The following is a 288,358-nucleotide window of genomic DNA, read 5'->3' as shown; positions in this document are numbered from 1 at the left end:
TTTATCATGTCGGTCGCTATACAATATCGCACGTCCACCCCTTCACCTAGCGAGGGGGCGCAGTGGTTAGCGCACTGGACTCGCATTCGGGAGGACAACGGTTCAATCCCGCGTCCGGCCATCCTGATTTAAGTTTTTCGTGATTTCCCTTAATCGCTCCTGTCAAATGCCGGGATGGTTCCTTTGAAAGGATACGGCCGCCTTCCTTTCCCGTCCTTCCCTAATCCGATGAGATCGATGACTTCGCAGTTTGGTCACTTCCCCCAAACAACCCAACCCCTCCACACCTTCAGAAACAGTTTATAACAGTAGACAGTGTCTCATAATTATGACTTGATTTATTTTCACAGTATTAACATTATTTTCTAAATATAGAAGTAGTTATCCCAACATTTTTATTTAGTAATTATCATCAAATAAAGAATTACGGAGATGTGCTGAAAAGTAGTGCCTCCGATTTTTTTACTCTGTTCTTTATATCGGTTCATATGCTATGCATATCGCTTAGTGGACTTCGTCACTTTTCTGAGGAAAGTTGCAACACTCTTCCGCTAGAGGGCTCCGAACTTTAGTGCGTAACATGGCGGTCTCTAACGTAACTACTTTGCTGCGTGAGAAACAACGTGCTGTAATCTATTTTCTCACCGCAGAAGAATTCGTCCACACGTGGAGCATCCTCTCATACTGCATGACAGCATCACACCACACATGAGCGCCGCGTCATCTGCAACAATCCTATACCTTGGGTCTGTCGATCATCCTCCATACAGCCCTGACGACCCCAACCGATTTTCATCCGTTTCCGAAATTTAAAGAACGCCTTCGAGGACTTCCCTTTGATAGCGATGAAGTGGTTTACTCACGGATGTGCTGGTGGCTCCCTGAACAAAGTCAAACATTCCATAATTACGCTATCTAGAAATTGGTCTCTCGTTTGGAGAATTGTGTTTGTCACGAGGAACTCTATACTGAGAAATACGAGGTTGTGACCAAAACACACGGTGAATAATTTTATTAGATACGATGTAATAAGTTGACATTGAAGTGATTTCATCTCCTTCGAAGTGCTGTCCTCGGCTAGCAATGCACTTACCCCAACGTTAAATCCATCTCTGGAAGCATGGTGTTAAACCTGGTCAATAACGCAGATGTGAACAGACAGGAACACTTTTTTCGGCCTAAAACCCTTACGAATCAAAAGCGAGGTGTGAAACGACGCGTTGTCGTGATGAAGAAAGAAACCACTGGCCCATTTTTCTCATCTATTTCTTTATAATCATTTCCCAGACGTTGCAAAACGCCGTTGTAGAGTGCGGTGGTTACAGTTGTTCTCCTTGGAGCGAACTCTCATCGCACTATGTCCTCAATATCGAAAAAACACTGAGCATGACTCTGATATTCGATTCTCCCTGAAATGCGTCTTTTGGGTGAGGAATGGATTGGATTGGATTGGATTGTTTGGGGGAAGAGACCAAACAGCGAGGTCATCGGTCTCATCAGGTTAGGGAAGGACAGGGAAGGAAGTCGGCCGTGCCCATTCAAAGGAACCATCCTGGCATTTGCCTGGAGCGATTTAGGGAAATCACGGAAAACCTAAATCAGGATGACCGGACGCGGGATGGGTGAAGAGACTCACTGGTTTTCCTTAGGGAATTCTGACATTTCGTCAGAGTCATTAATCTCCAGTTACAGTTTCGGGCATGAAGTCCGGATCTGAATGAACACGATCCTTCACCCATGTGTAAACTGGAACACGGTTTTCGTTCTATAGGTCACTCAAAAGTCTGGGAACATATTTTGCACTGGTTCGTCTCATTTGCAAATTATCGATTAAAATGTTTCGCACGGACCCGCAGGAGATTCTAAGTTCTTCGGTAAGATCTATTCGCCTGTTTCGACGAACAATTTTTGCCGCTTGTTGCACTTTACCTTCTGTTTTTTTTTTCCTTTTAGGTTAGACCGTTGCCCGTCTTCTACCGACTCTTTTCTGCTTTTAAATCGCTCATATCACTTTTAAACAGTCTCCAGAGCTACAGCATTATCACCATATACCAATATCAACATTTCGTCTGATCTTTCCCACTTTTTGCAACTTAAAACTGAACTTAACGTTCAAGTCTTCTTCGAAATCTATGATGCGAGAGAGACACAATAAAGACAACTTCAGTCCAGAGTCTCTACTGTCAGAGCGTGTTCCAGTTTGACGCTCCCTGTCTTTACGGATCACGTTATCGAAAAAAACAAACATCAAGTGATTGTAGCGTCAGCAGTTGTTACTTTAAGAAAATCTCATCTCGCAAACACATATATTCATGAAGAGTAAAGAACTTTTATGTAAACGGCTTTCAGTGTTTTCACATTAAAAATTCAGAGCCATTACTTATAAGCACGTCCTCGGAACGGACAGCGTCTTGAAAGGTGGATGGAAGATGAATATCAACAAAACAAAACAAAACAAAGATAATGGAATGTAGTCGAATTCAATCAAGTGACACTGAGAGAATTACATTAAGCAACGAGACATTTAAAGCAGTAACGAGTTTTGTTATGTGGGCAGCAGAATAACTGATGATGGCAGAAGTAGAGAGAATATAAAACATAGATTTCCAATGCCAAGAAACGCGTTTCTGAAGAAGAGAAATTTCTTAGCATCGAATACAGAATTAAGTTTAGTAAGTCTGTCTGAAAGTATTTGTATGGAGTGTGGCCATTTATGGAAGGGAAACATGGACGATAAACAGTTTAGACAAGAAGAGAATGGAAGCTTTTGAAATGTCGTGCTACAGAAGAATGCTCAAGGTTAGATAGGTAGGGCACGTAACTAATGAGGTGCTGAACAGGACTGAGGAGAAAAGAATTTTGTGGCACATCTTGACTAGAAGAAGGGATCGGTTGATAGGACACATTCTGAGACATGAAGGGATCGTCAAAAGGGGTCTGTTGATACGTCACTTTCTGACACTTCAAGGGATCATCAATTTAGTGGCACGTAAAAGTGATAGAGGGAAACCAAGAAATGAATATAGTAAGCAGGTTCAGAAGAATATACGTTGCAGTAATTATACAGAGATGAAGAGGCTTGCACAGCATATAGTAACATGAGAAGCTAGTCTCAGGACTGAAGGACCACCACCACCACCACAACAACAACAGGATATGATTTGAAAGAACAATGCACTTGCAATTTAAAGTTTAAAGTTACTTGTTGTTGTTGTCTTCAGTACAGAGACTGATTTGATGCAGCTCTCCATGCTACTCTATCCTGTGAAAGCTTCTTCATCTCCGAATAACTACTGCAATCCACATCCTTCCGAATCTGGTAAGTGTATTCGTCTCTAGGTCTCCCCCTACCATTTTTACCCTCCAAGCCTCCCTCCAGTACGAAATTGGTGATCTCTTGAAGCCTCAGAACGTATCCCGCCAACCGATCTCTTCTTCTAGTCAAGTTATGCCACAAATTCCTCATCTCCCCAGTTCTATTCAGTATCTCCTCATTAGTTACGCGATCTACCCATCTAATCTTCAGCATCCTTCTGTAGCACCACATTTCGAAAGCTTCTATTCTCTTCTTGTCTAAACTAGTTATCGTCCATGTTTCACTTTCATGCATGACTACACACTATACGAATACTTTCAGAAAAGATTTCCTGACACTTAAATCTATACTCGATGTTAACAAATTTCTCTTCTTCGGAAACGCCTTTCTTGCCATTGCCAGACTACATTTTGTCTACTTTGACCATCATCAGTTATTTTGCTCCCCAAATAGCAAAACTCATTTACTACTTTAAGTGCCTCATTTCCTAACTTAATTCCCTCAGCATCACCTGATTTCCATTGTCCTCCTTTCCGTATTTTGGTTACATGGCTTGGTTGTTGTTGTTCTTTCTTTCCGTGTATTGCGTCTTCTGATACGATACCTGTAGACCTGTTTTCGCAAAGATTTCATGTAAGTATTCCAGTGCTTTTTGTACTCCTTGTCTATTGTTGCTGACTATTGCCAAGTCGTCTGCAAACGCTAGGTATTTTATGATCGTCTTGATTGCACAGGTTCTTCCTAACTGAGTTCCTTTTACTTTTACTTCCCATTGGTTGATAATTTTGTCCAAGACCCCTGTATGTATTCGGATGGTTCTGAGATTTCTCACATAAATTTTATTTTGGATGTGGCGTCTGTAAGTGTATGTCGTATGAGTGGCCTAGTTTTTCTGTTATTCCATGTTCTTCTAATCTATCAACGAGGATTTGCCTGTCTGTGGAGTCGTACGCCCTCTTAAAGTCCAAGAATGCGACTATAGTGTTGTCCGTCTGTCTGACATTCAGGAACGTTAGCAGGTTACAAATTTGTTCAAAACAAGACCTTTCTATTCTGAAGCCTGTTTGGTAGTCACCTATCATTGCATCAGCTACTAGTTCTAGTCCATTAAGTAATACCTTGGAGAGAATTTTGTAGGTGACCGGTAATAATGAGATACCTCTGTAGTTATTAGGGTCTGTCTTGCCATTTTTGTGGAGTGGGTGAATCAACGCACATTTCCATTTCTGTGGAATTTTTCTTTATTCCATACTTCTGTAAGAGTTTCATGGATTCTCTCTGTGATGGTTTGATCTTTGAGTTTCCAGATCTAGGAGATCATGTCATCTTCTCTTGCGGCTCTATTGTGTTTTAGTTGTTTTAAATGTCTTCTACCTCAATTATTGAAGGAGACTTTGAACCTGGGTTTGGTACTGTTTTCGTGAAGAGTAATTTTTCTGTAAGCTTCTCGCTATTGAGAAGTCCATCAAAATAATTTTTAAGCATTTTGCAGTTTCCTTTAGTATTTGTTTCCAGAGCTCCGTCTGCTCTTTTGAAGTAAATATTGGGAGGCTGATAACCGTTTCTACTTTCCCTGAAAATTCCGCAGATATTTCCCGTGTTATTTCTCTTGAAGTCTTCCTCGATTTCATTCAGCCTATTTTTGTCGCATGTCCTTTTCACTATTCTAATAGCTTTCGAGGACTGTTTGTAGGTTTTGTAGAAATTTTTCCATGTCTCTTTTGTTCTGTTGCTGCTAAGCTTCTTCAAGGCCTGGATTCTAAATTCGATAACCTGTTCATAGGTTGCCTTCCACGATCTATGTTTTCGTTTCACCCCAACGCAGTGCATTCTGAATTGTCTTCGCGAGTCAGTCCAACTTTCCGCTGTACGTTGATTAATTTGTTCAGTAATTTTGTCTTCGTTTATCTACAAGTCTTGTAAGTCTGGTCATATGATTTTTTTCTGTGTTGTCTTCCTCTTTGTTTGGATTTTCCTAATTTTTACTTGTAGCGAGTGAATGTCTGACTTGAAGAATCCTTTGCATCTTCTCACATTCGGAATTTCGTTCTTATTTCCCATTTATATGTAGTATATTTACTTATACAGGGTGGTCCATTGATCGTGACCGGGCCAAATATGTCACGAAATAAGCGTCAAACGAAAAAACTTCAAAGAACGAAACTTGTCTAGCTTGAAGGGGGAAACCAGATGGCGCTATGGTTGGCCCGCTAAATGGCGCTGCCGGTCAAACGAATATCAACTGCGTTTTTTTAAATAGGAACCCCCATTTTTTATTACATATTCGTGTAGTACGTAGAGAAATATGAATATTTTAGTCGGACCACATTTTTTGCTTTGTGGTAGATGGCGCTGTAATAGTCACAAATACATGGCTCAAAATTTTAGACGAACAGTTGGTAACAGGTAGGTTTTTTAAATTAAAATACAGAACGTAGGTATGTTTGAACATTTTGTTTCGATTGTTCCAATGTGATACATGTACCTTTGTGAACTTATCATTTCTGAGAATGCATACTGTTACAGCGTGATTGCCTGTAAATACCACGTTAATGAAATAAATGCTCAAGATGATGTTCGTCAACCTCAATGCATTTAGCAATATGTGTAACGACATTCCTCTCAACAGCGAGTAGTTCGCCTTCCGTAATGTTCGTACATGCATTGACAATGCGCAGACGCGTGTTGTCAGGCGTTGTCGGTGGATCACGAGAGCAAATATCCTTCGACTTTCCCCACAGAAAGTAATCCGGGGACGTCAGATCCAGTGAACGTGCGTGGTATGGTATGGTGCTTCGACGACCAATCCACCTCTTATGAAATATGCTTTTCAATACCGCTTCAACCCCACGCGAGCTATGTGCCGGACATCCATCATGTTGGAAGTACATGCCACTCTGTCATGCAGTGAAACACCCTGTAGTAACATCGGTAGAACATTACGTAGGAAATCAGCATACATTGCACCATTTAGACTGCCATTGATACAATGGGGGTCAATTATCCTTCCTCCCATAATGCCGCACCATACATTAACGCGCCAAGGTCGCTGATGTTCCACTGAAACCTTCCCGTCTCCTCTATATCTCTTTTGTTACGCAACCTTCCCTTTTACAATAAACTATGAAAGCTTTCCTTAGGATTTCTATCTCTTGCTTAATAATAAAAAATGAAACCTTCCCTTTGAAATTTATTCTCTTTCTCAATCTTCGCATACAAATTTAATTGCTGCTTATTAAAAGTGATTTTCTGATTATTTCGACGAAACATAGAATGTGTCGTCGTCGTGGCCCTCAGTCGTTACCTGCGATAAGCCAAAACTGTTCCTTACCTTTTTTACTGTTACTGGATCGCCATCTGACTGCTACATCGAACTGCGACATGAATATACTTACTCTGGTTTACCATACGCTATAAACTGCTGGTGGGCTGTCATAATAAGTGGCTGTATTTATTACCAAAGCTGACGTTATTCTTTAATGCACAGCTGACGTTATTCTTTAATTAATTTGACTGAAGTTACGTAATTCATAGTTACACTTTTTCTTGACAACAATAAAATTTTTGTAAAGTTTTATGTTGATGGTTTTTGGGATGGATTATAATCAGTAATGCAACATTTCTGGCAAAAATTAATTATTTTCCGAAAACGCTTCAAATATTTACTGTTGGTAAAGAAATGATTTTACAAACGTTCAAATGGGACTTACTTTTTACAATAATCTTACAACTAGCATTGCGCAAACATACTTTCAGTAGTCTTGAGTTTCTCAAAAAATTAATTCAATAATATTAGTTCATCTTATTATAATAGTTAGCTGATGTCTCCGTACATGCGTTTATAATCTCTTGTAAATCATAGCTAGTGGCTGGCAGGCACACCGCTCCTCTCAACCTCTCGCTTCAGACCTGCTACCGACTCGCTTCACTTCTCGCTTACTACTGACTTCCTACGAACGCTAAAGTGAGGTCTCTCCTGCCAACAATGCTTTCTGGTGCAGACAATCCCTGCTACCATTACAAAGTGTATCAATGCGCGGTCTTTCCCGCTCTTTTCTTAAAATGTATCCGTACCCGGTTTCTCCCGCCCTTTTTAAAATTATATCAACAATACTTTGGTGCAGATATTCCCTGCTACAACAATTATTTCCAACATGACAAATATTAATTATTCCTACTTAATCCTATTAATAAAATATAAGCATCTTTCATAAATTGTGGTTTGACAATAGACAATAGAAATATACACGTCTTACACCACTTGTCACAGCCATCGTGGATTTTCCGCTGCCCAATAGTGCATATTATGCCGGTTTACGTTACCGCTGTTGGTGAATGACACTTAGTCGCTAAACAGAACGCGTGCAAAAAATCTGTCATCGTCCCGTAATTTCTCTTGTGCCCAGTGGTAGAATTGTACACGACATTCAAAGTTGTCGTCATGCGATTCCTGGTGCATAGAAATATGGTACGGGCGCAATCGATGTTCATGACGTAACACCGACGTTTTTGAGATTCCCGATTCTCGCGCAATTTGTCTGCTACTGATGTGCGGATTAGCCGCGACAGCAGCTAAAACACCTACTTGGGCATCATCATTTATTGCAGGTCGTGGTTGACGTTTCACATGTGGCTGAACACTTCCCGTTTCCTTGAATAACGTAACTATCCGGCGACCGGTCCGGACACCTGGATGACGTCGTCCAGGATACCGAGCAGCATACATAGCACACGCCCGTTGGTCATTTTGATCACAATGGCCGTACATCAACACGAATCGACCTTTTCCGCAATTGGTAAACGGTCCATTTTAACACGGGTAATGTATCATGAAGCAAATACCGTTCGCACTGGCAGAATGTTACGTGACACCACGTACTTATACGTTTGTGACTGTTACAGCGCCATCTATCACAAAGCGAAAAAAGTGGTCCTCTTCACTCCCCTGAGAACGACCGCAGCAAGTCGGTTGAAAAGCCAGCAATTTAGTTTGTTTAGTAGTTACAATGACGTGGGCCAGTACACAAAATTATTTTATCTCAAATGACCCCGGCCTTGGAAACCTACGATCTTACGTTGCAGGGCCAAAGAAACTGGTCCACCAGCCTGATATCGTGTAGGACCCTCGCGAGCACGCAGAAGTGCCGTAACACGGCAAGAACTAGACTAATTCCAGTAGTGCTGCAGGGAACTGAAACATTAATCCTGCAGGGCTGTCCATAAATCAGTAAGAGTACGAAGGGTGGAGAACTCTTCTGAACAGCACGTTGCAAAGCATCCCAGATATGCTCAGTGATGTTAATATCTGGTATTCTGGTGGCCAGATGAAGTGTTTAAGCTCAGAAGAGTGTTTCTGGAGCCACTCTTTATCAATTCTGGCAGTGTGGGGTGTCGCATAGTCTTGCTGGAATTGACCAGGTCCGTCGGAAAGCACAATGGGCATGAATGGATGCAGGTGATCAGACAAGATGCTTACGTACGTCTTATCTGTTAGTCGTAACCAGACTTATCAGGGGTGCCATATCACTCCAATTACACACGCCCCACATCATTACAGCTAGAATAGTCCCCTGCTAACACGCAGGACCCATGGATTTATGAGGTTGGGTCCATACGCATACATGTCGATCGTCTAGGATACAATTTGAATCGAGACTCGTCCGACCAGACAACATGTTTCCAGTCATCAACAGTCCGATGTTGGCGTTGACGAGCCCAGGGGAGGCCTTAAACTTTGGGTCGTGCAGTCATCAAGGGTACACGAGTGGACTTTCCTCTCCAAAAGTCCATATCGATGATGCGTCGTTGAATTTTCCGTACGCTGACACTTGTTGGCGGCCCTGCATTGAAATCCGCAGCAATATGTGGAAGGGTTGCAATTCTGTCACGTTGAACGATTCTGTTCAGTCGTCGTTGGTCCCATTCTTGCAGGATCTTTTTCCGCCCGCAGCGATGTCGGAGATTTAATGGTTTTGCTGGATTCCTGATATTCGCGGAACACCCGTGGCCGGCCGGGGTGGGCGAGCGGTTCTAGGCGCTACAGCCTGGAACCGCGCAACCGCTACGGTCGCAGGTTCGAATCCTGCCTCGGGCATGGATGTGTTTGATGTCCTTAGGTTAGTTAGGTTTAAGTAGTTGTTCTAGGGGACTGGTGACCTCAGAAGTCACACAGTGCTCAGAGCCATTTGAACCATTTTGAACGGTACATCCGTGAAATGGTCGTCGGGGAAAATCCCCACTTTATCGCTGCATCGGAGATGTCGTGAAATTGTCGTAGAGGGCCCAACTAGATCGCTACCTCGGAGATGATGTGTCCCATCACTCGTGCGGCGATTATAACACCACGTTCAAATTCACTTGAATCTTGATAACCTGCCATTTTAGCAGCAGTAATCGATCTAACAACTGCGCCAGACACTTGTCTTATATAGGCGTCGCCGACCGCAGCGCCGTATTCAGCCTGTTTACATGTCTCTGTAGTTGAATACGCATGTCTATACCAGTTTCTTTGACGCTTCAGTTTTTATCAGCAAACGTATTTTTTCACAACCCTTAGCTACATTCAGTCCGGCCAGTTTCACCTTAAGCTTCTCTGGCTGACCAGCGCTGATCGTTTCTTCCGGGTAAGGCGTGTGCTGTGTGAGAAGATCGCCGGTAGGTGAGAAACACCCCGTGTAAAATACACTACTAGCCATTAAAATTGCTACACCACGAAGATGACGTGCTACAGACGCGAAATTTAACCGCCAGGAAGAAGATGCTGTGATATGCCAATGATTAGCTTTTCAGAGCATTCACACAAGGTTGGCGCCGGTGGCGACACCTACAACGTGCTGACATGAGGAAAGTTTCCAACCGATTTCTCATACACAAACAGCAGTTGACCGGCGTTGCCTGGTGAAACGTTGTTGTGATGCCTCGTGTAAGGAGGAGAAATGCGTACCATCACGTTTCCGGCTTTGATAAAGGACGGATTGTAGCGTATCGCGATTGCGGTTTATCGTATCGCGACATTGCTGCTCGCGTTGGTCGAGATCCAATGACTGTTAGAAGAATATGGAATCGGTGGGTTCAGGAGGCTAATACGGAACGCCGTGCTAGATCCCAACGGCCTCATATCACTAGCTGTCGAGATGACAGGCATCTTACTGCAAGGCTGTAACGGATCGTGCAGCCACGTCTCGATCCCTGAGTCAACAGATGGGGACTTTTGCAAGACAACAACCATGTGCACGAACAGTTCGACGACGTTTGCAGCAGCATGGACTATCAGCTCGGAGACCATGGCTGCGGTTAACCTTGATGCTGCATCCCTGCGATGGTGTGCTCAACGACGAACCTGGGTGCACGAATGGCAAAACGTCATTTTTTCGGATAAATCCAGTTTCTGTTTACAGCATCATGTTGGTCGCATCTGTGTTTGGTGACATCGCGGTGAACGCACATTGGAAGCGTGTATTCGTCATCGCCATACTGGCGTATCACCCAGCGTGATCGTATGGGGTGCCACCAGTTACACATCTCGATCACCTCTTGTTCGGCACTTTGAACAGTGGACGTTACATTTCAGATGTGTTACGACCCGTGGCTCTACCCTTCATTCGATCCCTGCGAAACCCTACATTTCAGCAGGATAATGCACGACCGCATGTTGCAGGTCCTGTACGGGCCTTTCTGGATGCAGAAAATGTTCGACTGCTGCCCTGGCCAGCACATTCTCCAGATCTCTCACCAATTGATAACGTCTGGTCAGTGGTGGCCGAGCAACTGGCTCGTCACAATACGCCAGTCACTATTCTTGATGAACTGTGGAATCGTGTTGAAGCTGCATGGGCAGCTGTATCCGAGCACGCCATCCAAGCTCTGTTTGACTCAATGCCCATGCGTATCAAGGCCGTTAATAACGGCCAGAGGTGGTTGTTCTGGGTACCGATTTCTCACTATCTATGCACCCAAATTGCATGAAAATGTAATCAATCACATGTCAATTCTAGTGTAATATATTTGCCAAATCAATACTCGTTTAGGATCTGCATTTCTTCTTGGTGTAGCAATTTTAATGGGCAGTAGTGTAACTGACCGCGCCGCCGCCGGCAGAAGGGGCGCGATGCCGGCCCGCATAGCACCGCAACACGCGACCCCAGCGGTGCGTGACGTCACGCGCTACTCGCTGTTGCTGCGGCGCCCGGGGCAGGTGTGCAGTGTGCAGCGGTTGCGCAACGCGGCCAGCGGCGCCGCCCGCTCCTCGGGGGAAATAGCGGTGATGGTGGGCGCCGGGCGGCGGGCGCCTTACGTAAGGCGCTTCTCCTTTAATTGGCCGGCAATAGCTCCCCGGAGCGGCCGCAAGACGCTGCGGAGGCGCCCCGCTGTCTGCGCGACCCGCAGGCGCTGCCGCTGGCGATAAGGAGCGGCCGGAATTAACGCCCCTCCGACACGGAGGCCGCCGCTGGCCGGTCGCCGCCGCTTGCCGTTTAGGGTGTGTTCTGGCACGGTCGGCGGAAGACCGCGGCCAGTTCAGGGCTGGCTCCGGGTCGGCGACTTTTGCAGTAGAGTGGCCCTTCTAGCCGGCAGCGGGTCAAACGCCAGCCGACACGCTAGCTGAGCATCAGCTGGAAGGGTCGATCGCTCTGACCCACATCTCTGCTTCCGCCTGCATACTTTGCGTTGCTCTTACGGTCTGTATTGAAAAAAAATGTGTTTTCCAATACTGCTTACGAGTAGAACACGGCAAGTGCCATAAACCGATTTCCCAGAAACTTCGCACAGTGGAAGAGGGCTCAAAATGTCGGCTTATCCGCAGATACACGACCGTTTCTGAAAACAAAACGGCAGGCAAAGTTCCCTTTGTATTTTCGAGGTACGGCTGACTGGTTAGCATCGCAATTTCTTAATTTTGCGACCCATGTTCGAAACACAGTTACTGTTTTTATTCATTTTATTTTGTTTTTATTATTTTCATTCATCTATCCAAGTTCATACAAGATACCTACACGACTATTTCTTTTCCAATTAGGGGATACAAGGCCTTTATGTAAATTGTGAAATTAAAACTGAATTTCACAGTAAGTGTCGAACATTTATTACAGAATGTGTGTTGTTACGCCAAAGACTGAGACGGCGTGGAGTTTTACAATTATTTATTAAACTTTATTTACAATTTATCCCCCGTCGTCGCTGCCCAGCCCTGCGAATCCCTCTGCCTGGCTGCTCCTGTGTAGATTCTCCGACAACGCGCGCAAAGCGCGCCGCTGATCGCACTCGGAGCCTCAGGCCACCAGTGCTCCACTGAAGCCAGGATGCCGTGAGGCCAGCTGCCGACGCCTGCTGCACCGGCGGCTGGGAAGCTGTCAGTCGCGATGTCCGCGAGGTCCCGACATGGACGGACCACACGCCATGGGACCACGTTGCTGTGAAGTCCGGGCGTCAGTCCCCGGCGGCGCCTGTGACCAAGTCGGCGTTGCGGCCGGTCCTGCTGAATGTTCTCGCTGCAGTTAGTCAGCCATGGTGCCGACCGAACTCGGGTCGACCCCCAGAGCTGAAGTTGACATCTGGCGGCGAACGGATGATTCCTGTGAGCTGGAACAGACTTCAGGAACCGTCACCTACGAAGATTGAACATTCGGACACGGACCACGCCCGTCCTCAGGTCCGAATTGCTTCCTAATGGCTTCTGTCTGTTGCTACCTGCGCTCCACTATTTATATCCGGCAGGAGGACGTTTTTTACCCTCGGTGGTAGCCTTTTGTTATTATTCCCGCAGTACATTGCAGCGTAACTTAGCGTGCTGGCCTCACTTCACCTAATTCAGCACTCTCCAGGCTACGCTCGGCGCTCAGTCTGTGTGCGTCCTTGCGTCACTCTGTTGGTAGACTGCTGCTGTCAGCGAAGCTATCTGTGCCTGCTTACTTCGCAACGCCTCGATCGCCGGCATACCACTGTTTTAACATTCTCCATTGCGTGAAGCAACCTTACTACATGTGGCCGCAACAGTGTGTATGATATGTTGGGGGGCTACAATCTTTTCAAGCTGGTTTACCAATAACAAATTTTTTAAATATATTAAATCACCATCTAGAAATGTAACAAAACACTTTGGATCGTCCCATAGAGCATTACAACAAACACCTTTCACTTGGGCCGGCCGGTGTGGCCGTGCGGTTCTAGGCGCTTCAGTCTGGAACCGCGTCACTGCTACGGTCGCAGGTTCGAATCCTGCCTCGGGCATGGATGTGTGTGATGTCCTTAGGTTAGTTAGGTTTAATTAGTTCTCAGTTCTAGGCGACTGATGACCTCAGAAGTTAAGTCGCATAGTGCTCAGAGCCATTTTGAACCTTTCACTTGAACTCAAGTAATCGGAGACAAGATTAATAGAATGAACAACTGTACAGAAACAGAGATGACAAGCAAAATGACGCCACCGCTTAATCCTAGATTACTCAACCCTCGTACGATTTAGGATTGCAGTAGGGAATCAAACAGGATATTTTCTACTTAGTTTGGTATGTAACATATATTTGGAAATCCAATAATTGTAGTTAACTAATGCATAACCTATAAATTAAGGCTTCCTTTGAATGAATTTGGAGTAGCATAACTTACGATTGTTTAGTAAGAATGTAACATTTTCGCCCCTTTAGTGTTCTACGGCTAAGAATCTAAAACCATTAACAAACGAATAAATCCTAGGCCTAATATCGAATGCATCTGAAGTTCTAATAAACGTAATTCCCAGCAGAACTGAAGAGAACTTGGAGGGTAAACTAAGGGAAGATGATTGTGGCTTCGAGAGAGGATTAAGCACAAGAAAAGCGATTCTGGTGACTAGGCTTGTTATCGAAAAGCAAATATAGAAAAATAAATCAACTTATATTACCTTCGTGGATCTGTAAAAGATATTTTATAGCGTTACCCGGCAAGAGATGTTCAGAGTATTGAAGAAAGCATGTCAAAAATACAAAGACATGCGTCTGATACACAGCTTATATAAGAGCGAAGTGGCTGTGATTAGGGTTTTCTTTCAGGAACAAGAAACACAAATCAGAAAAGGCTTGACACAAGGAAGTGCTCTTTCTGCTATTATATTCATTCACTGCTTACAGCCAGGAAGCCACAGACCACGTTCGTGAAACTGCTGAGGTTTAGTTGAAAAATAATGGACAGAAGGAGGACACGCTACGTTATGCAGATCATTTTACTGTGATCACGGAGTCGAAAGACGATCTAGAGAAGGTCTTCAGCACAATGAAAAGGAGTTTCTCCAGCCAGTATGACACGAGAATAAGAAAGCGAAAACTAAAGTAATGGCATGGGATTATCAACCTTTAAAATTAAGAACTGGAAGAAAGGCGCTAGAAATGATAGAGGAGTTGACCGTATTTGGGAAGCAGGATCCCAGGGGAGAGCAGAAGCCAGAAAGAAATTGTAGGCAGAGTACAGCAGGCTAAAACTGTATTTTGTTCGAGGAAGAATTTACTCACCAGCAAGAACATCTGTCTGGAAATAAGAAAATGGGTTATTAAAGCATTTTTTGCAGTGTGGCCCTACGCAGGTATCAAACTTGGCCAGGAGGAAAAGAGAGAAGATAGCCGTCTGGAGATTTGGTGCTACAGAAGGATGTAGATCGTCTGGAAAAAGAGTTACCAATGAAGAGGTACTGAGAACGGTACAGGAAACCAGATCTCTACGGAGACACATCCAAATAAGAGAAGAAAAACTCGCAGGACAGATTCTAAGACACAATAACATCATTGAAACTATAGCAGAACGAGCTATTCAGGGGCAGAAATGCTGGAGAGGACTAAGTGTGTCATACTTGCTGCAGATTATGTAAGATGTAGGATGCACTACATTCGCGGGAATGCAGAGGAAGGCGGACAGAAGAGGGGAATGGTGTACTGCTGCAGGCCAACCTCAGGGTTGAACACCAAATAGAGAGAGAAACCCCGTGCTTAACATATCATTTAAAAAAGCATACAGCTTAATGACAGTAACTCAAACTTTGTAGAAATTCCCAGTTTTAAGAATAACTTAAAAAATTTCCCTTTTTAATGAAATTGTTTGGTTCTGCGTTTGGATCGTGAGCAACAGTGCTCAAAACCATGTGGACTGGCAAACATCAGCATGTACAGTTTAGACCATCATTAACCACTAAAATGTTCGCCTGGAACAATTGAGCGTTAGTCAGAAGACACAGCAGCATGTTACAACATCAGTCCAAATAGATTTAAACAATAATTGATCAAACATACAAGGCGATCTGCGTCATGTAACCTGGAGAGTTCATCACTGCACCTATGTGAGGGTAGACTTATCAAAATACCAGCTCATAGTACCTGATAGAAGCACTACCTCTGTAGCCACGTGGTAAACACATTTACGAGGGGCGTTCAGAAAGTAATGCAACACTTTTCGTTCTTAAAGCAGACCGGTTTTATTCACGATTCCAGTACACCATATTATTTCCCAGTCGTTTGGCTAAAAACCATAACTTTCAACATAATCTCCGTTCAGTGCGATGGGTTTACGCCACCTTACTGGGAAAGCCATTATGCCCCCATGGTACCATTCTAGTGGTCAAATACGGAGCCATTGTCTTACTGCATCAATAACCTCCCCATCATCCACACACTGACTCCCCCGGAGTGCATCCTTCATTGGGCCAAACAGATGGAAGCCAAAAGATGCGAGATCCGGGCTGTAGAGTGGGTGAGGAAAAACAGTCCAATCAAGCCTTGTGAGGTCCTCTCGGATGCGCATATTTCTGTGAGGCCTTGCGTTGTCATGGATAAGAAATAGTTGGTTTGTATTTTTGTGGCGACCAACACGTTGTGGTCATTTCTTCAGTTTCATGAGGGTAGCACAGTACACTTCCGAGTTGATCGTTGCACCATGGGGGAGGACATCAAATAGAGTCCCAGAAAACCGCCGCCATGACTTTGCGGGCTGAGGGTGCGACTTTCAACATTTCCTTCGAAAGAGAGGTAGTGTGGCGCCGCTACACGGATTGCCGTTTTGTTTCCAGTTCGAAGTGATCGCCTGTGATGATATTCGGCAAAAGTTGTCACGATTATCTTCATAACGCGCAACAAATTCTGCATAGATGGTCCTTCGTTGGTCTATATGCTCTTCTGCTTGGCGGTGTGGAACCCTGCAGGCACACACCTTTGAGTGCTCCAATTGGTTGACGAGTGTGTCAGCACTACCAACAGAGACGTCCAGTTAAGCAGCGATGCATTTAATTGTGACCCGTCGATCACCTCAAATGAGACTGCCCGTCCCAACAATACAAGAGTCCCAACTGCGTGAAGCCTGCCAGTGTACGGGAGTTGGGACAGGTCTGTGCGACCTTGTTGCGATGATGACAGACGCCTCGCCCAACGACTCACCTTGCTTTTGTTCACTGCCAGGTCTCCGTAGACATTCTGCAAGGGCTTATGAATATCTGCGACACTCTGCTTTTCCGACAGAAGAAACTTAGTGACCAGTTCTCTACTCCGTTACAGACACCAGTTTGATTGATATGTATAGTGTCGCCACCTATCGGAGCTCCATAAAACTAACGGGGCTGAAGCGGAAGTATTCCACGATGTCCCACAACAAATTCCACGTTTTTTTAATCAAAACTGGCTGAGAAAAAAATGTGTTCCATTATTTATTGAGTACTCTTCATACTTGCCAGTAATCACAGTCTACACAACATAAATGAGCCACACATTCCAAACACCAAGCCTGCAACTTGACCAGTAGAACACAGGGTTGCCTCCACTGCGGACGTACGTTGGCGCCAGCGCGCCGCAGTCAGAAACAGCAAACTCAACTCACAGCGAAGTCCACCTGTCCACTGCCTGGATATCACCTTTTCCACCAGAAGGAGCAAACACCATCTCTGTCCAGCGATCCAATGCATCAGAGTGGTGCCAACTTTATTACCAAGGACAGAATGTGACATCCTTGGTACAACATGATGTCCTAAGCACCTGGTCGCCCCTTCCACATCTATACTCTGCCAAACATCTTAATATGGGTGACTGTATAAATGCCGGACCCGGCGGTCGAGCGGTTCTAGGTGCTTCAGTCTGGAACCGCGCGACTGCTACGGTCGCAGGTTCGAATCCTGCCTCGGGCATGGATGTGTGTGATGTCCTTAGGTTACTTAGGTTTAAGCAGTTCTAAGTTCTAGGGGACTGATGACCTCAGATGTTAAGTCCCATAGTGCTCAGAGCCATTGGAACCATTTGAACTGTACAAATACAGGTGCCCGCCCTTTGGGATCCCTTCCGCTCCTGCAACTTCCAGAGACACCCTGAACCATGCCCATCCCCGCTTCCACTGTCCGGATGGCTTAACTATCACAGAAGCTATGCTTCAGGAACGCCTGTTCAACCTTTGCACTCTACAAAACTCATGCGGAACTGAAGTGCTGCTTAGACAAATGCCATTTTTTCCAGGATCATATGGAGTACCTCAGGCACTTACTAAACGAAGAACGGATAAAGCCCTGGGATAGCAATGTAGTAGCTATTGACTCCCTTCCCTGCCATCGAACTTACCAAAGCTGCAAACCTCCTTCACAAGAGGCACATACCATGCAACCACCAAACCAGTTCCAGATGGAAGATGTTCAGTACAGGTGGACAGCAGCCTGTGAGCGTGCCTTCACGTATTTAAAAAGTGCTCGGCCCACAGTCATACACTGTTTTCACCATTACATCCACTACTTCTGGCTACAGATGCCTCTCAATATGGTGTTGGTGCATTGCTGACACATAGGAATGATGGCGGCATTGAACGCACTCGATCGTATGTATCTAAGACGCTGACACTCGTGCAAAGACTATATGCAGCAGCCTCAGCTGAAACTGGAGTCGTTAGCAGTATCAACAGCTGTCGGGACGATCTTGGCACACCATGGGTGAATGCAGCAAGCGGATTCATTGACAGCTGCAGATGTGCACATGTGTTCATAGCGCTGTATTGTTTTTGCCTAGCGCTAAGGTGACAACACAGAGGCAGCGAGATATTTCAGTGTGTTGTAATCATGTTACTGTGTTTGTACCGAACAAAAATAAACATACGATGCTCAAAGGTTCTCTTTCTTATTTGAAAAGTTAAGATCATGTCAAGTCCATAATGGAACCAAGGACCTGCAACCCTTGCACAACTAGCGCCCACAAGATAAGTACTGACCAAGCGGTTCTTCGCTATGAGCCCGAAAGCACTGCATATTTTCTTAGCCTTTATAGCTAAACTTCCTTCATGTCCCACCAGCGGGTACATCTGCTCTCCACCACGCCAATTTAAGTGGCGTTGCCCAGGAACTCACTCTCAGTTAACTGCAGGATGGCCATCCAGGGAGAGGTGCTGTCACTCGTATGACACACGAATGCTATGAGAATTTGCCGAAATGGTATATGACTTTGAGCAGGTGTGTGATTCTCTATTCTACCCACCTCCACTGAATAGCCAAATAAACTGGTACACCTGCCTAATATCGTATAGGGCCCCAGTGAGCACACAGAAGTGCCGCAATACGACGTGCCATGGACTCGACTAATGTCTGAAGTAGTGCTGGAGGGAACTGACACCATGAATTTTGCAGGGCTGTCCATAAATCTGCAAGAGTACGATGGGTTGGAGATCACCTCTGAACAGCACGTTTCCAGGCATCTCAGATATGCCCAATAATGTTCATGTCTGGAGAGTTTGGTGGCCAGCGGAAAACTCAGAGGAGTGTCCCTGAAGCCACTCTGTATCAATTATGGACGTGTGGGGTGTCGCATTGTCCTGTTTGAATTGCCCAAGTCCGTCGGAATGCACAATGGACACGAATGGATGCAGGTGATCAGACAGGATGCTTACGTACTTGTCACCTGTCAGTCGTATCTAGACGTATACGTGTCACCTGTCAGTCGTATCTAGACGTATCATAGGTCCCATATCATTCCAACTGCACACGCTCCACACCATTTACAGAGCTTCCACCAGCTTGAACAGTGCCCTGCTGACATGCAGGTCCATGGATACATGAGGTTGTCTCCATACCCGTCCACGTCCATCCGCTCGACAGAATTAGAAACGAGACTCGTCCGACCAGGCAACATGTTTCCCGTCATGAACAGTCCAATGTCGGTGTTGACGGGCCCAGACGAGGCATAAAGCTTTGCGTCGTGCAGTCATCAAGGGTACACGAGCGGGCCCTCGACTCCGAAAATCCATATCGATGATGTTTCGTTGAATGGTTCGCACGCTGACACTTGTTGATGGCCCAGCATTGAAATCTGCAGAAATTCGCGGAAGGGTTCCACTTTTGTCACGCTGAACGATTCTCTTCAGTCGTCGTTGGTACCATTCTTGCAGGATCTTTATCCGGCCGCAGCGATGTCGGACATTTGATGTTTTACCGAATTCCTGATCTTCACGGTACACTCGTGAAATTGTCGTACGGGAAAATCGCGACTTCATACCTACCTCGGAGATGCTGTGTCGCATCGCTCGTACTTAGACTATCAGATTATAACATCACGTTCGGGCTCACTCACATCTTGATAACCTACCACTGTAGCAGCAGTGACCAATGTAACAGCTGCGCCAGACACTTGTTGTCTTATATTGGTGTTACAGACCTCAGCGCCGTGTTCTGCCTGTTTACATATCTCTGTATCTGAATACACAAGGCTGTACCAGTTTCTTTGGTACTTCAGTGTATATGAGCAAGAAGCACATCGCTTGGATTTAGTTGAAAGCAGCACTTGTTCTCTGCTGTTTGCTACTGCTAAATTCGTGGGCAAAATGGAATCAGTGAGTCGTTGACGTCAGCACTTGTTGGACTAATAAGTCCAACATTACTGTGTACAATGCATCAACAGTTATTTGCAGCTATCTTCTGTGCTGTAGCGATCTTTAAACTAAGTATGTCATATTGCTTTAGATACCTATTTTATTTAAAGAATTTATTGATACCAACTTGACTAACTTATGTTGCTGCAATTGTTTATGTTGTATTTATTCTGGGTGGGTTGTTAAATTTGACTAAGTGTCGTTTTATTTTAAGCTCTGTGGACGTTGCTGTTTAAATTTTCTTTCTACTTTCTTTCATAGATTCAGGCTACGTTATCGCAACTTAAAGCCAAACTATGTACGTCACTGTATTCTTTCTCGGCTGACATTTGCATTCTACCTAATTCCATATTTGATTCCAGTCAGAGGTGCCAGTGATAGAGTTCTTGTGTGCTTGAGATGGGCTTGCTTGATTGGATGTATGTATGTGTGTGAGTGCGCGCGCGCGTGTGTGTGTGTGTGTGTGTGTGTGTGTGTGTGTGTGTGTTTTCTTTGCTGAAGAAGGATCGGGCTTGACCTTCCAAACTGGCATATGAAATAGAATGGCAGCAGATGGTTGTTTGTTTGTTACTAGCAATAACGTCTCTGCGTGACAGGGTGCAGAAGAGGTCCGTGGTTGAAAGTGTTCATCGGTGTGTTAGACGCACACGTTGCTGGCTATTTTAATCCAACATTGCCTGAAATGGTGACATTTGTCAGAAACGTCAGACTAATAATTGTGCTCTGAATGTTTGATCGCATGACCTTTTCACTGCGCTGTGCTTGCTGACAGCTGTCACTGCCTGGAGAAAAAAGTTTGCTACAAAAATATTTCGTAACACTATTGTTTACTCTTCGTTCACTGTAATATCTAGTTGGGTGCGTAGTTTAACGTGGAATTTTATCACTGAAGACTGCTTGATAAGTGTTGCTATTTGTGAAATTTGCTAACAGCGTTGGGGCAGAGTAGAAGTTTGAACGTGAAATTTAATAAACTGAGAATGCCAAACCTTTACAGTGACACAGCTACTAGCTGTACAGAAGTGACCGTTTACTGTTTCGAGTTCGAAAATAGAGAGACACTCGCCTAGGAAGGTGCTTGCTTGTCACTTCCCTGAAGTGTTCACTAGTTGTGCCTATAATGAGACAGTTGTTAATGCTCGTCCCTGGTAAATGTACGGAGCGTCGTTGCCTATTGAAACAGCTAGTGTTTCCAGGAGAAGGGAAGGATGAGAACATTGTGTCAAGGTGTGCAAAAGAAAAAAAAGTTGGGCGGTAAGAGTTATGTACTGTTATTAGCAGATGCTGCCCCAGGACTCTGACCGAGCGATGTGGCTAAGGCAGTAACTAGCACACTGGACCCAGAGTAGGAGGATCATGGTTCAAATCCGCCTCTGGCCGTCCTGATTTAGATTTCCCGTGACTTCTCAACAGCGCTGCAGGCAAATACTGGGATCGTTCCTTTGAGAGGCTAATACCGATTTTCTTCCCTATCCTTGAAACGATTTATAGTGACGTCATCGCCGACTGGATGTCGAACACCTATCATTCTTCCTTCCTTTAGGCTTGCAAACAGCGTTATACCATGTAGGGCACGGATTTACGCGACGTATTTGTGGAACACTTTAACTAATACTGAAATAATGTAATGTAAATTATTATCCTGATATTGTTAAAACATTACTCATCAGCGCGCACTCCACTGAAGAGTGAAAATATCATTCTGGATTACTGATACATTCTGCAGTTAGCCCTGCTTTCAAGCAGAGGCTGGTGACTTAAAAAATATCAAGCAATCACATCGGCACAGTTACAGATTTCAGAAAGTGCCATATAGGTAAAGGCGACCACTCACTTATAGCGGATCGATGCGTGGAGCACATGACAGAAAACAGTATTCACACTATACTCCGTTTATCATAAGAATAAACCTCATGTAAGCATTACACTACATATTCTTTCGCGTTTGCTGGAACCTCATTCTATTTCGTTTCAATTGAAGCGGAAGCCAAGCTGTCTCGAGTACAGTAAAGTACGATAATGAGGACAAGTCTTATGCTGTGCGCTACGCGTACATCGACTAAGGGATAATACAAGGCAACAGCTGTACCGGCGCATTTAACTTGGACAGCACTGGCCAGGCGAGAGATACAACTAACCTGCACTGAAGTGAACAGTTGCAATAAATACTTAAAAACAGACGAGCAGAGAACAGTATACGTTTGAATGTCGTTTAATTTTTAAACAGAAGGAAACAATATATGGTAAAACTCAGGTGATACGCTTCTTAAGTGATCCGATGGAGAACATAACATGATCTCGATCTTAGCTAACATAGTGTTGTAATTAAAAAACAAGAGTGATGAAAATTCCTGACTTTAACAAGGGTAATTTTTCTGCATGAGCTATGTGCGGCGTAAAAGCGCACTGCTGGGATTTCACCGTGTACTTAAATATTGAAACCACTGAAGGTATTTCACTCATCGCCTGGTAACCTCTTATTCCATATCGGACTCCGAGGAACATAATTCAGTACTGCTACTTTGATAACGAGGCGATCAGCAGCAGAATCCCAAGCCACCAAAAAATCCACAATTCCACCGCCTCTTTTATGATGTGCTGTTCTGCATTTTGCCATCGTTCGGCAGTGGCGTGCCACAAAGCTTTGTTACATAAGTTCCAGTACGTTTAGCAGCTTGAATGTCTTATTTCTCGCGACAAATTCCTTAACATGGCTCCAGATCAACTCCATTGTGTTCAGATTGCAGTGTTAAGGTGACAACTGTAAAAATGCAGCATTTGTACAGTGTGCTCGACACTGTGAAAATTATTGTTTTTCACCTTTCTACGACGCTTATGACTCTGGCTCGTGTGAGATCACATCGGTCCTTCAAAACAATGGTCGTATTCAGACAACAAGTATTTTACTTTTTCAGTTTTCTCCTGAAAATTAGGTTGTTTAATGTTTTCTTAACTTCAACAATCTTTTATAAAATATCGATAAATAAGAATGTGTATTTGCAATGAAAACCAAAATTTTGCGTGCGATATGTAATTGGAAACTAGAAGACGTGCATTTTTCTTGAAAAAATGATGGTTAAGTATGAGTTAATTACCATATATTTGATGAATTTCATATTTAAATGACTTAGGTATTCAAACCGAACAAAAAGTTGTAGACCGCAACGTATTTGGAAACACCGCCCGCTAGTATTCGATTATCAATCAGTTAAAGTAACCGTTTGCGCTACGCATATAACTAAAACACTATACATACTTATTACACACGGTATTCTCGGAAAACGTCAAAGCTGATTTTTTTCTGCAGCCTCATGAAAAACTTGTTTCTCGCCATTAACGGTGTTCGGAACTCGTGTTCCACTACGAAACAGGAGGCAGTGTCATCCAGTTTCACGGTACGTATGAACAGTGATACAATGAGCACAAGACTTACATAGACTGTGACTGCACACGATTTTTGAAATAAAAATTGCGTAGCTAAAGTATGATTAAGGAAAACGTTGATGGCTCTTAATTAATACATCAGGATGTCTTGAAGTTTCATTTACAGTGACATAGTAATAAATATCTAACACATAAAAGGTAGGAGACGAGGTACTGGCAGAAGTAAAGCTGTGAGGACGGGGCGTGAGTCGTGCTTGGGTAGCTCAGTTGGTAGAGCACTTTCCCACGAAAGGCAAAGGTCCCGAGTTCGAGTCTCGGTCCGGCACACAGTTTTAATCTTCCAGGAAGTTTCATATCAGCGCACACTCCGCTGCAGAGTGAAAATCTCATTCTGGAATATCTAACAGATAAGTTGGACCTACTGGCAAGAGCGGAACAACACCAGTGCACCAGGGCTACGGCTGCTGACCAGTCATCGCGTTTGTGTTCGATTACCTCAGGTATATTCTTTTAATGAACGAAGTACACCTTTCGAGCACTAGCTCTAATTTCCAGCATTAGTACACATATTCACACGCACAATCACACAGACTACCTAATGCGCACTCCTGTGGCCACCCCACCTGCACTGAAGAGCCAAAGAAACTGGTACACCTGCCTTACATCGTGTAGGACCACCGCGAGCCCGCAGAAGTGCCGCAACACGACGTGCCATGGTCTCGACTAATGTCTGAAGTAGTGCTGGAGGGAACTGACACCATGAATTCTGCACGGCTGTCCATAAATCTGTAAGAGTTCGATGGGTTGGAGATCACCTCTGAACAGCACGTTTCCAGGCATCTCAGATATGCCCAATAATGTTCATGTCTGGAGAGTTTGGTGTCCAGCGGAAGCGTTTAAACTCAGACGAGTGTCCCTGTAGCCACTGTGTATCAATTCTGGACGTGTGGGGTGTCGCATTGTCCTGTTGGAATTATCCAAGTCAGTCGGAATGCACAATGGACACAAAGGGATGTAGGTGGTCAGACAGGATGCTCATGTACGTGTCACCTGTCAGTAATACCTAGACGTATCATAGGTCCCACATCATTCCAACTGCACACGCCCCAAACCACTACAGAGCCTCCACCAGCTTGAACAATCCCCTGCTGACATGCAGGGTCCATGGGTTCATGAGGTTATCTCCATCCCCGTACAAGTCCATCCGCTCGATACAATTTGAAACGAGACTCGTCCGACCAGGCAACATGTTTCCAGTCATCAAAAGTCCAGTGTCGGTGTTGACGGGCCCAGGCGAGGCGTAAAGCTTTGTGTCGTGCAGTCATAAAGGGTACACGAGTGAGGGACAACCATATCGCCATACGGAAATAACGACAATGACAATGACAATTTTTGCCAGACCGACCCAAATCCGGATTTCCCGTTTCACACGATCGCTCGCCTTAACCACTCTGGCTATCCGTGCACGACTCACAGCGAGGCCAGAAATTCCATACGTCGTAGTTTCTGCGTCACAACCTGTATCGTACACACGTCCTGTAATTCCCATGCAAATGAGAACATTTTAATTGAAAGTCGTTGCCCAGTATCGCGAAGTAAATAAAACAGTAACAACAGCTAAGCAAAGGAGTTTTGAATTGACGTTCTAGTAATACAAAAGTAAACTTTAATTACATATATATGCGGTCGCCAGCCTAGTTAGGCAATGTGGTATCAAGTTTTATGGCAAACTTGAAATAAACTTCACCTAAGCAAACTAACCTTACTTGATTCCCTAACTAATCTCTTCTACAATAGTTACTCTCAGTAACTTATCCTAGCAAAAAACACAACAGCTAACCCTTATGCAGAACCTGGAATGTCTGAAAAATGTAGCAGTACACACTGTCTCACAATAACACTTACTAATGGCAAAAACGCACTATAACGAAAAAAATCACAAGGGCGTATGAAACTACCAACAATCTCTTTTATTATTTTTTGTGGGATCTGAAATTTAAAAACCTCTCTCACACCGGCCTGATTTAGCTTCACTCATCAGGATAGTAAAAAACATGCGTATATTAAGGGAATTTTCATTCACAAAGCAGGCTTATCACATTCACACAGTTCAGTACTGTTTTATCCTGATTAAATTGAGCTTAACTTAAATTTCATAAGGCAGTGAAGCAATTTCGAAGTCTCGGTGCGACGAAAATTGTCAGTCGATCTCCTGAAAACATTTGTAATAATTATTAACTTTCGGTGATTACATGGGGAATACCGGAGATCTGCTGGTAAGACCGTTTTAACCCATTTATTGAAAGTAATAAACTGGATATCTTGAGCGTACAAAACGGCAGGTTCGTCCAGAGTAAATCAGACGTTCCCCACTGATCCCGTGCAACACAGCGTAGTAAGCAGAGACTCTCAATAATAATCAGTTAAATAATACGCGAACACACTTACTTTAGTTTAGTTCATGTATTAAATTCCTTCTCATACAGAATCTCATCAAGATGGTGACTAGCTCAACAATACATACATATACATCTTCGTTCTTTCACAGCTAATCGGCAAGATCTCAATCATTCTTTTCATAAGAGAAAACATAGATAGCAGAGAAGCTATTCCATGGAGTAAATGCACGCTCCAAGGAATAATAGGGCTTGAAACTATTTTGCATTGATAATCATTGTATATGAAAGTTTAGGAATCGGTAAGATAAGAAGAGATATTTCGAGATATGTACTGAGTTATATAATTTATAAAATTTCTGAAAATATCGCGGAGAGACCGCTGCAAGAGACATTACACTCTGACTGGCAATAGCATGAACTACTATTATTTTAATTAACTATCACATAAAAGATAATGATCTGAAACAGTAGTAACTACTATTGACTTCAAAAATTTGCACATTAAGTTTCTCTATCCAAATGGGCAGTACAGTTATTATTTATCAGAAAAGTTTTGGTTCAAAATGGTTCAAATGGCTCTGAGCACTATGGGACTTAACATCTGAGGTCATCAGTCCCCTAGAACTTAGAACTACTTAAACCTATCTAACCTAAGGACATCACACACATCCATGCTCGAGGCAGGATTCGAGCCTGCGACCGTAGCAATAGCGCAGTTCCGGACTGAAGCTCCTAGAACCGCTCGGCCACAACAGCCGGCATTTTGTCAAAACTTTAAGTATAATGAATAACGCGAAATTAGTTCAACAGTTAACAACAGGGCTTTCCAACTAGTCTCTCAATGTATTCAAACTGGCTTTGTAAATGACTAAACAATCTGAAAAACTACATTAAAATAACATACACAAAAAATAAACAATTACAAGTTTACTAACCAGTTAAAAGTGAAATAACACTGCTTCCTTTTCATAAATTTTACTTAAAGACAGCTCTCGCACTCTATATTTTTGTCGTTGATTATTTTAATGACAGCCTCTTATTTAATGAAAAGCTTTCCTTATGAACACACTATAGGAAACTTTTGAGATGTAAAATTATGTGGAGTAAATCATTTACTGCTGTACAGAAAATTAACTAAATTTCATACTCCACAAGTTAATAAAAACTGCAAAACGTTTTACTCCCAAATTTTTCGGTTTAATAAAAACAGGATACTTGGAATTAATTCATTTGGAAATGGCCCTGTCTAGGAATGTGACGGGATAATCACGGGTGTGCCCAGGTTAGTTAGAAGTTCCACAAATAATTATTGTTCAATACGTAATACCTGATGCAATGGATGTACGTATTTAGATAACAGTTCTACCGAAGGTGGTGGCGCTTGTGGCGAATTACAGTGGCTATAAAACTGGCGGTAAAGCAACCATGGTTCTTGATGTTAGCCGCCCACTATTATAACTCTTCATGAAGTCGTAAATTTAGTTAAACAGGGCCAGTAATGATACCATGGTAGGTAGGCGACTTTACATTCCATCCGCGGCTAATTTACATGCTCGCAAGCTCTTCTCGTCTCAATTTATACATCCAAATTAAACACTGTAGCTGAACAAGGCTGCCGTGACCACTCAGTATCACAGTCAGAAGTCGAATGGCTACTCACCACAAAGGAATCAAGCGCCTTCCTCGTCAAGTCCACTTTTTCCAGTCCCGCTAAATTACTTCCGTAGTGGCGGGGCTTTACCGCACGTTTTACTTTTAGTTACCCTACTTACAGATCAGTAAAATATACAGATTTTTAACAAATTATTAAATTCACAGGGTATTACATATAAAACCAAAGGTACAGTTACAAAATAATTTCTTAAAACACCGAAGTAATTAACGTAATTATTACATGCTTACATAACCAAAGATGCTGACCATACAAATACACTAGTGCACAATGTCAGTAGGGAAGTTATACGGAATAAACATAAATCTATCGATTATTGGTGTTATAAATGCCCCATGGTTCATTGATGTTGAGTACACGTCAATGAAACATCTATGACACCTAAACTGTGTTGGGCATACAGCAAAATATCAAAATGGAACTAGATGTAGGCACAAAAAATTCATTACAAACACATTAACTCAACATTCACGTTACATAAATATCAATAGATAACAAGGAATAATTTGGCATACCTTCCACATAAGCATCATACTATTTACACTTATCAAAATAATTATCATTTATAGAAACACACCTGTATTACAAAGGAAACTGGGTAACACTGGATACGAAGATTAAAGACACATACAAACGCATCATACCATACTAAAAGAGAAACTTACATTGAATATCTCTACGTACGTATAGCATATACTGTTTTAGACAGTCACAACTGTTGAAAGGACGCCTTACAGAGATGTATTACTTTGTTTAAACACCTTTAAATCTTTATAGATACCAAGTAATTGCGGTTTGTTAATAAAGATGTTTGTGGCTGCATTGACTACAGAGCAGTCCATTAATCATGACATGATGGCACACAAAGAATTTAGAATAAACATAGACGCTTTTCAAGGCCTCTGTTTTAAACTTGGCGGTCCATTTGTCAAGGAAAAAGAAACAACACACACAAAATTATTTATAGTAAACATAGAACTTTTCGCTGCCGGAATTTTAAATTTAGCAATCCATTTTTAACGACAAAAACAGAGATCTGGTAGAAAGTGTCGGATATTCTTTACGGCTATTCACAGATGATGAGGTTGTCTATAACGAAGTAGCGACACCACAAGGTGGTAACGGTACTCACAATGACCTCCAGAGAATTGATGAATGATGCAGGCTCTGGCAGTTGAACATCAACATATAGAAATGTAATATATTGCTTTTGCTTGTAATATATTTCTCGTGGGAAGGCTCGGTTACAGGACCGCAGTCTTTAGGAAAGAAGTCCAAGTGGGACTCTGGGAGATGTAACGTGAAGCACATGTTGAATCCCAGTCGAATGTAGTACTGCAGAAGATTTGCCACAAGACCCTTATAATTTTGTGCCCTCTTATTTCCCAGAAAGATTGTTGGGACTTGAACAAAGACATCCCAAGCTAACTTTTCATCATCTGCCAGAATATTGTTGAAATGCTCATCTTTGTGCAGTTTGTGCATCTGGGGACCCACGAAAATCCCCTCTTTCATTTTCGATTCAGTAAGAGGTGGAAATATCTCGCGCAAATAGACAAATGTTTCCCCAGTTTTGTCCACGGCCTTAACGAAGTTTTTCATTGGGCTCAGTATGATATGAAGGAGAGGGAGAATTATGTTCTTGGACTCGACAAGTGCTTCGTGCACAACATTGTGAGATCTTAGCTGATGTGACTGACACTTTGGCCAATCTTACTTTTTATAATGAAGTGCTTTGGCTCAGCTATCCCGGAGACACAGGAAGCAACAGAATTTGTGGTAGCCATGTTGTAGCCCAAGTAATATGCCTATGAGACTTTCAGATCCCCGGAAATCTGCCATTTAAACTTGTCATAGATCAATCGCAATAACAATTGTTTCATGTTATCATACGTTTATTTCATGAAAGGTGCAACCCAGTCGGAATCAATGGTAACACGTTGCCATTAAACAATAGCAAACACTTGAGATTTATTTTGGAGAAGTCGATGAACAACCTCCACTGATCACTTTTGTAGTCAGTCCCCATAGGTGCCATTAGTCGCTGCACATCACTACAAAATACCAAGTTCTTTTCACTTTCGAAAAAGGGAATGGATGGCATATGGCGGTTACGAAACGCAGTCATATTTACCGTGTTATCAATACAATTACACTGCTCTAGTCTTGACGCCAACAGTTCAGCTTTACTCTTCGGCAATCCTAAGTATCTCACTAGATCCTTAAGTTTGCACTGCGTTATTTTGTGAATCTCTGTGCATTCATCGTTACACAAAAAATCGGGATGTTTCGAAGAACTGGGTTTCAATGCTGGTGGTACAGCACTAGTTTCATTACCGCCCTCGTTACTATGGTAATCAGGTGGGACAAAAGCAGGCAGTGTGTCTCCGTGAGGTACTGGTGGCGTGGCCGAGGTATGTTAGGTTATGTCAAGGCACACCTTTTCTTCTTGGAAATATTGCGTGTTAGTGGAGTTGTCATACAAAATTAACTGTCATTCTCATTACTTTACGGTTCTTGCCAGATCATTGGTATAGCAAAGCCCATGTAAGATTTTTCACAATTGAACCGCGAATGAAGACTCGTGATACAAATGTGCAACACACATTAGAAGCCGAGGGCTATTCTTGATCAGCGATTTCACACCCAAATTACAGTCTGTACGCATTCCTACTGTGCGGCGTTAGTGCCCTGCCATGCGATTTCAACGTAGCCTGTCCGCAAATGTTTGCAAAACTTGTCAGTACTGTTTACACATTTGCGAAGCGTATTGAATAACAGGTTTTACAAAGATCACACGGGCTAACTACACTTCAGTAACACGTTCTTCCAGCACACGGACAGAACTCGACTTCTAACAGACTGGAACTACGCTTAAATGAAACATGCTCCATCCCTCCCTTGCTCTTCACCTCCTCCTTCCCCTTCTTGCTACGAGCCAGCGCTACAAATAGCAACAAAATATACACTCTGTCTACCATCAACAGTATTTCGAAGCATATATGATAAGGGCCTGACAATGAATGCTAATAAAATACACTACTGGCCATTAAAATTGCTACACCAAGAAGAAAAGCAGATGATAAACAGGTATTCATTGGGTTTCATGCCATTTGGGTGCATAGATCCTGAGAAATTAGTACCCAGAACAACCACCTCTGGCCGTAATAACGGCCTTGATACACCAGGGCATCAAGTCAAACAGTGCTTGGATGGCGTGTACAGGTAGAGCTGCCCATGCAGCTTCAACACGATACCACAGTTCATCAAGAGTAGTGACTGGTGTATTGTGACGAGCCAGTTGCTCGGCCACCATTGACCAGACGTTTTCAGTTGGTGAGAGATCTGGAGCAAGTGCTGGCCAGGACAGCAGTAGAACATTTTCTGTATCCAGAAAGGACCGTACAGGACCAGCAACATGCGGTCGTGCGTTACCCTGCTGAAATGTAGGGTTTCGCAGTAATCGAATGAAGGGTAGAGTCACGGGTCGTAACACATCTGAAATGTAACGTCCACTGTTCAAAGTGCTGTCAATGCGAACAAGAGGTGACCGAGACGTGTAACCAATGGCACCCCATACCATCACACCGCGTGATACGCCGGTATTGCGATGACGAATACACGCTGCCAATGTTCGTTCACCGCGATGTCGCCAAACACGGATGCGACCATCATGATGCTGTAAACAGAACCTACATTCATCCGAAAAAATGACGTTTTGCCATTCGCGCACCCAGGTTCGTCGTTGAGTACTCCATCGCCGGCGCTCCTGTCTGTGATGCAGCGTCAGGGGCACCCGCAGCCATGGTCTCCAGGCTGATAGTCCATGCTGCTGCAAACGTCGTCGAAGTGTTCGTGCAAATGGTTGTTGTCTTGCAAACGTCCCCATCTGTTAATTCAGGGATCGAGACGTGGCTGCACGATCCGTTACAGCCATGCGGATAAGATGCCTGTCATCTCGACTGCTAGTGATACGAGGCCGTTGGAATCCAGCACGGCATTCCGTATTACCGTCCTGAACCCATCGATTCCATATTCTGCTAACAGTCATTGAATCTCGACCAACGCGAGCAGCAATGTCGCGATACGATAAACGGCAATCGCAATAGGCTACAATCCGACATTTATCAAAGTTGGAAACGTGATGGTACGGATTTCTCCCCCTTACACGACGCATCACAGTAACGTTTCACCAGGCAACGCTGGTCAACTGCTGTTTGTGTATGAGACGTCGGTTGGAAACGTTCCTCATGTCAGCACCTTGTAGGTGTCGCCACCGGCGCCAACCTTGTGTGAATGCTCTGAAAAGCTAATCATCTGCATATCACAACATCTTCTTCCTGTCGGTGAAATTTGGCGTCTGTAGCAAGTCATCTTCGTAGTGTAGCAATTTTAATAGCCAGTAGTGTATGATTATAAATAAATGCACCTACCGTTTGCTTGAAAACGAGAGCTAATTTGAATTTTTCATTGTCATTTTTGTTATCAGGGTGGTTGATATGGTTAACAACCATTCATCTCATCCGATTTACATTTACACCTTTGGTCAGTATAATTTATTGCCGAAACACCATTTGTTAACTATTTCCATATTTGATTAACGTTTCTTGATTGATTGAACAAATCAGTTCTGTCTGTTGTCTACATAAGTTACTCATCAGAATCAAATCATTTTTATCGATTAGTATAATTATTCAATTTTATTACGCCTTGGTTTACTCAGAAATTCGCATTACGTATCAATGATCAGATAATTAGACTGCACGATCACAGGTTTAACTATTTTTGCAGCGGGTGCAGCTGCTTTGCATGAAATCAGGCGAGAGCGGTTAGAACCTATGACTATATCGAGCCACAATTCGAAATACAGCTATGCACTGCCCAAGTGCAGCACATTAAGGGGCTCTGAAACGTCCTATACTTGCAATGTTAAAATAACGCTTATAAATTACATCTTTCCTCACAAAGTATTTGAGGTAGGAAGTTGAGCTTTTTACAGATTATTTATTGGAATATGGGCTACAACTTAACACAGGGATTTTACAAAATTTTGGTTCAGTTATTAAAGATGATTTTTTTTTCAATTGTAATGAAAATTCACAACATTTTTTTGCAATTTTTTATTTATATATTCAAAAATATACAGTTTTTTGGAAAAAGGCTGTGTTAAATTATGCAGAAGGTACCGTGTAACATTTACTGAAAGTTTGAAACAAATATGTTTGGAAGATCCTTAGAAAACATGTAATTAGTATGAGAAAATAAAAGTTTTGGGAATCGAGCGACAAAGATTGGATTAACTTTTTAGTGCATTCCAGGTCCATAGGATGGATTATCTTCATCCTCTGCAAACTCCTCCTCCAGCTTCCTCTTGTTCCTCCTCCTGTTTACTCTTGCTTGTATTTCTAGACTCTTTACAGCCCTGTCTGCAGCCCGAAGGCGTTCCTTGTCTAAAGCAAGCATCGCTCGTTGTTGTGTTCGTAAATTTTGCTACCATTTTCTTCAGTTGCAGTTACTGCACCACTGTTCCAAAAGGTGGTCATGTATGAACACTTATCACATTTCTGTTGTATTTCACTAGCAAGTCGTACGTGCTTTATTATGGAGAGTTCCAGACCAACTTCACTACAATGAATACATCTTACACAGTTTGAAAAAATTCCTTTGAGAACCGACATATCAAATATTTCATTCACATCCGATTCGCCCATAAAACATTCATAGTTTTCACTCATTGAACCAAGCTTCTTCTGTGAAGTATTTTCTTTCCCACTTTGACTGCTATGGGCAGGTGTACTTGAGAGGTTAGATTCACTCACTTGGTTATCGTCTTTATTGTTTACAGTAATAACACATACCTTTGGCTTTCCAACATTTCTCCTTTTCTTAAAAGCCTTCAGAGGATTTCTAATAACTTTACTTTTACTCATTATTATACTTCAACAAAACAGAGACTCAAGAAACAGAATTAATTACGAATATTTTCGAGATAACGACAGAGTAAATAAACATGAAACAATCGACAATCACACCAGCGATATATATTGAACCATCACAGGTTAGCCACAACACATACTTTATCTCACATCACTAAAATGCACCTGATGAACACGGACGTTAATAATAACACCATTTGACAGCAGTTTAACAGCGCCACAGTGGGTCACGCCCATGTAGAACACATTTCAAAAAAGATTTAAAAGTAGTTGTAGTCTTCGGAATTGAATAAATTATATATCTATTAAAAGGTAATAGTCTGCAGATTCAGAAAACGCAAAAAAGTAAAAATTGAACTTTTCATGATTTTGAGCCTTTCCGGAGCCCCTTAAGAGACGTAAAAAGTTTTCTCGTCCAGGATGTGGGTTAGAATGGAATCCATCGACACGGACAAAATTAGCAATAAACTTAACATCGGAATTGGGAACCACACAGTAGGTGAAGAGAAGGAGTTCTGATATCTTGGAAGCAAAATAACACGTGATGTACGAATGGAGGACGACATAAAACGCAGGCTAACACAGACAAAGAGATCATTACTTGTCAAAAAAAAGTTAACAAGAACGAAACACTGGCCTTAATTTTAAGTATAAATTTCTAAGAACGAATGTTTTTAGCATGATGTTGTGATGAAGCTAATCAAAGACTTTGCGGAAATCAGAAATGAAGAGTATCGAAGCGCTTGAAATTTGGTGCTATACATGAATTTTGATAATTAGGTGGACTGATAAGATAAGACAGTGTGTAGGTTTTTCACAAAATTGGAGAAGAAAGAAATATATGGAAAATACTGACAAGAAGAAGGTACAGCGTTATAGAACATATGGAAAATACATCAGGGAACACCTTCCAGGGTACCAGAAGGAGCTGTAGAGAGTAAAAAGTGTAGGGGAAGACAGAGATTGGAACATATCCAGCAAATAGTTGAGGATAGAAAGTGTAAATGCAACTCTGAAATTAAGAGGTTGGTACAAGATAGGAATTTGTGACGTCCGAATCAAACCAGACTGATGGGTGATGGAAGGTTAATGGTACAAAAAGCCCTTTTCCTTTTTTACGACTCCATTCTGTAGTTCAAGATTCCAATAGCCCTTTTTTTCTAAGTTGAAATACGCACACGAAGAGGATCAACGTTTTTTTTTCTTTTTTGCAATTGTGTGAAAGACATGGTTGGAGACCGTGACTGTATAAATTGTTGATGGTTTACAGCAACCATCCGGAAATTGGCTTTAGTTTACTTCAGTGAAAAAGCACCGTTACCGGTTTCAAATTCTTCACAATACATCTTCAGACGGTTTTTTTTCCTTGCTTTCATAAAAAGCAATAATACGTTGGTTTCATGTGAGTTGCGCTAAGGTAAACAATAATTCACAATTACAAACGTGTAACCGAAATGACTGCGCCACATATTTGTGTCGGAATGCATTTTACGTGACATGTTCCTCTGGCGCATTTGTTTTTGTAGTTTTCTTGCAACGAAATACATTCTCAAGGATGTTTGTACACTCCTGGAAATTGAAATAAGAACACCGTGAATTCATTGTCCCAGGAAGGGGAAACTTTATTGACACATTCCTGGGGTCAGATACATCACATGATCACACTGACAGAACCACAGGCACATAGACACAGGCAACAGAGCATGCACAATGTCGGCACTAGTACAGTGTATATCCACCTTTCGCAGCAATGCAGGCTGCTATTCTCCCATGGAGACGATCGTAGAGATGCTGGATGTAGTCCTGTGGAACGGCTTGCCATGCCATTTCCACCTGGCGTCTCAGTTGGACCAGCGTTCGTGCTGGACGTGCAGACCGCGTGAGACGACGCTTCATCCAGTCCCAAACATGCTCAATGGGGGACAGATCCGGAGATCTTGCTGGCCAGGGTAGTTGACTTACACCTTCTAGAGCACGTTGGGTGGCACGGGATACATGCGGACGTGCATTGTCCTGTTGGAACAGCAAGTTCCCTTGCCGGTCTAGGAATGGTAGAACGATGGGTTAGATGACGGTTTGGATGTACCGTGCACTATTCAGTGTCCCCTCGACGATCACCAGTGGTGTACGGCCAGTGTAGGAGATCGCTCCCCACACCATGATGCCGGGTGTTGGCCCTGTGTGCCTCGGTCGTATGCAGTCCTGATTGTGGCGCTCACCTGCACGGCGCCAAACACGCATACGACCATCATTGGCACCAAGGCAGAAGCGACTCTCATCGCTGAAGACGACACGTCTCCATTCGTCCCTCCATTCACGCCTGTCGCGACACCACTGGAGGCGGGCTGCACGATGTTGGGGCGTGAGCGGAAGACGGCCTAACGGTGTGCGGGACCGTAGCCCAGCTTCATGGAGACGGTTGCGAATGGTCCTCGCCGATACCCCAGGAGCAACAGTGTCCCTAATTTGCTGGGAAGTGGCGGTGCGGTCCCCTACGGCACTGCGTAGGATCCTACGGTCTTGGTGTGCATCCGTGCGTCGCTGCGGTCCGGTCCCAGGTCGACGGGCACGTGCACCTTCCGCCGACCACTGGCGACAACATCGATGTACTGTGGAGACCTCACGCCCCACGTGTTGAGCAATTCGGCGGTACGTCCACCCGGCCTCCCGCATGCCCACTATACGCCCTCGCTCAAAGTCCGTCAACTGCACATACGGTTCACGTCCACGCTGTCGCGGCATGCTACCAGTGTTAAAGACTGCGATGGAGCTCCGTATGCCACGGCAAACTGGCTGACACTGACGGCGGCGGTGCACAAATGCTGCGCAGCTAGCGCCATTCGACGGCCAACACCGCGGTTCCTGGTGTGTCCGCTGTGCCGTGCGTGTGATCATTGCTTGTACAGCCCTCTCGCAGTATACGGAGCAAGTATGGTGGGTCTGACACACCGGTGTCAATGTGTTCTTTTTTCCATTTCCAGGAGTGTATTTTCAAAGTCACAAACGTTGCACTGCATTGTAAACCACTTTCGACAGATCACAAAGGAATTTTCAATGTCTGCATTTACTTGATTTAATGTGAAACACTTTTTCAATACAATATAATAATAATTTACTCTTTTTCTCCAAAAAATGGCATATCACTGTATATTGACACTCATGTACTTTGTAAGCTGCATTTGTCTTCGTATGATGCAAATGAAAATGTGTGGCGCACATAGAAAATTTGTCTGTGACACAACTAAAGTGGTTTTCAACGCAGTGCATCATTTGTAATAGTGAAAATACAAACATCGTTGAGAATGTTTTTCATTGCAAGAAAACTCCGAAAACAAATGCGCCAGATGGACATTTCACGTAAGTTGCATTCCAACACAGATATGTAGCGCAACCATTTTCGTTACACGTTTTTAGCTGTGAAATATCGTTTATCCTAGGGCAACTCACAAGAACCAATGCATAATTTGTTTTGACGAAAGCGTGAAACAAACCGTCTCATGATGAACTGTGAAAAATTCGTAACAGTTACGGTATTTTTTGAATAATGTTACCTAAAATCAATTTTTTGCTGGCTGCTGTATACCGTCAATAATTTATAATGAGTTTTTTTTAAATAATTTTCTTAGAAGGACCATGTTAGACAGTCTTACAATTGTACAAGTTACCTGCTAGTTATGTACACGTTGCGTAGCTCATTTGACCAATTTTTATCGAAATGGTGTAGAGCTAGTTAGCCCGTGTGTACATGATTATTTTGTGCGTATTGTTGCATGTCGGCCATTTTGAGAATACCAAGAAGCGCAATGACTAAGATCAAAAAACCTGAACGTTGCCTTATTCATTACTCATCTTACAAGTAAAACACAGACTAAACAACAAAAAATATGTATTTTTATCATAGTACACGTACCAGTGTCTAAGCATTCGGCTGCGGGATAGGAGTTTTCCACAAGACTAATTTAACATATGGTTTGGTGCCTGACAGACATTTTTTTATTGTTAGCGGCCAAATGATGAAAGGCTTTTGTGGTTGAATATTGAGCTCATTTCTGAATCTTTGACAATTTTAATGTAATACACGACACGTTACCATACTTGAAAATAATTACTTGTTTCTCAAGTGATGTTGGTACACATTTTGTTGAAACTGAGTCAAAAGCTCTCTCAAAACTATGAATCTCAAACATAGTGTTATTTTATATTTATTACTCTAAGCTACAACATTCTACACGAGTCACTAATGATCCATTGTAATGTATCCAAGCGGAGAAAGAACTTGTTTCTTTGCCTGAAAAAACACATCCTTTTATCTACGTATCTGATAATTTCATTCATACACAAACCTTTACCCATCCCAAACGAAGCTCGAAACGACAATCGCAATATCGGAGAAAAATTCAATAGAATTCTGCACTGTTCTATGAAACTTCCTTTTCGCGTTAAAAGCTCCCCCCTCATTCCTTCTTCCGTCTATTGTCCACATTAAACAATGCCCAGTCCAAGAAATTAATAAGTAAAGTCTTTTATGAAGATTTGAGAGGAGCGAAGATTACAATAAACTTTCAGGTTTACTTAGTTTGTCATGTTGAGATGGCTCCAGTTCTTCTTGTCTAGGGATCTGATTCTTGAAGATAAAAGTCTAATATCAGGTACTCACTGTTTGCTTGACCTAAGTAAATTGGAATATTGTTGTTGCGGAATTTTTCACGTAAAAATCATTTCCACTGATTTTCTCACAGTTTAATATGTCATACAGTAGTCTGATTTTTCACATTAACAAAGCCGATATTACATTGTTCGCACATATTATACAAGAATACGTCCGATCACATCAGAGGCAAGCTGACAACTCTCCCACTCTACGGAAATAATATTCCAAAGGGTTTACAATTTTTCTTAACAAATGAATTCCTACTAGTTTTCGTTACATTATTAATTTCTATTATTATTTCGTAAATGAATCCAGAAATGAACTTTGTAAACAGTACAGGATTGCGTAATTAATAATGGAAATTTTAAGCGTTCAAATAATTCGTAATTTCAAATGTTTCTAAAAAATAATTTTAACTATACATTCAGAACTAGTACTTACCGGTTATAACATCGAAACTATAATATTTTATACAGTAATTCCTCTTCATAAATTTTAGTTTGAAATATAACATACTGTGTATAAAAATATATGGAAGTTTACAGTAAAGCAACTGAGATTATACTGACCTTTCCAAAATTCGAAAAGTAATGCTGGTATCGAAAACTACTGTTGAGGAAAAGTAATGCTAGAGGAGGATGTCCCGTTGCAAGGTACAACTTTCTTCTAAGGCATTACGCGCATGGCGAATGAAATCGTAGTGATAGGAATTTAAATTTGCAAAATGTTTTTTGCGTTAAATAACGTAGAAATATAAGTTGTAAGCAAAAGAAAAATGAGTATGAATTTCTGTAGAATGTCAGCACACACGCTGTATAACATTAGGGTGAATCCTTAATTCCATTTTAAATCAAATAAAATGCGCAGCTACTGAATGTCGACGTATATCCACAGCACGCGTCCGTGAAATTGGTCAATTAAAGTGTAAAATATCGGAACCGATCACAGATCTCTTCAATACAGAGGATTACGTAACTAGCTGAATGAAACAGATACCGTTATTTGGACAGCGCTACACAAATTATATTGAGAAGAATAGCGAAGCTATTCAAAGCGTAAACGCTCGTGTGGATTTCATAGAACCCGGGGGAATGAACGCTAGGCAAAAAATTTAATTGGTTATCCAGCGAGAATTAAGAATTAATTCGAAACTATGTCACCAATCACAAAATGCAGTGAAACGGCATGCGCTTTGAGAATGGCAGTACCACACAAATCTTTCCCTTACTGTACATTCACAATAGGAATGTGTTAAGCACACGTGAATTAATACGCTCTCATATCCAAATGACGAGAAATTGAGTTGTATAATAAGCAATTACGTGAAACTACGTCTCTTCTAGTACACTGCTCTGCAAACCTTCAGGACGATATAGATAAAGTAACATAACGTACTAACAAATCCATGGAAATGAATGAAAGTGCTGGAGTATATTGCCAGACCTCTCCCAGTTGTACACGGAAAACTGTACGTCACGTGACGTGAGGTCAGGGTGACTATAGCGCCAAAAGGGGCTAGCCCCGAAATAACACGAGAGGGTTGCCGGTAAGTGAAACCACAGTGCGAGTAAATAAGGGAGCAGTTACGGTATACTGTGGTTGTGTTCTTCACTATATCATTGCCCGAAGACATATGGATGGCTTCACATGGGGAAGAATCATCGGGAAACTGTAAGAAGGACGATGTGTTATGAGTGTGGTCCAGGTGTTTGGTACTGTGATGTATCGAGATACCAAACTAGAAGAGTTTGCGACAGTTGGCACCAGACGTACAGCGGACGACGCCTGCCCGCAGCAGGAATATCACTGCTCGCAAACCAATCACGTTGGCCGCGAGGATCAACCCTCCCCCTTCCCCCCCACCCCCCACCGCCACCCCCACGCGCCTGGAGCGGCAGCGCCACCAAAAGGAGAGAAGCGCGCTTAAGTAACCGTGCTGCAAGTCAGCTGCAAATTGTAAGTCAGTCCGAGTCCTGCTAGTGAGTTCCTGGAGAACGTTCTCCGTGTCTTCAAGTCTTGAAGTCGTCGAGTAAGACAGAAACAGTGGCCGACAAATAGACAGTGGTTTGTCTTCAGGAGAAATAGAATAGCGGATAGGATTATCGTGTATGGACAGAGACTGCTTGCCTAGAAATTTAACTGACAAGAGGGACGCCACGACGTTGCGATCACAGATTTACTTCAAGTTTTATACACCTTTAGTCGGTCATTAAAAATACATAATGTGTAAGTAAACTACTGGCCATAAAAATTGCTACACCAAGAAGAAATGCAGATGATAAACGGGTACTGGACATGAAAGTTGAGTCCTCAATTAACCTACTATGGAGCCTCAACTTTTTACATTTCTTCGCTTGAGCCTGATTGTCGCTTTTGGGAAATTCCCGCGAGCAACAACGTGTGCGTATTGCAGCCATCTTCCTGTGGAGTTTAACTTAATTTATTCCCTGTTATTGAAGTTGACCAGCGGTATCTTCTGCCTTGTGGCTGTTGACGTTCCGGTTACCTGCCGTGGTCGTTGACGTAATTGTCGACAGTGTATTTTCCTAGTCGTGTTGTTGCTGTCCAGCGCGGCGTGTAGTTCGACAGATGAGGTGTTGTTGGTCGTTGTGGGCGCCAATATCCTGTGTATCGTTGTATTGAAATCTTGTGGTCGTTTCGTTGGTTGCGTGGAGCGGAACTGATTTTGTTGATTGGTCGGTCGGCTGTCTGTCGGTTGGGTTGCCTTCAGATTAAGAAGTCGTTGGACAGGCTGCCTGTCTCACCTAAACGGGCGTTAGAGTTACAACCCCAGGCCGACCCTAGGAAACTTCTGAGCGCCGTTCCTTGTGTGTCACATAGTAATTTCCCTGTTTGGGTTTTACTTATTCGGTTGATGTGTGTCTTTGAGCCTAGTATCAGAATCTCTTAAATTAATGTTCTTGTCTTGCCCTTAGGGCAAAGATTGTTATACTTTTGTATGGGGCCTTCAGCCGAATTTTGCATGAAATGTTTTAAGATAAGGCCTTCTGCCTTTTGATTGAAACTTTTCTTATTGCTTAATATGCGGTCCCCAACCAAAATTAAATTACTAAGGCCTTCAGCCTGTTTAGATTGAAGATTTAGAAAATATTCTTGGGTGAAACCTCCAGAAGAACCTTGTATCTCAATTTCTTGCTTATACCTTGTGTCTTGGATTTTGAGTGTGGCCTTCAGTCGATCTAAAGTTAATCAAAGGAGATCGATTTAAGTTTTGAGTGGTTTTCATCCTTGTTGTAATATTGTGTGTTGATAAATAAAGTTTGCATGTTGAGTGCAACCGACAGCAACTTATTTTGGCCCCTTTCCACAATCTAATCCGCTCTGTCCTGCTAGTTCAGGCATTTCAGATACTTTTACTATTCAATATTCTGTGTTATTTTTCAGTGTGTGTGTGCTGACCTGGAGCCCACGCATCCGTCCTACCACGACACCTACATTAAATTTTTTCAGCGGCTGCGAGATTTTCTCCAAAGTGGACGCTCCCAGTCCACAACAGGTATTACTCACAGCACTTTTTCACGGTGCATGGGCAGCGTTCGGCATCACAGGCTCTGCTGCCCGAAGTAGAGGAGGTGGTCAACTACAGCAGCAGCAGGTGACCGCAGCACTGCGCAACGGGCAAGAAGGGGCTCATGTCAAACAGCGGGTGCGATTGTAACCACATTTAACAGGGTCGCAAGGAGACGACACGAGAAACTTTAAAAACAGACACGGCCGTGAGCACGCATACTGTTGTAACGCTAGCAGCCGAATCGGTGAGTGTGCTGTGACAGACAAGAGCGCGTGTTTTGGCAGCTGTCGAGACGGAGCTGCGCCGCGCTAGCCTTCAGTGCATGGTGGCGCCCTTTGAGCTGCAGTATTTAAAAGGGCTCTGAGTACGAGAAATCTAGGGCGCAGGTCAGCTAGCTAGAGGCTCAGGCCGCGTAGCGGGAAAAATTCGGCTGTTAACGAGGACTTGAAAGAGTATCCGCCATGGCTGACTTGACTGAATAGCGAAACTATCAAATGAGGGTAAATCTAATAACAAGCTCAACCCAACCAGTGACAGAAGCCAATATAATGGCTACAAAGACGAATTTTAGACAAGAGCGTGGGTGAAGATGTGCCTTCGCTACGAAGTATAGTTCTTAAGCTCCTTAATGTTCAATATTTTAAGTAAAAAAACTGCCTTTAAAAGTTAATATCCCACTAACGCCTCAAGTGATTCTTAAAACATAGTGTCTATGAATAGGTGTCAGTGTGCGATATCTAACTGTGGTCTTTCTTTGTGAGCATTACATATTTTAAATTACAGGCTGGAATTACAAATGGTTCAAATGGCTCTGAGCACTATGTGACTTAACTTTTGAGGTCATCAGTCCAGTAGAACTTAGAACTGCTTAAACCTAACCAAAGGACATCACACACATCCATGCCCGAGGCAGGATTCGAACCTGCGACCATATCGGTCGCGCGGTTCCAGACTGTAGCGCCTAGAACCGCTCGGCCACTCCGGCCGGCGCTTGGAATTACATTCCTTAGATAAAAACTTTAATTATCTCGTACATAAGATAGGAGATATTGAAAGCAGAGGTAACATTAATAAATACGTATTACTGTGCAGTATGAGGGTAATTCTTTTAAACTGCATATCTTACTAATAGCATACTGACGCAAAGTAGCATCTATATGGACAAAAATATTATTTGTAATTCTGACATACAGTCACACAGGAAGAATGCGACCACACTGTAGATTAATATTGCTGCAAAATAGCTGGTCACGAAATGAAATGCCACTAGTTAAGAAAACAAAGATTTTATTTCACGCGTTCCGGGAAATACCCATCATCAGATAGTCTCGAAACCAAAATATAAATGACATAAAATAGCCGGCCGCGGTGACCGAGTGGTTCTAGGAGCTTCAGTCCGGAACCGCGCGACTGCTACGGTCGCAGGTTCGAATCCTGCCTCGGGCATGGATATGTGTGATGTCCTTAGGTTAGTTAGGTTTAATTAGCTCTAAGTTCTAGGGGACTGATGACCACAGATGTTAAGTCCCATAGTGCTCAGAGCCATTTGAACCATTTTTTTAATAACTTTAACGTTAAGTTATTTTATGATGGACTACTTTTCCTTTCTTTTCTACACTGCCTTCGACCTTTCCACCAAGTCATAGCTGACGAGCTTCCATCCCGGAAAACTATATCCTATTTATAGTTTCGACCACTGTTAGTTTTCTTACACCAGCCTTTCAGAGTTCCGGAAGCAACAATCTGCACTTCCACCACACTGACTTGCGTTTTCTGTAGGCACCTATGCCGCCTCCGAGATAAGGCTTATCGCGTCTGTGGCAGACGTAAATACAGATTATTATCAGAATTCAAGTATTTCCCGATCCCAAGCACAATTTTTAAAAAAATCCACCCTCATCTATACAGTTTTCCGACTGCTTCCCGTTCTTAATCGTTATTTTAATCCCCCAACTTACTGTGTCTGACATGAGTGTGTGCCGTTTGATGACTGCCACCACCATATCTCATGTGCTCGATGACACCTGTTAGTCCAGCCTATATCAGTTTCATGTAGCTGAGTAATTTGCAGCACACGTCAGCCAAGTCTTTCGCAATCACTTTCCTTTTGTAGAGAAACGACAGTTTCCCCGGATACTAGCAATGAATCAAAGTTCATCACCCACTGTTCCTACAACAGAGCCTATGTCGTTATCTGTTTAGTGTATCTACTGTATTCCCAGGTACTTGTATGACAGTATGTATTCCATTAGTGGCTCTTTAATCATTCAGCTTCTTGAACTGCAGAACTTTTCTTGTTTAAGAGATAATCCTTATACGTGGCTGATATTTTGACAGGATTTCACAGAATATTTCTACAGTTCTACAGTACATTCATACTCTACAAACCACTATGAAATTCATGACAGAGGGTGCTTCTCATTTTCCAACTATTAGGACTTTTCCTGTTCCATTCATATGTGGAGGATGGGAAGAATGAATGCTTAAACGCCTTTCGTGCGCTGCAGTTAACCTAATATTGTTCTCACAATCGCCACGGAAGTAGTATGTAAGTGGCTATAGTGTATTCCTAGAGTCATAGTTTAAAGCCAGTTCTTCGAACTTTGTAAGTAGGCTCTCTCATGCTAGAAACGATTGCCATTTCAGTTTTTCCAGCATCTCTTCCAAGGGGTCAAAAAACCTGTGACCATTCACGCTGCTCTTCTCTGTATACCTTCAGTATCCCCTGTTAGTCCAGTATGGTACGGATCGTACACACTTGAGGAGTATTCCAGAATGGGTCGCACAAGTGCTTTGTGAGCAATCTCCCTTGTATAGACTGTTTACATTACCCAGTTTTCTGCCTACGAATCAAAGGCTGCCACCTGTTTTACATACGAGAGGGTCTATGTGATCGTTCCATGGGACACGACTGTACTTCAGCATCTGTCGACAACTCTCCATCCAAAATAACATATTACATCCTATCTCCCAACAAATTCTTAATCCAGTCAAAAATCTCGCTTGGTACCCCACGCGATCGAGGTTTGAATATTTATCCTAGGTGTGGTACGGAGTAAAATGCTCTCCGAAAATCAAGAAATACTGCGTCTAAGTGACTGCCTTGATCCATGGCTACCAGGGTGTAGTGTATGGTTTATTGAGATACCACACAACAAGAATTTGTAGCAGAACTACAGACAGAGACAGGAAGAGTCGCCAATAGGTAGACAGCGGTTAGTCTTCTGTAGGAACTGAACTGTGAATAGAATTATCGTGTATGGACAGAATTATCGTGTATGGATCGAGACCGCCTGCCTAGAGATTTAACCGAATACTGTTAGTTTCGAACCGTTCTTCGTATAATTCAGCAAGACAGAAGATTAGTTTTCTTCTGAATTTAGTTTAGAGAACATGTATTGTATTGTATTGTATGGAACAGTGGACCTAGAAACGACCGAGAGGTTTCGTCCCCCCCCCCCCCCACCTCCCCCGTAGCCCTCAGTGGTTCACTACCCCACAACAGGTTACGGCAGTCCATCCACCCCACCGCCGCCCCACACCGAACCCAGGGTTATTGTGCGGTTCGGCCCCCAGTGGACCTCCCTGGGAACGTCTCACACCAGACGGGTATAACCCTAATGTTTGCGTGGTAGAGTAATTATGGTGTACGCGTACGCGGAGACAGTGTTTGCGCAGCAATTGCAGGCCAAGCGTAACTGAGGCAGAAAAAGGATAACCGGACCGCATTCGCTGAGGCAGATGGAAAACCGCCTTAAAAACTATCCACAGACTGGCCGGCACACCGGACCTTGCCACTAATCCGCCGGGCGGATTTCCCGCCCGGAAAGCAGCGCGGTTTTTTTTTTTTTTCAGGACCTTTGCCTTTCGCGGGCAAGTGCTCTACCATCTTTTTTATCTACAATGTCCAAATTTCGACAAATAGTGGCTAATTAGAAATTAATTAAGTAAGGAAATTAATAAAACGGAAAATGTCGAAATGAAAATGACAAGACGACATCGCTGATAGTACAAATACAAACGAAACATGTTCCTCTAGCAGTGAAATGAAATTCAAGTCGGGGGCGATATTGATCACCACCCGACACTCGATAGAGCAATAGAGCCATCTATCGACCCGTTCCTCAGACGTTGGAGTAAGACTGGGTCGTCTTCCCTTTCGTTAAGTGTGACCGATGTCTGTCTCGGCTTACTTCGTCTATCTCATCTCTCACCCGTCACACCCCATCTGGCCAGCGGGTCGGTAAATGTCCACCGCAAATAATTAGCTAAGTCTTGCCTATATTTCTTACACTGTTGCAGCTTCGTGTGTTCATCTAGGAGAAAATGCCAGAAATCCATTTTGTCCTTTTCCGATTCGTTGTAGACGTATCCCACAACCATTCCCCGTACCCATGTCACAGCATTTGTTTTATGGACCGGAAAATAAATTCTTGGCGGAAAAGGAGTGTGTCCGATGAAATTATGTGAGGGACGGAACTTAACAGGAACGCCAATATCTGTCGTGCCAAGTGCCACACCGGAGCCGCCCCGCTAAATGCTAAACGATGTTCCTCAGTGTCCACTGTTGGGCAGCCTAAACATAGTGGAGTGTCTGCCAAATGAATCGCATGCCGCCTTTGGTTCGTTGCAAACTTCCTATTTACCACCACATACCATGTTGAGCGTACCGACGTTGGAAGGTAAATGTTCCCTATAATGCGTCATATCTGTCGCCAGCTCCTATCTGGACACTTCTTTTCCAGGGTATTCCTGGGGCACCGGCGCAGTAATATTTGGTACACATTTCGCGCAGTCGGTAGTCGTGTTGTTGGGAAGGCTTCTCTAACATAGCTAAGCTCCAAAAAGAAAGACTTGAAATGTGACATCTTCGGTGAAACATGGCCCACATGGACTGGGGGCACTGCGAAATTGACCGCGCCATTGTCGAGAAACCGTACTGACGAATAACGCCCGTGCCTTTTCATATACGTGCCCCAGACCAAGTCCACCCTCTCCAGGTGGTAGCGTAAGCGTTGTGTATTGGTTCTTAAACAGGAGTCCCACACTCACGTAAGTTCCGAAAGTTGCTTGTATCCGCGCTGCCATTGTGCGCGTTAAAGGCAGGACATGAGGACATGCGCTACGTGAGTGAGTCTCGGTGCTAGGTACTCGTTAACATAGGCCACCCACTGAATCATATCCAACGTTCTTAATTTCTGCAACAGTACCATTGTCCGAGTCAGCTTCAGTATGCATCGGTAGTTATCCGCTGCAGTCCGCTGCACATCTGAGTGGAACGCGACACCTAAGCATTCTATGGTGTTAACTAACATGAGCGGGCCTTCCTCCCTCGGTCGTAATCCTCGACCGACATTCATGCAGCGTGACTTCTGTAGATTAAGCACGCTCCCCGCCGCCACCCCGTATCGCTGTATCTATGCCAACGCCGTACGTACTTCGTCGCCTGTCCGTGCCAGCAGCATCACATCGTCAGCACAAGCGCGGCTGTGAAAGGTCAGCTGTGGCAACGGCACTCCCTCCAGCCGTCTTCGGAGACCATTATGACAGGGTTCCAACGCCATCGCATACAAAAAATATCGAAAGGGGGCAACCTTGACGAACTGACGGTGAAATGACAAGGTAGTGCCCCGCCCATTCACTAAGACCATGGATCTCACGCCGTGTAACAGTCACATGATCACTAGAATGAAGGCCTGTAGGATTCCCACACTGCCCACCACGGCGTGCAAAAAGATATGATCCACCCTGTCGAATTCGTGATCGAAGTCAATAGAAACTAGTACCCCGCGCAGTCGGCACGCCGCTGCTAGTGCGACGATATCTCGATAGTCACCAAGCGCCGTGTGGACATTACTCTTACCGCCGAGGCATGTTCGATCTGTGAGGAGTCTATCAGGAATTGAAGACTTCAGGCGAGCCCCAAGGATGCGCGCGAAAGTCTTGTAGTAGCAGTTCCGGAGAGTTAGTGGTCTATAATCTCCTTGCCTTCTGCCACCGCGTGGTTTGGGTATATGGATGGTGATACCCTCCGTAAATTCTACAGGTATATCAGACTGCGGTAACCGGAGTTTTGTTATACATCTGAATCCATGTCTGTCCCACGAAGTATGCAAAGGCGCGGTAAAATTCAATTGGGAAGCCGTCCTGTCCAGGGGACTTGTTCGGAGCTCCCCTGGCAATTGCGTCTGTGAGCTCGTCCTCCGTTATCGCTCTGATGAAAGTCTCTGCATCCAGTGCTGGTCCTCTATCTGCCATTTCGGAGATGACATCACTTAGTGTCTCGTGGTTCACTTGTACAGGTCCATATAACTGGCGGAAGTAGTCGGTAAATACATGCGCAATGTCACGTTGGCTCACAACTTGCTGGCCAGTTTCAGAGATTATTTCCCTGATCAATGTCCTTCGTCGTCGTTGGCGTTCACGTACTACCTGATGCATTGAGGGGCTTCGGCAGTAACTGTCTCCGACAATCTCGCCCGGACATGTTGCCGAGCACATGTGGGACATCTTCGGACGACAATTCCAGCGTCGCCCACAACCATCATTAACTGTCCCTGTACTGACCAACCAAGTGAACAAACACAGAACTCCATCCCACAAACTGATATCTGGCACCTGTGCGACACACTGCAAACACGTCTGCATGATTATATTCAACAATATGGCACTTACACGGATTATTAGTGTATCACCATTTCACATTTTTATCGCGCTTGCATTAACCAGTGATCTTGCAACTGTAGTCACGTAAATATGTTACCTAGTCCAATGTATTCCCTAAATTTCATTACTCTGCATTAATTATTTCTTCGTGTTGGAACTTTTTCCCGTCAGTGTGATACACAAACGACTCTGTAGTCGGGGCATCCGCATTATATACACTACTGGCCATTAAAATTGCTACACCACGAAGATGACGTGCTACAGACGCGACATTTAACCGACAGGAACAAAATGCTGTGATATACAAATGATTAGCTTTTCAGAGCATTCACACAAGATTGGCACCGGTGGCGACACCTACAACGTGCTGACATGAGGAAAGTTTCCAAAACGTTGTTGTGATGCCTCTTGTAAGGAGGAGAAATACGTACCATCACGTTTCCGACTTTGATAAAGGTCTGATTGTATCCTATCGCAATTGCGGTTTATCGTATCGCGACATTACTGCTCACGTTGGTCGAGATCCAATGACTGTTAGCAGAAAATGGAATCGGTGGGTTCAGGAGGGTAATACGGAACGCCGTGCTGGATCCCAACGGCCTCGTATCACTAGCAGTCGAGATTACAGGCATCTTACCCGCATGGCTGTAATGGATCGTGCAGCCACGTCTCGATCCTTGAGTCAACAGATGGGGACGTTTGCAAGACAACATCCATCTGCACGAACAGTTCGACGACGTTTGTAACAAACGGACTATCAGCTCGTAGACCATGGCAGCGGTTACCCTTGACGCTGCATCACAGACAGGAGCGCCTGCGATGGCGAACTCAACGACGAACCTGGGTGCACGAATGGCAGAACCTCATTTTTTCGGATGAATCCAGGTTCTGTTTACAGCATCATGATGGTCGCATCCGTGTTTGGCGACATCGCGGTGAACGCGCATTGGAAGCGTGTATTCGTTATCGCCATACTGGCGTATCACCCGGCGTGATGGTATGGGATGCCATTGGTTACACATCTCGGTCACCTCTTGTTCGCATTGACGACACTTTGAACAGTGGACGTTACATTTCAGATGTGTTATGACCCGTGGCTCTACCCTTCATTCGATCCCTGCGAAACCCTACATTTCAGCAGGATAGTGCACGACCGCATGTTGCAGGTCCTGTACGGGCCTTTATGGATACAGAAAATGTTCGACTGCTGCCCTGGCCAGCACATTCTCCAGATCTCTTGCGATTTGAAAACGTCTGGTCAATGGTGGCCGAGCAACTGGCTCGTCACAATACGCCAGTCACTACTCTTGCTGAACTGTGGTATCGTGTTGAAGCTGCATGGGCAACTCTGTACCTGTACACGCCATCCAATTTCTGTTTGACTCAATGCCCAGGCGTATCGAGGCCGTTATTACGGCCAGAGGTGGTTGTTCTGGGTACTGATTCCTCAGGATCTATGCACCCAAATTGCGTGAAAATGTAATCACATGTCAGTTCTAGTATAATATATTTGTCCAATGAGTCCCCGTTATCATCTGCATTTCTGATTGGTGTAGCAATTTTAATGGCAAGTAGTGTAGAAAGAACTCTGCAAACAGCTATATCTTGACCCAATTTTTATTAGGGTACTACCAATTTCGTGTCTTATATCTAAATCATCAAATGCACATAAAATTGCCCGCATCTCGTGGTCGTGCGGTAGCGTTCTCGCTTCCCACGCCCGGGTTCCGGGTTCGATTCCCGGCGGGGTCAGGGATTTTCTCTGCCTCGTGATGGCTGGGTGTTGTGTGCTGTCCTTAGGTTAGTTAGGTTTAAGTAGTTCTAAGTTCTAGGGGACTGATGACCATAGCTGTTAAGTCCCATAGTGCTCAGAGCCACATAAAATTAAAACCTAATGTACAACATTGCGAAGAATGTAGAAAGCACAACCTTCATAGTTAAAACCAGAAAGTGCGTAGCACGGACAGTTAGTTAGTAGAAAGTTGGACAACGGAAAGTATCCTTGATGCACCAGCAGGTCAGGTCAACACAAAGTCATCCATATGAGCCTCAGCAACCACCGGTTGCACTGCGCAGTTAGTTTGCATCCATGAACTGACAACATATGGGTATTTTCATACAACGATTTACTTTCAAACAGTGACTAGTAAAACCCGGAACCGTTAGATAAGTTTAGTGCGGCTAGTTTCCGCTACAGATTCTCTAGCCGAGGAATTCTGTTCTTTTTTTAACAGGAAAGTCATGGGCTGCAAAAGATCATCGAAAGGTGAGTAGACGTTTTATTCTGTAGACGAAAGTAAACACAGCGCGTCGCTGCTTGACGTCGTCGAAATTGGTTACAATCACGTCAGTCATCAAATAACTGTACGTTACTTTATAAATAGACGAAAATGCAGAAAGCATCTAAAAGTGTAAAAAAGGGTTGTTTCCCATCATTAGTTTACTGCATGTAGCGTATTCCAGAGCATATTAATTGTCGCTTGGTTCTGCATAATGAGAGGAGAACTGTTGTGACGGAATTATGTTTCTGATTAATATCATATCTGGACGCTCTTTTTATCGCTCCAACACAGCACAAATTGATGGCGTTAATTAATTGCTGTTCATTAACAGCAATATGCTGCACTGCTTGCTATAGTCTGAACTCCACACTTACTCTATGAAAACTAGCTTTGATGAAACCAGCAGCCGAGGACAAATGAGACAAGAAAATAAACGAAAAATGTAGGATATTTAAAGCCTGAAACCTGATAACATCAAGTTGTGCTACAAAAGCGCAGACACGAGTACAGACGTTACACTTATGTAATTCTGAGTGCAGCATCAGTTGTGCAAGAGTTTATCCTACAGAATGTTTTAGATCCAGGATACACAGAATTTTGTCTTCAGTGGTTCTTCAATAATCATTCATTCAATTATATTTTAGTAGCCTAGGTTATATTCTGACTTCTGGGCCTGCAATAAAAGTATGATTTGGAGCACGTGCGTTTCGCTTTATTTTAAAGCTACTTCAGTAGTCATTGTAACAATTTGGTTTTTCTTACAAATCATTCTGTTAAGATCGTAAGCAATTCTCGTGTTTTACATTACAATTAGTAAATAGTTTTAAATTACAGTCATTACTCACCATTTTTGCTTTCTACCTCATTGCTAATGCTCTTTCGGACATAGGTCCTCGACTTTCAGGACATTGCACTTCACAGACACTAGATGTACACTGGTGTCCAAAATCAAAGAAATAAACGGAAATTTTGCAAGGTTGTGTTTATTTTGCCACAAAACAGTATAAACAGTTGATAGTAAAGTAGAAACAATGTAAAGAATGCAGAACGTAAATAACTGCAACATGCATACCGGTAGACAAAAATGTTCTTCATTTTATCCATCTTAAAGGATTTGCACATACATTCTGACAACTGGTTAATGTGCTCAATATGGGGTGTGACTACCTCTGGCACTAATATAGGCCTGACAACGACGGGGCGTACTGTGAATGTCTCATGTTGAGGCAATAACGCCCATTCCTCATGCAGAGCTGCTCGCAAGTCTTGCACAGTGGTTGGTGGATGCTGACTTGATGCAAGCCGTCTCCTTAGTGCATCCCAGACATGCTCTGTGAGACTGAAATAAGATGAGTGAACAGACGACGCCACGCGTGCAATATCTTCCGTTTCCAAGAAAACATCAGCCACCCATGCTCTATGAGGTCGAGCATTATCGTCCATCAACAAAAAGTATGGGCCCACAGCACCTCGCAACAACTGCACATGAGGTCCCAAGGTCTCGTCACGAAGCCTGACAACAGTTAAACCTCGCCGATTCAACCGTACAATTTCATGAAGAGGTGTTCGAGTGGTCAACATAATCCCCTCCCACACCATTAGGGATACTCCTCGATATCGGTCTCTTCCCACAATCGCCGGCCGGAGTGGCCGTGCGGTTCTGGGCGCTACAGTTTGGAACCGAGCGACCGCTACGGTCGCAGGTTCGAATCCTGCCTCGGGCATGGATGTGTGTGATGTCCTTAGGTTAGTTAGGTTTAATTAGTTCTAAGTTCTAGGCGACTGATGACCTCATGAGTTGCATAGTGCTCAGAGCCATTTGAACCATCTTCCCACAATCAATGGGTTCCGGAATTGTGTTCCATGTTCCCTCCAGAAGCGAAGCCGTCGGGAATCACCCTCTAGACTAAATTGGGAGTCATCTGTGAGAACAACATTGGCCCACTGTTCGACCGTCTAGGCTCACTCCACTCTAGACATTCCCTTGTGTGAAGATACGCCAGAGGTAAGCAGACAGGAGGTATCCAACAATAAAGGCCACTCTGTTAAAGCTTTCTGTACACCGTTTGCCTCGATAGAATAAGTCCAGTGGTTGCTGCTGGCTCAGACGCCAGTTGCCGTGCAGTACTAAGGCGGTATTGTCGCTCCTTAGAACCAAATAACAGTACTCTCCTCTGAAGTCATACGTGGTCGGCCCTGTCTGGTCTTCGGGATACAGCTCCGGTCTCTATAAACTGTCGCCACATCCGAGAAACAGCAGAACAATTCACATTAAGCCATCGGACCACATCAGTTTGCGACTGTCCTGCTTCCTTTCTATCTATGGCCCTCAAAAATGGTTCAAATGGCTCTGAGCACTTTGGACTTAACATCTGAGGTCATCAGTCCCCTAGAACTTAGAACTACTTAAACCTAACTAACCTAAGCACATCACACACATCCATGTCCGAGGCAGGATTCGAACCTGCGACCATAGCAGTCGCGCGGTTCCGGACCGAAGCGCCTAGAACCGCTCGGCCGCCGCGGCCGGCTCTCTGGCCCTCCAATGCAAAGAGTCTGGTAGACATTTTCTCTGTGCCATACTGCACCGTCTAAATAATGTGTTTAAATTCCTAATTACTGGTTAAATCGCAGTGTAATACCGATCTTTACGGCAGACTGAAATGCGTCAACACTACTTCCCATCTCCTTAAGCCCGTTCCGTCATTCACGACTTGAAATAGGACGCTAGTAGACAGACGTTCATTGCAGGTTCAGAACCAGTGACTTCTTTCGTCATCTGGCAGTTTCGCACGCTTTTTCATTTATTTTGCAATGATTCTCGCATAATCTTCATTGTTTGAATACTCATTTTGCGACTTACCGGTACTTATCGCTTTCTAATAAGTATTCTCTGGGACGAGGTTCAGCATAGATACAGTTAGGCGATTTATGGCTTTATCTGAAGGGCTTATTTCAATAGTGGTAGAAGCCCATTTTTGTTCATTGTGAGATACAGAGTCCTAAAGTTAAAAGAGCGCTGAAAAAACTGCAGTTGAGATACCAGAAATATTCAAGCATATGGCTTCTTGCTAGAGGTGAACCTTTCTTTCTGTTTGTTTGGATCATTAATTTCAGAAGCATTATAGGCAGAAAATTGGACGTAATGGACTTGTACCACTATTGAAATAAGCCCTTCATTTGATATTGTAACTCAATATAGTCGTAGGGTCTGCATTGCGCCCGTTCGCTAAGGCAGCTGAAAAAATATGGTCAAGGAGTATAGGCACTGGTAACACGCGAATTTTTAATAATAATAACAAGTTGCAATGTCATGAAATAATAATAATAAAATAACAAGAAGATTTTAATATGCCGATAAACTGATGTAAACAACACCATCAAATTTAAGCTGAACAAGCCGATAATTTATTCAGGTAATCGTTTCAATGAAACTGTAGAAATGGTGGTCCTGCAATAATTTAATTTTAATAAGAAATAAATTAACAAGATATTCAATTTCAGTCACGATTGCGTGAACAAATATTTAGAATAGTAGTGGATTACCCAGTTTCCATTCAGTCATCGTTCCATGCTTTGAACTAGGCACAAATAGTCCCAGAACGCCAAGTAAATAACGTTAAAGTTCTACAGTGCACATTCTGTCATGATGCCGAACTGCTGAAGTATCTCTAACTCACTGAGTCACAGTTCGCTTAGCGCAGAATTTAAGTAACAGCGAATTTTAGGATATTCGTGTGGGCGCTTACCACCCCCCCAAAAAAAAAGGTTCAAATGGCTCTGAGCACCACGGGGGCCTTAATATCTAAGTTCATTAGTCCCCTAGAACTTAGAACTACTTAAACCGAACTAACCTAAGGGCATCACACACATCCATGCCCAAGGCAGGATTCGAACCTGCGACCGTAGCAGTTGCGCAGTTCCGGACTGAAGCGCCTAGAACCACTCGGCCACCGCAGCCGTCGCTTGCAGCCCAAATGCCAACATTTTGCCGCACTATAACAAACAATACTCGTTAAAACCTGTGAAATAATAGACTTGCCCTGCTCAGTTGATGCGTCTTTTTATGCTCAGTCTAGTGATGGTTTCAAATCTTCTGATCAGTTTATCATTTCTATGCTACTAGCGTTTTTAATACTGGCCAAATTAATAATCTAGACATATGTAATGTGGTTACATACCGAAATGTATGAGAAATGCCAGACTGCATTCGTTTGTCGTGTAACTGTGCAAAATATTAGAAAGGGGCTGAATGGCGATACTTCTGCATGAAGTCAGGGTAGCTGTTGGGAACTTGTGAAGTGTTTTTGATACTAGTAAAACATGAGTAGAGTTTAATCATTTATTCTCAATGTTTTTCCTCTGCACCAGCCCCAGTTGTTGCTTCATTCAGCTGCTTATAGGATCCTAGTTAACATCTGTCCAGTCAGCTCAGCATCTGCATGGCAGGGCAAGGTGTTGGTTAATCTGGCAGCGCAGCGGGTTGCCGGCTAGCAGGCGCGGCCGTTGCCCAGCAGGAAGTGGTCTCTTGCTGGCTGCTGGAGCGCACTCGGTCCCATTCTGAATTCTACGATTACCCTTGACGACCCATCCAGGATGCAGCTGTGTCTGCAGTAGTCGTGTGGCCTGTTGATCTCCTGCCTACTGACTGGTAACGTCCAGCACCCGGAAGTGCCTCAGCGTTGAACAGGAACATGGAGCCCAAGGGACCTTGTTGCTGCCTTCTGCACTGAAGTTCAGAGCTGGAGGAAACATGGAACTTGGTCTTGTTGAAAGGCAGTCAGTTGCCCCGTCAGCAAACGATAGCAGCGAGCAGCATGAGGTTCATGAAGTGAAGAATATCAAGTACATTGTTGGTTGGTTCATATACTGTGCTGGAGCTGAGCCGAACGTGGCTCCTGTTCCCGCCATTATGTATTTTTGAAACGTCCCCCTAGAAAAATTAATGAATGACTGTGCTGATAAACCTCTTACGTTATTTGCTTTTCAAACAGCTGAGCAAAACTGAACATACTCAGACATTACTCTCTTTACTTATTCTGATCAACACTAAACTGACGCACAATATTTTTAGCGCAATGCAATCTGACTTTTAATAATCCCTACAAAAGAATGGCCCTAACTAACATTAACCTATACCTTTCATGAATCACTTGCCTCACAAAAATCTTCGTTACTCAAACTACTGCAATACAGCGAGCGCCACTACTGCCAGCTAAATAAAAGATTCTAACTACTGAAGGCACTATCTACTGATAGGCATAGTTAGCAAATGAAAGATGTTGATAAAGAACAAACAATTTATTTACCTTAATAGTGTTCAAAAGTCATATATACACTCCTGGAAATGGAAAAAAGAACACATTGACACCGGTGTGTCAGACCCACCATACTTGCTCCGGACACTGCGAGAGGGCTGTACAAGCAATTATCACACGCACGGCACAGCGGACACACCAGGAACCGCGGTGTTGGCCGTCGAATGGCGCTAGCTGCGCAGCATTTGTGCACCGCCGCCGTCAGTGTCAGCCAGTTTGCCGTGGCATACGGAGCTCCATCGCAGTCTTTAACACTGGTAGCATGCCGCGACAGCGTGGACGTGAACCGTATGTGCAGTTGACGGACTTTGAGCGAGGGCGTATAGTGGGCATGCGGGAGGCCGGGTGGACGTACCGCCGAATTGCTCAACACGTGGGGCGTGAGGTCTCCACAGTACATCGATGTTGTCGCCAGTGGTCGGCGGAAGGTGCACGTGCCCGTCGACCTGGGACCGGACCGCAGCGACGCACGGATGCACGCCAAGACCGAAGGATCCTACGCAGTGCCGTAGGGGACCGCACCGCCACTTCCCAGCAAATTAGGGACACTGTTGCTCCTGGGGTATCGGCGAGGACCATTCGCAACCGTCTCCATGAAGCTGGGCTACGGTCCCGCACACCGTTAGGCCGTCTTCCGCTCACGCCCCAACATCGTGCAGCCCGCCTCCAGTGGTGTCGCGACAGGCGTGAATGGAGGGACGAATGGAGACGTGTCGTCTTCAGCGATGAGAGTCGCTTCTGCCTTGGTGCCAATGATGGTCGTATGCGTGTTTGGCGCCGTGCAGGTGAGCGCCACAATCAGGACTGCATACGACCGAGGCACACAGGGCTAACACCCGGCATCATGGTGTGGGGAGCGATCTCCTACACTGGCCGTACACAACTGGTGATCGTCGAGGGGACACTGAATAGTGCACGGTACATCCAAACCGTCATCGAACCAATCGTTCTACCATTCCTAGACCGGCAAGGGAACTTGCTGTTCCAACAGGACAATGCACGTCCACATGTATCCCGTGCCACCCAACGTGCTCTAGAAGGTGTAAGTCAACTAACCTGGCCAGCAAGATCTCCGGATCTGTCCCCCATTGAGCATGTTTGGGACTGGATGAAGCGTCGTCTCACGCGGTCTGCACGTCCAGCACGAACGCTGGTCCAACTGAGGCGCCAGGTGGAAATGGCATGGCAAGCCGTTCCACAGGACTACATCCAGCATCTCTACGGTCGTCTCCATGGGAGAATAGCAGCCTGCATTGCTGCGAAAGGTGGATATATACTGTACTAGTGCCGACATTGTGCGTGCTCTGTTGCCTGTGTCTATGTGCCTGTGGTTCTGTCAGTGTGATCATGTGATGTATCTGACCCCAGGAATGTGTCAATAAAGTTTCCCCTTCCTGGGACAATGAATTCACGGTGTTCTTATTTCAATTTCCAGGAGTGTATATATATATATATATATATATATATATATATATATATATATCAGTTCATGACATCCAGTCTTACAAATTTACTGTCTCTGATGGACACACGTCCAGATCATCCGCTCTCAAAACTCCACAATCTCTCTCCCCACATCCACCACTGCTGGCGGCTCACCTCCAACTGCGCAACGCTACGCGCTGTTCACATCCAGCTGCCCAACACTACAATAGCAAACAACAATGCAAACCAGCCACAGACTGCACAAAGCACAGCCAGTGATTTTCATACCGAGCGCTACGTGGCGTTACCAATATACGTAAAAACCTAAACAGCCTACTTACAACTTTACACCCTCTTTTTTAACGTACTTCCATCTCACTACGTTAATTTAAATTGCTACTGTCACTGAGTTGCTGCTTTGCGTGACCGTGAGCGGCGTACCAGCGCGTATCGATGTATCCCCTCTCGTAGTATCTTTGCTTGACTGCTATTACTTCCCACTCGTTGTCTGTTGGAAGTTAGTTGGTACCAGTTCGGATTGCGAGTTCGGGTCTGCCAGTTGGTTGGAACACGTCTGGAGCTCTGCCAGTCGGGGAGTGGCAATGTGGCACTATGGTTTCAAAATGGTTCCAATGGCTCTGAGCACTATGGGACTTAACTTCTGAGGTCATCAGTCCCCTAGAACTTAGAACTACTTAAACCTAACTAACCTAAGGACATCACACACATCCAAGCCCGAGGCAGGATTCGAACCTGCGACCGTAGCGGTCGCGTGGTTCCAGACTGTAGCGCCTAGAACCGCTCGGCCACACCGTCCGGCTGGCACTAGGGCAGTCGGGTTGGAGCAGCAGTGCCCGCGAAAGGCAAAGGTCCCGAGTTCGAGTCTCGGTTGGGCACACAGTTTTAATCTGCCAGGAAGTTTCATGTCAGCGCACACTCCGCTGCAGAGTGAAAATCTCATTCTGGAAACATCCCCCAGGCTGTGGCTAAGCCATGTCTCCACAATATTCTTTCTTTCAGGAGTGCTAGTTCTGCAAGGTTCGCAGGAGAGCTTCTGTAAAGTTTGGAAGGTAGGAGACGAGGTACTGGCAGAAGTAAAGCTGTGAGTACCGGGCGTGAGTCGTGCTTCGGTAGCTCAGTTGGTAGAGCACTTGCCCGCGAAAGGCAAAGGTCCCGAGTTCGAGTCTCGGTCGGGCACACAGTTTTAATCTGCCAGGAAGTTTCACATCAGCGCACACTCCGCTGCAGAGTGAAAATCTCATTCTGGAAACATCCCCCAGGCTGTGGCTAAGCCATGTCTCCACAATATCCTTTCTTTCAGGAGTGCTTGTTCTGCAAGGTTCGCAGGAGAGCTTCTGTAAAGTTTGGAAGGTAGGAGACGAGGTACTGGCAGAAGTAAAGCTGTGAGTACCGGGCGTGAGTCGTGCTTCGGTAGCTCAGTTGGTAGAGCACTTGCCCGCGAAAGGCAAAGGTCCCGAGTTCGAGTCGCGGTCGGGCACACAGTTTTAATCTGCCAGGAAGTTTCATATTTAAATGTTGTCGGCTACCGGCTCTGAGAGGTCGGCCGTCTGATCGAGCGTCGTGTAATTGGTTCTCTGAGCGCTTCTGGCCCCCTTCAGTTACCATCTTGTGGAACTTGGGTCGGTCCTTTCCTGGTGCAGGGATGTCGTTTAGCCAGTGGGCGTGTTTCCTCTGCATGGTTGGGTCCGAGCCAGTATTTACGCCGTCGTGTGTGTCTGCAAGTGAGTCGGAGGCGCACCAGCATTGCAGTCGCGACGGAACAGCAGTCGCGGACGGACCAGCAGGCAGTCGGTCGGTTGGTACGGACCAGGGAAGACATCTCCGTGCGGTGCAGTCGCCTAGGTCCGCTGCCGGGTCCTGCGCAGTGTCGCAGCGTGTGTGGAGTTGTCCGATCGCTATGAGCTTCGTGGTTCACCGACCCAGGACGTCAAGATTGAGTAGTAGTTTCAGCTACCCAAGCCTCGCCCATTCATGTTGTGGTGGTTCGTTTCGGTGGTTCGCTGTTGGGGAGATTTGGTGTTCGAATTCTCATGTACCGATTGGTGGCAAGCAAGTCGTTGTGTCGGTCGGTCCATGGCTGTCCCCTGGTTGGGTTCCGACGGATCAAGTATAGTTGGGCTCACCACCTGTCTCACCTAAGTGAACGAGTGTAGACTGGTCTCCCAGGAGGCTTCTGAGTGCCCCCAGTGTTTAATTATCTGTTGTCAGCTATTTTAAATTTTAGGCTTGTGGTTATTTGTTTTGTTTTCTTAAAATTTTGCAAAATTAATTTTTAAATTTATCCTTCAAGCTTAAACACTGCGGCCTTCTGCCTTTAAAGATTATGGTATAAATTTTGAAATTTTGAAGTTTGATTGTGGCGTATGTTGTTTCTTTAAATTATTTTATTGCTATCTTAACTGGATTTTTATCTTGTTAAGATTTCTTGTTGGAGACCTTCAGCCGTGAAAGAGTTTCTAAATTACAATATATGACAATTTGAAGCAGAAACTGACTTCAACCCTTGGCCCTTTCCACAATTCTATTACTTGTTCTGTCCAGCGGGTTTAGCGGGCGTTTCAGGAGCTTCTAGGACATAGTACTACTACAGTATCCTGGTATCCAGTGCTATTACTGTGAATGTCATTGATCCCAATGATCAAATCGTGATGAGAGCTGAGGCATTTAAAGGCAGCTAACACGAGGCTAACATGAAAGACTCACTTTGTAATGACTGCCTGTGTCTTCCTCATTCACTAGTGTGTCAGGTCCTTGCTCTGTACTCTTGTGAAAGAGATAGTTTCTAGCTAAATGAGCCAACGAATATGCTTCTCTCACTTCCTTTGATTTTCTGATGCGGTCTCCTTTCTGCTGAATGTGTATCCTCACTCGGCATATGGTGTGATAATGTGTCGCCGATTTGAACCGCTTATGACATACTGGCTGGCTTCCTGCTTCCACTTCTGTCTCTGGCATGACTTGATTTTGTCCATGGCAGTGTTAATGAGTTACAGTAACAATTTCTAATTTCCTACCCATTACTAATCAGTGCCATAACAATATCATGATCTGGCACATTTTAATAGAGAAAAATATGTAAACTACATAATAATGCAACAAATAAAATCAGTACAACTGTCTGGCTCTCTATCATGAGAGCTGTAATGCTAGGCTACTATCTAACACCTTATGGTTACGATCGTATGAACTGTCCAATAGTTAATAATTTTCAGTGATTAATGTGGGGGCATTCATTTACTGTGATCACATAACTTCTATAGTTTCTAAGACAATTTTAATATTGAAGTCTTAATTAATGCACCTCAGTGCCATGGGTACGTTTCTATGTTTGCATCAGCCCTACAATTATGAAGCATTTGAAGGCAGCCATCTTCCATCATGTTGCAAATGTCGCCACTGTACATTTCAGTAATTGTTGGTGCGCGTGTGGCCAGCCGTGAAAGCCCTGGTCACTTCTCTCACCTCCACCACCACAGCAGAACCAACACTTAAATTCTACATCTCAGAACTTCCATCTCCCTAATATCTCGGCAGCATATGAGCTTCATTACAATTTAACTGTTTCATGTTGTGTCTTCACTGGATTACGGTATCATTTCTAAGCCTGACACTATCAACAGTTTCTGAAGCACTTTCCACTTAAGCACATAGCTCAGTTCATTACCTAAAATGTCCCACTGCGAGCTTTTGTTCTTGCATTACTTCACATGAAGTAGTCCATGGTTCCTTCCAATAGACGAAATTTTAACACTGCTATATATAAAATTTGCTATGTGCTGCAATAGCGATCCATACCTGATGATAAACACTAAATTCTTCACAAAAAATTCCACAATAATATTTCCTTTAACTAGTTATGCAGGACATATTCTAGATTCAAAGGGACATGATATAAAATGATGCGATTCAAGGGGACGCAATTTAAAGAGGTGTGATTTAAAGGGACAGATAACATGATTTACGATGGTGGTTATGCACAGTGGGTATGTGTCCAGTTTCAAGGTCACTGATGATGTCACTTCTAGTGGGTTATGCAGCTTGGCATACGAGCCCGGTTTGAAGGTCACTAGTGACATCACTTTCAGTGTCAGGTTACACTTGACCTCAGGGGGTGATCAGGTTACACATGAGGTAATTGGGCAATGGCACCTCTTTTCCTCTTCTCACCCCAGCCCTGCCCATGCATCTGATAAGGGCATATGTGTCAGGTTACACAGTTGTATGACTTATATTCAAGGTTAAAACCCTCCCTGTGACTGAAATAGTGCGTTCGCTGCCACAACCATTCCTATGTGACAAGGCCGACGCCTCTGTCCTGCCACATATATACATTAACCGTCTATTTGGCGTAAGTACTAACACAACTAGCGATATTATATATATATATATATATATATATATAGTAACTGTTCTCTAAAGAACAGATAACATTGATGACCGTGCAGCGTCTCTAGAATAAATGATAATTGAAACCCTCAGATACCTACAGGTGTTGTTGATATACCTCGATGGGGACAGCTGAAAATGTGTGCCCCGACCGGGACTCGAACCCGAGATCTCCTGCTTGCATGGCAGACGCTCTATTCATCTGAGCCACCGAGGACACAGATGGGTACATTACGTATGTAGATTGTGGACAGTTGGGAATGTGGGTCTCACGGGAAGCGTGCAACGGATAACTCCCTGCAGTCGCGCTATTCATCTGTGTCCTCGGTGGCACAGATGGATAGATCATCTGCCATGTAAGCCGGAGTTCCCGGGTTCGAATCCCAGTCGGGGCACACATTTTCAGCTGTCCCCATCGAGGTATATCAACAACACCTGTCGGCAGCTGAGGGTTTCAATTAAATATCAGATATTAAAATTGCTGATACCACACATTCATATATGTAACAAACTGGGATTGCATTACTTTCAAATGCCTTCTTTCGACTATTTTTTAAAGACGACCAACTATTCATTGACACTGTAAAGCATCTGAAACTAGGTAGTTGAAAGTGAGGCAACCCCCATTTCTTATCTACGAGAAGTTAATTCTGTCGTTGCCTCACCATACGTACCTACTATGGACACCTTACCGCCAAACATGCAATTGTCAATCTCTCTATCAGATGGTTCACACTCGTCTGTCATCTTTCTCTCTATATATTCCATCACGCTACAAAGATAATTGCACTCATACCAAGAGCTATAGCACCAACTTGGTGTGCCTTTTTCGACTTCTATTACCAATGCAAAGTCAAAGTCCAGTGATAGACCCACATTTCCACATTTGGATCCACTCGCTGTCATGTTATAAGTGTTGGCAAACAGCTGTACTCTTGAGGGGGGTGCCTGTGGCTTGGTGGGCTGTCGTAATTCCAACAACGGCGGCTGCTGCTGCGGAGGTACAGAATAGTCGAATGCCATCAGGTCCCATAAACTGGGAATACCACCAATGACCTGCCATTTCTGCAGTTGCTGCAGCAGTGCAGATAATAGTGTATGTTTGTCCTCTTCCTCGATGCCCTGTTACATTTTTCCACGCTCTTACGGAAACACCGTGTATACTGACCAGGGGGACTGTAGGTCATTTCAGTTGTGCTACAAGATGAGTAAGCGTTTTCATAGTGATCATTTCACCCTTTAAAATATCGCCGAAGTGTTTGTTTATCGTTTCCTTATACACTACAGGCCATTAAAATTGCTACACCACGAAGATGACGTGCTACAGACGCGACATTTAACCGACAAGAAGAAGATGCTGTCATATGCAAATGATTAGCTTTACAGAGCATTCACACAAGGTTGGCGCCGGTGGCGACTTCTACGACGTGCTGACATGAGGAAAGTTTCCAACCGATTTCTCATACACAAACAACAGTTGACCGGCGTTGCCTGGTGAAACGTTGTTGTGATGCCTCGTGTAAGGAGGAGAAATGCGTACCATCACGTTTCCGACTTTGATAAAGGTCGGATTGTAGCCTATCGCGATTGCGGTTTATCGTATCGTGACATTGCTGCTTGCGTTGGTCGAGATCCAATGACTGTCATTTTTCGGATGAATCCAGGTTGTGTTTACAGCATCATGACGGTCGCATCCATGTTTGGCGACATCGCGGTGAACGCACATTGGAAGCGTGTATTCGTCATCGCCATACTGGCGTATCACCCTGCGTGATGGTATGGGGTGCCATTGGTTACAAGTCTCGGTCACCTTTTGTTCGCATTGACGCCACTTTGAACAGTGGACGTTACATTCCGGATGTGTTACGACCCGTGGCTCAACCATTCATTCGATCCCTGCGAAACCCTTCATTTCAGCAGGATAATGCACAACCGCATTTGCATGCCTTGTACGGGCCTTTCTGGATACGGAAAGTGTTCGACTGCTGCCCTGGCCAGCACATTCTCCAGATCTCTCACCAATTGAAAACGTCTGGTCAATGGTGGCCGAGCAACTGGCTCGTCACAATACGCCAGTCATTACTCTTGATGAACTGTGGTATCGTGTTGAAGCTGCATGAGCAGCTGTACCTGTACACGCCATCCAAGCTCTGTTTGACAGAATGCCCAGGCGTATCAAGGCCGTTATTACGGCGAGAGGTGGTTGTTCTGGGTACTGATTTCTGAGGATCTATGCACCCAAATTGCGTGAAAATTAATCACATGTCATTTCTGATATAATATATCTATCCAATGAATACCCGTTTATCATTCGCATTTCTTCTTGGCGTAGCAATTTCAATGGCCAGTAGTGTAAATTGACAATTTAATCTCATTTTGTTCCACCTTATTTTTGCACTGACGCACATGGCCCTAAGTCATTTTGGCTGCGCTATGAGGCAATTAAATGTTTACGTTCCTCTTGTATGTGTGCAGTACTTTTGTTTCGTGTGCTTCACTGCCCAAGTACACCGCTAGTAGTCATTTCTCCAAACTATATCACGTAGTTAATAAATGCAACCGACTACCGTATCTCAATCTTCCTTTTCATACTTGAACTGCATTTGTGCTCTTGCTGGTAGTACAACGTGTTCTCAACCGCCAATTTAGTGTTGATGGTGTGATCAGTTTATTTTTTTACGCATATCGTGTTATTGAGTTCGTGTTCCTTGTTAAGTGTACCATAAGATCTACATCTACATCCATACTCCGCAAGCCACCTGACGGTGTGTGGCGGAGGGTACCCTGAGTACCTCTGATCAAAGATCAAAGTATGGTATGTGAGATATCCACATAATTTATGTTATTGCAGTCGTCAGTGATTTACGCGGCAATCTTACCCTACTGCATTCTTCTGTTAACATTAAAGGCCTGTTTTCAAAACGGTTTACAGAAGATCACATTGTAGATCCTCCTTTAAATCTCCGCACGAATGACAAAATGACAGATGTGGAAATAAGTGACACGGGAAAGGCTACTGGACGTGACGGGATACCAACCCGATACTACTCAGAGTTCGCAAAAGAACTTCTTCTAGCAGCAGCGCGCCGTTCGTAGTCTATCTATCTACATCGGGATCCCGGTCCAGCTACTGCCGGGTCTGGGTGCTGTCGAGTCCTCCCCATTTGGCTCGGTCCTCCCACCACTTTTCTTCCTCCACTTGCTACCAGGTCACACCTCTCCTTTCCATAGATATTCTCACTCCCATTTTCAAACGTGTTCTTCGGCGCCCTCTAGGTCTTTTCCCATCCATCTTTAGTTCTTCCATAATTTTGGGGAGTATCTTCCCATGCATCCTCTTAACATGCCCATGCCATCTTAATCTCATTTTTTCGATTTCTTTTCTCATACTTTCTTGTGTAAGCTCCTTTCTAATTTCTACATTCCTCACTCTGTCCATTCTTGTTTTTCCCTTATCTGCTCTGAGAAATTTCATTTCCCCTGCTTGCAGTCTGCTCCAGTCCCTTTCTGTCATTGTCCACGTTTCTCCACCAAAGGTGACAATAGGGAAGTAATAATTTTTATACATAAGGAGTTTTGCTTTTTCTGAAACTTCCTTATTCCAAATCACGTGTTTTATTGTATAGTAGAAATAGCCTCCCTTCTGTAACCTCTTATTAATTTCTTTTGTTATTTTTCCATCCCTAGATATTTCACTCCCTAAATAAGTGAAACTTTCTACCATTTTGAGGGGTTCTCCATTCAAGGTAATATTTCCGTTGATCCCTTTCTCTGGTCCAAATACTATTACTTCACTCTTATCTTTATTTATTTTTAATCCATACCTTTTCATTATTTCCTTCCAAGCATCAAGTTGTAACTGTACATTTACCTGTTTATCACACCATATTAACATATCATCTGCAAAAATCATCTTTTTGTCTTTTTCTTTTACTATATCTTTAAGTGCCCTATTCATTCCCTCCATCACAACATTAAAAAGTGCAGGAGATTGAATACTTCGAAATAAGACAAGGACGTATTCTAAGTTCCCAATGGTGTTCTAATTCTACAATTGTGTCCTCTGTACATTGTCTTTATTACATTAATGTATCCATCTTCTATATCTGTCTTCTTCGTTTCTTCCCAGAGTCTTTCCCTGTTAACCGAGTCATATGCCTTTTCTATGTCTATAAAAACCATTATCACCCTTTTGTTACACTACCAACATTTTTCCATCAGTTGACGGATAGAAAATATCAGGTCGATCATGCTTCCTTTCCTAAACCCATGCTGTTCTTCACTCAGCTCCTTTTCTATCTTTTCACTTATTCGATTTAGTAAAATTCTTTCAAAAATCTTGGCTGTATGACTCATAAGGGTTACTCCTCTGTAGTTTTTACAAAGTCTTTTATTGCCTTTTTTGAAGATGGGAACAATGTCTCCTCTTCTCCAATCGTCAGGTATTGTACTAATTCTCCACACGCTTGATAGTACTCTATACAGCCACTCCATTCCCACTGGACCTGCTGCTTTTATCATGTCCACTGATACTTCATCAGGTCCTGGGGCTTTCCCCCAATCATCTTCTTCACAGCTATTTCCATTTCTTCCAGTGTAGTTTGTGCTAATTCTGCTTCCCAACTTCTCTCAGTTCTTCCATTATGTGTTGTTTCCTCGTGTACCTGCTCCTCAGCGTTTAACAGTTTCTTAAAATGTTCTTTCCAGAGATCTTTTACATTCCCTGGATCTTCAATCACGGTGCCGTCCTCTGTTTCCATCTTTACTGGTATTTCAGAAGCCATCCTTTTATTTTTCATCATTTTATAGAAAATTTTCCTATTGCTCTTCACATCTTCAAGTTCTTTTACAAACTCTTCCCACGCATTTTTCTTTGCTGCTTCCACTATTTCTTTGCACTTATTCTTTTCCTCTATATATCTTTTACGGTCTTCGTCATTTTTAGTTTTCCACCACTTTCTCCATGCTCCATTTTTTTCTTCTAACTGCTTGGATTGTGGTATCATCGACCAAGTGAATGAAAAAAAGTCTAGGTCGTTCCCACAAGTATCAATGCCGGGTCCATTACGTTTCTTATTACACTGAGCGGATAAAAATCATGGGATATCTCCTAATATCACGTCGGACCTCTTTTGCCCGGCGTAGTGCAGCAGCTCGAAGAGGCACGGACTCAACAAGTCTGTAGAAGTCCACTGCAGAAATATTAAGCCATGCTGCCTCTATAGCTATGCATAATAGCGAAAACGTTGCCAGTGCAGCATTTTGTGCACGAACTGAGCTCTCGAAATGGGCCGTGAATGTTCAATGGGATTCAGATCGGGCGATCTGGGTGGCCAGATCATTCGCTCGAAATGTCCAGAATGTTCTTCGAGCCAGTCGCCAAAAATTGTGGCCTGGTGACATGGTGCATTGCCATGCATTAAAATTCCATCGCTATTTGGGGAAATGGTCGACGAGTCACTGCAAATGATCTCCAGGTACCCGAACACAACCATTTCCAGCCAATGATCGGTTCAGTTGCGCTAGAGGACCCAGACCATACCACACGAAGACAGCCCACAACATTATGGAGTCACCATCAGCTTGCATAGTGCTTTCTTGACAACTTGGATCCATGGTTTCGCGAGGCCTGCGCCACACTCGTACCCTACCATCTGCTCTTACCAACCCGAAATCGGGACTCATCTGATCAGGTCACGTTTTCCAGTCGTGTAGGGCCCAACCGATATAGTCACGAGCCCAGGAGAGGCGCTGCAGGCGATGTCGTGGTGTTAGCAAAGGCACCCGCTTCGGTCTTCTGCTCCAATAGCCACTTAACGGCAAATTTTGCCGCACTGTCCTTACGGACACGTCAATAATGCGTTCCACATTGCTTTCTGCGGTTATTTCACGTGTTGTTGCTTGTCTGTTAGTACTGACAACTCTACGCAAACGCTGCAGCTGTCGGTCTTTAAGTGAAGGCCGTCGCCTTCTGCATTGTCCGTGGTGAGAGGTAATGCCTGAAATTTGGTGTTCTAGCCACACACTTGATACTGTGGCTCTCGTACTATTGAACTTCCTAACGATTTCCGAAATGGAATGTGCCATGCGCCTAGAGCCAGCTACCATTCCGCGTTCAAAGTCCGTTAAGCCCCGTGGGCGGCCATAATGACATCCGAAACCTTTTCACGTGAATCACTTGAGTACAAACGTCAGCTCCACCAATGGACTGACCTTTTGTACCTTGTCTACATGGTACTAACGCCATCTGTATGTGTACATATAACTATCCCACGACTTCCGTCACCTCAATGTGTTTGTAAATGACGTGTCCCTTTTCTCATTATGGTGCTCGTATTCCTCAAGGACTTTTCTAACAGGGCTCACGCCAGCTGTAACTAGGGACGAAATCTTGTTTGTGATAACTTTGTGACGTTCGCTGCTTCATCTATATCGCTCCTGATTACGAACAATTATCTTGGCTAAGTGCTGATAAGCGAAGAGGCTATCGTACTCTGTGTTTGCTCCATCGTCTCCTCAATCACTGCAAGCCCTGTTACTTATCTTCAATTATTACACTGCTGTGTGGACAGCACAGTAGAAATACTCATTCTCAACAAATTACAATCTTCTCTATGCCACTACATAAAACGGCCATTTACTAAAATACGTTTTCTGTCACAGGAACTCGATTTAGAACTATCTCTCTCAAAACATCAAATTACATTTTTTTCGAACATTACAAGGAGCTAATTGTCCACTTTCATCACAATATCTATCTTTTCCGTATAGCTATCTGCAGCTCCCCTACTCAGCTCTCTGCCAGACAACTTTTCGCTCCCTCTCATCTATAGCATCCTCTATTGAAACTTTGTTCTTTCTTAACAGATACTGTCATTGTCACTTGAGTCTTCTCCTCTTTCATTTTCTCCTTCTGATCTCATGAATTATGGCTTAAAATGAGCTAAAGTAATCAATACTTTTTATTGTTAAAGTCGTCTGCTATCATTTTTATTAATGCCAGTTAGTATTATCACATTATTTTTATTCACAGTTATTTATGTTGGTAATTGTAACTGTTCTCAAAATAATTATTCATATGGACATAGCTGAACCAGAAGTACGAAGAGAATTCGATAATCTTTTGATGTATATGTTGCTCCTGGTCCGATGTAAGAGAGGACTTTAAGCGCTTAATCTGGTTGGTCTAAAGAGGCAATAAATGAGTAAATAAAAACGGTATAAAACTTTACTAAATTTTTGAAAATAGTTGTACTGATCCATTACTTTCAGATGTCGACAGCTACCTGTATTACAAGGAAAACTGGTTGTGTTTTGACAACAGAAAGATCTCTAGAGAATTATAAACTTTACGTATTAGCAATAATTGATATGGGATAAGTGTTGCATCCCCATGGTAAACTGCTGAAGGATTGCAATAGAGAGTAATCACTGTATAAGCAACATATAGCAACTATTCTATTGCTTTAACACATCTACAACCGTGAAATTCAGAGAATTTTGAACCGTGCTTTTAATATTTTGTCTCAACTTATTGTGTTTTTGGTTAGAACTTCACGATCGTACGGGAGCTCTTGAACGTAGTTTTCCGAAATTCCTTCACCAGGGAAGACGAATGGAATATTCCAGAATTTGAAACACGATCAGCTGCTAGCATGAGTTTCTTAGAAGTAGATACCTTATGCGTTGCGAAGCAACTCAAATCGCTTGATAAGGGCAAGTCTTCACGTCCAGATTGTATACCGATTAGGTTCCTTTCAGATTACGCTGATACAATAGCTCCCTACTTAGCAATCATATACAACTTCTCGCTCACCGATAGATCTGTACCTACAGATTGGAAAATTGCGCAGGTCGCACCGGTGTTTAAGAAGGGTAGTAGGAGTAATCCATCGAACTACAGACCTATATCATTGACGTCGGTTTCCAGAAGGGTTTTGGAGCATATACTGTATTCAAACATTATGAATCACCTCGAAGGGAACGATCTATTGATACGTAATCAGCATGGTTTCAGAAAACATCGTTCTTGTGCAACACAGCTAGCTCTTCATTCGCACGAAGTAATGCCCGCTATCGACAGGGGATCTCAAGTTGATTCTGTATTTCTAGATTTCCGGAAATCTTTTGACGCCGTTCCTCACAAGCGACTTCTAATCAAACTGCGGGCCTATGGGGTATCGTCTCAGTTGTGCTACTGGATTCGTGATTTCCTGTCAGAAAGGTCGCAGTTCGTAGTAACAGACGGCAAATCATCGAGTAAAACTGAAGTGATATCAGGTGTTCCCCAGGGAAGCGTCCTGGGACCTCTGCTGTTCCTGATCTATATAAATGACCTGGGTGACAATCTGAGCAGTTCTCTTAGGTTGTTCGCAGATGATGCTGTAATTTACCGTCTAGTAAGGTCATCCGAAGACCAGTACCAGTTGCAAAGCGATTTAGAAAAGATAGCTGTATGGTGTGGCAGGTGTCAGTTGACGCTAAATAACGAAAAGTGTGAGGTGATCCACATGAGTTCCAAAAGAAATCCGTTGGAATTCGATTACTCGATAAATAGTACAATTCTCAAGGCTGTCAATTCAACTAACTACCTGGGTGTTAAAATTACGAACAGTTTCAGTTGGAAAGACCACATAGATAATATTGTGGGGAAGGCGAGCCAAAGGTTGCGTTTCATTGGCAGGACACTTAGAAGATGCAATAAGTCCACTAAAGGGACAGCTTACATTACACTCGTTCGTCCTCTGTTAGAATATTGCTGCGCGATGTGGGATCCTTACCAGATGGGATTGACGGAGGACATCGAAAGGGTGCAAAACAGGGCAGCTCCTTTTGTAATATCACGTAATAGGGGAGAGAGTGTGGCAGATATGATACGCGAGTTGGGATGGAAGTCATTAAAGCAAAGACGTTTTTCGTCGCGGCGGGATCTATTTACGAAACTTCAGTCATCAACTTTCTCTTCTGAATGCGAAAATATTTTGTTGAGCCCAACCTACATAAGTAGGAATGATCATCAAAATAAAATAAGAGAAATCAGAGCTCTAACAGAAAGGTTTAGGTGTTCGTTTTCCCCGCGCGCTGTTCGGGAGTGGAATGGTAGGGAGATAGTATGATTGTGGTTCTATGAACCCTCTGCCAAGCACCTAAATGTGAATTACAGAGTAATCATGTAGATGTAGATGTAGACCTACACTGCCTGAAAAAAAGTAAAGCAGCCAGAAGGGGAGGAAGAAACGAAATAAAGCTTCACAGATTGAGATGGGACGAGACGTTAGATCAGTGATTACAGAATCGAGTCAAATTTACAGAATACTTGTGTAAGGGATCCGTGATGCCACGAACATAGATATTAGTATCCGACACCCAGGTCGACTGCAGACAGGAGTCGATTGTCTAGCGCTGCAGGAGGCAGTGAGACTAGTCTCGAATGAGCTGTAGTACTGGAGAGACGGGCAAGAATGGTGGTCGAGTGAGTAGTAGACGGCGGTAAATTCACCGTAGTATGACAAATGAGCGCGTCCCCCTGATCGTCGTGGGGTGGACCCTCATCGATACCGATTCGCGAGTGATATGAAACCAAAAGTGACAAGTGCCGAATTACGTGTTTCACGTCAACCACGTCGGCCAGCAACAACCATGGATTGTAGTGAGGATTGTTGTGTATGTTAACTATCATCATTGCGTGTGACGAAGTACTTAAAATCAGCAACCAATAAAAAGATATAACCGTAATTACACGTGTAAGGCGAAGGTAGCAACTGCCTCAGGATTTGTGTGTTAGTAGAAAATACATATCGGTTTGTATATCGCAACTTTTATGGTCTTTCATAACAAACAAACTCTCAATCAATAACTATTCCGTCTCAGAACAGCCGCACTCGGTTGAAATACCCCCGAAACAACAGCAGAAAAACCGGTAGCCTTTTATCCATTAAGCACACGGTCATATAATCATAATAATTAACTGTTTGGTGGCTTCGGTAAATCACACAAAACCCAATGTAGGACAAAACGGGGGTGTTTCACTTGGAAGTATGACCCGCAAAATCGGCATGACGTCGCACCGTCTCTGGCCTTGACGCATGCATTGTTTCGCTCGGGAAGGGTGTCATAAAGACGTTGTACGTTCTCCTGACGGAAGCTGGCCACAGTTGTTGAAATGGGTCCTTGATATCCTGGATACTGGAGCTTGGACGCAGTTGAGTCCGTGCTGGTGCCACACACGTTCTGTCGATGACGGATGTGGTGATCTTGCTGTTCACGGACATACCTCAACACCGCGCTGACAGTTCTAATGGACACTGTAATAAATGAATGAGAATTGTCCTGTTGAAAAATAGAATCATGATACCGTCGTATGACAGGTAACGCATGACAATTCAGGTTTCCGAGACGTAAATCGTGCCGTCAAAGCTCCCTCAGTCGGCTGCGACCTGAAGTCCCAAAACAATGCAAAAATGAGAACTCTCTGAGTTCGCCACCATACATGAGAACTCTCATCATCTGGATGTTGTTGTGGTCTTCAGCCCAGAGACTGGTTTGATGGAGCTCTCCATGCTACTCTATCCTGTGCAACCTTCTCCGTCTCCCAGTACCTACTGCAACCTACATCCTTCTGAATCTGTTTAGTGTATTCATCTCTTGGTCTCCCTCTACGATTTTTACCCTCCACGCTGCCCTCCAATGCTAAATTGGTGATCCCGTGATGCCTCAAAATATGCCCTACCAACCGATCCCTTCTTCTAGTCAAGTTGTGCCACAAATTTCTCCTCTCTCCAATTCTGTTCAATACCTCCTCATTAGTTATGTGAACTACCCATCTAATCTTCAGCATTCTTCTGTACCACCACATTTCAAAAGCTTCTATTCTCTTCTGGTCTAAACTATTTACCGTCCACGTTCCACTTCCATACATGGCTACACTCCATACAAATACTTTCAGAAACGACTTCCTGATACTTAAATGGATACTCGATGTTAATAAATTTCTCTTCTTCAGAAACGGTTTCCTTGCCATTGCCAGTCTACATCTTATATCCTCTCTACGTCGACCATCATCAGTTATTTTGCTCCCCAAATAGCAAAACTCATTTACTAGTTTACGTGTCTCATTTCCTAATCTAATTCCCTCATCATCACCCGATTTAATTCGACTACATTCCATTATCCTCGTTGTGCTTTTGTTAATGTTCATCTAATATCCTCCTTTCCAGACACTGCCCATTCCGTTCAGCTTCTCTTCCAGGTCCTTTGCTGTCTCTGACAGAATTACAATGTCATCGGCGAACCTCAAAGCTTTTATTTCTTCTCCATGGATTTTCATTCCTACTCCGAATTTTTCTTTTGTTTCGTTTACTGCTTGCTCAGTATACAGATTGAATAACATCTGGGAGAGGCTACAACCCTGTCTCGCTGCCTTCGCAACCACTGCTTCCTTTTCACGCCCCTCGCCTCTAACTGCCATCTGGTTTCTGTACAAATTGTAAATAGCCTGTATTTTACCCCTGACACCTTCATAATTTGAAAGAGAGTATTCCAGTCAACATTGTCAAAAGCTTTCTCTAAGTCTACAAATGCTAGAAACGTAGGTTTGCCTTTCCTTAATCTATTTTCTAAGATACGTCGTAGGGTCAGTATTGTCTCACGTGTTCCAACATTTCTACGGAATCCAAACTGATCTTCCCCGAAGTCGGCTTCTACTAGTTTTTCCATTCGTCTGTAAATAATTCGTGTTAGTATTTTGCAGCCGTGGCTTATTAAACTGATAGTTCGGTAATTTTCACATCTGTCAACACCTGCTTTCTTTGGGACTGGAATTATTATATTCTTCTTGATGTCTGAGGGTATTTCGCCTGTCTCATACATCTTGCTCTGGATACATACATACATACATCTGGATAGTGGAACACAATGAGACGGCATTCTTCAGCAGTCCGTGGTTCCCGGTAACGTAACCACTCCAGAAGCAGGCGTTTGTGTTTTGGTGTTAAGCAGCCTACGCATGGATTGTCTAGTTCGGCCGTATGGCGGGCGACAGTCAAGTTGGTATCCCACCACAGTTCGGGGTGTTTCCAGACACGTCTTCGGCCTGGAAAGTCACTGACGTCTCTTCATTGATGAGTTCCGCTTCAATAAGAGCCCCAATGACCAACGAAGGCTTGTCTGGAGACGCACTGGACAGCGGTGGGGTGCCGACGTAGCCGTGGCCCACGACACGGCCTGACAATCAGGATTGATGGTCAGGAGTGAAATTTCTTTTCCTGGCAGGATCCCTTTGGTCGTCATCCGCAGCACCTTTGCAACGCAATGGTACGTGGACAATATTCTAGGCCCGGTTTTGTTGCTCTTTATGGCAATCCGTCATCGGCTTACATTTCAGCAAGATAATGGAAGCCCGCAGACGTCCAGGGTTTCTACTGCTTATTTTCGTGCTTGCCAAACGCAGGAAGGTCGCCGGCTCTCTTCCCTGTTGAGAACGTTTGAAACACTATTGCCATTTCCCCGAGCCAGCTCTAGATTTTTTTGACGGTGTAACGCGCCAGTCGGACAGAATTTGGCGCGATGTTCCTTAGGAGGACATCCAACAACTCTATCAATCGATGCAAAGTCGAACAACCGGTTCGTTAAGTTCCAGCGTTGGACCAACACGTTATTCTTTTCCCAAAGCTGTTTCACAGAGGAAGACTGCACTGTAGTTCGTCTCTAGATTGTCACACAGATGACCAAATGGTAGATATCGAAATAGATGTCAGAGGGATAGAAAAACAATTAAAATTGCTCAGAAGAGGAAAGACCGCTGGACCTGATGGGATACCAGTTCGATTTTACACACACTACGCCAAGGAACGTGCCCCCCTTCTAGCAGCGGTGTACCGTAGGTCTCTAGAAGAGCGTAACGTTCCAAAAGACTGGAAAAGGGCTCAGGTCATCCCCGTTTTCAAGAAGGGACGTCGAACAGATGTGCAGAACTATAGACCCATATCTCTAACGTCGATCAGTTGTAGAATTTTGGAACACGTATTATTTTCGAGTATAATGACTTTTCTGAAGACTAGAAATCTATTCTGTTGGAATCAGAATAGGTTTCGAAAAAGACGATCGTGTGAAACCCAGCTCGCGCTATTCGCCCAAGAGGCTCAGAGGCCCATAGACACGGGTTCCCAGGTAGATGCCGTGTTTCTTGACTTCCGCAAGGCGTTTGATACAGTTCCCCACAGCAGTTTAATTAACAAAGTAAGAGCATATGGACTATCAGACCAATTGTGTCGTTAGATTGAAGCGTTCCTAGATAACAGAACTCATCATGCCATTCTCAATGGTTCAATGGGCTCTGAGCACTGCTGTGGTCATAAGTCCCCTAGAACTTAGAGCTACTTAAACCTAACTAACCTAAGGACATCACTCACATCCATGCCCGAGGCAGGATTCGAACCTGCAACCGTAGCGGTCGTGCGGTTCCAGACTGTAGCGCCTTTAACCGCTCGGCCACTTCGGCCGGCCATTCTCAATGGAGAGCAGACTTCCAAAGTAAGAGTGATTTCAGGTGTGCCGCAGGGGAGTGTCGTAGGACCGTTGCTATTCACAATATACAGGGTGTTACAAAAAGGTACGGCCAAACTTTCAGGAAACATTCCTCACACACAAATAAAGAAAAGATGTTATGTGGACATGTGTCCGGAAACGCTTAATTTCCATGTTAGAGCTCATTTTAGTTTCGTTCTTCCACCTACGCTCAATGGAGCAAGTTATCATGATTTCATACGGGATACTCTACTTGTGATGCTAGAACGTGCGTTTACAAGTACGACACAACATGTGGTTCATGCACGATGGAGCTCCTGCACATTTCAGTCGAAGTGTTCGTACGCTTCTCAACAACAGATTCGGTGACCGATGAATTGCTAGAGGCGGACCAATTCCATGGCCTCCACACTCTCCTGACCTCAACCCTCTTGACTTTCATTTATGGGGGCATTTGAAAGCTCTTGTCTACGCAACCCCGGTACCAAATGTAGAGACTCTTCGTGCTCGTATTGTGGACGGCTGTGATACAATACTCCATTCTCCTGGGCTGCATCAGCGCATCAGGGATTCCATGCGACGGAGGGTGGATGCATGTATCCTCGCTGACGGAGGACATTTTGAACATTTTCTGTAACAAAGTGTTTGAAGTCACGCTGGTACGTTCTGTTGCTGTGTTTTCCATTCCATGATTAATGTGATTTGAAGAGAAGTAATAAAATGAGCTCTAACATGGAAAGTGAGCGCTTCCGGACACATGTTCACATAACATATTTTCTTTATTTGTGTGTGAGGAATGTTTCCTGTAAGTTTGGCCGTACCTTTTTGTAACACCCTGTATATAAACGACCTTGTGGATAACATCGGAAGTTCACTGAGGCTTTTTGCGGATGATGCTGTGGTATATCTAGAGGTTGTAACAATGGAAAATTGTACTGAAATGCAGGAGGATCTGCAACGAATTGACGCATGCTGCAGGGAATGGCAACTGAATCTCAACGTAGTCAAGTGTAATGTGCTGCGAATACATAGAAAGAAAGATCCTTTATCATTGAGCTACAATATAGCAGGTCAGCAACTGGAAGCAGTTAATTCCATAAATTATCTGGGAGTACGCATTTCAAATGGAATGACCATATAAAATTAATCGTCGGTAAAGCAGATGCCAGAGTGAGATTCATTGGAAGAATCCCAAGGAAATCCAGTCCGAAAACAATGTAAGTAGGTTACAGTACACTTGTTCGCCCACTGCTTGAATACTACTCACCAGTGTGGGATCCGTACCAGATAAGGTTGATAGAAGAGATAGAGAAGATCCAACGGCGAGCAGCGCGCTTTGTTACAGGATCATTCAGTAATCGCGAAAGCTTTACGGAGATGATAGATAAACTCCAGTGGAAGACTCTGCAACAGAGACGCTCAGTAGCTCGGTACGGGCTTTTGTTGAAGTTTCGAGAAAATAACCTTCACCGAGGAGTCAAGCAGTATATTGGTCCCTCCTACGTACATCTCGCGAAGAGACCATGAGCATAAAATCAGAGGCATACCGACAATCTTTCTTTCCACGAACAATGCGAGACTAGAAAAGAAGGGAGAACCGATAGAGGTACTCAAAGTACTCTCCGCCACACACCGTCAGGTGGCTTGCGGAGTATGGATGTAGATGTAGATTCACTTGATCAATTTGTGAAGCTCTTTCTCTTGGATAATGATGATGAGTCCCAAACTTCTTTACAGAGCGTAGGGGAGCGACGCGGGAGACCAGCGCCGCCTTACTAGGCAAGGTCCTAGTGGAGGTGGTTTGCCATTGTTTTCCTCCGACCGTAATGGGGATGAATGATGATGATGATGACGACACAACAACACCCAGTCATCTCGAGGCAGGAAAAATCCCTGACACCGCCGGGAATCGAACCCGGGACCCCGTGCTCGGGAAGCGAGAACACTACCGCGAGACCACGAGCCGCGGACTTCTCTTGGATAAACCAACCAGTTTTTTTCGAAATTGTACTTATTTGTTTGACTGTACATGCACATCACATATACCGATTTCTGTAATTTCTGTCCCATTCGGAAAATTTCTTTGTAATGCGTCTTTTTTGTTTCCTCTCCGTAGAATGTATTTCAGCCCTCTCATTATCTCGTCCTGAATCAGAGCCGATCAGCTGTCTGCATCTACATCTATAATCGGCAAGCCACCTCACGGTGTTTGGCGGAGGGTACTTTCTGTACCAGTGTCAGCTCCCTTCCTTCCTTTTACTGTCGCGAAGGTTTTGCGGGAGAACCGATAGCTCGTAAGCCTACGCGTGAGCTCGAACCTCCATGATTTTATCTTCATGGTCTTTCCGCGAGGCATACGTAGGTGCAAGCGACATATTCCGTGTCTCTTCCAGGAACATCACCGAGTTCCAGCGACTGCCACTGGATGTGGCTGAGGATCTCCGCGGCGCTTTCGCTTTTACTAAATGAACAGAGCGAGTTAGGTTTCACAACATAGTTATTCCCGGAACCTATGTTGGTTCCTGAAGAGGAGATTTCCGCCTTCAGAATTCTACAGCGGACCGACGTCAGATGTTTAGGGCTCTACTTCTGAGCTCTCAGTATCTACCGATAACCCATTCGCCAGAGAAACTGCCTCACACTCAAGGTATGTCACGTCTAACCAGCGTTGGGTAACTGTCGCGGAGGAGATTTCAGTGTAAAGGACTCAGCACGCTATTTGTGACGCTAGGTCGGCTCTAGCCGTCAACGTTGCCTAAACCAATTATCTCTCTCTCTGCGTCTTATACAAGTGCTAAGTTTGCTACGAACCGTGTTCCCCGTGAAGTAGTGCTCCCACGGCATTCGCTTGCTGATTTATTGTGTAACATAAATAATTTAAATGCTATGTATTGATCAAGCCGCTGGAAGTGCTTGCAAGGTCACAAAAAAAATTGCTGTTTGTAGCAGTAGCCAAACATGGACGAAAGGCAGTTCACACGGAAAAAGACTAGAAGGTTTTAGAGTGTGGTGATTCACAAGAATGCTGAAGATTAGGTGGCTAGATCGAATAAGTAATGCGGGAGTACTGAACAAAATTAAGCAACAAAGAAATTTATGGCGCAATTTGACCTAAGACAAGGTTCTGCTGATAGTACATAGCCACATAACAGACTGTTAATGATGTTTTCAACGTATTATTAAGTGGTTCTCTGAAAATGGGCTGTCCCATAATTTTGAGAAAACACAGTATATTCAGTTCTGTACAACAAATAGAGTAATTTCAAAAACTGATGTAGCACAGCAAATAGTAAACTCCAATTTCTTTGTGTATATTTTGATGACAACTTTAACTGAATGAAGCATGTTATTTAGCTTCTCAAGCAGTTGCGTTCACCTAGTTTTGCTGTTCGCATAATTGCTATTCTTGGAACCAAATCAATTAACCTACTAATATATTTTGCATATTTCCACTCAATAATGTCTTATGGAGTAATTTTCTGGGGTAACTCAGTTTTTTTTCATCAGCTCTGTGGTGACGTGTGGGTGCTAATCTGTCATTCTGAGCAACGGATTGATCTGAGATGTACCCTTTACCCTGTGGCTCCTGCAAGTTGCAGTTTCCACCCCCACACTACTACAGAAGTCAGACAGCCGCTCCTAATGTTCCAAAGAGAAATGCCTGAAAAACTTTCAGCAATAAACATCTTTTGGAGTCGTCCGCTGTAAGGAAATGACACAAAAATTCACAAAATTTCTTACGTAACTAGTGGGATACTTGGGTACTGGAGCAGTCCTAGCTAGTGTAAGAAAACCATGAAACTAACGAAAATTATTATTTATTTTGCAAAAATTCTGAGAAATCACAATGGCACTTTTAGTTATGAACTGAACTAGTTAATTCCAGGTTCTTTTCGGGATGTGAAGTTACCTCTAAAGGATAGGATTCGCTAATGAAATTTCTATACAAAGTTTAAGATTGTTATTGACTTGGCAGAATGGCTGAAAGCTGCGCCTACTCAATTTGAATAATTATTCGTTAGAATGTTGTTGGGTATGGTCATGGCTGTCGCGTGTGAAATGCAGTGAAGTGTACTGTTGTGGAGGAAATATGGGGCTCACAAGAGCTGCAGCACACAATACCATAAGCTGCGATGACTGCTGTCTGCACCACTCCCTGTTGACAAATAAGATAACTCTCCTTCTATCTGGATTGACCTTCGACAATCAAACTCTCCCTACGCCATGATGAAGTCAAGGACTCCTATTCGCCCCCTGTCTAACTATTGGCGTGGTACACTGGTCAGATAACCAGTCCACCGCGATGCCACTCAAAAATTCGCTCGCAGGCGTGTAACTATAACTCTGTCCGTTCACACCGCACAGTAAGTGTGGCTGCCAACACAGTGAACAACGCTTAATCGCAAGGACTCAGTATAGAGTCACACTCCTATTCGCTCTCGACAGAGGTGCTCTCCCAGTGAAGTACTGAGGAGAGACTTGTTCCTCACTCTTTGAGTACACATACGAGCGCACACGCTCTCGTTATGTGTTCTCGCTCCAAGAGCGACAACGGAACCGCCCCTCTCCATGCCAGACGTGAAGGGGTATATCTCTCGGTCTCTTCCATTACTCCTTCAGCTCAAGACGTCAGGAATATCATCTGAAATCAGCATTGCTCTTCTAAAACGGGAGAATGACGTTTCGTTTAAGGCGACCAATCCCAAAATCTGTAGCATCGGCGTTTGACGTTTGCTGTCTCCCTGTGAAAATCTCTGAAACTGCGAGCTATGTTTGTAAAGAATGCATAGGCTGGGCGCTCCCAAAAAATGTAGCGGAGTTTGCTTTTAAGCCGAACATGGAGTCGTTCTACTTTTCACTTGGGCAAACGCTGTCTGCTCTACGGGCGGTCACCGGCCGACGTAGATAGGTTGACTCGTCCTCTGAAGGGACCGGTCTCCTGGCGTGCAGTTTGCTTCTCCCAAACTAAAAGCTTTTTTGACCATCGTGTCTTTAATGTGTGTGTGTGTACGCCAGCCTCGAGTATTTCAATCTCGGTGCGCATTTGCGATTTACTTGTTATTTGCATATTCTTTACATTAATTCATACAACACTGACTTTATCTTATCGAGTTTGGGTTCGAATGAAACATCTTGATGTGCGGAATGTGGTGTCACCGCCAGACACCACACTTGCTAGGTGGTAGCCTTTAAATCGGCCACGGTCCGGTAGTATATGTCGGACCCGCGTGTCGCCACTATCAGTGATTGCAGACCGAGCGCCGCCACACGGCAGGTCTAGAGAGACGTCCTAGCACTCGCCTCAGTTGTACAGCCAACTTTGCTAGCGATGGTTCACTGACAAATTAAGCTCTCAATTGCCAAGACGATAGTTAGCATAGCCTTCAGCTACGTCATTTGCTACGACCTAGCAAGGCGCCATTATCATTTGCTATTTATCTTGTGATGCATGTACCGTCAGACCGATGTTCACCAATTATGGATTAAAGTTAAGTATTCCAGCAGCTACGTACTTTATTTGCTAGTCTCAATTACTTTACCTGTTCCAGACCTCACGCCAGCCTGCGTGAGCTTAAACGCGTGCCTTTCGGCATCCTCATAGTGGCTTGGTTGTCTTGCTAAGCCACAACACGGAATATGATTGCGAGGGCGGAATATGTAAGCAATGAAGGCCAGGAGACCACGACATCTTACACAGTCTTCTGACTGCTGATTAGTTTGATGTGGCCCATCACGAAATCTCTCCTGTGCTAACCTTCTCGCCTCAAAGTAGCACTTGCAACCTACGTCCTCAATTATTTGCTGGATGTATTCCAATCTCTGTCATCCTTTACAGTTTTTGCCCTCTACATCTCGCTCCACTATCATGGAAGTCGTTCCCTCATGTTTTAACAGATCTCCTATCATCCTGTCCCTTCTCCTTGTCAGTGTTTTCCACATATTCCCTTCCCCTCCGATTCTGCGCAGAATCCCCTCATTCCTTACCTTATCAGTCCACCTAATTTTCAACATCTGTCTGTAGCACCACATCTCAAATGCTTCGATTCTCTTCTTTTCCGGTTTTCCCACAGCCCATGTTTCACTACCATACAATGCTGTACTCCAGACATACATTCTCAGAAATTTCTTCTCCAAATTAAGGCCTATGTTTGATACTAGCAGACATCTCTTGGCCGAGAATGTCCTTTTTGCCAGTGCTAGTCTGCTTTTGATGTCTTCCTCGCTCTGTCCGTCATTGTTTATTTTGCTGCTTAGGTTGCAGAATCACTTCATCTACTTCGTGACCATCAATCCTGATGTTAAGTTTCTCGCTGTTCACATTCCTGCTACTTCTCATTGCTTTCGTCTTTCTTCGATTTACTCTCAGTTCATATTCTGTACTCATTAGACTGTTCATTTCGTTCAGTAGATCATGTAACTCTTCTTCACTTTCAAGCAGGATAGCAATGTCATCACCGAATCGTATTGTTGACATCCTTTCACCTTGAATTTTAATTCCACTCTTGAATCTTTCTTTAATTTCCATCATTGCTTCTTCGATGTACAGAGTGAACAGTAGTGCAAAAGGCTGCATCCCTGTCTTACGCCCTTTTTAATCCGAGAATTTCGTTCTTGGTCTTCCACTCGTATTGTTTCCTCTTGGTTGATGTAAATATTTTATGTTACCCGTCTTTCCGTACTTTTCTTAGGATTTCTAATATATTGCATCATTTTACTTTGCCGAACACTTTCTCCTGGGCGACAAATCCTATGAACGTGTCTCGATTTTTCTTCAGTCTTGCTTCCATTATCAACCGCATCGTTAGGAACCGCCTGTCTGGTGCCTTTACCTTCCCTAAAACCAAACTGATCCTCATCTAACAGACCCTCAACTTTCTTTTCCATTCTTCTATATATTATTAGTCTCAGCAACTTGGATGAATGTTCTTTTCAGCCAATTCTATGATAATTGATCCACACGGTTCTTGTTATCTTGGGGACTGTGTGGATTATGTTTTCCAGAATGTCTGAGTTATATCGCTAGTCTCATACGTTCTATGCCCCAACATTAATAGTTGTTTTGGTGAGACTTCCACCAATGATCTTAGAAATTCCGATGGAATTTTGTCTGTACCTTCTGCCCTATTTGATTTGAAGTCTTCCAAAGCTCTTTTACAGTCTGATTCCAATACTGGATACCCTATCCCTTCCCTGCCGAATCCTGTTTCTTTTTCTATCACATCACCAGAATCGTCCTTCCCTCTCACTGAGGCCCCTAATGTACTCTTCCCGCCTATCCGCTCTCTCCTCTAAAATTCACAGCAGAACTCCCATTGGACTCTTAACGTTACCGCTGTTGCTTTTATTTTCACCGAAGGTAGTTTTAACGTTTCTATATGCTGAGTCCATCCTTCTGACTATCATTTCTTTTTCGATTTTTTCACATTTTTCATGCAGCCATTTGGCCTGCGCTTCCTGTTTATTTCATTCCCGAATTTCCCTGAACATTTTTTTACTTCCTTCTTTCGTCGATCAACTGAGGTTTTCTTTCTGTTACCAACGGTTTCTTCTGTGACTGCTCTTTTAAGAGATCTCGATTCCTCCTCAACTGAACTGCCTACTGAGCTGTTCATTATCGCAATATCTATAGCCCCAGAGAACTTTGGGCATATCTCTTCATGCCTCAGTACTTCCGGACCCTACTTTTTTGCGCATTGATTCTTCCTGAATAGTCTGTTAAAGTTCAGGCTACTCTTCATCTCTACTGCTTTGTGATCTGAGTCTGTATCTGCTCCTGGGTGCGCCTTACAATCCAGTATCTGATTTCGAAGCCTCTGTCTGCCCATGATGTAATCGTACTGAAATCTTCCCGTATCTCCCAGACTTTTCCACATATATCTCCTCCTCTTGTGATTCTTCAACAGAATATTCGCTATTACCGTCTGAAATTTACTGCAGAACTCAGTTAGTCTCTCTCCTCTCTCACCCCTGCTAGTAAGCTCATGTTCTGCCGTAACCCTCTCTTCTACTCCTCCTCCTACAACCGCATTCCAATCCCCCATGACTATTAGATTTTCATCGCTCTTTATGTACTGATTACCGGTTCAGTGACCTCGTCCACTTTCCCTATCTCGTCATGATCTGCTTGCGATGTCGGCGTGTATACCTGAAATATCATTGTCGGTGATGGTTTGCTGTCGATTCTGATGAGAACAACCCTGTCACTGAACCGTTCACAGTAACTCGCTCACCATCCTACCTTCTTATTCACAACGAATCCTAGTCGCGTTATACCATTTTCCGCTACTGCTGATATTACCTTATACTCATCTGACCAGAAATGCTTTCCTCTTCCCATTGCACATCGCTGACGCCCACTATACAGGACGAAGAAAAATTCACGCACTCGGACTTCGCAGCGCGATTCCTCACATATTAGCAATATAAAAATGCTTCTCAGAAAATTTCGTTCTGCGCATATTTAGGGCAGTAAATGGACGTTAAAGACTGGCAATCTGGCGACACTGTAATCACATGCACGGTAACTACATATTTTAAATTGTTCAAATGGCTCTGATCACTGTGACTTAACTTCTGAGGTCATCAGTCCCTTAGAACTTAGGACTATTTAAACCTAACTAACCTAAAGACATCCACACATCCATGCCTGAGGCAGAATTCGAACCTGCGACCTTAGCAGTCGCGCAGTTCCGGACTGATGCGCCTAGAACTGCTCGGTCACCGCGACCGGCACCTCTGTTAAAAGACAGAGTAGTGTTGTGCAGATGGCGTAGTAGCTAGCGTTTTGGGTTAGCATGCAGGAGGTCGAGTGTTCGATTCTTGGTTGTAGGACATTTGTTTTTATTTACTAAATGTAGTCCAAGTGGTACGGTACCTGGAGTCTTAATCGCCATACAGCGATTACAGTGGGTCTTCTGCAAAACATTTGCAGTTACGTGCTACAAACAGAGAAATGGAAGTACAATCATTTTCATTGGTCGGGTTTTAAAGAAGCCTTTCGTATTTCGTGGACACGAAATGTTTCGCGCCACAGCACCTGCTAGATTCCAAACCTGTTTTCTGTGTACCCTTCCCCAATGGTCCCATCTGAATTGTTTGCAAAGCACGTTGCTAGCCCTGCGTAAGGCCCTAACGAAATGTAATGGACCAGCACGTGACAAGAAAAATAATTTGTATTAACCGATGGGACCACTAGGGGAGGGTACACACAAAATGTTGTGGTTGGCAGGAGAGCCAACACCGTGATTGTTAGAGGAAGCCGAAAGGCACGCGTTTTAGCTCATGCAGGCTGGCGTGAGGTCTGGAACAGGTCAAGGAAATTAGAATTTAGAAAAACGGACGTAGCCGGTGGAATACTTAACTTTAATCCATTAATGATGAGCGTCGCTCTTGACTTTCCATTATTCACAATATCAATAGTAACTGAACATGGCGCCTTGCTAGGTCGTAGCAAATGACGTAGCTGAAGGCTATGCTGACTATCGTCTCGGCAAATGAGAGCGTATTTTGTCAGTGAACCATCGCTAGCAGAGTCGGTTGTACCACTGGGGCGAGTGCTAGGAAGTCTCTCTAGACCTGCCGTGTGGCGGCGCTCGGTCTGCAATCACTGATAGTGGCGACACGCGGGTCTGACGTATACTAACGGACCGCGGCCAATTTAAAGGCTACCACCTAGCAAGTGTGGTGTCTGGCGGTGACACCACACAAAACAAGTTTGTAATCTAGAAGAGGCAGTGCTGCGAAACAGTTCGCGTTGACGAGGAACAAAAGGTTTCTTTAAAAGCTGACCAATGAAAACGATTGTACTTTTATTTCTGTGTTCGCAGTATGTAAGTGCAAATGTTTTGTAGAAGGCTCACAGTAATCGCTATATGACGGTTAAGACGCCAGATGCCTTCCCACGTGGACTATATTTGGCAAATAAAGATTCATAAGACTCCACCCAGAATCGAACTCTTGTACTATTGTACACTAACCCACAACGCTATCCACTGTACCAACTACACAATGGTACTACATACTCCAGACAAAGTTACTTACCGTACATGTGTTTACAGTGTTGCCAGATTACCAGTCTTAAACGTCCATTTACTGCCCGAAATATACGCAGGACGAAATTTTGTGAGAGACATTTTTGTATTGCTGGTATGTGAGGTAGCGTAGTCCATGTGCGAGAATTTTTCTTCACCGTGTAAATCTAGTTTGAACCTTTGCATTTCCCTTTTCAGATTTTCTAGCTTCTCTACCACGTTCAAGGTTCTGATATTCCACGCTCCGATTGGCAGAACGTTGTCCTTCCGTTGGTTATTCAGTCTTTTTCTTGTTGTCATCTCCGCCTTGGCAGTCTCCTCCCGGAGAGCCGAATGGTGGACTATTCCGGAATCTTTTGCCAATGGAGAGATTCAAAAATGGTTCAGATGGCTCTAAGCACTATGGGACGTAACATCTGTGATCATCAGTTGCCTAGACCTAACTAACCTAAGGACATCACACACATCCATGCCCGAGGCAGGATTCGAACCTGCAACCGTAGCAGCAGCGCGCTTCCGGACTGAAGCGCTTAGAACCGCACGGTCACAGTGGCCGGCCAATGGAGAGATCATTATGACACTTTTTCTTATTATAGTCCACACGTCCTGCGGACACACGTTATATGTCTTCAGAGCAGTGGTTTCCACTGCATTCTGCATCCTCATGTCGTTGATCATTGCTGATTCTTCCGTCTTTTAGGGGCAGTTTCCCAAGGACAAGATAGTGCCCTAAACCTCTGTCTGCTGCTCCGTTCACTTTGACAAGGCCGGTGTCTGAAGGAAGGCGACTTCTTATGCCGGAGTCTTTGACAACCATTACTGATGAATTTTGTTCAAAATTTAAGCAATGGCGGGATTCGAACCCGGGGCTGAGGATGAATTAATTGCACAAGAGCGAACTGTAAGAATAACATGCGGTGTTCACCCGCGGTCGTCATGTAGGTCATTCAAGAAGTTGGGCATTTTATCTGTATCGTCAGAATAGATTTATTCGTTAATGGAATTCGTCATATATAACATATCAAAATTTGAGAACAATAGTGATGTCCATATCTAAAACTCTAGAGGGATAAATGATCTTTATTGCCCATTATTAACGATGTCGGTGGCTCAGAAAGGAATACAATATACAGCAAGAAAACTCTTTAATCGTTTGTCCAATAACATAAAACGTCTGTTATCAAAATAAGTTTTAAATGTAACCTAATATAATTTCTCCTGAACAAATCCTTCCATTGCATGTACGAATTCCTACTTAAAAAGTGGTAGCCTGAAAGAAAATTGGCCAGAGCCGAGTAGGACTCACGGACTGAGAGTTCGGTACAAAATTAATTGTGTATATAGATATTTCGTCCACTGCAGAAATCGAGAATTTCAGCAATTTTTGCCTGTAATCGACACTGATAGAGGCATCGGGCCTGAGGATTCCAAGACTTCCCAGAATATTTTAATTGCAGGATTTATTTCAGATGATAAATACCAAAAAATTATTATTTTCGTGTGTCATAATTACTGATTAACAATTTTCTGTTTTTTTTTTCTTTACGTGTCCTGTGAAACCTTGATTCTTGCCAAGTTTGATGATTCAAAGTCAACGGCTAGTACCCTGTAGATTTTGATGAGTAGGTTTGCGAGTATCGAAACATTTGAAATATATGACCGTATCTTTTGATTGCACTGCTTTAGAAACTAACGCTTAACGTCTATTATACCGAAATCGATGGCTTGGAGCGCTGGAGAAGGTGATTGATGACTGAAATAACTGGAAACGACTGATTATGAGTGATGAATCACGCTGTGCCCTGTCTAAGTCTGGTGGAAGGGTTTGGATTTGGCGAATGCTTGGAGAAACGAATGCTTGTGTAGTGTCAACAGTGAAGTGCAGAGGAAGTTGTTGTACAGTATGTGGGTGTTTCTCGTGGTTGGGATGTAGTGATCTTATTGTCCTTAAGAAAACGCTGTATGCGGAACGATATGTACCCAATTAACAGCACCGCGAACGACGATCATTGGACCAACATGACAATCTTCCCTGCCATGAAACGACATCTGTGACGCAATGGTTTGTGGACAATAACTCATTCCTGAAATTGACTGCCCTCCCCAGGATCCCACCATGAACTCAACATAAGACCTTTGGGAGGATTTAGAACGTTGACTTCACTGCAGTCGCCAGCGTCCGACATCACTGTCTTCTCCGGTTTCGTCTCTCAAGGAAAAACGGCCTGGCATTCCTCCACAGACACTCAGACACTTCACTGAAAGTATTCCCAAAAGTTCATGGGGTCATAAAGACGAAGGTTGTACACAGCATATATTAATGTCCACTAAAAGGTGTCCGGATACTGTCAATCACATCTCGAACAGAGCGGTAATTAAGTCTTAATCTGTTTCAGAAAATTCGTGTGAAACGTTGTTGACATACAGCATAGACTAAAAGGGAATCGCAGAGAGGTAGCTGTAGTTTCAACTCTCACAATTCGTTAATTATGTAATTGTGACCATAACGAAAATAAAGTGGGGGTTGGATGAAGGTAGTGGGCCAAGGAAAATCTTGCATGCATTTCAGAGGAAGACAATGGAACATCTTTGGTGCATCACTAATGAAAAGACCAAGACGACCAGTTAATGACAGGCAAATGGGTGTCAGAAATGTGAACAGCGAGAAACTTAACACCAGGATTGATGGTCACGAAGTAGATGACGTTAACGAATTCTGATACCTAGGCAGTAAAATAGCCAATGACGGACAGAGTAAGGAGGACGTCAAAAGCAGACTAGCTATGGCAAAAAGGGCATTCCTGGCCAAGAGAAGTCCGCTAGTATCAAAAATTTGAGGAAGAAATTGCTGAGAGTATACGTCTGGAGTACATTGTGTGGTATTGAAACATGGACTGTGGGAAAACCGGAACAGAAGATTATCGAAGCATTTGAGATGTGGTGCTACAGACGAATGTTGAAAATTGAGTGGACTGACAGAGTAGGGAATGATGAGGTTCTGCGCAGAATCGGCGAGGAAAGGAATGTGTGGAAAACACTGATAAGGAGAAGGGATAGGATGATAGGACATCTGTTAAGACATCACGGTATTAGAGGGAATTGTATAGGTCAAAAACTGTAGAGGAAGACAGAGATTGGAATACATCCTGCAAATAATTGAGGACGTAGGTTATAAGTGCTACTATGAGATGAATAAATCATTAATTTAGGTGCTCGCCATATACACTGTCTTCTCGATGGATATATGGAAACCAGCTTAAGCCGCTTATTTCTGGAGCTGGGTGGTTTGATTAGTCGTCTCTTCCAATGATGCCGACAAAATCACAATATCGTCTGCCAATGCCGCACTGTCTACCTGCACTACTTTTTTCTTGCATCCGACTTCCCCCCCCCCCCCCCCCCCCCAATCATCCACTTCTTTCGTCCCTCGTCGCCTATCCTGATCACGTTATTAAGGAACACAGTTCAAGGGTATTGCAGGGTATTGCAGTACTAACAATGAGCATAAAATTCTTACAGCAAGAAACGACAACGTAATGTATTTATACAATAGCTGCTAGAGATGATTCAAACATCGTTCTAATTCTCTGACCTTCTCTTGTTAATGTCATGTATGTCGGAATGCCTCTCACAACAATGCTATAGTTGCAAAAAAGCATGGTTTGTACTGTGCGTATGGCGATGAACTGAATAGCATCAGCTCTAAATCGGAACATCCAAGCAAAGCAAATGGGTTGGTGGTTGATTTCCTTCGCTGTTTTAAATGTATCTTTGCAATGGCCGTGGAAATGCTTTATATCTGCAATATTTATCAAGCTTCGAATTTATACCTATATTTCCAGCTTAAAATTTATAACTTAATTTCATCCATCTTACATGATATTTTATAGATAGCTTACAAGTAAGTCAATAACGTTGTAAATTATAAAATTAAGAAATGAAAATATAACTTGTGCATTACGTCATTATTTTAATCATCAAACTTAGTAGAAGGCGGTCTTAGAATGCAGCGCTTTAGACTGATGTTGAAATCCAGACATCTATGCCTACATATCCACCTGTACTCCAAAAAGTGCTTCATGATGTGTAGCAAAGGGCACCTTATACACCACTGTCGTTTCGCCTTTCACCTGTTCCATTTGCGAATTGGGTGCGCTGGAAAAACGACTGCACGTGTGCTTCCGTGTGAGCTCGATTGTGTCTGCTTTTACCGTCAACGTAATTTCGCAAGGTTTATGTAGGAGGAAGTAATACGTTGCTTTATTGTTCCTGGAAAGCATGCTCCCACAATTTCCACAGTAAAGTTGATGTACAGCACCTAAGTTTTATTTGCTAAGCTTTTGTTACTAGGAAACGCACTGCAGAAGAAATAAAACTGTTGAAAGAAAAAAGTACTCCGGAGAACAAATTTCCGTCTCCGTTCTATGAACAGTTGAACGCCACGCCGTTAGACTCAGGGAAATAACTCTGCAACTATTTCGGCGGTGGCATAAAAAATTCGTTGCTTATTCCAGTCTCTCAGTAGATAACATTGTTACTGTAGATTCCTACTTTTCATCTTCAGGCGAAGATGACAAGCAGGAAACTTGTTGAAACGTTGCCGCAGAACGACGCCTTGACTCGGCTGATAACCTGAGAAGACTTCATCATTGCTGAATTTACTCCATCCGTAGCTAATAAAGATTTCACAAAAAATAAATCAACATTCATTGAAATAACATATCGCTGTCTGTAGACTGATGATGTCAAGTGACTACAAAATTATACTGTATTTCTGGAAAAAGAAATGAACAGCAGCGCGGATTACAGAAATAAGAAAAGAACTAAAGCGAGAACATCAACGAATCTGAAATAACAAAGAAACCTTTTTAAGAATAAAGAATAAAATACTAAATTTACAACGATTTCAAGGCAGGAGAAATAAGAAATTCAAATGGTTCAAATGGGTCTAAGCACTATGGGACTTAACATCTGAGGTCATCAGTCCCCTAGACTTAGAACTACTTAAACCTAACTAACATAAGGACATCACCCACATCCATGCCCGAGGCAGGATTCGAACCTGCGACCGTAGCAGCAGCGCGGTTCCGGACTGAAGCGTCTAGAACGGCTCTGCCACAGCGGCCGGCAAATAAGAAATCTGTAACCTAACGGACAGAAGAAAGCAAAAGACAACATGAGGAGAAGATGGCGAAGTACTGATAAAATAGGAAACCACAAACAAAGGAATTAAATTTGTTACGTTATCCCAGTTGGTAAGTACGAGAATAAGAAGAAAACTGCTAGGAATGTTAACGGGTGAATTATAGCTGCACACAAAACCGTGAGACCACAGCGCATCTCGTCACTGGAATAACGTTCGCAGGGCAATATATCGGATGAGTTGACAACAACTGCCAGCCACGTATCTTTCCGCCGGCTCAAATATTTGCAGACGCGGGGACCCGCAGCGAAGGAAATTGTCGGGCGCGGGGATTTTGAGGCCACCAATCGAGTTCCCGTAACCGCAAAGTTGCCTAATGAGTTTGCGGCCATTAAACCTGCTCCGCGCGCAGCCGGCGAAGACGTAATCCGAGGCGACGCGGCCGGCCGTCCGGCGTCGCAATGCGGCAATTAGTCCGGCTTACGGCGAAGCCCGGTAGGCCAGCACGCATCTGACGATGTCCGGCAGTGAGCCGAAGCGTCCCAGTAAGCGCGCCACTGCGTAGGAGGACGCGGCGTTCGGCGGTCGCCCGCCCATGGAGGAGGTACAACAAAGGAGAGTCGGCGTGACGTCACAGACCTGAAGCCGGGAGACGTTAGGCTCGCTGCGGTGATAGTCTCTGTGACGTCACTCGGAAGCGTCCATGCCCAGTTTCGACCTTTGGTGGATACCTATCGACTTTTGTGAGGTCGTGTCGAGTTCGATTAGGTCGTTGTTACTCACGCTCGTATTTGATGTTTTTATAGCTTATACTCCATAAATATATACTGTTTCAACTGAACAGTTGACAAATGATGAATCGCGTTATAACTGACCGTGATCGCACATGTCTAACCAAATTTTACAGTGAGTAAGGCTATCGTTACCAAAGGATGAAGGAAAAATCTGTTCTAAACCTAATCTAAATACTGATGATAATTTTGAAATCTTTGGAATATACTGCAACCGTTCAGGAACCACACAGGGGGTGGGGGGGGGGGGGGGTGGAAGCGTACCACGTTATATTTACTACAAAAATTACTGATAATACAATGAAAACACTGATTAGCTAAAAACGACATGATTAAACGGTCGGCAGCCTGCTACGGCAATGAATCTACATAATCTTAAGAAAGGCAATAGATAAGAAATTTAAGCATAGCAACAGAATATTGTCACGGTTTTCCACAGCACAACAGTTCACGAGAAAATAAATGAATCAGATAGGACTGTGTTTGCAGTTGCTTATTCTGAAATTCTATATTTTGATACTAAAGTTAAGTGGAACTACTGGTTACATAAATGTAACTAAAACTTTGTCATGTAAAAAAAAATTAATTTCAGTGACATCAGTGTAATGTAATGCAAAATTTAGAAAAAGGCAAGCAATTTCATTTTCATTATTGAAAGAGTGAATTGGATTTACTTTAACCAAATGAGCAGCTGATTTTACATTTAAAATAACAACAATAAAAAACATACCAAGCCAGCAGAAGGCACTTGCTAAGCTAAAGACAGGGTAATTGAAATTGCGCATTCTTAATTTGTGGGCGGCCGATGTGGCCGAGCGGTTCTCGGCGCTTCAGTCTGAACTTCGCGACCGCTACGGTCGCAGGTTCGAATCCTGCCTCGGGCATGGATGTGTGTGATGACCTCAGATGTTAAGTCCCATAGTGCTCAGAGCCATTTGATTTTTTTAGTTATTAGTTTTTCCAGTGAAATTTTACGTTAATTTACGTGAATGAAGTTAATATCCAAAAATGAAAATTAGTTAAGCCTCTCTTTTGAAATGCAAGAATGAACAGTTACTGAGGCAGAAAGTTTAGACTGAAACTGGCCATTAGCAAACACGCAAAACTGGCAGTAAAAAGTTAATCAATTATCATACTCTTACTACATTGGGTGATTGCATCGAAAGGAGACGGACGTTGCCTGGTAATAATGTCTGAGGACAATGACAACACAAGTGCCCTAAAAGTTTTAACTATTGCATGTTACTATTCAAGTTAGTCATACTTTGTGAAAGAAAGGGAACTGGGTAAATACTCTACAGTACTATATCTGTCAGCTAACAGTCTGACGATGTTGTAGCTGTGCGGACGACGGAGAATGTAGCCGGCGACAATGCTGAGCTGCCGTTGTTGCTGCTGCAGCTGTTTCAGAATCCCGGGCCGTCTCCAGAGCCACAGGTAATTACGGGACAAGCCATAGTTAGATTTGCAGCTTCCTCCGCCTGTCCACTCCTGCCGTGCTCTCAATACTCGCGGGTTAACGAAATAGGTGCGCCTACACTGGTGCGAGCATAGCTGCACACCGCGCCGGCGGGAGCGCCCAACAAACACTTCCCGCACTCTTTCATGACTCAAGCTGCTCTGCCTCCTCTCTGCTCGCAGCGCGACATTGTGTCTCCATACGGAAAGATAAACAACGGCACAGATACTGAAATTCAGTCGTTGCTATCGATAGATTTAAATAAAGTTCCCTGCGCTATTACCCAGCAATTTACAAGATTTCTATTATAATTACAATCAATCATATATTATCCGTGGCTCTGGAGACGACTCAGGGTTCTCAAACAGCAGCAGCAGCAGCAACTGCGGCAGCTCAGCATTGTCGTCGGCTACATTGTCCGTCGTCATAGAAATAAATACACAATTACATCGATTACGAATTAAATATAGATTCTGTAATAAAGCATATAGATTCAGAATGAATGAAACCTGGCAGTCAAGGAAGGCAAGATTCGGTTACGATTGTGGACAGGGCCGTAATCAGTTACTATTGGTTCCCTTTTGCAATTACACATATTTATTTTTTAAACGGTAATTCCAGACTCAGCAATAAATAAAGCTATCATACTTTATTAGTGAAGGACTAAACAACTGTGTAATTATTAGTGCTTTTAGTGCGTTACAATATACCAAATGAGCATAAAATACAGACACAGCAAATAATGTTCTAAAAACAAGCCATTGTGATCCCAATTAGGATTTTAAGGCAAATAACCACAGTCATGGCTGAAGGCCTTTAACGCCAAGAATGGCAATTATAAAAAAATTTAACAAACATACTGTAAAACAGCAAAGCAATAGCAAAGGTTAATTTAAAAAGACAGGCAACTGATCAACAAACAGGTGAGACAAAATGATGGTAAACTTGTTAGCATAACCATTTAAACCTGCTGTAACGCCAAGAATGGCAATTATATAAAAAAATTTAAAAACGTACAATAAAACAGCAAATACAACAATAAAACACAAGGGCTAGTCACAGACGGTGCACCAGGAATCGACCTCTGAGTAGGTCCGGCAAAAAACACTTTCGTGAGCGATGAGATAGGCAGCCAAGAGTTGCATTCACTTCACAAGATGGTACCTCAGACTGGTGGCAGTCTTACGAATGACTAATGACAATCTTCCTGAGGCTACCTGGGGTCCAATAAAACAAATGCAAAGATGTAAAAAATACACCAAAGCCGGAACCGGCGGTCTGGATCCCGCCCGCAGAATATTGTGCTTAGAGCGCCCGAAACGAGAAGGGAATCACTACCACCAGAGTAGAAGAGTCGCCAACCAACCCAGAATCAAGAAAGCTGTCAAAACTACACGCCTTACCGGACAGCAGCGGAAAGGTGAGGAAACGTACACTGCCGTTACATACACTAAACCCCAGAGCAGGTAACTGGGGCGTTAGCACCTACGAGGCGGGAAAAATACCGCTGGTTGAACTTAACAAGCAGTGACAAACTGAACGCAATAAACAGTAATTAGAAGTCCAGGAAACCTAATCAGACCCGCCTTCCCCAAGCACTCCACTCGCTGCTCTTCACCTCGGCAACACTACGAGCAGCAACACGAACCCAAGTCACCGGAGAATCGGAAGATCTCAGAATCGTGGAGGTTTCTCTACTTGCATCCAAATGCACTCAACTTAAAGCTTGCAGGATCCAGTTTACGACGAGGTCATGCACCCTCGTGACCACAGGCCTTCGATCCAGAAGTCCATGCGCGCCGCCAGCGGTCCCGGCGTGTTACCGCACTGCGTGGACCTGGCTCACTCTGAGTTCCGAACTGCACGGCTCACAATTGGAATTAATCGACAAATGATGTATCAAATTATTCAGGAGGAATCAAATATTATTAAGAGATAATAATCGGAAAATGTCACTTTTTGACCAATTTCACCATACGTACTCCCCTTAAACAGGAGCACATTCGTCTTTTTTGTGCTCCGATAGGAGCATTTTTCCGCCAGCTACGTTGTAAGTGGATTTCAGAGTGATGTTTAAATGAGTAGAGAACCATTACAAGTCATAACTGCTATAGAGCTGCTGTACAAGGCTGCCTGTAGCGGCCGTTATTACGCAGGGCGGCTGGCTGCCCTACCTATCCTTGTAGGGCCTCAGGGGACTATTTGGAGCCGGCGCTGTTAAGGTCGTACCGCAGGGAGGCCGCTATTTGCTGGCTGGCCGCTTGTATAAGCAATAAACTACCACCCGCAGCACTGGCCGCCGTCAAGGGCGGCGAGCGTCGGAGGACGTCGTGATCACCTCGCCAAAATCAAGTGCGACGTCGTTATGGCGTGTACCAAGGACGACGGGATCCGTGTACCGACTTTCGTGGTCATCCGAGACGGTAGACTGTGTGACGGTACGTCACATAAATATTGACATTTTTATCGGTTGTAAACCGCAGTTAAAGTATTTTATGAATGTAATTAGAGTAAAAGATATAGTTAATGTTCTTGAAACAACTGATATGCAGCGATAATTTAAGAGTAGCATCTTTATTTAATGTCTATGAAAATTAAATGGCGAAAATTCTGGATGGTGCAGAAGGTATTTTATCTGCATTTTCGGTGTTACAAGGGATCGTTGTGTCAAGTGGAAATCTAAGTGACTGGTGTCACTGAATGCTGACCCCTATTTTCACTGGACCAGAGGTGAAACTCTTTCTACATGTCGATTAGGGGACTTGAAGATTGCATAATGTAGCGCTGAAACTTGCAGATCATATAACAACTGGAAATTTCGGCAGCTGGAGGTGTTTTGATTCGATATTTTATACTGAACAATCGAGGTCCTACAACGTCTGTATAAAGATGGATTTACAGAAAATTCTGCTCCCGTTCCGCCGTGGTTGAAGTATCCGTGCAGGGCGAAGATGGCGTTATAACTGGGTGCCGACGCATCTACGGTGCACAGCAGGCCACGGATGTCAGGAGACAACGACGGCTGCGGAGATGTGTACCGGTGAACGGACATGCAGTTGTTGAGCAGCTGATCACCCAGATGAACCAAAGGGCTACCAGCAATGTCTCCTCAATGGCCGTTCAGTATACGTTGCTGCGTATGGGCCTCTGCATGTAACACTACCGGCCGTTACCAACTTGACAGTCGCCAATAATGTTAACCTTTCTGTGAAGGCTTTAGCCTGACCTTGGCTGTACCTAAATACAATCGGACTATAATTTCGCAATCGTGAAGTAAGTGAAACAGTAACGACAGCAGAGCAAATGGGTTTTGACCTGACACTCTACTAATGCGAAAGTAAACTGTAATTATATACGCTCATACTCATAAATTAAGGATAATGCTGATACGTGGTGAAACAGCGCTCTGGTGGGTGGTTTTGCGGGTTTAAATCACCTCGTGGTATGACCATGCGGTGCATTTGACCTGCGGTCGTCGCACGGTGGCGCTGGCAGCAGTCCACATACGCAGAGGTGTGTTGGTGTATGTCAGGGTACGGCGCAGCGAGTAAGTGTGCTAATGGTGACTGCGTGTTGAAAATGGCTCAAAGAACACATATTGATGACGTTATGAGGGGTAGAATATTAGGGCGACTTGAGGCTGGTCAAACACTGCAGGTCGTAGCACGGGCCCTCTGTGTGCCACAAAGTGTGATCTCACGATTACGCGACGAATTCCAACAGACAGGAAACTTGTCCAGGCGCTACAGTAAGGGACTTCCACATTGTTCAACACCACAAGAAGACAGATGTCTCAACATCAGTGCCCGCAGACGGCCACGGAGTACTGCAATTAGCCTTGCTCGGAACCTTACCGCAGCCACTGGGACAGTTGTCTCCAGACACACAGTCTACAGACGACTGAACAGACATGGTTTATTCGCCCAGAGACCTGCAAGGTGCATTCGACTGACTCCTGGTCAGAGGAGAGCCCGTAAAGTCTGGTGTCAAGAACACACTACAGGGTTATTGCAACAGTGGTCCAAGGTTATGTTCACGGACGAGTCCAGGTATAGTCTGACCAGTGATTCTAGCCGGGTTTTCATCTGGCGTGAACCAGGAACCAGATACCAACCCCTTAATGTACTTGAAAGGGACCTGTATGGAGGTCCTGGTTTGATGGTGTGGGGTGGGATTATGATTGGTGCACGTACACCCCTGCATGTCTTTGACAGAGGAACTGTAACAGGTCAGGTGTATTGGGAGTCATTTTGTACCAGTATCTCCGCCTTTTCAGGGATGCAGTGGGTTCCACCTCCCTCCCCCTTTTTTTTTAAATTTACTATGCGACTTAACTTCTGAGGTCATCAGTCGCCTAGAACTTAGAACTAATTAAACCTAAATAACCTGAGGACATCACACACATCCATGCCCGAGGCAAGTTTCGAACCTACGACCGTAGCGGTCGCTCGGCTCCAGACTGTAGCGCCTAGAACCGCACGGCCACTTCGGCCGACACCTTCCTCCTGATGGATGATAACGCACGGTCCCACCGAGCTGCCATCGTGGGGACCTTGAAACACAAGATATCAGGCGAATGGAGTGGCCTTCCTGTTCTCCAGACCTAAACTCCATCGAGCACGTCTGGGTTGCTCTCGGTCGACGTATCGCTGCACGTCTTCAAACCCCTACGACACTTCAGGAGCTCCGACAAGCACTGGTGCAAGAATGGGAGGCTATACCCCAGCAGCTGCTCGACCACCTGATCCAGAGTATGCCAACCCGTTGTGCGGCCTGTGTACGTGTGCATGGTGATCATATCCCATATTGATGGCGGGGTACATGCGCAGGAAACATTGGCGTTTTGTAGCACATGTGCTTCGGAACGGTATTCTCAGCTTATCACCAATACCGTAGACATACAGATCTGTGTCGTGTGTGTTCCCTAGGTGGCTATACTATTGGCGCCAGTTTTGTGTAGTGCCACATTGTGTGACACCACATTCTGCAATTATCCTTAATTTATGAGCATGAGTGTATACATGCGGTCGCCAGCCTAATTAGGCAATGTGATATCAAGTTTTAGGGCAAAGTGGAAATAAACTTCACCTAAGACGACTAACCTCACTTGATCCCCCAATTAATCTCTTCCGACACAGTTATTCTCAGTATTATACAATTACTTGCCCCAGCAAACAATGCAACAGCTAATCCTTATGCAGAGCATAGCATGGCCAATAAGTGCTGCAGTACTCACTATCTCACAATAACACAATTCGCAAAAACTACTACGCAGTATAACGAACGAACGTACACTGAAGCGCCAAAGAAAATGGTATAGGCATGTCTATTCAACTACAGAGATATGTAAAGAGGCAGAATATGACGCTACGGACGGCAACGCTTGTTATAAGACAACAAGTGTCTGACGCAGTTGTTAGATGGATTACTGCTGCTACAACGGCAGGTTATCAAGATTTAAGTGAATTTGAACGTGGTGTTACAGTCGACGCACGAGCGATGGGACACAGGATTTCCGGGGTAGCGATAAAGTGGGGACTATCTCGTCCGACCATTTCACGAGTGTACCGTGAATATCAGGAATCCGCTAAAATATCAAATCACCGACATCGCTGCGGCCGGAAAAAGATCCAGCAAGACCGGGACCAACGACGCCTGAAGGGAATCGTTCAACGCGACGGAAGTGCAACCTTTCCGCAAATTGCTGCAGGTTTCAATGCTGGGCCATCATCAAATGTCAGTGTGCAAACCATTCCACGAAACATCATCGATATAGGCTTTCGGAGCCGAAGGCCCACTCGTGCACCCTTGATCACTGCACGACAAAAAACGTTTACGCCTCGCCTGGGCCCGTCAACACCGTCATTGCCCTATTGATGACTGGAAACATGTTGCCTTGTCGGACGAGTCTCGTTTCAAATTGTATCGACCGGACAGACGTGTACGGATATGCAGACAACCTCACCGAATCCATTGATCCTCCATGTCATCAGGGGACTGTTTAATCTGGTGGAGGCTCTGTAATGGTGTGGGGCGTGTGCAATTGGAGTGATATGGGACCCCTGATCAGTCTTGATACGACTCTGACAGGTGACACGTACGTCAGCATCCTGTCTGATCGCCTGCATCCATTCATGTTCATTGTGCATTCCGACGCACTTGGGCAATTCCAGCTGGACAATGCGACACTCCACACGTCCATAATTGCTACAGAGTGGTTCCAGGAACACTCTTCTGAGTTTAAACACTTCCGCTGGCACCAAACTCCCCAGACATGAACATTATTGAGCACATCTGGGATGCCTTGCAACGTGCTGTGGAGAAGAGATCTCCACTGCCTCGTACTCTTATGGATTTATGGACAGCCCTGCAGGATTCATGGTGTGAATTTCCTCGGGACGACAGCATCTACCGGCAGGACTATGCAACGTTTCGCACAGCTCTCAGTATGCGTGCTTGCTTCGAAGAGCACCGTGACGAGTTTAACATACCAACCTGGCTCCAAACTCTCCGGATTTAAACCCAATGGAGAACCAGTGGGGCCACCTTGATCAAGATGCTCGCGCCTAGGAACCTCAACTGAGAAACGTGGCACAGCTGGCCGCCGCATTGGAGTCGACCTGGGTCCACATCCCTGTCGCATCTTCCAGAACCTCACTGGCTCGCACTGCAAAAGGTGCTTATTCAGGCTTTTGACAGGTGGTTACATTACTGTGACTGGGCGTGTACAAGAACAACGATGGAAAAATAGAGAATGAATGACTAAGAACGAGGGGCCCGGATTTAAAGTGACGCAGGACAAGGATGCAGTCTTTCGCTTCTACTGTTCAATCAGCTCATGAGAGAACCAATGGTGGAAGTAAAACAAAGAAAAAAAAGATTCAGGAATGAGATTAAAATTCAGGCTCAAAGAGTATCAGTGGTAAGATTCACTGATGAATTGCTATCCTAAGTGAACGTGAGGAAGGATTATAGGACCTGTAGAATGCAATGAACGGCCTAATGGGTAGAGAATACAGAGTTATAGTCAACCGAACAAAGGCAGTAGTGATGAGTAGCAGAGACGTGATTAGCGATATACTTAACATGAGAACTGGTGACAAATTAGACGAAGTGAAGGAATTCTGCTACCTCGGAAGCAAAATAACGATGACAAAGAAACTAGGACGTAAAAGGCAGACTAGCATAGATAAAGGTAGTATTCTTGAAAAAAACTAGACTATTAGCATCAAGCATTGACCTTAATTTAAGTAAGAACTTTCTGGGAATTTGTACCTGGAACACAGCATTTTTTGGAAATGAATCTTGAACTGAAAAAAAAAGATTCAGAAGCGAGATTAAAATTCAGAGTGAAAGAGTATCTGTGATAAGATTCGCTGATGACATTGCTATCTTCAGTGAAATTGAGGAAGAATTGTAAGACTTGTGAAGTGCAATGAACGGTCTAATAAGTACAGAAAACAGAGTTATAGTAAACCGAACAAAGACAGTAATGGAAATGAGCGTTTTGCGTCATTGGCCGGGAGGACCCTTGCGGTGCAGGTCCGGCCGCTTTGGTGCAGGTCATGTCACATTCGACGCCACATTGGGCGACCTGCGCGCCGGATGGGGATGAAATGATGATGAAGACAACATCCATTTACCGAGTAAAGAAAATCCCCGACCCAGCCAGGGATCGAACGCGGGCCAGTAAGACGGCAATCCGTCACGCTGACCGCTCAGCTCACGGGGCGGACTATACAGTAAAGATGAGTAGCAGAGACAAGATTAGCGATATACTCAACATTAGGACTGGTGACAATTAGATGAAATGAAGGACTTCTGCTACCGCGGAAGCAAAATAACGATGACAAATAAACTAGGACGCAAAAGGCAGACTATCACAGATAAAGGTAGTATTCTTGAACAAAACAAGACTATTAGTATCAAGCATTGGCCTTAATTTAAGTACGAACTTTCCGAGAATTTGTACCTGGAGAATTTTACGCAAATAGATCTTGAACTGTGGGAAACTTGGAAAAGTAGAGAATCTAAGCATTTTAGATGTGTTGCTATAGAAGATTGTTAAATATTAGGTGGACTGGTAAGGTCGGAAATGAGAACATTCTCCGCAGAATAGGCGAGGAGAGGAACATGTTGAAGTCTCATCATCGCTGTATTAAATGGCAATGCTGCTCAACAGAACGAAGATCCATCACAGCTGAAACCCAAAGAAGCCTAGAAGAAGGAGAACTGACCAAAGGAGAATTAATAAACGTCTGGTTTGTATAAGAAAAACTATGATCCAGTGGAACGGGAATGGTTCCTCGACATCCCAGCTCATATACAGTCATCTGACATAAAGTATTTCCACGATTCTCCAACATCTGGTCACCTGGGACTCATGAAGCTTCTTGACAGGATCAGACGCAGGTATTACTCGCCAAGTCTCCATCCATCCATCCATCCATCCATCCATCCATTCATCCATCCATTAGACACTAGATGAGCCACTGTGAGGAATGCCAATGACGGAAACACGTGCCACAATTACCTCCTGGACATCTGTACCAAGCCCCATCTAAAGGAGCGCCATTCGATCAAACTGGAGTCGACCTCTTCGGTAGGTTCCCAAGCAGACAAATGGTAACTGATGGCTAATACCCTGACTAACTGGCCCGTAAATTGCAAGTTCACTGTAGGAGCCGTAGTTCTGGAGCACACCCCAGAACCCCATGGGATGGTCTCTGTTCGTGGAAAAGTTTTTCACTCGAGATTAGTGTGAGAGGTATGAGAGATACATGGGTGTACAAAAATATGGAAAGACCAAAACCACAACACATCGCCGCACCTAATACGATGTAGGAAAACCGTTGGTATTCAAAGCAGTTTCGAATCGTCTCGGAAAGGATAAAGAAAGGTCGTGCATGGTTTTCAAGGGGACCACAAAGGCTGAATAAGATTGAGATCTGGAGACTGTGGTGGCCAGGCTGCCCTTGCGACAGTTCATACTCGTGGTCACAACACCAGCCCTGGAGCTTGAACAGTGGCCCTGCCGTCTTGGAACGCAGCATCACCATAGGGGGAGAATCATTGTGCCGTGAGATGGACTTGATCAGCCAAACTGATCACTTAATCCTCGACAGTAATGCGATCCTGAAGATTACCCATGGCGCCCGTGGAATATTCGCAATATGGTTGCCCAAATCATGAGCGAACCCTTGCCATGTTCCACTCTTGGGACTGAAACTCGCTCATAAACACTGTGCGACCAGACTCATCCGACCAAATTACTTTCTTTCACTGCTCCGTACTCTACGTTTCGTGTCTTTGGCGCCACATTTTCCTGTTACGGTCATTTGCATCACTGTTGAGTTGTTTTGAACGTCCAGCTCGCCCTGCAATTCCTTACGGAGCTCCCTTAGTGTTGTTTTGGCGCAGACAGGGTTCGCGAATACAACATTCAGTTCTGCAGTGACTTTTTCAGCTGTCGTCCTCTTAGGGACGTTGGATTGTATAATGGAAAAGGTGTAGGGAACCCCCTTCGCTGCGGAAGGAGCTTGGCGCGCGGGAAAAGGTGGATTTGGCGGTCAATCTGGGCGGCAAGAGAGAGAGCACATTACGCAGTCAGTGGCCAGCAGTTACACATTCAACACCGTAGGTGCAAAGTCAGGCATTCGGAAGCCGATTTATGGTGAAATTGCCTCGAATGTGGTTTCGGCTGTAATATGGTGCTCTTGTTTTATGGAATGGCTCTGAATTGATTAATACGTCGCCAAGAAGAAATTTGAAAAGAGCCTTAAACTGCAAGAGGTGAGATCAGATAGCCGCCACGTGCTTGCCACCACTATTGCGCCACTGTTCCACCAACTTCAGGAAATCAGACATGTATCTTAGTATGGACCAATATGTTTGTGTGTGTGCTTTTTCAATAATAATTCAAGTGATAAAAACATGTGTGTGAACCTTGAAATAAAACCGTTTTAGGGTCCTATCCTAAACGTGCAAAATATCGAGTATCCTGTTCCTGAATAACCATTGAATTGTTTCTAATTTGAATGTGCCGAAGTTTCAGTGTTAAAGTGTATAAATGTGGCTAGTTAAACCACCTGCTTCACAGGTAATGAAAAAGGCACATAATTTGACTTACAGGAAACTTGATTTTGTCTTCACTATTACCATAAACTAATTTCTGAAGTTTTATTTGAGAATAACGTTTGAGTAAATTGCTATATAATACTGAAATATAAACAAATTCAAATGGAGTTACAAATTCACATTAGTGTAATTCAATTTGTGTCTGAAACAGTTACAGAATTTGCCTGTACAGTAAATGATAGTTTATGGGCCCCACTGTATTCTTCTCTATAATGAGAAAGTTAAACTAAACATTGCATTTGCTAAAGGACTCTGAAGTATTTCCATAAAAGAGAGAGTATAGAAAACTGTTTGTACAGCGTTATTTTATTGTATTTGTGACGTTTATGGATTAGTTAAACCAGCACTCTTGTCATGCTTCACTCGAAATGTCTTTGATAACATTTTGGTGCTGAATTAATTAACGATTGAGATGGTAATTATTATCAATAGAAGTAAAATGTCATTTATCTTCCTGTGAGTGCCAATTTATGCAAATGATAACTACTGCTGTACACTGTTCAGTTCGTCTAGTAGTCGTGCGTGTTTATTGCACTTTACAAAGAGAAAAAGAATGAAAATCCCTGTTGCAAAATTATATTTAAATTCTTTGGCTTAATGTTTCAAAATTATTATGCCTAATTAGGCTGGTGGCCGTTTATTATTTCATTCACGAAAACTTTCACTACTTTCATTATTTCGAAAACTAAAGTCTTTCTACTACTTGCCATTTATACGAAATTCATGTGCGATACCCTCTGTCCATTAGGTAAACACCCGGTCAAACATTTCAAAATTCCTCCCAGAGGGTAACACATATTGTATGTTAAGGTCAAATGGTTCAAATGGCTCTAAGGACCATGGGACTTAACATCTGAGATCATCATTCCCCTAGAACTTAGAACTACTTAAACCTAACTAACCTAAGGACATCACACACATCCATGCCCGAGGCAGGATTCGAACCTGCGACCGTAGCGGTGGCGCGGTTCCAGAGTGAAGCGCCTAGAACCGTCCGGCCACGCCGACCGGCTTGTTAAGGTCACATTTGGCACAACGTACGTACAGGTGTTTTAAGACTTTCGTCCGAGTTCCGACCTAGCGCTTTTACGGTATGCAGTACAAATCTTCGGTACAGTGCTCGTTAAAACACCAAAAACTTAGACTACCTTGGCCACTGAAGCACCCATCGTAGGAGCACCAACAACTTGTCGACGTTCGAAGTGACTTACCTCCGACATGCAGCAGTCACAACTACACAGAACACCGTCCAGACAACGTCTGACACTTCCAAAGCTCTGAGGCCACTGCACTGGTGGCGTTCGTGGTCAAACATAATAGTGCAACCCGCAGGCTTGGCTGGCATGTGCATTTGTGTTGAAGCTTGCATTTCTCGCAGTAATTCAAAATTTTTCTCCAACCCTTGTATTTTCACTTGGGTCTTGGCCCACTGGATGATTGGTTACCAACCAAGGACGAGTCGCCTCGCAGAAGACATAAGACCTTGGCAGGTATTCTCTTGATGTAAACTGATGTCGACCAGAGAGACTGGAATACAATACTGCTCATCTTGACATTTGCATACAACACAGAGAGGCAAGACAGTACAGGGTTCACCGCATTCTTTCTACTCCGATGTCGCGAGACCGAAACGAAATGGACACAATGTTCCCATATCAAGCGGGCTGGACTGAGAATGACTATGCGAAACACCTCATTACGAGGATCGAAGAAGCAGGGCATCTTGCTCGTATACAGCCCCAAGACGTCTGGGAGAAAGATCGAAAGAGCTATAACGCCAAGCATACGTCAGTGAGATATAAGCTAGATCTGGTATAGATTTTTACGCCTTTGTGAAAAGTGGGATAATCCGATAACTTACTACAATGCTACTTTTGTAAGTGTTGCATCCTCGGTCGCTTGTTGGACGTCAGATATGAAGTCTAGGGTTATGACTCTTCATTAAAAAGACAAAGGGGCAGAGACGTTCATGTCCTTTGTATGAAACCCTACTACAACCCTGAGGCGCAAACCGCCAATGGGAGGCCCAAGGAAACTGGACACTTGGTGATCGCATAGCTTCCACGAGAGGAGCTACCTTCGATGCTTGTCGTACCGAAGAGGATATGACAACAATACCAGAATGAGAGGATCCGCCAGCGCTGCTATACAGAATTGACAGCCCAGAATGTTGTTGTCGGCTCCAATGAGGACTTGTGAACTAGCGAGTCGCTGTTTCTCCAGCAGAGGGAGGAATAGGATGGGTTGCGGTGGCGCAGTGATCAGCGTCCGTGGCTGGGGTGCCGTGGGTCACCAGTGTAAATAAATTAATAAATAACACCACAACCATTAACGCTAGCAGCTAATTAGTATTCATCGTTTGTGATATGTCCTCGAAACATTTTTTATTTGTATTGTGTGTATATTCTGGAATTTTCAACGTTTGTACTAACAGCACCATTCTGGAATATTCGATGTTTTTATGAATAGCAGCCCTCTTCGTTGAGACCATTAGCGGCGTCCTACCACATAAGACGCTGTTTAGATAATTGTCGCAGCTACCTGCTCACCAACAGAAGCCACACGGCGGAATCCGCGATGTTTTGTTATACTGGAAACCACAGTGCGATATTCTCAGTGCGGTTCGTCGCAATCTCTTTTTAGGAATACTATGGAGCAATAGCTTTCGTAGTCTTCTGGCCAAGCGTAACTTACGTAACTCAGATGCAAAACTTTCTTTCCTAACCACACACATATATCCGAAGACAGGTAACATTATTGTTTAGAGAGGTTCTTTTCTGCTCCGGTAGTCGTACTATGGGCACTGAATAGTATTCGTATTTCAAAAAGTTCTCTTCAAACAGTAATTACGATAGCTGAATCATAAATTCTCTCTGTGAGTTGATTTCCATTACTATGCCGTCCAATGATTGCTGCTATCACCCACATCAACGAGTCCACTTATTTCTGGCTGGCGTATTAAAAATCGTCAAGTACAAGAAATTATTACTTGCGGAATTTGTGATCACTTTAGTAACTTCTAAATAGGCAAAGTAATAACTTTCCATAGATACACTCTATCTTTTCCCAACGTTTTCCAGATATTTCCAAATTCACATTTTGTAGCAAGTTTTCGTGATGTCGCTAAGTCAGCGATTAAATATCACTTTCCTTTGACTTCGCAGAAGATCTGAAATTTTCATTCCAGAGCAATCGCTTCTACTCATGGTCTTCAAACGCATCTCTGGGCAAATAAGTTGTACTCCGTGTCTTCTAAAGTAATTACTTCTACAAACACTGTTAACTTCTCTTTCGAAGATACAAAACGTTTCACTTCGCAACACTGTATACAAACTACTGCCACTTCAGTAATTTAACGAACATTTGTCCTCCTGACATATTTTGCATATTTTCATTCAGTAATGTAGTATGGAATAATTTTTTGGGGTAACTCATCATTTAGAAAGAAAGTATTGATTGCACAATAGCAAGCAGTAAGAGTAATATATATATATATATATAATCCATCACAATTTGAGAAGAACAGTGATGTACATACCTACAACACTACAAGGATAAATGACCTTTATTACCCATTGTTAAGGTTGTCGGGCTCAGAGTGTTCAGTATGCCGCAATAAAATTTTTTGATCATTTCTTCAATAAGATAAAATGACTGACAAGTAGCAAAGCAAGTTTTAAATCTAATACAAAGTCATTTTTCCTGGAGAACTCTTTCTATTCAACTGACGAATTTCTACTTAAAACCTGATAGCCAGCGCAAAAAAGTAATAAAATAAAAAAGCTTGTTTTTAAGTGTAGTTCCAGATGCAGGAATAAAATGATAATGTGCGTGTTGATGTTAACACTAATCATGCTTACATATTCCTGTAAACTGACTAGTTCCACATCATTTCGATGTGGAATCTAATCTAATCTAATAAAAGAATCGTTCAAATGATCTACGGAACATGTAAGTACCTAACGAACTAACCAACTCAGGAAGCGTGGCTATGTCAGGACCGAACTTTCATCATTTTCTTTTTTCGTTTTGAAACAGTTTTACGTTTTTTATTGAAATAGCATAGACCATAGCATCTAAGGCAAGCTACCGGTGTCTTCTTCGTGCGCGCGGCCGTCGGGACTTTGAAGTTTACGTCCGGCGACGCCAACATTTCGTACAAGGTGAAATCCCTTCGGCTGCTGTTTAGCTGGAGTACCCTTATAAAACATAAAAGGCAAACAAACACACATTTGTAGTTCTCAACGAAATTAACATCATAAATATAAACATTGCAATTGTTACGTAATAGTTAAAATTGATAAGATCGTGTGGATACTTGCCACATGTCGTTGTTACGATAACCGATGCAGAAAAAAGCCCTGAATTATCACACCATCCACGAGTTTAGGTCTGTTCTGACGACTGTGCCTTCTGTATTGTACTTGATTATGGTTTCGACGTGACAACATCTTTCTACTGTTTACGAAGGTCAGCCATAAAGTTTTAATTATCTCCTCGAAAAAATAAAGTCACTTAACTAGTTTTTATTTGTTTGTAGGTACATGTCTGTTGTCCTTGTACACACTGAAATCGCGGCGTTCAGTACCGTAAAACGCCACTAGAGTATCCAAAACAAAATGGCGCTGCCCATTCATAATGTGGAATATGTTTGCTGTAATTCGTTTTCTGCATTTGACGGGGAATAATGGGGCATCAGTCCATGCTGAGTTGCTGGAAGAGTGCGACGACGCCGTGACACGGTGATTAAGTGAGCAGAAGCTTCCAGTTTGGCCAGACAAGTCTGAATGACGAAGAATGAAGTGGGAGATCATCTCTCTCTGAAGAGCCGGGAATCACAAGACAGTGAACTCACGTTGATGTTTTGGCCACAAATTGAACTGATCTGAACCCGACGAAACACGTGTGGGAAGCTATCGGGCGTAAGTTCCGCGCCCAGAACCACAGGTCCGGAACTGCGTGAACTGTATGTAGGTATCTGGTGCCAGATGCATCCGGAAACCTACCAAGTCTTGCCGAATCCATGCCACGAAGAATCGCTGCAACATTGCGTTCTGAAGGTGCCCCAACACAGCATGAAGCAGGTGGTCGTAATATTGTGCCTCATCAGAGTATACTGAAAGGAAACACGCTCACAATTTGTACAGAAAGCAGATGGCAGTTATAAGGGTCGAGGGACATGAAAGGGAAGCAGTGGTTGGGAAGGGAGTGAGACAGGGTTGTAGCCTTTCCCAGATGCTATTCAATCTGTATATTGAGGAAGCAATACAGGAAACGAAAGAAAAGTTCGAAGTAGGTATTAAAATCCGTGGAGAAGAAATAAAAACTTTGAAGTTCGCCGATGACATTGTAATTCTGTCAGAGACAACAAAGAACTTGGAAGAGCAGTTGAACGGAATGGACAGTGTCTTGAGGCTATAAGATGAACATCAACAAAAGCAAAACGAGGATAATAGAATGTAGTCGAATTAAGTCGGGCGATGCTGAGGGAATTAGATTAGGAAATGAGACACTTAAAGTAGTAAAGGAGTTTTGCTATTTGGGGAGCAAAATAACTGATGATGGTCGAAGTAGAGAGGATATAAAATGTAGACTGCCAATGGCAAGGAAAGCGTTTCTGAAGAAGAGAAATTTGTTAACATAGAGCATTGATTTAAGTGTCAGGAAGTCGTTTCTGAAAGTATATGAAGTGTAGCCATGTATGGAAGTGAAACATGGACGATAAATAGTTAAGACAAGAAGAGAATAGAGGTTTTCGAAATGTGGTGCTACAGAAGAATGCTGAAGATTAGGTGGGTAGATCACATAACTAATGAGGCGGTATTGAATAGAACTGGGGAGAAGAGAAGTTTGTGGCACAACGCGACTAGAAGGAGGGATCGGTTGGTAGGACATGTTCTGAGGCATCAAGGGATCACCAATTTAGTATTGGAGGGCAGCGTGGAGGGTAAAAATCGTAGAGGGAGACCAAGAGATGAATACACTAAGCAGATTCAGAAGGATGTAGGTTGCAGTAGGTACTGGGTGATGAAGAAGCTTGCACAGGATAGAGTAGCACGGAGAGCTGCATCAAATCAGTCTCAGGACTGAAGACCACAACAACAACAACTCACAAATAAATATAATTTCTGTCGTGCATAATAATTAGGACCAGCGTCTCTTCGGAAAGGTCATCATCAAACTATTCATCACCATTCTGACAGTCAAAACTATTACAGGCACAACAACAACCGCCAACAAGAGTGATCTGGAAGTAGATATCCTTGGTGTAGTGAAACAGATTAAAGCACAGGGAGATGGAAGGCAATTTTTGTGCCTATTCTGCCAGTGCTATTTTACCCTTTGAATAGGTACACTTTTCAAAAGAACTGTAAGTGATAAAACAATGAAATTTTTACTTCATATATATATAACATATACGCCTCAATTTATAAGTAAAATGAACATAATACCTCTCATGGTTTTGAAGAAAATAAAATTTATTCTGTCACTATATTATTTAACTTTTTCGTACATTTATTATTATAAAACAGTTTCTGATAGTTTGATGGTTCCCTATTTACTTGTAATACCTTATTACCATCTGTAGTACAAATTGACCAAATTTCATGTATGTAAACCCATTAGTTTATCAAATAATGGTACCTGAAAGTAAAAAAATGTAGTTTTGAGAAAAATCCGTTTAAAGTTTAATATTGCAATTCTGGTATAGTAATTGATGAGAATTACTTACCACTAATATTTTCCTGCACCATACTGAGCATCATCTGAATCATACTGATCTTCTTTTCTTCTCTTGGTGCCTCTCCTTTTCTGTCTGGCTTCTTTTGTGCGTTTTAAATTAGCAATATCTCCTTTGCAGATTCTCTCTTTATCTATTTGCACCAAGAATTTTGCAGTATTTCCACTAGATGTTATGCCCAATAATTCCAAGACATCCAGTTTTCTAATTACACCATCACTGAACCATAAAATAAGATCATAAGCTGAACGAATACAGTTTTTAGTAACCGGTTGCAAATAACAGAATTCATACATTCATTTAAACTTTGGGTTTTCCCATGAAGACAAGGTATCTTTACAAACGTAAAGAATGTTTGTAGTCATATTGACACTTCTCTTGTACTTGCACCAAGTGTCAGGATCATTCAGGCAAAGACCGTGCGTCAGGAAAACCATCATACCTCACGAAAAAATTGTCGTATTTATATAAAACAAAAACTGTTTCATTAAGGAAAGACCAGGCATTTCAAATATGCTAAAATCTAAAAATAGAATTTTTGAAGCCCACTTGCCTTCCGTCTCCCATTAAGGAAGGCAAGGCTTCCGGTCCAGATTGTATACCGGTCGTGTTCCTTTCAGAGTATGCAGATACAATAGCTCCATACGTAGTAATCATATACAGCCGCTCGCTCGTAGATAGATACGTATCCAAAGAATGGAAAGTTGCTCGTCACACCAATACCCAAGAAAGGAAATAGGAGCAGTCCGTTGAATTACAGACCCATATCATTGACGTCGATTTACAGTAGGAATTCGGAACATATACTGTGCTCGAATACTGTGAATCACCTCGAAGGAAACGATTCGTTGACAGGGATTCAGAAAATGTTCAAATGGCTCTAAGCACTATGGGACTTACCATCTGAGGTCATCAGTCGCCTAGACTGACTAACCTAAGGACATCACACACATCCATGCCCGAGGCAGGATTCGAACCTGCGACCGTAGCAGCAGCGCGGTTCCGGACTGAAGCGCCTAGAACCGCTCGGCCACATCGGCCGACACGGATTCAGAAAATATAGTTCTTGTGAAACACAACTAGCTCTTTATTCTCACGATGTAATGAGTGCTATCGACAGGAGACGTCAAATTGATTCCATATTTTCAGATTTCCAAAAGATTGGTTGTTGGTTGTTTTGGGGAAGGAGACCAGACAGCGTGGTCATCGGTCTCATCGGATTAGGGAAGGATGGGGAAGGAAGTCGGCCGTGCCCTTTCAGAGGAACCTTCCCGGCATTTGCCTGGAGTGATTTAGGGAAATCACGGAAAACCTAAATCAGGATGGCCGGACGCGGGATTGAACCGTCGTCCTCCCGAATGCGAGTCCAGTGTCTAACCACTGCGCCACCTCGCTCGGTATTTCCAAAAGACTTTTGACACCGTTCCTTGCAATCGACTTCTAAGCAAATTGTGTGTCTGTGGAGTTTCTTCTCAGTTGTGTGATTGGATTCGTGATTTACTGTCATGAAGGTCACAGGTCAAAATGACTGACCGAAATTCATCGAGTAAAACAGAAGTAATATCTGGCGTTACCCAGGAAGTGTTAAGGGCCGTCTGTTGCTCCAGATCTACATAAACGATTTAACAGACAATCTGAGCAGTCCTCTTAGATTGTTTGCAGATTATACTGTCATTTACCGTCATGTGATATCATCATATGATGAAAGCAAATTGCGAAACGATTTACACAAGATTTCTATACTGTCCAAAAAGTCATGAAAAGTGTCAAGTCGTCCACACGAGCACTAAAAAGAAACTACTGAATTTCAGTTACACGATTAGTCACTCAAATCTAAAGGCTGTAGACTCAACTAAATACTTAGGGATTACAGTTACAAATAACTTAAATTGGGACGATGACTTAGGTAATGTTTTGGGGAAAGCAAACCAAAGACTGCGATTTATTGGCAAAGCACAGAAAATATAACAGGTCTACTAAAGAGACTGCTTACACTATACTTGTCCGCCCTCTTCTGGAGTACTGCTGCGTGGGTTGGCATCCTCATCAGGTAGGACAGACGGATGACATCGAAAAAGTACAAAGAAGAGCAGCTCGCTTTGTATTATCGCGAAATACGGGAGAGAGTGCCACAGATGCGATACACGAATTGGGATGACAGTCATTAAAACAAAGACGTTTTTCGCTGTGGCAGGATCTTCTCATGAGATGTCAATCAACAACTTTCTCCTCAGAGAGTGGAAATATTTTGTTGGCGCCCTGTTAGATACTGAGAAATGATCGTCATAATAAAATAAGAGAAATCAGTGAAAATAAGATAAATCTGAGCTCGCACGGAGAGCTTTGAGTGTTCCTTTTTCCTGCACGCTGTTCGGGAGTGGAACGGTATAGAAGTAGCTTGAAGGTGATTCGACGAAGCCTCTACCAGGCACTTAATTGTGAACTGCACAATAATCGTGCAGATGTAGATGTAGATCTGTTACAACATTTCAGATTTCCCTGACAGAGAGAACTATATATATTTAGCGGAATATGTGCTAGTAACTCAAAAGTTTAAAGGGCTGAATAAATCCCGACCTACGGTAAGCAGCTTTCACGGGATTGGCCGCCAGTGGGAAAACGCAAATCAGCCAGTCGTGTCACTTTAATACGATATTGGCTCTTGTGGATCGGCGACCGTGACGTATATCTCTTTTATTGCGCTCTGACTGCTTCGCTGACAGTATTTACTGCAAATCCTCGAGCACGCCACAGCAGCAGATACCGCCGTATCTCATTCTTCCAGCACTTACTGGTCATGAATTTTAGACATTAAACTTCCTGCAGTAGTCACTATCTTAAGATTTACACACATTTTGTTTCTACGGTTTAAGAAGTCAAAGCGAAATATTTAATTCTCCCGTGTTTCTCCTTTTATAGAAAGATGTTCCATCCGTGCACATTTACTTCAAAAGACTGTCTCTCTCCATTTTAAACCTCCGTATTACAACAATATTTACTAAAGTTGCTAAAACTTGTCATGGTGGCACGGAGACGCAGCATAATACAACACGTGCGGCGGCATACGGTCTCACTTGCTCATTACAGTTTATTAACTACCGGTTTCAAAAAGAGATCAAGCTATTACTTTGTAATTGAGATTTTAAAATACGCAGATGTTTTCCAGAGAGTTTACGAGGAGTGTATGTACTGTATTATGTATATATTGTATTATCTTGCGAGTAACTTACCTGATGTTATTCCTGTGGCTCTTGTTTGCTTATTGAAACTGACGCTCTAGTTAATGTTTCTTACTAAATCAGAGAATTGAATGTGGAATAAAAGCCACTTATTTTGCAATCGTCGTGCTCATTCAATAGTGATGCAGGTTTTCGCCCTGTGGCAGCAAAATTTTCCACCTCCTCAGGGGCATCAATTAATTCTTCCTGCTCTATAAACGTCCACTGTCCTAAACTAGGTTTCTGAGACGGCTGCCATACGTAGATTTTTCAGCTTCAATATTCGCTGTCTGCCCTGTGTATCGTATTCTAAATCTCTTCCCATTTTGGCCCACATTATCTTCGAACACTTCCCTCATTTTACACTACACGCGCCGGCTGGTGTGACCGAGCGGTTCTCGGCGCTACAGTCTGGAACCGCGCGACCGTCACGGTCGTAGGTTCGAATCCTGCCTCGGGCATGGATGAGTGTGATGTCCTTAAGTTAGTTAGGTTTCAGTATTTCTAAGTTATAGGGGACTGATGACCTCAGAAGTTAAATCCCATAGTGCTCAGAGCCATTTTACACTACACGCTCCAGTTTGTTGAAAAGGATGATCACGTCTCCTCTTCGCAGCATTCCGTAAAGTGTCTAGTTTCTAAAGAATTTGGGTATCTTACTATAATCCGTTCATCATAAGAATAAACTTGATGTAAACATTGCACTATGTATTCTTCCGCGTTTGCTGGAACCTCACTGGATTTCCGTTTCACGCGGGACTGAAGTCAAGCTGTCTCGAGTACTGTCAAGTACGTTTTGTGCTGTGCGTTACGCGCACATCGACTTAGCGATAATACGGGACAACAGCTTTACTGGGGCATTCTACTTGGACAGCACTGGCCGGTAAGCTGGTACAGCTAGCCTGCAGTGACGTGTGGCCAAAGAGAGGAGCAGAGGAGCAATAGGGTTTCGAATGTCATTTAATTTTTAAGCAGAATGATATAAGACACTGCAAACCTCCTACAATACGTTCCTTAGGCGACTAGACGAAAACCGCAACACTTTATTATTTTTAGCTAACGTACTATTGTAATTAAAAACAAGAATGATGAAAATTCCTGACTTAGGCACAGCGTAATTTTTCTGTATAAGCTGTGTTTAACGTAAGGAAGTATTGAAGGATTTCACCGTATAGTTAAATATTGAAGCCACTGAAGGTAATACTTACAGTCAGTCGTCTGGTAAACTCTTAGCTCCTTCCTTATACAAATCCGAAAATACATTTCAGTTCTGGAAGTGTCACCCGCTGCTACGTTGATAACGAGCCTATCAACAACAGAATCCACGAAGCCAACCAGGCGCAGCATTTTCTCTTCTTTTATGACGAGTCGTTCTATGTCCCGTCAGCGTTCGGCAGTGACGTGTGAAAAAGCTGCGTGCGATGGTTACAGTACGTCTGACAGCTTAATAGTCTTGTTACTTCTCGGGTCAAATCGCACAGCTTGGCTCCACAGCAGTTCCGTTGGGTTCATATTGTAATGGTACAGTAGCAAATGTAAAAATGCAGCATTTGTATGATGTGCTCGATGCTGTGAAGGAGATTGTTTTTCATGTTTCTATGATACTTATCGACCTCTGTGGTATAAAACGATGGGCATAGTCCAAATAAACAGGATTTGGTTTTTATTTTTGCCTTAAAATTAAATTATGTTTTCTTAATTAAAAATTTTTTATGAATAGTCTTTCATAAAACATCGATAATTTTAGAATTTGTATTTGAAATGGAAACAGGAATTTCGCGTCCAATATGTAATTAGAAACAAGACGACATGTTCATAAAAAATGATGATGAGTTTTATAATTACGAGATGTAGGTGTTTCAAACTGAACGAGAAACAAAATGATAATTTGGAGATCTGAACCAACTCACGAATAACCGCATTGGAATTAGAGTCAAATACGCTACCAAGTGCGCTATACATTCAATTTGGGGATATTTATGGCTGCAGTATACACAGGCTGGGAAAACTTAAAAGCCGATTATCTCCACAGTTTTATGAAAAACATTAAGAACGGCGTATTTCTCGGCACTTTTTAACGGTGTTCCAAGCGCGTGTTTCACTACGGAACAGAAAGCAGCCTCAGCCATTTTTAAACTGCGAATTAACAGCGCAACAATCAGAGCACAACGCCGCGGAGGCTGTGACTGTACACGATTTTTGAAATAAAAAAGTAGCTAAAGCGTGATTAAGAAAAACGTTGATGGCTGTTAATACATTTGAGTATCTTAAAGTTTCATTTAACGTAACTTAGTAATAAGATATCTAATACATAAGTAGGATCTACTTCCAAGAGCGCAACAACACCAGTGTACGTGTGCTACGGCTTCTGAGCAGTCATCGCGTTTGTGTTTGTTTACATGAGGTTTATTCTTATGATGAACGGATTATAGCTCCACCATTATTTGCTACTTGATAACGGATTCTTTACCAGCCGAATCGGTCCTCAGTAAATTGTAACGTGCAAGTGAGACTGTTTTGTCCATACTTTCCTATGTTTTTCTTTCCTACACTTGTCAAAAATGGGGTCAGGTGACATATCAGAAACAACGCTGGTAATTAGCTTTCTACATTCCGCGAGGTTTCGGCTTTACAGCCGGGTCACGTCGAGATCTTGCCACGAAATTTCCGCTAAGAACCATTCACTCATCTTCAAGTGAATTTCACATTCATCTGAAGATAGCTGAACGGTTGTCAACCGAAACATCGCCGCAAGACAGTCGTAACCAAGGCAACTCCTGGACTTGAACATGCCTGGGGCGCGCTTGAGAGACATCGCAGCAGCACCAAAGCCTTCCGTGGTTGTTTCACTGCAACAGATCGGTTTTCTTGAGAGTTGCTGAAATGAGGTCACGATGCCGTCAATGATGTGATTCAATTTATATTACATTGCCTCTGAAGGATGTAGAAAGCTAGTACTTTAATTTTTACCAGCCTAATGAGTATTCCTTGTAGTTTCGGGCTGAAACCGGATGACGTGGATATCTTGTGATGTTCTCATCATCGGCCATAGACCTTTATGTGGGCTTGACAACTTACAGGTTGGAATTTGAAAGCCTTTTCTTGTGAACATAGGGGTTGTTATCCCTCTGGGTTGAAATGGCTTTGAGCACTATGGGACAACATCAGTCCCCTAGAACGTAGAACTGCTTAAACCTAACTAATTTAAGGACATCACACACAACCATGCCCGAGGCAGGACTCGAACCTGCGACCGTAGCGGTCGCGCGGTTCCAGACTGAAGTGCCTGGAACCGCTAGCCCACAATGGGCTGGCATCCCTCTGGGCCTGTAGATATTTACACTAGCTAATGTGGCACAGACGATGAATAAGACGTTCACCTGTAGACACCACGTGGAAGTATGTAGCTCTTACTACACCTTTCATGTCACTTACACCAGACAATGTCCGAGAGCTTTGCCACAATACACTTAAAGAGTGAATATCACTTTCTTTCGGCGTCTGTTGTGTCTTTCTATGCCACTTCCTTCTTCCACGTTTTTGCCCCTCATATCGCCGGCCGAGGTGGCTGAGCGGTTCTAGGCGCTACAGTCTGGAACCGCGCGACCGCTAGGGTCGCAGGTTCCAATCCTGCCTCGCGCATGGATGTGTGTGATGTCCTTAGGTTAGTTAGGTTTAAGTAGTTCTAAGTTCTAGGGGACTGATGACCCCAGCAGTTAAGTCCCACAGTGCTCAGAGCCATTTGAACCCCTCATATCACTGACAAGTTTCCTCAGTCTAAAGCCCGTTCTCTCCTTGATGCGTCCCACGCAAGTTCGCTAGAAAGTAACCCACGGAGTTGTCGTCCACCGAGCTAGTACTGAAGTTTTCCTACAAAAATTGGCCGTGGCAGGAACGCCGCGTCACAGATTTAATTATTTTTCAGGCACCCCGGACGCGATTTCATCATTGGAACTTTGGGAACTCTACTAATAAATAAAAATAAATCGAAAAGTGAAATTTTCGGCCATTATCATTAATGTCCCCCTTTAACTCCCTGCGCACAGTCATTGTACTATGTGGACTGCTGGTACCACTTTGAAACTCACGAGTGATTCCTTCCGCTGACTTCATGTGATTGTTTACAACCACCCATCGTAGTACTTTGACAATCCTTGCCATCAGTATGTGAGGTCTGCCCGGTCATGGGTTACCTGTGCTTCTTCTTTCTTGTTTCCGCCTCACATCATCTGCTGTCGAGCTTCAGTCTGTTCAGTTCTTGCAGCGTCTCCGTGACATACTCCCACAGATCAGATCAACTTGTGGCTGTTCGTGCTGCTATTCTTCAGTATCCCCAGTACTTATTTTGTACGGGTTCCAAACACCTTAGCAACACTATAGGTTTGGTCACACGAGTGTTTTATAAGCAAGCTCCTTTCTAGACTGGTTGCATTTCCCCCATCACTCTACCAACGAACTGAAGTCTGCCGCCTGCGTTATGTACGATGTGATCGTTTCGCTTCATACCGCTGCAAAGTGTTACACCCAGATATTTGTGTGAGTTCATTTACATCTACATGGATCAAATCACATTTAAGTGCCTGGCAGAGGGTTCATCGAGCCACCTTAACAATTCTCTATTATTCCAATCTCGTATAGCGCGCGAAAAGAACGAACACCTATATCTTTCCGTACGAGCTCTGATTTCCCTTATTTTATCGTGGTGATCGTTCCTCCCTATGTAGGTCTATGTCAACAAAATATTTTCGCATTCGGAGGAGAAATTTCGTCGTTGGAATTTCGTGAGAAGATTCCGTCGCAACGAAAAACGCCTTTCTTTTAAGAATGTCCATCCCAAATCCTGTATCATTTCTGTGACACTCTCTCCCATATTTCGCGATAATACAAAACGTGCTGCCTGTCTTTGAACTTTTTCGATGTACTCCGTCAGACCTGTCTGGTAAGGATCCCACACCACGCAGCAGTATTCTAAAGGAGGACGGACAAGCTTAATGTAGTAGACCTGTTAAATTTTCCAAGTGTCCTGACATTAAAACGCAGTCTTTGGTTAGCCTTCCGTACAACATTTTCTATGTGTTCCTTCCAACTTATGTTGTTCGTAATTGTAATACCTAGGTGTTTGGTTGAATTTACGGCTTAGATTAGACTGATTTATCGTGTAACCGAAGTTTAACGAATTCCTTTTAGCACTCATGTGAATGACCTCACTCTTTTCGTCAACTGCCAATTTTTGCACCATTCAGATATCTTTTCTAAACCTTTTTCCAATTTGTTGTGATCTTCTGGTGACGTTATTAGTCGATAAACGACAGCGTCATTTGCAAACAACCGAAGATGGCTGCTCGGATTGTCTCCCAAATCGTTTTTATAGATAAGGAACAGCAAGGGGGCCTATAACACTACCTTGGGGAACGCCTGAAATCACTTCTGTTTTACTCGATGACTTTCCGTCAATTACTACGAACTGTGTGCTCTCTGACAGGAAATCACAAATCCAGTCACATAACTGAGACAATATTCCATAAGAACGCAATTTCACTTCGAGCCATTTGTGTGGTACAGTGCCAAAAGCCTTGCGGAAAACCAGAAATACGGGATCGATCTGAAATCCCTTGTGAATAGCACTCAACACTTCATGCGAATAAAGAGCTAGTTGTGTTTCACAAGAACGATGTTTTGTAAACCTATGTTGACTGTGTGTCAACAGACCATTTTCTTCGAGGTAATTCATAATGTTGGAACACAATATGTGTTCTAAAATCCTGCTGCATATCGGCTTTAACGATGTGGGCCTGTAATTTAGTGGATTACTCCTACTACCTTTCTTGAATATTGGTGTAACCTCTGCAACTTTCCAGTCTTCGGTTACGGATCTTTCGCAGAGCGAACGGTTGTATATGATTGTTAAGTATGTAGCTAATGCATCAGCATACTCCGAAAGGAGCCTAATTGGTATACAGTCTGGACCAGAAGACTTGCTTTTATTAAGTGATTTAAGTTGCTTCACTACTCCGAGGATATTTACTTCTACGTTACTCATGTTGGCAGCTGTTCTCGATTCGAATTCTGGAATATTTACTTCGTCTTCTTTTGTGAAGCCATTTTGGAAGGCTGTGTTTAGTAACTCTGCTTTGGCAGCACTGTCTTCGATAGTATTTCCATTGCTGTCGCGCAGAGAAGGCATTGTTTGTTTCCTGTCGGTAACATACTCGCATTTAAGTCCGCACTAAATTTCGAGCTTCTCTAAAAAATCGCCAATCTTGGGGATTTGGCGTCTGTTTAAATTTGGCATGTTTGTTTCGTTGTTCCTGCAACAGTGCTCTAACCTGTTTTGTGTACCAAGGAGGATCAGCTCCGTCGTTTGTTAATTTATTTGGTATAAATCTCTCAATTGCTGCCGATACTATTTCTCTGAATTTAAGCCACATCTGGTCTACACTTATATTATTAATTTGAAATGAGTGGAGATTGTTTCTTAGGAAGGCTTCAAGTGAATTTTCATCTGCTTCTTCGAATAGCTATATTTTTCGCTTATTTTTGGAGGATCTGGGGTTTACAGTATTCAGTCTCGCTGCGACAACGCTGTGTCCACTAATCCCTGAATCGGTTTTGATGCTCGTTATTAACTCAGGATTATTTGTTGCTAAGAGGTCAAGTGTATTTTCACTACCTTTACTAATCGAGTGGGCTCATGAACTGACTGCTCGAAGGTGCTCGAAGTAATTTTCAGAGGATGCGTTTAGCACAATTTCGGATGATATTTTACGAGTACCTCCGGAACTAAACATGTATTTTCGCCAGTTATCAGGAGAAAGAAAACTGGCGTTGTACGGATCGGAGCGTGGAATGTCAGATCCCTTAATCGGGCAGGTAGGTTAGAAAATTTGAAAAGGGAAATGGATAAGTTGCATCGAGTATGGATTTGTCAGGAAGTCGTTTCTGAAAGTATTTGTATGGAGTGTAGCGATGTATGGAAGTGAAACATGGACGATAAATAGTTTGGACAAGAAGAGAATAGAAGCTTTCGAAATGTGGTGCTACAGAAGAATGCTGAAGATTAGATGGGTAGATCACATAACTAATTAGGCGGTATTGAATAGAATTGGGGAGAAGAGGAGTTTGTGGCACAACTTGAGTAGAAGAAGGGATCGGTTGGTAGGACATGTTCTGAGGCATCAAAGGATCACCAATTTAGTATTGGAGGGCAGCGTGGAGGGTAAAAATCGTAGAGGGAGACCAAGAGATGAGTACACTAAGCAGATTCAGAAGGATGTAGGTTGCAGTAGGTACTGGGAGATGAAGAAGCTTGCACAGGATAGAGCAGCATGGAGAGCTGCATCAAACCAGTCTCAGGACTGAAGACCACAACGACAACATCGAGGGTAAGTAAAAGTCACCACGAACTATTATCGTACGTGTTGCGTACGTGTTTAAAATCAAACTCAAATTTTCTTTGAACAACAACTGTATCATCTGAATTGGGAGGTCGGTAAAACGATCCAGTTATTATTTTATTCCGGCTGCCAACAATGACCTCTGCCCATACTAACTCATAGGAAGTATCAACTTCAATTTCGCGACAAGTTAAACTATTTCTAACAGCAACAAACACGCCACCCCAACTGTGTTTAGCCTATCCTTTCGGAACACCGTTAGGTTCTTCGCAGAAATTTCGGCTGAGCTTTTATCCGGCTTTAGCTTATAACGATTTGAGCATCTGTGCTTCCTATGAGCGCTTGGACCTCTGACCGATTCCAGCTGTAGCTCACTGATATTGTAATCATTAATACTGAAGACCCCCGAAGTTTTATATGCAGCTTACACACCGCAGTGGCAACCACGAAAGCGTAGTGAGCAAGTGTTACTTATTTCTGATACTTTGCGAGACGACAAGTTTAGCTCGGAACCAGAGCTGAGGTATGCGGAAGGTGGCCGTAATGGGTGGGGTATTGGGAGAGGAAGGGGGGGCCAGAGAAATCGGCTGAGTGCCGAGCGAACGGTCCACAGATGCTTCCCCTCTCACAGCTGCAGTCGGCTTCGCAGAGAGCCACGTGAACACGCGGAGCCAACAGCTGTAGCAGGTACATAATCATAAGAACGGGTGATTGTGTGTTTTTAAAGATGCCATTCGATTTGCAATAAGCAGTACGCTTTCTCGATGACTGTATTGCCACATTCCGACTATTTATATATGTCGCTCTTCTCTTGTAGGATTTGTGAGTCTGTCTCGAAACAAAAAAATTTTAAAACTCAATTGAAATGATTTTTTGATAAACCCATCTGTGCCACATAACAATTGAATGGGCTGTCAGACGCAACGGTTCTATTCCTAGTAATTCGCCGACATTTCACGTTATCGGAACTACATTTGTGCAGTAATGGAATATTGGGACATGGTTAATTTTGGTAATATTGACGGCATACTGAAACAATGTCAATTTGAAAATATTTGGAATAGGTATATTTTTGATTATGTTTGGAGGATTTGGGAGGTACAATGTTTTTAACAGCATTCGCCATGGCATGGGAAGAAGAGTAATATGACATAATACTATCCGATGTTTCGAGGAATCACTTGGCAATAATGACACTGCGGTTCGCTGCAAAATTGAAGACGGAAACTAAACAAAGCAGTTCGACATTCACTGCTACTGCAATATGCACCAATGCGGATTGATAAACCCCATACTGTGAACGGTTCGATCTTGTAATTACTTTACGGCTTCTCAGTCAACGAGAGCCATTAGATTTTAATATTTCTTTAACGATTTGTGTCTTCAGTTTTGTCCCAACTCACACTGAACTTTGTTTTACGAGTTCTGAGTTCTGATCCGATGCTGGCAGCAGCCGAAAAGTCGTAATTAATGATAGTTTATATACAATCGTTTCGTTCGCAACAACAAAACCGCGAAATAAATTCAGTGTACGCTTCAACAGATAGCACCATTGTTTTCAGCAAGAGACAGTACGTTCAGACAACAGAAGTTTGTTGTATTTCTATTTTCTTAACTTATTGTTGATTGAGATACTGAAAAAATATTATTACTGTTAAATGGAACGACGCATTTTTCTTAATACTATTTGAATCCAGTGTTATAACAAAATCAGCTGTGAATCGCTTTGTAAAAGTCACTAAAGAATGCAAAAACGTGAAGCCTAGGTGAGAAGGTTTAGCGCAAATTCAGCACTGTTATTTCGCATTTGCGTGGTAATTGACGTTAAATGCTCCTCTTTGTTTCAATCTCGAATTTTTACGAAATTGCATAGCAATTTTTGTGATATGATTAACTATACCCTGACAAGGGTTACATCAGTTTTCCTCACAAGGCTTACTGAATACTTTTTTTTTAAGTTACTGTACTGTCTCTGTGATAAAAATATTACGAATATTCAGCAGTTCCATGAAGGGAAATAAATATCTTTATTCCCTGTTTTATCTTTATATATCCAGCTTCTACATTCAACTGAATGTACAGTTTTTCAGTTTAAATGCTATCTATTTAGAAGCAACAAAGCTCCTTTTCACTCACGAGGTACTAGAATCGAAGTAAATCTGTAACGTACCTAATGTGATCGAGAGATGATGGAAAGTTTTCATCTGTCCATGTATCAACTATGTATGCACCAGAATTCTGGTTGGGCCTGCCAGTAATGTGTATTCCTACTGGTTACATGCTCTCAAATGATATACGAAGCCTTGTGGCATTCAACAGCATTTAAACTGCAAAACAATACATATAGTCTAGTGAATCGAGAAGGAAGCATTTATTTTCTTCCGCGAACTCTTAGCAGCCGACGTATCCCCCATCTTCCATCACTATGGAGACAACAAAGTTAGTAACCATGCTGCAATTGACTCTCATATTACACACTTGCAGTTGCAGAAAACGTTGCCACTATAACAAGTACCGTTAGTGAAACATTAGCAGAATCCGTGCTGCGTGTGATGTGCTATAGAATTTCCTCTTTGGAGAAAACGGAATTCTCAGCCAAAAATCATTCCTAATTACTTTTAAAATTGTTTTCACTGTTTATCATTACGTGAAGTTGCTCCTTTCTGTACAAAATTCAGCATAAGTTATGACCAGTGAAGTTCATTATTTTATACAACGTTGTATTCTTCAGCTGTGACCCAACCTTAGCGCCATAAATTACACTGGGGTAAATGTAATGTGAAGCTGGTCTCAGTATTTCCAGTAGAAATTAACTGAAGTTTAGGGTTTAACATCATGTCTACACAACAAGGTCCTAAGAGATGACCACAAGGTCGGAATGGACTAGATGAATGGGGAAGAAAATGGGGCACGTCCTTTTCAAAGTACCAGAATTGGTTCGGGATAGCGCGTCTTGCTGTCGAAAGGGAATTTTGTTGTTAGAGTTAACAGCGACAGCACACTGCACATTCGTGTATGTGAATGTGAAAGTGCTTCCAGAAACTTAAATTTCAGTCTTCTTATTTTCTCACTGATATGCAGTGAGTGTATCACGGGCAATACTGTCTGTAGCAAGACTATACTGCTTGAGGTTCAAATGGCTCTGAGCACTATGCGACTTAACTTCTGAGGTCATCAGTCGCCTAGAACTTACAACTAATCAAACCTAACTAATCTAAGGACGTCACACACATCCATGCACTTGGGAAGGATTCGAACCTGCGACCGTAGCGATCGCTCGGCTCCACACTATAGCGCCGAGAACCGCACGGCCACTCCGGCCGGCTACTGCTTGAGCTAAAAGCAGTTAGGTGCAAAAAGTTCAAGGTGGTCCCACCGAATGGAAAGGTCACGCGCTCCACTGTGAGACAAAGCCCACATTTTCTTATTGTAGCTGTCACAAACGATCAGAAAACACAGCTTTCACGATTATATCACGGAGGCTGCAGGAATAAATAAATGAGTTCCAAGGCTAACTTTATTCGACCCTTCTGCTTTTAATAAATCTGGTTCTTTCACGAAAAAATATATTGTTTAGGAACTGCAAATTAATATGAATTTCAAATATTCTATATCAGTTACAAATTAATATCAGTTACTAATTAAAATAAATTTAAGTTTTAGCGGAACTCGTGGAGCAATATTTCTTATGCTAAACGTCAGACAATCTGATGACGAGCTCTGGACGTGAGTATGACCTTTGTCGTGAGTGCCACTTTATAACGTTCCTAATGGACCGATTCAACGCTAGTCTTTTCATTTACGCGTAACAACCTCATTCAACGTTCTCGATGACATCTGTTTCACATTCCAGTCTTCGTCGGGCGTTAAATATGTTTTCTTCTACTGCTCTTTTGACTCTTTAGTACACGTCTCAATAAACTATACCTCCTTCTGACAAAGGCTTTTGATTAACACTTTATTCCCTAATTTTTATATCTTCTTCTGATTTCGTTCTTCGCTTTGTCGCTTCATTTTTAACTGGTCTCGTGGTTAATGTTTGAATTGAATACTGTGCTGTACTCCAGTACTTCCTCCTCTTTTTTGCCACAATTTTTTATATCACTGTACCTATTTTCTTGAGAGAGTTTATTAATTACTTAATGAAAGCATTTAAAAATCAGTTGCTCTTTCAGTGCTTCATTTCCCATTACAATGTTAATTTCTATTAGTCTTAGTTTTGTAAAAACTAATTTTAAATTTCGTCATTTCTATTTCAACTTATTAGTGCGGATTTTACGTTAGTTGACAACTGGGACTGACATCACTTCTCTTCTAATTATCACTTTTACAAGTATCATTTTGATGCTTATTTTTAATCATATCATTTGTGACCCCAATACTAACCTGACTTAATCCCTCCTTTAACAGGTATACCGTTTGTCTGTGTTAGAGTTTTGTTGACGTTATAGAAACAAGTAATTTTACGAACATCGTCTGCTTCACACTGTCATTTCCATATCTCTCACAGCTTGGAGTACATGCCTGAGTGGTTTAACTTTTAATCATAACTTTGCATAAAACTTCGGCCATATTATTAGTAACATTTTCGCTCCCCATTTCTACAGATATTCAATCTAAGAGCTCGGTGCCGTCCTCTATATATGCATGTCTGGGAGGTACTTGAATTTCAGTAAGGTATCCACTTTTTTAAAGTGAAGCTGTTTTGCAACGCTGGTGTACTTGGGAGCACAGAGAAGCGTGTTTCTTGTTGTGACTTAACTGAGAAGGTACTCACATTACTTTAGACTCACTGGAAAGAGAGACGCAAGGAGCGCTTCCCAGGAGTACCGACAGAACTAATAAACGGAGCTGACACGAGGGTTTCCGGTTTATGAGAGCGAATCCGCTGCGTTGTGCTTTCTTTTCCTTCTTCTTGTGGCTGCATTGTAAGCCTGCTCTGTTTGTCGAAGGTCACGGCTGCCCCTGAAAATGAGTCAAGACAAGGCAACGGATCAATACCGTACACAAAAAAGAAGACATTTTCCGTGAGCTGCCTTTGCTTTTCTTTCATTTTTTTCGTTTTTCACCTTGTATATAAGCAGCATTGTCTTCTGATACAATGGCACTCGCCCGGGTATTGTCATAATGGCTCTGTCGGAAAGAACAGTTCCGCGACGAAGAAGTCCTAAGTGACACAGGATGACACATCTTAACATTTCGGCGCGCAGGGCCTAATCTAACCTAAAAACCCACTGACAAAGGAAGCACATATCCAAAGGGACACCGATTTCTGTTATTTTTCGCACGATTGTAGTGCATACTTAGATGTAACGAACGCTGTCCTGGAAGCTGTTAAAAGTTACTTTAGGATTGACATAGAGCTGGGCAGTAGATATCGATTTATCAAAATACCGAGATGTTTTCATAATAATATCGATATGTACAGTTCTTATCAAAACTGTATACATACCGATTGGTCGATGATATATACTGAGTATCGAAAATGATTTTTTTTTATTGTCTGTCTTCTCTTGACTCATAGGCACTGTAGTTCTCATTGGTACATTACTTGCCCATTCTAGCTACGGCATCTTTACAATATAACAGTAAATATCTTACAATGGTCTTACTTTAATTTCATAATGAGTACTACAATGTGCAACAGATTTGAACATGAATGTATCTGTACTGCATATTCACGAAAGTTAGTTACTTCTGAGTATTATTTCCACCATTGCAAATGATAGGTATGAGGTGCAAAACGAACACGTTTGGTGACAGCACTGTATGAGAATGGTGGAAATTACCACTCCCTCCTCCTATGAGGCATAATCTGCTCTCTCCTTACCCCCTGAATGAGTGGGTCTAGTAATGACAGACACACTGTAGAAATAACGTAGACTCGGCACAAAACACACACATTACTGCAGTGGTATTTAATGGAAAATGGACTCTTCTTGTCTGAAATCTTATGGTAAGTACAATATTTCATGCTCAGAAAGCATATCAGAAGATTTATCTTGGGTAGTCACGATAATACCGATGTCTTATAAATATCTACAATGTATGTCGATATTTTTAAATGTTTGCTCATTCCCAAATTGACATTTTGCAGGAGCACATGGAAGCATAGCAGTGTTGTGCCACTTCACACACAGAACACATGTGTACTCATACATTCCACTGAATTCACTAACTATTCAATGTACAGTTAAGGAGCTGGCATCAATGTGGTCTGGAATTTTTCCACTATGTTTTCGTTTTAGTTTTATTCACGGCAACAAGTTATTAAAATTGTATATGGATAGTTTCCGAAAATGCTGTTATCGAATTTTCGACATGCGGAGAACCTTTTTTGTTACTGAAGACAGGAGAACACATTATCCAAATAAAATCTATAGAATACATCATATTAGCAGGTACTCTAAACCGTAACTCTGTCAGAGTTAGAACTCGAGATAATTTCAGCTTCAATAGTGTTATTTATTCTCGACACTTTGGAGAAATTCATTGAATATTGCATCCAGGAACTTATTTTTGTTGAAGTATACATTATAATTTGTCTCAGGATTGGAGGATATACGCCCTAATATCTGCTGTTTCAAAATTTGGGTTAAAATATTACTCTCCAATGCTAGACAAATAGCAAAAATATCCACTCCACATCTAGCAGTTATTGAAGAAACAATAAGTCTGTTGTCTTGTGCTCTATCAATGGCAATTCAAATTGCTTAAATAAACAATATACCTCACTACATACAAAATAAAGACGTAAGTCTGTGTTATCTGGCAGCCCAGTACAGACTGAGTCCTTTTCCCACCAATTTCTAGACAGAGGATGGGAGGAGTAGGTGGGGGAGGGGAGGGAAGGGGAGGTGATAGGAGGGGAAATGGCATGGAGGAGGACCAACAGCACCCTCTGGTTGTGATGTTGTAAACTAGGCCAATTGGTCTCTGGACCTCAAGGCGAACGCACAAAATTTGATATTCCTGCCAATAAATTTGAATTTTCCAGCATTTTTAAATTTCCCTCGAAAATTTCAATTTCCCGCCATTTTCAGGGGGGGGGGGGGAGGGGGAGGTGGAGGAAGAGACCCATGTACCAGCTGGGGAAAACTCTTACCGACATCAGGAGTTCGGGGTAGGGGTGGCCCTGAATGTATGCTTGGCTCTGATGTAGGCAACCCGCATTAACAAAATGTGCTAGAACGAACTTCATCCCATTAATGGCAGTAGTGGGGACGGTTGCAGAGATGTATATGGGCGAACAGACGAGCAACTGTTGAACAAGTGACTCCCGGGATCAAGCAACAAAAGTTTTGCGTATGGGCCTGCTCAACAGATGTGTGGTTCATGCACCCATGCTGACTACTGTTGACCAACGACAAAACCTGAAATTTCCACGCCAGTACAGTAACTGGATGTCCACTGAGTGGCGACAGGTGGCGTTTTCTGGTTAATCACTTTTATGCTTCATTGGACAGACGGCCACTGGCATGAAGAGCATGAAACGTCTGGAAGCAAATACCCTGCAGTTATGGCCTGGGGAATGTTTCCGTGGCATTTCCCGAGTGATCTCGTCATTCTGGAATGCACAGTTTACCACACAGTATTCATCTACCTTTGGGAACCATGTCTATCACTAAGTGCAATTTTTTTTCCCCCTCGGCACAATGGTATATAACAGCAGGACAGTGCCACAGTGGTTCGAAGAGCACCAGGAGTACTCCCCTGGCCACCAAACTGCCTGGATTTAAGCCCAGTCGAGAAATGTGGGATCACCCTGATCGAACTTAACACGCCATGGATCCTCAACTGAGAAACCCAGCGTATATGCCCTCGGCTCTGGAGTAAGCACAGAAAAACATCCCTTTTGTTACCTTCCAGAACCTCACTGACTCTCTTTCTGCAAGTCTCGCAGTGATGGTGATGGTATTTTCTTTCCGTCGTTACAACTACAAGAAAATGTGTGTTTTTCTCACCAGACGCGTTTCGCTTTATTGAGGTAAAGCACCATCAGTGGTCATGATTTCTGCTTGGTTTCTCACCTACTTCAGGAAATGTCATCTGCTAGCACTTTCTTTCGTGTCATTCTTCATTAGACACCAATATTTGCAGTCTCATTTTTCGCCGCTCTACAGAATTGTACATATTGTACGTTTTACGCAGCACAATTTTTTGTAAACCAGTGTTTATTGTTTATTTTTATACTTAGACTACATGTATCGGCGTCTAATGAAGAAAACCACCAAAGAAGTGCTAGCAGACAGCCTTTCCTGATGTAGGCGAAAAACCAAGCAGAAATCACCACCACTGATGATGCTTTACCTCAACAAAGCGAAACGCGTTTGGCGAGAAAAACGCATTTTTTTGTAGCTGTAACGACGGAACGCAAATATCCTCAGCAATTGTAAAGTGGCTACGGACAAGATGGCCACACAAATGAAGAATTTTGACAGATGATCACTGTAATGTAACTGGACAGTGTAATTGCGTCGCTTCCAAAGATGCTGATCTTAGTCTTGTCATTCCAAACGCTCCAGCCCAGTTTTCTTTGACCCCTCTCCAAGTCCAAATCCCGTTGCCTACGTTTCTCTCTTTGCATATTCTTCAAATAAGACTTCTCTTCTAGATTCCTTGTTCGCAAACCATGTTCACAAAGTTTTCGTTAAACTGTTCGATCAGAAACCTCAAAGCTTGGAGTTCTCAAGATGGCATTTACATTCTTTCCGGCACGCCAACAATCTTTGCAGAGAAGGCATATTCTACGACAGTCTTTATCACTCAGTATAGATTTTCTGCCGATTATTGGACCAGTTTTGGTTTGACCGAGTTTCTTCATGCCACTCGCACACTTTCCTCGCATCCAACTTTGCGGCTCCCCCACCCAACCTTTTTGCTATTTCTGTGTAAGTTTTAACCTTCTTCATGCAATTTTATTGACTTAGCCCTTTCACTTGGTAATCAGTCAGAACTTTCCGGACAGGAGATATTGTTTTCAATATTGCCTTCCGCCACAGCTCACGTTAAAAGAATCTTATACCACAACAATAACAAAGTGTTGTTGACTACTACATTTACAACAATGAGAATTACGTCTTTTCTCGCTGGATAAAGCAATATTCAGTGTTCGATTTGTAGGAACAGACCAAATGAAAAATTTGCTTTGAAGCAGCACACACATATAAAATACAGGAATTTTCAAACCATTGTCATTTAGGTCCATTTATTTACTTCTAATAAAAATATAACATACACCATTTTCTGTTTTTGTTGTTGTCTTCAGTCCTGAGACTGGTCTGATGCAGCTCTCCGTGCTACTCTATCCCCTGAAAGCTTCTTCATCTCCCAGTACTTACTGCAACCTACATCCTTCTGAATCTGCTTAGTGTATTCATTTCTTGGTCCACCTCTACAATTTTTAACCTCCACGCTGCCCTCCAATGCTAAATTTGTAATCCCTTGATGCCTCAGAACATGTCCTACCAACCTGTCCCTTCTTCTTGTCAAGTTCTGCCACAAACTCCTCTTCTCCCCAATTCTTTTCAATACCTCCTCATTAGTTATGTGATCTACCCATCTAATCTTCAGCCTTCTTCTGCAGATACACATTACGAAAACCTCTACTCTCTTCTTGTCTAAACTATTTTTCGTCCATGTTTCACTTCCATACATGGCTACACTTCTTACAAATACTTTCAGAAACGACTTCCTGATACTTAAATCTGTACTCGATGTTAACAAATTTCTCTTCTTCAGAAACGCTTTCCTTGCCATTGCCAGTCTACATTTTATATCCTCTCTACTTCGACCATCATCAGCTATTTTGCTCCCCAAACAGCAAAACTCATTTACTACTTTAAGCGTCTCATTACCTAATCTAATTCCCTCAGCATCACCCGTCTTAATTCGACTACATTCCATTATCCTCGTTTTGCTTTTGTTCATGTTCATCTTATATCCTCCTTTCAAGACACTGTACATTCCGTTCAACTGCTCTTCCAGGTCCTTTGCTGTCTCTGAAGAATTACATTGTCACTGGCAAACCTCAAAGTTTTTATTTCTTCTTCATTGATTTTAATTACTACGCCGAATTTTTCTTTTGTTTACTTTACTGCTTGCTCAATATACAGATTGAATGAAATCGGTGAGAGGCTACAACCCTGTCTCACCCCCTTCCCAACCACTGCTTCCCTTTCATGCACCTCGACTCTTATAACTGCCATCTGGTTTCTGTACGAATTGTAAATAGCCTTTCGTTCCGTGTATTTGACCCCTGCAACCTTCAGAATTTGAAAGAGAGTATTCCAGTCAACGTTGTCCAAAGCTTTCTTTAAGTCTACAAATGCTAGAAACGTAGGTTTGCCTTTCCTTAATCTATTTTCTAAGATAAGTCGTAGGGTCAGTATTGCCTCACGTGTTCCAGCTTTTCTACGGAATCCAAACTGATCTTCCCCGAGGTCGGCTTCTACCAGTTTTTCCATTCGTCTGTAAAGAATTCGTTTTAGTATTTTGCAGCCACGGCTTATTAAACTGATAGTTCGGTAATTTTCACATCTGTCAATACCTGCTTTCTTTGGGATTGTAATTATTGTATACTTCTTGAAGTCTGAGGGTATTTCGCCTATCTCATTCATCTTTCTCACCAGATGGTAGAGCTCCCAAGGCTATCCGTAGTTCTAATGGAATGTTGTCTACTCCCAGGGCCTCGTTTCGACTTAGGTCTTTCAGTGCTCTGTCAAACTCTTCACGTGGTATCATATCTCCCATTTCATCTTCATCTACATCCTCTTCTACTTCCATAATATTATCCTCAAAAACATCGCCCTTGTATAGACCTTATATATACTCCTTCCACCTTTCTGCTTTCCCTTCTTTGCTTAGAACTGGGTCTCCATCTGAGCTCTTGATATTCATGGAAGTGGTTCTCTTTTCTCCAAAAGTCTCTTTAATTTTCCTGTAGGCAGTATCTGTCTTACCCCTAGTGATATACGCCTCTACATCCTTACATTTGTCGTCTAGCCATCCCCTCTTAGCCATTTTGCACTTCCTGTCGATCTCATTTTTGAGACGTTTGTATTCCTTTTGCCTGCTTTTTTTACCGCATTTGTGTATTTTCTCCTTTCTTCAATTAAATTCAATATCTCTTCTCTTACCCACGGATTTCTATTAGCCCTCGTCTTTTTACCTACTTGACCCGCTTCTGCCTTCACTATTTCATCTCTCAAAGCTACCCATTTTTTTTGTACTGTATTTCTTTCCCCCATTCTTGTCAATGGTTCCCTAATCCTCTCCCTCAAACTCTCTACAACCTCTGGTTTTTTCAGTTTATCCAGGTCCCATCTCCTTAAATTCCCACCTTTTTCAGTTCCTTCAGTTTTAATCTACAATTCATAACCAACAGATTGTGGTCAGAGTCCACATCTGCCCCTGAAAATGTCTTACAGTTTCAAACCTGGTTCCTAAATCTCTGTCTTACCATTATGTAATCTATCTGATACCTTCTAGTATCTCCAGGATTCTTCCGTGTATACAACATCTGCCGCTACGGTCGCAGGTTCGAATCCTGCCTCGGGCAGGGATGTGTGTGATGTCCTTAGGTTAGTTAGGTTTAAGTAGTTCTCAGTTCTAGGGGGCTGATGACCTCAGAAGTTAAGTCCCATAGTGCTCAGAGCCATTTGAACCTCCTGCCACCGAATTTCACTAATTCCCACTATATCTAGCTTTAACCTATCGATTTCCCTTTTTAAATTTTGTAACCTACCTGCTCGATTAAGGGATCTGACATTCCACGCTCCGACCCGTAGAACGCCAGTTTCCTTTCTCCTGATAACAATGTCCTCCTGAGTAGTCCCCGTCGGGAGATCCGAATGGGGGACTTTTTTATCTCCGTAATATTTTACCCAAGAGGACTCCTTCATCATTTAACCATACAGTAAAGTTGCATGTCCTCGGGAAAAATTACGGCTGTAGCTTCCCCTTGCTTTCAACTGTTTTCAGTACCACCACAGCAAGGCCGTTTTGGTTAGTGTTACAAGGCCAGATCAGTCAATCGTCCAGACTGTTGCCCCTGCAACTACTAAATAGGCTGCTGCCCCTCTTCAGGAACCACACCTTTGTCTGGCCTCTCAACAGATACCCCTCCGTTGTGGTTGCACCTACAGTACGGCTATCTGTATCGCTGAGGCAAGCAAGCCTACCCACCAGCGGCAAGGTCCATGGTTCATGGGGGGACACCATTTTTAGAAAACACCATTTTCTACAAATTGTAAATATTCAGTATACAAATCGTAAACAAAAAAATAGAATCATAATTTATTGATTTAGTATATCACACTTACGTACATCTCGTGATGTTAAAATGAACGAACATGTCAAGAAAATGTAGAAAGCGTAGGACAATTGCCTAACCCACAATCTTTTATTGGATACACGATCGGTTTCGGAACATTGACAATTCCATCATCTGGTGTAAACTGCAATTAAAGAGATATTCTATTACACGCGAAAGAGAGGGTATCCTCAAGTCTGAAATATCAGATGACAAACTATGCGGATCAAATTTCAAATTAAAACAAATGAAAAGAGAGAACATAATATTGCTTACAAACAAAATCACTTAATCATGGCACCATTTTTAGAAAACACCATTTTCTAAAAATTGTAAATATTCATTATACAAATCGTAAACAAAAAATAGAACCATAATTTATTGATTTAGTATATCACAACTTACGTACCCAGATGATTAAGTGATTTTATTTGCAAGTAACGTACTGTTCTCTATCTTAGTTTGTTTCAGTTTTGAAATGTTAGCCGCATAGTTTCTTATCTGACATTTCAGACTTGAGAATCCCCTCCCTTTTGCGTTAACAGTATATTTTTACTATTGCATTTTACACTAGATGATGGAACCGCAACTCTTCCAAAACCGGTCGTGTAGCCAATAAAATACTGTGGATTGAGCAACCATCCTGCGGTTTCTTCATTTTTCAGAATGGACTTCTACCGGTGCTCATTCCCAAACTTCACTTCATTGTTTAGAACATAAATGCTAGCTGAGGTTCAGACAGACTTTCATTTGTTAATTTTCTGTTTTTTAATAATTCAGATTTTGTTGATGATAGCAGCGATCCTCAATAGTAACCTGTCACACACAATGTTCATAATCTTTCATAATCATTTTTCTTTAATCACTTTAGTATTACGAAGCACTTCTTAAGCCTTCGGCTCCTGCCAGCAGCGCGGGCCCGTAACATACAGAGCGGGTGCGCGGTGCGATTGTACGTTTAACATCTTAGGTTATTTGGGCGCCGATTGGGCAATTATCTGAAGCAATGCGGGGTGGAGTGTAAATAGGAAGTTTATTTTCGTACGTGACTGTGATCTATGCAAAGTATATTATGTATATTCTAACTGTTACATGGTTGAATTGTACTATGTGTGACATTGTAGTCGAGCGGTTATTATATTGTTTTTAGTAGTTCGTGGTTTTGTCTGCTTCGGGATTCGTTAATTAAAAGCCACTGGCACCCCCGATTGAAATTAGACTCATTTAGCAGCGCTGAGAGCCTTAACCCACTCACTAGACTGTTTCTTAAATAAATAATCATTTCATCACAACTCCTTATTATATCTTGACTACACTTCGCCGCAATTGCACCACAATTATCTGCCTGCTTTTTTCATGCATCTGTCTTATGGGTGGTATCGACCAGATGCTGTTCACTTCTTCCTTACTCTGCTCCTAACTTCATCCAGCACTCCATCAGTTCCTCTTCTTCCTCTCAGTCTCTTCTCTGCAATGTTCCATTTCATCACTCTTCATTGAAACCAATTCGCGATATATATCTCCCAGCTAAGATGCTTTCATCATTCTTACCATTTTCACTGGTTCTTTTCTTTCCACTCTTATCCTTAGAAGCACTTTTTCATTCGTCATCGTATCAGTCCAGTTCTCTTTGAGTATTCTTCTCCACAACCACGTTCCAAAAATAGCCAAGCATATTTGCTCTTTCATCTTTGCTGTCCATGATTCGCGGCAATTTTTTACCACACTTCAATGAAAATACTCGCTAGTCCTAATGGAATTCTATTTGCTATCAATGACCTTCCCACGCGTTCAAAACCTCCTTTACTCATAGAAATTCTTTTCGCATTTTCCTCTACATAGCTTCCATTTTCTGTCGTCAAACATCCTAAGTACCTAACAGTTATTGTTTAGTCCAAGGTCTTTCCTTCCAATGATATTTTGATGTAATTTCACGTTTGTTGATTTTCATCACTGTGCTTTTCCTATATTTATCCTCATTACATATTCTCTATCGTAAAGTATATTTCTTCCTCTGATGCATACAAAACTGATTGATCATAATTGTCTTCATCCTTTATCCTCCTACTATCATGTCTCTCACGTTTTCTAATGCTTTGTCTCTTATTTTTAACGAGTTTGGCACTCTGGCTACTGCTCCACAGTATATTTATTCCCCCATCAAGTTCGTTGTAAATAATCCAGTGCAGTTCAAAAGGAACAATGAGGCACATAATTACAATACCAGAAGGAAAAACTACTTTCATTATTCCAAATTAAGGCTGGCTTTGGTACAAAAAGGGTTGATCAATGCTGCAACTAAAATTTTGGATCACTTACCCGGTGATGTAAATCGTCTGACAGACAGCAAAGTAAAATATGGAAACAACCTGAAAAAGTTTCTGCTTGACAACTCCTTGTATACCATAAAAGAATTTCTATTACTCTAATATCTAAAAGTTGGTGGCTAGAATATACTAATTCACATCATCATATTTAACAGTAATAATAAAAAATAAAACAATAAAATAAAAAACTTATGAATATTCAACATGTAGCCGTAGTTACAAAATAATTTGGGATGTGGATGTAAAATAACTCGTTCATCGTCACTACGTTTCATCGTGCGGACGATCCATGAACATGAAAATAAGTAACTAGTTTTCCCAGCATATTGAAAATCGTCGATGACAAATAACATCCTTGTCTGGTAGCTCTTCCAAATATGTCTGTTTCCTCATCACCAATCCTTATTACCTCTACCTGTCTTCATCTTCACCTACATCTACATGTTTGCTCTGCAATTCATTCTTAAGAACTTGGCAGAGGATTCATCGTATCACTTTCAAACTATAGCTCTACTGTTCCACACTCGAAAAGTACGAGGAAGAAACGAACACCTATAGGTTTCTGTGCGAGCGGTTCTTTTATTACGACTGTAATTTCTCCCTATGTAAGCAAAAAAATATTTTCGCTTTCGGAGGATAAAGTTGGTTTTAATGACTGCAACCCCAACTCGCGATCATGACCTTGATACTCTATCCACTATTTCGCGACAATACAAAACAAGCTGTCCTTTCTTAACTCTTTCGATGGCCTCCGTCAGTCCTGTCTCGTAAGGAACCCAAAGGCGCAGCACTACACCAGAAGGGAACGGAGAAACTTAGTGCAGGCATTCTAGTAGATTTGTTGCTTCTTCTAATTGTAAGTGTTCTGCCATGTCCACAAGGATCATGTGATCGTCCCAATTTATGTAGTTCGTAGCTGTAATTCCTAAGTATTTAGTTGAATTGACAGCCTTTAAATTTGTGTGATTTATCGTACAACCAAAATGTAACGGATTCCTTTCAGTACTCATGTGAATGACCACACACTTTCTATTGTTTAGAGTCAATTGCCATTTATCGCACCATACAGATGTCTTTTCTTATGTAGATTTCCTTCATCAATCTTCTATCCTTTCAGTCAACATCAACATTTTTCAAGGTCTTCAAGAGATTCCCCAGTCAAAGCACCAAACCCACTCATTAAAATAAACAGATGCCAGATAATCAGATAATATCCAAACTAAACTTCTTATTTGTCGATAAATATCTATGTTATGAATTATTAACACAAGACTCTTGTGTAATATTCTACAAGATTTATTGTTTAACTAATCGATTTCCACTGTTAGGCTGTTATCAGCTGTGTGTTGCTGTTAATTTTTATGAGATCAAGGGTTTCAAACTATTTGCATCCAAAAGTCTCTCAATTGGCTGGCAAAGAAGAAAATAATTATAGTTCCATAAGAGACTAACATGAGAACAGTTATTTGGATAAAAATGTGAAGCGTTCCCAGAAAGGAGTCTACATCGTTTGGACTTTAATAACTCGAACAAAAATAACAAAAACTATTAATTTTTAAGTCACGTAGATGGTCACGACGTTACTGATGACTTTTATGTTGAAGATATTCAAAATGTCCTCCATCGGAAGCAGAATAGAGTCTGTAACGACGCGAAACAGAATGACACACATGTGTTATGGTTGCCATTGTGATGGATTCGCAGGCAGTAACAATCGCCTCTCTCATGTCATTCAACGTACTTCGCTTTGCGGAGCATACAGTGCAGTTGGTGAACAGCTGCTACAGTTCGTTCCTGAAGCGTGGTGAGGTACTTCACACCTGTCTCCGTTCCTACAAAACGGGAAAGGCCCTGCAAATCCTCTGACACACATACCACATCTCATTGATAACCCAGGAAGATTAACAGTTCGTTCATCCGTAACACTGGGATTATCTCTTGCCCACTTCACACAGTTGTAGCGATCGATCGTTCCATTCACGTTAAACGCCCCCTCTTCAGGCCAGATAATGACATCAGTCAACTGTTCATTATCGGAAACATATTCGCAATACTCGAGACGCCCTTCAGGATCGTCCTCATTCATAGCCTGCGGCGAAATGGAAATGTAGGGTTTGCACTCTGCTTGCTTTAAAATGCGGTGTACACTTGATTTACTTCCACATGATTCATGCGCAGCTTGCCGTATGGTCTTCTTTGGGGATCTTGTGAAAGCTTGTACCTCTGCATCCAACCCTCTTTCGTCCACTACTGATTTCTTCCTACCGCACTGGCCCTTCTTCAGATCATGCACACTTCCTTCCCTCTCAAATCTATCGCGTGATTCCGTTATTGTTACACGTGACGGTGGAGCAGTATCAAACTCTGCACGCCATCGCCTCCGTACTTCCTTCATGTTTTCACATTTCATATAACACTTTAAAACCCACTTTCTGTGCTCCAAGGACAAGCTTCCAGCCTTACTGTTACTTACGTGTCGTTACTGGCAACAGAAAGTAAACAAAAGAAAAACAAATGAATGGCTACAGACACTAGTCATGAGAGTATCATACAGTCACAACTGGATCAGGTTATCACTAATATTTCCTCAGTTTTTAAATTTCAAACTGTCTACGCCATTTTGTGGGACAGCGTGCGTTTATCTTAGATAAAAGGCAAATTGCGTTAATGAACTACATGACAAATTCCGACAATTTCTTCAGAGAAGAAAATAAACTGAGCAAAATGTCGTTATCTTTGGGAACATGTTTGGCTCTGAGCACTATGAGACTTAAATCTGAGGTCATCAGTCCCCTAGAACTTAGAACTACTTAAACCTAACAAACCTAAGGATATCACACACATCCATGCCCGAGGCAGGATTCGAACCTGCGACCGTAGCGGTCGCGTGGTTCCAGACTGGAGCGCCTAGAACCGCTCGGCCACATCGACCGGCCGGTGACATATTTCAAACAGTTGACTAAACAACACTGGTCTTAAATAAGTGTAATACTACAACTGAGACACATGAAGAGACTAAACTAGCAAGTGAGACAACTGTAGTAATACAAAATAAAATTTTAGGGCAAGTGCAACCACAGCACCGTAAGTGAAATGAAGTAAAATACGAGCCATAAAAGTAGGACAGGCAGTTTAAAAAGTATTCTAGATAGTTTTATTTGCAGTATCTGCACTTATAATTGATGAGTAAGGAACTTTCAACGTACGATTAAACAGCCAACCGGTTGCACATGAACGGTAGGTATATTGACCTAGGTTTCGACACCTACTAGGGGTGTCTTCACCAGAATAAACGTTGCTAAATCCTATAAAATAATACAAAGGAAATTAGGTATAACCAAAAATATGAGGGTAATCCCAAAATTAAGGTCTCGTATTTTTTTTATAAGTACAGAACTCTGTTTGTGTGGCAGTTGGTCACACTGTGATGAAGAGTGCTTCACGCACTGTGTGTAAACATGAGCACGCCGTGCTGAGGCGCTCAGTCTTGGCTTGGCAGCCGTTGAGAGTGGAGCTCTCGTTGGATGTTATCGCCAAGTGCGAATTGCGCGCAGTTATTCGGTTTTTGAACGCAAAGGGCACTGCGCCGTTTGAAATCCATCGCCAATTGACGTAAGTGTATGGTGAGTCGCTCACGGTGTCAAAAATGTTCGTAAGTGGTGTAGAGAGTTTGCAGCTGATCGGGCCGAAATTCACGTCGAACAAAGGAGCGGGAGACCGTCAATTTCTGAGGAGACACTGCTGAAGGTTGAGCAAGGCATGCGTGAAGATCGGTGGATCACCCTGGATGATCTCTGCACGTTGGTTCCTGACGTTTCCCGAAGCACCGCTCACAGGATTTTAACAGAAACAGTGAACTACCGGAAGTTCTGCGCAAGATGGGTGCCACGCATGCTGACTGAGGACCACATGTGGTAACGAGTTGATGCTTCCCAAGCATTTCTTCACCGCCTTGCAGCCGAACAGGACAACTTTTTGGTCATAATTGTCACGGGTGACGAAACCTGGACATACCACTTTACACCTGAGACCAAGCAACAATCACACCAGTTCATAACTTTCTGAACAGCATGGCGGCGAGCTGGTATGACATGGGCATACAGAAACTGCTACAGCGTCTACAAAAATGCATCGACAGAAATAGTGATTATGTCGAAATATATCTAAATGTTCAAGCTGTAAACTGATGTAAACCATTGTAGAAATAAACAGGTCTATGTACTTATAAAAAATAGGAGATCTTACTTTTGGGATTACGCTCGTACATTAACCGAGATGACAATTTCCATGACGCACAAAGGCTACTTCCGTAAAATTACATTGCTAAAAAGTAATAGTCAGAATTTGCAGCAGCTATACTCCTGTAAAAAGTAAGATATAATGTTCTAGCCTGTTCCTAGCTGGGACGACTGCTACGGTCGCAGGTTCGAATCCTGCCTGGGGCATGGATGTGTGTGATGCCCTTAGGTTAGTTAGATTTAAGTAGTTCTAAGTTCTAGGGGACTGGTGACCGTAGATGTTAAGTCCCATAGTGCTCAGAGCCATTTGAACCATTTGAACCTAGCTGGGAACAACATCAGACCGATCGGCCCAGTGGCTTACATTGCTGGCACGAAAACAACACGTGTTGCAACGCCTTTCAGGCGCTAGCAGTAACATATGAACTGTCTGATCAATCAGTATCAATACTGCGGAGTAGCCGTATGTTCATTAATTTCCATTATTTCAAGAAGTTTGACCTTCCTCCCTTTTATGATGTTGCTTAGGACCTCATGCTGCACCTTGTAATTGTGACCTTCATTAGAAGGTTGCCTGCAATGGTAGAATCTCCAGTTTCTGCGACATCTATGGAGTTCATTCCAGAGGGTCAGTGTGTCATATGCTGATTAGCCACAGCATTATGACCAGAAACCTACTATCGATATGAACCTGTCCAGACGATAGCAGCGTCACCTGGCGAGGAATGACTGCTAGTCAGACACAAGAGCGGTGCATCTGGTATCAGTGCGCGAGCTGTCCGTGTGTAGAATGGGAAAGGCGTGCTATCTACTGAGTTTGACCGAGGACAGATTGTGATGGCGTGAAAGCTCGGCACGAGCATTTCGGAAACTGCGTGACTTGTCGAGTGTTCGAGGAGTGCTGTGGTGAGTGTCTTCAACACGTGGCGAAACCTAGGTGAAACCAGGTCCAGACGTCGTGGGGTTGATCCGCCGCCCCTCACTACAGATGTCGAACGTCGTGGGCTGGTAAACCAGCACAGACGGCGAACTGTGGCGGAATTAACATCAGACTTTAATGCTGAGTGGAGTATACGTGTATCTGAACACACAGTGCACCGAACGCACCTAACGATGGGCCTCCGCAACCGATGACCCACCAATGTTAACAGCACGACACCGGCAACTACGGCTGAAATGGACATCTGACCATTAGCACTGAAAGCTGGCGCAGTGGCAGAGTGTTGGATGGTCTGATGAATCCCGACACCCTTTTACTCATGCTGATGGGAGGGCGCGAATCCGTCGTGTTCCAGGAGAACAGCTCCTTGACACCTGTACTGCAGGATGGAGACAAGCTGGCGGCGGCTCCATTGTGCTCCAGGGATCATTCACATGGGCATCCATGGGTCCAGTGGAGCTCGTGCTAGCACCATGACGGACAAGGAGTATCGTACACTGGTTGCAAACCAAGTACACCCCTTCATGACAATCATGATTTCGACGGCAGTGCCATTTTTCAGCAAGATAATGCGCCATGTCACAAGGCCAGGAGTGTGATGGAGTGGTTCGAGAAGCACAGTGGCGTGTTCCAATTGATGCACTGCCCCCCCCCCCCCCCAAAAAAAAAAAACTCACCATATGTGAACCCGATCGAACACACCTGGCATTTGATTGAACGTTGCGTCAGAGCTCATTCCCCCTCCCCGGAATTGACGGGAAGTTGGTGACTTGCGCCTGCAGATGTGATGCCAACTCCCTCCTACGACCTACCTAGGCCTCACTGCCTCCATGCCACAACACGTTGTCGCTGTTTTCCGTGCAAAAGGTGGACATACCGGCTATTATGTAAGTGGTCATAATGTTCTGTCTCATAATTGTATATTTTATGTAAGCCAAGCTTTGGATGCATCTCTTGTGAAATCTTTGGTCTCACAAAAATTCGCTGCCACTCACATTCATCTTTGAACCTAATGATGGCCTACAAGCCCAAAATCGGTTACTTAATAAATATCTGTGTTCAGAATGAGATTTTCACTCTGCAGCGGAGTGTGCGCTGATATGAAACTTCCTGGCAGATTACAACTGTGTGCCGGACCGAGACTCGAACTCGGGACCTTTGCCTTTCGCGGGCAAGTGCTCTACCATCTGAGCTACCGAAGCACGACTCACGCCCGGTACTCACAGCTTTACTTCTGCCAGTACCTCGTCTCCTACCTTCCAAACTTTGCAGGAACTCTCCTGCGAACCTTGCAGAACTAGCACTCCTGAAAGAATGGAGTGCTAGTTCTGCAAGGTTCGCAGGAGAGCTTCTGTAAAGTTTGGAAGGTAGGAGACGAGGTACTGGCAGAAGTAAAGCTGTGAGTACCGGGCGTGAGTCGTGCTTCGGTAGCTCAGATGGTAGAGCACTTGCCCGCGAAAGGCAAAGGTCCCGAGTTCGAGTCTCGGTCGGGCACACAGTTTTAATCTGCCAGGAAGTTTCAAATATCTGTGTAATTAAGCGGTTAAAACGCTCACATGGGCACTCGGTCTCATTTGGAGGTTACATACCTACCGACTTCTAGGAGCAATCCAAATTTGATTATCAGTATCTAATACACAAACATTAATGTCTGTTTGTTCGTCTTCTATGCGTTCCTATGCCATTCACCTGATTAAGACGAAACTTTGGTAAGTCGCTGCGCGCGCACACCAGCGAAGGTTTCCGTGGGATTTAAGAACCACCCAGTGGGGTGGGGGTGAAAAAAGGGAGACATGGTAGGTTAACTCAGCAACGTCTGGAGCAATTTCAATCGAATGTTGTATATGCATGGCTCATTATCTGTATAAAATTATTGTGGGGATAATATAGCCAAACCACCCCTACGAGTGGGAATATGGGTGAGAACACGTGACATGAGAATATTCGATAACGACCTACATTAGAACCAAATCCATAATTTTCTGGGTCGCTGGACTTAAGCGGATCTCAGACGGTTAATAACACTGCACAATAACATTGTGCCATATTATTGGCGTTCTGCCTCCACTGTTCTATAAAATTGTGCAAAAATATTGTGGTTCGGAATGTTGTCGATTAACACGCTGCTGCTGTGGTAACTGCTCTGCTTTGCTGCATGTAGAAAAAAAGGGTGGCTGAAAGATTGGGTCAGGAAGCGACAACGATCATTCACGACAACTTGTTTAGAGAATCCAGCTTGACTTTTTGTGTGTTGATCGTCCCACATCTGATACATTACTGGACTTGGTTGTTAACATACAAAGGCGTCGCTAAACCTCTCGCCTTGCCAAGCAACACGTGACTGATCGCAGTGAGACAATCTATGGATTCAGCAATTGCTGTATAATCGTTTGTTTGTTGTTTTAAGTACGGTGTCGAAGCAATGTACGTGTAACATATATTGAAGGGATAACCATCAGTTCTCTGGGATACAATATTTTCGGTGTTGCCTATAAAATTTAGTTCTTGAGGTATGATATGACTCAAAGCTGACCAACTCATTTATATCAAAAATATAAATTTTAGTTTCTTGCAGCTTCCCTCCCCATGGTTAAATTTCTGCAGAGTCTCAAATCCCCATGATCAAAAAAACAAAAACACTACAATTAGAGACGTGATTCCACAAAGAAAGCGTTTACCTGTTACGCTACAGTACCTCGCAACTGGCGGTCCTTTCGAAGGCTTTCAATTTACAAGCGCAGAATTTCACCTTAAACTAAAGTATTTAACACATAGTTGTTGAAAGCGTGTCATTAAGTATTAAGTGCAGTGAACGATTATGTTTGGGAAGGTAATCTACATACACACATAAATACCCACCTGTACTTTTATTGATTTTTCTGCATTAATTACTTTTTAAAAAGCATCATCCCTCATGATCTTTCCCCTTATTTTTTTGTGCAGCAGATCACAGGGATTCAAAAATGGTTCAAATGGCTCTGAGCACTATGGGACTTAACGTCTGAGGTCATCAGTCCCTTAGAACTTAGAAATACTTAAACCAAAGTAACCTAAGGACATCACACACATCCATTCCCGAGGCAGGATTCGAACCTGCGACCGTAGCGGTCGCGCAGTTCCAGACTGAAGCCCCTAGAACCGCTCGGCCATATCGGCCGGCCACAGGGATTCATTTGTGTTTTTGTACTCATCTGCCCTAACATCCCACAATATCGGCAGTTATTTACACATTTCGATGCATCGCTCTATCGTCTTGTTTTGAACTCAATTACAACACCGTACCACCAACTAACGGTGAATACAATAGTCTGTAGCACAAGAGAGAAAATTGGAAATTTGTACTAAGGACTATGGGTCCAAACTGCTGAGGTCATCGGTCCCTAGGCTTACGCACTGCTTAATCTAACTTAAATTAAGATAAGGACAACACACACCCATGCCCGAGGGAGGACTTGAACCTCCGACAGAGGAGCCGTGCGAACCGGGACAAGGCGCCCAAGATCGCACGGCTGCCCCGCGCGGCACAAGAGAGACTGGTCAGGATATAATAAACATCGCTCACAGACGGCAAAATATCTCCGGGCTGCGCAGAATATTTGAAAAGTTATTGATGTCCTCAGTATTAATGTGCAACCTCTCAATCTCACCCCTAGACGCTTAATATTATTGCTCTTGAGGAAAAATTGTGCAGTATCATTGACCGCCTAGGGGGCGCTTTACTGGTGACAGCCACGATGACGTTACACCCCTAGAGTTTGGGGTGGGTGAGTTTTGCAAAGACAGTGACGCCTGAAGGAGTTTCTATCATAACTGGCACACAGATCATTTGCTGTCTGGAAAATTTTACTGTGACAGTAAGACGCCTCTGGCACCCATATGGCTGAGGGTTTAGGGTGAATAGGCGTGCACAAAAACATAACTCAGGACGACTTGGAGCAATGTGGGCCGAACTTGGTTAATACATGACTCATTATTCGTATAAAAATTTCCTGGAAGTAAAATACACGTACTACAACGTTAGGAATGGGGGCGACAGTGAGAATGGGCGAAATGCAGAAACTTGAGGAAACGACTGTTGGCTTTTCTTTCCCATGATTGACTTTGATTGGTTCAAAAGTTTGAAGTGCAGTCTGTCCCTTACATTTGCGCTGTTAGTGCATCAAACACATCGTGATAATGAGCGCTGCAGTGAACCAGTAACTTTGCCAGCGCGTTTCTGGGCCAAAGATCAAGCCGTACGGCAAAATACCGCAGATACGAACTTCCGTAGAATCACGTGGTGTAAAACAGCAGACAGTTGCCAGCGACAGTCTTTTTTCTCGAAACGACAATCACTTACGGACAGAACTGCAAGTTTCCTCACAATTCGGATGAGACTACAGGACGAACTTTGCTACACACAGTGTTGAAATACACTACTGACCATTAAAATTGCTACACCACGAAGATGACGTGCTACAGACGCGGCATTTAACCGACAGGAAGAAGCTGCTGTGATATGCTAATGATTAGCTTTTCGGAGCATTCACACAAGGTTGGCGCCGGTGGCGACACGTACAACGTACTGACATGAGGAAAGTTTCCAACCGATTTCTCATACACAAACAGCAGTTGACCGGCGCTGCACGCTGAAACGTTGTCGTGATGCCTCGTGTAAGGAGGATAAATGCGTACCATCACGTTTCCGACTTTGATAAAGGTCGGATTGTAACCTATCGCGAATGCGGTTTGTCGTATCGCGACATTGCTGCTCGCGTTGGTCGAGATCCAATGACTGTTAGCAGAATATGGAATTCGTGGGTTCAGGAGAGTAATGCTGAACACCGTGCTGGATCCCAACTGCCTCGTATCACTAGCACTCGAGATGACAGGCATCTTATCCGCATGGCTGTAACGTATCTCAGTCTCGAACCGCGTGACCGCTACGGTCGCAGGTTCGAATCCTGCCTCGGCCATGGACGTGTGTGATGTACTTAGGTTAGTTAGATTTAAGTAGTTCTACGTTCTAGGGGACTGATGACCTCAGATGTTAAGTCCCATAGTGCTCAGAGCCATTTGAACCATTATTTTGTAACGGATCGTGCAACCACGTCTCGATCCCTGAGTAAATAAATGGTGACGTTTGCAAGACAACAACCATCTGCACGAACAGTTCGACGACGTTTCCATCAGCTCGGAGACCGTGGCTGCGGTTACCCTTGACGCTGCAACACAGACAGGAGCGCCTGCGATGGTGTACTCAACGACGAACCTGGGAGCACGAATGGCAAAACGTCATTTTTTCGGATGAATCCAGGTTCTGTTTACAGCATCATGATGGTCGCATCCGTGTTTGGCGACATCGCGATGAACGCACATTGGAAGCGTGTATTCGTCATCGCCATAGTGACGTATCACTCGGCGTGATGGTATGGGGTGCCACTGATTACACCTCTCGGTCAACTCTTGTTCGCATTGACGGCACTTTGAACAGTGGACATTACATTTCGGATGTGTTATGACCCGTGGCTCTACCCTTCATTCGATCCCTGCGAAACCCTACATTTCAGCAGTATAATCCACGACCGCATGTTGTAGGTCCTGTACGGGCCTTTCTGGATACAGAAAATGTTCGACTGCTGCCCTGGCCTGCACATTCTCCAGACCTCTCACCAAATGAAAATGTCTGGTCAATGGTGGCCGAGCAACTGGCTCGTCACAATACGCCAGTCACTACTCTTGATGAACTGTGGTATGGTGTTGAAGCTGCATGGGCAGCTGTACCTGTACACGCCATCCAAGCTCTGATTGACTCAATGCCCAGGCGTATCAAGGCCGTTTTTACGGCCAGAGGTGGTTGTTCTGGTTACTGATTTCTCAGGATCTATGCATCCAAATTGCGTGAAAATGTAATCACATGTCAGTTCTCCCCCCCCCCCCCATGAACCATGGACCTTGCCGTTGGTGGGGAGGCTTGCGTGCCTCAGCAATACAGATAGCCGTACCGTAGGTGCAACCACAACGGAGGGGTATCTGTTGAGAGGCCAGACAAACGTGTGGTTCCTGAAGAGGGGCAGCAGCCTTTTCAGTAGTTGCAAGGGCAACAGTCTGGATGATTGACTGATCTGGCCTTGTAACAATAATCAAAACGGCCTTGCTGTGCTGGTACTGCGAACGGCTGAAAGCAAGGGGAAACTACAGCCGTAATTTTTCCCGAGGGCATGCAGCTTTACTGTATGATTACGTGATGATGGCGTCCTCTTGGGTAAAATATTCCGGAGGTAAAATAGTCCCCCATTCGGATCTCCGGGCGGGGACTACTCAAGAGGACGTCGTTATCAGGAGAAAGAAAACTGGCGTTCTACGGATCGGAGCGTGGAATGTCAGATCCCTTAATCGGGCAGGTAGGTTAGAAAATTTAAAAAGGGAAATGGATAGGTTGAAGTTAGATATAGTGGGAATTAGTGAAGTTCGGTGGCAGGAGGAACAAGACTTCTGGTCAGGTGACTACAGGGTTATAAACACAAAATCAAATAGGGGTAATGCAGGAGTAGGTTTAATAATGAATAGGAAAATAGGAATGCGGGTAAGCTACTACAAACAGCATAGTGAACGCATTATTGTGGCCAAGATAGATACGAAGCCCACACCTACTACAGTAGTACAAGTTTATATGCCAACTAGCTCTGCAGATGACGAAGAAATTGAAGAAATGTATGATGAAATAAAAGAAATTATTCAGATTGTGAAGGGAGACGAAAATTTAATAGTCATGGGTGACTGGAATTCGAGTGTAGGAAAAGGGAGAGAAGGAAACATAGTAGGTGAATATGGATTGGGGGACAGAAATGAAAGAGGAAGCCGCCTGGTAGAATTTTGCACAGAGCACAACATAATCATAACTAACACTTGGTTTAAGAATCATGAAAGAAGGTTGTATACATGGAAGAACCCTGGAGATACTAAAAGGTATCAGATAGATTATATAATGGTAAGACAGAGATTTAGGAACCAGGTTTTAAATTGTAAGACATTTCCAGGGGCAGATGTGGACTCTGACCACAATCTATTGGTTATGACCTGTAGATTAAAACTGAAGAAACTGCAAAAAGGTGGGAATTTAAGGAGATGGGACCTGGATAAACTAAAAGAACCAGAGGTTGTACAGAGATTCAGGGAGAGCATAAGGGAGCAATTGACAGGAATGGGGGAAATAAATACAGTAGAAGAAGAATGGGTAGCTTTGAGGGATGAAGTAGTGAAGGCAGCAGAGGATCAAGTAGGTAAAAAGACGAGGGCTAGTAGAAATCCTTGGGTAACAGAAGAAATATTGAATTTAATTGATGAAAGGAGAAAATATAAAAATGCAGTAAGTGAAACAGGCAAAAAGGAATACAAACGTCTCAAAAATGATATCGACAGGAAGTGCAAAATGGCTAAGCAGGGATGGCTAGAGGACAAATGTAAGGATGTAGAGGCCTATCTCACTAGGGGTAAGATAGATACCGCCTACAGGAAAATTAAAGAGACCTTTGGAGATAAGAGAACGACTTGTATGAATATCAAGAGCTCAGATGGAAACCCAGTTCTAAGCAAAGAAGGGAAAGCAGAAAGGTGGAAGGAGTATATAGAGGGTCTATACAAGGGCGATGTACTTGAGGACAATATTATGGAAATGGAAGAGGATGTAGATGAAGATGAAATGGGAGATACGATACTGCGTGAAGAGTTTGACAGAGCACTGAAAGACCTGAGTCGAAACAAGGCCCCCGGAGTAGACAATATTCCATTGGAACTACTGACGGCCGTGGGAGAGCCAGTCCTGACAAAACTCTACCATCTGGTGAGCAAGATGTATGAAACAGGTGAAATACCCTCAGACTTCAAGAAGAATATAATAATTCCAATCCCAAAGAAAGCAGGTGTTGACAGATGTGAATATTACCGAACTATCAGCTTAATAAGTCACAGCTGCAAAATACTAACACGAATTCTTTACAGACGAATGGAAAAACTAGTAGAAGCCAACCTCGGGGAAGATCAGTTTGGATTCCGTAGAAACACCGGAACACGTGAGGCAATACTGACCTTACGACTTATCTTAGAGGAAAGATTAAGGAAAGGCAAACCTACGTTTCTAGCATTTGTAGACTTAGAGAAAGCTTTTGACAATGTTGACTGGAATACTCTCTTTCAAATTCTAAAGGTGGCAGGGGTAAAATACAGGGAGCGAAAGGCTATTTACAATTTGTACAGAAACCAGATGGCAGTTATAAGAGTTGAGGGACATGAAAGGGAAGCAGTGGTTGGGAAGGGAGTAAGACAGGGTTGTAGCCTCTCCCCGATGTTGTTCAATCTGTATATTGAGCAAGCAGTAAAGGAAACAAAAGAAAAATTCGGAGTAGGTATTAAAATTCATGGAGAAGAAATAAAAACTTTGAGGTTCGCCGATGACATTGTAATTCTGTCAGAGACAGTTAAGGACTTGGAAGAGCAGTTGAATGGAATGGACAGTGTCTTGAAAGGAGGATATAAGATGAACATCAACAAAAGCAAAACAAGGATAATGGAATGTAGTCTAATTAAGTCGGGTGATGCTGAGGGAATTAGATTAGGAAATGAGGCACTTAAAGTAGTAAAGGAGTTTTGCTATTTGGGGAGCAAAATAACTGATGATGGTCGAAGTAGAGAGGATATAAAATGTAGGCTGGCAATGGCAAGGAAAGCGTTTCTGAAGAAGAGAAATTTGTTAACATCCAGTATTGATTTAAGTGTCAGGAAGTCCTTTCTGAAAGTATTTGTATGGAGTGTAGCCATGTATGGAAGTGAAACATGGACGATAAATAGTTTGGACAAGAAGAGAATAGAAGCTTTCGAAATGTGGTGCTACAGAAGAATGCTGAAGATTAGATGGGTAGATCACATAACTAATGAGGAAGTATTGAATAGGATTGGGGAGAAGAGAAGTTTGTGGCACAACTTGACCAGAAGAAGGGACCGGTTGGTAGGACATGTTCTGAGGCATAAAGGGATCACCAATTTAGTATTGGAGGGCAGCGTGGAGGGTAAAAATCGTAGAGGGAGACCAAGAGATGAATACACTAAGCAGATTCAGAAGGATGTAGGTTGCAGTAGGTACTGGGAGGTGAAAAAGCTTGCACAGGATAGAGTAGCATGGAGAGCTGCATCAAACCAGTCTCAGGACTGAAGACCACAACAACAACAACAACAACAATGTCAGTTCTAGTATAATATATTTGTCCAATGAATACCCGTTTATCATCTGCATTTCTTCTTGGTGTAGCAATTTTAATGGCCAGTAGTGTAAATGCACAAATATGTGTGGAGTATGTTAAATGTACGAGGGTTGGAACTTAAATAGTGGCAACTATTTATTCACAACCGATACAAAGGAGTTACATGTTTGCACCTGTTACTGTCCTTCATAGTAGTCACCAGCGTTGTGTAGAACCCGTTGCCAGCGACGTGGAAAGCGTAGTATGCCGTTAGCAGAGCCTGTTCTGTTGATGGTACGAATGGAACGGTCTGCTGCCTGTCGAATGTCTGGAACAGTACTGAAGCGAATGCCACGAAGTGGTTCCTCCATCTTCGAAATCAAATCAAAGTCACAAGGACTTGAGTCCGGGGAGTATGGTGGATGGTACAGTACTTCCCAGTCCCATCCGAACAGAGCAGCCACGGCTTCCCCTGTGTGCGCCCGCGCATTGTCGTGCAAAATGATGGGTCGGTTGCGCAGAAAGTGTCACCGCTTCTTTCGCAAAGCTGGTCGCAGGTGACACTCCAAAAAAAGAACAGTAATACTGTGCACTGAGGGTCAGTCGTGGAGGAACGTAGTGCTTGAGGATAACACCATCACAGTAGTACACGAGAATCATCATAACTTTAGACCGCTCCATTCGCACCATCAACAGAACAGGCTCTGCTAACCGTATACTACGACTTCCACATCGCTGGCAAGGGGTTCTACACAACACTGGCGACTACTTTGAAGGACAGTAACAGGTGCGAACATGTAACTCTTTTGTATCGGTTGTGAATAAATAGTTGCCACTATTGAAGTTCCAACCTTCATATGTAACAGCTGAAAACGTATTTACTTTTGTTCGACTGTCTGACTGTGTGTGAATGTCTAAGGGCCGAAACTGCTGAGGTCATCGGTCCCTAGACTTACACACTATTCAAACTAACGTAAACTAACTTATGCTAAAAACAACACACATACCCATGCCCGAGGGAGGACTCGAACCTACGGCGGGAGGGACCGCGCAATCCGTGTTATGGCGCCTCAAACCGCGCGGCCACTCCTCGCGGCATTTATTTTTGTAGAAGATGGAAAAATATAAAATATTTTTTATTGCAAAGCACTCGAATAAACTTTTTGAAATTCAATTAATTGCATTAAAAATCATTGTCTTCCACATATTTTGTACCGGTAAATGTGTATGCTTTGTATGTGTGTTCAGAAAGAAAAGGAGCCAATGCAACAGCTTCAGGGGACAGCTAGTTTCATACAATTACTGAGCGAATTTAAAAAACTTATAATGGTGTCACAATCTGCTCATTACAAAATACAATCTTACGTTAAAATTTATAACAAGGAGTCGTGTATTAAAGTTAGAAACTGTATATATGTCCTAAGCGTGTGGCATTGTTGGCCAGGCCCCATCCGGGAAAGTTCGACCGCCGAATGCAAGTCTTATTTCAGTCGACGCCACGCTGGGCGACTTGCGTGTCGGTGATGAGGATAAAACGATGTCGAGGACAACACAGCACACAGTCCACGAGTGCAGAAAATCTCCAACCCGGCCGGGAATCGAACCCGGGCTCACTCCATGGGAGGCGAGCACGTTACCACTTTTTTTTTAAGGCCTCCTGCACCCTAAGCAGGAATCATCCCCTTTTTTTCCAAAAGAAATAAAACAAAATCATAGCCACCCCTACGGGGCACCGCCACTTGTGTCCCTGCCGAACAAAAATGAACTCTTACCTCTTCAGGCGTTGCCTTCCTAACTATACGCAACCACCCCCCATCTAAAATGTGAAGAAACTACACTATACGGGACTAACGTGTGTGCGTCAACCCACAAATACACGATGAAAGGAAGGGGGGAAGGGTATTTCCAGTTGGGTGCGGAAGGTAGTTTTTTTAATTTTTTGTTTATTTTTTTATTTATTTATATAGATATCAATGTGCGAACAGTCATAGTTAATCAAGCCTGGTAAACTAAAACAGAATGAAGGCACCATCGAAGATAGTAAACATAAATAACATGAGAATAAAGCTACCACTTCGTAGTTAGGCTTCCCAGCGACTGCGCCCACTGATAAAGATAGTTCAATATATGATCGTTTGCAGTTCGTTCTGACCTCATCTACCACTGCCTCGAACATTCCAGCTACACGGCGGGCTGTGAAAGTCACTCCATAGGTAGTTTGCGAAGCATTGTCGGAATCTGGTATGCACGGAAATAGCGTGATGTCTTTCTTGTAAATAGAGCCAGAAGTCAAGTAAATCCTTGTGTCCGTCACGATAGAGGTAATGGACCGCATGTCCACGTATCCAAGTGATGGAGTTGGTCCGACTCTTGGGGTAAAATGTATCATCCGGAAACAATAACATGCGTGCAGATATATGTTCCGGCCTAACTCGCAAAAGATGAGCCAGCATTTGCCGTACTAGGTGCCAAACCGGTTCCGCCTCTCCACGGCTGAGGCGGTGTTCGTCAGAATCTACTGTATTACAACCCACACAATTGGGAGATTCTGCCATGTGGATATTGTAGAGACGTTCTTGTGTCACCAGCTTCCCATGAACGACTACGTACCATTGGGAAACAACATCGGAACCAAGCATGGCATCGTGTACAGTCTTCCACACCACGCGCCACCGTACGTCAGGATATTTTAGTTCGACCACATTTAGGGGGCGGCGTTGCAGCATGTCGTGATATAGGCATCGAGTTGTGGCCATTCGTGATGTCGTGAGCACTACACTGGAATAACTTTGTTCTAAACAGAAACGTCCTATATAAAAGAGGGGCGCTGGGATGTCCTGTAGGGGCACCGGCGCTCTTAGTGAAGCAGGACGTAGCGCCGTCAGAAGCAAACTCGTGAGGCTCGTAGGACAACGGCGCAGCAGACATAGATGTGAGCTAACATAGAGGGCAATGGCCCTATCATGGACGTTAACTAGGCCGAGACAAGACCACCTACAATAAATCAGACATTAAGGCAGATATCGATAGTTGACAATATGGCGGCAATCGTGGGGGAAACAAACCAGCGTGCTTGTATTTCCATAACGCGTGTGTGTAACATTGTATACGTGACGTTCAAGAGAAGCGAAACCATTTATTACTAGCTGTTATTTATGCTATATGCTGTGAATGTCGTCACAAGTGCTACGCTAGTATTTATTTTCTAGGTTCTGTAGTAAGTTCGGCATAATTTAAAGTGTAAACTGTTCTTGCGGTGGGTCGTAGCTGTTGTGTACTAGGATGTAAATTCAATTACGGCAAAACATACGATACCTCAACATTTAAATTTCCCAAGGAAACAGCACTGAGGAACAAATGGATTAAACTAACTCATAGAGATAATTTTGAAGTGAACGATAAAGCTGTGGTATGCATTAAGCATTTTGAACCTAAGTTTGTGGTTAGGGAAGACGTTTTTCCTGTGGAAAATAGTGAACCAATACGTGTGCCACGAAAAATACCAAAACTAACAAATGATGCAATTCCAACCATCTTTCCTAATCAACCTTCTTATCACACAGTACCAGTTCCTAAGGAAAGAAAGAATCCTGAAGATCGTGTTCAACAGCTACTGGAACGTGATGAATGTAGTTTCAGTAAGTGGTGCGAAAATGACAATATACGTGATTTTCAGCATTTTAAAAGCCAAGTGCAGAAAGGGAATGTTTGTCCATTTACAATTTTAGTAAAGGATAACTACGTATCTTTCATTAAATTAAAGGATGATTCAGTCAGTGATGTGTCATTAGTTTCAGTGTGCTTCAAAATATCAAGTTCCTTGGAAGTAAAAGTGTTTCATAAAATGCCTACAGAAACCTTGAAATGCATACTACAGTCTGGGGACGAAGAGAACTTGAAATGTGACAAGTGGACGAAATTTGATAATCTGGTGAGTCACCTAAATGGTTTCACAGATAACTCCACTGGCACCATTGACAAGATTATAATTTTAGTCAGTGTTCTCAAACAAGCACTGAAAGCTGGTAGTGATTTTGACGCTGAAATAGCACCTAAAATAGAATAGTTTTGGAGCAATTACAACTTGCAATAACGAAGCAAAGTAGATATTCTCCTGAACTTTTGATATGGGCAGCAACCATTTGCTTTTCATTTCCTGGCGCCTGCCATCACTTGAGAAAAACAAATGTGTTAACATTACCTCATCCTGTCTATTTAAGGCAGTTTCTATGCAAAATGGGTCCAAATAAACCTTTTATTGGTCCATCACAGGTAGCTTTTTTGAGAAAAAAATAAATTTCTTCTGGGAAGTGACAAGGTAATTTCAGTGATGTTAGATGAAGTTTATGTTAATTCAGAATTCTCTTATAAGGCAGGAAAGATACTTGGTGTTGCTGAGAATACTTCAGATACTACAACAACAGGTACAATGCAGGTTTTCATGGCATCATCTTTACATTCTCATTACAAAGAAGTAATAGCTCTCTTTCCTGTAAAAAATGTTAATTCTGATAACCTACTGAAAATGACAATTGATGTATTAAAGTTAATGCATGAGCTTCAGTATGATGTTATATGCCTGGTAACAGATAACCATAGTACTAATAGAAAAATGTATCAGCTTACGTGTGGTGGCACTTTACAGCTGTGTATTACAAATCCAGTCGCTCCATCCAAATTTCTCTTTCTTCTGTTTGACAATGTGCACTTGCTTAAGTGTATCACAAATAACTGGTTGAATGGAAAAAATGAATCCTTCTTAATGCCAAATATTGAGGATACGTTTGCTTTCATCAATACCTTTCTACACAATGGAATGCTGCATGTGAATATACTGTCAGTGAAGCAAAGTTCTCAGATTTGAGGAACCTGCTTCATTCTGAGAAAAATAAACTGTTGTAATTTGCCCCAAAGCTAGTGAGAAAGGCAGTGTATCCAACTTCTATTGAGAGACAGAATGTTACCCTTGCTCTCAGTGTTTTTGATTCTAAAAATGTAGCAACACTAGAAATTTTGAAAAGTCAGGGGATTGAGATTTCTGATGGCACTATTCAGTTTTTGAAATTAATCATTAAATGGTGGACTGTTTCTAATGTCCAGCATCCCATGAAAGGCAAGTACACATCAGATGATAATTCTAGCCCAATCACTGGACCTACTGACTCCAAACTTGTGTTTATTGAAAATCTGAAAACATTTCTTGATATCTGGCATGCATTGCCTACTCATGGAAAATTAATCAATGAAACATATACTGCTTTCTCTCACACACTTGCAACAACAGTTCAGTTATGCAGATACATTTTTAAGACTTACAACTGGTCCTATATTCTTACAGCAAAATTACACACAGATGCTTTGGAAGCAAGATTTGGAGGTTATAGAAGGCTTAAGTGGCTGCACATAAAATGTTTCAGTTGAGCAGATCTTGGAATCTGAGAGGAAACTGAAAGTAAGAAGTCTACTAAAGCTCAGAACTACTAAACATGGTGAATTTACATTAAATGATTTTGCAGCAAAAGTAAATTACAGCATAAAACACCAAACGTATGAAAATTTAGATAAATTAGAACCCGCTTTAGAGGAACTAGCAAACATTCCCATGATTGATGAAGACTTGAAAGTCTTGGTTTGTATTGCTAGCTACACCAGCAAAACAGTGCTTGAGAAGCTGTGAAAAGGTGGAAAATGTTCAGGCTGTGAAGAAATGTTGCAGACACAAGATGAAATTTTGTTGCAGTGTGAAACCAAAGAACTCCTTTCCTATTTCAACCAACTGAATCGTGGGGGATTGAAGTGTCCTTCTTCTATAATGATTTCCTTGTGTTGTAATACATATTAACTTTTTCAAGTTCTGATTAGCAGCACATATGAACCAGAATTTCTCAAACTTGAAAATCAGAGAGATGCAGTACTTGTCTTAGGAACTGAATTGTGTGAAAATGCCATTACTAACCTCAGTGATGTATGCAAATATGGCATTCCCTTAAACACAATAATCAAGAAAAGTATTAAAGTGCTTTCAAATATTTTTATTAATAATTACACAAAATTGTTAAATGAAAAGTGTGTTTCAAAGGAAATTGCTGGAACACTAGTCAAACAAAAAAGAGGAACTCATTAAGACATTGCAGCAAAAATAACAAAACGCAAAGTGGCCAAGCTGAGCAGCAAATAAATCCAACAGGTACTCAAAATCAAACCACTTCTAACATATTACGTAATGACAGTGACTAGAATTAACTGCATATTGTTTAATACAATTTTGAGCTTTAGTTACACGCTTCATTTATTACTGCTATGTAGCTTCTATGTTGCAAATTATTATTAGTGTCCAAATATGCCATTTATATGTATTGTGTAGTAGTTTTTTGGATTTGATTTTGAGTTGCATCTCATAATTTTACTTAGTCAAGTACTTATTACGTAATTTGTGGCTTTAGTGACAACTTTTTATTTAAGCTTGAAGATAGAAAAATACATAATAATACATTTATTACGCAATTTAGACTCTACTTCCCATTTATGAAGTTTGTATATTATTCTTATTAGGGTAGCGCTGAAATACTTGGCCTAAGATGGCCGCCATCTTGATTTCTGTGTCGTGGTCTGATTTATTGTAGGTGGTCTTGGCCGAGACTACCTTTTTCCTTGGGGAGGGTAAGAGATACGTATCTGATCTTCAGTAACATACCAGCGGTGACGAAGTATCCCAGCGCTGCCATAATGCTACGCGCCAAGGGTTTCGGAATGGGTAGCGTTTGGGCGATATGCGGTATGCGGGACGCAAGGTATACATTGGCGTAATACGCCCGCTGAACGATGTCAGGGATCACAAGCGCTGATTTCCAATTCCGGCCCGAATTTGGTTAAGAAGGCGTCGATAATTGAGCGTCGTCGCGCGTCGCATGTCGTTCATGAAATCTATGCCCAAGAAGCGGACAGTATAACTGAAGCGTAAGGGGGCAATGTATTCCTGCGATAGTCCAATCCCGATGCCCAAGGCGACGGACTTGTCAACGTTGATTTGGCTACCAGAAGCTGTACCGTAGGTTGCAATCCAGTCCAAAGCCGCCGCCATATCGTCAGCTCCACGTATGACGATCATCAAATTATCCGCATATGCGGTGCAGTGATAGATGGAGCCGCTGAACTGTATCCCGGTGAGCCTGTCTCGGAGACCACACAACAAAGGTTCTAAGGCCAATGCAAATAACAATGTTGATAATGGACATCCCTGTCGTACTGATCGGCGAATCGGCATGGGTACCGTCAGTCTTCCATTAACAAGAACTCGAGAAGTAGCACCACGCAGAAGGCATGTCAACACCACTGAGCTAAGCAGTAGGCCTGCACAGATGCCCTGAGGCAACATAAATCCCGCGGCGTGAAAACTGCCCAAGCTATACTCGTTCAGTATCTGGTAATGAAAGGACTTCGCGACATGCAATGACTTTACACATAATTTGAAACTTTTTCGAAATTTTTTCTACCTGACACCCCCGCAAAATAATGAAAGTCATATATATATATATATATATATAACGTTCTACAGTAGCCTACATTTAACATTACCTCATTTTTGTAATCTTTTTCGTTTGTTATATTATTATATATATTATTATATTATATTATTATTATATTATTATGTTATATATATATATATATATATATATATATATATATATATATATATATATACTGAATACCTCGTGTAGATAACAAACGAAAAAGATTACAAAAATCAGTTAATGTTAAACGTAGGCTACTGTAATAACGACCAAATATAACAAGAAAACTGTTGTGGATTGGCAGGAGCCAACCCACGGGGTTTGGAGGAAGCCGAAAGGCACGCGTTTAAGCTCACGCAGGCTGGCGTGAGATCTGGAACATGACAAGGTATTTAGACTTCAGAAAAAAGGTGGTACTTGGTGGAATACTTAACTTTTAATCCATTAATGTTGAATATAGCTCTTGTCTGTACATCAATAGCAACTGATAATGGCTCCTTGCTAGGTCGTAGCAAATGACGTAGCTGAAGGCTATGCTAACTATCGTCTCGGCAAATGAGAGCGTATTTTGTCAGTGAACCATCGCTAGCAAAGTCGGTTGTACAACTGGGGCGAGTGCTAGGAAGTCTCTCTAGACCTGCCGTGTGGCGGCGCTCGGTCTGCATTCACTGATAGTGGCGACACGCGGGTCCGACGTATACTAACGGACCGCGGCCGATTTAAAGGCTACCACCTAGCAAGTGTGGTGTCTGGCGGTGACACCACAAAAACTACCGTATCCCTTCTACCCCACAGTAAGTAGGCCTATTAAAAACTGTCTTCGAGATTACCTACAATTATTTACTGCGAATAATGGCTCTGAGCACTATGGGACTTAACATCTGAGGTCATCAGTCTCCTAGACTTATAACTACTTAAACTTAACTAACCTAAGGACATCACACACATCCATGCCCGTGTGAGAAGCGCCTAGAACCGCTCGGCCTCACCGGCCGGCCTACGAATAATGTTTCAGCAACCACGACAACTGCGGAAAACGTGCTTACGACGTGCCTGCGTCAACAGTCAGGCAATAATACTGAAACCAAAATAATGCCTAGTGTTCTGATTCGGAACGAAATAAAGTTTGACGCTATAAAGTCGAATGAGAATGCACAACAATTACAGGCACGTTCCGTTTCCAGAAAGGATTATCAGTTATTAGCTCCAGAAAAGCTTGTGATGCTACCAGTATGCACGAACTGTTAAAGAAATCACAAAATGCTTCATTATGAGCACTATGGGACTTAACATCTGAGCAAACGCTAATTACGTACTAAAAACGATATACAACTAAATCGAATGCATGCACAACGCATAACAAGTCTCTCAATAATTAAAACACCTTTTAATCGTTTCCAAAAGTCCTCTGAGCTTCAATTTAACTCAAAAGCACGGCGAACATAGGAAGCGCGAGAGACGTTTGGCAGAAAAATGGCGCCAAAGCTAATCAACCAATCACTGGCAACTTCTCCTATGGCCACTCTCTCTGTATACAGACTCTAACGACAACGAGATAGCAGCGGCCTCTAGGCGAAGAAGACATAAGAGCCGCTCCGCTTGGTCGCGTCCGAGTTGAAGACCAGCCGTTCTACGAGCTCTGTAACAGCGACTTGGGAACTGTATTGTTTCGCATGCGTTAGGAGTTGTATATGCTGAAGATTCCTGATATGTCTGCTGCCCTTAGCTTGCGACACCTCTTTGTAATTTTGCAAAGTTAAGTGTTGTCATTTATTTTCTGTAAATAAAATTCATTAATACGATTTGCTTGAGATTTTGTCTAGCGATCCGAGAGAGCAGGTTTTCTAGGGACCCCATATTCGACGAATAGGCAGGACACAACATAAATTACTCGGATCGTTTTACACAAGGGAGTTCGATATTAAAAAAAAAAAGAAAAGAAGGGGGGGAAGGGGGTGGCCGGGTCGCATTTTTCGCGTTGTTGAATATTACACAAGTGTGGTTTGTATGTCACATGTAATGCAGAAATTATCCTATCAAGAACGAACGGGACAGTCAGTTACAGAAAACATCGACAGCTTGCTTAATGAAATGTCTACGCAGCAACGCCATTTCTTTTGTATTCTGGATGACTTTTTGGGAATGTGCGTGGAAGAACGCTGCAGTTTTTTTGAAGTCTCGTCCAGTGTGCCGTTATACAAAGCGGACATTAATCTCTCGGCGGCCACTGAAGCCTCACGCCACTCGGTGTTACAGACAAATGCCAGGACGCCCATAGCGATGACAGTTTCATACGTTCTGTAACTGTGACCTCGTCCCACATCCCAACACGCCGCCGCAGGCATCACAAAGACATCAAAAAGGTCTGCCCGTCCTTTCGCCGACAGAAATAGAATGAAAACTCGCTGGCGGGCACCCATTTTGTGGGCTATATTTATGAAGCAATCTGTATGAATCGTCAATGAATTTCGTCGGTCGTGCGAGTGAGCTCTTCCGCGAATAACAGTCGATATTACTGACGGAGCCCTTCTGTCGGGCAGCCTTTGAAGGGACACGCCAATTTAAAGAGGACTTCTGCCTCAGGAGCGCCCGAGTGCCGTTGAATCAACGGACCTAATTACTTCTGAATAGGAGCTACGGGGGAAAGGACAGCGTAATTTTGTTCAGAATCGAAAGCCGCGTTGACGGATTTCTAAGTTCGAATGCAATTGCTCTTCTACATCTACATCTACATAAACAGTCAGCAAGCCACAGTACGGTGCATGGCGGAGGGTACCCTGTACCATTCGTAGTCATTTCCTTACCTGTTCCCCTCGCAAATGAGTTCCTCATACATGTCGGAGCCTACACAAAACAATGGCTGGCTAAGTTCCTTACGGACATTCTCCAAGTGGGTAACATTCCTCCCTCACTTAAACGAGCAAAGATCATCGCAGTCCTGAAACCTGGTAAACCAGGCGATAGACCAGAGAGTTACCGCCCCATTGCCCTTCTCAGTATGGTCTATAAATTACTAGAAAGACTGCTCCTCAACAGAATAAGCCAAACTATACTAAAAAAAAACCATACCGAACAAGCAGTATTCCGTCCCTATCGCTGCTGTACAGATCAAGTCCTATCACTGACAACATATATAGAGGCGGGGTTGCGGAAGAAACATAAAGTAGCTGCAGCATTCATAGACCTAACAGCAGCCTATGAGACAGTTTGGGAACAGGGACTCATGTACAGATTAATCTGTGCCGTCCCCTGCAAGACGATAACCAACCTCATTGACGAAATGTTGTCAAATCGAACCTTCCAAGTAATAATAGGGAATGAGAGAAGTAAACAGATGAAACTCAATAATGGACTCCCACAAGACTCTGTCCTTGCGCCCCTTCTTTTCAGTTTTTACATCGCTGATATGCCTGCAACCAGATCGCGCAAATTTGGTTATGCTGACGACTGGGCTCTGGCAACAGCCGACAGAAATATAGAAACTGCCGAAGATATCCTTACGAGTGACCTAGGGATTCTCAGCGAGTACTTTAGAAAATGGAGGCTACAGCCTAGTGCTACAAAGACGGAAGTATCTGCCTTCCATTTGAACAACAAAATGGCCAACAGAGAACTACATGTATATCTAGACGGAAAAATACTAAATCACAACAAACACCCAAAGTACCTTGGGGTTACCCTAGATAGGACACTAATATTCAAAGAACACTTGACCAAAACTGCAGCGAAACTTAAAACACGCAACAACATATTACAGAAACTCTGTGGCACCACTTGGGGCCACACAGCATCTACCTTAAGAACATCCGCACTCGGCTTGGTGTATCCAGTGGCAGAATACTGTGCCCCAGTGTGGCTCAACAGCAAACACACACACATGGTAGAGAGCCAACTTAATACAACAATGCGTATTATATCAGGCACAATCAGGCCAACTCCTACAGTGTATCTGTCCGTTCTCACTAACATAGCCCCTCCTAACCTACGGCGATAACACGCTCTGGTTAGAGAATTTCAAAAAATCATGACCAACCCTCAATTACAAATCCATGAAGATACTCACGACATCCAAGGAAACCGACTCCGGTCTAGGCATCATCCACTAAAGACCGCACAGGCGATGCACCAAACCAACTTTAAAATAAATGACCGATGGAAGGAGGAATGGGAGAGCAGAACAGCAGTAAACCGCCACAGTCTGCCATGCATCTTTAGTAAACCAAAAGGATTTGATTGCCCTCGCAAAGTTTGGTCAATTCCTAATCGCATCAGAACCAACTGTGGGAGAAGCGCCAACTCCTTCCACAGATCGGGTAAACTTCCTTCGGCCGCTTGCGACTGTGGCGCAGAGAGACAGACGGTCACACACATCGTGCAGGGATGCCCACTAAGGGCATATGAGGGTGACCCACAGGATTTCCTAATGGCGACCCAAGAGGCAATCGACTATATATTATCTAAGCTGGACGTTTGTTTATGATTGCTCTTCTGTGAGTGTAAATTTACAGTTGGTGGTGTCCTTATATACAAACTGTTATTCATTGTTCTGTTTATACATATGTGATTTATTTAAAATCGTGTTGTTTCTGTAATTTTTACTGTGATGTTATGAACCATACGCTAAATAAATAAATAAATAGAGCGACGGAAAAACGGCTATCTATTTGCCTCCGTATGAGCCCCAATTTCTCGTATACTGTCTTCGTGGTCCTTACGCGAAATGTACCGGGTGGTTATAATTAAACTTTCCCTATTTAATACGTTATAACACGGAAACTAATTACCGTAAGAGTACCAAACTTGGTAGCATTGATATCCAGAGTATGGGGTGTATGATTTTCATGCGCCACAGCGCCACCGTCCAGTTCCAACTATGGCCACCAGCTGGCGTGATCAGGCACCGTGATTCATAGTCTCACACACCTAATCGGTCGCAGTGCACTTGTTGACGTGTCAACATGAGCATGGACAAAAGGAGTAGGGCATTATTGGTTAAGCTCTATTATTGAAAGCAACGGTAATGCTGCAGCTGCACTTCGAGAATATAGCCAGCTGAAAGGATTACGGAAGGGTCCTCTTTCTCCACCTGCTGTGCGGAGCACTGGAGAATTGGGCGTCGCTCCGGGAAGCACCATAGGTGGTTGATAAAATCGCTGTAGCTGCGGCAGACGACGCTGCGAGCAGTTCCCGATCGCAAAGCAGTGTGCGTGCTGTGTCACGACAGTTGGACATTCCGTGGTCCACTGTATGGAAGGTGCTTCGAACCACTCTCAAATGGAATCCGTATAAAATCCATATTGTACAGCAGCTTGCACCACAGGACGCACAACGACGTGTTGACTTCGCTCTCCACTTTCTTGCAAGAACTGAAGTTGGCTGGCCCTGGACCATCCAATAGACGAAGCTCATTTTCCTCTGACGGGTGAGGTGGACACACAGAATTCCCACGCGTAGGTATCTTCACCTCCAGTCACTCTGCATGAAGTTCCTCTGTACACTTGCGTTTTACTAAGAGCATGGTCTTTGTAGGCTGTCTGAATTATCGTAACAGTTTCTGCTGCGTTCCTGCCGAGCAAGAAACAAAACTCCACTGCCGCACGTTGTTCGTAAGAACTAGCCATTTCCTCATGTCACGTATGCACTGTACGCACACTCAAAAAACTTGTCACCGTATGGTGTGGCTTCACGGCTACATTCATCATTGGCCCATTCTTTTTTGAACAGGATGGCGCCCAAGGACTAAAGACGTGAAGTGCAACTGGCCAGCGTTACTGCGATTTGCTTCTCCAACATGTCATCCCGCCCTACAGGAGAGAGACGCATTGAACTGAACAGTTTTCATGCAAGATGGGGCCCCACCGCACATCGCTCGTTAAGTTCACTTGCTTCTCCAAAACACGTTTGGAAACGATCGAATTATCAGCGGATCGTTTCCAAATGCTTAACCGGCACGATCACCTGATCCCACTCCTGTGATTTCTACTTGTGCGGTTACGTGAAGGATAGGGTTTACCAGGGGAACATTCACGCATGTGCTGATCCGAATCTCAGCATATCAAGACAGGTAGCCAGCATACCTACGGACATGCTTCATTCTGCCGTGCAGAATGCAATCCTGCGCATTCAGACTCTTCTGGCCCTAATGGGCGCCATACTGAACCCCTTTTGTAGCAATAATGGCACCGTTATATAATACTATGATGTATCGTAGCAGCACATTAAAAGCGTTTCAATTGAATTGATTCTGCACTATTTCTCTTGCCCATGTCGTTCACATTAATGCTACCAAGTTTGGTATTCGAACGGCAATTAGTTTCCGTGTTATAACGTGTCAAATAGGGAAAGTTTAATTGTAACCACCCCGTATGTTGGCTGCAGTAGAATCGTTCTGGAGTCACCTTCGAATACCGGTTCTCTAAATTTCCTTAGTAGTTTTCCTCGAAAAGAACTTCTCCTTCCCTCCAGGGATTCCCATTTGACTTTCTGAGACATTTATGTAAACATACGTGTTGTCTGAACCTGCCGGTAACAAATCTAGCAGCCCACCTGTGAATTGATTCAACGTCATCCAATTTAATCCTACCTAGTGCGGGTCCCAAACACTCGACCAGTACTCGAGAACAGGTCGTACTAGCAACCTATATGCGGTCTCTTTTGCAGATGGACCACACTTTTCAAAAATTCCCCGTGCAAACTGAATTCGAACATTCGCCTTACCTGTCACAATCCTCACATGCTCGTACCATTTCTCATTCCACTTCATGTCGCTCTGCTACGCTACGCCCAGATATTTACATGACGTGACTGTGTCAAGCAGGACACTGCTAATGCTGTATTCGAGCTTTACGGTTTTGTTTTCCTGTTCATGTACATTAACTTACATTTTTCTACGTACACAGCTAGCTGCCATTCACCACATAACTAGACATTTTGTCTAACTCGTCTTGTTTCCTCCTACATTCACTCCACGACGACACCTTCCAGTACAGCACAGCTTCAGCACACAGCCACACATCGCTGCACACTCTGTCCGCCAAATAATTTGTGTACCGTGTGTTCGTAATTAAAGTTCGAGTTTCAAAATGCTGTAGAAAGAGAACCACTGCTCAGAGTGACGTCAAGTTTGAACAGCATATTATTGATGCAGAGGGAAACGTCATGGAACAAAGCAAAAGATGTTGCTGTAAGTGCCGGCCGGTGTGGCGGAGCGGTTCTAGGCGCTTCAGTCTAGAACCGCGCGACCGCTACGGTCGCAAGTTCAAATCCTTCCTCGGGCATGGATGAGTGTGATGTCCTTAGGTTAGTTAGGTTTAAGTACACTACTGGCCATTAAAATTGCTACACCACCAAGATGACGTGCTACAGACGCGAAATTTAACCGACAGGAAGAAGATGCTGTGACATGCAAATGATTAGCTTTTCAGAGCATTCACACGAGGCTGGCGCCGGTGGCGACACCTGCAACGTGCTGACAGTAGGAAAGTTTCCAACCGATTTCTCATACACAAACAGCAGTTGACCGGCGTTGCCTGGTGAAACGTTGTTGTGATGCCTCGTGTAAGGAGGAGCAATGCGTATCATCACGTTTCCGACTTTGATAAAGGTCGGATTGTAGCCCATCGCCATTTCGGTTTATCGTATCGCGACATTGCTGCTCGCGTTGGTTGAGATCCAATGACTGTTAGCAGAATATGTATCGGTGGGTTCAGGAGGCTAATATGGAACACCGTGCTGGATCCCAACGAAAAAATGGCTCTGAGCACTATGGGACTTAACATCTGTGGTCATCAGTCCACTAGAACTTAGAACTACCTAAACCTAACTAACTTAAGGACATCACACACATCCATGCCCGAGGCAGGGTTCGAACCTGTGACCGTAGCGGTCACGCGGTTCCAGACTGAAGCGCCTAGAACCGGTATCCCAACGGCCTCGTATCACTAGCAGTCGAGATGACAGGCATCTTATCCGCATAGCCGTAACGGATCGTGCATCCACCTCTCGATCCCTGAGTCAACAGATGGGGACGTTTGCAAGGCAACAACCATCTGCACGAACAGTTCGACGACGTTTTCAGCAGCATGGACTATCAGCTCGGAGACCATGGCTGCGGTTACCCCTGACGCTGCATCACAGACAGGAGCGCCTGCGATGGTGTACTCAACGACGAACCTCGGTGCACGAATGGCGAAACGTCATTTTTTCGGACGAATCCACTTGATCTGGTTGCTGTAAACAGAACCTGGATTCATCCGAAAAATATCGTTTTGCCATTCGTGTACCCAGGTTCGTCGTCGAGTACACCATCGCAGGCGCTCCTGTCTGTGATGCAGCGTCAACGGTAACCGCAGCCATGGTGTCCGAGCTGATAGTCCATGCTGCTGAAAACGTCGTCGAACTGTTCGTGCAGATGGTTGTTGTCTTGCAAACGTCCCCATCTGTTGACTCAGGGATTGAGACGTGGCTGCACGATCCGTTACGGCCATGCGGATAAGATGCCTGTCATCTCGACTTCTAGTGATACGAGGTCGTTGGGATCCAGCACGGCGTTCCGTTTTATCCTCCTGCACCCACCGATTCCATATTCTGCTAACAGTCATTGGATCTCGACCAATGCGAGCAGCAATGTCGCGATATGATAAACCGAAATGGCGATGGGCTACAATCCGACCTTTATCAAAGCCGAAAACGTGATGGTACGCATTTCTCCTCCTTACATGAGGCATAACAACAACGTTTCACCAGGCAACGCCTGTCAACTGCTGTTTGTGTACGAGAAATCGTTTGGAAAGTTTCCTCATGTCAGCACGTTGTAGGTGTCGCAACCGGTGCCAACTTTGTGTGAATGCTCTGAAAAGCTAATCATTTGCATATCACAGCATCTTCTTCCTGTCGGTTAAATTTCGCGTCTGTAGCACGTCATCTTCGTGGTGTAGCAATTTTAATGGTCAGTAGTGTAGATATTGTTGTTGTTGTGTTGGAAACGTGTTCAAAACTAAACGAAAGAGCATTATTATTAGAGAGCATAGAAATACGTAAATCAATGCAGGAGTTGTGGAATGTTAGAGCAAATAGGTACAAAAATAGAAACACTAGGAATGAATAGTATGAATTGTGACTTGGATGCTACCTTACAGCAACGAAGGAAAATGTTTTTAAAAATTTAATTAACGCGAAGCTATGAATATATATTTTGATATTTATGTGCACATATACATTTCTTACCCGAATATAACCCTTTAGTGCATGTGTTATTGTGTGACACGTCTCCACAACTATGTTTCAGATATTGTAAGGTGAAACTGCACTTGTAAATTTCAGTTGACAGAAGCTTATTATATCCCAAAGAAGTGACGCTTATCTACTCAATATTTGTTATAGGTAATTATTTTGATACTTAAAACCTTAAAACAAACATTGAAATGAAATGAAATGAAATGAAATGATGGTATGGCATTGTTGGCGAGGAGGCCCCATGCGGTGGAGTTCGGCCGCCTTATTGCGAATCCTTTTTAGTTGACTCCACTTCAGCGACTTGCGGGCCAATGATGGTTCAAAATGGCTCTGAGCACTATGGGACTTAACATCTGAGGTCATCAGTCCCCTAATACTTAGAACTACTCAAACCTAACTAACCTAAGGACATCACACACAGCCATGCCCGAGGCAGGATTCGAACCTGCGACCGTAGCGGTCGCGCGGTTCCAGACTGAAGCGCCTAGAACCGCTCGGCCACACCGGCCGGCGGGGCCAATGATGATTGTACTGCAATTGCTGTATTATTGCCTTAGTATTGTCTCGCTGCGATCAGCCACACAACGCTACATTCGACTAAACGAAAGGTTTAGCGGAATCAAGGGAAATGACTTCCAGAACTGTATGTGAATATTTTTATGCATATATTGTACTCCAGATTTCAGGGGAGACGGTCAGGACTAGTGTTTTTGTATGAGGACGACCATTTCCGATAATGTATTAAATGGTGGACCATCAACACGTAAACACCTGACGCTCCTTGAACCAATTATTAATCCATATTTCTTTTCTGTTTGCGACAAAGTAGAGCAATTAGCACAGCAGCACTGTCTTCATCGTCCATCATACCAAACCACAATGTTATTACACAATGTTACTGAGCAGTGTATGGGGCACTCCATTTCATGCAGCATAATGCAACAGCGCACACCATCAATGAGTCCATGGCAGCATTACCAAACGTTTTCCGTGAAAGGATAGCTGACTGCCTTCCTCGTTCCGCAGAACTAAACCCCCATACTCTCGAACAGTTAGAAGACATATCAAGAATTTCAGTAGCCAGAAGTCAATTAGCGTTCGATAAGCCGATCGGAGGGGTCAGGCTGCTCTTGCCACAGAGGGAAGCCATCAGCCGGCCGGAGTGGCCGTGCGGTTCTAGGCGCTGCAGTCTGGAGCCGAGCGACCGCTACGGCCGCAGGTTCGAACCCTGCCTCGGGCATGGGTGTGTGTGATGTCCTTAGGTTAGTTAGGTTTAATTAGTTCTAAGTTCTAGGCGACTGATGACCTCAGAAGTTAAGTCGCATAGTGCTCTGAGCCATTTGAACCATTTTTGAAGCCATTTTGACCGTAAGAAGCAAATCGAAGTTACGCTGAATGTACCCGCACTGCGTCTCAATTTTTGCTCGAAAACCCAGGAAAGGCGCGCCGTGGCAGTTATACGGAGGTGACAGAAGTGATGATGATGACGATGATGTTTAGTTTGCAGGGCGTTCAACTGCTCCTGTACAAATTCCCAACCTTCGCTCAGTCCAGTCTCGCCACTTTGATGAATGATGATGAAATGATGAGGACAGCACAAACAACCAGTCATCTCGAGGCAGGTGAAAATCCCTGACCCCGCCGGGAATCGAACCCGGTGAGGTGTAGCGCAGTATACCGATCCTACCTTGGAGGCGGTTAAGTCGGAGATGTGTCTCAGAGACTGGACGCGCACGTAGTTTATGAATCAGCCGATAGAGGACAATATTGGCTAGGGGACTGATTTAGTTTGGATTGTGCCCACTAGAGTGCACTAAAGTAATAGAATGTTTTTCATAAACTGTTCTAGTATTTCCATAAAGTGTTATTATGTCTTTTTTTGTGTAGGTTGAATGTTATAAATGTGTTTTAGCGGTATGAATGATGCGTGAGTGTGGTTTAAGGTTAATATGAAGATAATTGTTTAGCGAGTTATGTAGTGTTATTTAGTGTGGGAACAATTCGAAGAAGTATGTATGTGGACAAAGGGGATTTTTGTGGAATAGGTTTGTAAAGTAAGTTTATGGTAAAGGGAAAGTTATAAATAGTAAATAACTTTTTGGTTATTGATGAAAAGCGCGGACTGACGCGGGAGAGTGTTGCTTTGCTATTGGCTGTTGAGTAAACGGACCAATGGTAAAGCAAATTCTTCGCGCGCCTTTCTCTGCTGGTAGAGAAGACTATTCTAGAGAGGAGTCGGAGCCGAGCCATGAAGCAGTTCGGAAATCATTAGAGAATTCTATATTGCGAGATACGCAATGTCAAGAGTTTACCAAGAATACCACATTTCAGGCATTACCTCCCACCACGGACAACGCAGTTGTCGACAGCTTTCTCTTGACGAGGGAGAGCAGCGGCGTTTGTGTTAAGTTGTCAGTGCTAACAGACAAGCAACACTGCGTCAAATAAGCTGTGGGACGTACGACGAACGTATCCGTTACGACAGTGAGGCGAAATGTGGCGTCAGTGGGCTAACGCAGCAGACGACCGATGCGAGTGACAGACTCTCCTGGGCTCACGGCCACATCGTTGGACCCTAGACGAGTGGAAAACTGTGACCTGGTCACATGAGTCCCGATTTCAGTTGACAAGAGCTGATGGCAGGGCTCGAGTGTGGCACTGACCCCACGAAGCCTTAGACGAAAGTTTTCAACAAGGCACTGTGCAAGCTGCTGGTGGCTCCATAATGGTGTGGGCTATGTTGACGTGGAATGGACTGGGTCCTCTGGCCAAACTGAACCTACCATTGACTGGAAGTGGCTATGTTCGGCTACTTGGAGATCAGCTGCGATCACTCATGGATCTCATGTTCCCAAACAGCGATGGATTTTTTATGGGTGACAATGCGCCAGGTCGCCGGGCCACAATTGTTCGCTATTGGTTTGAAGAAAATTTTTGGCGATTTGGGCGAATGGTTTGGACACCGAGATCGCTCGACGTGAATCCCATCGAACATTTATGGAACATAATCGAGAGGTCAGTTGCACAGGTGGCTCGATATTTCTGCAGGAGAGTTCCAACGGCTTGTTGAGTCCATTCCGCGTCGAGTTGCTGCTCTGTGTGGGGCAATAGGAGGTCCAACACGATATTAAGAAGCATCCCATGACTTTTGTCACCTCAGCCTTTGCTCAACCTATAAAATTGAGGGCATGCGTTTGCACCATACGTAAAAACGCTATATGACGTGAAGCAGATATCGAAGTACCAAGTTTTGAACAGGTTTGGGAAGTATGCGTTCTGCACTGGTGTTGGTTGGCGCCGTAACGTTATTAAGGAATGTCATCAGCCTCGACAATCGCACTATGACATGTTGGTCGCGCATTTACGCGATGTATTTGTGAAATGTTTTAGTTCCTGTCGAAATATCGAATATATTCTTTAGCTTGTTCAGCTTTTAAACAGACTCTGGTGACCTAAAAAATCCAAGCAACTATCACACCGTACACGTCTCAAACACAGCGAAATATGCTCTGTTTTCGCATATTTCTGTCAAAGTGAATGTCGGAAAAGAGCACACAGTTTTTTTTTAAGTTTTCTCTGGGAAAAGTTTTGTTGAAAAACATAACATCTACGTACCTCAATTTGCTCTCTGTATGCATCAGAAGATTAAAACACTTCAGCTGTCGTTTCCAAAGCTCTAATCCTTCAAAACATTTGAGCTAACTGATCTAATTTCCGTACACATTTTTTATACTTTTAGTCACACTGATATCCGTCCGATTTTTTATCAAAGTGAGGAGAGAATATTGATCCAAGGTTCTTAAATTCACGCATACAGGTTGTAAAGGGTATAGTGCAAATATTTCTATTGGCGACTGAAGACAGTGTGCCAAACAACATTATATTAGTATTCACATAATTTGCAGACTAATAATTATAACTATTAAGAGTAGTATGTTTTTAGGTTGGTTAGAACCTCCAAGTACGTGTTGCAAGAGCAAGTTATTAATACTTGTTTTCCCCTGGGCAGCAGGTCAGGTGATGTAGTGTGACGTGGGAACCCAAAACGATTAGCCTATACTAACAGGTGCACTTAACGGAGCAGTTACAATCATGCAGAAAATATGAGGTAGTAAATTAAGTGACGTGTTGTTTGTGGGAAGAGTGTTAGACGCAGAGAAAAAACAATCATGACACTGACATGTGTACATGTTAGTGTACCACATACAAAAATACTTGCACTTAACACTCCTTACAGCCAGTATGAAAGGGAATTAACTCGAGAAATTAAAACTCCATTAGAGTTGTTTATCTTCTGTCACTAATCTACGTTGCAACACAACTTAATTTACATAAAAATAGCTCAGTTCTACTCTAAAGCGAGGACAAACGCCACTTCCCTGCTTTCTGATGGTGAACTGCCTGTGCTTTCTTTGCCTTGCCTTTTAATGACAACCATTGTAAACGGATAAATCGTTGAGTTCTGACGTAAATTTTGATTATTTCTGGATCAACAGTGTCGCTAGCAATTCTATTAACTTTCTTTTTCTGAGGAATACAAACGACTCAAAAATGAAATCGACAGGAAGTGCAAAATGGCGAAGCAGGAATGGCTAGAGGACAAATGTAAGGATGTAGAAGCATATATCACAAGAGGTGAGATAGATGTCACCTACAGAAAAATTAAAGACATCTTTGGAGAATCTGTACGAATATCATTCCTAAGCATAGAAGGGAAAGAAGAAAGTTGGAAAGATCTTTATAGGGTAGATAGATCGCCCATGTATAGAGTGTCTATACAAGGGCGATGTACTTGAGGGCAATATTACGGAAATGGAAGCGAACGTAGATGGAGATGAGATGGGAGACATGATACTGCGTGAAGAATTCGACAGAGCGTTGAACGACCTTAAGTCGAAACAAGCCCCCAAGAATAGACAACATTCCGTAAGAACTACTGATAGCCTTGGGCGAGCCAGCCACGACAAAACTCTTCCATCTGGTGAGCAAGATGTATGAGATAGGCGAAATACCCTCAGACTTCAAGAAGAATATAATAATTCCAATTCCAAAGAAAGCATGTGCTGACGGGTGTGAGAATTACCGAACTATCAGTTTAATAAGTCACGGTTGCAAAATACTAACACGAATTCTATACAGGCGAATGGAAAAGCTGGTAGAAACTGACCCCAGTTTGGATTCCGTAGAAAAGTAGGAACACGCGAGGCAATACTGACCCTACGACTTATCTTAGAAGAGAGGTTAAGGAAAGACAAACCTACGTTTATAGCATTTGTAAACTTAGAGAATGCTTTTGGGAATGTTGACTGGAATACCCTCTTTCAAATTCTGGAGGTGGCGCGGGTAAAATACAGGGAGCGAAAGGCTACTTACAATTCGTACAATAACCAGATCGCAGTTATAAGAGTCGAGGGAAAGTTATAAGACATTTCTTGGAAATTTGTGGTAAGTTCCTATGGGGCGAAACTGCTGAGGTTATCGGTCCCTAGGCTTACGGACTACTTAATCTAACTTAAGCTAACTTACGCTAAGGACAACACGCACAACCATGCCCGAAGGAGGACTCCAACCTCCGATGGAGGGAGCCGCTCGAACCGTGACAAGGCGCCTAAGACCATGCGGCTACGGTGCGCGGCGGCAGTTACAAGAGGCGAGGGAAGCGTGGAGGGTCAAAATCGTACAGGGAGACCAAGAGATGAATACACTAAGCAGATTCAGAAGGATGTGGGTTACGGTAGTTACTCGGAGATGAAGAAGCCTGCATAGGATAGAACAGCATGGAGAGCGGCATCAAACCAGTCTTTGGACCACAACAAACAACAACTTTTTCTGGAGTGAAACGAACAACTTCATCAGTAAATGTACATTTATTAGCAGTCTCTTTTCGGGGTGAAAGTTTTTCGTTCCTTCCTTTCTTCTTTTGCATGTGTCGTTTTCTACTACAACGAATATTAAACGATGGAAATGCATCAGCGGTAAATTTAGAATGTCTCTCATACAGCTTCTCTGAAATGGCAAGGTATGAAGAACTACTTAAGTTCGTTTTGTATTACGGTTGTTGGCATTACAGCTAACAAAATCATAATATCTGGCATCGCTTACATACACGCAAAACGCCGGTCCCTAAACAAAAGCGACTAAACGAAAACGATGACACTCACAAAATAAGTCCTTCAACACCCTAGTGTGGGCGCCAAGAATTTCTCATGTATTTTAAAGTGGTAATATCCGCTCGCTTCTCTTACATGAAGTGAAAATTTTTTCCAGGTCATGGCAGATAAAGTTTCTTCTTTCCAGGCTTCTATCTTGGGCTACAACGTCGCCGCTAGCAAACATCACTAGTCCCATTAGGCAGCCGACCTTGAAGTGTGTTTGAAGTCAACAGAAGTGTGACGCTACCTGGAATCGAAAACAAAGCTGAGTTCGTCCTTTCAAAACACACTGAAAGGACCATCCAATTTCATAACGTGACGCAAATATGATGCCTCACTTCGGGATGCTATTACAATTTCTTCGCAGTCTTAATCTACTCTTGTAGTCTGCAAGCCACTGTGTGGAGTGCGGCGTGTGGTGGAAGGTATTAGAAGGTATATAATACCTTTCCTCCTTCTCCTCCTATTCCATCGAGCGAGGTCTCACAGTGGTAAGAGACAGGATTCGCAATCGGGAAGACGTCGGTTCAAATCCCCGTTCGGCAATGCAGAATCAGGTTTTCCTCGGTTTCCGTAAACTGCTAGTAACAAATGCCGGGATGCTTCGTCTGAAAACGACACGGCCGGTTTCCATTCCCATTCTTCTCTAATCCGACTTTATGCTCATTCTATAATGACTTCGTCGTCGACAGAGCGTTCAACACTAATCCTTATTCCTGACTGAATCTTGCACTCTGTTGTGCAGTGTGCACTCTTATGAAACTGCCTGTAAGCCGTAAAACTGTGCCGAACCGGAACGGGAAACTGGAACCTTGCCTTGACTGAGCTATTCAGGCCGGCCGGAGTGGCCGAGCGGTTCTTGGCGCTACAGTCTGGAATCGTGCGGTCGCAGGTTCGAATCCTGCCTCGGGCATGGATGTGTGTGATGTCCTTAGGTTAGTTAGGTTTAATTAGTTCTAAGTTCTAGGCGACTGATGACCTCAGCAGTGAAGTCCCATAGTGCTCAGAGCCATCTGAACCATTTTTTGAGCTATTCAAGCACGACTCACGATCCACCTTCATAGCTTTCCTTTTCCAGTACCTCTCTCGTCTTTTCCAAGCCTCGCAGAAGCTGTAATATTTCTTCCTTGTTTTCTGTCTATTCCGTTGGACGGCCACGTAAAATACCGAGAGTAATTCTTGCTGAGAAACGATATGCAGCTATCAACTGTTTCTAAAACAGATGATTGACAACTAATATCAGTCTTTTATCTCCGGTGTTGGTCCCACTCTGACGCTGAAACTGGTTGTAAAATAAAGGTTTGCTAAACAGCTGAATAGAGTGACTGTCGATACATCTCCGTATAAGCACCCGTTTTCTAGGACTACACATATAATTCTCCAGTCACTGTACTGTGAATGGCGTAAGGTCCGTCATACCAAAATTATCAAGTTCACGTGCTGTTCTATTCCCGTAAGGAACTTGGGACAAGGTTGCCAGGAGTGCGGGTTTAGCGGGACATACCCGGTCGCGTCCGACTGTGTATGTGAGCCGCTGAGAAATGAAAGCTTTTGCCTTTCGTTTCATGTAAATTCATGCTTTACAATAATTCGTGATTCATTCCATGATATGTACGAATGAAATATTATAATTATGTATACTACATACATTTTAATTATTTGTACCTTAAATTCCTTTTTATAGTCCCTAAAAGTTGGAGTACCACTTTTCGTCTCAGAAATTTACTCTCCGTGAAAGGTAAGGTGGTATAAATAATAAGTTGTACCACTCTTCTTATAAACATTTTGGTGAAGTTGAATACCTGAAAAGGAACAGGCTGTCTTTTAATCTCCATAATTGCTATTTATTTATAAAACATAGACATAAAGTGATACAGTAAATGTGAGTCGGCACTTATTTCCCCCGTTACGCACTTTTCTCTCACAAACTGAGTTAAAATAATTGCATCGGCCCGGCACACAGTTTTAATCCGCCAGGAAGTTTCATATCAGCGCACACTCCGCTGCAGAGCGAAAATTTCATTCTGGAAACATCCCCCAGCCTGTCGCTAAGCCATGTCTCCGCTATATCAAGTCTTCTTCTAGGACTGCTATTTCATTCTGGAAACATTCCCCAGGTTGTGGCCAAGCCATGTCTCCACTATATCGTTTCTTCCAGAAGTGCTAATTCCGCAAGGTCGGTAGGAGAGCTTCTGTGAAGTTTGGAAGGTAGCACACGAGGTACTCGCGGAATTAAAGCTGTGAGCACTACTCGTGAGTCGTGCTTGGGTAGCTCATAAGGCAGAGCTCTTGCCCGCGAAAGGCAAAGGTCCCGAGTTCGATTCTCAGTCCTGAGCACAGTTATAATCTGCCAGCAACTTTCATATCAGTGCACACTCCGCTGCAGAGTGAAAATTTCATTCTAGAATTGCATTATTGTTGTTAATCCTAGCCGCGCGGAGTGGACGTGCGGTTTGAGGTGTCATGTCACGGAATGCGCGGCCCCTCCCGCCGGAGGTTCGAGTCCTCCCTTGGGCATGTGTGTGTGTTGTTCTTAGCATAAGTTAGTTTAAGTAGTGTGTAAGTCTAGGGACCGATGACCTCAGCAGTTTGGTCCCTTAGGAATTCACACACACACACACACACACACACACACACACACACACACACACACACACACACACACATTTGTTAATCCTAGGATGGCCGGCCGATGTGGCCGTGCGGTTAAAGGCGCTGCAGTCTGGAACCGCAAGACCGCTACGGTCGCAGGTTCGAATCCTGCCTCGGGCATGGATGTTTGTGATGTCCTTAGGTTAGTTAGGTTTAACTAGTTCTAAGTTCTAGGGGACTAATGACCTCAGCAGTTGAGTCCCATAGTGCTCAGAGCCATTTTTTTGAATCCTAGGATGCTACCTACTGAGTCCGACTAACAGTTCAGCAGTGCGTTCATCTATGGATCGTAAATAAATTGTTGTTTCTAAATGTCGAAATTTCTTAAAAGGTAATTTTTGCCATGCTGGTATTTCAAGTGGTTTTATAATAGAGCATGTCTGTTTTCAAAATTCAAATGGTTCTGAGCACTGTGGGAATTAACTTCTGAGGTCATCAGTCGCCTAGAACTTAGAACTACTTAAACCTAACTAACCTAATGACATCACACACATGCATACCCGAGGCAGGATTCGAACCTGCCACCGTAGCAGTCGCGTGGTTCCAGACTGAAGCGCCAAGTACCGCTCGGCCACTGCGGCCGGCTGCATGTCTGTTTACTCGGTTTCACCGTCCACATGATCGTCCTCTGCCAAAGGGTCAACATGTCCAGGTCCAGATTCCTGAAGAAAACTTGTAGTTGTCAGTTGGTTGAAGAAAACGCGGTTCACCGGAGGGATGTACGAGAGAAATGTCATCACGGCTTTCCTTTTTGCCTCGGTTACAGGTCGCACAGCATTGTTGAGACGGATGAATTTTATGGTTTATGTATTCAATGTGAGACATCACTGCTTGATTTGTCAAGGCTTTAACCTAGACTTCAACATGGAGTGCAAACTTCCCTTTTAAAGACAATTTCTGTTTTAATAACATCTGGATATCACCAATCTAAAGAAAGAAAACAATGCTAATACTTACTAGCACTGTTACAGTGCCTTTTTGATTTTAGACCATAAGTAATCAAGTAAAACAACACAGAACAACAAGACCACGTGGTCTTGCCGCTTCACTTATACCACAGTCCCCACGAACGCACTTCACTCTGGCGTGAGAGGAAGAATGCCTTTGGAGCTCTCAGGAGGCTCCAATAGGAGTTATCGTTACAACACTTCTCCTCAACAGATTTCCGTGCATTGTGAGTAAACTGAGTCGTACAATTAAAAAACTAAAATTTTTTTACTTAGATTTCTTTGGTACTCAGCGGCTCGTGTACAAGTCCGGCCTGTCGAGGTTTTTTAAGGCTTTTTAGGTAGAGAACGCACAACTAAGGTCCAGTCAAAACCAATGACCTTCATTGTGCGTAACTTAAAATTATTCCGTCAACAATTTCGCGAAATGATTCCCAAGAAAAGTTATGTACTTGATAAAGTCGGTTCAATGAAAAATATTAATATTCAACTATAGATTACTGTTATTTCTTTGTAAATATGACTCAAATTACCATAGTTATTGAGTATCTTTTCATTTTACAGCCCAGAAGAAAGATCATTTTTTAAATTTTGTTTAACGAGGAACTTTTGGTTTATTCTGACGTAAGGCTTCCCTAGGAAGAAGACTGAGCAATTAGGAAGACTAATTTACTATCAAAACTGCCAAATTCTAAGGCTGTTTATTGACTGTATTTTTTTTTCGTTTAAGCACATTTAAGCTTGACCTCACAAGAAACTGACTGTAATTGATTAATAATAAATGACTGAACATACCTAATTGATTTTATTTCCATTCGAAACAGGAAGTCTGGCTTTTAGGATAAAATGTCCCGCTAAATACAACGCCAAGTTCGGCTTTTCTACTTTTGGACCTGGCAACCATAGCGCGGGTATCTATCGTGCAAGCCCTAATCTTATTCTTGTCGTACCTACTCGAGATATAAACTAAATTCGTCCGACGTATGCTACCACGCCTAATTGGAAAAGTTTCAACCGCTAGAATAGTGCTCTAGAACTGCGTGCACTAGCGATTTCGTTACAAGGATCATGCCACTGCTGCAGAACACTTCCAAGAACACTTCTCCTCTCCTACTACTTATTTTCGTTGTTCGTTCCAATGCATACTGCTTCTTAATATTACCACTGAATATTTATACAACGTGACGAGCTCCGGAAGTTTATCACTAACTCTCCTTCTGATTTCCGATGTGTCTGTGGAAGGAAGTAACAGGTTTCTTGGCTTTAAGAGTAAGCCCTTCTGATGTACAATACCTTACCTTGAAATGTCTGTAACATAGTTGTTGACGATTTTAGTGACACTCTCGCAAGACTACGTGATCTCGTGTCGAATTGGGCATCCATTCTTCAAATCTCGTCTGTCCCTGTTCTGTCAGTCCAACAAGAGAAGTTTCCTGCATTGACGAGCAGTACTCACTTGGCGAAGAATGACTGCAAGTCAGACACACGCACATGCATGTACTATCAGTGAGCGTGCTGTCCTTGTGTAGAATGAGCAAGGCGCGCGATCTCCCTGAGTTTGACGGGGAGCAGATTGTAATGGCCCGGAGGCTCGGCACGAGTATTTCGGAAACTTCACGACCTGTCTGTGATCGAGGAGTGTCGTGGTGAGTGTCTTCAATACGTGGCGAAACCAAGGTCAAACCACGTCCAGACGTCGTCAGACTGGACGGCCACCCCTCATTACGGTCATCGGACGTCGTAGTTTGGGCAGACTGGTAAAACAGGACAGGCGGCGAACTGTGGTGCAACTAACATCAGACATTAATGCTGGATATAGTACAAGTGTATTCGTATTCCAGTCAACACTGTCAAAATCTTTCTCTAAGTGGACTGGAATACGCTCTTTCAAATTCTGAACGTGGCAGGGGTAAAATACAGGGAGCGAAAGGCTATTTGCAATTTGTACAGAAACCAGATGGCAGTTATAAGAGTCGAGGGACATGAAAGGGAAGCAGTGGTTGGGAAGGGAGTGAGACAGGGTTGTAGTCTCTCCCCGATGTTATTCAATCTGAATATTGAGCAAGCGGTAAAGGAAACAAAAGAAAAACTCGGAGTAGGTATTAAAATCCATGGAGAAGAAATAAAAACTTCGAGGTTCGCCGGTGACATTGTAATTCTGTCAGAGACAGCAAAGGACTTGGAAGAGCAGTTGAATGGAATGGATAGTGTCTTGAAAGGAGGGTATAAGATGAACATCAACAAAAGCAAAACGAGGATAATGGAATGTAGTCAATTAAGTCGGGTGATGCTGAGGGGATTAGATTAGGAAATGAGACACCTAAAGTAGTAAAGGAATTTCGCTATTTGGGGAGCAAAATAACTGATGATGGTCGAAGTAGAGAGGATATAGAATGTAGACTGGCAATGGCAAGGAAAGCGTTTCTGAAGAAGAGAAATTTGTTAACATCGAGTATAGATTTAAGTGTCAGGAAGTCATTTCTGAAAGTATTTGTATGGAGTGTAGCCATGTATGGAAGTGAAACATGGACGATAAATAGTTTGGACAAGAAGAGAATAGAAGCTTTTGAAATGTGGTGATACAGAAGAATGCTGAAGATTAGATGGGTAGTTCACATTACTAATGAGGAAGTATTGAATAGGATTGGGGAGAAGAGAAGTTTGTGGCACAACTTGACGAGAAGACGGGATCGGTTGGTAAGACATGTGTTGAGGCATCAAGGGATCACCAATTTAGTATTGGAGGGCAGCGTGGAGGGTAAAAATCGTAGAGGGAGACCAAGAGATGAATACACTAAGCAGATTCAGAAGGATGTAGGTTGCAGTAGGTACTGGGAGATGAAGAAGCTTGCACAGGATAGAGTAGCATGGAGAGCTGCATCAAATCAGTCTCAGAACTGAAGACCACAGCAACAACAACATAGTACAAGTGTGTCCGAACACACAGAGCGCGGAACACTCCTAACGATGGGTCTCCGCAGTCAACGACCTATGCATGTGCCAATGTTATCACGATGACATTGGCAACTCCGACTGAAATGGGCACGTGACCATCGGCACTGAACGTTGGCACAGTGTCAGAGCGTTGCGCGGTCAGATGAATCCCGATACTGTCTTCATCATTTCCATGGGAGGGCGCGAATCCGTCGTCTTCCAGGGAACAGCTTGACATCTGTACCGTAGGACGGTGACAAGCTGGCAGCGGCTATATTTATGCTCTGGCAAACATTCACGTGTGTATTCGCGGGTCCAATAGAGATCGTGCAAGGCGGCATGGCGCACTCTGGTTGAAGACTACGTACATCCCTTCATGACGATCGCGTGTCCCGTGGCTGCGACATTTTTCACCAAGATAATGCGCCATGTCACAAGGCCATGAGTGTGATGGAGTGGTTTGACGAACACATCGGTGAGTTACAGTTGATGAGCTTGCCCTCCAACTCGCCAGATCTGAACGCGATCGAACACATCTGGGATGTGATTGAACGTGGCGTCAGAGCTCGTCGGCCCCCTTCCCGGAATTTACGGGAATTAAGTGACTTGTGTGTGCAGATGTGGTGCAAGCTCCTTCGAACGACCTACCAAGACCCGACGCGTCGCCGCTGTTATTCGTGCCAAAGGTGGACATACCGGCTATTACACGTAGGTAGTCATAACGTTCTCACTGATCGGTGTAAATGCACTAGGAGAATACTCGTGGATATTTTTACTATTGTGTCCGAGTCCAGTGAGTGATCGGGTCTGCACACCTTCCATTTACGTTTATCAAAATACTCATATGTGACCATATTATGTGAAAATTCCTCACGGTACGTAAATTATAAACCCATCTGTCTGCTCCTGCAGCTATGATCTCCGTTTCACTGTAGGTTGTCCACTTGGTTAACGTTTTATTAATGTGGCAATATATTGATTATTCTCAAACGAGTATCAAGAGAGGAACAAGATTTAGATCTCTGCCTAAAAATCGCAAAAAGAGAAAAGTTCACGCACCAGTGTCACATAGCTTACTGGGTGATAGTTAAGTACGATCCAGACGACGATAAGAATGACATTGACCAGAGTGCCATTTACGTACTGGGTCATCACGAAGATTTTATCGCTGCAACAATTTTATCTCACTGATAGCACTGCTATTCTCTGACACCGTTCCGTCTTCCGGATTTTGTAAGTGTGACAAGGAGCCGTGCTTTCCGGTGAGATCTAGCCGATTTTAGTAAAACTAGGTATTGTTGAGAGAAAATGTTTTACAATTTGTTTGGTCAAGTCATTTATAATGACATAAGATCTTTTTTCTAGTAGACTTGCAAGAGTTTTCTCGCTGATTACGTTTAGCATGGTCAACATCTGTACACGAGAGCGTGAAGGATATAAATAATTACTGTACTATATTAACACTTAAACAATACTTGTTTACTTGAAGAATTATCGCTATCTAAGTACGCAGATATAATGAAACAGTGTGTGTACTTACAATATTAGTGTGCAAAAAGAATGACTTCCGTTTTCATTTAAGCCGCAGAAATGTAAACTGGCGTAAATTTACACATAATTGTTATTATTTTTAATAGGGCCATTGAAACATACAAAATCCCATTACGTTACGTGAATAATAATTAAATTCATTTGACAATCACAGTGACAGTTTGTGGACCACGTAACAACAATTGTGAGTCCATTAAATTCCCGTTATCATAGTAAAAATCACAGTTAAATGAACTTTAGATTTACCTGCAGGGAATGGAAGTTTTCCGCGATAATATTCTCTAAGCCGAACTAGAAACTATGAGAGGCGTCAGCAATGGCTCAATGGAATTCCGCGTCGTCACTGCTTTTTAACAGTTCCATGTGGTACCCTGATGTTGATTCAAAAACTCTCCTGCATGTTCCGTCGTGAGTTACAGAGCGTCACGATTGGATTCCGAATGCTCAGAGTGGTGGAAGTAAAATACTGCATTAAAAATTAAGGCCGTCGTAGGATGCTTACATTACTTTAAAGAATTAAATAAGCTGCCGGAAGGAGTAGAACAGAAAAACAAAGACTGTAATGATATTTGAGTGAGACGCCTTTCATGCAGCATCAGTCGCAACTATACTTCTCGGAAAAGATACACGTCACATTAAGGATAACACTCGTTTTCTCGTGGGTAAACCTGTTGTGATGTAATATCGTTTGTTTCTAACTCTAGTAATCAGGTTCAACAGATCAATTTGAGATGCTAAATTGTATGCAACTACTGACAAGAAGATAAGGAATCAATTCCCATTGGTCTGTCGATGTTGCAGCTGTCGGTCGACCTTGTGAAGCAAGATAGTGCCACTAGATGGCAGGATGCTCAGAACTGTTACGCACGTGTTAGCGGACTGTGTTAAACAGCGGTGTGTTCATTTGTCCGCAGGTGGTGCTGCGGCTGGTGTACTTGTAAATTCGTTGAGAAGAAAAATGTATTCTACAGTAGAACGAGGAGCTCCAAACAGCTTGGAATATAGGATATATTTCAGTAAGTATTAACGTTGCTTGGTCATACGGGATAAGTGTTATCATATGGAACCCGGTCGTGACAAGTAGACCAATATGTACATTCTGATAAAATATATAGTTCAAGGCCATATGTACTCAGATGAAGGACATGACTTGACAGAGCTCGTAAAGTTCTGCTCTGAAAATATCGACTTACTAGTAATATTTAGTAAGACAATGAAGGGGGACTGATGACCTTCGCTGTTTAGTCCCCCTTAAACATACCAACAACCACCACCTAACACAATGAAGGCGTGTACATGGCTCTATTGCCGTTTTGATATATTAAATTCTGGTGCACTGATGTGACTGTTATTAGTGTAATGTAGTGAACTATAAAAACCGTAATGCTATACTAAAGTTGTAAATTGTTTTACAGAAAATGAGAAAGGCCCTATTTCTCCGTTGCATGACATTCCTCTTTATGCCGATGCCGGTAACAAAATATTCAACATGGTTGTGGAAGTTCCGAGGTGGACAAACGCGAAAATGGAGGTAATTTTTTCTGTGCCAAGTTACATGTATATCTAACTAAAGAGTGACTTTAATACAGCAGCTATACCGTGTGGATACATGTTTGCAAAATATAGTGCTAATCCTTGGTTAAGTTTTTGTTAAAATTTCAAATGTAATCGTAGAGTAAAACTCGAGCAGAGTTGGAAGGACACAAAATGTTAACTCTCTATCCAGAGGCTTGTCAAAATGTACCTAATTTCGTTGGTGTTTGTGAAGTTCATTTATGCACCTCAGAATAGCTTCGCTCTCCTTTAAATACTTGTAATATGTAAACTAATAAATTAGACAGCCATTTAATCATAAAACAGTTTAACAGTGGCATTGATGGGCTGTAATTAAGGCTAATAAGTTCTTAAACATGTTACTTGCTAGTAGTTTGCCGGCTGGAGTGGCCGTGCAGTTCTAGGCACTACACTCTGGAACCGAGCGACCGCTGCGGTCGCAGGTTTGAATCCTGCCTCGGGCATGGATGTATGTGATGTCCTTAGGTTAGTTAGGTTTAATTAGTTCTAAGTTCTAGGCGACTGATGACCTCAGAAGTTAAGTCACGTAGTACTCAGAACCATTTTGCTAGTAGTTTCAAATACACACAATTCTCTAATTTGTGACTGACAAGATTCGAATGTATAAACAAAATTCTTATTTTTGTAGATCAATCTGAAGGAAGTTCTGAACCCTATTAAGCAAGATGTAAAGAAAGGAAAACTCAGATATGTGGCGAACTGTTTCCCCCACCATGGTTATATATGGAATTATGGTGCACTTCCACAGGTAATTCTTCCATTCATGCCTTAACACACAAAGAAGCTACACACAATAATGAGGTGGTACTGAAACTGGCCATCTACTTTCAGTGACACCATAGTTGCAAATATCAGTAAGACATATGTAACCTTAGTATGCTGTTTCTGAATTGCTGCTTTAAGGCCATTCAGTAGTCGTAACAAAGGATCTTATGTCGTAGGTCAGTTGACTGTGAATGATTAAATTGCCATAACTTTATACATGCTGCCATAATCTATTGTTACTGGTCAAAGCTGATGGTCAGTTTGAAGTCCATTTGCTCTCTTGCATGACTAGTTCTAAATAAAGGGAATCTGTTTAAAATGCTGTACTGGATTATAAAGTAAAACTTTATTTTTCTGTGTGGTACTGAATTAATTTGTTGGGCATCTACTCCTATTCCATTGCTGAGAATCTTCATGGCAACTGAACGTTTGGGGTGGCTAAAGTGCATTTATAGTGTTCACATCTCGTTCATTGCATGCAGCTATTGGCATTTTGTTGGTTAGGGCCAATCAGGTAGTAGTATATGCTAGCCATTTACTCACCCAGTCATATAATGTTACCACAAATATTTGGCTGTTCTTTCTAAATACTTCAAGCTCTTCAGAGCTGTGATTTAGTTTAGATTGTTGCAAGTGATACAAAATACCAGATAACTTTATGTACTAATCGTGAGAAATTACAAACAGTGTGATTCGCTGCCCACATCGGACTCATGCCTTCAGTTATTCACATCTCACAACCTATGCCAACAGCAGAAAACACTAGCATAAGCTGCAGACTCTGTACATGCACTTACACCTTCTGCGTTATGATTTACACGGTCTCTGCAATACACTAATTTCATAGGCCATAATGTTAATTTCATTATATTGCATTTAAATGAAATGTACCTCTATCACCAGAATATGGATGCAGCTCAGATGAATGATTTAACTGTAGCATTGTTAAAGATACCAGTGCTGTCAGAATTTGCTGGTGTTATTCAGAGACCACAGAAACCTGAATTAGCTGGAAAGTGACCAGAATCTCTCCAGCTCAATAAGTAGTTTCAACTGCTTATGGTCTGAAATTTGCACATCCACTGAGATTCAGTACACTGTGTTTCTGACCAGGGAAACACCCCATTGCACCCCCCCCCCCCCCCAAATTTAGTTGTAAAATGGCCCATTGAATAGTCTGGCAAAAACTGAACACGCATCAAGCATGAAAACTGGCAGATGTACTGAAACATGATAAAAGAAGCAAAATATAAACAGTGAACGGTCGAAGCTCAAGATCTGCAACATCGACCACATTGCAAGAATAATGGTGTCGTTGTATGGTCACGGTGTTGGACTTCAGAGTGGGAGTCTGGGTTCAATGTCCCTCATGCCCAAGTTTTTTGTCACTATTTTATGAACTGTCGGTGCAGTCATTGATGGGACTGTTCTGCTCCTATTGTCTTGGAAATGTCGTACTGTACATTCGGTATAAAATGTCATGTAGTAAGAATATGTTACCATTGCAAGTAAATGTATTGAATAGTGAGAGCAGGCAAGAAGCAGCATACCTCTTCCGCAGAAATGAAAACATCAAATAAACAGGTGTAAACTATGTTACAACAAAGGAATTAGTCAAAACCTCCAAAACAGAATGCAAAACTCAAGTGTTACTTGTGTGGAACAAATGGAGGTAAGTACAGCTCGTGGTCCCTTCCTTAAATCTCACTGTTGCAAAGAGATGTTGCACCACAGCGTACACACACAAATTTGAATACAGTGAACTCACACGTCAATGATGGACAGCTCATAATTTTGAGAAAAGAGTAAAAGGCAGATACGAACAGATTTCCTTCGCAGTCCAACAAAGTGACCACAATGCCTTGGCTGTTCAGATTTCCTCTGTTGCACATTTTGAGCTTGGACCATTCCCTGTTTATATTTTGCTTCTTTTTTCACATATTTCAGCTCACCTACCTGTTTTCATGCTTGATGAGTGTTCCATTTTTATGGGCTTCCCACTGGGACATCTTGCCCTAAACCTGAGGTGTTACAATGGGGAGTTACCCTTGTGAGTACTTAAGTCCACAATTACATTTTTGTAATAATTTCTCACTAAATGAGTTATTTTCTTATTCCAACCTTCCAGTCCTTGTTGGGGTTGAGCTGAGTAAAATTTGTATTTGATTTTTGTACTGTGTGCAAAAAACTGTTGCAGTTGAGCAGTAATTTATTTTGAGGACAGTATAATAACTTTCTGCTCCGGTACTCAGTTTGATAATTCATAAATATTCACATCATATAGGCTGTTGAAAAAGAGTTGTTGACAGCAATGGAGAAAGTAATGAGGTGAGGTGCACAAAGGGGAACAGCTTGGACTAGAGGCTGCAGCAGCCATCTGCAATTACCAGACCTTCACTCCCACAACAGCAGTAACCATTTGCTCTTTGCATCATGCAGCTTGCTGTCCTGTGGCACTGTTGTGCGCTGAGATCTTGTTCCCATTTATTAGAGTTCCAGGGTCAGTATTTTATCTGTAACAACTGTTGTGTATTGTGTGATACAGAACAGCATCAAAAGCAATTTCCTCAAATGTTGTTCAGTGGAAAAGTTTGCCTTCATTATCTTGACCAGGGGATTGACGTACTGGGTCGCCTAACAAAAATGGTTTGGGCGTTACATGCCTACACTATCAACAGGAGATCATTAGTGTCGTAATGTCCAAGTAAGTGATGAATTTAAAAACTTAGCTCCTAGAACTAGGATCCCACCATAAACCATGCTTAACCAAGTGCGAAAAAGAAGAGCTGGCAAAACCATATAGGCATATTCATTAGATTGTCACCTTACCACAACCATTTCAACACAACAGAATATTGCTCAAAATAAAAGGTTCTGTTGTTACAATAATAAAAATATTATTGTGCATGCAAACTTCTTGGCCGGTTGAAACTCCACGCCAGTCCTAGACTCAAACCTGGGACCGTTATCTTATGCAGGCACATACTGAGCTATCCAAGGACAACTCGAAACCCACCCTCACACCATTATTTGTGCCAGTACCTCATCTTGTACCTTCCAAACTTCACAGTTCTCCTGCATACCTTGCAATACTACTACTCTTGGGAAAAAGGTTACTACAGTGACAAGAGGATGATTTGAGAGTCGTGTTTGGATAGCTGTCAGTAGAGCATTTGCTTGGGAAAGACAAAAGTTCCAGGTTGGAGTCACAGTCTGGCACACAGCTTTAATCTGCCAGGAAGTTTCAGAGCAATGCGTACCTGCCATGGAGTGAAAATTCATTCTGGAAACTCTGCAGGAATCTCTCATCAAAAAAACTTGTAGCAATAGTCACCTCTGAAGACTGGGAAAAAGCTAGTCACATGTTGTCCATCAAGGGAAAACTTCACAGAATGGGGCTGTTTTAGGAAATTCAATAGAAGAATGACTACATCATAAACATAAAGTTTTTACCAATAATAAGAAAACTATCAGCAACAGTCAAAATGAAGTTATGTCTGTATCACAAAATAAAGATCTCTGTTCACAAAATAATTGCTGTAATACTGAGATGTGTGTAGTGCTGCTGTTCTTCTTTCTTCCAAACTGGCAAGTTTCTTCTTGATTACAGACTTCTTTCCATGTTAGAAATAAATGGGAAGTTGATCTGAAAATGTTTAATTATGAACACAGTGATCAGTGCCTCGTAATGGAACTTCAAACATAGTTATGTCCTGCAGTAGTTAAATCTGGATTTAGTGTGAGATACCTGTGGTTCAAATCATTTTCCTGGCCATCTTGATCTAAGCCCTTTCAATACATCACACTGAACACACTACCATTTTTAGGCGTGCTTCCAGAATGTCATCACTACCTATTGCTCTCTCATCTCTAATGACAACAGTATCAAAATATGAAATAATCATTCGTAAATTATAAAAGGAAAACTTATCATATTGAGCGTCACCTTGAAAGTTTGTTCACTTCACATATTGTCAGTCGTGGCATGTAATAAATAATTTTTCAGTTGATGTAATACTTTCCTTCAAATAAATATGATCTTACGTAGGAAAATGTTTAATTTGCTAATTTTTGATGTCTTATGAGACAGCAGAGTGGGATGATAGTGTTCAGCTTAAGGCTCTGTTTCGTTAGAGAGATCAAACTCCAGTCTGGCTATCATACGTTATATAGGTTATCTAAACCAACTAAGGCGAATACTGCAAAGACCCCCCAGATAGCGAAGTTGTAAGTTGTGCCCTCCCAAATTTCTTCTGAAATCTGAGCTATTGCTTAATCTCCAATGACAGTTGTGATGACCCATTACTCATTCCTTACTTGTGAAACAAAGAATTTGACACTGGTTTTACCAGAACTTAAATCTAATTAAGAGGACATTCTTTGCTAAAAGTATTTGTAATGAGTACTTGCACCTTCTGAAAACAAAAAATTTAACTAAAACCTGAACAGAATCATGAGTTGCAAATGGAAATGGATGAAAGGCAGGGAAATGTTGAGAAATTTATGGTTAAATGGTGAAGAGGTGATGAGGAAAGATTAGGTGATACATAGTAATAAAGTTTTAAAGAGGACAGAATTGATAATACTGAGAATGCACATTGTGACTGGAGTAATATAGTACGGGATGAACAAAGAAGAAATACACAAAAATAGCAGTGGATGGCCATAGCAGCTCATGCTGCAAAGTGTTGACTTGCTAGAATTTGTAAAAATTGTTTTTGGGATGGTTAAGACTGGCGGCACAAGCACAGCCTCACTACCAATATTTCAACAGGTGCACACCCTATCATTTTCACTATCAAGTCTTAATTTGTGCTGACCCCCCACTACATAAGGCCTCCAGAAGAGGCAGAAGGGCTCCACTCTTGGTCCTGTTTCCAGTAACCTTGATGCTCTGACTTAGTGCACAGCAAAACACCTTGCTGCTATTGTTTTCTTTCTTCTTCTTCGATACTGTTATTATGTGGCATCATGAAGGTGAAAATTAGGTCGCTTTTTAGAACATTGGAATTAAATCCACTTGAATGTTAGTTTTCATGATGAAAATGCTACAGGGTGGCTGCCTTACCATCCTCCATGTGTTTGCTAGTGGGAAGGTTGGTGGTACAAGGAAACATGCCATTCATAGGAAGCCAATGCATACTGATTTGTATCTACAGGCTGGTGGTTGTCACCATCCAGCTCAGCATGGATGGGTATTCCGAACCATGATACAGAGGGCCCACATCATCTCAGACCTAGAAATTGTCAGCAGAGTTAGACCGTTTTTCCTTAGAATGGTTGTTATAAAAGATAGAAGAGATGTACATTATTGGCCAACCATGAATCATGAGTGATAATGGGCACCAGAGTTTGTGGTACTTTATCGTAAGCAGGTTTTATTTGCAACTAGAATGGCCATATTCTGTGAAAATTTTATAAAAAAATGTGCTTTTCAATCATTATCAAAGTTTAGGGACCTTTTAGGATTGTACAGGAATACCTTGGTTTGCGTGAGGTGGATGTCCATCGTATCCCTCGGAGTTATTGCATGTTGTATTCATCAGACCATGAGGACTGTGAAGGCCTGGTATATTGAGCATGAATGTCACACAAGATTGAAGTTTTTGCTCGATTCTGTGCATGCACACCTTGAGAATGACAGGCTGTGCACCTTTTGAAATATCGGCAGTTGTCAGACATCCCCATGTGACAATTTTGTGAGAAGGAAAGTTGCCACTCATCATACAGTGGAGATGCTGAGTCACAGATAGGCACAACAAAAAGACTCACAATTATAGATTTCGGCCATTAAGACCTTGCCTCTTCACTAGGGCCTTAACGGCTGAAAGCTACAATTGGGAGAGTTGTTTTGTTGTGCCTATCTGCGACTCAGCATCTCTGCTATATGGTGAGTAGCTTCTGTGCTGGATTTCCCATTGTTTGACATCCTCATGTGAGGTATTTGGAAATCAGTAGTTTCACATTCCCCACTGGTTTGCAACTTTCTCAGAAACTAGTAGATAGGGCATTGTTGATAGTTCTTAATTCTTAAGTGGCAGCTCATTACATGTGGAAGTTTGCTAATGGTCATGTATCCTAATAAAACTGTAAAACCGTTATCTGTCCGAATGAGCTAATCTCCAAAACTACTAGACAAATCTTCATAGGGTTTTTACAGGTTGTTAGTGTAGCTTGGGGTTTTTACAGGTTGTTAGTGGTGCTTGGGGTAATGTGCAGGCTTTTTCATCAGAATAGGATCATGGGAAAAAATATAACTTCAAGTTTCACTGGAAATTCTTTCCTCAGCTTAGTAGCTCGGATGTTTAATCATAAAGGCATAATACACCAGAGGACCAATGGATGGCAATGTTAAGAAATTAACTCAGTGTCAGATGTATTTTCAGAAGTTGATGTCAGTGGCAGAAATAAGTGCCACAATCTTAACTTTATAAATACAAACTAGCAATGAATTTACTTGACTAGGACACACGGCTTTACTTATTTTTGCTTTATTGTAAAAACTTGACATTGCCTTGGTTCCTTTGATTATTTATTTATATTCTTTGCTAGGAAAAAGAATTTATTAAGTTAGCTTTGTGATTTGGTAGCTATTCATTACATTTTGATTTCGTTTTGTTTATGAATAAAAATGCCTAGAAAATAGTAGTCTTTCTGAATCCACCAGCATAGAAAAAAATACTGAAGATGTTGCCCTCTGATTAATCCAGTGAAGATATTGAGGTGAGACTTACTGTGAATTGAGAAAAGTCAGGCTTCAAGTAACATTTTGGAAACACTGTCTGAACGTAAGGAATGACATAAATCTTATCAAGAGTGTCATGCATTATCCCGCTCATCAGAATTCTTCACTCGCAGAGCCTTATCTTTCCAACATAACATCATAGAATTGGAAATTTTGAAAGGAAGTGGCCCAGGTATTAATATTTTACAGTAAAAGTCCTGTTTCTTTCTAACAATTCATTATTTCACTTTAAACATGTACAATACCTGGTAAACTTAAATTCATGAGGATAAATAAAGCACCAGGCTGCATGTTGTGGATGTGAACCTTAGTGTCAGTTACTTTTTGCACAGCCAGCTTTAAATAGGTCTCCCCCATGTTTGTGAAGCAGACTAGCTCTTCGTTCATGTCCTCAATTGTGCTGCGTGAAATGTTGTATACAAAGAAGCTTTGAGTCAAAAATAAAATCCACGCTTACCAAGTCTCGACCACAACTCTAAATAAATACCTGTGTAATGCCGGGTTTCTCAGTTAGCAATTAAATGAAATTTAAAAATAGCCTTCTAAATCAGTTCACACACACACACACACACACACACACACACACACACACACACACACACAGGAAAATTATGTGAATGCATCTGTCATGAATAGCAATTTTTGCACTTTAAATTCTCAGTTTTTTGTTTCTCATAAATTAATCCCAAAATGTGAAGTAAATGACAAACTACAATAATAATAATCTATATTGCTACTCTGACATGTGGAACGTTGTGTTATTACACCTTCTGATTTTTGTTTTCAGACATGGGAAAATCCAGAAGTCCTAGATGAATCTACTGGCTGTAAAGGAGATAATGACCCAATAGATGTTCTAGAAATAGGTTATAGGGTGAGTAACTGCTGTGTAGTGCTTGGATACATTGCAGACAATTTTTAATGTTTCAGTAACTATATTTCCTATGTTCAGCATCACTATTAATTTTTAAACCAGAGATTAAACTTAAATATAGGTTGTCCCATTAGAATACTGTTTCAGCTCTTCATAGTCACATACAATGTAATTTATGTATCACATTTTTTTGTGTTTAGCATTAAATTTTTGTAGGTAAGACTGTGGCTCTTCATAGCCTCAGTGCTAAAGAGACCAAAGTTCGGGACAGCAGAACCATAATGAACATTCACAGCCCCATGCATGCTTCAGCATTCATGATAAGTGGTGTGGTATATTGGAATGTGAAGTAAATGTTCAAACATAAAGAAGCAAATCAGCATAGATATGTCATTTATGTTGAGCTTTCATTGCTAAGCTTGTAGAGTGCTGTGAAAAATTACAGATTTGCGATAGTTTGACTGTTGACCCACTACCAGTGTGTTTTTTTAATTTAACTTTTGGATTTTAAAGCCTACGCTTGTTACAATAAAACGTCAACTTTTCTTGTCACATAAAATTGCAGTGTGAGCACAAGCAGCATTGCCACAAGACAGAAGGCTTTCTGAAACGTTGTATTCACACTGACGTAATGCCACTTGAAATTCATAGAGATTCTATTGCACTGACATGACGTGAAACCTTTTGTAGACACACTCATTTGTTTTGATGTCTTAGATGGAGACTAGCTTCATTAGCCTATGAAATGTCATCATAAAATCTTTTCTGTAATAACTATGTTCCTTATGTTATTCCTTAATACAGGATTAAATTAAATGCTGTTCAGTGTGAGCAGTTTTGCATATAGTGCACAGATTTGAAGCACAACAGGTGGCTGAAACTGCCATAATGCTTTCGATCATTGAGAATAATTTTGTCAGTTGTATTTAGTACATAGTGCCATACACCATTTTATTATTATAAAGACAATGATTTCTACTCACCCTCGCCATGAAGAGATGACACACACACACACACACACACACACACACACACACACACACACACCTATACATTTAACAGTTTGTATATGCTGCAGGACATACAGGAAATCTGGGAAAAACCCAAGAATTTTTTTCATCCAGAAGGAAACTAGGAAAAACCTCAAATTTTTAGAATTCCAGGTAGGTTTCAGTGGTTTAGCGTTCAGTTACATTTTTGGCATTTTGAAGGGTAAGAACTGATAAACAGAAAAATGTGTTAAAAGTGTTAAGACTGCTGCTGGAATACTTCATAACAATAAACTGCTACCGACGAGTGTGATGTCAAGTTCTTTTGAGCTGTTGCGCAGTTGAATTGCATATGGGTGTACCTTCTCCCGCTTCCGGCTATTTGAAGTGTGGCTATTAGCTGTATCAGCAGTAGCAACAAGCAGCCAGATGCTATCCGGAAAAAATTTTGTGTTGCGCTCGAGCTGCCAGAATGCCACATGCACATAGCAGTCTGGGTTGTGGTGGGGAAGGGATTAGTCTCCACGTAAGCCATGTTTACGTTTAGTGATTTTTCTATTACACTTCTCACATCAAGTGAAAACAAACAAAACAATTTCTGAGGTTGGAAGCTATCAAGTGAATAAAAATACATTCACATAATTACAGAAGGCTAACATGTCATGAGTTTATTTTCTGATTTTTATTTTGTTTCCATATTTTTGACAATATCCTTGCAGTACAATGGAGTTTTTTGTCAGTTTGTAAATAAATGTGGCTTTTACTAATATTTCCCAGGAGACTGTAAATTTATTAGGAACGAAATGTTTTATTCCTCACTATTGGCTAGTTTAAACTGTTCACTGAATTTAAAGTGCACATTTTTGTCTTCTGGCACGTATGGCATTATACTATAATAAAGAGCCAAACATGAGACAATACAGTACTGGTAGTCCAAAAAAAATTTGCATCTTGAAAACGCATTGAAATCTTATCAGGATGGGACCTATTTCATTGCGAATCTGGACATATGAATGTGCACTTTGACAAATTATACATTTTAGTATGGTGTAAGAAATTCTGATGCTCTTGGAATATCCTATTTGTTTTATGATGTCATGTAAGATCTCTTAATACTACATATGTACAAATATATGGGCTTCCTACGTCATTGTAGCTGCCCACGTGCAGTAATGTTTGTCAGAGCACTACTTACGCCGGTAATCAAATGATAAGATTTAGGTATGATTTGTAGCTTTCACTGCTCATTCTTTGTAAGTCGAATAATACAGTGTTATTAACTTTTCAAATTTTTTTACTACAAAATTTGTAAAATTTGTACATTACTTTTCCCTTCAATTATTAGACAGACATGGTGGTCCAATAGTTATTAGACATTATATGCTGTTGCTTGTTCATGATGAGTTCTGGATGGGTTTAGGATGTGTTAATTCCTTTTATTGGCCATATAAAGGTTGAAGCCTACTCTCCCCATGAAGGGACTTTCAACTGGTAGATCTTGTGGGGGTGATAAGCATTTCAGAATTTCTGACTTGAGGAGAGGTCTAATCTATAAAGTGCACCAAATCTTTGGTCCTACTTTTGTCATTGTGTTGTCTTTCAGATTGCCAGGGGCTGGAAACCATAAATGATGAGCATCTCCTCTTTCCCTGTTATTCCACGTTTCTCATCTCCCCTGTCTTCTCTCATCACACATTCCGTCACTCCAATGATCCATTTGTCTCTCGGTCTTCTTCTAGTCTCTGGCCTGTTATTGTCATTTCATGGGCCTGTCTTGGTACCCCAAAAACTTGCATTCTTCTAACATGCCCATATCTTTTTAATCCTGTTTTTTCTATGCTATATTGCCTGGGCTTCTCTCACTATTTCTCTGCTGCTTTCTTTACTAGATAAATTCTATTCTACTTCTATGAAATTTTATCTTGCAAGACTGTATCCTGCTGACCTGTCATCTTCATTGCCCATGTTTTGGAAACTTAAGAGAAGGTTGGAGAATAAAACAGTTGACATAACATTTGCTTAAGTTTTGGCAATACCTCCTTGCTCCACATCAGGCTTCCTGCACTCTGCAAGAAACCATGAGCTTACCTCCTTGTCCTGCCATTCCGCTGTCTTCTATTACCCTCCCCAAGTACTTGAAACCTTCCACCATCTTTATTACTTAAAAAAACTACCACCACCATCATTGCTTTCATATTTTCATTTCCTATTTGCACTGTCACACTTGTCATAATCTCATCCATTATGGTGATGGAAAGTAGAAGGAATTGTACACTCCCTTGTTTCAGACCATTTTTCCTTTTTAATCAAGCCTGTCTTCTGACCTACTTCTACACAACTCATATTTTCTTCATTCTTCAGAGTCAGCATTCAAATTCCTCTTTCCTAAAGGGTCCCAGATGTTGCTTTTCACACTATCACATGCCTTCTCAGTGTCAAAGAGCACTACTATTAAATCTTTATCAAATTCTTTGTCTGTTGGTGCTGCCTCACAGTAGTAATTGGATCAATATTTGACAAGGTCTAAACCAGGGATGGCCAAGAATTCTGCACGCATGCAATGCTTTTGCTTATGTGCGAATTTTCACCCTCTGCACATCCCTCCCCCCCCCCCCCCCCCTCTTTCTCCACTATTGTCGCACTGAGCGGGAACAGGGGGAAATAGCAAAAGCACTGCATTTAAGTGGCAGTGCAGTCGTGCAAGGAACACTAAATGCCACGCATGTGAAACTTCCTGGAATATTGAAACTGTGCCAGACTGAGACTTGAACTCAGGACCTTTGTGTTTCACAAGCAAGTGCTCTACCGACTGAGCTACCCAAGCATGACTCACGACCTGTCCTCACAGGTTTACTTCAATCAGTACCTTGCCTCCTACCTCCCAAACTTCACAGCTCTCCTGCGAAACTTGCAGAACTAGCACTCCTGGAAAAAATAATATTGTGGAGACATGGCTTAGTCACAAGCTGGGAATTTTTCATTCTGGAGCCATGCATTTGGCTTTGTTTCCTGTTTCGTAACAGTGTAGATCAGACTGAAAAAAATTTCAGTGTTATTCAAAAAAATTTAGTGCACTGAAGACGTAATAAAATTCACATCTGGTACAAAAGGTCAGCATAAGGGCAAGTGCAGACAATTCCACAGATTTTTGTCGTTTGAGTTGCCACATAATTGTGATAGTTCCATAATCGAAAGTCTTTCATGCATATACATAAAGACATTGCAACAAATTTGTAACCTTAGTTTGGAAACCAGGAATCTCTTCCCTGTTTCTATCATAAAAGAATTTGTATTTTAAACAGGAACTGTGTTGCATATCAATCAATTCCATCTGCACGTGCACTGATAAGCCAAAACATTATGACCACAGCCCATCGCAATGTTGGGTGCTGCCTGGTGGCATTACGGGCACATGAGGTAACAAAAGTAAGAGAAGGCATAGGTGGGTGATCACCTTAGTGAAAATATGGGCTCAAATGGGGAAATCCATTGAAATATGTGACTTTGAAAACGGGCAGTCTATTGTTATGCAGAGCCCGTGAACAAATATCTCAAAAATGGCAAAGCTGGTCAAATGTTTACATACTACTATCCAGAACCTACGAAAAGAGGTAGGACAGTGAAAGTACTCCTAGGAACTAAATGGTTGGACGTCCACAACTTTTCGCAAAATTTGGGGTATGAGACTTGTCTGCTCTGTAAAGTGAGGTAGATCGTGATCTGTGACATCTTGTCTGAAAGAGAACAATGCTGGTGCATGCACAAGTGTTTAGGAGCATACTGTTCATTGTATATTGTTGAGCGTGAAGCTCCGCAGACGATCACACCTACATGTTCAAATGTTGACCCAAAGACATAATCATTTAAGATAGCAGTGTGCACGCAACCATTGGGATTCAACTGTTGATAAATGGAAACTTGTCAGCTCTTAGAGTTCTTCTACACTAGTTTGATAGTCATCTCAACAAATGCCATTGACCAATGACCTTGCTGTTTGGTCCTGTCCCCTGAATCAACCAACAAATGCCATCATCGAGGTGAACAGCAGCTCGAAACGTGCAGCACTCCATGGACGCAGGCTAATGGGGGCAGTATTATGCTGTGGGAGACTTTCTCTTGCAGTTGCAAGGGACTGTGGTATTAATCGAAGACACACTGACATCTGCGAACTACCTGCATCCCTTTGTGCTTGATGTTTTCCCCAATGGCAATGTCGTCTTTCAGCAGTATAATTGTCCATATTTTGGAGCCATGCTTCATTGGTTTGAGAAGAATTATAGTGAGATCATGTTGATGTTTCAGTGACCAAATCTGCCTGATATGAATCGTATGAAACCCATCCCGGTTGCTTTCGGGTGCCATCACAACATATGCAAATCAGCAGTCTGTTATTTGCACAAATTAGATGACCCGTGCGTAGATATTCAGTGCTGCTTACCTCCACAAACCCACCAACAAACTGTCAGATCCCTGATACACAGAATCAGTGATCTTTCATTCCAAAGATGGACAAATAAACTATTAAGCAGGTGTTCTAAAGGTTTTGGCTTAACATGTATACAGGGCAAACCTGTCTCGAAAACAGCTCAGAAACAGTTGTAAAACTGGCAGTATCCTCGGTGTTCAGAAAACTATTCCTATTATTCTTTCAGTGCAGCAGTGAATTATTCAAAGTTCATGTTTCCCATAATGCCAGCGAGCTCAAGGAAATTGATGTTTTTGTGTCAGAAGTTGCTACTTCCCTAATTTGTTTTGCTTTTTAAATACATAGTCACAAAATCAAAAATAAGATGTTTCTCGCCTTACAGTGCCCTACTGTGATTAGTGTGCAGTCGAGTCCACTTGAAGTGAGGTCTGCAATCCATTTTTAACAATCTGCTTGCTATTTCTGCTATCCTTCAGAAACTCAACAGTAGTGGGTATTAAATCAAAAAATCATTACAGGCACACCTCTTGGCTTAACCAGCATTCTTTGCCGTAATTTACTATTAATACCACCAGTTTCGTGGAGTACTATGTGCCCGCTAATTCAGCATGAGGTGCTTCTTGATGTACAGAACAATCTAGCCCGTATAAATCGTTCATCAGTAATTTTTTTTCTGTTTTGTAGTCAGTCTTTAAATTCTTTCTGCATGGTATTGCAATGTCATTCCATAGCAAATTTGTGGTACCCACTGATTGTGACTGCATCCTTCCCTTCTGTGATTCTCATTCATTTTTAAAGGATTGGATTTCCAGCATGCAAGTAGCAGCTTTGGCTGTTTCTATATTGAACTGCTCAGGTTTCACTTTATGCCAGATGCTGAACTTGTATGTTCACATACAGTATGTACATTAATAGTACTTCCAGCTTAATTCCTTGTATGTATTGGTGAAGTGAAGAGTGCTATGCAGAGTGAATTACATGAAACTGTGATGTCCAATTTGACTGTACTTAGAAGTCAGTACTCCATTCTCATTACACCGAAGTTTGCAGTCATTTTCTAGTGCACCAGAGAATTGTTTCCAGTAAATACTTACTGACCATATTGCAAATATTGGCAAGTGTTTCAGAAAGTTCCATTTAATACAGATTGACACAAAAGTATAGAATTAGAGAACTTGTAGAATAACAAGCTAATGCATATTTCTGCCATAATATAACAATGTTAGATGTGTTCAAAATTCATTGATCTAATACAGTGGAATGAACAGTTCAGTGTGGACTAACTGAATGATATAGTTCCATAAGCAAGAGCTGAAACATCTTTGTGCATGCATGTGAGAACTTGAACAAGGATCTAAAAGTTGGGCTGCTGTGTTAGTTGTATGTGCTGATCTACTGCTCAGTGTATCCTGTAAACATTTTTAGTGTGTGTGGATGTGCGAGATTACCTAAACAGCTTAGTGTTGAAGGTGCTAGTCATGCCAGTAACAGAGGTTTCAGTTTTAATTTTTCTTTGTTTTAAATTATGTATCTTACAGACTTAGTAATGGATACTTAGTGTGAAATGTTCAGAATGTAACTCTGTTAAATTTAAAAACATTCTGTGAAGATGAAGTCTGCAGTGACTATACTTGTGTGAGCACCCATATTTGTTGCTATGAAAGAGTGTAGATACCATTATGTGAGAATGTAGCACCAACTTCCATAACTTTTGAGGAGTTGTTCATATCTACATGCACTAGTTACACTGAAGTAATGTTTTGAATGGCCAGTTTCCATCTTCCTTCAGTTTGCAATTCCTTTCACTTGCAGGTGGCAAAGAGAGGAGAAGTGCTGCAAGTGAAAGTTCTGGGTGCCATCGCACTTATCGATGAAGGTTAGTAAAAACATTAAAGTTTCTTGAATTTCTGTGCTTGTGACTACTTTGCCTTACTTACTGGACACTATTAACTCCAAATAACAGCCTCTGTACAGAACGCGTCTTTCACTCTGCAATGAAGTGCCTACTATAATGGAACTTCGTGGACAACTACACTCCTCGCCCTTGCGTTTTGTGGGCAGTATAAAGTAAGGGAGGTATAGATATATTGATGGGTGGTGTTTGGATGATGATACTTTCTGCTCAGTGAAGTTGGTAAAGGCAATGTACAATATGACTACGTCGTAGTGGTGTGCTTGTCGGAAGGTGGCTCAGTGCTACGGAGACACTGGAGGGGATGCGGGGGGGTGGGGTGGGGGGGGGGGGGGGGTTGCAGCAATGTTTCTCTCTGCATACTGACAAACAGTATATAGATTCTGATTATCTGGATCTCAGTTGACATTTTATAGAAGGCAGTTTTTGAAAAAAGAGTAAAAACTAAAGAAAATCAATGACTCTTCATTTAAAAGTAGACCGAATAGATATTTTAGAGAATAAATTATCACATGTGTAAATCATGTTTTATTGTGCATGTGGGGTGACTGAGATGTGTTGATTAATTATTAGAACGTATGTGATAAAATTAGCCTACATTGAGGCCCTGTCTGTCATTAAAATAACTGCTGTCAGGATAGAGTGAATGAATAAGAGAAATGAAAATGATCATTTGAAATAAAATTGTACAAACTAGACCTTTAAGTGTAAACAACTTGGCAGAAAAGAAATTGCAAAGAACTAATTTTGGCGAAAAACACCTTCACAAATACATTCACATAAACAGCAGATGTGAAGCTATGTAGTAACTGATTATTGTGTAATAACTCTGAAAAATGTCTGGCTCAGAGTATAGACATTTTGTGTTGCTGTGGACAGTGTGCTTATTTATTGGGAAATAATGCAATTTTATGATCCATGCATGTGCTTCATATATTCAAATGAACCATTGTAACAAGTTGGGTGTGAGTATTATTGTACTTCAGTTTATGAAATGGAAAATAACCTATTTTTGTAAAATAGGTTTTAAAGTGCACTCATATGACACTATTGAAAATTAATTTGCCTCTACATGAACAGAAGAAATTTTGTGACCACTATTCCATAAGCATGACGTGGGATGCATTGTCTGTTCCACTCTTCCACAGAAATTACACACAGATCATGGTTCTGGATTGTTCTTCTAAGACTTGATTCCCCCCCACATTCTGTGATGCATACAAGACAATAAAGCTATAAACACACATGCACAACTGTGAAAATAACCACTTAATGTTCAAAGCACACCCAATTACCAATAGAAGAGGCAGAAGTGGTGTAATGACACTCCTGGTTGTGGTGTCATATGGTGTACTGTCTCCAGTTATTGCACATTTTTCGATCACTTGCCTCCTTAACTGCACAGGAGTGGGTTTTCATGAAAACTGCCAACTTGATCTAATCTCTGATCAGTTAACAGACCAGTATGAAAGTGCAGTCCCTCGGGAACACTAATGTAAAATAAGTTATTGCTTTTTACTAGTTGCAGATTAGCCACATCTGTGCCATAAATCAGTAACTTCATCATGATATGAGTGGTTGCAACCCTAGACAATCATTGACTTAGTCCAGTTAGTGTACCATAATCTAAGAAAAATATGTAATTAAATTATAAAAAATGAGTAATAGAGATGTTATTTAATTGTATAAATGAGTGTGTACATCTATATTTAAATGTGTTGAAGTTGCAATACCTGTTTTTACAGTCCTAAAATACCATCATTTAGTTCCCAATTGCAGCCTGATTAAATTGGCTTCCTAAAGAATAGTTTTTTAACACAGAAGTGTTCTCTATTGTTAAAAGTTCTGCGAATCAGTTAAGACAGTGCCTTGGGGACAGAACCTACAATTGCAGTTACACATGATTGCAATTGGCAACATTGCCTCCCATCTCCATACTGTCCCACTGACAACTCATGACTGACAGTTTGTGGCATCTACCTGGGCTCAACACTCACTATAACAACTCAGTTCAGAGATATAACTATCATATTCAAACTAGTTCTTAATCCATGACAGCACAGTTTTCTCTCGCAGCGTCATGCGCTAATAGTATATAGATATATTCAGTTTCAGATTGTTTAATTTAATTACGTTTCACTGAGAAAATAAAGGTAATTAAAGGGAGAATTGAATAGACAATTTGTCCTTCAAGTCCAAATAATTATTTCCTTCGTTAGTATGATGTAACTTAAAACTAATGTAACTACTATGTAAAGAAAAGCTGTGCTCAGCATGAAGGTTGGTTTAAGCACTAGTACTGGAAAAGGCAGTGCCCTTTTGGAGGCAGTATGCCTTGGAGATATTATAAGCAGACCTACAGTTTAATTTGATCACCAAATCAGAATGCAACTTAGTGCTTCTGTGCTATATAAACAAAGTTACTCCCTGTCCCAGTCATGACTGCAGAGTGAGAAGAATGATTGGTTAAAAGGCTGTGTGCTTTCTATAATTACTCAAATCTTACCTTGGTAGTCTGTATGAGGACACCTTGAGTGTCCTCCAGGGGGTACTCAACTCATATGTGTGTTCTTGCTTGGCTACCACAGGGCCTCAGCCTTTGCAGCATTTGTTCCTTTCCGAGCTGCAAGCTTACATTTCCACAATTCTTTTTTCCAGATCCTGCTTGGACCTGGTACATGATGGAGGCATGGATTTCCACTCCTCACATTTCCTAAAACTTTTCATTCAATAAACACAAGGTCCCCATTGATGTGCGACCTGCCACCAATTTTCAGAATTCTCGAGAAGTGCGAACCTTGCAGGGAAGGTCGCCCAGTGTGGTACCTGCTGCATCTTCGAGCCGTTCCATTTTTGCACTGTTCCCTTAAATAATGTGATACATCCAAAACCCAACACGGTAGTCATTGCATTGTGGGGATCATAAAATATCTGCACAGTAGTAGCTCCCTGACCACGCAGTGCTCGCACTGTTGGTGCCTGAGGAGCTGAAAGCTATCTACGTACACCAAGGAGTGTGCCTTGTTCGGAGTGGGGACCCCATGGTGGATAAGCTGCAAATGAAACAGATGTTTCCCCATTAGGCTGCGTCCTACATAAGCGACAGAAGTGACAGACAGCAGCGACAGCTCCAGGTGACAAAACAACCGCAGGTGTAGTTACGGAAGTGTCATACATAAGTAACATCTGTGTCACTGCCTGTCTCCTGCTGCAACTGGAGACGTTTGTATTCAAACATGTTTGAATCTTGCTGCTGCAGCACGCTTGACACAGAGCGACAGCCACGTGTCTTCTCACAAAGCAGTGGAGTGGACAGGATAGCAGCTAGAATTACTTATCAGATGTTAAAAAACTGTTCGGTGAAAAAATTTGATTCTTCCGCAACCTATAGCATGATATCTTTAATCGATAAAGTTCTGAATTTATTTTCGCTATTCGTCACAGTTACTGTGCTGCACAAAATTAAGTACATGGGTGCACGAAATTTTTAAGAAATTGGAGAGGTAAAATCACATTGCGTAGCCTTTCTGTGTAATTCATTTAAGGCCATGCATTATTGGGTATGAAATATAACCAATACATCTGAATTGTATTTAAAGTTTAGTCAGGAATGATACCTCTCTTCATTCTTGAGATATTAGTTGTTATATCCGTGGATGGGTTGTTCATGGCACGTATGAACCTTTCCTGCACTTCAGGAATAAAGTTGTCATAAAAATAATTGTATCTCAGAAATGGTTAAAGGTATCGAAGCGATGATTTTTGGAAATGACAGCATGCAGAAACGACTATTTTATCGTATGATTAACACTAGATATGTTTTTAAATGTGTGAGCAGAGCAAAAACAAGACTCCCTATAAATTACACTGAGATTTTGTCCGAATTTTCATAGTCAAACAAAGAGAGAGAAACAAGTAAATGGGGTATCAAAGTGACCAGTGTGAGGTCTAGTTTGGCATGAAAATACTTAACTGCTTGAAAGTAATCAGGTTAATTAACAAAATATTAATGAGTTCAGTAAAATTGAAATATTTCACGAAAAGCTGCTGCCAAGCTATGTAAATGAAGTGTCAAATTTCAACTGCTCAAGACCTACCTATTTTGCACACAAAAAGATACATTGGTGCGGTATTTAAATGTCCAAATGGCTTCCTTCGAATAAAGTGCATTAGGAAGGCAAATGAAGTCAGGGAGACCATGCTTTCTGAAAAAATCTTTAAAATAAAAACTGAAAGAAATCAAATATTTTATGAAATGATTTGTGTAAAAGAAAAAGTAGATCAGAGGAACATTATGCATGTCTTTCAGTGATGCTTGAAATCATGAACCGAAAATGAGGTGCACCAAACGTTTCTCTAATATTTTTAATTCATACTTACAAATCGTTTCACAAAACGTTCGACTTTCTTTTCAAAAATTTTGTACACTTTACTATTACAGACTATTTAGAGCAATTGAAACACTTTGCCTTACACACTGCTGATGAATAACGTTCGTAGTTTATTAAGAAATAATTTATTAAGAGTTTAATGTGATAGGTGTGTGTACAATTACAGATCGATGCAGTGTAAACAGCATACATATAACTTATGTATACGGAATTGTAACTGAGTCATTTAAAATATAAGAACAACGCTGAACCGAATCCAGTACCTTAATGCAGCATGGAATTACAATCTGTAACTCTACAGCTACACCACAGATACCTATTATAGTTGTTCCACAATCTGTGTTTATATGTGTATTTAGGGTAGTTAGTCATGTAGTCAGCCATTCTTTCTCATTTATTGGCTATTAAAAGTTCTTGATCATGTAAAAAAAAAGCATTCATATTTATTGATGAGGTAGTAGAGTGCTACCTGCTCATTCATGTGTAATCAAAGAATTTGTCTGGTGATCTTTGTTGTTCATATTTATGAAATTCTCCATGGAGATTCCTCCCTTTCTAAATTTCATGCACAACATTCATTTTCGATTTATTTTCTTAAACTTAATTTTGTAGCCTTACTCTTCAGCTACAGTTTAGGGCCGCCGTTTTGTAGAAACACCTGGGTGGCTCCAAGCAGCCATCTTGTAGTGCGGCATGGTCACTCGCACACAGGACACCTGAGCTTTCCGCCCATTGCTGTTGCTGGAGTGTCACGTATCCAGAAGTTATCCAGAAGTCGCTCACTATCAGTTGCTTCTGTAGCTCATGTAGGACAAGGCCTTGGTGACGACATGGCCCCAGGAGTGTCTGTGGAAGGATAGTAGTCCTTCAATGCAGAGTGATAAGATCATAAAATGTTTGCTTCCCTGCCTACGCCACAGGAGGAACATGGAGCTAAGTGGCAAACTGAGAAATACTCATACTTACCTTACACAAGGACTGATGGGATTCCTTCCTGGCCACAAAACTGTTATTCTTTATGGAGAACTTAGAAGAAAATTATGGGAAGTGGCAGCCATCTGTAAAATGAAATGTGGGTCAGTTTTGATCAAAACAGCATCCCCTCCTCAGTCATGGGCACTGCTAAGTTGTAACAAGCTGGATGATGTTCCGGTGTCTGTCACTCCCCGTAAGTCTAAATTTAGTTCAGGGCATCATTTTCCACTGAGACTTGCTTTTGCAATCTGATGATGAGCTAAACACAGACTTCAAGCGACAGAGTGCATACTTCATCATGTATGTAGGGGGCCAAAGGACAATAGGGTTGCTACCGGTGCCTTCATCTTGGCCTTGAAGGACGATTCAAATTTGCCAAAAATGTCAAGGTGATGGTATAGTTGTGTGTGTGTGTGTGTGTGTGTGTGTGTGTGTGTGTGTGTGTTTCTCCCCACATTGATTCAAATGACCATATAGACTCTATATATTGTTGCCACATTGAGGGTTACCAGTTTGCATCATTTTGAAATCTTAATAAGAACCATAAGGTAAATTTGTCACAAAGTTTCATCTAGTGGGCTTAATCAGGTGACCTGCAGTTGAATAAAAGAAATTAGGCTAAAAGCTAGTCACTTACACAGGCTAAATGTTGCGCAACTCTCACTGTCGGTGATCTTCATAGCAAATTCTCACAGAATTGCACTGATATCATAACTCACGAAGTCTCATTTTCTTGCGTAACACTGAAGGTACACTCTGGAACATGATAAGCACATAAACATTCAGCCCACCCCCTTTGCAGAATCACAGCAAACTGAGCGCACAGAACTGTGTGTGTTGTGCAACGCTAGACTATATAGACAATAGGCCGCTAAACAAAGGAGCCTGCTTAGCACCTGTCATGTGTGATACATCGATTGTATGATATCAGTTGTTACAAATGAAGATAACCCAATTAAAGAGAGGTGATTAAAGTGTAAAAAATGCCATACAGTTATTCGCACAATTTGCAGAAATGCATACGGACAGAAGTAGAACCAAAACAATTATATTTCATAAGAGGAACAAAAGCATGTGCTTCCACAACATTCTATCATTAGACAAGTAAAGCAGTGACTGGTGGATATAAATGCAAATATAGCACAAATGTAATCCATTTGAATTACCCAATTTGATGGGTTCAGTTCCATGGTTGCTAAAAAATATCATAAGCAATTATATACAATGTAGTTGGAACAGTAATCATCACACACAATCATTATAAATAGTGAATAAAAGTGACTACAAAAATCGTATTGTAATTGAAAGTGTAAGGGTTAGAACTACTAAGCTGGATGGCTTCAGTTGTATGTTATCAGAATCAGAAATTTGCTGAGGTTCATTAAGGAAGGACATTGTGTAAATATAGTAAGGTGAATGTTAATTCTGGACTGAGGAACTACATGTGTACCTAAGACTCCAAAGAACCAGAATAGCATGCTAGTGTAGCAAACTGAAAGATGAAAATAACTTCCGCATGATTTCAGTGCCAAGTAACATAGCTCAATGGAACTTGAGCAAAACATAAAAAGAACTGCTACAGTATAATACAGAAGATAATTGACAGAAATACACAAGAAGACGGACTGACGGGACACTTACTTCTGGGTTCTTATTGTGTTTCCACCACACTTAGACTTAAATTTTGTGACCTTCATAATTATTTTACAGCTTACAAAACTGCAGAGTGAAAATTCAGTAGAGCGGGTGGTCTGTAGTTCCATAACAATTTGGTTCAACTAGAACACAGTTGGTGGGGAAATTATAGTTCACAGTACTATTTGATGAGTTCACTGTGTGTCTACAGAGTGGATTACCTATTTACTGGAAATGTTTCCATGTTGGAAATTAATTTATGCAAATTTTTAATTAAGGGCTTATTGAGTGAATGGTATCTGATTCAGAAAAATTTGGGCAACAAAAATGTACAGACAAATCCTGAAATATAAAAAGCATAATAGTTTAAGTTGAAAAAGTAAGCTTGTGAAAAAGATAGATTGCTATTCACTATACAGTTGAAACTGAGTTGCAAACAGGCACAACAAAAAGGCGACTAAACATGTTTGCTTTTGGCCAGAAGGCCTCCTTCTCAAACGGGCCACATACACATGTGCGCACGCATGCAAGCATGTGCTTGTGGCTGCCAAGGCCAGATCCACAAGGCTGTGATCATGTGTGTGAGAGCTGCATTTACGTGAATGTGAGTGTCTGTTCATTTCAGGTGGTGGTCTTTGGACGGAAAGGTAATATGTTCAGTCCTTTTTTGTAGTGCCTGTGTGCGACTCTGCATCTCCATTATATGCTTAGCAACTATCTACTCTTTTCATAATACTCTCATTACTCCATCCTGGATTTTCCATAGTATGTTAAGAATAAGTTCATATGTGACCAGTCTGCAATAACTGCAAGGCTCTTCATCTCTGAAGAACTACTGCAACCTACTTCCTTCTAAATCTGCTTGCTGCATTCCCATGATGTCTGAGTATGTCATTTCAACTAATCCCTTCTTTTAGTCAAGTTGTGCCCTGTATTTATTTTCTCCCCATGTCTATTCAGCACTGTCTCATTACTTACATGATCATTCCATCTAGTCATCAGCATTTTTCTGTAGCACCACATTTCAACAGCTTCTGTTCTTTCCTAGTCTTTCGCATTTACTCAAATCTAAGCTGCATCTGAAAAATGAGACTCAAAATTAGGGGAAAAGAGTGAGACAATTTAGGTCGAATGGATGAAGATACAGCTACAGTAGGTTAGTTCGAGTAGTAACCTTAGCAGTTAAGCTTTACCAAGTAGCCATTGCTATGTGACAGGTGCTCCGTCCGTACTTATACGGGTACCCTTCCTTTTACACGTGCTTCATCTGGTTTGAATCAATTGCTTATTTTGCTTTGATCTGATAAGTGCTGTTTTCTTTGTTATAGATGTTTGTCACTCTAAGCTGAAAATGCATTAGTGTACTGTCCTGCATTGTTTGTCGCATTCTGTTTGAGAGTATTTATGACCTGTTGCCACTTGCGGCATGGCTTTCTTTTGTGCCCGCTACTGCTGCTTACAATAAAAAGAGAGGAATTGTCTCATTAACAAAACACTGACAAGAGACTGCTATTTGTTGTTACTTACACTGCTGCTTTCTTTGATAATGCTCAACAAGAACCAAATAATAGACTGTGTGATAGAAGATGTTCTGAAGGAGAGTTTAGCGAAAATTTTTCTCCCTTTGAAAATCTTTGCAGGTGCCTCTTTAGTACATAACATTTTGCACAGAAATTAGTTATCTTAGATTTAAAAGTCTAGTCAGTTGCTGTGCTTCATTTCTGACCGTATAACTATACAGCATAAGAATAATATGAATACAAGCATAACATGATATGTATCTTGTTCCACGTTTGCTGTTGTCTTACTTACACGAAAGAATACATGGCATAATGTTTACATTCATATTATTCTTACGGTGAAGAGAATACTGCATGACTGCATGTGATTCACGATTCATAAAAGTTACTGTTAGCAACCATCTCTCGTCACAGGTAGGAAAAAATTCAGAACGTAGAGTTGGCCATATTGACATACATCGCAAACAGACTTGCCAGTCCTATTTTCGTAGTAGATTTTTAGTGATGACTTTAAAAGCAGAGTAAGTTACTGTTGTCTTCAGTCCGTACACTGGTTTCGTGCAGCTCTCCACGCTTTTCTATCCTGTGCAGAGTAGCAACACTTAAAAAATAAGAATGAAGATAACTTTGAAATTGTTGTTGTTGTTGTGGTCTTCAGTTCTGAGACTGGTTTGATGCAGCTCTCCATGCTACTCTATCCTGTGCAAGCTTCTTCTTCTTCTCCCAGTACCTACTGCAACTTACATCCTTCTGAATCTGCTTAGTGTATTCATCTCTTGGTCTCCCCCTATGATTTTTACCCTCCACGCTGCCCTCCAATACTAAATTGGTGATCCCTTGATGCCTCAGAACATGTCCTACCAACCGATCCGTTCTTCTGGTCAAGTTGTGCCACAAACTTCTCTTCTCCCCAATCCTATTCAGTACTTCATCATTAGTTATGTGATCTACCCATAACTTTGAAATTAAATGCTGAAATTTAAAACAAAATTTTATTAGGTTTGTAATACATCTTAAATGAAATGTTTAAAATATCAGTCATGATTCTGAATCACTATCACTCAATTCTTTGTTGCTCATTTCTTTATACCCAGCATTGTCCTCTGTACCATCTAGTGCATCGGAATCGAACATTTTTTAAATGCTTGATGCGTAGTCTTATTTGGAATGCACCTCCCTGCATCATAAATCCATTGGCACACTTGCGACAAACTTACACGTTGTACACGTCCTGTTGGTGTCGGTTGTCTGTCGCTTTTCGAAAGCCAGTCTGTGTACATACGTTTAAGCTTGTTGTTAAATGGTTTAAACAGACGTCAAGTGGTCGCAGAATTGACGTTATCCTGCCTGGAATTACTGGCAAGTCCATTTTGCTTTCCCCTAGTTTTCGTTTAAAATTTAGACGTTCACAGGTAGTAATTTCGGACGCTGTTGCTTAACAAATTCATTTAAGATCACTTTAGTGCATGATATCGCCCACACTTTGGCCCACTAAATGCTTTCCTGCTACTTGAACATTCAAATAATTTGTCTCTCTGCATTCGCCATCACCTGACATTGCTCTCATCAATCCCGTATCGGCAGCAAGATTAGAGCTTTGTTCCGCAAAAGAAATAACTCCCCTCTTGAATTTGGCACTATAATGAAAGCGCTTCATTATGGTACACTAACACTGACAAGCACTTCACAAAATTCCACAAAGCAATAGGTGCTGGTATGTGAAATCTACATCTACATCTATACTCCGCGAGCCACCTTACGGTGTGTGGCGGAGGGTACTTATTGTACCACTATCTGATCCCCCCCTTCCCTGTTCCATTCACGAATTGTGCGTGGGAAGAACGACTGCTTGTAAGTCTCCGTATTTGCTCTAATTTCTCGGATCTTTTCGTTGTGATCATTACGCGAGATATATGTGGGCGGTAGTAATATGTTGCCCATCTCTTCCCGGAATGTGCTCTCTCGTAATTTCGATAATAAACTTCTCCGTATTGCGTAACGCCTTTCTTGAAGTGTCCGCCACTGGAGCTTGTTCAGCATCTCCGTAACGCTCTCGTGCTGACTAAATGTCCCCATGACGAATCGCGCTGCTTTTCGCTGGATCATGTCTATCTCTTCTATTAATCCAACCTGGTAAGGGTCCCATACTGATGAGCAATACTCAAGACTCGGACGAACAAGCGTTTTGTAAGCTACTTCTTTCGTCGATGAGTCACATTTTCTTAGAATTCTTCCTATGAATCTCAACCTGGCGCCTGCTTTTCCCGCTATTTGTTTTATGTGATCATTCAACTTCAGATCGCTCCGGATAGTAACTCCTAAGTATTTTACGGTCGTTACCGCTTCCAATGATTTACCACCTATGGCATAATCATACTGGAATGGATTTCTGCCCCTATGTATGCGCATTATATTACATTTATCTACGTTTAGGGAAAGCTGCCAGCTGTCGCACCATGCATTAATCCTCTGCAGGTCCTCCTGGAGTACATACGAGTCTTCTGATGTTGCTACTTTCTTGTAGACAACCGTGTCATCTGCAAATAGCCTCACGGAGCTACCGATGTTGTCAACTAAGTCATTTATGTATATTGTAAACAATAAAGGTCCTATCACGCTTCCCTGCGGTACTCCCGAAATTACCTCTACATCTGCAGATTTTGAACCGTTAAGAATGACATGTTGTGTTCTTTCTTCTAGGAAATCCTGAATCCAATCACAAACCTGGTCCGATATTCCGTAAGCTCGTATTTTTTTCACTAAACGTAAGTGCGGAACCGTATCAAATGCCTTCCTGAAGTCCAGGAATACGGCATCAATCTGCTCGCCAGTGTCTACGGCACTGTGAATTTCTTGGGCAAATAGGGCGAGCTGAGTTTCACATGATCTCTGTTTGCGGAATCCATGTTGGTTATGATGGAGATTTGTATTATCTAAGAACGTCATAATACGAGAACACAAAACATGTTCCATTATTCTACAACAGATTGACGTAAGCGAAATAGGCCTATAATTATTCACATCTGATTTATGACCCTTCTTGAAAATGGGAACGACCTGCGCTTTCTTCCAGTCGCTAGGTACTTTACGTTCTTCCAGCGATCTACGATAAATTGCTGATAGAAAGGGGGCAAGTTCTTTAGCATAATCACTGTAGAATCTTAAGGGTATCTCGTCTGGTCCGGATGCTTTTCCGCTACTAAGTGATAGCAGTTGTTTTTCAACTCCGATATCGATTATTTCAATATTTTCCATTTTGGCGTCCGTGCGACGGCTGAAGTCAGGGACCGTGTTACGATTTTCCGCAGTGAAACAGTTTCGGAACACTGAATTCAGTATTTCTGCCTTTCTTCGGTTGTCCTCTGTTTCGGTGCCATCGTGGTCAACGAGTGACTGAATAGGGGATTTAGATCCGCTTACCGATTTTACATATGACCAAAACTTTTTAGGGTTCTTGTTTAGATTGTTTGCCAATGTTTTATGTTCGAATTCGTTGAATGCTTCTCTCATTGCTCTCTTTACGCTCTTTTTCGCTTCGTTCAGCTTTTCCTTATCAGTTATGATTCGACTACTCTTAAACCTATGATGAAGCTTTCTTTGTTTCCGTAGTACCTTTCGTACATGATTGTTATACCACGGTGGATCTTTCCCCTCGCTTTGGACCTTAGTCGGTACGAACTTATCTAAGGCGTACTGGACGATGTTTCTGAATTTTTTCCATTTTTGTTCCACATCCTCTTCCTCAGAAATGAACGTTTGATGGTGGTCACTCAGATATTCTGCGATTTGTGCCCTATCACTCTTGTTAAGCAAATATATTTTCCTTCCTTTCTTGGCATTTCTTATTACACTTGTAGTCATTGATGCAACCACTGACATATGATCACTGATACCCTCTTCTACATTCACGGAGTCGAAAAGTTCCGGTCTATTTGTTGCTATGAGGTCTAAAACGTTAGCTTCACGAGTTGGTTCTCTAACTATCTGCTCGAAGTAATTCTCGGACAAGGCAGTCAGGATAATGTCACAAGAGTCTCTGTCCCTGGCTCCAGTTCTGATTGTGTGACTATCCCATTCTATACCTGGTAGATTGAAGTCTCCCCCTATCACAATAGTATGATCACGAAACTTCTTCACGACGTTCTGCAGGTTCTCTCTGAGGCGCTCAACTACTACGGTTGCTGATGCAGGTGGTCTATAGAAGCATCCGACTATCATATCTGACCCACCTTTGATACTTAACTTAACCCAGATTATTTCACATTCGCATTCGCTAATAACTTCACTGGATATTATTGAATTCTTTACTGCTGTAAATACTCCTCCACCATTGGCGTTTATCCTATCCTTGCGGTATATATTCCATTCTGTGTCTAGGATTTCGTTACTGTTCACTTCTGGTTTTAACCAACTTTCCGTTCCTAATACTATATGCGCACTATTTCCTTCAATAAGAGATACTAATTCAGGAACCTTGCCCTGGATACTCCTGCAGTTTACCAATATTACGTTAACTTTTCCTGTTTTTGTTCTCTGAGGACGGACGTTCTTTATCAACGATGATAATGTCCTCTCTGGTAAGCCGTCAGGTATTTTATCGTTTCGCCCAAGGGGGGGTCCCTCTAACCTAAAAAACCCCCGTGTGCACGCCACACGTACTCTGCTACCCTAGTAGCTGCTTTCGGTGTGTAGTGCACGCCTGACCTGTCTAGGGGGGCCCTACAGTTCTCCACCCAATAACGGAGGTCGATGAATTTGCAACCATTATGGTCGCAGAGTCGTCTGAGCCTCTGGTTTAGACCCTCCACACGGCTCCAAACCAGAGGACCGCGATCGACTCTGGGCACTATGCTGCAGATATTAAGCTCAGCTTGCACTCCGCGTGCGATGCTGGTTGTCTTCACCAAATCAGCCAGCCGCCGGAAGGAACCAAGGATGGCCTCAGAACCCAAGCGGCAGGCGTCATTCGTTCCGACATGTGCTACTATCTGCAGCCGGTCACACCCAGTGCGTTCAATAGCTGCCGGAAGGGCCTCCTCCACATTACGGACGAGACCCCCCCGGCAAGCACACCGAGTGCACACTGGCATTCTTCCCCGACCTACCCGCAATTTTCCTAAGGGGCTCCATAACCCGCCTAACGTTGGAGCTCCCTATAACTAATAGGCCCGCCCTCTGTGACTGTCGGGACCTTGCCGGAGAATCGGCCACTGGCCCAACAGGCGAGGCATCCTGTGGTGGCTCGGAAACGATGTCATCACCACTAGGAAGCACCCCGTACCTGTTGGAAAGGGGTAAGGCAGCTGCCACGCGGCCAGATCCCACCTTCGCCTTTCGGCCAGGCACGCGCGAGCCCACCACTGTCCGCCATTCACCCTGGAGTGATGGCTGACCGGTAAGATGCTCACTGCCGGAAGACGCAGCGACATCAGGGGTTCCATGCGATTCCAAGGCCACCGAAGTAGGCATAGGTCTCACCACAGTTGCCCCAACGCCACTACGAGCCGACGCCTGCGCCTCGAGCTCGATGAGCCTAACAGACAAAGCCTCCACCTGCCCCCGAAGAGTGGCCAATTCTCCTTGCGTCCGCTCACAACCACCACAGTCCCTACACATGACTATGTTTACCCTACTCTATACGGTGACAAATTCCCAAGATAATCTTCTGATGAGCTACTCTGATAATCAAGAAACACTCACTGAAATACGAGACGCGAAAACTACGCTAGGTTTTCCCAGAAAAACTATTTAAATTAAAAGCTAAGCGCAGCAAATAAGTACAAAAACGCTTTATACAAACAGTACTCGCTGCTGCTGGTGCTCTCGCTCTGGCTGTCACAAGACAACTGCTGATTCAAGTGACTAGTGGCTAACGGCCGCGAAACAAACAAAAGACGGTTAATGAGCCCCAGCGTATCAACTTGTGCAACAATCCTAAAGCCTTGTGCATTGTTGGTATTTTTCTGTAAAGAAATTTATTTTTGTTGCTATGAATATTTGAAAGACTGGTACATTCAAAGATGAACAATACAGAATTTCTATTTAATTTGTTGGATAATGTATGAAAATGCAGTGGTTGAAGCTTGGGGTGGAGAAAAAAAGCTCGTCTTATACCTATTTTTAAATTTATTTACTGATGCAGAGGTTTTGGCGCCAGTATTTATCTTTGTGCCTGCAAAGCATGTCTGTGTATCATTACATATGTTAGACGGCAGAAGTTAGTTGTGGCGGCACCTACCAACATTTCTCAGAACTTAGCTTACTTTGCACTTGATTCTAAGCCGCAGGCGGTTTTTTGGATTACAGAACCGGAAAAAAAGTGTGGCTTAGATTCGAGTAAATACGACGAACTGTGTGTTGTCCATGTTTCATTCCACACAAACAACTTCAGAATAGATTGTCTAAAACTTCATTTTATATTTGATGTTATCAGAGTTCCCTTCTTCAGTAATGCTTTCCTTGTCACTGCCAATCTGCCTAATACATCCTCTGCTTCAGCCATTATCAGTCACTTTGCTGGCCAAATAGCAAATTTCATCTACTGCTTGGTCTTGTTTCTTAATCTAATTCCCTCAGCATCACTGAATCCATTTATCCTTGTTACTAGAAGTAATTAAATAAGAGCTTGTTATTAAGACTGCTTCCAACGAAGCAAAATTCATCATTGTGATTATTGGATTGAAAACCACCGCCTTATTAATAAATGGATGAGAAATGTGATATGTTCAATATTTTGGTTAGTTAGTGAGTTCTACTCATGCAGTGTGTTTTGTAACACAGTGGAATGTAAAGGAAAAGAATTATTATTGGACAGAAGCAGGATGATAGCAATTGGAATAGTTAAAGATTTCCATATTCTGAATGTAGATTAAAATTTAGATCCACTTACAGACATATATGTAATAACTGGAGAGAGAGAGCGAGAGAGAGAGATAGAGAGAGAGAGAGAGAGAGAGAGAGAGAGAGATAAATTAAATGTTGTTTGCATAAAACGTTCAATTTATGAGATGTTTGAATGTGAATGTGCAGTGACAGGAATATTGAAATCACATGCAAGTTTGATTGTTAATTTAAATGTTTGTATTGGCAGGTGAGACCGACTGGAAGATCATTGCAATTGATGTTAATGATCCTGTTGCTGATCAGCTGAAAGGTAGGCTTGTGTTGTATTGGAGTGTATTACAGAAATAGGTGTAGTAAATATGACATACATTTTTATTAATGTTACTAAAAGGAAGTATCTAGAATAGTATAGAAATAATTTGATTTTGAGACTTAAAAGTGTTTTATTTTTTAGAATGTCATCAACTCGAGCATGGTTTTTGTGTGATATGTGGAGATTGTCTCGTATACCCCTGTCTGCATTCTGTTTTATTCTCCTTACTTTACCTTATAACAGCAAAAAAGTCTCAGCAGTTAGGACATTAGTTCTTAATTCCTCACAGTTCTTTTTTCACATGAATAGTGCTAGACAGAACTTCCTATTGAAATAAATTTTGGCAAGCAAATTTGTGGTTTCAAATCTCTCTCCAATTTAGATTTCAAGAAAGAAAATAATGAATTTTTTGAAAATATAGTATAATTTGATCAACAAAAAAATCTGCTCACAAAGTCGCAGCAGGATAAAACACAAGTCAGCGAAATGTGCAAGCTTTCAGAGCCACTAGATCCCCCTGCTGGTGGAAGAAAGAAGGAAGAGGGATGAAGGAGAACAACTGACAAGGTTTAGGAAATCAGAATTACGGAAAAATGTCTCAGAACCCTGGGTCAGGGCAGGCTTCCCAGAAGGTTCTGCACGGCTGCCAACTATTACGGATTGTCCGTAATTGTTGTGGATATATCACCTTAATTACAGAGTTACAGGAAGTTACTGAAAAATTACACAAATAAACATCTTACAATTTGATTTTCAAAAAACTTGAAAAAGGTACTGATTTGTTTCATTAATAATAAGGTAATAAAATGATTTATAGTGTGTGACAATTTCCTTCCTGAGTATGCAAGAAACCTGTCGGCGAATCATTTCGTCACCGCAGTTCACTAATGGTGGGTGTACACAGAGTTCGAAACATGCTCTGAAACATTGTTCAAAGCCAGTACTGGCTAATGATGTTTGCAACATGTTGTCAACATGTTAGCAATGAAAAAAGAGTCTTCTATGGCTGTGTCACTACAGATCAAAGAGACAATGTTCCTGGAGTGCTATTGCCAAATGCTGCTGCCTGTAGTGCTGTGTGTCATCTTTTCCTGTGTTCCTTCACAAAATAGTGGCTAAGAAGCAAAATTACAAATGTGATGTGTGAATACTTGAAACAGAAGCTTAACTTTTCCGGTCAGTACCAAAAAAGTGTAATTGTATTCGGCTTTGAACATTTAACACGTATTGTGAACATTGTTAAAGACTGGAAGTTTTTGACCTACCTAATGTGACGATTATTAAGTGTAAGAGGCCTGTTGTTGTTGTTGTTGTTGTTGTGGTCTTCAGTCCTGAGACTGGTTTGATGCAGCTCTCCATGCTACTCTATCCTGTGCAAGCTTCTTCATCTCCCAGTACTTACTGCAACCTACATCCTTCTGAATCTGCTTAGTGTATTCACCTCTTGGTCTCCCTCTACGATTTTTACCCTCCACGCTGCCCTCCAATGCTAAATTTGTGATCCCTTGATGCTTCAAAACATGCCCTACCAACCGATCCCTTCTTCTAGTCAAGTTGTGCCACAAACTTCTCTTCTCCCCAATCCTATTCAATACCTCCTCATTAGTTACGTGATCTACCCACCTTATCTTCAGCATTCTTCTGTAGCACCATATTTCGAAAGCATCTATTCTCTTCTTGTCCAAACTAGTTATTGTCCACGTTTCACTTCCATACATGGCTACACTCCATACATGGCTACACTCCATACATGGCTACACTCCATACATGGCTACACTCCATACATGGCTACACTCCATACATGGCTACACTCCATACATGGCTACACTCCATACATGGCTACACTCCATACATGGCTACACTCCATACATGGCTACACTCCATACATGGCTACACTCCATACATGGCTACACTCCATACATGGCTACACTCCATACATGGCTACACTCCATACATGGCTACACTCCATACATGGCTACACTCCATACATGGCTACACTCCATACATGGCTACACTCCATACATGGCTACACTCCATACATGGCTACACTCCATACATGGCTACACTCCATACATGGCTACACTCCATACATGGCTACACTCCATACATGGCTACACTCCATACATGGCTACACTCCATACATGGCTACACTCCATACATGGCTACACTCCATACATGGCTACACTCCATACAAATAACTTTCAGAAACAACTTCCTGACACTTAAATCTATACTCGATGTTAACAAATTTTTCTTCTTCAGAAACGATTTCCTTGCCATTGCCAGTCTACATTTTATATCCTCTCTACTTCGACCATCATCAGTTATTTTACTCCCTAAATAGCAAAACTCCTTTACAACTTTAAGTGTATCATTTCCTAATCTAATTCCCTCAGCATCACCCAATTTAATTTGACTACATTCCATTATCCTCGTTTTGCTTTTGTTGATGTTCATCTTATATCCTCCTTTCAAGACACTGTCCATCCCGTTCAACAGCTCTTCCAAGTCCTTTGCTGTCTCTGACAGAATTACAACGTCATCAGCGAACCTCAAAGTTTTTACGTCTTCTCCATGAATTTTAATACCTAGTCCGAATTTTTCTTTTGTTTCCTTTACTTCTTGCTCAATATACAGATTGAATAACATCGGGGAGAGGCTACAACCCTGTCTCACTCCTTTCCCAACCACTGCTTCCCTTTCATGCCCCTCGACTCTTATAACTGCCATCTGGTTTCCTGTATTTTACCCCTGCCACCTTCAGAATTTGAAAGAGAGTATCACAGTTAACATTGTCAAAAGCTTTCTCTAAGTCTACAAATGCTAGAAACGTAGGTTTGCCTTTTCTTAATCTTTCTTCTAAGATAAGTCGTAAGGTTAGTATTGCCTCACGTGTTCCAACATTTCTGCAGAATCCAAACTGATCTTCCCCGAGGTCCGCTTCTATCAGTTTTTCCATTCGTCTGTAAAGAATTCGCGTTAGTATTTTGCAGCTGTGACATATTAAACTGATAGTTCGGTAATTTTCACATCTGTCAACACCTGCTTTCTTTGGGATTGGAATTATTATATTCTTTTTGAAGTCTGAGGGTATTTCGCCTGTCTCATACATCTTGCTCACCAGATGGTAGAGTTTTGACATGACTGGCTCTCCCAAGGCCATCAGTAGTTCTAATGGAATGTTGTTCACTCCCGGGGCCTTGTTTCGACTCGGGTCTTTCAGTGCTCTGTCAAACTCCTCACGCAGTATCTTACCTCCCATTTCGTCTTCATCTACATCCTCTTCCATTTCCATAATATTGTCCTCAAGTACATTGCCCTTGTATATACCCTCTATATACTCCTTCCACCTTTCTGCCTTCCCTTCCTTGCTTAGAACTGGGTTGCCATCTGAGCTCTTGATATTCATACAAGTGGTTCTCCTCTCTCCAAAGCTCTCTTTAATTTTCCTGTAGGCAGTATCTATCTTACCCCTAGTGAGACAAGCCTCTACATCCTTACATTTGTCCTCTAGCCATCCCTGCTTAGCCATTTTGCACTTCCTGTCGATCTCATTTTTGAGACGTTTGTATTCCTTTTTGCCTGCTTCATTTACTGCATTTTTATATTTTCTCCTTTCATCAATTAAATTCAATATTTCTTCTGTTACCCAAGGATTTCTATTAGCCCTCGTCTTTTTACCTACTTGATCGTCTGCTGCCTTCACTACTTCATCCCTCAGAGCTACCGATTCTTTTTCTACTGTATTTCTTTCCCCCATTCCTGTCAATTGTTCCCTTATGCTCTCCCTGAAACTCTCTACAACCTTTGGTACTTTCAGTTTATCCAGGTCCCATCCCCTTAAATTCCCACCTTTTTGCAGTTTCTTCAGTTTCAATCTGCAGTTCATAACCAATAGATTGTGGTCAGAATCCACATCTGCCCCTGGAAATGTCTTACAGTTTAAAACCTGGTTCCTAAATATGTCTTACCATTATATAATCTATCTGCTGCCTTTTAGTATCTCCAGGATTCTTCCAGGTATACAACCTTTTATGATTCTTGAACCAAGTGTTAGCTATGATTAAGTTATGCTCTGTGCAAAATTCTACAAGGCGGCTTCCTCTTTCATTTCTTCCCCCCAATCCATATTCACCTACTATGTTTCCTTCTCTCCCTTTTCCTACTGACGAATTCGTCACCCATGACTATTAAATTTTCGTCTCCCTTCACTACCTGAATAATTTCTTTTATCTCGTCATACATTTCATCAATTTCTTCATCATCTGCAGAGCTAGTTGGCATATAAACTTGTACTACTGTAGTGGGCATGGGCTTCGTGTCTATCTTGGCCACAATAATGCGTTCACTATGCTGTTTGTAGTAGCTAACCCGGACTCCTATTTTTTTATTCATTATTAAACCTACTCCTGCATTACCCCTATTTGATTTTGTATTTATAACCCTGTATTCACCTGACCAAAAGTCCTGTTCCTCCTGCCACCGAACTTCACTAATTCCCACTATATCTAACTTTAACCTATCCATTTCCCTTTTTAAATTTTCTAACCTACCTGCCCGATTAAGGGATCTGACATTCCACACTCCGATCCGTAGAACGCCAGTTTTTTTACTCCTGATAACGACGTCGTCCTGAGTAGTCCCCGCCCGGAGATCCGAATGGGGGACTATTTTACCTCCGGAATATTTTACCCAAGAGGACGCCATCATCATTTAATCATACAGTAAAGCTGCATGTCCTCGGGAAAAAATACGGCTGTAGTTTCCCCTTGCTTTCAGCCGTTCGCAGTACCACAACAGCAAGGCCGTTTTGGTTATTGTTACAGGGCCAGATCAGTCAATCATCCAGACTGTTGCCCCTGCAACTACTGAAAAGGCTGCTGCCCCTCTTCAGGAACCACATGTTTGTCTGGCCTCTCAACAGATACCCCTCCGTTTTGGTTGCACCTACGGTACGGCCATCTGTATCGCTGAGGCACGCAAGCCTCCCCACCAACGGCAAGGTCCATGGTTCATGGGGGGGCCTGGTCACATGAATATTGTGTGTGTGAGTGATAACAAATAAATCGCACTGTGGTTGTCATAAGTGTTCAACAATGAATATGGTCTTGACTTTTGATTTTGGAAAACATAATCTAGGATCCTGGCTTCTTAATTGCAGTGTGATTTAGGTGAGACGGACACAGCTACCGAGAAGACAATATCGAAAAAGCAAAGCAAGGTAGGTCAGGAACACTGCGCACTATCTACTGGGTGAGGAAATGTTTATCTACATCCAGTTGTGATGTGAACTTTAAGTGGCACTAATACAAGGATTCAGCCTGGCGCGTTACACGGCACACTAAGGGATGAATACACGAAGCAGATTCAGAAGGATGTATGTAACAGTAGTTAATCAGATAAGCAGCAGCTTGCACAGGATAGTATAGCACAGAGAGCTGCATTAAACCAGTCTCTTGATTGAAGACCTTAATGAGGCAGAGGAGTGGCTCTGGAACTTCCGGAGTTGGTTTCCAAAATACTAAACAGAAATGTTACTCCCTCAAAGTGCTGTGTTGCTTTGCACAGCAGCAGTGAAATAGATAAAAAAAAGTAAATCAGTGGCAAAAAGTCAATACCGTTACTGCGCAATAGCGATCGAAATGTCACTGATGGTGCCACTAAAGCGGAGTTACTAAATACAGGTCTCCGTAATTCCCTCACGAAAGAAGATCAAGTAAATATTCCAGAATTTGAAACCAGAACAGCTGTTAGCATGAGTGACATAAAAGTAGATACCTTAGGTGTTTCAAAGCAACTCAATCACTTAAGAAAGGCAAGTCTTCTGGTCCAGTTGGTATACCAATCAGGCTCCTTTCAGAGTATGCAGACACAATAGCGCCTTTCATAGCAATCATGTACAACTGCTCACTTGACGAAATGTCTGCTCCTAAAGACCCTAAAGACTGGAAAGTAGCACAGATCACACCAATATTCAAGAAAGGAAATAGGAGTAACCCATTGAATTACAGACCCATATCACTGACCTCAGTTTGCAGTAGGATTTTGGAGCATATACTGTACTCGAACATCATGAATCACCTTGAAGAAAACGACTTACTGATACATAACCAACAACGATTCAGAAAATATCGTTCTTGTGCAACACAGCTAGCTCTTCATTGCCATTAAGTAATGAGTGCTGTCGACAAGGGATCTCAGATCGATTCTATATTCCTAGATTTCCAGAAGGCTTTTAATACAGTTTCTCACATCGACTATTAATCAAATTGCGTGCATATGGAGTATCATCTCAGTTGCGTGACCGAATTCGTGACTTCCTCTCAGACGTCACAGTCATAGCGATAGACGGTAAATGATTGAGTAGAACAGAAGTGATATCTGGTGTCCTGCAAGGTAGTGTCATAGGCCCTCTGTTGTTACTGATTTATATAAATGATCTAGGTGATAATCTGAGCAGCCCCCTTAGATTGTTTGCAGATGGCGCTGTAATTTACTGTCTAGTAAAATCGCCAGACGATCAATTCCAATTACAAAATGATGTAGAGAGAATTTCTGTATGGTGCGAAAAGTGGCAATTAGCACTAAGCAAAGAACAGTGCGAGGTCATCCACGTGGGTGCTAAAGAAATCTGATAAATTTTGGGTATACGATATATCGCACAAATCTAAAGGCTGTCAGTTTCGACTAAATACCTAGGAATTACAATTACAAGCAACTTAAATTGGAAAGACCACATAGATAATATTGTGGGGAAGGTGAAACAAAGACTGCGCTTTGTTGGTAGAACACATCGAAGATGTGACAAACCCACTAAAGAGATAGACTACGTTACACTTGTCTGTCCTATGCTGGAACATTGCTGTGCAGTATGGGATCCTTAACAGGTAGGATTGACAGAAGACATCGAAAAAGTGCAAAGAAGGGCAGCTCATTCGTGTTATCGCGCAATAGGGGTGAGTGTGTCACTGATATGATACGTGAGTTGGGGTGGCAGTCACTGAAAGAAAGGAAGTTTTCTTTGCGGCGAGATCTATTTACGAAATTTGTCACAAAATTTCTCTTCCAAATGCGAAAATATTTTGTTGACATCCACCGACCTAGGGAGAAATGATCACTGTAATAAAATAAGAGATATCAGAGCTCTAACGGAAAGATTTAGGTCTTCCTTTTCCCCACGTGCCATTTAAGAGTGGAATGGTATAGTAGTAGTATGAAAATGATTCAATGAACCTTCCGCCAGGCACTTACGTATGACAACAATGTAGATGTAGAAATTAAGTCCCTTGTTCCTCAATACTGCAGCAGCAGCAACAACAGGATTTGTTATGACTTGTGAAAAATTTGTCATCAGTACTTTAAATTATGACAGTTTCTGTGAGGCAGAATTGAATGTCTGTGGGAGACAAAAGTAGGTATTAAATATGTCAGGGGGGAGGGGAGTTGGGGGTCAACAACTAGATTCCATAAATCACATTCATTGGGAGTGAGAGTGACATTGATACTAACGAAATTTTCTTTGTTGAAAATGGTAATTTGGAGACACTTTAATGTGAAACTAAAAATAAATATATGTTAGATGTATCTTCTTTAATCTTAGAAGAAAGATTAGGGAAAGCTTTTGACAATGTTGACTGGAATAATCTTTCAAATTCTAAAGGTGGCAGGAGTAAAATACAGGGAGCGAAAGGCTATTTACAATTTGCACAGAAACCAGATGGCAGTTATAAGAGTCGAGGAGCGTGAAAGGGAAGCAGTGGTTGGGAAGGGAGTGAGACAGGGTTGTAGCCTCTCCCCGATGTTATTCAATCTGTTTATTGAGCAAGCAGTAAAGGAAACAAAAGAAAAATTTGGAGTAGGTATTAAAATCCATGGAGAAGAAATAAAAACTTTGAGGTTCGCTGATGACATTGTAATTCTGTCAGAGACAGCAAAGGACTTGGAAGAGCAGTTGAACGGAATGGATAGTGTCTTGAAAGGAGAATATAAGATGAACATCAATAAAAGCAAAACGAGGATAATGGAATGTAGTCGAATTAGGTCGGGTGATGCTGACGGAGTTAGATTAGGAAGTGAGACACTTAAAGTAGTAAAGGAGTTTTGCTATGTGGGGAACAAAATAACTGATGGTCGAAGTAGAGAGGATATAAAATGTAGACTGGCAATGGCAAGGAAAGCGTTTCTGAAGAAGGGAAAAATTGTTAACATCGAGTGTAGACTCAAGTGTCAGGAACTCATTTCTGAAAGTTATTTGTATGGAGTGTTGCCATGTATGGAAGTGAAACATGGATGATAAATAGTTTGGGCAAGAAGAGAATAGAAGCTTTTGAAATGTGGTGCTACAGAAGAATGCTGAAGATTAGATGGGTAGATCACATAACTAATGAGGAGGTATTGAATAGAATTTGGGAGAAGAGGAGTTTGTGGCACAACTTGACAAGAAGAGGAGACCAGGTGGTAGGACATGTTCTGAGGCATCAAGGGATCACAGATTTATCATTGGAGGCCGTGTGGAGGGTAAAAATCATAGAGGGAGACAAAGAGATGAATACACTAAGCAGATTCAGAAGGATGTAGGTTGCAGTAAGAACTGGGAGATGAAGCAGCTTGCACAGGATAGAGCAGTATGGAGAGCTGCATCAAACCAGTCTCGGGACTGTAAAATCATAAAAACATCATCTTCTTTAAAGTCGGAAAATGTTTGAAGTATAGTGTTCAAAGGCCTAAACTAGAGTTTAAATTTTTAAATTTTCTGGTGCATGGGGAGGGAGGGGGTGAGCAGTGGAGGGGGTCGGATTTCCCGTCCATGTCTGCAGTGTGATCACTAGCAGCCTCTTCTCAAGGTTGTCAACTATGGTTCTGGGTGACTTCTTCATAAATCTGTTATTTTCTAAACATTGACAGTCCTTTCCCATCATCTTTCTTCTTTCCCTTAACCCTTCTGCCAGGAGGAGGAGCCGCCACTGGATCCGAAAGTTTGGAAAGCTCGCACATTTCATTTTCGTAAATTACCAGGTCTTCAGTAACAACTCATGAAAATTTCAGTTTCACTAAAAATACTCCATAAAAATGGATGTGACAACACAAAGGGAGTAACCAGATTTGAATTTTCCACTAAGTTACCCAGAAGCCAATCACTTTAGTGTTTTTAAGATACAGAACATTTGTTACTCTGAATAAACCTTGTTGACACTCGGCATAAGCAAACATGCCGTACAAATATATAAGAAATGGTGCACAGTATAATTCCTAGTATCACATTGGTAAGAAATTACTTATTAGTAAAATCAGTATTAGGTACAACTAGCTGTTGGCTTGTCAGACAATTCAAACATGGCTGTGTGGTTCAGATCACCCTGGCAGACTTCTTTGTTATTGCTGTAGTGTGTTGCATATCTTGAGCATAAAATTGACAGAGCAAAGAAATTGCAGTTCTTACAATATTTTTGAGCCTGAAAAGGCCTTGCGCTTAAATGACATCTGCATTTTGCAAGGGAGAAAAGCAGGAATAGCGTTTGAGTGACATTTCCAAGTTTCCTTGGAGTTCTCGGTGTGGGGTCAGGCCACTTATCGTGCATAGTGCTGCAGGTGGTAATTGGTCAAGAAAAATAACCCTATGATCTGAAAAGTATCCCTGCACTGTAACTGCCTTTTGCACTGGATCTGGTTATGTTGAGGTTGGTTTCCTACCTCAGGACATAGTTCCCACATTGCTAGTATTTTTGTTATTTCTGATTATCCTCACGAACCATTGAAAGTCCACAAGAGGAGATCCAACTCCACGTTACCAAACACACAGGGTCAATGCAAGAAGACTTGTTCATATATTTAACGTCTCGACAGTCTGTCTATCCTGTATACTGTCAGATAATTGTCTGCTGAGGAAAATACTGATTTGTCAGAAACTGTTTTGTCAGTTACGATTAACATGGTCCCCTGCAAACAGGAGGTACCTGTCGTTATTAATTTGATGACCATACTTTTCCTTGTAGCTCCATCTTTACCAAACCTTTATCCACCAACATGGAAAAAGTGGTTGTGTTCCTACTGCACTTCATTTAACAAGTTTACGCCAATTTATTCACAACGTGACTCATAAGTCAGTGTTGAAACAGGCCAGAGTCAGATTGTTGCATACCTACTGGATTCTCCAGTTTCAAGCTAAAATTTTATCTTCTAAAAAGCGGGGCTTTTAGAAATGCCATGCCATGCCATGCCATGGACTGAACTTCAATGCCAAATAATTAACTCCTTCCTCAAGAGCAGTGATGTGTTTGCGAATAGGACATTGATTCTAAGGTATGACTCAAGAATAAAGTGCCTGGAGTCTCAGGTTGAATGGGTTTCTCACCTGGACTTAATTACTTGTCATTTTCTACCATACAATAATGATGTACTTCCACGCGTGTGTAATTCACCGTGTTGCTGTGATAATACCACCATGTGAGATACACAAGGTAATACACGACATTATTCTACAGGAAAACCCTGTTTAATTAAATTATTGTTTCGCCAAGGTGGCCACATTTCCTTTTACAGATCTGCAAACACACACATTGACTCAACTTGCTTCTCATTGGCTAGAGGCAACAAACAAGTTTTGTGGCATTGTGTAAGGGAGCAGTGTTGGTTCTAAACTATATAAAGTTACGTGGTGGAGTCCCTGGAATACTTCATATCTGTATTAAGCTAAATGTTCTGTTGGAAGGTTGTTAGTGCTTTAAATAAATATTCAGGGTATGTTACTTCAGAACTGTTCACAAAAAAAATTAGGAGTTCAATCTGGAAAATTTCGCATAATTACTTTACCCTGCTTTTTCATGTCCAGAGATGTCAATTTTTTGGCCCAGTACTGGGCTAAGTCAAAAGCTTCAGGCTTGCTTACTCAAGAGATCTAAGGAGCAATGTGCAGGAAAATTTCAGTGTGTTAAATGATGATCCATGTTTCATATTTCTCCGCTGTTGCACTTATCAGGTTCTAATATGCCCCATTTTATCAGATACGTTTTCCAGGAGTTCTGATGCAGTGTAGTGTCATTCAACATCACTTCGTTGATGTTCTGAAATAGGGTATCAGACAGGGGGTTCGCCAAGATGTAACTGAGGAACTGATCTCCTGATTTTAGTCTCTTTAATCCATAGAGGCTACCATATAGTTAACACCATACGAGGTGCATTCAAGTTCTAAGGCCTCCGATTTTTTTTTTTTTTTAATTAACTACTCACCCGAAATCGATGAAACTGGTGTTACTTCTCAACGTAATCGCCCTGCAGACGTACACATTTTTCACGACGCTGACGCCATGATTCCATGGCAGCGGCGAAGGCTTATTTAGGAGTCTGTTTTGACCACTGGAAAATCGCTGAGGCAATAGCAGCACGGCTGGTGAATGTGCGGCCATGGAGATTGTCTTTCATTGTTGGAAAAAGCCAAAAGTCACTAGGAGCCAGGTCAGGTGAGTAGGGAGCATGAGGAATCACTTAAAGGTTGTTATCATGAAGAAACTGTTGCGTAACGTTAGCTCGATGTGCGGGTGTGTTGTCTTGGTGAAACAGCACACCCTCGCAGCCCTTCCTGGACGTTTTTGTTGCAGTGCAGGAAGGAATTTGTTCTTCAAAACATTTTCGTAGGATGCACCTGTTACCATAGTGCCCTTTGGAACGCAATGGGTAAGGATTACACCCTCGCTGTCCCAGAACATGGACACAATCATTTTTTCAGCACTGGCAGTTACCTGAAATTTTTTTTGGTGGCGGTGAATCTGTGTGCTTCCATTGAGCTAACCGGCGCTTTGTTCCTGGATTGAAAAATGGCATCCAAGTTTTATCCATTCTCACAACCGACGAAAAGAAAGTCCCATTCATGCTGTCGTTGCGTGTCAACATTGCTTGGCAACATGCCACATGGGCAGCCATGTGGTCGTCCGTCAGCATTCATGGCACCCACCTGGATGACACTTTCCGCATTTTGAGGTCATCATGCAGGATTGTGTGCACAGAACCCACAGAAATGCCAACTCTGGAGGCACTCTCTTCAATAGTCATTCGGCGATCCCCCAAAACAATTCTCTCCACTTTCTCGATCGTGTCGTCAGACCGGCTTGTGCGAGCCCGAGGTTGTTTCGGTTTGTTGTCGCACTATGTTCTGCCTTCATTAAACTGTCGCACCCACGAACGCACTTTCGACACATCCATAACTCCATCACCACATGTCTCCTTCAACTGTCGATGAATTTCAATTGGTTTCACACCACACAAATTCAGAAAACGAATGATTGCACGCTGTTCAAGTAAGGAAAACGTCGCCATTTTAAGTATTTAAAACGGTTCTCATTCTCGCCGCTGGCGGTAAAATTCCATCTGCCGTACGGTGCTGCCATCTCTGGGACGCATTGACAATGAACGTGGCCTCATTTTAAAAGAATGCGCATGTTTGTATCTCTTTCCAGTCCGGAGAAAAAAAATCGGAGGCCTTAGAACTTGAATGCACATCGTATGTCCCTTTGAGCTGCTCATTACATTCATGAGCTACCCTTTGGGACTGCTGAAACCTAAAGCTTGGTAGAGTTTTTCCAGTGGAATGCACTTCACGCATCCTGTGATTAGCCTAGGGGTTTCATTAAGTATTATATCGATCTCCTTTACATACGCTGGTCTAGACCAGACAGGGCAAGTGTAATTAGTTGTGGAAAAGTGCTAAAGCGATGGTTCTATGCACAGTAGGTTTGACGTCCCACTTAAGTGGCATTAGCTTTCTAAGAATTCTGCTTCTTTCAGTTACCTTATTTTATGTTTTATCACATTGATTGTATATGAAGTACGTGCCAAGCATCACTGAGAAATGTGTTAGCTGGTCTGTGTTCTTGAGGGTAGACACATTCTAGTTAATGTGCAGTTACTATGCAGTGCCTTTGGCTGTAGAGGGCACAAGCAAATACTCTCATATTCAGTTTGCTCACCTCAATAACAATCTTGAATTTTATTTGGATGAAATTTTTGTGTTACTGGTATAGTTGTAGAACATTGACAGTATTATTTTCTCATTCCAAGTAAATTTTGTCACCGTTTCCTCCAGTCTGATACCTTACATGTTGCATTTCAGTTTTCAGTGCTGTGCTTGTCTTTAACTCAGATGTCCACTGCTTTCTTTGTGTTGTGAAGGTGCTTCATGTATAAAAAGAGAACAGAGAATGAACTCCAAAGCCTGGGTTTTAATTCATGCCTGCATCATAGTGTAATCAGGATGTTAAGGAGCTTTCTCGTGATGGCTCTGTAGTTTCTTGTGTAATTAAAAAAATTATTTTGATGTTCATGACAATATTAGACTGTAATAGTACATAGAATAGTAATACTTCAAAGTGAATGATTAATATCTGAAATTTTCTCTTGGCAATGAGTGTTGATACTAGTCCTTCTGGGAGATCAAAACTGCATGACAGACTGTATATAACTCAGGACCTTGGCCTTCTACAGGGAACTGCTCTACTGACTGAGCCACCCAGGCACAACTCGTGACCCATTCTCTCTGCTTTACTTCATCTCATACATTCCAATCTTCACAGAAGCTGTACTGTGAAGGTAGGAGATGAGTTATGGGGGAAAGTATAGCTGTGAGGATGGTTTGTGAACTGTGCTTTGGCAGCTCAGTCAGCAAAACACTCACCTGCAAAAGGCAGAGGTCCCGAGTACAAGCCTGGCACAAAGTTTTAATTTGCCAGGAAGTTTCAGACTGACTCCTCATGTAGATCATTTGTCATTACCTTTCAAGCATTTGTCATTCTGCTAAAGTTGTACCATATATCTACTTCTACTGATTATAAAATATTATAATTATAACAAATTATGTTTCTGTAATTGAGGTTTTTTATCATGATGAGCTGAATAATGATAAATTCTAAATGTGTCTTAGATGTTGGAGATGTAGAGAAACATTTCCCTGGCCTGCTGAAAGCAACAGTAGAGTGGTTTAAGATTTACAAGATACCAGATGGAAAACCAGAAAATCAGTTTGCATTTAATGGTGAAGCAAAGAATCAAGAATTTGCTCATCATGTAATTGAGGATGTTCACAAATACTGGCAAGGTTTGGTGAAAGGGGAAGCTGAAGCAGGAGGCATATCATGGTATGTTCAAAGATGTCGTATTTTCTTATGTGTTGCACATTATAAGAATTGTTGTCTAGTACTTAGCTTCAGGAGATGAAATTTTTGTTATAGCTAAAAAATAGTTCCTTTTAGGGCAAGAGGAAGGATAGTTAAAAAGGGACAGGCAGATCACTTAGACCTCGTGATGAGAGGGTCCTGTCTGTTGTGATTCTGAGGAGAGATAAAGATCTTCACTATGCAGGGAAATATTGCAATATAAATTCAATGAAATGGTCTTCCATTAGGTTTTTTTGTAGTGTTTCATGTAGATATGGCCTTGTTCCTCAGCTATCTTCTAAGTTCTTGATATTCTAGTAATGGAATTCGTCTCGCTTACAAGTGTGCATTGTATTAACTTACAGTGGTACAGTTGTCATTAAAGTTTGTCAGTCATGGCTACTTGGAAGCCTCAAGTCTTTAAGTGGTATAATCTCTCTCTCTCTCTCTCTCTCTCTCTCTCTCTCTCTGTCTGTGTGTGTGTGTGTGTGTGTGTGTGTGTGTGTGTGTGTGTGTGTGTGTGTGTGTTTTGAGGGGAACGTTCCACGGATGCTGTCACTTACCAAACGAGAAAGTGCTGGTAGATAGACACAATAACACACACACACACACACACACACACACACACACACACACACACACACAAATTTCAAGCTTCCGCAACCCAAGATTGCTTCATCAGAAAAGAGGGAAGAACGAAAGGATGTAAATGTTTAACATATGTCTGCCTGTGTCTGTATATGTGCGGATGGATGTGTGCGTGTGTGCGTACACCTGTCCTTCCCCAAGGTAAGTCTTTCCATTCCCGGGATTGGAGTGACTTCTTACCCTCTCCCTTAAAACCCACATCCTTTTGTCTTTCCCTCTCCTTCCCTCTTTCCTGATGAAGCAACCTTGGGTTGTGAAAGCTTGAAATTTGTGTGTGTGTTAGTGTGTTTTTTACTGTCTATCCACCAGCGCTTTCTCGTTTGGTGTCTCTTCAGAGTAGCCATCACTGACATACAAACTTTAATGACAACTGCACCACTTTCAGTTAATACAATGGACACTTGTAAGCGAGACAAATTCCATTGCTATAACATAAAGAACTTAGGAGATAGCTGAGGAACAAGGCCATTTCTACATTAAACATTGTACAAAAAAAAACCTAATGGAAGACCACTTCATTGAATTCATATTGTGCGCATGCTTTCTACCAGCTTGTATTTACTGTAATTGCTATCCTGTCTTCATAGCAATTAACTTTCTAATCCAACAACATACTGAAACAGGGTGTATACGACCCAGGAGATCCGGGGAAAACCCGGGAATTTTTACACCCGGGAGAAAACTGGGAAAAATCCGGGAATTTTTAGAATTTCGGGAATTATTTTAGTTTCAGTTAAATTTTTGTAATGTTGACTGGTAAGAACTGTTACTCTAACAAAGGATATTACTGTATCCCACTACTGCAGAATAATACTGCAGCAGTAAAACATGAACGAGAGAGAAAAAACGAAAATAAAACTTAAATTTCAAAGGAAATGTGCCACACGAAATAACACAGTGCTTGTACAAGCATCTGCCAACAGCAAAAAGTGTCAACGGCTTTCGGAAGACTATGCAATGCTTCATAACAACAAATTGCCTTCAATGATCTTGATGTCACAACTGTTCACATTAGACTGATTTAATCAGTTACCAGCGGGCTCGTGCAGTTCAGAGTCGCGTATGAGTAGTACCTTCTCCCACTTCTGGCTACAGAAATATGGCTGTTGGCTGTGTAAGCAGCAGCAGTAGTAGCAGCCAGCCACATGGTACCCAGAAAAATTTTTTACTGATGCGCCCAAGCTTAGAGATTCATGCGTATACAGCAGGCCCGTATCTAGTGGGGAGTGAGGGGAAACCGGGGTATCTGAACCGGGCGGCAATTTCGGGGGGGGGGGGGGGGGGGGGACGAATGCATATTCTTGAGAAAAATATCTTGCTTCACAAAGCAGCTAGCATCCAGAGCATGTCGGTCTATTGATTATTCAGATGATTTTGAAACACACCCCTGCTGGTTCTAAGTTGATTTCTGAATGAATAATACGTTGATTTTTGAATGCGTGCATAGTGTAAACCAGGGGAATCCTCGTCACATCTAGAAATAAACTTTCTTGCTGACAAAACGGGACGGGGGTATACGAGCTGAGCGGAATAAGGCCGAACCGGAGAATGCCAACTGCTGCTTGTTTATGTGGTTGTTTCGGTTTGCGAATGTTCAGCATTGTTATAATTACTAGCGAAATCCATAGATTCAGACTACCAGGGTGGAAATAAGACTAACAGGTAAGAAAGATTACGTATAATCTTCTCAGTGTATCCAAGAAAGTGAAATTTTGACAAACTTTTTGGCCAGATCGCTACATGAGACAGGGCCAGTTGTAGTCCCCTTCTAGCAGCCGCTTAAGTTCTATTCTGGGAGTAGTGAGGAAAATAATTGCTGGATAACTAAACCAGTGATTGTGGCAGGGTTAGCGAAGTTTCCCAGAGAATGACAATGGTAGGAATAGTTACAGGATTAGTGATGACAAGACTGTTTGTTAGGATGAGGAAGGAGAAGAAACGGGGACATCACACAAATTATGAAAGAATGACGATTCCAGATTTATACAAAAATTTAATTCTACTGCTTTTCGGTCTCGTGCACGAGAAACTGGAGCGTAAGAATGAAATGCGAAACTATTTCCTAATGTAAAGCTTTTTGCTTGTAAGAGGCCAAATACGTATTTTGTATTCATACTTCGTGAATTATATTCTGGCGTATTATAAAAATGATCATTGTTGCCAAAAAAAGTCATGCTTCTTTGGTGTGTGTTAAAAGTGCTGAAATATTAGAAAGACCTACACAACAACATCTCTATTTTTCATGTAGCGAAACGTTTGACGAACTTTGCTAAGGTAATAGTCCTTTCGCTGAAAGGAAAGCACGCCATGTAAAGCTGTAGCAAGATTAGAGAGAAAAATCGCTAGGACCTAAGGATTGAAGAAATGTGTACTGTCCTGCCTGTCTCTTGTCTTTACTGGTTTTAGGTGTCCTATATTTAATTTTATGATAGCAGGAGAGGCGCTACAGGACATTTTAATTTCCACTGTCCATTACGAAATATACACGTTTGAGTTCCACAGAGCGAAATACAGTGACGTGTGGTATAACAATGTCGTTTGAAGATGCGTGGCACCTCACTGCACACTTAAGACCAAATAACGTGTCTTACATTTCCTCGAAGATATACCTTTTTTGTATCAGGCTCTTCAGAAAGACGTGAAAAGATGGATCCCCCCCCCGGGGGGGGGGGGGCGGGTGTTGTCTCCACGTGGCCCGTTTATACATTTAGTGATTTTTCTGTTCCCTCTTTGTTTACTGCTCTCATGTCAAATGAAAAAAAGATGGATTTCTGTGGCTGGGAGCTATCAAGTGAATTAAAATACATTCACATAATTACGGAAGGGTAAACTATGTTACTAGTTTCAGATTTTATTTTATTTCCTCCTTGCTGGCAGTCAAGCATTAATCGCCTTGCAGGACAATGAAGCTTTTTTGTCAGTTCGATAAATAAATTTGGCTTTTATTAAGCTTTCCTGCTTAGGCTATCAATTTATTCCACACTATTGGCTAGTTTCAACTGTTCACTGCGTTTCATTTCAGGTGCATGTTTTCATCTTCTAGCACGTATGGCACTATGCCATAATAAAGAACCAAACATGAGATATTACAGTACTGGTACTCCAACAAAATTTACCTCTGAAAACGACACAGAAAGCATCATATCCGGTCGAGCCCTACATCATTGAGAATCTGGACATACGAATGTGCACTGTAAGGCGAACTATGCATTTTAGTATGGTTCACGAAATTCAGATGCTCTTAGAGTATCCTCTGATGTCTTGTTTTGTTTATAACATAATGCAAGATCTTCTAATGTTTTACACATATGAACATACGGGCCTCCTACATCACCGTAGCTGTGCAAGCACGGTTGACACCTCTTATCTGACAACTGCTGAAATGAATCATTTCTAACAGTTCACGGGAAAATATTGCGAATTGTTGTTCAGAAAGCGTTATTTTCTAAGCAAGATGAACTATGTGCAAGAATGTACAATGGATTTCTTAGTGTTTGGTCTCTTTTCAAAATCAGTTCTTTGATGACAAGCCATTTAGAAGAATTTCGAGCCCAGAAGATCAGAGATTCATGTCTGTATTTAAAGTTTTGCTAGCGCATTCGTGTGATGTATCTTAAAGTGTAAAATGCGCTAAACAGATCAACATTATAAGTGAAAGCTTAGCTTCTCTTGTAGCTTATTAATCTTAGAGACAAATATTATATGCGAAAGCTTTGCTTTTCTTGTAGCAACACTATGTGTATTATTTAAACCATTAACTTTTCCTGTTGGTTGAATTTGAATTTAAACTTTTGTAATACGAGAATATGCAGCGTACGTGTTGCTGCACATCAAAGATCTTTCCAAAACGTGTTTCTTTCCCCTGAGTATCATTTTCTAAAGTTCCGGGATATTCTGCGCTGCTGTATAAAGCAATATCCTATAAAAGGACAAGTTCTACAGTTCCGAGGGAAAGTATACTGTCACATAATATGGCAAAAGCGTCTTTTCACCTGGGAGAAAATGTATTTTTAAACGGGGGATCCAGGAAAAATCCGGGAATTTTTTCTCCTTGTCCGCGTATACACCCTGTGAAAATTCAAACAAGCCATTGTGTATTTGGATTGTTTTTGAAGCATTTCTGGAAAGTTCTCAAATGTTTTACAATGTATAATCTTGATGAAGTTTGTAGTCTGAATTTTTATCAACAGACCCTGCAGTAATGGAATGAAATCGTAGCTTGTACTGAAGTTAATGACTGTTTCTTGTTAGACATTTTTAAAGCAGTTGCATGTACAGTGTGCAGCTGTTTATACAAACATTGAATGTCCTGGAATGCTGGTATTTATACAAACATTCAACATTCCAGAATATACAAACATAAGAAAATAAATTCTGAATAACAAATAATTGGTGCTAGTTGGGTTTGAAACAATACACTAGCCAGCAACAGTAACCACTGTACGGCATGTGCCAAACCTTGGCAGCAGTACCATTGACACTGAAATGTAAAGTTCAAAAAAAATTTTGTACGTTGGCAGTCAGATAATCCACAGCAGGTTATAACTTGCTATATTTTAATATTTGGACATCTACAGCCCACTGATCTGTACATTTCTCACAACAGTATTTCCACCTGCTCCTGCAGATTTTTTGCATCTGCCTCCCTTACACTATTATTGTATATTATTACATGTAGAAAGTACATAAGTTTGTTACATGTAAAAAAATTATATGATAAATGGTCCTGGAAGAATGGTTTTTGTCAACCATAGTAGAATTTCTGTTGTACATATTTTAATGCTATTTATTTTTCCTGTTTTTCAGTGTTAATGTTACGATAGCAGACAGTTCTTTCAGAATTGAAACGGAAGATGCTGAGGAAGTAGTATCGAAAAGCCCAGCACCAAGTGCGGGATCAGAACCTGAACCTATTGGTAAGAATGTTACATGGAAGTAAAAGTATCAACACCGTAAGGAAAAGGATCGATTGTTACTCACTGTGAAGATTACATGTTGAGTTACAGACAGGCACAATGAATAGACTGTTACACATTTAGCTTAAGACCAAAGACTTCAGCAAGCACACCTCACCTTGTGTGCACATAAAGTAACTCTAGCAGCTCATACTGGAATACAGCTGTCATGTTGAATGGAAGCAGCAGTCTGGAGAGGTTGGGGGAGGTATAGAAGGGTACGGATGGAAGGAGAGAGGTGCACTATCTGCAAGTGTGTGCAGGCACTAGACTACCAACAGGAGCAGTGTCAGGAAGCTGTGGATCTGGGAGAGAGGGAGTGGGGGAGGGGGAGTGGCGAGCAAAAAAAGAGTGGAGCAGGGGAGGGGAAAGACTGGTGGTTGTTTTGGCAGAGGGCAGGCCGCAAAAGCTCATCTCCTTTTCCGTTCCCCGACCCTACGTCCCTGCCCCATAGCCTCCTGATGCCACACCTGGTGTCAGAGTTGGCATGTCTCCTCCTAGTCCCTGCACATACTGTCACAAAGTGCTCTTCTTCTTTTCCCCACCTGTACCCAGCTACCTTTCCCTCTTCCCCATCCTGACCCCTTCACATTACTGCTTCCATTAAACATGACAATTGCATTCCAGTCCGAGCTGCTGGAAATAACTGTACTGTGTGTGTGTGTGTGTGTGTGTGTGTGTGTGTGTGTGTGTGTGTTGCTTTTCTGAAGAAGGCTGTGGCTGAAAGATAAATGTGTAACAGTCTCATTGTGCCTGTCTGCAACTCATTGTCATCTTCACAATGTGTAGCAGTCTATCTCCCTCCTTACATTAACGTATGGAAAGTTCTGGTTCAGGGTTAAGAATTATTTAGAAATGAAGGACACAACTCACCAAAAGGCAGAACCACTGAGCCAACAGGTACATGAACGAAAAGGTACAGAGATGCATTCTGAAAGGTAGCAAAGTGCTGTACCTTTTGTTTGTGCACCTGGTGGTGATGCAGCACTTCTGCCTTTCAGAGAGTTGTCTCCTTTATTCCTAAACAACTCATATTTCCTTATATTGTTGAAATTCCAACTTGGAGTTTCCATTGTTTCATTTAGAACTAAAACTACCGCATTCTACACATGGAAGATAATGTCGGGCTGGTCAAAATACAGGGTGATTCAAAAAGAATACCACAACTTTAAAAATGTGTATTTAATGAAAGAAACACAATATAACCTTCTGTTATACATCATTACAAAGAGTATTTGAAAAGGTTTTTTTTTTCACTCAAAAACAAGTTCAGAGATGTTCAATATGGCCCCCTCCAGACACTCGAGCAATATCAACCCGATACTCCAACTCGTTCCACACTCTCTGTAGCATATCAGGCGTAACAGTTTGGATAGCTGCTGTTATTTCTCGTTTCAAATCATCAGTGGTGGCTGGGAGAGGTGGCCGAAACACCATATCCTTAACATTTTCCTGGGCTGCGAACAAATGCTTGCTGGATGCGTACTACATTTTCATCACTCGTCCTCGGCCGTCCAGAACTTTTCCCTTTGCACAAACACCCATTCTCTGTAAACTGTTTATACCAACGTTTAATACACCACCTATCAGGAGGTTTAACACCATACTTCGTTCGAAATGCACGCTGAACTCAATAACACAAAAAGCTTTCTGTTGAGCGGCCGCCATCTTAGCATCAACTGACGCTGACGCCTAGTCAACAGCGCCTCAAACGAACAAATGTACAACTAAATGAAACTTTATAGCTCCCTTAATTCGCTGACAGATAGTGCTTAGCCCTGCCTTTTGTTGTTGCAGAGTTTTAAATTCCTAAAGTTGTGGTATTCTTTCTGAATCACCCTGTATTATTAACTGTGATAGAAACACCTTATTTATGGAGTTAACGTACTTGTAACATAAAAATGTTCACAGATTCTCTTTTTGTAATATATTGTTTCTAGACATGTACTCAGCCACCAGTAAGTCTCTGTTGCCCTGACCCACTGTCCTGTCAGACTATATGTAAATTACTATAGTAAAGTATAAACTAAAGTTCGTGAAATAGGTAGACACCAGGCTGGTCAACAAGGGACTGCATGGAAGCCTTTGACCCGTTTAGTGATTTTACATATGACCAGAATTTTCCGAGGTTATCTGCCAGGTCTTCTGCTAACGTGTGATTGGGGGTAATTGTTTGCTTCGTGCATAGATCATTGTTGCCTATAGGAATAAGGAAAGTGGAAAGTGACAAATTAATCTGCATCTACACAGATGTCCACAAGCCACCATATGATGGTACCCTCCTGTATCACTACTAGTCATTTCCTTTCCTTTTCCACTCGCAAATAGTGATGGGAAAACAATTATCTGCTTGGCTCCATATGAACCCCAATTTGTTGGATCTTACCTTCATGGTCCTTACGTGCAATGCATTTTGGCGGCAGTACAATCACTCGGCAGTCAGCTTCAAATGCTGGTTCTCTAAATTTTCTCAATTGTATTTCTTGTAAAGAATGTCATTTTCCCTCCAGGGATTCCCATTTGAATTCTCAAAGCATCTCCGTAACACATGCTGTTAAAACCTGCCGGTAACAAATTTAGTACCCTGCCTCTGAATTGCTTCGATGTTACCTTTCAATCTGACCTGGTATGGATCCCAAATACTCCAGCAGTACTCTAGAATAGGTCACACCAGTGTCATATATGCAGTCTCCTTTACAGGTGAACCACCCTCCCTAAAATTCTCCTAATAAACATAAGTCGACCATTTGCCTTCCCTACCACAGCTCTCACATGCTTATTCCATCCCATATCACTTAGTAATGTTACACCCAGATATTTAAATGATATGACTGTCAAGCAGGACCCTAGTAATACTGAAACCAAACTTTACAGGTTTGATCTTCCTGCCCATCAGCATTAACTTGCATTTTTCTACATTTAGGACTAGCAGCCATTTATTACAGCAACTGCGAAGTTTTTCTAAGTCATCTTGTGTCTTCCTACTGTCACACAGCTTCAACACTCCTTATCATACACCAAGCCATCATCAGTAAACAACTGCAGATTGCTGCGCACCCTGTCCCCCAAATCATTAGTGTATATAGAGAACAGCAGTCCTATCACACTTCCATGGGACACTTTTTACAATAGCCTTGTCTCTGAACACTCGCCATCAAGGACAACATACTGGGTGCTGTTATTTAAGAAGTCTTCCAACCACTCACATAACTGTGAACTTATTACATATGCTCGTACATTCGTTAACAGCATTCAATTGGGGCTTACGTCAAACGCTTCCCAGAAATCTAGAGGTACGGAATGTGCCTGTTTCCCTTCATCCATAGTTGTTCTGAGTATACCATGTGAGAAAAGGGCAAGCTGAACTTCCCCATGAGCTATACTTTCTAAAACCCTGCTGATTCGTGCACACAAGCTTCTTAGTCTGTCAAGTTCATTATATTCCAACAACAGTTTGGGATATTGGTCTTAATCTTGCAGATCCCTTCTTTTACCTGCCTTATATACTGGGGTCATCTGCACTTTTTTCCAGTCACTTAAGACTTTGTGCTGGGCAAGAGATTCACAGTAAATGCAAGCTAGATAAGGGGCTAGTGCCATACAGTAGTACTTGTAAAATTGAACTGGGGTCCCACCTGAACCTTGTAATATGTTTGCTTTTAAATCTTTCAGTTGTTTCTCTGTACCAGGTATGCTTATTATTGTGTCGTCCACACGGGAGTCTGTTCAGTGGTCAGACACTATGTTTGTACAATTGTCCTGTGTGAACAATTTTTTGAACATGAAATTTAAAACTTAAGCATTTGTTCTGCTGTTTTCAACTGCCACACCAGGCTGGTCAACAAGGGACTGCATGGAAGCATTTGACCCGTTTAGTGATTTTACATATGACCAGAATTTTCTGAGGTTATCTGCCAGGTCTTCTGCTAACGTGTGATTGGGGGTAATTGTTTGCTTCGTGCATAGATCTTTTCAGACGCACGAATCTCTACTAACCTTAGATTGTCATCATTTGTGTGTTCTGTTTTGAACCAAGAGTGCATCAGTCTCTTTCTCCTTAGCATCTTAGAGATTTAGTTATTAAACCATAGTGATTCTTTTCCATACTCTATTCACTTACTAGGTATGTAACTCTGCAGACCACAATTTACAACCTGCTTAAACTTTGCCCATAATTCCTCTGTATCCATCTTACTGGTACTAAGTGATTACTATTCACTGTCAAAGTGAGATGTTAATAACTGCTTATATGCTCTATTAGCAGAAACACTCTCCTAGCCTTCTCAACTGATTCATTAACTTTTGTAATGATCGTTACTGTAATGACATCGTGATCACTAATCCCTGTTTTCGTATGTAAGGTCTGGTGTATTCTGTTGCATGTGGATGTGGGCTGCCAAGCTAGCTACTCAAGACAGCTATCATAAAACACATAGAAAGTATTGCGCATCACTGAACACCCCCCCCCCCCCCCACACACACACACACACACACACACACACACACACACACAATCCATAGACATCCCAATCTGCACTCAGTAGGTTAAAGCCGCATCCAACTAATGTTGCATGATCTGGGTATTTACGCACTATTGACCCTGGACTTTCTTTGAACGACTAGAACTGTTATAGCAGAATCAGGTGGCTGGTACAAACATCCAGCAGTTAACTTGGTTTAACCTCCACCTATTATAAGTGACAAGATAACTTCTGTCAAACTCAACTTCATCCTCACAAGACACAGTTTTTGTCAACTGCAGTTAACACTCCCCTTTCTATGGTGTCTAACTCGTTCCGTGACTCGCTAAATATCTCTGAGCTTTCCACTTCAGGTTTCAGCCAGTTCTCGGTCCCAAGAATAAATTGAGTGCGAGAACTTTCATGGAGGGCAGTAAATTTGGCAATCTTATTACAAATACTTCGACAGTTTACTGATAAAATTGACAGTCGAGGTGTGTCCATTCTGAATGCCATTTGATTTTTCTTGCTGCGTATCAGAGCACTTCAAACTACTGCCTAGCCTAAAAAACCCTCATGTGTACTCCACAAGTACTCTGCTACCCGAGTAGCTGCTTCCTTTGTGTAGTGCACCCCTGACTTATCAAGGGGTATCCTACAAATCTCTACACAATAAGGCAGGTTTAGAAACCTGCAGTGAAGATAATCAGTCGACGAAGCCTGTGATTGAGACCTTCCACTTGGCTCCAAACCAAAGGACGCCGATCAACTCTGGGAACGATGATGCTAATTGCAAACTCTGCTTCCACCCCATGCACGAGGCCAGCAGTCACCACCACCACCACCACAACCACCACCACCTCTGCCAGCTACCTGTAAGAACAGAGGATCGCCTCAGAACCCATGTGACAGGTGTCATTGGTGCTGACATGAGCCACAACATGCAGACTGCTAAAATAAAACTTAACTATAAACTAGGTACACCCACCAGTGTAGCTAGTGCAAAGGCCACGATGACACATGCCGTGCACCTCACCCATCTGGTGCTAGAATGTCACATACAACCAGCACAAAGTGTGAAGGTGCACTTCATATAACAAGGTACCATTACCGTTCAGATGGAGTGCACTTTCTCAGGCACAGCAACTTTCTCTCATTAAATTGTTCACAAATTCCAAATGTGCGATTTATTCATCTTCCAAGAGCAATATAATAAAAAGGACCTAGCTTAAAGATTTATTTTTCCTATGTACTTAAGTTCTTTGATAGATCACGAATTTGATGATGATGATGATGAAGTGTAAAAGGTGTGTGAGAAAAGTAATGAGACTGACAACACTGCAAGCAATCTCTCAATGCTGTGTTTTACTTCTGTATACCATGTGTTCTGGGTCATTCCTTCCAGATGCTCAGTTTCAGCTCCGTATAGCCATCAGGCGATTTTTGAGAGTGCCGTCAGTGAAGTTATGTTTTTGTTGCATGTTACGAAGAAGGAACAGTGGAATTTAGAGCAACGTTGTGCAATCAAGTTTTGTGTTCAACTTGGGGAATTCGCAAGTGTGACCTTTGAAAAGTTGAAACAAGCCTATGAGGAACATTCCTTATCAAGAGCACATGTTTCTGTGTGGCAAAAATCATTTTTGGAAGGGCCGAACTCCTTGAAGATGAACCTCCTTCAGAGAAATGTTCAACTTCAAAAAATGTCCAATGTGTGCATGCTCTTGTGAGATCAGACTGACATTTGACAATAAGGCTGATGGGTGACCTACTAAACTTACACGAGTGATTCAGTCATGTGATCACAGGTGTTGAATCCTGGGTTCTTGAGTACGATCCTGAGACAAAGCAGCGAAGTGAGGAGTGGCACACAGACATCTCCCCAACCAAAAGAAGCTCAAATGAGCAAGTCAACGATCGAAACAATGCTGACCTGATCTTTTTGACAGTAGGAATATCATGCATAAAGAATTTTTTTCTTCCAGGATAAGCTTAAAACCAAGTGTTTCACAGAGATGTCATTGAAAAAGCACAGGAAAAGGGTGAATTAAATGAGATCGGTCATTGCAGACAAGTCGATGCTGCATCATGACACTGTCCCATGTCACACTGCCATTTCGATCATGGAATTTTTGACCTCCAGAGGCAATCCTGTTGTTCCAAAGCCCCCTATTCACCTGATCTGTGCCCTTGTGGTCTTTCTTTTTCTGATGTTGAAAAAGTCTTAAAAGGATGTAATTCCCGGACTCTCGGACATTTAAAAGAACGTGACTGACGTGTTACAGGCCCTACCATTCATAGCTTTACAGCTCTGCTACCAAGACTAGTAAGAAAGACTCAGCCAGTGTATAGTTGCCTAAGGGAACTACTTTGAAGCAGATAATGTTGTTGTTTGGAAAAATAAGTTTTCCCTGAAAATTCCTCAGTTCTTTTTAAAAGAACAAGATGAAGTTAAAACAAACTATTAGTAAAATGATAGTACTAGCTCAGGAAGAAAGTCTAATCAGATCTAGGGCTTTCTCTTATCAAAGTGGGAAATTTTCTTCAATCCTATCTCTTATCCAAAACCCAGCTCATTAAATTGGATCTTGATATTTATCAAAATAGCTAAAGGAACATTTTCAATTACAGAGCGAGTTGGCATGGTGCTTAGCACACTGGACTCGCATTCTGGAGCACGGCGGTTCAAAACTGCATCCAGCTATCCTGATGTAGGTTTTCTGTGATTTCCCTAAATTGCTTCAGGCAAATGCGAGGACAGTTCCTTTGAAAGGGCATAGCAGATCCCCTCCCTCCTTCCCTCATCAGATGGGACTGATGATCTTGCTGTTTGGTCCCCTCCCCCAAATCAACTTACATTTGCAGTTAAGGCTTTATTGAAAGATAAGGCATGAGTAAGCACCATACAGTAACAGGGACTCGTCACAAGGAAATGCCTGTGATGTTTGCAATGGGCAGTTCTCACACACCAGTGCTTCGCTAAATTCCTCCAAAACATAATTCACAAATTAATGCATCGGCAAGTTACTTTTCCTTTTGATCTGAGGGCTTCTCCTCATGTGATGAATCAGTTTGGTTACAAACAGTCAAACCGGAGCTAGCAAACAAATACGTCACATGTCAGCAACTGGAGACCTCCATCTAATAACACATGCAGGCTACCAAAACACAGACAAATTTAACATGGAATCACTGCCGTGCTTTCACCACACTTGTATTCTGCAGTCGTAGAGGGGTGATGTAATACTTACAGGCAGAAGTTGCGCAATAACATATTCCAACATTTGACTATCACAACATAAGAGTAGATACAGCTGAAGCCAGCTTCCTTATCAAAAGTCTAGGTGAATTTACAGTCCTCCCCAAATTAAAGTTTAGACGCAATACAGTACCTTGTTTGTCACTGCACCAAACACTCCACTTCGCCAACATCTGTTTAAACAGCAGCAGTCACCCATTGTGCATGTTCTGGTGTCTATACAGTGTGCCATCAAAGCTCCACAAGCTGTCCTGTGGCATCGGTTACAATTTTCCACAAAGTTCCTTTGCTCCTTTCCGATAGTGTTAATTTTTGACACTATATGCTCCCAGACCCAATTGACGGGCAATTACTTTCTCTTCCTCCCTCCGCAGCTCTGGTATTCTGGCCCCAGAAGCTGGCCATTCCTGCCAGATGGCATATACGTGTGCTTCCAACAGACAATCAGCCACACGGCAAATGTGAAATGTGCGGACACTGGCAATGTGGGAAACTTGAAACACCAGTAGATAAACAAAATGCTGGAAGGTATCCAGAGGATTCATCATTTGTGCAAGGACTCTAGGTTGAACCTGAATAGAAATAAATGCAACACATGGCTGTAAACAGTGTTTATAGTAAAACACTCGGGTCTAACCATTCCGTGCGACCTGAAGTCGAATAATCACATGTGCCAGCCTGAGATGTTTTTGGAGGGTCTTGGAGAAATGTAAGCCATTCACAAAAGGAGTGGCTTACAAACACTTGAGCAACTGAGTGTTGAGTATTGGTCATCAGTACAGGACCTTTAGATTCAGATTAACAGGAGAGATGGAGAAGATCTCTCGAAGAGAGCAGCACATTCGAGGCCAATCATTTCAGGAAGTGTAGGACAACATACTACTTCTTCCCACGTACCTCGCAAAACTGCTACAGGAGAGAGTCTGAGATAGTTGGAGCTCGTATGGAGGTTTACCAACAGTCGTGCCATCACACACGCTTCCTGAAAGGAACAGGGAAAGGGTAAAACTTACCTGTATGATCCTCTGCAACATGCTACAAGGTGGCTTAAAATATAGATGTAGAGTCTGGAAGGACTCCAAAATAACTATACGCAGCTATTACAGCATACCATTAGAATGAACACACATCCTTTTACAAATTATCCCAGATTTGGGAGTAAGTGGGAGTTGGAAGGTGCCAAAACTGTAAAAGAGTGGGTTCCCCAAAGACTAAAAAAGTTTCCTGTTTTCCCATTTCCAAAAACCACCCTTGTGAACAGGTGGTGATTGTCTGCTTCTCTTCTGCTGCCCAATCTGTGTTTCTCTTTTTGTCCAGTTGTCCCAGTAGACACATGTAGTTTACAACACTTGTGTTGCCCTTTGTAAGAAATTCATAATGAAGTCTGTTTTGCATATCAGAAAATAGAGACAACCTTTTTGGTATAAGAAATTCTCACTTTATTTGGTGCAGGATGTCACCTGATACTTCCTCCTGCTGTTCAATTTTTGGCAGGAGCTGGTGGGCTAAAGTCATATTCGCAGAACTGAACTGAAACTATAATATTTTTTCTTGTTGGAATGCCCATGCTTGTGGTGGGACTGGGCATTACTATGTGCACTATTAGTATATACCATTTTATGTACAAAAAAATACTGTTGAAGTTCTCCAGAGTATGTTTGAATACTTGAAGATTTTTAAGCTTTCAGAATGAGTATTGATCAGTTCTGGAGGCAACATTCAGAAAACTTTAAATTGGATTTCTTGTACATTTATTTGTAAAGGCCACCTCAAATGGCCTGTCCAGCATAGTAGTACCTGATCTCAAAATTAAATATCTCAAAAACTAAGACTGATAAATCAGTGGAACAAATGAGATGTTTATTTTGAAAGCTGTAAGAATTTTATACAGAAGTTTTGAAATAGTTCAGAAAGCTAACAGATAATAGCAATATATAATGCATTTAATGTCTGCTGCAGCTCAGAACAATGAGTTCCACTATAGAAACTTGAAAGAATGTTAGCATACTGGAAGAAGAGATTGAAATTAAGTACTCCATAGAACGTGTCTTTCTTGTAATGGAGTACTGTGGCTAGAACACAGTCCTACACCAGCAAGGTGCAGTTTTCAAACTATGTTTAATGTTACAAAAAGACCCAGTGTGAAAACCACTCACAACCTCTTCACCAAATTCCAAGAGACAGGCAGTGTGGCTGATGACCTGGCGGGGAATGTTAGCCCCAGGGAAACTGTAGTCACTCCTGAAAATATTGGTACAGTGTCCAGAATTATTTAGCAAACTCAAAGGAAATTAGTCTGGAGAATTGCAGGAGAGACTGAGTGGAAGTGTTCCAGCATGAAAAAAATAGACAGCCTAAACACGTTTCCATTCAAAATCCAAAGCCACCAGGCTATACCTCCATGAGCTGTGTGATTGAGGACCGATAGTTCGAAACATTCACACAATGACTGATATGAAGCAGCAGATATTAGCTGCATATGGTGGTTCAGACGATACACATTTCCACATGAATGGTGTCATTACTTAAACAAAACGGGTGATTCTCTGATATGAAGCAGAGGTACAATTGGCACTCTTTTCATGCATAAAAATGATTACTAGTGAACAACATGTTGTAATTTTGGAACAGTTTGTCTCGACACATGTGGCATTGGAGGACCAACTGGGCACTGAGTTGTGCATGCTAGATGTTGCCAACCACATGGCACAAGACAGGTGTTTAGCTCTATTGATGAATACTTCAGGTTTAGTCATGATTGGATTATTGCAAATTTACTGGTGCAGGGTTAGATTGGCCTCCATACTTGGCCAATCTGACTCTTGACTACTGCTTGTGAGGCACTTCGAAAGGCATCATCTGAGAACCACGCCACCCCACTGGACAAGCTTGAATTGATAATCTTTGTGGCTTTGAATCCATTTCCATGAGACACTAAAAGATGTGATGGCAAATCTTATTGTTAATTTGTGTCACCTCTGTACTGCAAGTGGTGGACATTTTGATAAGACTGTGATGAGATTGCAGACTACTTGCATAAGATGAGTCAAATTATGCACGCCTCTACTGTAGGAGCTTCACAGTGTACAGCACCATTTGTTAGCAACGAAACTTCTGTATAAAATTCGTACAGCTTTCACAATAAATGTATCATTTGTTCCACTCATCTTTCGACCTTGGTTTTTTGAGATTTGATTTTGAAGAAAGCTGGTTGCTGGACTTCCCATATAAACAGTGCAGTGTACCAAATGGCTCAGTGTCGAATGAAACTGTGCCTTGTGTAGGGAAACTCAGGTGAACAGGCATGACTTGTCAGCTAGCCCAGTTGGATTTCCAGGTGATACAAAATTGTCTGCTGAGCCAGGCTCAGCCTTCAGCGTGTTGGGAGTCTGCCACAGGCCATTGTGAATTTCCCCACACGGTGGGGTTCTGCTCAGTGTGGAGCCATTCATCTAGTTACATTGGTTATGAGTGACCCAGAGTCGATACGTGACAGGAGTGTAGTTTCCTTTTCTTTGGTCAGTTTCATTTTAGGCTATGTATCTAAACATTAATAAATCTGTAGGGGGCCTTTCAATTTAATGAAATACAAAATACGAGGGCAGTTCAATAAGTAATGCAACACATTTTTTTTCTCGGCCAATTTTGGTTGAAAAAACTGGAAATTTCTTGGAATATTTTCAAACATTCCCGCTTCGTCTCGTATAGTTTCATTGACTTCCGACAGGTGGCAGCACTGTATGGAGCTGTTAAAATAGCGTCTGTAACGGATGTGCGTTGCAAACAACGGGCAGTGATAGTTTCTTTTGGCGGAAAACCAGGGCATCTCAGATATTCATAAGCGCTTGCAGAATGTCTACGGTGATCTGGCAGTGGACAAAAGCACGGTGAGTCGTTGGGCAAAGCGTGTGTCATCATCGCCGCAAGGTCAAGCAAGACTGTCTGATCTCCTGCAATGGCGGAGCATGCGAACACACTCGTTAGAGATGATCGACGGATCACCATCAAACAACTCAGTGCTCAACTTGACATCTCTGTTGGTAGTGCTGTCACAATTGTTCACCAGTTGGGATATTCAAAGGTTTGTTCCCGCTGGGTCCCTCGTTGTCTAACCGAACACCATAAAGAGCAAAGGAGAACCATCTGTGCGGAATTGCTTGCTCGTCATGTGGCCGAGGGTGACAATTTCTTGTCAAAGATTGTTACAGGCGATGAAACATGGATTCATCACTTCGAACCTGAAACAAAACGGCAATCAATGAAGTGGCGCCACACCCACTCCCCTACCAAGAAAAAGTTTAAAGCCATACCCTCAGCCGGTAAAGTCATGGTTACAGTCTTCTGGGATGCTGAAGGGGTTATTCTGTTCGATGTCCTTCCCCATGGTCAAACGATCAACTCTGAAGTGTATTGTGCTACTCTTCAGAAATTGAAGAAACGACTTCAGCGTGTTCGTAGGCACAAAAATCTGAACGAACTTCTCCTTCTTCATGACAACGCAAGACCTCACAAGTCTTCACACCCGAGAGGAGCTCACAAAACTTCAGTGGACTGTTCTTCCTCATGCACCCTACAGCCCCAATCTCGCACCGTCGGATTTCCACATGTTTGGCCCAATGAAGGACGCAATCCGTGGGAGGCACTACACGGATGATGAAGAAGTTATTGATGCAGTACGACGTTGGCTCCGACATCGACCGGTGGAATGGTACCGTGCAGGCATCCAGGCCCTCATTTCAAGGTGGCGTAAGGCCGTAGCATTGAATGGAGATTACGTTGAAAAATAGTTTTGTGTAGCTAAAAGATTGGGGAATAACCTGGTGTATTTCAATGCTGAATAAAACAACCCCTGTTTCAGAAAAAAAATGTGTTGCATTACTTATTGAACTGCCCTCGTATATTATTTTTTGTGTCTGTTGCTACCAAGGCTGTAATTTCATTTTTGGTGTCTGTTACTTGTACTGAAATACAGTCAATTGTGAATCAATGGAAAATGAACGATGGAATAGCAATAACATTATGGAAAAGACTGGCCAATATCTCTCTCTCTCTCTCTCTATCTCTCTCTCTCTCTCTCTCTCTCTCTCTCTCCCCCCCTCTCCCCCCCCCCCTCCCTCCCTCCCCTCCCCCCTCCCCCTCTCTTAGTGTCTCTGGCCTCGGTGGCCAGTATTTACAACTTCAGAAGAAGGTGTTTCGGCTGATTGAAGCTTAAATATGTAGCAGTCTTTTTGTTGTGCCTTTCAGTGACTCAGATTCCTATGTGATGAGTAGCAATCTATCCTCACAATATTGTCATTAGTCAATTGTGAATGGTAGATATACATTATATGTGGCTATCCATTTCATTAATTTTATCTTGGCTGTTTTTGTGCATTGGGTATGTTCATTGCTATATTTATTTTGCTTCTTCCATCCCAAAACACATTAACAATGTTATTAATGTGTTGTGGGACTGAAGATGCATTTGCAGAGCAAACGGAATCATTCGTACAGAATGTCTTGATTGGAAGAGCTTCCTTCTTCAAAATATGTGGCGTACTACCATGAATATTTGGTACTGGGTGGTTATAACTAAAATGCAACTACTTGCAGAGGTCCAGTGTAGGCTGTAACTATCGTATTGCAGTGAAACTTGTTACATACGTTAATAAGTTAATGCGGAAACAATTTACACTGGAAAAAAATTAAAGTTTTGACCATCAGGTGTAAATCTGGTTCTGTACGCTATTTGTATTGCAGTATGGCATCCACACTGTCATTTGACAAGCTATAACATGAGTGTATGGTATGGCTATCGAGAAGAGCCGTTACACTGCTAGTGAAACTGTTCGATGTAAACAGTAGCAATTTCTGTGCTGCGTTGAGACAGCATTACAGACTGAAAGGTCTGAGGAGTGGTCCGATGTACCAAGCAACATATGCTCCAGGTAGTTATAGTGCTCGTGTAGTATCGCAAGAATTATCCATCCCATGGTCAGCAGTACAGAACTTTTTGTATTCTGTTTTACACTGGTACCCATAAAAGATTCAGGTGGTGCAGCAACTGAAACCTCAACATCTTCAGCAATGTTCTGAACTTCCTCTCCAGTTTCTGGCACGGATCAAAGTTATGACTTACAGACAAGCAGTATTCTTTAGAGTGACCAGGCACATTTGACACTACAGGGTGCAGTGAATACACAAATTGCCAAATACAGGGTACTGTTAAATCGTGTGTTCTGTACAAAGAGCCATACACCCACCATATGTGACAGTTTGGTGTGGATTCATAAGCACCTTTTGTCTCAATCCAACAGTGTTAAGCAAAGAATAGGTTGCTACATGCTGTAAAGATTGCCCGTTGAGCTGCAGACAGGCACAATGAAAAGACTGTTACACATTATAGCTTTCAGCCAAAGCTGCAGCAATCTATCCTTTTTCTTAAATTTTTGATATTCCAACCTGGAGTTTCCATTGTCCTGTTCTCAGTCTGTTGTCATGTGAAAGGAATACACCCAGGGAATCTTATCAGGTGTACCATGTCATCTGCACGATATCAAGATCTCTTTGTGCAGCATCTGATTCCTACTTTGAAAGAGAGCAGCTGTGTGAAAAGTACTGTTCAATTTTCATGCAAGATATGGTAATACCTCATGTCACTCACCCAGTGAAAGATATGCGTAATGCAACCTGCCATGCATGTGTTATCTCCAGAAGTTTTCCAAATGCATGGCCTGCAAGGTAAACTGCTCTGAATCCATGTGACATTTGGCTCTGGGATGTGTAAGAGTGTTCACTAGGAGGTTACTTGGTCTCCAACTGACCTGAACATGTTGCCCAGTTTCTACCGGAACTGTTGTGAAAAACTGTTGATAACGTATGAGAACTGAAAGAAAAGAAAAGCATCATCCAAATGCCTTTTGCTTTATCCTTTGTATGTGGTTTTCTTGTTGAGTGCCAAATAACAATGAAAGTAATTTTTCTCAATACAATTGACTTCCACTGTGAAAGTATTTTCATTAAACACATTTATCTATTTACCTGAGGTGACAAGTCATGGGATGTCTCCTAATATCGTGTCAGGTCTCCTCCTTCCCGGCCTAGTGCAGCAACTCAACATGGTATGGGTACAAGTCATTTGAAGTTCCCTGCTGAAATACTGAACCATACTGCCTTTGTAGCCGCCCATAATAGTAAAAATATTGCCATTGCAGTATTTTGTGCGTGAAATGCCTTCTCAATTACCTCCCATAAATGTTCTATGGTATTCTTGTCTGGCACTGTGTGGGGCTAAATCAGTCGCAAACAGTTGTGGCTCAGTGCCATGGCACATCGTTGTTAGGGAATATGAAGTCCATGACTGTCTGTAAATGATCTCCACGTAACCAAACATAACAATTTTCAGTCAATGATAGGTTGAATTGGACCCACACCATTATGGACCAACCCCAGCTTGCACAGTGTGTTGTTGAAAACTTTGGTCCATTGCCTCGTGGGGTCTACACCACACTCAAACCTTACCAGTTCTTGACAACTGAAATCAGGACTCATCTGACTAGACCACAGTTTGCCAGACACCTTGGGGCCAACCGATACGGTCATGACCACAGGAGTGTTACTGCAGGCGATGTCGTACTGTTAGCGAAGGCACTCGAGTTGGTCGTCTGCTGCCATAGCCCATTAACGCCAAATGTTGCCACACTGTCCTAATGGATATGTACATTGTACGTCACACATTGATTTCTGTGATTATTTCATGCAGTGTTGCTTGTCTGTTAGCACTGACAACTCAGCCCAAGTGTCACTGTTCTTGGTGATCAAGGGAAGGCCATTGGCTGCTGTATTGTCCTTGGTTAGAGATAATGCCTGTAATTTCAAACAATGGAAACTCCAGGTAGGAATATTAACAATGTAGGAAAAGATAAATTGCTTCTTACTGTAAAGAAGACACATCAGGTTGCGGACAGGCTTGATTAAGACACACTCATAAAGGTTTTGGCCAAGCGCAAGCAAGCAGGCACACGTTACATGCACACAACTGCCAACTCCAACATCTTGGACCGGAATGCATGGCTATTCCACCAATTCGAAGACAAAAGCCTTTCACCTTACCTGATGCTTCACCATCCCATTGTCAGTTGCGGTCTACCTGAGTCATCTTTTCTGGCACTAGCATTTAGGTTCTTTTATCTGCATAACTACAAATGGAACAGTTACCTAATATAACAACCTCTCTTCATGATTGGCTGTGGTCTTTCATCGAAGAGTCTTCACACTACATTTTCAGGCTACTGTGAAAAGGCAGTGTTGCTCGTTCATCCTTCAATCGTACAAGCATCTTGGGAAGCACTATTTCTTGAATTACTACCACTGTGTGTCTAACGAATGAGAATAAGGCATGGTTCTCACCAAGGCAATACAATATGAAATTTAACGCATTGCTGTGAAGGTCGCGTGATGCAATGGGACAGTTACCCATGTGACATTTGGGTCCCCACAGGATAACCAGCTAGACAAAGCAGGTGACAATATTGTCACTTGTCACTGCCAGCCTTGCGGCACAAAACTTCGGTATATTTTGCACATTTACTGGAGACTGGAAAGTGGTATGGCTGTCCTTCCAGTGTTAAAAACAATTTTGTTATGTTAGCTGCATTTGGTATTCACCATTTATTGTAAAATGGGCCAAACATAAACTGGACAGTGATCACATTTTTTTACTGCACACTTCTCAAAAATAAGTCCTGTTCTACTTAATTTAGAGTATCACAATAACTGTGGGCAGTGGTGGGAAGAAAACCAGTTCCTTATCAAACTTCCTGGCAGATTAAAATAGTGTGCCGGACCGAGACTCGAACTCAGGACCTTTGCCTTTTGTGGGCAAGTGCTCTACCAGATGGTCCGGCACACAGTTTTAATCTGCAAGGAAGTTTCATATCAGTGCACACTCCGCTGCAGAGTGAAAATCCCGTTCTAGTTCCTTATCAAGCTATATCAAACTGTAAAATGCAAAAACTCACTTTTTTTTAACCAAGTAGTTTCATGAAATTGTATGAGAAGCACAGCAGACAACATGCACAAATCCCAGAACAGTAGTTTTGATGTTGTAGATGAAAGGTAAAGTTTACTTCAAAGCTGACTACAGAGATGGATGTAGCATTGCGTCATGTCCATAAACAGATTTTTTTATGGACATCAGATGACCTGAAATCTACCTCCCTGAGTATTATATGATAGTTGCGTGGAGCAAAGAGCACTCCATTTTGTGCCAGAGGATTGTATTAGATTGTGTTGATACTGTTTGTGTGAATTGTAACATAGTAGGTTACTGTGCACTGCACCAATGTGGGTTACCTCTATATTGGATCAAGATTTTTTTTTTGGGGGGGGGGGGGTTGAGGGAGAGGACTTAAATTTCCCATTTTGTAAAAGTTTTTGATATCACTGAATGATTTTGAAAGTGTCATAAATTCACTTCGCCAAGAGCTTACATGTGATTACTACAGAGAGACTTGTGACTACGGATTCTCTCTCTCTCTCTCTCTCTCTCTCTCTCTCTCTCTCTCTCTCTCTCTCTCTCTCTAACTGGGAACGTCTATGCTAAAGAATTTACACATTACATATTGCACTTTTGGCCAAAACCTTCTTCAGAAAGGAAAACACCTACACATTCCCACAAGCAAGTACACCTCACACTCATGACCACTAACTCCAGCCTGTTGTTTCTGTTTCTGAAGATGATTTCAGTTGAAAGTTCAGTGTGTATCTCTCTGTCTTCATTTTACTGGTATGCAAACTCAATGTGTCTACTTTACAGTGAGTAGTAATCTATCCGTTTGAGACCTGTGAAATGCTTGTGCGCAAACGAAGCACAGTTTGGGAATGTGCAGTAGTTTTGAGTTAATTATCAATTCGTAATAATTCATAGAGAAAAAATGTAACATAAAATCAAATACTCAGTATTGTCAAATCAGCCACATGGGAAACGATAGAAAATAATAGCATAACATTCTGAAGTGTGTTACATAAACTTTGTCTTGCTGTTTACTAATGCTACTCTTTCTTTTGCAGTTAATAAATGGCATTTTATACGCTTGCAAAGATTAAAATCCAAACTTTGAAGAAGCAAGAATTAATGTAATCTATATCCATTTAACGAAAGAAGTTTTTATTAACTGTATCAAAGTTCCTGTATCATTCTTTCGTAAGGAAAGTTGTAAAAATTGACATCAAAAATTAAAATATTAATGAATTTTCTAATTCAATTTTTTCTATTCCAGTTGATAAGTGGCACTTCATTCATCTAAAGTGATTGCTTTGTGGCGTGTATATTGGATCCAGAGGGAGTGGTGGTGTAAGGTCGCCTGTGTAGCAACTTCTTGAAGGAACTCCGAAGATTTAATTTCAATCTGCCTGTGATTTTTTAAACTTGCATAGTTCTGCTGTCTGTGAAAAGAAGCAGTTTTGTATTATATACAATTTCAGTGTTTTTAAGAAAATTGTTTATCTAATACAATTTCATATGGACACCATTTTTTGCTTTATTCATCTGTTTACTCCACCCCATTCCATCTCATCTCGTTGTCCCTTCTTAACCTCAGTTATGTTAGTCACAAACCTCTTAGAAGTTCCCAAAGTGTGATTCATCTTCTTTCCCTTCCTCCTATGTCAGTCCTACTCTGCTCCCTGCTCCCTCTCCAGCTGTTGGATTTGTTTTGTTACCATGAATCTTCTTACACACTGTATTGCCATTGCATTATGGGTTGTTTCTGCAAAATAGGATGTACTATTACCTTAATGTGGCTGGTGCAGTCAGCTATCACAAGTTTTTGGTAGCTGTTAAGAGTTTGTGTCGGAAGTGAGAGAGATTGAGAGATCATTTTGACAACTGACATGCTTTGAGAGTTGAACTGCCCCCTCGTGGTTATAGGGATTCCTCATTTCCTGTATCAGTTCAGAGAACTCCGGGGTAGCTAATTTCCAAAAAAGTTGCAGCCAGTAGCTTGCTATATCCTATTCAAATTACATTGCTGTATGTCAAATGATCTCAGTGTGAATGAAGTGTTGGTTGCAATCTACCTTTCTCAGTGTGTTGTATTCGGATAGCAGTTTTAACTCTGTTTTGAAATTTGCACTTGATAGGAAAAAGCAGTTACTGTAGTACTTGTATAGCTACTGCCAAAATTTAGTTCATAAACACTGGACAGTGTTCCATAAATTATTAATATGAAATACCAGAGCTGGAAAGAACGACTGTGTTGTAAGAGGAACAGGATTTTTGTAAAAGTCATAACCTGTTGTAAATATACCTCAGAGAAGGAGCATGGAGTGACAGCTTATGCCTGTTAATGTATAATTATTCTTTCCACATCCATGACAGCTCTTCTTCGTGAAGATGCATACATTCCACCATGTGTGAATGAATGAATATCTTGAGCCAGTATCTGAATGTACAATAGTAGTTCTGTGAATGATAATGAAATGCAATAAATGTTTCTCAGGGTATGTAACTGACAGCAAGGCTGACATAGTCGTTCTGTCATTCCTGCTAGTGTTTTGTGTTTGCCTTAGATATATCCAAATAATTGGATTGTTGTTTTGAAGTGACCTACACTTACCAAAGCTCTTGCCATGTGCAAATTGAACTGGGACATTAATTCTTATCATGCCTAAAGTAGTGTTTTCTTGGTTTCTTTTTTTCCATAATATTTCAGGTGTCCATGTTACTAGCTTAATGTTAATTGATGCTATATATAATTGGTATTTAATTCCATACATTTAACCCTTGAGTGGGCGCATGTGTTTATAAAGTGCGCCAGTCACAAACATTTTTTTGTTCTGTTCCATTGTTTTGCAGTTACCAGCCTGTACCTATTCCTTCATTATTGCTTCTGCTAATGCAGTACTAAGTTCTGTAGTCATATGTCCAAATTAGCAGCAGTAATATAAAATAAACCGTAACCTAGGTGAGAAACTGCGTTCTGTGCAAGAAAATGCCCAGATTTCTGAGCTAGCGCTACAGTCCTGCCATCAGGCAGTTACCTGCAAGATAATTGGTAATCAAATAAATGGTGGACAGGGATCTGATTCAGCTGCGCTTAATCCTTAGAGTGGGTCATTACTGTGAGTTGACACTTGTATTCAGCAACATTGATACAATGAAAGGTTTATTGTTTAATTAAACAATGGTTTATCTCATATAATGTCACTATCATTGCTTAATTAAACTAAGATTAAACTGTGACTTCAATGATATTATGTTTACATTGGCAACAGAAACACAACTATTCTTCACATTTGTCGAAAGTGTCACCCACTCACTTGGGTTACAAAAATTGGCTGAAATGGTCCGCACAGATTTTTTATTTTATTTAAGAGTTTTTATATCCACAAATTGCAATACCTTGTGAACTGTTCACACTAATTAAGGCCACAGGAGGATAGTCCTTCCCAAATATACTTCTGACCACAAAGCAATATTGACAGCTCGAGGCGGGGGGGGTCGTCGGGGTCTTTCTTGACCATCTTGTTTGAATTCTTGTGGTGATATTCCCATAGAAACTTCAATCGCCTAACACACATCTTCCTTAGAAGTCAAATAACAATTATCATAGATTTAGCTTTAAAAACGTTTAATATACTGAAACATTTCATAAAAATTTTAATCCCTTGTTTCACCCTGTTAGCAGTTGAATTTCCGAAAAAAAACATTGCAACACATTTTTTATTTCTAACCAAAAAGTGAAATACAAATTTTGTCAGAGACTTTGTATCAGAAATGTTTCTGTAAATATTTTAAAGCCCTCTCTCATCCCCTCAGGAGTTCGGTTTTCATAAACACAAACTTATTTTTTAAATTTCTGAAACAGAAGTCAAATACCAAAAATGGTTCTCACTTTTCACCCCCTAAGTGGTCGAATATACAAATATGCTGAAGTGTTTTTTTATTCATTTCTGACTGAGAAACCAAATACCAATCTTCATAGTTCTAGCATCTCCAAAAAATCTGTCCCCATTTCACCCTGTATGGGTGAAATTTCGAAAAGTCTTCTTAAACGATGCCTACACTACAAGCTCATGACCCTCTTCAAATTCAAAGTTTCTATCCTTAACAGTTTGGGCTGGGCGATGGTGAGTCAGTCAGGACATTCTGTGTGTGTGTGTGTGTGTGTGTGTGTGTGTGTGTGTGTGTGACTTACCGAACGAAAGCGCTGGCAGGTCGATAGACACACACACAAACACACAAAATTTTAGCTTTTGCAACAAACTGTTGCTTCGTCAGGAAGGGAGAGGGTAAGGAGTCATTCCAATCCCGGGAGCGGAAAGACTTACCTTAGGGGGAAAAAAGGACGGGTATACGCTCGCTCGCGCGCGCGCTCTCACACACACACACACACACACACACACACACACACACATATATACAGACACAAGCAGACATATTTGAAGACAAAGAGTTTGGGCAGAGATGTCAGTCGAGGTGGAAGTGCAGAGGCAAAGATGATGTTGAATGACAGGTGAGGTATGAGTGGCGGCAACTTGAAATTAGCGGAGATTGAGGCCTGATGGGTAACGGGAAGAGAGGATATATTGAAGAGCAAGTTCCCATCTCCAGAGTTCATCAACTCAGCCAATGAACACACCCGTCAACTCCTATCCTTAATAAAAGTCCTTAATCTTTCCTCTCCCACATCCACACCGGCTGTTCAGAGCATCCTCCTACAGGCCAACCGTAAATTAGAACAGCATGCCACCCTCCACCTCAAAAAAACTATCCAATCTCCTGGTTTCCCACCTCCAGAAAGGCAACTCACTCACCCTTCACAACCTTTCCAGCAAACCTCAACCTCCTCTCATCGCACACAAACCCAGTCTCTCCCATCTACTAAATCTCCCACTTCCAGCTCCACTCCCTCCGAAACCTCAAAATTCCAATCAACACAATCTGGAACCACAACACCCTAATTCAGTAGTTAACCTTTCCTCCAAACCTCTCTCCCAATCCGAAACCTCTGTCCTATCCAAAGGCCTCACCTTCAGCCCCACTCCCAGATTCAACCAAACAGCCCTCGTCAAAGATTTACTGTCCTACACTCGTACTCTCTGCTGGAAATATCACTTTGCCATGAAGAAAAATGATCGTAATCCTACTCCTAATGATCCAACTCCCCAAGACACCATCCAAATTGAACCCTGCCTGGAACAGTTCCATCCTCCATCGCAGCAGGACCCACCTCCTCTTCCTCAAAATCACCCTCTCCAAACCTTCCAGGAATTTCTGACTTCCAGCCTTGCATCTCAATCCTTCTTAAAAAACCTTAATCCTGCTCCCAACATCACCACTGCTGAACCCCAGGTTATCCGTGATCTGAAGGCTGACCGATCCGTCGTCATTCTTCCGGCGGAGAAGGGTTCCACGGCCGTGGTACTTGATCGTCGGGAGTATATGGCTGAGGGACTGCGTCAGCTTTCAGACAACACCACATACAAAGTTTGCCAAGGTAACCCCATTCCCGATGTCCAGGCGGAGCTTCAAGGAATCCTCAGAACCTTAGGCCCCTGCAAAATCTTTCACCTGACCCCATCAACCTCCTGACCCCACCGACACCCCGCACCCCTACCTTCTATTTTCTTCCTAAAATCCACAAACCCAATCATCTCGGCCGCCCCATTGTAGCTGGTTACACAGCCCCCACAGAACGGATCTCTGCCTACGTAGATCAACACCTTCAACCCATTACATGCAGTCTCCCATCCTTCATCAAAGACACCAACCACTTCCTCGAACGCCTGGAATCCTTACCCAGTCTGTTACCCCCGGAAACCATCCTTGTAACCATTGATGCCACTTCCTTATACACAAATATTCCGCACGTCCAGGGCCTCGCTGCGATGAAGCATTTCCTTTCACGCCGATCACCTGCCACCCTACCTAAAACCTCTTTCCTCATCACCTTAGCCAGCTTCATCCTGACCCACAACTTCTTCGCTTTTGAAGGCCAGACATACCAACAATTAAAGGGAACAGCCATGGGTACCAGGATGGCCCCCTCGTACGCCAACCTATTCATGGGTCGCTTAGAGGAAGCCTTCTTGGTTACCCAGGCCTGCCAACCCAACATTTGGTACAGATTTATTGATGACATCTTCATGATCTGGACTCACAGTGAAGAACAACTCCAGAATTTCCTCTCCAACCTCAACTCTTTTGGTTCCATCAGATTCACCTGGTCCTACTCCAAATCCCATGCCACTTTCCTTGACGTTGACCTCCACCTGTCCAATGGCCAGCTTCACACGTCCGTCCACATCAAACCCACCAACAAGCAACAGTACCTCCATTATGACAGCTGCCACCCATTCCACATCAAACAGTCCCTTCCCTACAGCCTAGGTCTTCGTGGCAAACGAATCTGCTCCAGTCCGGAATCCCTGAACCATTACACCAACAACCTGACAACAGCTTTCGCATCCCGCAACTACCCTCCCGACCTAGTACAGAAGCAAATAACCAGAGCCACTTCCTCATCCCCTCAAACCCAGAATCCCCCACAGAAGAACCACAAAAGTGCCCCACTTGTGACAGGATACTTTCCGGGACTGGACCAGACTCTGAATGTGGCTCTCCAGCAGGGATACGACTTCCTCAAATCCTGCCCTGAAATGAGATCCATCCTTCATGAAATCCTCCCCACTCCACCAAGAGTGTCTTTCCGCTGTCCACCTAACCTTCGTAACCTGTTAGTTCATCCCTATGAAATCCCCAAACCACCTTCCCTATCCTCTGGCTCCTATCCTTGTAACCCCCCCGGTGTAAAACCTGTCCCATGCACCCTCCCACCACCACCTACTCCAGTCCTGTAACCCGGAAGGTGTACACGATCAAAGGCAGAGCCACATGTGAAAGCACCCACGTGATTTACCAACTGACCTGCCTACACTGTGATGCATTCTATGTGGGAATGACCAGCAACAAACTGTCCATTCGCATGAATGGGCACAGGCAGACAGTGTTTGTTGGTAATGAGGATCACCCTGTGGCTAAACATGCCTTGGTGCACGGCCAGCACATCTTGGCACAGTGTTACACCGTCCGGGTTATCTGGATACTTCCCACCAACACCAACCTATCCGAACTCCGGAGATAGGAACTTGCTCTTCAATATATCCTCTCTTCCCGTTACCCACCAGGCCTCAATCTCCGCTAATTTCAAGTTGCCGCCACTCATACCTCACCTGTCATTCAACATCATCTTTGCCTCTGCACTTCCGCCTCGACTGACATCTCTGCCCAAACTCTTTGTCTTCAAATATGTCTGCTTGTGTCTGTATATGTGTGGATGGATGTGTGTGTGTGCGCGCGCGCGAGAGAGAGAGTGTATACCCGTCCTTTTTTTTTCCCCCTAAGGTAAGTCATTCCGCTCCCGGGATTGGAATGACTCCTTACCCTCTCCCTTATAACACACTTCCTTTCGTCTTTCCCTCTCCTTCCCTCTTTCCTGACGAAGCAACCGTTTGTTGCGAAAGCTAGAATTTTGTATGTATGTTTGTGTGTCTATCGACCTGCCAGTGCTTTCGTTGGGTAAGTCACATCATCTTTGATAGATTATATATATATATAAACACACACACACCTGTGGATATTGTATCTCAGCCACAGTCCCTTTGACTGTTCAGAGATGACACTAAACCTGCCAAAAGATGTAAACAACAATGCATGAGTAGTGCCTATGAGATGGAGGGGGTCCGACAGCCCATCAATTAGTCATTTCACCAGGTAGGAGGTACATGGCTTGGTTTTTCTGCAGTTCAACCATGCCTAGATAGTCAATATCGCAGTTCAATCATGTCTGCATTGTTACTTTGTGCCAGGAAGGGCTCTCAACAAGGGAAATGTCCAGGCATCTTGAGTGAACCAAAGCGATGTTGTTCAGTCATGTAGGAGGTACAGACAGGAACTGTCGATGACGTGCCTTGCTCAGGCCGCCCAATAGCTACCACTCCAGTGGATGACTGCTATCGATGGATTATGGCTCGGTGGAACCTTGACAGCAAGGCCACCATGTTGAATAATGCTTTTCGTGCAGGATGTCGTGTTATGACTCATACTGTGCACAATAGGCTGCATGATGCGCAACTTCACTCCCAACATCCATGGCGAGGTCCATCTTTGCAATGTCATCATGCAGTGTGGTACAGATACACCCAACAACATGCCAAATGGACCACTCAGGATTGGCATCACGTTCTCTTCACTGATGAGTGCTGCATATGCCTTCAACCAGACATTTGTCGGAGACGTGTTGGGAGGCTTCCCGGTCAAGCTGAACTCCTTAGACACTCTATCCAGTAAGTGCAGCAAGGTGGAGCTTCCCTGCTGCTTTAGGGTGGCATTATGTGGGACCGACGTACGCCGCTGGTGGTCATAGAAGGCGCAGTAACGGCTATGCAATATGTGAATGCCATCCTCCGACAGATGGTGCAACCATATCAGCAGCATATTGGCGAGGCATTTATCTTCATGGATGATAATTCACGACCCCATCGTGCCCATCTTGTGAATGACTTCTGGTGATGTAACAGCATGCTACAGAACATAATCAGTATTACGCTTTCCCTTTATAGATTGATTCAGATTATTGTTGCTTTTAGTGTCCATGGTTGGTAGAGCATATAGTGATGCTACATAACAACTTATTGGGAGAGACAAAGCTGCAGATAATGCACGCAATGGAAATGAACATAATCGGTTCTGACTCCATAACTTGTTATGAATTCTTATAGAACTCTGCAAACAGAAACTGTACATATTGGTTGAGTGAAACAGCAGCTGCTTAGCTGCATTATGTACATGCATGAAAAAGTTTTGCGTCACCTCGGTTCCGAGAGTTCCAGGAGCTCTTCTGAAAATTTGAATAGAAATCCACATAAACATCATTTTCGCCCTTTTTATTGCTCATGAAAACCAGAAATTGTCTTGTACCACCAAACAGTGAGACCTTCAGAGGTGGTGGTCCATATTGCTGTACACACGGGTACCCCTAATACCCAGTAGCATGTCCTCTTGCATTGGTGCATGCCTGTATTCGTCTTAGCATACTATCCAATAGTTTATCAAGGCACTGTTGGTTCTGATAGTCCCACTCCTCAACGGTGATTCGGCATAGATCCATCAGAGTGGTTGGTGGGTCACATCGTCCATAAACTGCCCATTTCAATCTATACCAGGCATGCTCAATACGGTTCATGTCTGGAGAACATGCTGGCCACTCTAGATGAGCAATGTCATCCTGAAGGAAGTCATTCACAAGATTTGCATGATGGGTGTGCTTATTCTCGTCCATGAAGACTAATGCCTCGCCAGTATGCTACTGATATGGTTGCACTATCGGTCAGACAATGGCAATCACATATCGAACAGCCATTACAGCACCTTCCAAGACCACCACCAGCAGCATTTGTCGGCCCCACATAATGCCACCCTAAAACAATACAGAACCTCCACCTTGCTGCACTCACTGGGCAGTGTGTCTAAGGCATTCAGCCTGTTAGAGTTGCTCCCAAACATGTCTGACGATTGTCTGGTTGAAGGCATATGTGACACTCACAGTGAAGAGAACATGATGCCAATCCTGAGCGGTCCATTTGGCATGTTGTTGGACCCATCTGTATCGCGCTGCAAGGTGTCGTTTCAAAGATGAACCTCGCCATGGGTGTCGAGAGTAAAGTTGTGCATCATGCAGCCTATTGCGCACAGTTGGAGTTGGAACACAACGTCCTGTAGCTACATGAAAAGCATTATTCAACATGGTGGCGTTGTTGTCAGGGTTACTCCAAGCCATCATAGGTAGTGGTCACCCACTGCAGTAGTAGCCCTTGGGGGCCTGTCTCTCTGTATCTCCTCCATGCCCAAACGATGTCACTTTGACTCACTCAGAGGCACCCTTCCCTTGTTGAGAGCCCTTCCTGGCACAAAGTAACGATGCAGACGCGATCGAACTGCGGTATTGAACATCTAGGCGTGGTTGAACTACAGACAACACGAACTGTGTGCCTCCTTCCTTGTGGAATGACTGGAACTGACCGGCTATCGGACCCCCTCTGTCTAATAGGTGCTGCTCATGCATGGTTGTTTACATCTCACCTTTGGGCAGGTTTTGTGACATCTCTCAACAGTCAGAGGACTGGGACTCTTGTCTGTAGTCAATGATAACAATAGCCACAATCAACGTCTATCTTCAGGAGTTCTGGGAACCAGGATGATACAAAACTCTTTCTGGTGTGTGTGTGTGTGTGTGTGTGTGTGTGTGTGTGTGTTACCTGGCAGTGAGAACTGGAAACCTGGTCAGCGGGGCAGCGCTGTTGCACTATTTTCCCTGAAGAAAAGAGGGCAGATAGTAACATCATACAGCAATGTTCTTACAACTGGAACATTGTATCAACTTACATTTTCATACACCAACACCCTGTGTAGCGTGTCTGATCTGCATGTTTGTATGACAGCATACCTCACAACTGGTGTTAATGTGACCATTTATCAACATTGCAATATGTGTGAATAAACCTCTTGCTACTTTGATTCTGTTGCTTCATTTTTCCATAAAAATCTGACTTCTTTGAAACTGACATTGTTTATGCGTAATGTTCTTAGTCAGGCACTTTCTAAAACCAAATCCTGTAGAAGGAACAACTTTTATTGTGATTTCCTTGCTAGTCTTGTGTAACATCTGAAATTTTTTTTGCAAACTTGGTAGCCAAAAGATTCTCACATAATGCAAATGGGGTACTTAATATGTGCATTTTGCTTCAGCAGTTTGCATACGGACCTTCTCGCCTGTACATTCCATTAATTCTCTCCCCCCTCACACACACACACACACACACACACACACACACACACACACACACACACCAGTAATGTCGCTCGTTTCTGATTCTCATCCCAGCAAGCTGTCTGTTTGCAAGGTAAACATGTCCACTACGTGCAACTGGAATGAAGCTGGGCCAGTCACAACACTCCTTAGTTAGACACAGCAACAGCAGTGAGCCAAGCAGATAGTAAGATACACTGCTGAAAAAGGCACCTGATTAAAGTGAACAGAATTGTTAATTTTGATTTGCAACATCACTCATAAACAGGGGAGAATATATCGCACAGGTTGTAGCAATAACAGACACCCAATTTGGCATTTTGTAGGTACCTAATCACCACAAGAGATGTAAACAGCACATTGCAGGATAGTATGGTTAAGATTTTCTTGTAATCTACAGGCATCTACTGAAGAGGACAGGATAGTAAAGGAAAGATGACTTGCAGGAAAGCATCTTATATCTACACAATGTGAAGTTTCATTTACTATTATTAAAACAAACCAGTTTGTGAATGTGTAAAGTAGGAAATTGGTATCAAATGCAGTACTTTATTTCATATGTAGATGGGCCAGTGTAAGTGTAGCTGATAAGACTACCATACGGGTATGATAAAACAAAGAAAACTATTTCCTGACTGAATGGAATCCAATTCTGCAAGCCATAGCCACAAACAGAATTTTACAACAGACCTCTTTTGAAAGTAGTGAAGAGATTAAACAATTGCTTGTGAATTATAAAGTTCAATGGATTGTAACAAATAGCCAAACTTTGGAGGAAAGGGAAGAACCTTTGTGTCAAGAGCTGTGATAGCTAGCTAGTACTAAGCAAACAGGGAAGGTTGTAGGGTGTAAAGAGTACATAAATTGTTTCTAAAGTGAAAGTGCTGGTGGTCATAACAAGCAACATCTACATAGCACCCCATGCCTTAATCCCTTAGCATTCAGCACTAGGTGTCATTTAACAGTGACACACAATCTAGAAGGTAGGCATACAAGCCACCTTCAGCCAAAATGGTTGCAAGTATTCCAGGTGGGACAACACCAGATGTTCTTCCTGCATTTGCTGGGAAGTGAATGTGTCATATCTGCTCGACAAATGCATGTTTGATATGTCACACAGAAGGTGGCATCAGTGTCCGGTTCATACTACATCAGTAGGTCAGTAAACTGGGACACACTTTGTGTTTGGTACTGTGAGGAGTAGGCTGGAAATGGAGTGATTTTCTTGGGAGTAAAAGGCCGACATGCACTGTGCTTATGGGGCAGCAGATGGAAATGCTGTCACAGATTAACAGGTGTACATAAGTGGTTTTCAAATTGAGTGCCAGATTGAAGTACATTCACTGCCATCTGTAGGTCCCAGAGAGAGAGAGAGAGAGAGAGAGAGAGAGAGAGGCGAGCTTGGGGTGTTGTAATGGCACATGTTCATTCAAGGCGTACACCAAAGCCAGTGCATTCATTTTGTGGTACATGTGCGAAGGCCGGAAAGGTGTGGTTGTCAGTGCATAGTGTGTACACCAGAGTTTAAGGAGGGGACATTAGCACTGCTGCAAAAAACTGTCCACAAGTTGTAGACTCTTACTTGAGAAAGAGGTGTAACCCAATTGGTGGTCTTGCATGTATGGAATGAAGATGATTTGCACTATTGTCACCTTCAGAAAGTTCAAATGCTTAATCCAGAAGACTTCCCCTGTTGCGACTTCTGTTGATGGTTTCTACAGAAGTGGGCTATTCAGCCTCAGTTCCCACACTTTGTAATTTCTGTGAATTAGGCATTCGCTATGTGGGGATGTGTGTCCAACAGCCACAATCAACGTGTATGAGCACATGAAAATCCGCACCCTGTATTTGGTCGTGCTCACCAAGAGCACTTCACCATCAACAATTGCGCTGGTTTGGTAGGTGGCAATCTGATTGGTCCATACTGTGGATGAAAAGCTGACATGCGAATTATGGTAGCTGGTGATGCAGCCCGCAGGGTATGGCAATCACTCGGGCATCATTGCAGGGTGTGCATTCAGGCAGGAGGGTGTAATTCAGAGCAGTTTTTGTAACTGTTTGCAAGTACAGATCATGAAACATCAACCCACCTCTCTGCCTTTATCAGTTAGAAAATTAAATTGTTGCCCTGCAGACCTGCTACCATGTCAGTTCGGATGGTGGGTTATATGCTTGCCTTACCTGCAGTGTGTGGTGGTGTTAAATGATATCTAGTGCTGAATGCTAAGGAGAGCCAGCTGTGACAAAATTACTCCACCCGGTGTGCAAAGTGTGAGAAATGAAATGCCCAGACTTCAGGAAGAACATAATAATTCTAGTTCCAAAGAAGGCAGGTACTGACAGGTGTAAAAACTGCCAGACAAGCAGTTTACTAAGCCATGGTTCCAAAATATTGACAGGAGCTATTTAGAGAAGAATGTAAAAGCTAATATAAGCCTACCTCGGAGAAAATCATTTTGGATCTCTTACAGCTGTACCGACACATAAGGTGGTACTGACCATATGATATACCTTAGAACATAGACATTAGAAAAACAGACCAAACAATAATGTCCAGGATGAAATAAGTATGTTATGAAAAGGTTGGATTGCTACTCACCAGTGACATTAAATTGCAGACAGGTACCATAAATAGACTGCTGAACATTTAAGCTTTTGAACAAAAGGCCCTTCTTCCAACAAGAAAACATACATAAAGTCTCAAGGCTGCTGCTGGAGCCCAAACTGCGCCTTTGTCTGAAGTGTACAACAATCTTGGGTGAGTGGTGGGCTGTGAGGAGGCAGCATGGGGCACGGAGTGAAGAAAGATATGTTGCTTGTGAGAGCATTGAGGGATGTGTTGGGAATAGACGAGGCTGCTAGGAGCAGTTGTGAGGCTATTCTGGAGGAGGAGGAGAAAGAGAAGGTGGAGGAAATGGGGAGGGGGGAGATGGGAGAGCAGAGACACAGAGAAGGGAAATAGACTGCACGTGTGTTAGTGGAATGTTTAGTGTTGGAATGGGAGCAGGGGTGGGGACAGGTAGGGAGAGGACATGGTCTAGTGAAAGTTGAGGCTAAGGGGGTTGTGGGAACAAAGAGGTAGGTAGAGTTCCCACCGCAATTTAGAAAAGTTAGTGTTTGTGGGAAGGATCCAAATGGAAAATGCTGTGAAGCAGTCGTAGAAGTGAAGTACATCGTGGTGTCAGGATATTTTGCAACTGGTGGGCCAAGTGTCATGCCCACAGTTTGGCAGTGACCATTCATGCAGACAGGCAACCAGTTAGTTGTCACACCTCAATAGAAAACAGCATGGTGGCAGCAGCTTAGGTTGCAACCACACAGCTGCTTTCAAAGTTAGCCTTGCCTATGATGGGATAGGAGGACAGGACTGGAGTATGCAGCGGCTGCGGGCTGTGGAATATGTTCGGAAGGGGGTGTGGAGGATAGTGGGTAGGACATTCCTCAGTTTGGGGCACAATGAGAGGTAGTAAAAACCCTTGCAGCAAATGCGATTCAGTGGGTCCTGTTGTGGTGAGTCACGAGAGGAGTGCTCCTTTTTGGCCGTACATTGGGTATGTGGGAGGTAACTAGACAGGGCACAGGACATCTGTTTCAGGACAAGGTTGGGAGGGTAATTTTGGTCTGTGAAAGCTTCAGTAAGAGGCTTAGTATATTTGAAGATGGACTGCTTATCACTACAGATGCAAATAACCACAGGTGGCTAAACTGTGTAGGGGGTACTTCTTGGTATGAAATGCTTGGCAACTATAGAAGTGGAGGTATTGTTGGTGGTTGGTAGGTTTGTTGTGGACGCAGGTACTGATGTATCCATCCTTTAGATGGACATCAAGGAAGGTAACTTGTTTGGTTACAGGAAAAGCAATTGGGAGAGTGTCTTAAAGTTCCGGAGGAATTTGGATATGGTATCCTTATCTTCTGTCCAGTAGAAGAAAATATCATTGTCACTAACCTACTCACTGGACGTGAAAAACAATCCTTCCTAACCATCCAGAACCCAAACCCCTCACCTGATTCAAATTTATTGATGACATCTTTATGATCTGGACTGAGGGTGATGACTCCCTGTTCACATTCCTCCAGGACTTGGAGACTACCTCCCCTATTGGCTTCCTGGTTCTCCTCGACTCAACAAGCCATTTCCTCAATGTTTACCTTGTCAGAGATGGTACATCAAAATTTCCACGCATGCCAAACCTACATACCACTAACAATACCTCCTCTTTGACATGTGTTACCTATTCCGTAGCAAGAAGTCCTTTTCATGCAGCCTAGACACCTTCTGACATCTTTAGTGATGAGCAATCCATTTCCAAATATGCCGAGGCTCTGAGGCCCTCAGACTGAAATTACGCTCTCAACTTAGACCACAGAGAGATCTCCCACACATTCTCTCTCCAGTTACCTACAACCTTTCAGATACCTATTGTCAAGCCACAAAGGAGCACTCCTCTTGTGACTCATTACCATCCATGACAGGAGCAACTAAATCACATTCTCTTCCAGGATTTTGACCACCTCTCGTCATCCTGTGAAACAAGCAATATCCTACACACCATCCTCCCAACCCTTCCCTCAGTGGTATTCTGCCATCTACCAAACCTTTGCAGTATCCTCGTTCAGCATTACTCCACCCTGCTCGCCTCCCCTTGCCTCAGGGCTCTTAAACCTGCAATAGACTTCGAAGCAAGAATTGTCCCATATCCCATTTATCTTCTCACCACCACATACTCCAGTTCTGTCACAGGCATCTCCTATCCCATAAAAGGCAGAGCTACCAGTGAAAGCAGCCATGTCGTCTACAAACTAAGCTGCTACCACAGTGCTATTTTCTACTGAAGCATGTCAACTAACAAGCTGTCTCTGCATGAATAGCCAGTGCCAAACTGTTGCCAAAACACAGCTGCATGATCCAGTTTGAAATGTTTCCTCTTTTGTCTGGGATGAAATGCTTGAGTTATGGGCTTTGTAGAGTTGATTTGTTGCTGTTGCTGTAGAGAAGAAGTAAAGTCCTGGTGTAACAAAGACTGAGCATGTGGGTATTAGTGCCCACATTAGTTCGGGCCAGACATGGTTCTGAGTTGTAAGGTTTATTTCTGTGTTGAAGTCATTCCAACAGTAAGACAAGGCATGCTACAAAGCTGGCACAGCATGTGCCTTTAAGAATCCGATTACGTATTTACAAATCAGATCAGCACAGGGGCCACAAGTCGTTCTGCTTGGGCTTACATACATTATGCTACAATGACATGATTGCACTTCTTTAATTTTCTGTTTTTAACAATGAATTTTGGCAGACACCAGGACAATAAATGACACTGTGTGAATTGAATTGTAAAATAAAATTACTTTATATAGTATATGAATTTCATTACAGATAGTCTCATTCACAATGGAAATAGTCATATGTAAATGTAACAATACAAATTACACTTTAGTGGTTTATTCATATAAATTAATAAAAATGTGCTTCATTTCAGTAATAAGTCTTTCGAAAATGACCTTGGCAGACAGGATAATGCTTTGCAATCGCGTAGTAAGACCTATGTTTTTAATTTGATTTTTACACATTTAAAATATGTGTAAAAAAAAAATGATCGTAACCATTTTAGTTTAGTTTCGAACATTCCTACCGACAACAGTGTCTACTTGAGTCATAAGGAATACATTGTATAGGCTTATGTCATAGTAGTTCAAAAGTATAGTGTTACTTACATTGTCCATATTTGGCTATGCTTAGGATTGCTGTCTACATGCTCCCAGCTTTTCTATTAGTTAATGTGAGATAGACTCTGTTTGTAACAGACCTTAAAGAAGTAGAAATGTCTTCATTTCCTAATGTAATGCCCTCAGCATCACCCGACTTAATTCGACTACATTCCATTATCCTTGTTTTGCTTTTGTTTATGTTCATCTTATACCCTCCTTTCATGACACTGTCCGTTCCGTTCAACTGCTCTTCCAAGTCCTTTGCTGTCTCTGACAGAATTACAATGTCACCGACGAACCTCAAAGTTTTTATTTCTTCTCCATGGATTTTAATACCTACTCCGAATTTTTCTTTTGTTTCCTTCACTGCTTGCTCAATATACAGATTGAATAACATCGGGGATAGGCTACAACCCTGTCTCACTCCCTTCCCAACCATTGCTTCCCTTTCGCGCCCCTCTACTCTTATAACTGCCATCTGGTTTCTGTACAAATTGTAAATAGCCTTTCGCTCCCTGTATTTTACCCCTGCCACCTTCAGAATTTGAAAGAGAGTATTGTCAAAAGCTTTCTCTAAGTCTACAAATGCTACAAACGTAGGTTTGCATGAATTTTAGTATGTAAAGACAAAATTAAATAATGTGTACATTTTCAGTATATTAATATTATACAATATTGAAAGAAGTGTGACAGTGTTTAAGTCAAAGTAAATACTCAAGTACGATTACCAGTATAGTCCTGCATATACACAGGTACATGTAATAATGCAATAAATTTGTAACAAGTATTGGATTTTCTAAATATTACATACACAGATTGTTGATTACTAATTAGATTTCAGGTAACGCATGCCACTGTAGTTCAGGTGAAAAGACATTTTAATATGCCAACAAGCACAAATGTTAAATTACTCGTACTAATTGAGTTTCCATAATATGACAGGGGTAATAAATCTTCGCAAATAAATGTTAAAGGCAGTTAAATTGCTGTACAAAGAAAGTCCTTAAAAGGGAAATATCTGAGTCTGAGGAGACAGGAGGCAAAAATTTCGACTGAAGTCATTTCATTTCTAACATATTTCATTATACAAATGTTTTACTCTCAATTTTATTCTTACATTTTTCCTTTTCAAGATTTTTACTAGCTGAAGAGGCAGGTACAATAATCGTACTTACAAATACGTTACTTTCAGTCTACGTTTTGCCAAGATTCACAGCACAGGCTTGGATTCGCCGAGAAAAACCTGGTGGTCATCTTGAATTCAATACTTCACGCACTGTCAAGTTGATGAAAAGTCAGTTGCACTATCAAGGATTTCCTGTCAGTTCATGCGGAGGACAACATCCCTACATCCACAGTGACATCAGAGGGAAATCCAGTAGCATAAGTGGGCGATTTTCAAATTCCTGGCAAATTCGAGTTTTTCATCTATTTTTTAATTTTGCCCCATTTTTATGGAATCCGGCGACTATCGATATTGTGCCCGAACCTGCACTGTCTTAACAGCCGCATTTCGAGAGTGAAGTGACAGGAGCGGAGAAATAATCTAGCACAATTGGGCTGTTCTGAAATTACCACCAGTTACTCAATTTCCTGTCTTTCGTACATAGGGCAATCTGGCAACAAGTCATGACATCGGAAATCAGGCATATAGTGCAGTACTTCCACTTGGTGCTCAACACTCATAGGCAATTTCATAAACATCAGGAATATAAGCCTTACAAGGGAACCTCCCCATCGCACCCCCCTCAGATTTAGTTATAAATTGACACAGTGGATAGGCCTTGAAAAACTGAACACAGATCAATCGAGAAAACAGGAAGAAGTAGTGTGGAACTATGAAACCAGGAGCCGACTACTCTTCCCTGTTGTCGAACCACAAAACGGTAAGAATGCTTAGTGTCTTCTTCACAGGTCTTACAGTATAGGTCACTGCTGCCAACGGCTTTGCCACATTGTTAACACCGGTTCCCGTCAGACCACTGAAGTTAAGCGCTGTCTGCGTTGGCTACAACTTGTATGGGTGACCGTCCGGGTCTGCCGCGCACTGTTGGCAAGCGGGGTGCACTCAGGCCTTTTCGTACTAACTGAGGAGCTACTTGACTGACAAGGGAACCTCCCCATCGCACCCCCCTCAGATTTAGTTATAGGTTGGCACAGTGGATAGGCCTTGAGAAACTGAACACAGATCGATCGAGAAAACAGGCAGAAGTTGTGTGGAACTATGAAAAAAAAATAAGCAAAATGTACAAACTGAGTAGTCCATGCGCAAGATAGGCAACATCAAGGAGAGTGTGAGCTCAGGAGCGCCGTGGTCCCGTGGTTAGCGTGAGCAGTTGCGGAACGAGAGGGCATTGGTTCAAGTCTTCCCTCGAGTGTAAAGTTTAATTTTTCATTTTCAGTTTATGTGACAAACTCGTAGGTTTTCATCACTTTTTTGGGAGTGATTATCACATCCACAAGAAAACCTAAATCGGGCAAGGTAGAAGAATCTTTTTACCCATTCGCCAAGTGTACAAGTTAGGTGGGTCGACAACATATTCCTGTCATGTGACGCACATGCCGTCACCAGTGTCGTATAGAATATATCAGACGTGTTTTCCTGTGGAGGAATCGGTTGACCTATGACCTTGAGATCAAATGTTTTCGGTTCCCATTGGAGAGGCACGTCCTTTCGTCTACTAATCGCACGGTTTTGCGGTGCGGTCGCAAAACACAGATACTAAACTTAATACAGTGAACAGAGACGTCAATGAACGAGTGGACAGATCATAACTATGCGAAAATAAAAAATTAAACTTTTCTCTCGAGGGAAGACTTGAACCAAGGACCTCTCGTTCCGCAGCTGCTCACGCTAACCACGGGACCACGGCGCTCCTGAGCTCACATTATCCTTGATGTTGCCTATCTTGCGCATGGACTACTCAGTTTGTATTTTTGCTTATTTTTTTCATAGTTCCACACAACTTCTTCCTGTTTTCTCGATTGATCTGTGTTCAGTTTTTCAAGGCCTATCCCTGTGCCAACTTATAACTAAATCTGAGGGGGGTGCGATGGGGAGGTTCCCTTGTTAGAATGAAGTGACGTAGGGAAACGTTATCCTAAAGTAGTACTGACATGAATGTTAAGGCTATCCTAATACGAACTGTTTATGATACATGATGAAAAAAGAACCGGCGAAATTTTTTTCTCTTTTCTATATTTTTGATACATACACAGGAACGCGTGATACCTGTAGGACGAATAAGACTAATGGATTTAATGATAAATATTACGATACAGTTGCCCCTCAATTTCCGCATATCTTCTTGTAGTGCTTTAATTTAAAAGCCCAAAATTTAGAATCCTATTACTAAATTCAATAAAACACTAGGAACAATCTTCCCTGCATGTAACCTCTGACGAAGCCTAATTATAAGAGACAGCCTTTCTCTCATGCCTCCACAAAGCAAGCTACCGAGTTTTAATGACAACCGAGCAATAAAGCTCTGCGAAAATTGGTTGACTACGTACAACACGGGCTGTTAGGGATGCAATGCTTTAAGGGCTCCCAGGATCTCATTACATTGGAAACTTGTGAGAAATTCATTAAAGATAGTACGGAACCCAACAGCAAATTATTTGGATAATCGAATTTGCACACTTTGTTTACGCGCTCAAGTATATTTCTACTGCGTGTTGCAGTGCAGTCAAATCGGTTCTCAATTTAGACTCGAGAAATGATGAGATAGTTTCATACGAGACGATTATTGTTTCGCATGTTTCACAGCATATCGCAGCCGACTGTGAAATTTTTCACACAGTGAGAATACACCGAAGGAAATGGTTTCAAAATTTTATCTGCTAAGGCGCACTGCAAGTATTTTTTAAAATATGTTATACTCATTTTGCCGCATTAAGGATGTCCTATAACAGCGGTTTGTACAGCCCTTCGTACCCGGCGTGCAAGTCGGCGAATAAGCAGACGCAGCTGTGACGAGAGAACTTAGCGCGAAGTCCAAAGTGTACACATGCGAATTTTAAGCACCCATATAAAAAACGCCACATCACATTCTTTTTTAGTAACTTGCAGTTCACTTCGACAGCTAAAGTATTGCTGACGTAATTGTTACACAAGTGACTAGAGAGGAAAGAAAATGAAGGCGGTGTCTGATATTTTGCAGACGACTTTCATCAGATTTTAATTTGTTGACATAAAATACTTTATAACAATTCCTCTAGCGCAGTTCTTATAATTTTTCAATAATATATTCTACTAAGTAAGAGACAGTTCCTTGTTTATTCCCTGTAGTCACAAAAATGCGGGGTCTCTGTTGGATGACGAAAACACATTTTCTTTATACGAAGCACATCCTATAAAAGAAAAATTGGAGCATTCAAGCACTTTACAGTAATTACTAGTTTTATTTAGACAAAATTGGAATGGAGTAAGAAATCAATATGGCCGTTGTTATGCGTATTGTGCTGTGTACCGGACATACTCGATCAAATTCGTAATACATGATGATCCAAACTAATGGTTTACGAACGACTGAAGTTTGACAATAGTGTTCCGCTGATAATCTGAAAGGAGACAGATCTATAGGAAATTATACTGTCCGATAATATTTTTCAAGAATGCTTTACACTGTTGGAAAAATACCTTTTTTGATACATATTTTTTTTGGATAGGGTCCTCCTTTAGCAAAACAATTTTGCTAAAGGCGGACCCTATCCAAAAATATATGTATTGTTAAAGCAAACACGGAAAAACACAGCTTCAATCCTAAGATGGTTATCTTTATTGAATTCTTCCACGAAACCTGAAGTATAAGCTTTATACACAGCATTTTAGGGGATACGTCCTCTTCCATTTCCATAATATTGCCCTCTATATACTCCTTCCTCCTTTTTGCCTTCCCTTCTTTGCTTAGAATTGGTTTTCCATCTGAGCTCTTGATATTTTCTCCAAAACATGAAAATGTTGTGACTTGGCAAGACAGCCAAGCCACTAGGAGGAAGCCGAAAGGCACGCGTTTAAGCTCACGCAGGCTGGCGTGAGGTCTGGAACAGGTAAAGTAATTATACTAGCAAAAAAAGGTACGTAGCTTCTGGAATACTTAACTTTAATCCATAATTGGTGAACATCGGTCTGACTGTACATGCATCACAAGATAAATAGCAAATGATAATGGCACCTTGCTAGGTCGTAGCAAATGACGTAGCTGAAGGCTATGCTAATTATCGTCTCGGCAAATGAGAGCGTAATTTGTCAGTGAACCATCGCTAGCAAAGTCGGCTGTACAACTGGGGCGAGTGCTAGGAAGTCTCTCTAGGCCTGCCGTGTGGCGGCGCTCGGTTTGCAATCACTGATAGTGGCGACACGCGGGTCCGACGTATACTACCGGACCGCGGTCGATTTAAAGGCTACCACCTAGCAAGTGTGGTGTCTGGCGGTGACACCACAGAAAAGACGACGAAAAACGTAGTAGTGAAAATTCGCAGTAAATGTACTTTAGAGGGTCTCAGGAAACCACAGAAAGGTCGACCGTCCAAAAGGCGGCAGGTAAAACACAGATAGTTGTAGAAACGATCGGTATTGTAGTTTTAAATTGTCGTAGCTGTGTTGGAAAATAACCAGAACTCCAGGCACTAATACAAAGCGCTGAAGCTCAAATAGTTATACGCACGGAACGCTGGCTAAAGCCGGAAGTAAGTTCAGCCGAATTTTTTTTCAAACGACCTAACAGTATTCAGAAAGGAGATATTAAATACAGTTGGCGGTGGAGTATTTACTGCTGTCAGAAGTATGAAATTGAAGTTGTAAGTTCGTGCGAAAGACTATGGGCAGAGGCTATACTTCACAATCGGACTGAACTGTTAATTGGATCGTTTTACCGACCCACCGACTTAGAAGATGTGGTTGCTGAACAGTTCAAAGAAAACTTGTCTCATTTCAAATAGGTACCCCATTCAAACAATTATAGTCCGTGGAGACTTCAATCTACCCTCGATATGCTGGAAAAATTGTACGTTTAAAGCCGGCAGCAGGCAAAAAACGTCATCCGAGATTGTACTGAATGCGTTCGTAGAAAATTATTTTGGACAATTAGTTCATAATCCCACTCGAAGCGCAAATGGCTGCGAAAGCATATTTGACCTCTTAGCAACAAATAATCCTGGACAAATAGGAAGTATGACAAATACAGGGATTAGCGTCGACAAGGCAGTTGCTGTTAGGCTCAATACCGTGACACCCACAACCACCAAAAAGAAACGCAAAGTATATGTACTTAAAAAAGGCTGACAAATATTTCAAAGAGTTAGTGTCGATGGCAATTGATAGATGTATACCACATAAATTAGTAAATGATGGTACTGATCCTCCATGGTACACAAAGCGGGTCAGATCGCTGTCGCAGAAGCAACGAAAAAATAATGGCCTTTTTTTTTTTTAATGTAAAATCCCCAAGATCGGCAAAGTTTTGCAGAAGTTCGAAATATATCGCGTGCTTCAATGCGAGATGCTTTTAATAATTTCCACAACGAAACTCTGTCTCGGGGCCCTGCAGAAAACCCAAAGAGATTCTGGTCATACATTAAGCACACCAGTGGCAAGACGCAATCAATAGCGTCACTGCGCGATAGAAACAGTGAAGTCACTGATGACAGTGCCTCTAAAGCAGAGTTTTTAAACACGGTTTTCCGAAACTCCTTCACCAAAGAAGATGAAGTAAATATTCCCGAAGTCCATTAAAGAGCAACTGCCAAGATAGAAACAAAGAAGTAGATACCCTCGGTGTAACAAAGCAATTTAAATCACTTAATGAAACCAAGGCCTCCAGTCCAGGTTGTACACCAGTCAGGTTCCTTTCAGAGTACGCTGATACAATGGCTCCATATTTAGCAATCATATACAACCGCTCGCTCACAAAAAGACCCGTACCTAAGGACTGGAAAATTGCTGAACTCACACCAATACCCAAAAAGGGAAATACGAGTAATCCTACGTATTACAGACCCATATCACTAACGTCGATTTGCATTAGGGTTTTGGAATATTTATTGTGTTCGAAAATTATGAATTACCTCGAAGAAAACGATTTATTGACACATAGCACGGATTCAGAAAATATCGTTCTTGTGAAACACAACTAGCTCTTTATACTCATTACTTCATGAGTGTTATCGACAGGGGATGTCAAATTGATTCCATATTTTTAGATTTCCAGAAGGCTTTCGACACCGTTCCTCACAAGCGTCTTCTAACCAAACTGCATGCCTATGGAATATCGCCTCAGTTGTGCGACTGGATTCGTGATTTCCTGTCAGAAAGGTCACAGTTCGTAGTAATAGACGGAAAGTCATCGAGTAAAACAGAAGTAATATCCAGCGTTCGCCAAGGAAGTGTTATAGGCCCTCCACTGTTCTTCATTTTTATTAACGACGTGGGAGACAATCTGAGTAGCCCTGCGAGATTGTTTTAGATTAGATTAGAACTAGTTCCATAGATCATGAATACGACACTTCGTAATGATGTGGAACGTGTCAGGTTAATAAAATGAGTCCATACAAGATATTACATTAGACAAAATATACACGACACTCAATTTTTTTTTTTTTAGGTTGGGGAATTACCCACTTACTATATCCAAAAATTCATCTAATGAGTAGAAAGAGTTGCCCTTAAGAAATTCTTTTAATTTCCTTTTAAATGCTATATGGCTATCTGTCAGACTTTTGATGCTATTAGGTAAGTGACCAAAGACTTTCGTGGCAGCATAATTTACCCCCTTCTGAGCCAAAGTTAGATTTAACCTTGAGTAATGAAGATCATCCTTTCTCCTAGTGTTGTAGCCATCTACACTGCTACTACTTTTGGATTCGTTCGGATTGTTAATAACAAATTTCATAAGTGAATATATATATTGTGATGCTACAGTGAAGATTTCTAGCTCTTTAAATATCTGCAGGATGATCTTGGATGAGCTCCAGCAATTATTCCGATTACACGCTTTTGTGCAATGAACACTCTTTTACTCAATGATCAGTTACCCCAGAATATGATGCAATACGAAAGCAGAGAATGAAAATAGGCGTGGTAAGCTAATTTACTCAGATGTATAGCGCCAAAATTTGCAATGACCCTAATAGCATAAAGCTGATGCTGTCATTTACCGTCTTGTAAAGTCATTAGATGATCAAAACGAATTGCAAAATGATTTAGATAAGATATATGTGTGGTGCGAAAAGTGGCAACTGACCCTGAATAAAGAAAAGTGTGAAGTTATTCACATGAGTACTAAAAGAAACCAGCTGAATTTCGATTACGCGATAAGTCACACAAATCTGAAGGTTGTAAATTCAACTGAATACTTAGAGATTACAATTACAAATAACCTGAAATGGAACGATCACATAGATAATGTTGTGGGTAGAGGAAACCAAAGACTGCGATTCATGGGCAGAACACTTAGAAGGTGCAACAGGTCGACTGAAGTGACTGCTTATACCACGCTTGTCCGCCCTATTCTGGAGTATTGCTGAGCGGTATGGGATACGCATCAAGTGGGACTGACAGATGACATCGAAAAAGTTCAATTACGGGCAGCTTGTTTAGTATTATCGCGAGATAGTGGCACAGACATGATACGTGATTTGGATGGCAATCATTAAAACAAAGGCGTTTTTCGTTGTGACGGGGATGTGCTCATGAAATTTCAATCAACAGTTTTCTACTCCGATTGCGAAAACATTCTGTTGGCACCCACCTACACAGGGAAAAATGATCATTACTATAAAATAAGAGAAATCAGGGCTCGCACAGAAAAATTTAAGTGCTCGTTTTTCCCGCGTGCCATTCGAGAGTGGAACGGTAGAGAAACAGCTTGAAGGTGGTTCACTAAACCTTCTGCCAGGCACTTTATTGCGAATATCAGAGTCATCACGTAGATGTAGATGTTCTTCCAGCTGCACATACAAATCTCTCTAAAGTTTGCTTTATATCCAGTTACTAATATCGTTACGAGACACATGTCTGATGCAGAGTCTATTGCAATGCCATTTCACTACTGTCTTCCTCCGACCAGCTTTTATCCTGGCTAGTACAGGGTCCGCTTTTTCAAAATGTGGCAAATTACAGGGTTATTACAAATGATTGAAGCGATTTCACAGCTCTACAATAACTTTATTATTTGAGATATTGTCACAATGCTTTGCACACACATACAAAAACTCAAAAAGTTTTTTTAGGCATTCACAAATGTTCGATATGTGCCCCTTTAGTGATTCGGCAGACATCAAGCCGATAATCAAGTTCCTCGCACACTCGGCGCAGCATGTCCCCATCAACGATTTCGAAAGCATCGTTGATGCGAGCTCGCAGTTCTGGCACGTTTCTTGGTAGAGGAGGTTTAAACATTGAATCTTTCACATAACCCCACAGAAAGAAATCGCTTGGGGTTAAGTCGGGAGAGCGTGGAGGCCATGACATGAATTGTTGATCATGATCTCCACCACGACCGATACATCGGTTTTCCAATCTCCTGTTTAAGAAATGCCGAACATCATGATGGAAGTGCGGTGGAGCACCATCCTGTTGAAAGATGAAGTCGGCGCTTTCGGTCTCCAGTTGTGGCATGAGCCAATTTTCCAGCATGTCCAGATACACGTGTCCTGTAACGTTTTTTTCGCAGAAGAAAAAGGGGCCGTAAACTTTAAATCGTGAGATTGCACAAAACATGTTAACTTTTGGTGAATTGCGAATTTGCTGCACGAATGCGTGAGGATTCTCTACCGCCCAGATTCGCACATTGTGTCTGTTCACTTCACCATTAAGAAAAAATGTTGCTTCATCACTGAAAACAAGTTTCGCACTGAACGCATCCTCTTCCATGAGCTGTTGCAACCGCGCCGAAAATTCAAAGCGTTTGACTTTGTCATTGGGTATCAGGGCTTGTAGCAATTGTAAACGGTAAGTCTTCTGCTTTAGCCTATCCCGGAAGATTTTCCAAACCGTCGGCTGTGGTACGTTTAGCTCCCTGCTTGCTTTATTCATCGACTTCCGCGGGCTACGCGTGAAACTTGCCCGCACGCGTTCAACCGTTTCTTCGCTCACTGCAGGCCGACCCGTTGATTTCCCCTTACAGAGGCATCCAGAAGCTTTAAACTGCGCATACCATCGCCGAATGGAGTTAGCAGTTGGTGGATCTTTGTTGAACTTCGTCCTGAAGTGTCGTTGCGCTGTTATGACTGACTGATGTGAGTGCATTTCAAGCACGACACGCTTTCTCGGCTCCTGTCGTCATTTTGTCTCACTGCGCTCTCGAGCGCTCTGGCGGCAGAAACCTGAAGTGCGGCTTCAGCCGAACAAAACTTTATGAGTTTTTCTACGTATCTGTAGTGTGTCGTGACCATATGTCAATGAATCGAGCTACAGTGAATTTATGAAATCGCTTCAATCATTTGTAATAGCCCTGTATATTCCAGTATTTAACTGTGTAGCCGGATGTTCTTTCTGTCGCTGCAGCTGTCAAGTTATCCTAAGGAAGTAAAGTCGTGTGCATCATCTATCTCTGAATTGTGGGAACTTTGTTCTGTGTGTCATCGTATTTTAACTGTTTGGTTACCGTATTCACTGAGGTACAATTTGGAGAACAGCACAGCATTTACCTAAACGAGGGTTGAACGTTAACAGCCCCTTAAACCAGGACTGGCCACGTCGTGCCAAACGGCCCGTGATCCAGGTTTATGGGCCATGGCTCCGCCTGTCTTCACTCGAAGACTTGTTAGCAACTGTCAGCAACAGTGAAACGGTTATGAATCACGAAACCCAGGGATATATGGTACTGTATGGCATTACCGTTTATTTTGAGAGACGCATACGGGGCCTGAAGCTGGCATAGTGGAATGCCGAAACTGGTGAAAATAAAATAACATCTTAGTTACACGACTGTCGGAGAAGTTCATTAATATTGACAATATCTCAACTTTAGTCTCCCGTTACCGGATTTCATTTCATTTAGTATTGCGCTTTGGCATTTTTGATCGGCACAATTCCCTACTGTTCCACAGAATTGTGCGGTCATCTATGTTTACTCTTCTTTATTTGTTCGTGGTATGAAGGACGTGCACGGATCGAGTGGCTGTTCACACAAATAGAGGTTGTCTAGCTATCTATCACCACAAGAGGCACTGCAGATCTCCTATGAAATGACATTACAATACCATGCAGCAAGAATTTAAAGATTTAGTTGACAATGAGAGGGCAAAAAATTAGAATGATCGCTAGACGGGATTCATTGTTCTGTACATCAAAAGGCACTTTCGTGCAAAATTTTCAGGTATGGCGCATGTGAAGAAATTGGTGGTACGAATAGTAAAGATCCTGAAGCCGCACACGTTATTCCACTGTCAGTTGCTGCAGTTTTCGATGGAACTGCAAAATACTTTGGTTCAATCGAGGGGTATGCTTGGAACGATTTTTCTATTTAAGACGCGCTATTATTGAATTAGTGAAGTAAAAAAGAGTACAGGAAAAAAAAAATCAGAACATCCAGAATGGATTGCAGACCTTGCATTTTAAGTGGGCTGCACACTGCCCACAGACACTGCATAGTGAGAAATAACTTATTTCTAATTTGACTGCGATTCATTTGAAAAGAAAGTAGCACTGAAGGGACGAATTCTGACAAAAAAAAAGGTCCCTAACCTCACTGTCATTAAAGAAAACGTGAGGTTTGATGAACTCATTGTTGCATTGAAAGAACTACGAGGAAACGTTTTGAGGACACTTTCAATCTTACATCTGTCTTCAAGACCATTTGCTCTTTGTGTTGAAAGCACCCTTGTGCATGTGCAGATGTAACTGATTGATCTGAAATGTTAATTCCCATTTTAGGAATAAATCCTTTTACGTTAAAAATGTCCAGGATGTCTTCATTGTTTTCCCCCTCAGGGGCTCAGCATTCATTTGCTGATTACGGACTTGGAGACCCCGGGGTTCCTGAACTGTGGACTGTTAAACGCCAGCAGTCCCCTGTCACCGTAAGCTCTGGTCATACTTCAGCGACCACCGTGCGGCGCAGCGGTGGAATGTTGTGTGTTTCGGAGAACGGGCTCTTGGATTCACCGCCTGGACCCTGAGGAAGGTACACACCTTCATAAAAAATAAATAAATAAATAAAATTAAATTAAATTAAAAAAACCTCAACTTCAAGGTGTGCTACGTGCCGATGAGGTGAATGGCTGTTGAGGTGAAACAGTCTTTAGCGGGCAACCTCTGGGGCATCTGTCGCCCCCCAGTTGTATAAGGCTTGCTCAGACATGCAGGGCTCTGCCTGGGTCGACGGATGTTTCCCTAGCGTCTCGTGGGATCCCTATGGAACGGTCTCATCAAACTACTACTCCCAACGGGACGGGTGTACTGTCAGGCAGCATCTACACCCACTCCTCAAAGAGAATTCGGTTGTTCAGTCCTCCCGAGAAGAAGTTTCAGAATCATAATAACAGGGAATTAGTGTGCCACAACACTTTCATTGTAATCAAGCCAACAGGGGGAACCTTTGAGAAGATATCTTCTTTCTATATTCACGCGATATTGGGAGATATTGCTGGGTCTCTGAAAAGTGCCAAACGACTTCGTAATGGAACACTTTTAGTTTAAACTGCTAATTCCAAACAAATATCTAAGTTTCTGGGATGTAAGGCCTTCGGTGACTACCTAGTCGAAGCTGAGTTGCATAACACCCTGAACTTTAGTAAGGCGTTGTTACCTGCTCCGATGTAATGGAGGTGGACCCCGCGAAGTTACGTGAAGAATGGAAAAATATGGGCGTCACAGAAGTGCAGAATTATATGAGGACAGTCAATGGCAAATTGGAAAAATCGGCAACATTTATTCTAACTTTTAGTACTCCAGAATTACCTGAACATATCCTTGCAGGCTATATCCTTCTTAAGGTTCGCTCATTTGTTCCTAATCCAATCCGATGCTACAAATGTCAAAGATTTGGCCATACCACTATGGGACGTAATGGGAAGGCTACGTGTGGAGGCTCAGCTCACGAGTCAGGCAATTCTTGTACACTGTGTGGAGCAGAAAGCGTGGGGTTTACAATGAGGAAAGGAAAATTCAGGAGTTGAAAGTAAAGAGACGCATACCCTATGGTGAAGCTAAAAAAAGCTTTCAAAGCTCTGCAACCACCGGTTTTTGCTACTTCTTTTGCATCAGCCCTTAAGACTCCAGTCGCTAAGTGTGATGCCTCCACACAAACTCAGACCACAGATTCAAGTACGAGCATACACACTTGTCAATGTACCTGTGGGGGAAACTCTCCACATTTGGAAGAATTGCAGCTACTGATCCGGTAGAAACCTTTCTGCATCTGCTTACAAGAAACGCATCTTAAAGTCATCGACACACCTGCGTTACGGGAATACCATGCATACAGGAAGGACGATACTACTGGTGACAGGGCTAAAGGTAGAGTGGCTATTTTCCTTGATGACAGATGCCACTCTTCTGCTGTCCCTCTTACCACTACCTTGTAAGCAATTGCTGTGAAAGTTCTCACACCCTTTAATATCACAGTGCGTTCTATGTACCTGCCCCTAATGATGCTTTGGATGCAGACGCACCGGCAGACCTCTTCCAAGCACTCACACACCAATTCCTTCTTGTGTGTGTGTGTGGGGGGGGGGGGGGGGGCTTCAATGCCCACAATGTGCTATGGGGCTCGGCTAACACTTGCTCCAGGGGTCGGATGACCGCGCGACTCGTCCATTCTGAGAATTGCTGCCTTCTGAACGCGGGTCAGAAGACACTTTTCCACAACTACGGGGTCTTTTTCAGCCATTGACCTTTGTTTTTGTTCCTCAGCTACTGCAGACTCAATTCAGTAGGAAGTGGCTGCAGATTTACATTCTAGTGACCACTTCCCAGTGTGGATCTGTCTACCGACTAGGACAGTGGCCAACAGGAGACCACGCAGGTGGATGATACATAGGGCTATTTTTGAACAAAAGTATTTTGCACAGGAGGCACTGGCCCATATCACTTGTGAGATCCAAAGGGCTGCCGCAGAGTCCATTTGCAGGTCTAGGAACCACCTCAGACGATGGCCTGTACCTTGGTGTGGAATTACGACTGTTGATTGGCAATCAGGGACAGACGAACAGCTCTGCGGAGCTCCAAGTACTGACCAACTTTACACTGCCTTCAGGTCTGTGAGAGCACATGCGAGGCGAGTGATCAAAGAACAGAGGGAGCTCATGACTTCCATTAATCAGTCCACTTCCACCGCGCAAGTTTGGGAATCAATAAGACAGATTTCAGGCAAGGGTAGTACACGTCCCCTTACGGCCTTGTCAAATAATGGGGCCAGAAGACAAGGCTCACGTTTTAGCTGAACACTTCTTTACTGTTACTACGTCATCCAGACAAGCTCTCGCTGTTCAGGTATTCCGCAGGACTGCAGAGATGAGGAAGCTTAATTTCTTCTTGCATAATGAGGAAGTCTACAACCTTCCATTCTCCAAGTGGGAAATGGTCTCAGCTTTGTCTGCAGCCAGAGATACTACTCCAGGACGTGATGAGATCCATTACGCCATGCTTCGTCATCTGTGCCCTGAAGCGAAAGGACAGCTCCTCTCTTGTTTCAATCAGATCTGGTTTGATGGACAGTGTCCCGTGACTTGGAAGGAGTCAATATTAATTCCATTCTGGAAACCAGGCAAGGACTGTAGCATCCCTAACAGTTATCGGAGTGTCACCATTACCAGTTGTATGAGTAAGACTCTTGAATCCATGGTCAGCCGCCGCCTAGTCTAGCTGCTCGAATCCCGAAGTCACATGAGCCGCTCCCAGTGCGGTTTCAGGCGCTACAGTTCCACCCTTGACAACTTAATTCTACTGGAGACGGCGATACAGGAGCCCGAAACAATTTGGTTTGTATGTTTTTTGAGCTCAAAAAAAGCATATGAGACTACTTGGAGGTACAACATTCTTCGCCTGCCGCTTCTGAATCAATCATTTCTCGAGGACCGGCGTTTTCGTTATCGCATTGGCGATGCCATGTCTGCTTGCTATGTTCGGGAGAATGGGATGCTCCAGGGCAGTGTCCTCAGTGTCAAATTGTTCGCCATCGTTATCAATGGCATTTCCTCTGCAATCAGGAGTTCTGTCAAATGCTTTTTGTTTGTGGATCACTTTCGAATATTGTACTCTTCCTCTGATCTTACAACGACGGCAAGACAGCCACAGCTGACCATTAAGAGGCTGGAAACCTGGTCCTGGGCAACTGGTTTTCCGTTCTCACCAGAGAAGTCTACATGTGTCAATTTTAACCGTACTCGTTGGAGTTTTAACCAACCATTGCTCACAATGGGGGACAATATTTTATGTTTTAAAGACACTGTGGGCTTTTTGGGTTTATTATTTGACTCGAAGTTAACTTGGCTGCCACACCTGAAAGACCTACGAACAAAGGGCTTCCGGTCATTGAATATTTTGAAATGCCCTGGCGGAAGAACATGGGGAGCTGACAGGTCCCGCATCCTGCCGTTTTATAGGACATTTGTTCGATCACGTTTAGATCATGGCAGCGTGGTCTACGAATCAGCCCGTCCTTCCTATCTCAGGACGTTAGATGCTGAGGTTCTTCGCAGAAAAGCATTGTTGCTGGCAACAGTGTTGGACGAGTAACTATTTATGTCCATCTTCAGCAGAAAAGACGTTATCATACGCTCACAGGATGCTATGCGGACAACATACGGGTACTTGGGTAGGCATCAATGATGAGTAACCACATGGACCCCAAAAACGGGCCAGCAAAATCGATATGGATGCGGTCCCAGGGCCGGCGAGGCACAGGCCAGGGTGCAAACGACTGAGGGTGGCTTGTCTGCTGACGGGCACAGACAGTGCACCCACGGACCAGGCGCTCAATATCGCAATCAATGCCGGGCCAATACACGTGCCGGCGAGTCAAAACTTTCATACTGGATATACCCCAGTGCCCGCAGTGTAACAAACTGAGCACCCGAAGCCGCAAGTCCAGAGGGATGACCGCCTGATGGGCATCTGACTCTGTGACCAACAGAAGGACTTCATCGACCATGGAGAGTCTGTGGGACAGGTGGCGCCAGGGGCTGAAATCTGATTACATCCGACGAGTAACATAGAAGGGCCACCCATGGACCATGTAGTGGAGAACCCGCTGTAAGGCAGGGTCGCGACGGGTAGCCGCAGCAACGTGAGCAGCCGTGAGAGGCAGTCCGTCCACATTGATTCCAGAGCGGAATCAATGTGAAAGCAGAGGACCTCCTGTTGGTCAAAGGCAGGATCGGAGCCTGCTGGGAGACATGACAAACTGTCCGCGTTAGCATGGTGTACGCATAATTACGTAAAAACAGCGCCCAGAGCTGGAGACATTGAGCCGCCCACTCTGGAAAGTGAGAGTGGGATCCGAAAAGTGTAACCAAGGGTTTATGGTCCATCAGGAGGGTGAACTTTGCCCCCAAGGGATAGGTGTGAAATTTTTGGACGGCGAACACGATAGCCAGGGCCTTCTTTTCAATTTGGGAGTAGTTCTGTTGTGCTGGGGTCAATGTCTTAGAGGCATAAGCGATGGGCTGTTCGGAGCCATCGGCATCCCGATGTGTGAGGACGGCCCCAATGCCGTATGCCGACGCATCAGTTGCCACAACCAAGGGGCGGTCTGGAGAGAATGGAGTAAGGCAAGGGGCGGACTTCACAGTTGCTTTAAACGGAGGAAAGCCTGGTCACAGGCAGTAGTCCAAACAAAAGGCACCCTTTGCGACGCACGTGATTGAGGGGTTGAGCAATGGAGGCAGCCTGGAGCAAGAACTTCAAGTAATAAGTAGCCTTGCCCAAAAACACCTGCAGTTCAGATAAGTCCTTGGAACGAGGAAGGGCCTCAATGGCCACGACATTACGACCCGAAAAAAGGGCGAATACCATCTTTGATAAGCCAGTGGCCTAGTTATTCCACTTCCGGTTGAAAAAAACAATACTTGTCCAGCCGACAGCGTAAACCAGCAGATCGCAAAGCATGGAATAAGGTGCTGAGGTTTTGCAAAATGTTCCTGGCAGGAACGCCCGGTGACCAAGACGTCATCCAGATAATTCACACAGGTGGGGATAGGCTGTGTAAGCTGCTCCAGGAATCGCTGGAAAATATCCGGCGCCGAAGAGACACCAAAGGAAAGGCGCTTGTACTTATACAATCCAAGAGCCGTGTTGATAACCATGATGTTCTGAGATTCGGCATCCAAGGGCAACTGGTGGTATGCCTCAGCCAGGTCGATCTTTGAAAAATACCCTCCCCCAGTATGCTTGGCGAGAAGGTCTTCCTGTCGGGGAATGGGGTAAGGGACTGAGCATTGACTGTAGCACCAAAGTCCCCACACAGCCGAAGGGACCCATTGGGTTTCTGTATGACCACCAATGGCGTCGCTCAGGTACTGTAAGTTCCTGCTTGGTCGCCGGCCGTAAGGTCACCAGAAGGGGCTGGGCCTGGAAAAAGCGAGGCTGTGCATCCAGCCGGAGGGTGATGTGCGCCTGAAAACCGGAAGCCCATCAGAGATCCGTTGGAAACAACGACGCAAAAGCGGTGCACAGATCGTCCAAGTCTTGAAAGAGGAACAGCTGTGGACACGACCTTAGCTTCGTCGGAAATTGAAAAACCAAACAGTTGGAACGCATCCAGGCCAAAATTATTCGAACCCGACGGATGGTCGACGACAAAGAGGGTAAGGAGCCGGGGGACACGCTTGTAATTCGCCTGGACGACGAACTGCCCACGAATGGGAATGGAACCATCTCCGTAGGCGACCAAACGGCGAGAGGGAGGTGACAACTCAGGAGAGCCCAGCCGGGTATATGTCGCCGTATTAATCAGGGAGACAGTGGTCCCAGTGTCGACCTGAAAACGGACATCGTCAGTGAAAAGGTGGAGCGTGAGAAATAGCTTCCGTGCAGACGGGTCATCCCGTGGGACAACCGATTGCAGAGCATGGACTGTTTCTTGAGGCCCAGGAGGACGCGAGTCGAGCGACTACGACAAACCGATCGGATGTGGCCCTCTTTGTTAGCGTGCACGTTTTCCAGTGGTGGGGGACAATCAGCCCGCGAATGTGCAGTAAATCACTGTGGGCAAGATGGAAGGGGGCGCGCGACCGGCGACGAGGGGCGACCGGAGGCGCCGATGCTATAGAGACGTCGGACAACGAGGAGTCCCGAAGGCGCTGGCCCTGGTCGGCCGGGCCACGTCGACGCCGCGAGTGCTGAACCCGCCGTGACGCCGCGATCGCCGCCACCTGCGGTCGCGCCATAAGATCCTCGTTAGCCGCCTGAGCCATTTCAAAGGAGTGGGCAATGTGGAGAATCTCTTCCAAGGGGGGGTTGTGGAGTTTCAACGCCGCAGTGTGGACCTCAGGGTCGGGAGCCAGCTGAACCACCACATCCCGGATCAGGGAGTCCGCATACGAAGCCTTAAACTGCTGATTGGTGCACGTAAAATCGCATCAATGGCTGAGACCCTGCAAGTCCATGACCCAGAACGATACGATTGACCAGGCTGTTTATGGTATTGGTGGAACTCCATATGGGAGGCGACCACATGGTAGCGTTGGGAATAATAGTTTGTCAGCAAAAGGCATATCTCCTGGAAAGAGAGAGCCACAGGATCGGACAACTGTGCCAACTTGCGAAGAAGAAAGAACGTGTATGGGGAGGCCCAAGACAAAAACAACGACCGCTGCAAGGAGTCGTGACTTGAAAAGCCGTGAAATGTTGTTTCAGCCGATGTAAGTAGGTTTCCCAGTCCTCTTTAGCGTCATTAAAGGGTGGAAACGACGGAGGACGCGGGAAAGCATCGGACACCCGAGGACTCGAAAGCTATTGTGGTAATGCGTCCCGGGCATCGACTTGATCTGTTAGCAATCGTAGCAACTGCTGTAAGATGTCTAACTGGAGCTGCTGATGCTGCATGAGCTGCTGCTGCTGCTCCAGCAGACAGATCAACTTCGCCTCCATACCAACAACGACCACCGTTTACTTTGTCGCCAAAATGTTATAGCTGCGACCGGAACAGTCGCGGGCTTGAAAGTAACGGAAAGCGCGGCGGGACCCACTGAGCGGCCCGCGAACAACACAACGGGAGAGGACGCACACGACCAACCAAGGACAGAACGAACAACAACAAGATTGAAACAACGGAGTCACAAGGAAACCTAACAACCACGTCCACTCGTACACAGAACAAGAAATTATGTAAGCTGTCTAACGCGAGGCGATGTGTCCAGAGACGTACGTCGCTGGCTGAGTAAGAGGCAGGCGTAAATACTCTATCGGGGGAGCCGTTATTGGCCGCTGGAACCAGTGTTCCAGTGTGGCGCCCTCACACTAAATGCGGGCCAGGATGCGCGCGCCGCCACAGCTTACGGCGCGATGGTGCAGAGACCTCTAGGGGTCTTCGACGTCCATGACGTCTGGCGGGGATTCAAATTCCGTGGCGCGCGGTACATCTACATCTACATCTACATCTATACTCCGCGAGCCACCTTACGGTGTGTGGCGGAGGGTACTTATTGTACCACTATCTGACCCCCCTTCCCCGTTCCATTCACGAATTGTGCGTGGGAAGAACGACTGCTTCTAAGTCTCCGTATTTGCTCTAATTTCTCGGATCTTTTCGTTGTGATCATTACGCGAGATATATGTGGGCGGTAGTAATATGTTGCCCATCTCTTCCCGGAATGTGCTCTCTCGTAATTTCGATAATAAACCTCTCCGTATTGCGTAACGCCTTTCTTGAAGTGTCCGCCACTGGAGCTTGTTCAGCATCTCCGTAACGCTCTCGCGCTGACTAAATGTCCCCATGACGAATCGCGCTGCTTTTCGCTGGATCATGTCTATCTCTTCTATTAATCCAACCTGGTAAGGGTCCCATACTGATGAGCAATACTCAAGAATCGGACGAACAAGCGTTTTGTAAGCTACTTCTTTCGTCGATGAGTCACATTTTCTTAGAATTCTTCCTATGAATCTCAACCTGGCGCCTGCTTTTCCCACTATTTGTTTTATGTGATCATTCCACTTCAGATCGCTCCGGATAGTAACTCCTAAGTATTTTACGGTCGTTACCGCTTCCAATGATTTACCACCTATGGCATAATCGTACTGGAATGGATTTCTGCCCCTATGTATGCGCATTATATTACATTTATCTACGTTTAGGGAAAGCTGCCAGCTGTCGCACCATGCATTAATCCTCTGCAGGTCCTCCTGGAGTACGTACGAGTCTTCTGATGTTGCTACTTTCTTGTAGACAACCGTGTCATCTGCAAATAGCCTCACGGAGCTACCGATGTTGTCAACTAAGTCATTTATGTATATTGTAAACAATAAAGGTCCTATCACGCTTCCCTGCGGTACTCCCGAAATTACCTCTACATCTGCAGATTTTGAACCGTTAAGAATGACATGTTGTGTTCTTTCTTCTAGGAAATCCTGAATCCAATCACAAACCTGGTCCGATATTCCGTAAGCTCGTATTTTTTTCACTAAACGTAAGTGCGGAACCGTATCAAATGCCTTCCTGAAGTCCAGGAATACGGCATCAATCTGCTCGCCAGTGTCTACGGCACTGTGAATTTCTTGGGCAAATAGGGCGAGCTGAGTTTCACATGATCTCTGTTTGCGGAATCCATGTTGGTTATGATGAAGGAGATTTGTATTATCTAAGAACGTCATAATACGAGAACACAAAACATGTTCCATTATTCTACAACAGATTGACGTAAGCGAAATAGGCCTATAATTATTCGCATCTGATTTATGACCCTTCTTGAAAATGGGAACGACCTGCGCTTTCTTCCAGTCGCTAGGTACTTTACGTTCTTCCAGCGATCTACGATAAATTGCTGATAGAAAGGGGGCAAGTTCTTTAGCATAATCACTGTAGAATCATAAGGGTATCTCGTCTGGTCCGGATGCTTTTCCGCTACTAAGTGATAGCAGTTGTTTTTCAATTCCGATATCGTTTATTTCAATATTTTCCATTTTGGCGTCCGTGCGACGGCTGAAGTCAGGGACCGTGTTACGATTTTCCGCAGTGAAACAGTTTCGGAACACTGAATTCAGTATTTCTGCCTTTCTTCGGTTGTCCTCTGTTTCGGTGCCATCGTGGTCAACGAGTGACTGAATAGGGGATTTAGATCCGCTTGCCGATTTTACATATGACCAAAACTTTTTAGGGTTCTTGTTTAGATTGTTTGCCAATGTTTTATGTTCGAATTCGTTGAATGCTTCTCTCATTGCTCTCTTTACGCTCTTTTTCGCTTCGTTCAGCTTTTCCTTATCAGCTATGATTCGACTACTCTTAAACCTATGATGAAGCTTTCTTTGTTTCCGTAGTACCTTTCGTACATGATTGTTATACCACGGTGGATCTTTCCCCTCGCTTTGGACCTTAGTCGGTACGAACTTATCTAAGGCGTACTGGACGATGTTTCTGAATTTTTTCCATTTTTGTTCCACATCCTCTTCCTCAGAAATGAACGTTTGATGGTGGTCACTCAGATATTCTGCGATTTGTGCCCTATCACTCTTGTTAAGCAAATATATTTTCCTTCCTTTCTTGGCATTTCTTATTACACTTGTAGTCATTGATGCAACCACTGACTTATGATCACTGATACCCTCTTCTACATTCACGGAGTCGAAAAGTTCCGGTCTATTTGTTGCTATGAGGTCTAAAACGTTAGCTTCACGAGTTGGTTCTCTAACTATCTGCTCGAAGTAATTCTCGGACAAGGCAGTCAGGATAATGTCACAAGAGTCTCTGTCCCTGGCTCCAGTTCTGATTGTGTGACTATCCCATTCTATACCTGGTAGATTGAAGTCTCCCCCTATTACAATAGTATGATCACGAAACTTCTTCACGACGTTCTGCAGGTTCTCTCTGAGGCGCTCAACTACTACGGTTGCTGATGCAGGTGGTCTATAGAAGCATCCGACTATCATATCTGACCCACCTTTGATACTTAACTTAACCCAGATTATTTCACATTCGCATTCGCTAATAACTTCACTGGATAT

The 288,358-nt window shown here is 42.6% G+C and overlaps 1 protein-coding gene across 2 annotated transcripts; it reads left to right on the top strand.

Annotated features, from left to right (window-relative positions):
- Positions 1 to 120,899: 120,899 nt before the first annotated feature.
- Positions 120,900 to 251,211, top strand: LOC124619227 (inorganic pyrophosphatase). 2 transcript variants are annotated; one of them, XM_047145476.1, is made up of 10 exons: positions 120,900 to 120,950; positions 181,192 to 181,293; positions 181,693 to 181,808; positions 182,481 to 182,600; positions 190,150 to 190,236; positions 197,464 to 197,527; positions 213,175 to 213,237; positions 227,150 to 227,363; positions 232,836 to 232,945; positions 250,960 to 251,211. In XM_047145476.1, the coding sequence occupies exons 2-10, from the start codon at positions 181,236 to 181,238 to the stop codon at positions 250,989 to 250,991; spliced, it is 864 nt and encodes a 287-aa protein (XP_047001432.1). In that variant the 5' UTR covers positions 120,900 to 120,950; positions 181,192 to 181,235; the 3' UTR covers positions 250,992 to 251,211. The 2 variants fall into 2 exon arrangements, with proteins under 2 accessions (XP_047001432.1, XP_047001424.1); XM_047145468.1 differs by lacking the exon at positions 120,900 to 120,950 and having other exon boundaries at positions 181,107 to 181,293.
- The last annotated feature ends 37,147 nt before the right edge of the window (positions 251,212 to 288,358 follow it).

This window comes from Schistocerca americana, chromosome 1, assembly GCF_021461395.2.
Source record: "Schistocerca americana isolate TAMUIC-IGC-003095 chromosome 1, iqSchAmer2.1, whole genome shotgun sequence".
NCBI lineage: Eukaryota > Metazoa > Arthropoda > Insecta > Orthoptera > Acrididae > Schistocerca > Schistocerca americana.
The sequence above is the reverse complement of the archived record's forward strand: the minus strand, read 5'-3'. Positions and strand labels throughout refer to the sequence as shown.

Excerpts from the sequence above, each read along its gene's own strand:
- LOC124619227 (XM_047145468.1), top strand. The coding sequence starts at position 181,125 with ATGCTCAGAACTGTTACGCACGTGTTAGCGGACTGTGTTAAACAGCGG. Across the intron at positions 197,528-213,174 it reads CATCGCACTTATCGATGAAG|GTGAGACCGACTGGAAGATC; the intron begins GTTAGTAAAAAC and ends TTGTATTGGCAG. Across the intron at positions 213,238-227,149 it reads TGTTGCTGATCAGCTGAAAG|ATGTTGGAGATGTAGAGAAA; the intron begins GTAGGCTTGTGT and ends AATGTGTCTTAG.